Here is a 205,546-nt window from a genome sequence, read left to right on the forward strand (position 1 = left end):
AAAACACTCATGAACACAGGTATTTCGGTGTCATTTCGATTTATTTCCCCTCGTGTCTGAAAAGTACAAGATCCCTGGGCCCCGGGCGACACAGCTGTGATCCTGTGATCCTGCGGTGGTGCCATCGAAGCCGGCGGGGGAGCAGCAGGCTCCTGGCTGCCGACTGAGCCCCGGGCCACACGCCCCGCTGAACGGTCTCCAGGGAAACCAGGAGAGCGCAGAGCGGAGCACATCTGGGGCCAGAGTTCCACAGTCTGGCCTCTCCCTCCTCTGTCAGCCACATCAAAGTCAACACACTCAGTTCTGCTGGAGTGCTTCACAATACTCCAGCCTCGCCAACCCCCTAAACCTACAGCCATCCACAGTCCAAAACTTGGTTTTGTTTTTCCCCTGGTGCATATGATTTAATTTTGTTTCCATTTTCTAACCGCTTTATTCAATAGGGGATCGCAGGGGAGCCGGAGCCCATACGGACAAGCAACAGGACAGCAGGGCAGGATACACCCCAGACGGGACACCAGTCTGTCGCAGGGCAGACGGACATGCTCTCACCAGGGCCAATATTCCCAGAAGCCAACTAACCTTCCAATATGTTTTTGGACTGTGGGAAGAAATCGGAGCATCCAGAGGAAACCCACACCAACACGGGGAGAACCTCCAAGCTCCGGAATCGAACCCAGGCCCCAGCGCTGACTACCGCGCTACTGCACCACCCCTATGATTTCAATTCATCATTAAAGGAAAACATGCCTCTTTCCCAAGATTGTGGTCAGAAGAAAAAAAAAACATTTTTACATTATTAAAACAACAGTCCTCCTAGAGTTGTTTCACATTTCCTAAAATAATCACTCTCCCTGGGGTCAAAACAATCCTCTGCACACATTCTGTAAAAATAAAACACTTCTTCACGTTCATATTTGCATTCCTACACCGGTTTCCAGTTAGAAGGAGCCCTAAAAAGCAAAGGGACAGCCCACAATAAACTACAGCCAAGGGTTATGTATAAATCACTTTGCTTTATTTAAATCGGCATTAGGCAGTTATGCTATGAACAAAAAAAGATCCAGTTACAGTAACTGCACTGGATACACGTTTATGCAAAACTGAATATGAAGTGCCTCCAATATACACATGAGAGCCAAACAAACTTAAATACCAGCTTTTACAATGCTTCCATGTCTAATGACACCGATTTGTTATCAATATTACAAACATGTTACCCCCCTCCCTCCCTCCCCGAAAATGTGACGAATTAAGGTCAGGGAGCCCAGTCCCTTTTAAAAAACTGAACGGTGAAGTCCGGAACTCCGTGGTGAATGGCGATGATCGTACATTACGTGACTACACATTCTTGCTCTCTACTCAAAGAGAAACTGCAATGCAAAAAGAGTACGAAAAATAAAGAGGTAAAGAAGAATTAGACATCCAATAGAAAGAAAGCACACCTCCCCCCCCAAAAAAATGATCAGTCTCAATTTGAATTTAATGCCTCACAATTCTCAGACAAAGAAGCAGAAGACGCGTTAAAAGAAGGGTAGGGGCTCCTTCTAATAACTTCCATCTTATTAGGAAACCACTAAGCAAACAAATCCTAAAGTACTGGCTGCAGCAGGCAGGTTGGGAGATGTAAGAAAGTAGCTTGTGTTTTCCCCTGCAAATCCTTGGGATAAATGAAACTCAGCTCACTGAGCTAGCTGAGGACAAAGCAAGCACGCCTGTGGCTATAAATGCAAAAAAAAAAATACAAAGAAAAAGACTAAGAGTTACCAGCATGTCTGGATGGCAAAGGCAGTGCATAAGATAGGTCTGACACTGCTGTGGGTTTGTTATGGAGCAATGATAAAGTTATAAATGCTCAAAGTTGGTGGCGACAAGACAGAAAATAAAACCTTGCCAGGAAACTCAGATTTTGACCCCTCCCTCCCCCCCGGGCACAACCCCCTGTCGATGGATGAGCGAGAATGAAGGAAGTAGCAGAAAAGGAAAAGGCGGACGAAAGCTCGTGAGGAAGTGGTGGCGCGAGAATGTCCGAGCTTATCTAACGGTGACTCCCAGCTTCTCCAAGACGCGCATGCCCTTCTCCTGATACTCCTCTCGGGTCAGCCAGAAGTTGTCCTTGTCTTTCATGATGTCGGCAAGCACAGCGCCACCCAGGAACACCATGTGTTTACGGCGAGGGGGGTCCTCAATCCGGATCTTGAATTTCTGAAAGAGGCAGGAAAGACGTGTGGGAGGGGAGTTAGCGAACTACCGCGTCACTGCAGTGTACCTGGTCCAGATCCATAACTTTGGAGAGTCATATTGTAAGTTCAGAGTTGAAATGACAGCAGTCAGTGGGGAATATTCCCAGTGACTGAAACATATGTAGAAATGTTCAGAAATGTCTAAAAAAGAAACAACAATCTTTTCACATAAGCATCCCTGGTAGGGAGCTGAACTACAAGCAGCCAGGGTGCGATTCAGGCCTGTTACAGCTCCAAACAGCTGGCGAGTGGATCAGACTGTGCAGAAGCTGTGGAAGAGTTAGTATGCGACGTCTCACTCTGTGAAACAGAGACGAGAGGGAGCCCACAGAAACTCAGTCAGTACATCCTCTGGCGGGTGGCAAAAAAATTCAGGGAGCGGCAGACATACAGAAGTGTGCAAACCTACATTTGCATTACAAACAAATTCGCTGGCTTGAACAAGGGTAGCACTTCCTGCAACTCACCTTGACACCTCCGATAACATAAAATAAACACAAGCCCAGCCATGCAGCATTTTAATACAGGCTTTCTCTACTGCTTAAGTGAGGAAAGTCTGCAATGGCAACAAAATCTGGTTGCTCCACACGTCTTAAATACACTTTAATTTCCATGCGATTTATATTCAAGACAGACATGCCACTCAGACCTATCTAGAATTTCATCTGTAATTGATCATCTAAATTTAGAAGTCTGACAACCAGACAACTCGAATTAGGTTTTCCAGGCTAGAGGCCAGATTTTAAATAGTGAGATATGGGACAAGCCATGACCCAACCCTGCCACATATCTGACCTGACCTGGAGCGAATGCGTCCTGTTCAGAGAGGGTAACTGGTGGGCTGCGTGTCTGTCACTTGGCTGGTCAGCTTACAGCATTAATGGAGCCAAGAAGCCACAAAAGGCAGAACTGTTGCTCCACCTGGTGGCCTCTTGTGACAGTGTTTCTTTTTTTTTACAGACTTGTTGAGATAGCTCATGGAACGCATCTTTACAAACTTATTTTATGAAACCATCGCACAAGGAACCTGAAAAGAAGGGCGTTTTTCTGGTTACCGAGTCTAACACTGTAGTCAGCCACTTCCTTCAACAGCTATGGAACTTAAAATAATCACGGGAAGAATTTTACAGGCATAAAACAATAAAGCAAAAAAAAACTGAAAGGAGCAGTAAAATGATTAGTAAACTCAATGAGTTAAGGTCAATCAAAAACCTTTATGCAGATTAATTTTATTTATTTAGGTGGTTTCCGGGAGACCTAAAGACTACTGGATCATCATCAGCCCCGATTCCATTGTAACCAAGAATCCCTCCCGGATTCTCAGAACCGGGAAACGTGGCTTTGCTGGAAGAACGCTGCGGCCGTGCGCCCCCGGCGCCCACACTCACCGACAGCTTGTCGACGTCCCCCTTCAGGACGCGCTCCAGGTACAGCTGCTTGAGCTCCCTCTCCAGCCGAGAGGGCAGGCCGGGGTACATGGTGGAGCCGCCCGACAGGACGATGTGCTTGTAGAACTCGGCCCTGCGGGACACAGAGGACACTCTCAGACCCGAGTCCAGCCCGCTCCCCGGCAACGCAGAGGTCGCCTTCCGCTGGAAAAGGCATCTAGGCTGTGTATCCGCTGGGAGGCATTAAAACCGCAACGAACGAGCAGGGAAACCAACAGCATGTAAGGTTTTATGTCTCCGCAAGAATTAAATAGTCTCAAGATCTTTCATCTCCAGCAGTACCACCTTGACCTATGCGATCAGTTGCCACCCTTTGGAATTTGAGCACAGTTCATTGGAAGTACAGGTACTATATGTTGACCAGCCTCTTATCAGTCTCCTCAAGGTGCGCGCTACATTCCTTTCCAGGACTATTGACTCAAGAGGGCCACTCCGTTGAAACAGCGTGCCCGCCTGTACATGTCCTGTTGGCAAAGTTGACTTAACTGGGTGTAGAGTGCAAGCCCAGTGTTCAATTCCCACCAAATTATTTTTGCGCCAGTCTCAGTCTTCCACAAACCAAAGTCTAAACAAATCCCCCCCCCCCCCCAGTTTTGTGCTACAATGAATCTGTCCTAAAATACTCATGTTTGTTCAGAGAAATTCCTAGCACAGGATTTTGTATTATATAAAAAGAGCTTCTTATAAGTTTCAACTGACCAACACTTATGGTTTTACAGTGCAATGAAAAGATACATCCCTGTATCCCATGTCTAAGTACAACTATTAAATGTTTAGTCCCTCAACGGGATTTCTTCAGCCGCCTTGAGTGCAAATCCAGAGTAAAACCGCAGATTTCAGTGCACACAGTGGGGTAACAAAAGAATCGATTACCCTCGCGGAGAAATTCTGAAGGCTCTCGTCATGTATGCGATACGTGATACAGAACTAAAATCCAACATCACAGACATCAACTCGACATTCAGAGACCTGAGCAAAGCAACACATCAACAGCCATTGAGCTGGGACAGCCACCGCTGTTTTGCCCATTGACCTCCGGCTTTAGAAGAAGCCCTGCCTGCTCACTTACAGACGCTCCCACAGAAAGCCAAACCGCATACCTGGTGTCGATGTCAGCAGCTTGGATGGTGTTGAAGAGCAACTCGGCCACTCCGACACCTTCAACGTTGATAAGGTGAGGCTGGAACAAGGCCTCTGGGGCCTCGAATCTCTCTCCTCCTACTTTGATAACCCTGCCGTCGGGAAGCTGGGGGGAGAGATGGGACACTGGCATGAAAATGACTCACTTGACACTGAAGAGCACCTTCTGCTACTAAGGGAAGTGCTCACTCCTGGATTGAACGGAAATGTACAATTTGCACACCAAGTATTAAAAGCATGAGTGCAGGTCAGCAGATGCACTGTGTGACTGTTGATTTTTCACACTCCTGGACAAGCATTTTCCCTTGTTTCTCTGGACCCCCTGGGACAATCCCAAGAAGTCACTGATGACCCGAAGGCTGTCACAAACCCAGGGTGCCTAGCTGATCCCTTGAACGCCAGTGGGAGTGCAAACACCAGGTAGGAAAAGGTTTTTAAATCTCTCCAAGGCCAGGCTATACCTTATCTCTACATCCTTTATTGTACTAAAAAAAATTCTAAAAAGGAACCTTAGAAGATGCCCATGTACAAAGAGGCTGGTGTTCCTACCATTACAAGTTTAAGCAGAGGAGAGGGAGAAAATCGTGCTGATGCTCCTGTTATTTTCCTCACCTGCAACCCACTGGCAAGGTCACCCTGACCCAGTTTGGGTTGTGACCCAATTTAAAAAAAAAACATGCTCTCTAAAGCTAATGCTCAAAAGCAAGGCTAGAACAAGTTTGGTTTTAACAAGGTCTGACTACATCTAGAAAGCAAGTCTGATCTTTCAGCTCTGCCACTTAACAGGGTGATGCAGGAGAAATAAATACAGAAAGTCAAAATACAGCACAGAGCTAACAGGTCATCCGATTACATTTTATTCCCATGGCGGTGACAGCTTTGTGATGCAGTTCCTACCTCCTTTTAAAATCACACAAAATCTGGGAGTAGTACAAATCCCTTTCCAAAATCTCATGTTTCCCTTTCTTTTTTAACTGCGTGTTCATGAGCAGAAGGGCTTGTTCTCTCTTTGTGGTGCATTGCTCAAGTTCTCAAATTCTCAAGCAAAGTACTAAAAGACTTTTCTCAGGTGGTAACTATCAAAGGGGAAAAACAATTCTATACAGGTGAGGCAGGTACGGTTGAGGACATCCCTAATTTTAATAAGGAATAATACACAATATTTATGATTGGCTAACGTAATGTGAAAATAAAAACCTACATCAATTAGCTACTTGGTTTGAAGGCCTGTTCTCAGCATTTGTTTTAAATGATGCTGTGGGTAAGCAGAGCACTAGAGAGGCTACTGCTGGAGCTCTTTCTGACAAAGAGAAATTACTGCTCAGTGGATGGCAGAATAAGAGATTCAGCGTTTAAATATATTCACTCTATAACACTGTAATTCATCTTCAAACAGTTGGTAATATTCATAATTAACTATCCTACATTTCAGTAGCTTCAGGACTGCCTTCATATGAATAGGTTTAAAAGGCTGACAAAGTGATTCAAAAGCTTTCTGCAAGGTCATGAAATAATAAAAACAACACACGTATAAACATAACAGGATCAGTGATTCCATTCACTGCTTGAGGGCCTTGGTCTAAACTAGGAAACACATATTAGGAGGGGTTTTGAAAGATTTGGGCCACACAGGAAATGATGTTACATGTAGGTTAAGTTGTACAACAGTCTCTGTATTTTCCTCGTTTTTCTTAAGTCTGCTGGAAAGAAACACAAGCTAAAATAAACTCCAACTTAAAAGCTCAGCAAAAAGGTTCACCTGCGATTTTCCAAGAGCTGAGCTGTTAAACAGAAAGGTACAGAAAAATAAACAAGCCTGTGAGGCAACACCAGATGAAAACCAAAACAACGTCAACCAAACCTTTCAGCATTCAATTAAAAAAATCAGTCTGAACAAAAAACACCAACAGATATTAAATGTATCTCAATTAAATGAGACACCTTGATCATATAATTTGGTAATAACGTCTACAAAAAATAATACACAGGAGTCATGGGCTTCACAGATCACAACTGGAGCACAAATGAAAACCTAAGATGTTTGGTCCCACAGTGTACAGGCTTGAGCGTTTTCAAATACTGGAACATGAACAAGGAAAAATACAAAGGTTGCAAAACTACTTCAGGGACAAAGTGTCATAGATATCACCCTTCACAAGGCAAGCAAATAAAAGATGGAACTATCCTGAGCTTTCCTACTTCTTAAATAATTTCTTGCAACACACAATGCTTCATTACACCTGTATGGAGTGTATGAGGAGGAAACCACAATGTTCAGTATTGTACAGTACAGCGCTCTATGGCTGTTGAACTGAAATTAACTGTAAATCGAGGGGGGTGTTGCAGCCAACCATAAAATCAAACTGTACAAATGAGAATACCATGTCCTCCACAGGAAACTGCTATTCCCGAAGTTGCTGGTAAATGACCTCACAGACGTGAGCACATTCAGTGGGGCCGGCAGCGCTTACCGTGTAGGACTCCACCAGCACTGTGGTCTCCAAGGCCAGCTTCTGCTCCTGCTCGATGTTGTAGCCCACGTAGCACAGCTTCTCCTTCATCATGCGCACCGTCTCGAAATCGGCCGAATGGTTAAAGGCGTAACCCCTCAGCAAAAGCAACTACAACAAGACGTGCTTTAGTTAGGGCCAGGGGCTTTTTCTTCAGAGCTCCCCGATGAACGACTTGCTTAACTGACGGAAAAATGACAAATAAAACACTGCAGAAACAGACAGTCGTGGTTTTATGCAATGAATAAGATGAGGCACCCCCCGGAGAGAGTCTAATTAACACTCTTCGTCTTGGTAAAGCCAGACCTGCAGAAACTGTTACAGTACAGTTCCTGCAACAGTGACTTGTAGGCTTTGGAACACTGGAACACATGGGATACAGATATAAATCAGCAAGAACAGTCAGATATACATCTGGGTCAGGGGCGGTGAGGTGGCTCTGTGGCTAAGGATCTGCACCTGTGGCTGGGAGGTTGCCAGTTCGAATCCCGCAGCCGGCAGAGGAATCCTACTCCGTTGGGTCCCTGAGCAAGGCCCTTAGCCCCAACTGCTCCAGGGGCGCCGTATAAATGGCTGACCCTGCGCTCTGACCCCCAGCTTCTCTCCCTGTCTGTGTGTCTCATGGAGAGCAAGCTGGGGTATGCGAAAAGACAAATTCCTAATGCAAGAAATTGCATATGGCCAATAAAGTAATCTTATCTCTTTTACATGGTTAAGTGCAGCGGTCCTAATTGCACAAACAAGCAGCACTGCCACAAACACAGATGCACAACAGCGTACCTGGCAGGGAAAGTTACCTTGATGAGGTAGCGAGTGATGTCCCTTCCAGCAATGTCTAGTCGCCTGGTTAGATGAGGCAGCGAGAATCCCTCGTACACAGGACAGATATGGGTCACGCCATCGCCCGAGTCCACCACCACCCCGGTCAGCAAGCCTGAACACACGGCACAGCCTCTCTTGAGCAACAAACCTTGCTGGTCTTCACATAGCTACTACTGGAAAGAGCCCCGACTTTCACAGCCACAGAGGAGAAACAAAACGTCACCACTAGGTGGCACTCCCCACCTTATTAAAAACTCCTGCCAATGGGGAAGCAAGGCAATAAAATGGAGCCATTTGATTTTTATATTCACTTAAGCACAGACGGTTGCGGATGTACTCCCACGCTAATGTATTTATCTGGCAAGTCTAACAGCTGTTAACGAACAAAACTCTTTAACATAGCTGCAGGCTTCTATAATTCTGACCATAAAAATAATATATAAATAATATAATCAGTTTAAAAACACTGGGATTTAAAATTAGTATTCAATAGGCTGCAATTTTATTTACACATATGTCAAGCATTTTTCAGCCTAAAATGTATTTAAATTGGTATAAATATTTATTAATGCAAATTTACAATAAAATTTAGCATGTAAATCCAGGTGTGCATTCAGTATTTTTCAGAACAAACAAAAACTAAAAACTTGTCTGTCCATCCATCTGGTATCAGAAAACTGCTTAATACTAGCAAGGATCACAGCAACCAGATTTCACATCCACTGTGAAGAAATGCAGACTATTTCTGGTGGCTACGAAAGGCTGTGCTGAGAGAGATGTCCATGACCTACCTTGAGCGTACAGGGTCAGTACAGCCTGGATTGCAATGTAAACCCCAGAGAACTTATATGTTTCAAACATGACCTGGAAAGGAAAGTAAAAAATAGCTTAGTGAATGCAGCAAGAGACAAAAGAAAGATCTAAACTTTATTAAAAACACATAAATATGTAGTGCAAGTACACAATGTATAACTATGATACTGTTTCGTTTACACTGCAGTAGTAATTAGAGAATAAGTAATTCAAAGGGACTTCAATAATATTTTAATCATCTGCAAAGCTTCTTGTTCACAAAGCTTTTGCAACATGACTGAGACTTCAAGCCCAAACACTGACCAGTGAGTACATTTATATCTCTTAGCATAGACTATACCATTAATATCTTTATTTATAACATAGAGTCCAGTACAGATCTGCGATCTGTGCTGCAAAGCAGAACAACATGCAGATGACATCATCCAAACCTGAAACACCCACAAAAATGAATGTGCATAACAGCATTATTTGATTTAGAACTATTTTAAAACTATTTTATATGCATTTCTCTGTATAAAAACTGTGAATCTTTCCGAGAACAACAAACGTGTCCAAGTGCATTTTGTGCACTGGTATGAAGTGGAATTGCTGGACTGTTCACTGTCATGACAGTTTTACTCATTCAAGTCATCCCTTTGGATATTTTGGATAATTATTTTCTTAAATACTTTCTTGTCCACTTCACTCTCGTCTCTAGTAAGGTGATTATTTGCTTCGGAAAAACCAAAAACACATAAATGAGCAGCTTGTGGGTAAGCTGCTAGCCATCCAGTTAAAATTCACAAGTGTCTGCAGAAAGCTGCAAGGCAATGCAGATTCTAAAACAGCTTTTAATTATATGGAGCGAACTGGAACATGGAGATATCTTACTTACAATAAAGAACTCGAACCTGCAAAAATGTAGCCTAGTTCTCTGGCACCATACCCCACAATGCAGTCTTCTCAAAGCTACAGTGAATCCTTTCAATTTTGGTTCATGGGGCATTCAAATTATGAGGTCAGGTCAAACCTTCAGCCTTCTATGTTCACGTTTTGGCTTTTCGTAATTTGAATTAAAATTTATATTGGGGAACAACCTGATATTAGGAAGTGCTTTATGCTGAATACATCTGAGAAGTGAAAATCATAGTTTAATTTCCCAGTACAATTAAACTTTTCAATTTTGCAAGTGGTCAAGGAAACATTGAAAGCTGCTAAAAAAAAGTGTTGGAGGCAAATGTAGAACTATAGCATGTGAAGACAGATGCGTTGCAGAAGACCCCGAGGAGCTGCTCACCTCAATGATCTTCTCCCTGTTCTTGGTGGGGTTCATTGGGGGCTCTGTGAGGAGGATCTTGCAGTCCTGGGAGTTGATGTTGAGTTTTTCAGGACCGAAGGTGTAGTCCCACAGGTGTTTCATGTCGTCCCAGTTCCGGACGATGCCGTTCTCCATGGGGTAGTTCACCTCCAGCATGGAGCGCAGCTCGCTGGCCTCGTCGCCCACCATCAGGTCCTGCAGGAGCAGAGGTCACAGGTCACTCCCACTGTCCAGCTTAGGCAATGGACCACACTCTCCCAACACTGGGTGCTTTTAAGAGCTGATTGTCAAGAACGAGAAGGACTGCACTGTCTGACATGACAGCCAGGACTCTAAACAGGGGAAGGTAAATAAAGTACACGCAAGGGAAAGTGGGTTAAATATGCCAGGGCACAGGTCAGATGTTCAACAACGCGACTACAGGTCACAAGCCGCTGTTCCTGCTAACTTACTGGCTGATGGTTCTGGACTTTTTGTAAAATGACGATTGCTTTATGGATTTTCCCAGCAGAACAGTGTTGGTTTCGCTGGCAGAAAGGAAGTGGGGAGCTGTAAAACTGACGAGGCCAACTGCGGAGAAAAGGCTGTGGAGACCTTTGGATCGGATTCAAATGACACAGGCATTGGCTACCATTCAAATAGCTAGAGAAAAGTCGGGGGAAATGCTCAATTAAAAATATAACAATGTGATTTATTGTATTAAGGTTGTGGCAAGCCACAAAGAAGAAGAATATTTGCATTTAGCCTGTGCTGCAGACTATTAAACACAATATTATTGTTTAAAGACAGTCGGAGATACAGGCACAAAGTGTCAAAGCCCCAGACTGCCACAGAAAATTCATGCCAACATGACATAGCTGCCATTGCTCATTCTCATAGACGACACAGAGGCAAGATTGTTCTTTTAAAGGGATATTTATAAATTCTGAGCTTAATGACTTAATTCATACAAGGAACCATTCATTTCGATCCGGATCTACTAAGGAAATTTCTCCCAGCTCAGAACTGATAACTGCTTTTAAAAAGTCAGCGCATCAGTTGCGGCTCAAGTTCTTGATGAGGATGAGATGAGCTCTTGGACGACACGGTGAATTAATCAGTAAAAGCACAACGTACAGCAGAAGTAGTAGGATGCACTCCACAGAGCCTCTCGAAGCCAGACGCTCAAGTCTGTTTAGGCTTGACTGAGATCCTGGCATGCAGACAGAAGTTTCCATGCATTACTCCCTCAGTTATGTCACAACCAATTCCAATGACATTCATTCACCTTTAAAGATGCATTGCTTTATTTTTCAGTGCATTCTGCCATGATGCGCAAGTGGTGTTTGCATTGCTCTCCTCCCTCTTGTAGAGAGAGAAATAATGAATTTTATTGTAAATAAATATCACCCAGCTTTACTCAAAGACAGCCAGCTTCTTTTGATTTAGTCTGACTTCACTTGGCCCCAGCTCACAAGCCTGCGTGCTTTAAACGAGAAGCTGGATTATCTGAGGTTTACTGCTGCCTTTTCCATATGGTTTGCTTCATGACTTTTGAATTTGCATGTTTAAACACCATGAGAAACACAAACCACAGGACACAAGTGGATCCTACAGGTAGGTGCATATAGGACAGAGATAAGGCAGTTCTTATACAAAGCGGGGGTCTGGATCTAGCTACACAACCATGCTGTTAAAGCTGACACACCCACTTCTATCAAGAAGCAGCCAAATAAGATCTCAGGGCGAGATAAATACATATTGTATATGAAGAGAATACATTTACAATATTTCAGGATCACCTTTGAGTTCCAATATTAAAATTACACACTTTTGACTGAATACCATTTCCTAAAGGAAAATAATCTGATCAATTGTTTGACAACTGTCCATTTCAAAGGTAACCAAACATAGCTGAAATCTGAAAGATAAAAAAAAAACTAAAACAATAAAGACACACTGACAGGATCGTAATGCGTTGTTCTTAAACTGACAAAACAAACTGAATTTTGAATGCTTGTCATTCAAAATACAGTCAACTTTTAGGTATTGTCTATAACGAGCAGGTGTAGAACAAAGCCAAAATGTATTACAAAAGAAAATTCTGAAATATACCAGCCTTCAATCAAACCACTGGCATGTATGTTAGAGGCACTGCTATACCTGAAATACTGTACGTAAAGTGTCATGTGTGCACAGCTAACTGGGAAATCTACAAATTGGATTCGATTTCCCAGTCCTGGTGCTGGGGTGCCACACACCTTCTGGTTATTGTGCCACCTGAGCCCTCAAACAATTGAACCTGTAATAACAGGTTTAATTTCAACTTTCAAAGACAATTGTTTTCAATTCAATTGTTTTTTAGTTCCTGAACACGTAGGAGGCTGCCTTTCAGCTACTGTTCCATAAGTAACTTAAAGGCCTTAAAGAACAGTTATTACCCCCTCGTTACCCCCACCAGAAAGAAGAAAATGGGAGCAAGTTTTACCACAGTAAAGTATTTAATTGTACCAATCCATTCTTAGGGATTAGTGAAAAATGAAATAAAATGCTGCACCAGATTAAAGACCAACCAATTTTCAAAAGGCCTTTTTCATTCAGGTAAAAACTCGACTGGCCAAACAATTGCAATTCTCAAAAATTGTATGCTATAACCGTGTGTTCTAGCAGGACTCTGGAAAGAACTATGAAAAACAACTATATATGGTCTCTATTTTGTTTTACCATGGCGGATGTACTAAAGGAAATAGTTAACTTAAATAACCAAATGTGTGAGTGTTGCAGGCTACTTCACTCATTGTCAGACTGAACACTTCTGCAAATGAATTTGAGATGGGGGGAAAAAAGAGGAAGAACTTGCAGTGAAGTCAACTCTTGCATTAGTCTGAAAGAGGTGTCTGTGTGCTTCTACCTCGTTCAAAGGGAACTCGCAGGACTGATTGACAGGGGAACACGATTAAACTCTACAGACACAATCGTCACTGACCAAATGGTGAATACCCTACATGGATCAGCCAAGCCAGCAAAACAGAAAAAACAAAACAAAAGGGAGGTTAGAAAGAATGGTATTCTTTCATCAAGGCAAAGTATGCAAACCAAAGGGAGAAGGGAGAGAGGATAAAGTAATAGGGGGAAAAAACCCAGAAACTCAACAGTAAAAATGACCAAGCAGAGCAAATCTTTCTTCTGGCCAAGCAAACAAGGGAAAAAACAAAAAAACCAGCACACACTGAACCACACTTACCATCTTTTTGTTATTCTACTTCAACAGGTCAAGAAAGAAGAAGAAAGAGAAGGCAAAAGCAGAAGGTCAGACAGAAAGCAAAGACAGAAGCAGACCACAGCTAACTGCACCTTTCGGAGCTTCTTCAGAAACCTCGTTTATATCTGCAAAAGAGACTGTACATGACTGCCCGGTCTTCAGGCAGGATTAGGTCCAAGGCTACCCTCTTCACATTTAACAACAGCACTGCTTTGAGTGTCATGGGTTGGACAGACATCTTCTACCCCAGACTAAACATCTTTCAGAAGAAGGCAGTCATCCGGGGTCCAGTCATCAACCATTTGCTTGGTTTCCTCATCCACGTCCTGCAAACTGAAAACTATGTGCAGACCTGGCTCCAGAGTCACATAACTTGGGTAATACATACATTTATTTAGTCCCGCAGAATATGATATAGAGAATACGACTTAATTCTGTTTCAGGAGTACTTGAGATCTGGGATAATCACAACAAATACACAAACCTATGGGCTGTATTGACAAAGCTCGAGCCTGCAATCTGTTGGAATAAGGAACTCTTCCTAGGGAAATGTAACGTGCTTTGCATAGCAGTCTTAATTATACTACATAAACTGCTCTTCCACTTAATTAAAGCAGAAATGGATCATACTTGTTTTTGTCCCTTAAATACTGGCATGTCATTTGAAGAACTCACTTTAAAATTGGAAACTCATGTTTTATGACACTTTGAACATATATCACCGATCTGAATTACTTTACCTCACACACATTAATGTTTCGAGAAAGGCAAAAGAATAAACAGCGAACAACTTGTTTTTGTTAAACAAAAAGATAACATTAAGCATGGACTTATCTTCTCTTGTCAAACTCAATATGGGCTCATGAAAATTAGGAGTGCATTAAATGTAAAAGAATTATAAAATCCATAAATTAACACACGAAGCTTCGTAAATTAGTCAGAATACAGAATGTGTATTCTTCGATAAATTATAATGCCTTCTGCATATTTTAACATCTTGAACGATTTTACAAAACTTGTCAATGAACATATTAAAACTAAAGGCTTATAATTGCATATCATTTAAAGTTCTTTGCTCCTTCATAAGCACAATGCCATGTAAATAAATTGCAATACTGGGTACTCCCCTCAAAATAAAATCAGTCCCAAAATGCAGAATGCTGTTAACTTTCAAATGAATGCCAACCAAGGTTTGCGCCACTATTAGAGAGCATCACGTACAACAGCTGTAACTTAATATTGGATTGATTACATGACAGTGGACCTCATCAAATCCTTTAAAACCTTAAATAAAAGTTTCCACGAAAAGGGAAATGCAGAAAAGAAAGGTCTTCTAAGTACACACAGCAGGTGGTTGTCTTACTTTTATATCTACATAAACAGGTTTATTCCATGCTGAAAAGAGAAGAAAGAAAACCATGTTTCAGCCGTGGAGCCTTCTTCAGGTGAGCCTACGCATGCTGACACATCTACCCACCTGGCTCACACCCGAAGAAGGCGCCACGGCCGAAACATTGTTTTCTTTCTTCTCTTTTCAGCATGGAATAAACCTATTTATGTAGATATAAAAGTAAGACAACCACCTGCTGTGTGTACTTAGAAGACCTTTCTTTTCTGCATTTCCCTTGCTGAAACAGTGTGTTTTCTTTCTTCTCTTTTCAGCATGGAATAAACCTATTACTTGTTCCTTTGCAGCCTACACATGCTGACGCAGCTACCCACCTGAACTATCTCCATAAATATACAAGCATGGATTTCAGGCCTTAATTTTGAATACTAGAGCTATTTTGTCATAGTCAAAGGCTTCCGAGCTGCTGCAAAATGCAGCAACTCTGTCCCAAATTTCCACTTCCACACCCGTTCTTGGTAAACGGATCAGCAAGGTCATATTTTCACAATGACAGCAAACATCTTAAATAGTGGAAGAAAAAAAGGAGAAACAAACAATTAAATGCAGAACCTCAAGTCTGGCAGATGTTTCCTTGACACGAGCCGAGCAGAGAGAGAGCTTTACCTTGATCTCGATGTTTCCCACTTTGGTGGTCGATCGGATGATGGGCCTGCCGACCAGCGCGGGGAAGATGTGCTCCGGAAAGTTGGAACCCGCATAGCCGCACTTGACAAACTGGCCAAGAATGAGAGAAGAGGACACGTTTTTTCAGAGGAATGGAATACATTTGGAACGCTGCCGGCTTCTAGAAGAGCTCAGTGGACAACAAAGCTGTCGTCTTTCACATTAGCCACATGTTGTCACAGAAGGTCAGGGATTCTATTAGGAATGTGTTGCAATCCTTTGGGAAAAACTGTTTTATTGAAATTCCTGGAGTTACCACTACACATAAGTTCAGCTTCTCTTTGTGCAAATGCATATAAATGTAAAGACATCCATTAGAGATGCTGTATGTATAAATAGGACATACAAGAAACTGAGAACATAAATTAAATATATTCTGAAAACCTCTCACAATGAAAGCTTAAAGGGGAACTGCAATGCAATTTTTATATTTCGGGGTTAAAAAAGAATCAGCATTGATGAGTGCATTTCACACCACAATAAAAGTCAAATGTGCACAGTATTTTGTAAGTTGGAGGTTTTACATCACAATATACACGAATTTTCCAAGTCTGCACAGCACCATGTTCTTTGATTCAGAACGAGGCAACAAAACCTCCGGTGAGGGGAAGCGGCCTTATTACTTTGAAAACAAGCAGGCTGGTGAGCACATCTCTTTTAATCCAAAAGAAATATTGCTCTCGACTTCAAGATGGTTTTGTCGATAAATGGAACTTACTTGTTAACTCTACATGTAAATCATGTTGGAGACATTCTGTGGTGAAATATCTAATGCACAACCTGGACTTAGTTGCTTGTACATCACATTACATAGCTATTATGGTGACTAGTGTGCAGGAAGGGCGGTTTCACATCACAATTCGCGCGAACTCTCATGGATGCGAGATGTAAACAGACTAGTGCAAGGCAGACTCCCTCTGTGCTGGAGAGCCAGGATCCAGTACATTTTATGAATCACCTTTAAATCATCAATTTCTAAATGACTGGAACAATTTCATTTTGACCACTTAAGCAGGGGACTGGGTCAATTTAGCAGTGTAGAAATAATTACAACACTCTGTGGCTCTCAAAGATCACAGTTGTCTGTTCCTGATTTACCAGAAGTAAACCGATCATGAGTTCTTCTCTTCCAAGTCTTTAGAAACCGATGATTGAAGGCAAACCTACAAGACCTACTGGATTCTCTCGCTCTCAAGGACCAGGGCTATCCCCATACAGGCATGTGGAACAGGACACTAAAATAGCTAACTACTTTAGGTATTTCCACAGCATTGCAAAACTGACCATGTTCACCGAACAGTACTGTCTAGCTGCTACACTAAGGAAAGAATGCAGATGACCTGTCGCAACAGGCATGCCCACAGCCACACAAGCACTGAAGGCTAAAATCAGCAGTCACCGTGAGCTTAATCTCTGCAACTTTCTTCTAGACAGACCTACTCAGAGTCTCGTGTCCAAGCAGAGTGACCAATCCATTCTCTCCGATAATCCGACTCTTGTTGTACAAACAATCTAGGTCTAGGTTAAATGATTTTTTTCAAGGGGACACCTCCCCAGTAGTCCAGCTGGGGATGAGACCAAGCTAGTGAGTGTTAAGAATCAAGCCCCAGGGTCACAAAACAAGCATGTCACAGAGCTGGAATTCAATAAGGTAAGTCTTTTGTAACCCACTGTCCAGACGCCTACCTCCAAAAGTGCACACAATACTTAAGCCTGTGATAAAACAGCCAATATGCAAGGTGCTAGAATAGTTTGTAAGACATACAAAAACATTTCAACTAAAACTATAATAAGCATTCATACAGAAATAGATTTGATTTGTTGTATAAAACAGTTAAAGTTCTTCAGGCTGTGAATGTGGTTTCAGTGCTGATCTCACTTCCCTTTGAGTCATCAGTCAAGCAGTGCACAACTAGCACTTTTCTGCAACGCACATTAACCAACATCCTTCAGAGTGCTCTGTTAAGTTTCCCTCCCCGTGCAGTCCAGCCGGCAAGCTAATGTGCACTAGTTCAGAAAAAAACGAAACGCACGTTTCTACTGCCAAAGCTCCAAGCTGAAAAAAAGAACCCACCCACTGCTCTTATCGCTAATGGGCAGAGATATCTGGACTGCTCGGTCTCTAAACGATTTATGCAATCAGCTCATTGTACCTGAGCTGATTTAAAAAGGAAACAAATAGTGTTCTTTTTAGGTTGAAATTTTATAAGCGTCCTCAGTTCGCTGGCAACCTGTTCTAAAATCTGTTCTTAAACAACAGTTGTAGAGTGCAACTACTTCATTATCTTTACACAAATTAATCACCACTGACCAAATTATTAAAACGGTGTAACACCACAATCAAAAGCCTAAGGCAATACATTTCTGTACGTGTTCAAACATTACTCACAGTATCTCCGCATTAAATATGCAACAGTGCATGTTTTTATAGGGATCTCACCGTGGCGAATAAATACATCTAACTACACCTAATACATTTCATCTGAACTGCCACTTCCACAGGTATGCTTCAGAAGCAGTGCTCTGTAGTCTTCACACGCTGCAATGATGAAGAAAACTAAAAAAATACCTCCTGTGGCGCTGGTAAACTAATATTTGACAGAAAAGGGACACGCTGCTATAAGCTTTCTTTTTTGATGGACGGAGAATGGAGTGCACTGTGTAAAAAAAATACATAACCCCCAGTGTCCCAGAAAAAGGACAGGATGTCCATCTGACTGGTGCTGTATTTAGTCAGAACGAATTTACGTATTTATGAAAGGACTGTAACTCTGTTTGCAATATGTTCCTCACTTACAATCTGCTGCGAACTTGGAACCCAAATACTTCATTTTATTTAAGCCGCTTTTCCGCAGTGAGTTTCATACATCAAGGAGTATCAATAAGACACCAAGACAGATGGACGGACTGAAGTCATTCTTAGTAAATCGGCAGGTTCTTAAAGTGATTTTTCTTAACGTTGTTCTTTACAATTGTTTTTCTTGGTTTGTCATTTCGCAAAGAAAGTAAATTCAGAAGCGCTTTGGGAACTAACGCGAAGAATGTGTTTGCATGTACAGACTTGAACAAACAGACGAACTGTGGCAACACACAGTACGGCAACATGGCTGCTGTATGAAGGAAATATCAATCTTTTAATCGCGGAACGCGTCACCTGTTTCACAAATAATCGGAATTTACAAATAAAGGGGCTAAAATGAGAGTTGTCCGAGCAGGGCTTTCTAATCCCGAAAACCTTCCAAGCGAAGCGCCGCGACAGATAGCCCTGCGTGATCTGACATCCTGTCGAGCTCTGTAAAACCGCAAGCAGGGGCTGTACCAGTGATAACTGTATAAGGACATTTCAAACTACAGAGGCAGAGTGCTGGTGCATTTTCAACACCGCTGTGCAACCGCTTCCAGTTTCTGTCGCCCTCGCAAACAATACTGCCCCAATTCATTGATAAAACGGCACGATCCGTAGCTTCGACTTAGAAACTTTTTTTTTTTGTTACCAGAACAATGCGATTCACCTACGGGGCACTTAAATATACCGTGATGGCACCGATGTACTGATGGTTCGTCATACATATGATAGGGGAGAGGAGAGAAACATCTAATGATTTTACCGGGGACATGCGAGCTCCGTTTCTTCCCCTTACGGACTAAATTCCAGCAATTATCCCCTGTGTTGGCCCTTGGTGGCAAGCGATGACTACATCCATACAGAATGCACAATGCCAACACAGTCTACCCACTACTGCAGAACGTGGCTCAACAAGGGATCTTAGCGTTGAATCTGAAACGTATATACCTTGTGAGCACCAGATTAAGCATCAGTCCCTTTGAAAAAAGCGGAATTGACAAGCTGACAGACTCACATTCCTTTGCCTACCCACCCAGTCAGCTAACCTCTTTACTTCCTGTTTCAGGCGATTCTATTTTCCATAGCCACAATCAGCCATAGAAGAATCGGGCAGAAGCACAAATCACCGAAAGTAAGAAATCTGTCATCAGACCTACCCCGGTTCCATTGTCACAAACCACCACTTTCCTTCCCTGACCGTCCATTTTTCAGAATCCAGGAACCTGCAGACCTCTCCTGCTCAACTTTCTTCAGCAAGCCGGAAATCACCACCCCGGCTCCCGGAAAGGGTTTCTTCCGGTAAGTCTGCCATGTGACCCGAGCTTCCACGTTAGAGCCCGCCCGCCTAAAAAATAGACGTGACGTTATCCAATCACAATGGAGAATATTGCGGCAGCTGTGGCAGCTCATCCTGGTACTTGAACTCACGAGTTATTGACATAGCATTGCAGCCAATCAGATCTTTAGGCTGTACGTTACAGTTGAAGATAGGTATTCTTTTCAATGAGCCAGCGAAGACCTTGTCGGTTCCGAGGGAAAAAAGGGTGTGTGTTGTTTTGTTTGATACAGGAAGAGAATGAAAAGCTTAAAATGTTTATAAATGTACTTCTGGTATTGTCACATACAAATTACCATTTGCTATAGACATGAGGGATGATAATGCTACAAAACTAATACGACATTTTGTATTAGGCAATAAGAACAACAATAACAATAATAACCAATATTCTGAAAGGTGCTATAGTAAAACACTAATCTTAATACAATGTGTCGAAAATACAATGTTAACATAGTTTTAATGTTCTACGGTAATCTTATGAGATTTACTGACCGATTTCAATAGTATTTAACAAAAAATGCAAAACATGTAAAAGCTTGCAAAGGTAACACAAGAAAAAAACTCTCAGTGTGGGCTTTACTTCTAAATTGAAAATGAAACCAGGAAAACAAGTAGTAGTCGGACTAGAAAAAAATACTATTAATCCTCAATATGAACCTGTTGTTCCTGTCTTCTCAAAGTATACAACTATAAATACCACCCCTGGATTTCAGACAGGTGCTGAGTAGGTACAGTCTGTGAGGCCTTGTGCAAGATAAAACACTGTTGACTAGCAAAGTGACAAATGTCGTGACTGTATATGAAGATGAATCACTTCTCGGCCTGTATCTGTGTATGAAAATTAAAGGAATACTGATTTTTCCACTCCATTGAAGGTTGTTTCTGTAAATTGCCTCATTTTGTAGAATAAGCCACTCCTTAGTCTCCTGCAGGTGTTTACTAAAATTGTCTGTTCAGCAGGTGACCCAAAGTCAGTACCTGCTACATGAGTATCACCAGAGATCTCTGGAGGAATGGCTGCTGTAGGTACCTGGTCATTTTCACTGCCCGCTGTTGAGAAAATGAGGTCTTTAATTGTACAAGGACAGCACTCCACTGATTGTGTGGAACAGGCTATGGCAGGTAAGTGACACTCAGGACTCAACACTACAACATCTTGCCTAACACTCGGCTCTACATTGAGGTGATATAAAGAAAATAAAACATCACACAAGCCTCCACACAATACACAGTACCAATGCATTTCACTTAAATCATTACAAAGATCGGTTTTAAACACGTGAGGAGACTTATCCAAATGTAACTGATCTTATTAAAAGGTCAGTTTTCTGCTGCTATGGGTGTCCATTGCAAAATGTGACCAATATAAACATTAGGGCTAGATTTGATCTATTCCTTTGTTTTACCAGGTATGTCAATTAAGATCAAATTCAAATTATTTTCACTGATGGCCTGGGGCTCCATGTATGAGTGGGAGGAATGTAGGCATGTAAAAAGAGTAAGTACCCGGTTGAAGAGTACAACAGCAGCATTTACCTGGGATTCGAGCACCCGATCCTTGTGGTCCAGAGAGACAACCACTGTTCCACTCTGTATTTCGAAGGATTGTAAAGATTTGTAGGCACACTCGGATAATGTCACATCAGCGGCTCGTTTTATCTTTGGGACAGCCATGGGAATTAGTGCCTGTTTGCAGATTGCATGGCAATCTATGGTTTTCTGCAGTTGTAGTTTTTATTTTTCTAGAATAGATACTTAAAATAGTTTATTGAGTATTAATGACCAAAAAAAAACAAAAAGAGATTAAGATCATATTAATCAGAACTAATAGGGATAATCACATCAGGGTTACCTGAATGATAACTAATAAGAATTCCTTACACTTATATAGTATATTATATACGCTCATCACATACCAGCTATCAGTGGGGAGGAGACCAGAGTGGTAAAGCCAGTTCATAGATGGGTATTTTTTAGTGACCACAGAGAATCAGGGCCTCAGTTTTACATCTCATTCTAAGGATGGCACCTATTTAACAGTATAGTGTTCCCGTCACCATACTGGGGCATTAGGACCCACTCAGACCGCAGGGTGAGCGCCCCCTACTGGCTCCACTGACCCCACTTCCAGAGGCAACCTCAGTTGTCCCAGATAGGTCTCTTATCCAGGTACTGGACAGGCCGGGTCCTGGCTTCAGTGGGTTGTCAGTTGTGAGCTGCACAGTGAAACGGCTGCTGCAGAGCTCTGCTCACTGGAGCTCTGCGTGTTTCTAGATATTGAGAATGACAGGGAGACGGGCCGGTTCGTCGTGGGCAGAGGGGGCTACCCCAACAGCGAGGGGCTGGTTGAGTGTGACGCTGCGCTCATGGAGGGGATCGCGGGCCGCTTTGGTGCAGTGGCAGCCCTTCGGGGGTAAGACAAGTATACACCCTTTACATCAAATTGTTCCTTTTTACTTGCTCTCCTTTTTGGCAACCTTAATACTTTAATCCACAAAGCCAAGAGCGGTGACTCCTAGCCAGCTTCACTGCTACATTTGAAGTGCTGAAACCTTGCAGCCGATGAGTGTGACTGTTCTGGTGAGAGGCTGATTAAGTATCCTGTGCACCGCCTGTCTTTTTCCTTTTGTGCTTTTATTTTCGGAATGTCATGGAATCTGCCTCTTTGCCTCTGTGCTAGACGACAAATAAGAGTTTTTAGAGAGAAAATTGCAAGGTGTCAGCCATAGTCACTGGCTTTAACAGGACACGTTTTAAATAATGAAGTACTGTGTCCCCCAGCTTCCAAGCAGGAGGCTGATCAGGAGACTGATGCATTTCTAAACACCGGCCCAATGGCGCCCTCTAGTGTCGATCCACGTCGCTACAGTCTTTTCTCTACTGCTGTGGAGGTGACAGTAAAAGTCAATTTATGTGAGCTCAATAAGACAAAATATTTGATTATTTTTAAAAGCGCTCCCTCAGCTGTTCAGTTTTAGCGTTTTAAAGTGTTGTATGTCTGAAGAACATGTCACAAATGTTTCTCTACTGTACGGTGTTCCTCCCGGTTAGCATCCCGTTCCATCGCAATCCGGTGGATTGTTGTGCCCCCTATGTCTGTGCCCCTGACGCGTGTGTGTGGTGTGTGTGTGTGACAGTGTGGGGACTCCAGTCAGAGTGGCCCGCAGAGTCATGGAGCAGAGCTGTCACAGCCTGTTGGTCGGGGAAGGAGCCCTGGCGTTTGCCCTGGAGCAGGGTTTCACCGTGGAGGACAATGAGAGCATGCTGGCTCCAGAGACAGCCAGGGCCTATCAGGTAACACTTCACCTCCAGCTGCTGAATTATAGATCATCAGGGGCAGCCTATGTGGGTCTCTTGTTATTCAAAACTGCACGGTTATATGCATTCGATATGTATTCATATTTACATATTAATACCTGTACACGGGCATTATTAATATTCACACACTGCATTCCAGCACACGTGATCCTGTTTACTAATGTATTAATCCTGACATCTGTCAAACCAGAATGTACAACATTTTGTGTTTTACTCTGTCTTGTAAAATGAAGTGATTTCTGTGTTTTGAGACTAAGATAAAGAGGCAATTTGGGCAAACTGTCCAGATGTTTATTGAATAAATACAATTACAGTACGTACCAAAGGTTCATAGTGTAGTCACACTATGTTTAATGCACTGACAAATAAAAACCCCAAAGAAGAGGCAGGTATACAAAGAAAAAGAGAAATCATGTTTTTGTACTTTGTGAACTAACAAAATAACACTTTTTAAAACAAAACATTCATCTGTGTTATTTAATTTTTGAGACATCTATATTTGTAAACTAGAAACCAATGTAATTGTAGAGCACAGGAAAATGTTTTATTACAATTTATAATAAAATATTTATATGTATAAGTATAGAATTAATATTGTTTTATTTTGAACAATGTTTTATCTTTCTGATTTCAAGGATTTTTGTTCACAAAGACCACTCATGTCAAGAGTGGCTCAAGTAGCAGTACTGAAATACTGCAGTCTGACGTGAGAAAATACAGAAAATGTCAGCTGGAAACATTAAGAAAGCCATTGAAATCAATTTTGAGAGCATGGAGAGATCTAAGATCTCAAAGTGTCTGGCAATGAGTGCTTTGCAATGGCTTCTGTAGCTCTTCAAACCCAAACACTCTCTGGTCTTTTCTGGTGGAATAGAAGGACGACAATGGATATGTTATGTCCAGATAGTTTTGTCTAAAAGTATAAAAGTTTTCATAAAAACATTTGGTGGGCAATACTGGATCTTGACTAAGCAGAAATAAAGGAGAATTTGCAAAAAAAGGGTGTGAAATTCCACAGACAGCTACTTACAGTAGTTCCTCTTAAATGAAAGGGTCTAGAATTGTCTGGTCTTGGAGTAATTCATCTCATTCTCGCCAGCCTGGAGACTGCTTTCGAGATTTTCAGTACCTCTGATTAAAAGCTGTACAGTAATTAAGAACTCCTAATGAAATTACACGGTCAGGTGACAGGATTCTACAAGAAGTAATTGCTTTTGTATTTGCTTCAGATTAATTAGGAAAGCATCAGTTTCCTTCAGTCTTAATGCCTGGTTTGAAACACTTGGTTTTAAAAGTAAGCTACCAGTGTAATCCATATACTGTAGGTAGGACAATTCCAACTATTGTTATAAATTACACAAATATGCTGAAGTTATATATTTTAAAATATTTTAACAAAATTATGTTTATCCTTTCTATTATATCTAAGGATTTTTTAGAAAAGAAGAAAAGTTTGTCTGGACACGACACATTGGGTAAGGATTCAACATGAACCAATAAAAAGTCCTGGTCTTCCAATGAACAGAAAATGCACAACTTGAACCAGAAGATGGACTATAGTTTCCAAAGCTTCTCCATCCAAGATCAAACTCAGATCCTCGATGGACTAGTATCGTCCCGGTTTCTGGTACTTGATGTAATAATTTAACTGCATCGATGTAATACTTCTAACCTGGCTATAAGGTATTGTGTACAGTTGTATGCAAAAGTAGGCACCCCTGGTCAAATTGCATGTTTCACTGTTTTATTTTTTTTTTTCAGTCTGTTAAATTCAGGAAATAAATAGCAACTGTACGTTAAACTGTGCAGAAATGTGTCATGTTAAAGTTTGTACCCTGCACAGGTTGTGTTAACTTCTTTTCACTCAGAGATTCTCTGAAACATGCAATTTGACCAGGGGTGCCCAAACGTTTAAATCGATTGTGTAAACATATATGATATATTGGCATATATAAATAAATCCTTTATATGACTTAGAAAATAATTAGGTTAATTGTTTTGACGGTTGAGGTTTTAATAAAATTAGAAGACACTGCGTTCTGCAGGAATTCCAGGAAAATAATTTTGAGACCTCTATCTAGAGGAGAGAAATACATGTCAGAAAGTTAGGGTCTTTCAGTCGCTATTAGAGTTATGTGTTGTTGTTTTTGTATTTTATTACGTTTTTTATTGTTATAGTTTCATACATTACTTTTCATGCGTTGGATTTTTTTTATTATTAGTCTAGGAGTGAATTAACCCATTTATTTAGGCGTGCAGTAAAGTCCTACATGCACACGGGGGAGCCGAAGCATTTAGTTTTTAAAAATAATATGGATCTCGTCAATGTTTCGATCGTGCATCCCTCTAAAAATCATTGTCCTTCTCGTTTTCAAGGAGGTTCTGTAAATCCTCTTAAATAGATTATTCACATCAGGATTATTTATTGATACGGTATTTGCATTGGCCTCGGCAGCCAGTACTATAGAAGAGTACAAATTCTTACTACTTGAGTTCAAGGAGGAGTTGAAGTTGACTGTTTAACAACTTTATTACACCTGCACAAGCTCTGTATCATGACTCCAAGGTCTACAACACAAAATTCACTCGCTGTTCGTCTACTGCTGCCTTCCACATCTCTGCTGATGTAACCTCGGCAACTGAATTAGAGGGTCTATTACTAGCGCCATCTAGTGTCGAACTCCAGATATTGCCTAACATGTCCTTTCCTTAGCTCACTACAGTTTATCGAGCACTATTGTCTCGTTGAATGGATGCAGTTTCAAATTACACACCGTTTCGGATCCACGTTATGCATGTTCTTTTTGCGTCGGTAATTGTACAAGGAATACGAATAATATTTCCTTTGTTAAATTTGGGGGGGGATATTGTGAAGCTTGCAACATCACGTGTTTTTATTATTATCGTGAAATTTGTGTGTATATTTCGTTCTTGTTTCTGTCCCCCACAAAGGTCTGATCGCTTTGGATCTTCAGGGAAACATAACCGTAGGCAGGTTTGCTAAAACTTAACCTTGAGCTCTCCGGTCTGTCTTCTTTTACCTATCGGACTGTGGAGTGTTTTCTGACTTTTTGGAAGATTTCTGAATGGTGTCAACTGATCCTGTTGTATCTGCACAGAACGTCACTCACCTGTTAAAAAAATGTCACTCTCTGTACTCTCTGTGGTTTCCTTATTCATACGATCTTGTGAAACTTCTGCTCCCCTCATCTCTATTTGGAGTATTGCACTCAGGAAGGTGGAAATTTAGACATTTTGTGAAACAACGATTTTCGTTCGTGAAGTGTTTTAATAGCAATGTAGAAATTAGCGAGACAACTTTCAACGCATTGTGTTCCACCTTTTTCACTATGCAGAGTCTATTTCAGGTGAAAACCACCTTCTTTTTATTGTTTCTGTATTTTACTGGCGAATTATATTATTAGAATTACTTTCTGCAAACAAAGAGCAAATCGTGCCCTGGAGCAAACACATGGAAAATGCCCATGAAATTACAGGGGAAAGCTGAGTCAGAAAAGGCTTAAAAATAATTCAAACACTATAGGAATAGAATTTCTGCTAGCACTATTATTTTGTATTGTGTAAGTAATAATACAGCCATATTGATCATTATGATCAGCATCATGATAATAAGCCAGTAGAATGAACCGGATGACCGTTTGTCTTTTCCAAACACAATCCGCCATCTGGCTAATTTAGTCTCCTCTCGCAGCCAGTGGACAGCTTGTACTGTTGAGACATTCAGCTCAATGACTTCTTCTCCTAGTAACCTCAGTGTTTTGTGTCAGGTGTGTCCACTTCAGGAGCTCCTTTTAAGTCCCCTGGGAGGGTTGGTGACTCTCCACTTCCTGGCTGTGGCCTGTATGCTGATGTCATGGTATGCCCTTTGCCAGCCATGTGTCTCTAATCACATCTGTGTGTCCAGCTTTAACATCCCCCTAGTTCAGTGTCATTTATTGTATCTTCCAGATATTTTCTAGAACATTTTTGAATAAATGTTCTTCTCTGTATTTTATTTTGAATTTCTGCCATCAAAGAATTGACCCATTAAAGTTGGGTGGACTTATGGTTTGACAGGGAGATCAAGGGCGTTTAAAAAAAACGGTATTTTTCTAGGACAGTTTGCTGTAGGGAATTGTGAAGTGCATTGAAAATATCTGGCAAGACAGTGTAGGAAGCTAATCTTAAATGCTTAAAATCTTAAACCTGCAGTACTAAAAACCTACACAAAACAGTATGGTCATACCAGATTACTACAGTAAACTACAGTTTATATTGACCCACCTTTTAGGTGTTCATGTTATTGCTGTATAGAAGCACGTAGAAACTTACACTCCTTAAATCTTCTCTTCTGAACACAATTTCATTTTTGCTTTGACTCATCTAGAAACGGTCATTTGATTTTTCAAATTGAGTAGCACTTATTTCTAATTGTAACATTCTTGCTTACAATTTTGTAATGTTTTTCATAATACTGCTGAGCATAAACCTGTACTCAGTGTTTGATGTAGCGACCATCGTTCCATATTGCATATAAATCTGACTTGAAATTTATACATGAATGACTATAATGTGAGTCAGTCACCAAATTAAAGTAAGGTACTGCTGACTCATTGTCTTTGTCGAATGAAAAAACTCTACCTTCCTAAGGAAGCGTAGGTTTCAAGTACAAAGTCCTCAGCTTGTATTTAACTTACAGTGTAAAACTCTTTTGGCACTATAGACCACTCAGACTTCACTCTTATCGTATACAGTTTAGATTGGTCAGAATGCATCTTAAAGTGAATTAATTGATGCTTTTCTTTGCTTTTAGGTTGGGGCTGCCACAGGTTTGTGACAATATTGTTTGTTTTTGTTTTCAATTTCCATAATTTCCTCTGAGGGACTTGACTTGATGAGACAACTAGGCCTGGGGGTCACATGGTGTAAGATTCTTAGTTTCAGAATTGTGTTTACTGCTGTTCTTCAAGGTGAACCCTGCTAATTGAAGTCTCTGCTAATTGCCCAGCTTTTAACTCCATCTGACTCACCTGATCATGATCTTTTCTGCCCCTTCAAAACTGCCAAAGGTGGCGAAGACTGTGAACTGCTGGCTTTATATTAATAATAAACTTTATTTTTTATAGCACATTTATATACTGTATATGCTGTAAATCAAAAGTGATTTACAGAGGGGGAAAAAAGAAAATTGTAGAGAGAGGAGATAAGAGGGTTACACAGTTACATTTAAGGGTTTGAGTACAGAAGGAAAGCAAAGGGTCAGGCACAGAAAACCCCTTCTAAAGAAAAAGGTTTTGAGTCTTGATTTGAAAGTACTCAGGGAAGGTGACTCCCTGATATCCTTGGCAGCAGAAGAGTTTTGGGGCACAGCAGGAGAAAGCCCTGTCACCCATAGAGTGGGTTGGGGGACACACTGGAGACCAGAATTAGACTAACAAAGTTCGCGAGGTGGGGAGTAGGATGATAGCTACTCAGACGGGTACTGAGGTCCCAAGCTATGTAGAGCCTTGTAGGTGAGCATGAAGATTAGAGTGAGCAAAATGCGTACTTATTAGCAGAGCTGTTATTGGTACAGTAGGTCTCGCCTTGAGCAGTAGAGGTAAATCGAATCAACACTATTTTAACAGCTTTTTTAGATGTATTCGGGTCCAGATCTGGAGACACCACAGCAAATAGTATATGCTGTTGTCACAATAGCACTATTTGCCATTTGTGCTCCGAAAGACTACACAAAGGCTGTGGAGTGCCAAGTCACAGTGTTGTTCAAAGTGGTTACATTTCACCTCAGTGTTAAGGATGGAACTCTTCATCAGGGCTACACAAACTGTGGCCCTTCCAATCAAATCCATTGCAGTACTTTTCTGTAACCAGATCCTTAATTAGTGTATTGATTAAATAATCACACAGCTGGTTATGGCTAGATTGTGTAAAAAGGCACAGATCAGGGGGATCGCAAGTTGAAAAGTCTTACTCTTAACCTGATATCAAAATGTAAGGGAGAAACTGAAATGTTTTTTTCTCTACACGTGTGCACAGTTTTTTACATAACTATTAAACCTGGTAAACAAGTACTTATTGGAATCACAGCACGTACTGTATATACTTACTGTGTAAAACTTATGATTTACACATTCTTTCATAAAAGAAAAAGAAATAGCTATATAAAATACTCTGTATGTTTGAGTGTACTAAGTCCTGTAATATTTTATATACAAAACCGATTACAATAGTATCAACTTGTTATTTTGATTCATATTCATATTAAGCAGTGTTACTCCTGCCCTACTTAATCTTACCTTCTTTTGTTTTTTAAATAGCAACAGGCGATGGAGATAAAATTATGTGCCACTGCCCCAGTTTTCATGCGGTTCAACTGATGAAACAGGTAACATTCCTAAGTGAATAATTTCTACAGCTACATTGAATGAGTTGACATTGAGTAACATTGAATAAGTTGCTTTAACGTTACAGATATTTGTTAAGGAGAGCAGAATGCCTTTTGTTAGCCAGGCTGCACATGTGTCCCTTCTACTGACTGGAAATTCTGAAGAGGCAGCGTTTCTCTAGCTGATGCTTGTGAGTCTAGTCGGTACAGCTGCACCCAGCTGACTCCAAATGACACAGCTGCATATGGTGCCGAGTGAGTGCTGAGAAGCTAATATATGCAAAACTGCCCCTAATGTGAAATTACATTTTCCTTGGCAAGGTCTGATGACCCCTGTAAATGAGTGAGAGAGTAGACTCTGTGGAGTCTACTACTAAAACCAGGTTCCTGAAGCCCCGTGACATATTTTGTGATCATACACGAAATATGGCCTCTCTCTCCTCCAGTGTGTTAACAACCTATCTGCAGTCTCCTGCCTTGATAGTGAATAATTAGCAGGTTTGTAAATGTATAATTAACTGGATTTGTTAAGCTGATCAAAACCTATAGGAATATGCCATTATTATTTCTAAAATCATGCTGCAGAGATTTTTTATTTATAGCTTTCTGTAGTTTTCTTTGCCTTGAAGATGATGCAGTTTGCTTGAAACTCACTTGTGCCCTTCCCTGTTTCTCCTTGTTCCTGTCTTCCCTCAGGCTCTGAACGTCATGGGCTTAAGTGTAATTTTTAAAAATGTTGTTGTGTAATAGGATTTGTCACCTTTATAAGCTAAAAGTGGCAAAGCCCAGTAGTAAAGGCTGATTTGTAATATATTCATACTGTCAGTGAAAAAGGGAAAAATTATTGCAGAGGAACTCCAATTTAGCTGTAATGCTAAATTTCAAGCACGAACATTTGTTGTTTGTCTACTTACTGTATTAACAAGGAAATGTGTGCAGCAGACAGAAACATTCTTTACACTTTTGCAGATGGTAGTGTGTTTTTGCAGAGAAATTGTGTCCAGCTGTATGTTGTTTCTGCAATTTCTTCTGAAAAAGGAAATAAGTACAGTATGTGTACTGGTCAGCAATAATAGAGAATATCCTAGGAGTCATTGTCCTCAATCTTCAATTATTGATTTAATTGTTCTCTGTGCAGATTAAATACCAGCTGTTTGCTTCTCACTTACAGCTTTCATGGTCTAATCTTGCCCTCTGAAAACACTAAGAATCTGTTTTTGCTATATGACAAAATAAAAGCAATTACATTACAGTACATTTCTAATTTACAGTAGTGTATCATCAAGCCACTGGTGTAATTTATTTCTACACACTTACATACAATGTCACTAACAAAACTAAGGTACATATAGAACCAATTCTTAATCCTGGATACATAAATAATGTCTGCAATTTAGAATTGTATTAGATCTCTACTTGCTTAGCCTTCCTGAGGTGTTTTTTGGGTATTATTTTACAGTACAGGCTGACGCTGATAAGCCAGCTCTTGCAGTTTTGCTCTGGAATGTAACATGGAAAAAGGCTAGATCAGCAAATCTGATTAAACAGTTCACTCTCTCTCCTGCTTGAATCTGTCTGCAAAGTACAGATTTAACACTGTCGTGTATTAACTAACATAATGCTGTTTATTTAGTAAACGTGCCTCTTTGTAGGGGTTATCACCAGCAGAGGCTTGCCAGACTGTCCTCAGTGATATTGCCAGAAGAGTTGGAACAGAGAAGCTGTTTGAAATGGGGTTGGTGGCGATGAATATGAAGGTATACATCATTCTTTTATGATGTCTCCATTCCTTATGGCTTGTCAGTGTTGTTTTTTCTCTTTGTGCACTGCGGAAATTAATTGTTTTCCTCAAATGCTGAATAGTGTACAAATGAAACATTCTGCAGAGAGCATGTTGAAAGAAAACACGAGACATTTTTTCTTCCCTGTTTGTAAGAAAATTACGTTCAGGACAGAACAGATCAACCAATGCTGTTGGTTTCTGGGATTTTGAATTACTTCACGTTAGGCTGCCTTAGAATTCTGTGACCATCAGAGTCAGCCAAGTGTTTGTAACTGCAAAGGTGTGTAGCTGCAATATAACAAACAGATATTCAGTATTATGAGAACCAGAAAACACTGCCCGCATTCTCTATAGCCTTTTTGGCTGTCATTCCAGGCAGTTGGAGAGGTTGAAAGGAGAACTACAGGAGGTTATTTCCAAATGTTAATAGCACAAATCCTCAGGGAAGGGCTACAGCAAGCAGTAAGGGTCTGCATGCAACTGGCAAGTCTAAAGGAGACAGTTTATTCTTCATGACTGAGATTTCTGGAAACAGCATCTGCTCAATGCTTGGGTGAAGATGTAACTTCAGGGCAGAGTGTATGAAAATTTAACCAGGATAAAACTGAAAATAGATTTCCCTTTCTCTCACACGGGGGCTATAAGTTCCATCCTTCCATTTTCTAACAGCTTCTTCCCAATTCAGGGTAGCGAGGGAGCCAGAGCCCATCTCAGCAAGCAACGGGCACAGGGCAGGGTACACCCTGGACAGGACGCAAGTCCATCACCGAGCATGCACATAAACACAGATACTCATACCACGGCCAGTTTTCCCCAGAAGTCAATTAAACCTACCAATATGTCTTTGGGCTGTAGGAGGAAACTCACACGAAAAGGGGGAGAGCCTACAAAGTCCACTGTGCTGCCCAAGGTTTCAAGTTTTAATGCTTTAACTTAAAACACCTAACGTAAGGTTATCTCAAGATCTAAAAGAAAAAATGATTTGGTAACACAAATAATATAGAGGTTTGCATTTGAGGTTTCGAACAGTCAATTTCAGTTTCCTTTAACAAGTACGCCATACATATGTCTCAGGGTATTCCATACTCCATAAGATGAATGTAGAAGGTTTTTTTCTATCTAGCGGCATGGAATCTGTTTGAGTTTCTGCCTGTTGAGCCTCAGATCTAGAGGCTAAACAGGGATTTCCTCTGGTCACAGACCAGCTGTACTGCAGAAAGTTGCTGGACACTGTATCCATTCTTATTCAGTGATTCTTTTCCCTTTCTTTCTGCAGGGGGAAGTGGGAGCAGCTTCTTCAGTAAAATTTCCATATACATTCTGGCGTAATGGAAGAGAAACTGTTGAGCAACATGTTCAGCTCCCAACTTCACTGCAAACTGCTGGGGGATCCTTTGAATAGTGTGGATTAACTGAAAATAAGAAGCAATTATTGATTGGAGAAATGCTGCAGTAGGGTACTATGCTTTACAACTGCACCCCAGGATTATACTTCTGGTTTCCAGCACATTACCAAATCGTATTAAGGGATTGTTTCTGGGCACCTTCTCTTATCATAACATCAGTTTTATGTGTTTAAACGTTTTGTGTGAAATGTTTAAATATGGCTGAAAGCACACCAACACATAGAATATGTTTAATAATTGTGAACCCCAAACCACTGTAGTAACATGCTGTTCTACATTTAATTTAGGTATTCTGTAACTCTAAGTATTCATGTATTTTCTGGAACTTAAAAGAATGATATAAATATCCAGTTATTGTGCATAACTGTAGTGTTTACAAAATGCCTTGCTTATGTCTTAATAAACTGCAACATCTACTATATAATAACATACAGGTTTCCAAATAATTTTCATCATCAAACTGGATTTTATTTAGCTGTCAAATACAGTACCTAAAAATATTTAGTACTTTTTGTTTATTGTGGATGGATAATTAATTTTAATTTTAGCTTTTGCTTCCTGAATCAGATATTTATAATGGGAATATCACTTAAAATATCACATCTTTTTCATTTGTGTCAAACCATGCTTATGGATCTCAACTAATTTATATTATCATGTTCAACAAGGCAAAACATATATAAAACCAACTTACATATAAAAAATGTGTTGTAAAAAGTGATCTTGTCCCTTATTCCCCATTTGAATGTGTTCATTATATAAAAAATAAGCATCAAAAGAAAGTTGCTTTATGCATGTATGTTTTAGGAAAATTTAGTATAAAAAGTGGATATTGATAAAATATTTTGTGCGTAGTTTTTATCAGTTGAGAATTCATGACTGACCCTGATACACCAAATGGTTTTGACTTGTACTAAATCAAGCATTAAATCAGTTCTTTAGTGAGAGAGTTGATTGCACACAGATGATGAGGTGATAAAAAAAGCAAAAACACCACGTCAATCAAAAGTTAATGAAACAAAAAGTAATACAATCAAAATTGAAGGTAGAACCCATTTAGTACGTTTATCGTTGATGGAGATTAATGTCCATGTTTCCAATCAGCCTGTTTCTGTAAGGATCGGTGGTGGTGGAGGGGAGACCCCATTACCTGTAAAGCGCTTTGAGTGGAGTGTCCAGAAAAAGTGCTATATAAGTGTAAGCAATTATTATTATTGTATTGACATTTATTGAAGGATTATTGTATTGACATTTCTGCTGCTATTTGTTTCTCTCACAGTATCTGCCAGTTCTTTGTGTAAACCAGATTTCAATTTCTGACCTCTCGTGTTCTTGCTTTCTGTCTCAAGTCTACTGCATGTGGTTTGGGTTGACCTTGTTAGACCCTCACAGGAGTTTGTATACTGCAGTCTAGATCACTTTAATGTGCTCTTTATTCCTTTATAGGTTCTGTTCTTGACTCTGGAATGTAAGTTAGAGGATACTTTTAATTCTTGAAATTATTCTAGATGGAACTGACACTTTCCAAATAAACAGAACCTGTGTGGTGTCTTGACTTTAACTGGGCACGGTAAAATCAAAGCAATACATGATTACAGATTTAGCCATTCTTGATTTGAAAGAAAAGAATTCTTTGGTTTGTGTTGCATCCGTAAGCAAAGTAGAAAGCAGGTACCCAGACTATCTTAGCAGAGAGAACTCTGACATATTCATTTTGTCAGTGACTCACTCCTCAGTCACAAAGTTTGATTAGATTATTCAGTACCATTAACTGTGCCGTTCATTGGAGTAAACTTGTAGTTGATAACTCACAGTTAAACTTGTGCATTTCAATAAATTTGTGGATTGTTCTTATCTGGTGGCTTCGGAATTATACAGTAGGTGGCTCACAACATTTATAAGCATAGATATTGAGAGTTCTGCTCCTGCTTGACTTCCATATATAAAAAATGATCCTTCACCATAAACTTTTTATCAGGCCTTCTTTATAGCAGATGACAGCAGCTTCCATCAGGTGATGATTTGTGGTCGCAATCCTCAAGTGTAGTAGAGTAAATATATATATCATTTAATTCCATTCATGTATCGAAGAACTTTGTCCCACCGTTCCACCCCGATTCTAACAGTGCCGGTCCGAGCTCTCTCTGCCACGTTTCACTGATGACGTAATCTCTTTTGACAGTGAGCAGGGTTACACTGGAGATGGCGAGCTGTGGTTGAAAAGTAGGGGTAATGAGTTGCGCATGCTGCGATGGCGCAGGGTAACTAGGGTACTGTAGTCGGCTACAAGGTGACGTTATACCACGAAAGCCAAAGGCGCTTGACTATTGGACTACAACTCCCGTGAAAGCACGGGTCGCAGATCGCTTACGCTAGTGTAAAGCCCTCTGTTTGAGGAGTTGCTATTTCCTGGTTAGACTGGCAGCCATTTTGGGTTTGAAACAACTAGGCTTTGGGTTTTTGGAGGAGTAGTTACTTTTTAATTTGACAAAACAGTTCCAGTCTCAACTTCTTCACGGCACCGGGGAGCAGAGTTTTATTAAAAGAGTGGGTTGAAAGTGACATGTCAACAATGAATCCCGAATAGTAAGTATAACGTGCCGGTGATGACTGTGTCTTTTGATCCAGTGATGTGTTGTGTGTGTGTGTTCGGCTGTTGAAGAAGTTGATTGTTGAAAGAAACAAAAGAAGGTGTACGCAGACAGCTGTATTTAAGATGATGTAATCGCTGCACCCCTAAATTACCAAGAATTATGTGTTTCACGTGTGTAAAACCATTGATAAGACCGTCAAATAGCGTTTCTGGAGCCCGTTTTCGTGAATTTACTGAGAACAAGCGAAGATCCGTGGTACCATGATGACAATTTGAATGCTAATTCACATTTTACGTAAATGTGGGCTTAAGAGTGTACCTATCCAAAGTGGACAGATGACTGGACTATAGAGAGGAATAAACTACTTCACGGGCCTGTATTTATAGCCGAGAGCCTCGGATCCTAAGAACCTTATGTAAACATGATTTGTTATTTTATTACTATTAGGGATTGTATGCACATCTGACTAAGTAGAATATAGATGTGTGTGCAATTAATATTACACGACAAAAACCGTATCTGCGAAGAATAGTCAAATCTAAGGAATTTGACGTTTGCGTAAATGCTGCTCCTTGTCATTACATAAGACTGGGTGCCTATAGCCTATAGGAAACCAGCTAGAAAGGTGCCAACAGCGGGTAAATACGGTTCTGTACACATCTGTAACGGCCACAGCAGGAGGAGGATTCAAAAATCAAGCTTTCGGTTTTGCCGAGACGTACAAAAATCCCCTCAACCCCTGTCTGGCCGAAAGAAAAAGACAGTGTGTTTTTTTTTCCGCTATCCGGCGATATATTGCTACTCGAGCACTTGTTACTTTCACCGTTTATTCCCTGGCTCATGCATGATCAGACCTCAGTTTGTGAAGGTTAACGCCAAGTAAAAACGACCTCCGATGCCCAGGCGGTGATAACCCTTTGAGTCGACCTGGAGCTGGATGTGGTGGTTTAACCAGACCAGGGCGGGGGGGGACTGTGGTGTTCATTTATCACATTTCCGATCTCGTCGGTAAAAATCCGACGATCTTCGACCTGCTCTTCAGGAGACACCCATCCTTTCAGAGCGAGTCATGTGCCGGTCACATGGATCTTGCAAAATACATTGCACAGGGATCTTAAGCAATACGTGTTCCAGCCTTTCCCGTTGGTAGAGCTTTTGGCATCGCCAGGGTTTCAGTTACAGAGCAGTAATTGTTGAAATGGAGAGGGGATATTACATTGACAAGGCTGCACCGCTAAGTCAGTCTTCATTTTTTTGTTGTTGTTGTGCTTAAAAAAGGGACGACTAACAGTGGAAGGACAGCAGCCCTCTTTTAACTTCCCTGTTTCAGTCGCTGGAATAAATTTCAGGAAGAGTAGATGCGCCTCTTAATTGTATCAATTCAAATGAGGCGCTAGGGAACTGTTAGGTAAATGGTGTGCGGTTTCTCGTCACTTACACTATTGTTTCATTTCCTTTGTAAAAGTAACCCTGGATTTCTGTTGACTTTTTTTGCTTGCAGCAATAAAAAAAAAACTAAAGATCATAGATGAATCGTGGGTGTAAGAGGTTAAACGCTTTTAACGTTATGCAGTGATAAAGCTGTATATTCTCACTGGCCGATTGGCTTTTTTTAAACTTGGTGAGAATCCTGCATTATGGTGTCTGAGATGCAGGATTCGTGCCTATCAAACTGCACCTCAAGACAGGGTCGGATGTATTCAGTGCATGCCTGTGTATGTGACATGTTTTCTAAAGTTCAGTAATTGTATGTTTGTATGTGGTAGAACCGTGATTGATGTCGTAAAAAGGGCTGTTTATCACTTGCCTCTGAATATTAGTTCTAGTATTAACAGGATTTTGATGTACCTTTTTACCAAAAGTGGTAATTGAGAATTGTCCTGGCTAGAGAATTCATGTTAAAACCACTCACTGCAAAGCTGTTGGAAAACTATTAGTGAAAACATTTTGGATTATGTGTTTGAATATTGGTTGTCCACAGAATCAGAATGTGTGTCAGAGCCTGTTCTTGTCATTTTTTTTTCAGGACAATCTCGGTTAATTAAGAGGTGCTTATTCTATATTTTCTTACAGAGGTCTCTATGTGTAAACTACTATATTGTCTTTTTTTAGTTCTTCCTGGTATTAACCAAAAGTACCCTTCTGTGTGAAAGATGAATGTGTAATATGTAAACTGGTCACAAGCTAATCATTTTCTTTGTTTCTATTAAAGCACAATATTGCCATTACAGTACACAGTAGAGCAGCACCCAAAAAAGCCATTTTAAAGAGATAAAAAGGGAATTCAGACACTCATCCTGGTGCTTTGTTCTTACAAATTTAATATCATGCCCTCTTTCCCAAATAGTAGCCCTGCCTTTTCTGTCCACTGGTGTTTGCTGTCCTATATCGTCATATTATGGACAGTTTCCCTGTAGTCAACTATGACGATGGAAATACTAAACCTTTCTTTCTTGCAGTAGCCTGTATTAAATTCCCTTTTTGTAGCATATGTGTTGTCACATCTTTAATGAAGTTAAACAGTTAATAAAGCATGATCATTTCTCCGCAAGCACAATTAGTATGTGCTCCTTAGTCTTCTGACAGTAAGGCTTGCTATCAGACTACAAGCCTGTCCCTGTGGCCTGTGTTAAGCACTCACCCCCTGCACACTACTATCTTGTACACTGTTCCTATTGAAAGGACAGTATGACTGAGCCCTGGCATTTCAAGCAGAGTTAAGGCTCAGGCTCTGCACCTGTGAGGTCCAGAATTTGTCAGTTTGGAAATTTTGACACATGGCCCATTTACTTTAGACAACGCAATAAGATCTTATTTCAGTTTGGAGACTATGGAAAAAGCTTCAGAGAGAAACCATCACTGTGTGCTTAAGAGCAGGATGTTTGTAATATTCCTCAGAGTTGGGGAGTTACCTTGTAGAGATACGATAACTATGTAGCATGTATTGGTGAGCCGCTCCAATAATGAGAACATGACAGGAATTTGCAGCAGTTTGGAATTGCAAGGAAGAGTAGTTGTGCAAGCAGGTATGTGTTACCCCCACAGACAAAACCTTTCATTCTGAGTACGAGTCCTCCAAATAAGGACCTCATTATAATGAGTGAATTGCACACACCAAAAAATTCAGTAGTTTTCTTAGGTTGAAAAGGTAAGGATTTTGTGGTAATTGTTTCCTGTGTGTATTTTCATATTGGCCTTTGTCCTGTAAAAATAATTTTGTAGCCCATCCATAGAACGGACATTTAGGTGGTCCCCAACACTCTTCTTTCTGTTTATTAACATAGTGAAGTCAGGATATAAACTGAAATAATTAGTAGGAGTTTTTGTGTTTTTCTCTTACTGTTTGCCACAGGGAGCAGTTAATTCTTGTTTCCTTTCAAATGTATTATAATAATTAGATACCATATCAACAGGTTAAATATAGTTAGGTCTGTTTTTTAAACAGTGGCCTTGAAAACAATTTTGTGTAAATGTGTTCAATGAATTACCCCAAAAGATACCTCTTAAATATTTTTTATTTCTCTGCTTGTAACAGAATTGTATTGATTAGCACTTGTTTTCAGTCTGCTGCTTTTCAGCTCTTCTCCAAGTTTGGATTCCTATGCATTCAAGGTGGAAAGAGTATTTAAGGAGACAGTATGCTGATCACCTCAGATGACCTCTGCTGGCGTAGGGAAAGAAATGGCTTGGAGATTAAGCTAGGTGCTCATCAGAGACTGACTGTGTCTAATAGTATTTTTCAATACTATATCGCTGTCCATTTAGCAGAGTCTTTTTTATTTAATGCTTAATTCCCAACAGTTTTACAGGTTTGTTTGTCAGCTCTTTTTGCTTCGGTGCTGTGTTCTCTAAAGGTGCACACATTTTCAACTATTTAGTTTTTACTTCATGAATAGTGACTGCCCCTTTTCCTGAGAGATAAACATCATCATTGTTGTTGTTTAATTCGAGTGCACAATATTTCAGCCCAGCCCGCCCAGCCCTGGTAGTGCCCTTGTAAGAAGACATATCCTGCAGCTTATTGAAGAAATGAGCGGCTATCCAAGAGGTTCAGAGCTGACCGCACCACAAGCTGCCTGCTTCTGAGGTGCTGCGGGAGTCTCCGCTTTGCCGGAAACCAGGATAACATGGGCCGACTATTCCCAGGCCAGCTCTCGCTGGCGCTCGGCCACGTGTGTGCTTCCCCTAGTGGAATCCCAGATGCAGTGCTAGTGACGTGACTCGGGTTCGAACCCGCAAAGTCTGGATCATGGAGTTTAGCCTGTGCCTTGGGCACGACACTGCAGTTCCCCCATCTTCAGAGGAAAATGTTCACAGGTGTCTCCATATTCATTGTCTTTGAGCTTAATGGGATTGACCCATCACCGTGCCAGTGTGCGTAATCTTTATCATGAACACGTGTTGAAAGAATGTGCTATACATCCACATAAGACAAAATATATACTCCTGTCTTCCTCGGTTTTCTTAGTGTTTAGATAGAGCCCCCATTTAGTCTTAAGCTCCTTGAGTTGAAAACTAGTTACCCAAAATACATGTCCCAAGTGGGCGTATAAAGATGGTCATCATTTAACAATGGGCGCCGTGGAGAGCTTGCAAGGATCTGCTGGGTTTGCTGCTTCTGCAGAGGTGGGGTGGAGGACGTTTCCTCTTCAGATGAAAAAGATTTGGGGAGGTGTTGTGAACCCTTGAACCCAGTGGAGGTAATTGCCTCTTCAGATTTCAGCGAAGACAGGCATGCCGACTTGTACCAAAGCAACTGTCAACTTGTTTTTCGTGGGTAAAAGAGAAAGAAACGGTTTTTAAAGATTTTAATATCTGTTCTGGCTTTCTCTTATTTTCTGAAGCACATTCTGTATTCCAATATGTTGGTGTCGGGGAAACCGTACTCCTTTTAAAAACATTTTGGAATTATAATTATTATATTAAAATAAATATATTTTTACAAATTATTAGAATTATTCTAAGGGAAAGTTGAACACTGTTTTTAACAGTTATAGTGTGAATAATAATACATTAAATGTATAATAATGACTGCAATTTTGGTTGCACCGGTAGTGGAGTATAGGCAGCAACAAATTTTTTTTTTTCATGTTACAGTGCTTAACAATAAGGGAAAAATACAATGCACACTGTCTAATTTCCTTCAAAAACTACTTGCAAATATCACATTCAGAGCAATGTCCTTTAAAGGCTACTTCAGTGTGGTGGTCATAAACCATTGCTTTCCAGCAATTGTGGAAATATTTTTGACCCAGATTGCTGCCCAATTAGAAGTAATTCCACATAGATTTGTGTCTGGGGATTTATTTGCAGCAAAAATGTGAGAGAACGGACTAAGAACTCAGCAAAAACTCACTGTCAGATGTTTTATTCTGCTAATTAAATAGTCTTATTACAATTGCGTGCACTAATAAGAAAGGTACTGTTATTTATGTGCAGGATGGTTGGCACGCTTTTTATTGTAGATTGTGTATTAAACACCAAGGGAAAACTACTTTCAGATTTGCATACTATAGCCTAATTATTTATGGCATATTAAAAAAGTACCACAAAAACATGTTTTTCATTATTTACATCTAGTACATTTAATATCTTAGAATCCTATGTGAAATGCAAGTCTTTTTTACACAACACGAAATATTTCTTTTGAATATATGAAGGTCTGGGTGTATCTCTCCTTGGCGTGGCAGTAAATGGCTACTTCATAGGGAATTGTGGGAGTGAGCATACAATGGAATTGTATAAGCTTGGTCATATAGACGATCATCATTCCAAACCAGGTATGTGATGCAGTGATGAAATTCTTCATATTGTATAAGTTGAAAATGAAAATGGGGGGTCTTGAGAATTGAAGGATGACAAAAAACTCTCATTCCTCAAAGATGTGAATTTCTGCTTTGATGTCTGCCTTTTTTTCTCTGATGTGTTTGGGTTTTTTTTTGTATGGCAGAATTCAGTATCCCTCTACAGTTATTCCCACTGAGGTACTATTTTTGGGATCAGTTTGGTAGGTTCAACAGACATATTAATTGGGGTGTTCTGAACCTGAATGTGTGCACAGCAGGTTTTGTACAGTTTATAAATGGACTGGTTTCTTCTAGTGAATAAACTTATTAAAACAAGTGCCTTTAATGCATATTAACTGCAAGTTAGTTGGAAATTTCCACCCGGTATTGTCCATAACCTAGAACATTTGTAGTCTCAATTCACTTTTCTTAAGCAAAATCAAGATATTTTTGGAACCACAGTAGGTTTGCAGCCTGAAATAGGAAGAGCAGCACTGTTAAACCCATTCAGTGATGTGGCAAATCCTAGACAGCCAGGAAGCGCTAGGACCAGAAATTTCCTTCTGATAACAGCTCACGGAATCAAGTCTCTTCAGATGAAGCAGAATGTATTTGTTAAACAATGACTGTAGCTGGATTTGGTTTAGGCTGAAACCCTCAAATTGTTTAACTAAGGTGTATTGATCTCATGCAGGTCGGACAGTCAACAACCGTTTGGGCCCTGTGCCATCTTTTTCAGGCTTTTGGGATATCAAAGAAAACCTTTCCTTAATGTATTCCTAGATTTAAGAAACCACCAACATAAGTTGTGTTTTTTTATTTTTTGTTACACTGTACTGAATTTTCATGATTATTCTAAAAATAAAAGGATATATGAAAAGTGCATAGTGCTATATTAATGTGGCAAGCCTGTGCAGAGACACAAATGTTTGGTGTGGGTTATGGATGCAAGTGCAATATAGTCGCAGAAAGATGGTGATGATCAGAAGATCAGGAGCACTCCTGCTGCACTGACATACCTCTGAAGTCCCAGAAGATTAGAGAAAACCATTTCCACTTCCTAAAGCTGCAGAAGATACTGTATGTAAACATGCTGATCAATTTAGACATCAACTTAAAAACTGTTTAGACAGATACCTGTTTGATGTTTCAGGCTGTAGGTGCTTACTTATTTCTAGTTTCTGCAGTCTGGGTTGTGGCGAGATCGTAGCTAGTTGATTTCGGCGGTTATTCTAAATGCCGACTGCGGTGCCTGTTATTCACTTTTTGTTTGAGATCAGCGCACGTTTTTCTAGAATCCAGTGAGGTTCAGTGGTGTTCTTCAACGTTATTGTATCGGTATGTTACTCATGGCAGCGTCCCATCTTTCATGCCAGGTTGAAGGTCCTGGTGTCTTTTTGTTGTGGCTGTGGAGAGTAGTTCACACTCTGTGTGGTATCGGTGAAGGCCGGAATTTCCTGCACTGACAGCAGCATTGTAAGCAGGAGCTGAGAAGGCACTCTTGAACTAATTTGTAGACCCCCCCTGTTCCTGCAGTGTGCTGTATTAAAGTGTTTTTCCAGTAGGCCCTGTTGTGCCTTAACTGTTTCATAGGAAAGGGTCTATGTAAGATAGCATGTGAGAACTGTATCAGTTTTAGGGTCAGTCACTATAAATGTTATTTTTTAGTTGACCGATTGACTGAGTGACTTCTCAAAAGAAAGATTTGATTGTTATACATTTCAGGACAAAATATACTATAGATATGTTAAACTGCAAATTGCTCTACTGTGATGGAACTATTTTGAAAGAGGGTGTAGTCCTGATTTTATACTTTGTGATTTCATGTGCATTTCTTTGTGTTTTCCAGTGACTATTTATTCAAGCTGCTTCTGATTGGCGACTCTGGTGTGGGAAAGTCTTGCCTACTCCTTCGGTTTGCAGTAAGTTCTCTACCCTTGACTTCTGCTTATGACCGGCCCTGTTTCTGGACTGAATGTACACACAGATAATGAAACTTTGGACTATAGTCAGAACTGAATTACAGCTGTTCATCAGTCAGCCCCAAGTCTTGCAGGCTAAGAAATCTTTTTAATTGTGCCTTTTTATGGTAAATAAGTTACTCGCTTTGAAATCATGGTGACCTCTTCATTTTTTGAGTATACTTCCTGATCATTTACAAAGTTCTGTAGCCATTTGGAGTGTATCTGTCATTTTGTTAGGTGGTGAATATATTTCAGCTGTCAGTGGATTAATTCTGTATCCTTATTTTTTCTCTCCATACAGGATGACACATACACAGAAAGTTACATTAGCACTATTGGTGTGGACTTTAAAATAAGAACTATAGAATTAGATGGAAAAACGATCAAACTTCAGATTGTAAGTATTTCCTTTTCCAATCATGATTATAGCATATTTGACCAACGATAAAATCTTGAACTAGATTAGCATCTAGTTTTTTAATTTCTTTTTAATTTCAGTTTATTGAGTTTACTCACATCTTCTTGAGAGTATTTTATTCTTGTATTTTTATTTTTACCTGTAGTACATTCAGTGTAATTCTTGTTAACCAAGTATCTCACTGTTTAATTTTAAATAATGTTCATTAAAGAAACAATGCTACATAAATGGTGCAAATTCTAGTCTTGGAAAGACAGAAATTAAAGAATACAGCACTGTATAGTAATTTTCTTAGTCTTTTTCCTGCATAGAACTCACTGGATTTTTCCTGTGAAGAGAAGTACTTAATCAAAATAATCAGACCCTGATTAAAATGTTAAAATATTTTTTTTAATCCGTCTCTGCGCCAATGCAATAAAAGTACAGGGTTCTAAAGCAAAAGAGGGCAGTCAGCTGTAATGTACATCTCTAAATTGCTCAATTTTATTTGATAATACCATCCCTAGAGCTAAAGTTACTTTTGCTTGAAATGCCTTTGCTGTGGGAAAAACTCGTTGTGCAAGGGTTGTGTGTCTTGGAGTGCATTTTTACATTTTAAGTTCTCCTCTTTGCAGTGGGACACAGCAGGACAAGAGAGGTTTCGAACGATCACGTCGAGTTACTACAGAGGAGCACATGGCATTATAGTAGTTTATGATGTTACAGACCAAGTAAGTAACATTTTTCCCCATCATGTCCTAAGACAGACAATTTTTAAAATAGAATAGCATGGGAAGTCAATCAACTGAAGTAAAAAAAAAAAATTTTAAGTGTTTGCTAAACCTTACTATTGTATTTCCCCCCAGGAGTCTTTCAACAATGTCAAACAGTGGCTACAGGAGATAGACCGCTACGCCAGTGAAAATGTTAACAAGCTATTGGTAGGGAACAAGTGTGACCTCACTACAAAGAAGGTTGTGGATTACACAACAGCAAAGGTACAGTTTGGAATAGGATTTGTTGGCAGAAAATCTTGTAAAGTAAATGTGTTAAAAATGTGTGAATTTGTCATTTGTGCTGTAGTGGCTTTATGTGGAGCTATATTGCCCCGAAAATTTTAAATTATTCTGGTGCTTTGTGCACTTAGGTTTTTTTGGTTTGATTTTGTCTGTCCCTAGCGACAGCCTGACATAGGAACCGTCTAAATCGGCAGTAGAGCAGCATTTACCCTTGTGTGGATCCGTCGGTAAAGAACGCCTTTCTGGTTTGGGTTTCAGGAATTTGCGGATTCCCTGGGAATTCCCTTTTTGGAAACCAGCGCGAAGAACGCCACGAACGTAGAACAGGCCTTCATGACGATGGCGGCGGAGATTAAAAAGAGAATGGGCCCGGGGGCCACGGCTGGCGGCTCAGAGAAATCCAACGTCAAAATCCAGAGCACTCCGGTGAAGCCATCCTCTGGAGGGTGCTGCTAAGGGCCTCCCAGCTCCCTCCCCAGGTCTCCCATTTAATAAGCCCCCCGAGTAAAAGAGAAAAACAAAAGTTGCCTGAATTGTACTGTATGTAGCCGCACTACCACAGATTCTCCAAACAAGGTCAGAAATGCAACGGTCAGCCCCTTGGCTGCTTTTATCCCCCCAGTCCAAGACCGCTAACTTCATTTTCAGAACTGTTTTAAACTTTGTTTTGTGTGCAGGTTTCTAAATAATTGTGTGTTAATCCTATTGCATTCCTTCTGCAGGACGGTTCTGTGGTTGGGTTCGGTCATGTTTTCTTCTTTGTTTTGTTTGGGTTTTTTTTTTTGTTTGTTTCTGACATTTTTTTCGGCAGGTGTAGACATCCATTTAGGTCCTACTCTGAAGATGAAGTTCAGCAATTGTGTAAAAACGAACAGCACAACAGTGTTTCACGGTCTATGGCATTGATAAAGTCTAGTGAAATATGTTATATATGTAAGATCTGATTTGCTAGTCCTGTAGAGAGATAAATGGAATAAATTACATTATCTGACTAGTAGTTTAACTTCATAATCTCTGCATATAATTTGTGGCTGCAGACTATTGTAATTTGTTGCACAATATTGTAACATTAAACAACTGAAGAAATGTTTAATAAATATTGTACTTATTGGAATTCCTACCAAACTGTATGATAAACTGTCTGCAATTCTTAGTGGCATATGTAGAATACATTTTGTGTGTTTTATTTATTCTACATTTATATGGCAAATATATTGTACCAGTAATTTAGGTTGTGTTTGCAATGGGCGATTACCTGTGGACACCTTATTGCAAGTGGCAATAGCAGAATTGCTTATATGAAACACTATGTCCTTTTTCATAATAAAGGCAACTTAATTCAGTTTTAAATGAGCTGGAAAACACTTCATAGCTACGTTTAAGAGCACTGTAGTAACGCCTGAGTATTGCATGTAGTTGTCCTGGGTCAGAATGCTTTCTACTCTCCCTTCGTTTAAGCAGCTCACAACGTCTTAGCAATGTTTCTATAGCTGTATTTAGATTCTTTACATTTACGTTGTTGGATGACTGACAGTGAATGTGTGCTACTCCCTTTTCCTGTCTGTCATTTTTCACAGCTCAGGTGTTTGAAATTGCACGTCCCTTGAGAAAATAAGTAATCCAGTGCCCTTATTAGAACTTCAGAAGGTGCCGTTTTCAATTAATTAAGATTAAACAATGTAAATGACACTTAAGTAATCTTATTAAAAGAGTTACCCTTTAAAGAATACCTGTCTGTAAAATCCCTGAAAAAGGAAAAAAAAAAGATAGGATTTGATTTGGCCACACCAGGGTTGTGTTACTTCAAATTACTCTGGACAGAGAAAAAATCCTGCTAAAATATTCTCAATCTTACATTTCTTGTTTCAGTTTATTATGAGTTATTATTTTTAGGGGTTGGGAGGGAGTGGTGGGATAGGTGATAACTTGTACATGCATTTAATCCTGAAAACCGTGCACGAACTAAGCTAAAATAATGTGGTAGTTTCTGTATCTCAAAGTCATTTTATTTTCCAAAGTTAGTGTACATTTAAACTTTCTATTGATGTGTAAGACCATTTATTTGAAGTTGCACAGACTCGCCTTACTTAAGCAATTCCCATGGGAAATAAGAGTTTGTGTTTCACAAGGTTTAGTTTTTAGTAATTGGTACACTTTACATGATTGGTTGAAACTAAAATTAATTGCATTATTTTCCATCTGTCACTTTGATTCAGAAATCTATGACCTTAAGTGTGCAACAATACCAAGTAAAAGGCAAATAACTCTTATGTCACAACTGTCAAGAGTCACTAAACAATGTGGCTCTTGTATACTTACAAATTGCAGAATATTAAAGTAAATGCATTCATTTGACTACACTTTATTTCACTAGATTTCAGAGTTAGAACTTGTTACAATATTTGTGGATTTAATAATTTAGGTAAACTTATCTATCAAGTTTTGTGTAAGTATAAATATGTAATGGACAGCAATCTTAGTAACAGTAGTTCAAATTCTCTTGATTTTAATGGTCTTCATAGTCAATGGAAGGCACAGTACTGCGGAAGCCTGTACATTTTTACTGATTGACAGACAGTAATTGAAAGCTTGTTAAAGTTGTGATTTCTTTACATCAGAGACTTGCAGAATTGCTGCAGTCCTGTGGACTCTAGGTTGTTGCTTAATAAATTGCTTACAGTGAGCAGGAAATTTGTTCTGGCATATTTAATAATTTACAAGTTACTTTTTTTATTTTTTTATAATAAACCATGGGATTTTGTTTATAAGAAAATACACAAGTTATACCTGAAAAGGTGGTCCAGTCATTGTGCACAATATAGTTCATCTGCCAGTTGAATCCGCACCTGCATGCGAGTGCAGATGTCCTCCAGTTGAACACATGCACATTGGTAGGATGCTGTTCTGTATGTAATTACCAGTTTCCTTTGACTGGATGCTATTCTTAGACTTAAGGCAACAATGAAAAGAAATTTTTGCTCAATTAAAACCTGGCAGATTCATATGACTGAATGCATTTCATTTTGTGGGAAATAAAATACTGCATATCTAATATAAAAGTAATAAAGTGTTTTTGTTGTTTGAAAAAAGCATGGGAATGCTTCTCTATCTACTGTAATTTGATCAACTCATTTCTTACATAAGCACCACTGAAAGAAAGGCATAAACCGGGCCTGTCCTGGGCTGTAGACAACAAAAGACTTAACAACTCCCAGCAACAAAAAGGAATACAGGATAGCACCTTGTCTTTAATACAGACATTCATTTCACAAACACACACTCCCAAGCACATAAAGGTTACAAATGAGAGCAAGCCATTTGGACTGTCTGGTCCATTTTTTCTTTGATGAGCACCTGCCTTTGTAATGTCATCGAGATGAATGACCGCTAATCTACATTTCTCGATGCGAAACAAAATCATGGATTGTGGCCAAAGATAATTTTTGTATTTTTTTCCCTGATTTAGAAGGTCAGCTGCACATCAACAACTTGCTGCCTTTGTTTCAGCTAATAGCTCAACCCAAATTATGAAATTATCCAAAATCTTGCAGTTAAAAAGCATCACTCTTAAGACTAGATTCAGAGGAAAAGGGTTAATTTAAGAGAAACAGAAGATGCAGTTATGGTAAGATAGGTTTATAAAGGGTTAGCTGTGCTGTCTAAGCAAAACCCAGCTTTATAAGCGGTTAAGAAATTAAAAACAATCAAAGGGATACACAAATTGAAGTTTTAATAAACCACAAGACTTGGAGCATATGATAGATTTAAAATTATAAAACAAAAATTCAAAATGACATGTTTATATCAAAAAGTGATTTAAAGAGAAAAAGGTATTCATTTGACATTTCAAGAGCAAACATATGCCAGAAATGCCCTAAGGGAAATTTGGGATGACAAAACCAAGGATCAAGCTACAAGGCGTGATGCATTTCTAAATCCTGTTTGACACATCACAACACTTCTATCTGTTTCATAAAAAGTTCCCACCTTTTTGCTCTCTATGATTTATTTTTAATTTCACAGTGACCCAGAAGCCTGATATATTCCGCAACCAATATTTAATCAATGTTAAATGCGATCCTCTTTACAGCAAGGTCTTTAGATAAGCAGTAGGCTCAGTCAGCTCTCTGTTTAAGCAGAGTCAGAGTCACATGGCCAACATGTGGTAAAAAAGGAAGTCGAGTCAACAGATGCTGACAACTGCAATGACGCAAAGTTCCTCTCTGTAGCGCACCATGTCCAGTCTACACAGTGCCCAGAGTGAGAGTAGCAGGATGTGAGAAAACTTCTGACCTGACATTTCAATATGAATGAAAATAGTAAAGCAAAAAGAACAGTCAATATTGTCTTTTTTTGGCTTTTACCCTTTCACTGGTTAATAATTGCAAGTTGTGCGTGATTTGCCATAAAGTACATATCTAAAATGTCTATTTTCGCTTTCCAAGTCCCCTTAAATCGAAAGGATGGAACAATATAACTATAACGCCACTTGAATTAACTTCTATCACAACTAAGCGAAATGCTATTATTTTTATAGGGAAAAATGTTTTAAAAGATGTGAAGAACACTGACTATGTTCCAGGAATATATCAACTGTTTGAATACATTTTAATAGATAAAAAAGAAATGCAACATTTAAATGTAAAATAAGCAGTATCTATGCAAACCAGTATGATTCATTCACTGCAAACAAATACATAAGAACTACTGGAGTATTGTAAGGTGTATGAATTATAGTGTGTAGAATTGAGATATGCTTCAATTATTTGATTTAGATTTGTTTTTTTTTTCTTTTGCATGAGCTACACAGCTTATAAACTATCAAAACAAGATATAAAAATATAGAAGTTAAAATAATGGAACATGTTAAGTTTAGCTTTAGTGAAGTGCTATCAAGCCAAAGTGGAAAAAACATTACATGATTTTAAATAAAAAACTGTACCCTTGTGACAGTTATATAAGACAGTGTGGTGCACAGTGGTATAACCATGAACACATGAACAGAAGGAAGTGCATTTCAATGTAGTGTTGACTGAAACCTTCACGTTTCTCAGTCTTGTTCCACAAACCCACTTTCATTCAGCTGTTGACTCTGTAAAAAAATAAATAGGTTTGAAAACCACAACAAATCACTTTCATCGTACATTTTGAGGGCATCGGTATCCTTCATTAACTAGTTATGCAAATCAGACAGATCTCCTCCTATTTTTGAAATGCAGGAGTTCTAAACAAACCACGCAAGCGTAAAACACTAGGGGGTCTGAAAGTGAACTTTGGAGGGCAATTACGGTAATTGTGTTTCTAAGCAAGGTAGAAAAATACCAGTCCATTCCAAAATAAGTCTAATTACAAATATTTACAACTCGCCTGAACTGGGACCTTCCGATTCAGACTCTGACAGGATTTTGAACTGAATGAGACACACTTTCTCTGTGTATGAAAATGCCCTTTTTGTGCAAAAGAAATGTGTTTCGAGGACGCCCACCGACAGTACCCGTGTTTCTCATTCTTAGACATGCAGGCTGTATGTTTCCAGAAGTGAACGGAGTACTCTCCTTTAAGTAACGGGTAAAAGCCCTCCAACACCCACGTGCTCAGGTGCCTCAGAGACTCTGACCACAGAACTAGGTATAAATGAGAAGCATGCAAATCCATCTCTGAACGGCAGGGAAAAAGCACACCACTGAACTGAACTTCTGTGCTGCGGATTACCTGCTGCAGATCTGTGCTGGAGTCCTCACTGTGCTCTGCCTCCGTCTTGGCGATGCGGTCCACAGCAGACAGTATGGAGGAGAACAGGAGCTCCGCCTGTACCTCCAGAGCCTTTGACTGCCTCTCAATCAACCCCAGGGTTTCCTTCAGGACTAGTACACAACAAGGCAGAACAGGGCATTACAGAGACCCTGTGCAGAGCAGACACTGAGCAACAGAAATAAAATCAAATACAACGACAGAGCGGTAGAAACTGAAACTGGCATATCAAAATGAATGGTGACACGTTACTTCACATGCCCAGACTTTCTATCCAATCTTCTGAGCCGTAGTTCTCTTTTGTCCTCGTACCTTTGCGAACACAAGTAACCCTAACCACCCGTCAACCGCTATTAATTATTAAACCACTGATAGAGAAACCGCTTGCTTAAAGACATGAGACAGTATGAGGACCAGGGTGCTAAAATGCTGGGAGGCAATTCAAATGTACATTCAGGACACGATTCCTCCGAAGGGCTATTTGCTGGTTATGGTGTGCTACTGTGCAACGTTTTACTTTCCTACCCACATTAGAATCTGGACTAATCAGGACACAAGTCAGCCCATAATCGTTTTAATAAGTAAACAGAATCAAGAGTTAAGACTGGGTCTTCTTCCAGGATAGAAAAGGAATGCTCCAATAGAAGCATGTGGACGAAGCAGCAGCCGCCCTCTGAAATCTCTCTTCCCTTCACTGTCTCAGTTACCTGGGGAGGTGGAATTCATGCAGCTGAGCAGGACTCCCCCGGCTTTTAAAACAGCCGCAGTTAAGGGCTGCTGGGCATCCACGTCCCTCTGGAATCTCTGAGGAGACAAAGAGGATTTTAGAACAGCAGCTTCCTGGCTGACCACAGGAGTTCCAGAAGAACTGGGAAGTATGACCTTTGTCAGTCATTCTTTGAGGGAAAGTATCTGTCTGAAAGGTAAAAATAAATAAATCAATAATTGATTTAACAACAGAAATGATATAGAAATACAAAGCGAAGAGCAAATAACCATAAAGCAGAAAAATGGTTGAAAGGGAAACACGTTTTAACCAGGGTATGTGAACTGTTCACGCCCAACTCGAAATAGTTCATTTCATTTTTAAGCTAAACTCACTGAAAAAGGGGTCTGTGTTAATCTGTACCTGAATTTAGGAATGACAGGAGCATTTCAAATACACCTGGGTAGGGGAATTCCAGAGAGAGGGAATTTTAGAGAGCTAAATGAATGACCCCCAGGGTTTAAATGTCTTTACTTTTTCTTGTTCTACAAGGAAAAATAAGTTTTGACTCTGCTGTCTCAATACTCTTGAAGGCTAGTGTACATCAGACTATCCCAGTCCAATATTGAATCCTGAAACCAAGACTTGGCTCCACCTGTGGCTACACAGGTACTGTCATTTAGAGTTGCTTGATTTAAGGCTGTTGGATTCAGGGCTTAGAGGTAGAACAATGTTAAAACAATGTTAAGTGTTAAAACAACAGATTAAAACAACAGACTAAATGCTTGGAGTGTAGAGTCAGAGGAAGGTTTGAATTTGTTAAGGTTCTGGTTTCATGAGTTAGTTGTTTTTTAGCATGAGAAAGGCAAAATAATAATGCTTTGACAAACATTATGCAAAAATTAGAGAAAAAACAAAGACTTAAAATAAAGAATGAAAGTGAAATAAGAAATTAGGTATTCTTTTCAAACCAAGCTTTCTTTTTTTATCCGACACTTCTGTGACCCATGGGGCTGCGGGTATCCTTACTTTATAGTCTGCGAGAGAGGTTTTGATGCTTTCAATGTCAGCTGCGGGTGGGTTCCAGCTGTCCACTTTCTCTACCACTTTGTACAGCCACTGAATTAGCTCTTCCAGGTTCATACAAAACATCTGGGCCGAAAAGAAATGCAAAAGACATTTGACTCACAGATAACCGCCTTACACAGCGTTACTCCAGCCAAAGTCTGCAGGAATAATTCCAGGTCTGTTCAAGATAGAAATCTACTGAGCATCACAGCAAGAAAGCAGTGAAAACCATGTTCTATGACGATACAGTGTTACGTTACAATGTTTTACATTTGTCAACTTGAAATCAGTATACTACCTGAACACGACGCACGAGAGACTCCTTTGCCTCTGTCTGGCCTCGGTCTGCTTGCTCGGTCTTCTGAAACTCCGAGAGAGGCAATCCTCCCAGCTGAGTCACGAACATGGCAGCTCTTCTCAGGCTACGCTTTGTGACGTCGCTCCCCAATCTATGCAGACCGGTTCCCAACTCCTGACCTTCCCGAGAGACTCCGGCGCTGCAGGGGACATCTGAGGCGGACGGCTCCCTTGCTGCAGATCCCTCCTTCACCTTGGTCTCCAGCAGAGCTGTTGAGGATTTAATGGAAAACGTTTCCCTTCCCAGTGAGGAGGGGGACTCCCAGCGTGCATCAACAGGCTTGTTCACCTGTATGGAAATGGTCTGTAACTGCTGAGATAGAACCTCCAGCTCCTTCAGTCTGAAAGGCAGAGGGCAGAATTCGTCATCACTATCCCATCCTTTGTCAGGAGGAAGGATGTGTGAGGTAGGGATATAAGTGGGCTGCACTTCAGGGGATGAAAAGATGCCATGCCTTGCATGCCTCGCCTTGTAATCCACATTCTTGCTACTATGCATTTCCTGCCAAGCAGAACTGGAGTAGGAGTTTTCCAAAGAGAGGTCTACCTGGTCCATTGAAGAATACCAGCTGCTGGACATTTTAAAATCAGCTTTGGAAGAGGAGAGTTCCTTCAGACATGGACTTGCCGGCTTTAAGGCTTTGCTTGAGAAGGTTCGCTCCCTGCCACTACCCGCAGATTCTCGGACTGAGAATCGATGGCCAAGGAGCTCCGAATTCGTTGACGTTTCTGCATTGTCAGCCGGGCTAGAGAAATGGTCAAGCTCAATCCCAGAGTCTCGCATCAATGGATCAGACGCAAACAGCCGACAGTCTGACGCGTCCCGGGAAACCAGATGTTTGGGTTTCAGAGGGTAGGTATAATCAAGCAGGTTCTGGTACTCTTCATTGGGGTCCCAGCCGGGTGAATCCCTGTTGGGAGACGGGGGTAGTGAGCTGGGAATTGCACATGCCCAGTAGTCCGCCTGATACGGCGACATCTCGCGAAAGGCCAGGGGCGGGGCCCCCCTGCGTGGTAAGGGTAAACTGGAGGCGCTGAGAGCCTGGCAGACCTGAGGCCCGCTTCTCCTCGAGAGTCGCGAGGAGGGAATGTGAGTGTCCAGAGAAGAAGCCCTCGGAGCTGCAGCCCCTCTCGAGCTCCCCTTCGTTCTGAGACTGCGGACATCCAGAGGGGGGCTGGAGGCGCAGCGTCTGTGAGGCCTGGAGAGGGAGCCTTCCTGGTAGAAGCTTGTTTCCTCGTGAGGAGGCCGCCACTCCTTCAGGCACAGTGCGCTCAAAGGTGCCTTCACGTCTTCAGACTGAGAATCGGTCGAACAGTCTTGATCCGAAAGCACAGCCACAATGTCTTCAAATTCTTCCGCCGGCGACTTCAAGCGAAATTCAAAAGTCTGACGTGTGCGCTGGGCACGTTCGTCTTCAGCTTGCCCCTCCTTAAAAACAAAAAACATTGCATTCCTCCACCCTGATTTTTCCATTTCTCTATTTTTTCATGTTCTAAAACATAATATGTTTTTTCTTGCCTACAATACTTGGCAAACGCTGTATTCCACTGAAACAAAAACTAGAACTTGTCATTGCTCATTGACGCATGTAATTGATCTGCTTGGTTGTTCAGCCTTTTTTCTGCACTCACTCCATGGGATTCAGAACTACCCTAATTGAAGTATATTATTTCAACCAGTTCCGGCAAACAGAATTGTATGCAGGCTCTCCTAACCTTACTATTTACGACTGCTTTTTCTTTTTTTTGGACTAAAACTCTTAATACATGATGAATTTATGATAACCAGATCACAGGTGAGAATGATAGTGCATCAGCCACTCCTTTAGTGAGCTTTTCAGAACCTTAAAGAGAAGAGTTTCTGAAACTCACAAACAGCAATTACAACCCCATAGAACAGCTGAAAGAATACTTAAAAACAATTGTAACAGAAATATTATGTTATTTCACCTGCGATTCTTCAATCTGACTGGAGTGGAGCTACACTCCTATTGGAAATAGAGCATCATGTTAATTTATTGCATTTGTTCTGTGTAATATCTTACCTGTTCCAAGTGGCTTTGAAAGAGCTTTCCGTTTGCATGAGATGCTGTCTTTGTATATGCAGCAGAAGTGTCAAACAATGGCTTTCTCATTGTATAGTTGGCCTTCCCTGTGGAATACCTGCAGGATGGTATTATTGCACTGCTCTTCTTCTGGCTGGTCTTCTCTGAAACTCTCCTGCGCAAGTCCAGAGGCAGCCCCGGCCCGTTTCTGCTGCTTGCGATGCGAGGAACCGTGTCAGCTGTGGTCCTGTGTGGACGCGCATTGTAAACTAGCTTTGGAATCGCCTTCTCCAGTCTCCCATAGCTCTTCGGTTCCATCGGAGATCTCCCAACCTCTAGAGCCATGGATCCACACTGCTCTCCAGTGCCATGCCACAGGTCACTGACAAGACACATGGAGCCGTTAGGGATTTGTCCCATCAAAAAAAAAATAATAAATTGCACTTTTGTTTATAATCCTTAGACTACACTGTCAGGATTGGCAATTGCCAAATGTAACTCACCCCAGCACAACAGTACATAAATCTTACAATGCGGTATCACTGCTCTACTTTATTGCACTTTAAAAGACATTCCTGAAATGTTTTCTGTACACACTGCTGAAGTGATTGCTCTAGAATAAAAAGACAATTAACCCAGATCTAATACACTCCAGGGGCTCATCCAAGGCAAAAAAAAAAGCATATATCACTCTCATAGTGCCATATGCTTTACAGACTGAAATCCACTCACACATTATTAGAATTTCATTCAATGGCAACAGAAATACATAAACAGTTACCATGGCCAAACAATTCTGTACATAAAAGATCTTAATAGCCTATAAGTGATTAACACTTAGGCAGTACTAGGTAGTAATTCTGAGTTTCATTGGGCGATAAAAAGGGGTTTTAAGAAGTTAAAAAATACAAAAGTATTAATATAAAAATAATTAGTTCTGATAATAAAGAATCTGTTCAAAACAACTGAAGAATTTTTAGATTTACAGACAACTTTGAAAAATGGCTGACATTTAAGTATCTCATGGTCTTCTCCTTTTTTATAGAACTGTGAATATTTGCACTTGTCACCCATGGATTTTACCTCTTTTTAATCAGCTTGCCCTCCAAGATCCTGTATTTTTATGTCACTCAATACCTTGTAATGTTTAAGCTGCACATTAACTATGTATACCACCCTGTTTGAAAAAAAAATCATTCTATAAAGTCATTAACAGAGCAAGTTTGGGCTTGCCTGTGCCCCGAGAACAATGCTGGCATTTGTTGACTCTCACAATGTGCTTCACAGCCCACAATCAAGAGGCCCATTCTTCATTCAACCATCCTGCTAGAAGGGTAATCAAATACTGCTATCCTACAGTTATAGAATGTGTGGAATCTGGCATGTTCTGGAACTGCTTTTTTGGTTTAGTAGTACATGTTGCTGGATTTCATACAGCATGAACTGCCAAACGATAAAACAATTAACTGAATCCCAAGATAAAACAATGAACTGAATATACTATTGAGTTTCTTTTTTTTTTTTCAAATTTAGTCTGGTAAAGCTCCTTTTCTGTGTAATATGTGCTTCTAGCTTGAGTTATTGTATAAAACGATATCTTGTAACAATATCAGGCTGGTTAGTCCTCACCGCTAAAAAATGCTCTTTTAATATGCTTTTCATTAATGAAGTGAGACTCTTGTGATAAAACGGTCTGCTCAATTACTATTGATAATTTGGGCTGCAGAGGGACCTCTCATCAAACGAGATTCTGACTAATATTATTTTAATACCATAAAAATTGATTTCACAATATACTTTGCATTACGAGTTCCTATTTAGTCAAAACCACACTCCAAATTGAAAGTCAAGAATTTAAACTTGTCATGCTTTTGAATAATATGCCAGCAAAGGTTTGACACTGCACACAGAACAATACTAATTGCTTTATTATTTCTTTTTTCTAATAAATGAATTGATATTCTAGTTATACATTCACTTAGATATTCTAAATTTACAAGGGTCAGAATCATTTTAAAGCAATTAGACATCAATTTTCAAAATATGAAATAAGACTAGCTATTTACATTCTTTAATCCAGATCACCGTCATTGAGATTCTGCCAGCGATACCTGAATTGTAAATGCAACTATAATTTAACATTTTCAATTAGACCATTTGGTTTTTAATTAGCTTGAGATGCAGAATATTGTATGCATGGTAGAGACCTGTCTTATGCAGATTTTATTTCTTTTTCTACTTCAGACAAGTACAGCACATCAGGCTTGTGAACCTTCAGACTTACTGTACCCAAGGAAAACAAAGTGGAGAATGAATGGCAATAAAGACACAAAAACTAAAGAAAACGTTTCTTCTTTCTAGCAGGTATGCAGCCAGGTTTTGTTTTCATCCAGTTTCTAGTGCCACCTTCTGCAGATGTGATGTACAAGGGTCTTGTATGAAAACGATCAGTGTACAGGCTGGACAACATTGCAACGCATATAATGCATGCTGAAAAAGATAACTTGAAACACACTAAAACAACTGTCATTAACTTTGGTTCAGTCAAAAATAAATAAATAAGCAAAAAAAAAGATTTTTTTTTGTATTTTGAATTCAGAAATGTGAATTTTTAGATTAAAGGGGTGGTTTTGTCTTGACTGCATGTTATCTCAATATACACACGTAGAAGATTACTTTGCTTGTGCTTTCTAAAACCTACGAGCAGCACTCCTAATTCATCATGCTAACCATCTTCTGTTTCCATGGCAACTTTCACAAGTCTGAGGCATAAGGGATAACAATGAGGAGGAGAGGTTAGGGCCCTAGACTCATTACTGCAAGGCTGTGGGTTCAAATCCATGAGATGGCATTACTGGCCCCACCTTGAACAACGTAATTCACTCAAGACTGTGTTGGTAACAATGTCCAGCTGCATAAATTGCTACAAATGTACACTGCTTCTGATAAAAGCATCAGCAAATAAATAATAATCACACTGTGATGTGAGAGCCCAGTTCCAGACACCTGGTCAGAAATGAGTTGAAAGTTGAAGAAGGTTACAAACACTATTTACAGTACACTCAAGCTTTAATATCTCATTTACTTCCTGCATTAAGTTTACAAACTTTCACTGTCTTCATTCACCTCTTCCTGCTCTTAATCCTTTACCTGATGATACAACAAAAGATAGACTGCAATACCTAGCAACTTCAACTTGTTCTGCTTGGACCCATTCAAGCAATCTGATACTTGTGACAGTTCAACAATTTCTCCACACCATCAGGTAGTTATTAGTTTCCTAATAAGTTACTGTATTGTATGTCGCAAATGCTAGAGGCTTCAGAATATAAAAAGTAACCATAGGAACATTTGACAGACACTGTGCATCCCTTTGTAAATATGAGTAAGAACGTCTTCTGTCTTAATGTTTGGGATGCCTTAATACATGACAGAGGGTTTATTGACTCTTGTGATGTTTTTACTGACACTATTGCGATGTTCATGTGCTTATGACTGCGTAAACGTTTAACAGAAAAAAAAGATAAACCTTATGTTGATGCCATACTGCAATAATTGACATGTTTACACATCAGAGAGACAGAGAATTATCGGGAAGAGGGGGAAGGTTTTGTGAGTTTCTAAAAATGGTGAGTGCACTGTAGACGTTGTGCCCTTTGGATGAGACGCCAAAATCCAGACACCTTCATCACTAAAGATCCCAAAGTATTGTTCATATGGGTATTGGCTATTAAGCCTGCCTAAAATTCTAATTGCCCACCTCTCTGCCTGATCTCCAATATGGTGGGGCTGCTGCTTGTTGCCCAGACAGATGAATTAGGTCCCTGTCTATATGCAATGCTCTTTCACATCCTTTGGAGTCAGCAGTGCTATATGAAAGGAAGGAACTTTAATACCTGCCTTACTCTCAGTCTCAGGAGACTCCGAATGAAATATCTGTATTGTCTAGAAAGCACCAGTGAGCATTAAGGAATTATCTTGTCTTTGCAGAACAAGAGGAATATCAGCCTCAAGCTACAGTGTGCTATTTTGGTCCTGCGTTGATGAATATTGTTTCAGTGTTGATAAAGAAGACCATGAGTAAAATTAATAAATACAGCAAAAGATATGCTTCAATGCAAATTCTCTTACATTCCATGTGTACACACACATATAAATCTACATCTAATGTCTATTAAAATCACCTGTTTCTTAACATTGATAACATTTGTAAGTTACTTATCAATTTAGCAAGTAATTTGTTTAATTGAAGAAACACTGATCTTTGAGGGCTGAAAGGTATTCAGGGTTTTGTTCCAAAATATTTCTAAATTACTTCACTGAACAGATTACCTGCAATTGACCACAAAGTTTTTTTTTTGAAGTTTCTAATTTAATGGTTGCCCTGGGGCTCTCTGGGAATAGAGATGGAGATCACTGCTGCGTTCTCCACTGTATCAAGCTGTTGGTGAACAAAAAAGGTCTGTTTGTAAACTTCCAAAATACAACATTAAAACACACTTAAACAGCAAGGAAAGATGTGTTTATTATGTATGAATATTTTCAAAACAGACCCCTTAAGAATAGAGTACTATAAATAAGATTTAAAAATAGTCTGAGCAGAGAAAATCTGGGCAATATTTCCTGGATTTGTATTAAAATCACAGTTCTAGAGGAGGATGTTTGAATTCAAGGAAGCTAAAATTATTCAGGCTGATGGTTCCTGTTGGTTTTTTCTGGTCCCATCAGATAAAAATAGACCTTTTAAAGATGAAAGAGGCTTCAACGGTTTAGATAGTGTTATGTACCTCTGGATCAGAGACAATCTACCGCAAAGGGAGATCCAGCAGTGACCAAACTGAAAATCATAATCTGTGAACTATATCAGACGCCATGGCAACAGGTAGACTGCAGTTTCTAACAAATGATCAGAACAAAGGCACTTACTAACACCACAATTTCCGTCAACTTCTTAGCTGTGTGTCAGTTCAGTTACCAAACTAAATCTATTTTTTAAGATAAGGAAACTGTTCTTTACTGTTTACAGGGACTAGCTGGTAAGATGAACTGAAGTCTCTGAATTGTTCGAGCGTGTGTTTTGTTTCTATATGTCACCCTTAGAAACAAATACGGTGCATTAAAAAAAAGTCCAAGATTTAAGTAAAAATACGTTGTTCCCCGCGAAATTCACAATGACAGTTTCTGGCACAGCTTGTGAAATGTAATGTATATTTAGTGTATATTTAAGCTGTATTTGCTCATATATTTGTAGAGGGAAGAAATGCACGAAAACCCTTTTTATATTATTGTCTCTATTTTTCAATACGCCTTCCTAACACCGCAGTGATCTGTGCAACATATTCAGATTGAAAAATAAGCATGCACCGAGGGTTTTTCATCAGGTGGTCAAAAATATAAGATGGTTCTTCCATTACAAATAAAAAAAAAAAGACAAAGCGAAAATTAATTTTACTTCGTGCTCCACTACTAAGGTCCTGACTGCAGCAGGGGGGGACAGACTGATATCTAATAAAATCGGACAAATTAGTAGAGCAAAACCGTTAGCTAAACAAAGGATAAGACTACCGAGAAGGTTATTGTAACAGGAAAACCCAGGCGACGGCCCTGCTCATTAATATTATCCTTTATTATTAGGATGTGTTGGATATCAGCCAAGATGCAAGAATCTCAGATGGCACATTAGCTACGTAAGTAAAAAAAGCGATGCTGCAGCAAATGCCAGATCACGGACATCAGGCCGTTTATACATATGTAACTGCTCGTTCCTTTTTTTTTTTGTTTTTGCAACAGTAACAACAACAAATCATAACTGTTATTTTCTTGTTCTCCACTGCACGCTTGAAAACCCCTTCTTTTTCACGTTTTCCGACCCATGCTTACCTTCTCTTCGGGACGCATTCTGCCCGAGCCCGGAGTGCTGGAGCCAGTTAATTTCTAAACTTTACCTGCACGCTAGCAAATCAGTCCGAAATGATTAAAAGTCCCCTAAAGAGACGCCCTGACAGCCATTCAGAAGGAAATGGTTCACAAACAAACAGGCGGGGCGAAGGAAGAGACCATTGTCAGCCAATGAAAATAAAGACGGTTAGCTTTTCATATTCAGCGTCGTTGAGTCTGTAGAGTGAGACTACCTTGAGATGAAGGACTTTACGCAGTTTTTAGTCATTCTTTTCTGATGTAGAACTGTGATATGTACAGTATCGTGTTAGTAAAGCGTCAGCTTTCTTGGTAAATTCAAGTTTTCATAGTCTACTCCCCGATAGAAAGAAGCCACACCGATCGCGGTCTAAGGGTCTGTATTATCTGTTACTGAACAATGACGTTTTATTCAGAGTCAATGAACATCGGGATCCACTGTAGGTGTATTCATTAGACAATTTAAAATCAATACTTTGATTACAGAAAAGTGCGTTTTGAATGGTGACATTCCAATGTCGTATACACAGCGCGCATTGTTCTGGCCACATCCACAGATTTAAATCATTAATTCTCCATATTTATTTTCAAAATCAAATTTAGCGTTAAAAGTATGCAAAATGAACTTTCTGAACTTCGTGGCGCACAATGGAAATAGCGGATCACAAATTCAAGATGCTGTACAGTATGTCTTCATGTGAGTGTAAAAAATTGGAGGATTAAGGCGTTATGTGCGACCGACATTATCAAAAGGAGCAGCGACACCTTCCGGCGAACAAAAAAAATCACTCCAAATGTACGAATTCAGTTAGATAAAATAACTGCCCTTCCAGTTCTTCTCGGACTCAAAAAAACTTCACTTTACTATCCTTTCGTATTCTTTAGAAATGCTTTCGTCATCCTATTTTTCTTACACAAAATATCTATTTCAAAGCGGTGAGGGGAGATGGCTGTGACAATTATACCCTAAAAAACAGGAAATACAAAACAATAAAGGGGATGAAAAACAATATTTCACAGTTTTAATGTTATTATAAAGAAAAGTACAAAGTGACAGCACGATTACAAAGTACAGAACTGAAGACAGTGGTCAGAGCACCTTTTACAACAGCAGGATTTCAATAAGTGCCCTAGGAAATATAGGATTGGTCTATGCCCAAGCCATTTAAAACAATAACTACCCGTGACAATCAAGACAAAGAACAGGGCGTATGTTAATACAAAATATAGTTAGTACAATATTGGCACTATTTTCAATAAATTATGTAAAGTATGCCAAAGAACGTAGACGTAAATATTTTTAAAAAATAGAATAAATTAATCTGTTGCCATATCTTTTGTGTGGTCCATCTGTGCATTACGTTAATTGTATTTATTAATACAGTGCATTTGTTAGCCAGCTTCTATCATTGAATTGCACAGTATTAGTCAGCTAATCGGAGTGCAAATGTTTTCGAAACTAAAGTCAAAGACTGTGTCCTCGCCAGTGGTCGTCTACTGTCTATACTGTAAGTGAAACGTTGTACTACCGGTTTTATCTTACAGATGCATCTGAAGCGCAAGATTCTATACAGATGTTGCAGTCTTGAGGTTTCTGATATTTGTTACATCACCGTTAATTTCACAACTTTCTGCTCATGGAAGGATCCTCTGCTGATTTCAAGAGCACCACAGTTATTTTGAGTTATATGGAGATGAGTGTCCCGCGGTTCATTATAATACGATCTAGGTGTGCAACGTGCCCTTCTGCTCGTATGACTCTCCATCCTGATTTAAAAAATATCATTTCAAGTCAATTTAAATGTATTTAAAAAAAACATTTAAAGTGACTGTGATCTTCTTGTGAATAAAATAAAACAGAAAGCATCTGCTTAGTGAATGGTGGTTTGATCTGTGTATCTGTGTTCCAGCAATTGTTTTTGCTACCGCTTTGTTTTCCCTGAACATTTCTGGTTACCCAACAATAACGCCTCATGTGAGACGCAATTAAACCATTTCTCCCAAAGGGGGCAGCACTGCTTCATTCGGAGATAATAACGGTGGACTGATATGAAAACGCTCATCTCCAGAATTATGAGTCCTAGGGATCTTTTACTGGAACGTAATGTTCAATCTTTTACTGTACTTTTAACTCCATTTTTATTTACTGGAATTATTTTTAGAATTTTAATCTAGAGTCTGGAATATTGAGAAACGTATTAGATTCCTTTAATCATTGAAGAAATGGCATAAGAAAGAAGCATTAGATGCTTTTTCAGCTTTTGACATGCAGTAAGCTTATCTGAATGAGAAAGGGATACTCTGACAGAAAAAGTTGGGAGTATGAACATTATGTCGATTTTATATCCACGGAAATGTTTAGAAAATTTACAGTTTTACTTAAACTCTACACGCAAAGGCACTCAAAGTTAAAGTATATCTGAATGTAAACTCGTGCTACGTGTGTTGCTTTTTAAGGTTAGACCACCGAATTCAGGTATCTAGAGAGAGACTTTTCCAAAGTTAGGAATGAATAACGGTTAAATCAAATTGTCGAAAAATACAGCACACAGTCGTAATGCAAACACAGCAGCAAGGTCTGTAAGGAGAAATTATGTCATTAGTGGTTCTTATGTTCCTAGTATCATCATAAAGTATGGCTGAGCCTACCTCCTAGCCGTGGCACTTTCTCTGTAAAAGGTGCCGGGAAAAAAATCATTCAAGCTTTTAGCAGGGGTGCTGGCATCTCAGAAAGACCAGTTATAACTAACGCCTTTTTTTTTTTCTTTTGACAAAGTCGGGAGGTCTTCCCAGTTCACAGTGCTGACTCCGTCGAGCCCGGCTTTGCGCCGCCGGCCGCAGGGATCGGCACGCTGTGGTGCGAGACCAGGGGGGACGTCTCCTCTTCCGACTTGCTGTTGGGGACAGCCTCCACTCGCACCTCTCCCAGCTCCGGCACGTCCTTCCTGCTCTCCCTCTGGTTGATAAAGTGAAGAATCCCCGCGCCCAAGGCGTCCCCTTCCACGTTCACCACAGTGGTAGTCCGGTCCCTAGGATAGCAAGCGCAGGCGTAAGAGAGGCTGTTTCTGCCTCAAGCACGCAACGCGCAAGCACCTTGCCGTGGGAAAATAAATGTATCACCTGCTGTAAGTGATAAATACCGCCCTATCATCACATAATTACCAAACACATAGTCATTTAGGAACAAGTAATAGGTTTATTCCATGCTGAAAAAAAGAAGAAAGAGAACACAACGTTTCGGCCGTGGAGCCTTCTTCAGGTGTGAGAGAGACAGGGCAGTAGGCAAAGGTAAAGTAGCGGGAGAACAAAGGTTGAGAGGGAGGAGGAGTGAGAGGCGGGAGCAGGGGACAGAAAGAGAGGCCAATCAAGAGGTGTGAAGTCAGAATGGGTGCAGAGAGGTGTGAAGGTGTCTCTCTCACACCTGAAGAAGGCTCCACGGCCGAAACGTTGTGTTCCCTTTCTTCTTTTTTTCAGCATGGAATAAACCTATTACTTGTTCCTTTGCAGCCTACGCATGCTGACGCAGCTACCCACCTGAACTACATAGTCATTTAGTCGAAAAGCATATTAAAAGAGACTAAAAACAAGTTACTCTACCTCTCGAGTGTTCTGGTCTTTTTTTAACTTACTTGGTAAAAATAAGGAATTAATTGCTTAGACTCTTCAATGTGTTTTCACTGCTATTATAACTATTCATAATGGCAGTGAAAGTAGTCTTGTAGCTCGGCAGATCTGACCCTTTTTTATCTAGATGGGGCCTATCCATACGGTGCTTTACACAACAGTACAACACAGCCGGACACACAGTTGAACATTATGTTCAGTTTTAGCATACGGCTCAATGATCTTCTCTGGGTAGCGGCTATAGGCTTTGGTATAAAAAAGTATGCATTTCAGGGGGGGGAAGAAAAAACATTCTATATCCCTGTCAACTAGACAGTGCAATATCCTGGATTTAGGCAGCAAAAAGAAAGGGACTGAGATTTTTCAGATACAGGGAAATAGATTTTAAACTAAGCAAACCCAGTTAGAGACCTTATCCAACGACTGGGCCATTATGGCAGACTACAGCAGCTCAAAGTTCTCCCTGTCACTTGATCACTGCAGTGGGAATAGCATACCTGGTCTGTTAATACTTGTTGGGAAAAACATCCTGTCCTGTAACACTCCACTTGTGTGGGGAGTCGGTGGGTGGGATGCCCAGGGTACTTACACTATCCAATCAACAGCAAGCATGAGAGAGAGGTCATTAGTAGGCAACCCGATGGCCTCCAGAATAATGGCAATGGTGATAATCCCCCCTGCTGGGATTCCAGCAGCTCCTACACTGGACGCCGTTGCAGTCACACTAGAAGAGGAAGGTGAGGAACATGAGAAACACATTGCTGCCCCTCATATGCTAACTCTGCTGCGGCACTGTGATTTGCTGGGTCAGCTTGGCTCTCACACTCTGCCCCAGAGGTGGCTGAACTGCAGCAACTGGTTAGAGGATCACATGCCCCACAGCTTGGTGTCCCAAGAGAAAAGAAAACTTAATCAGAACTGATAGTTTGACTGAACACAAGCTGGGATTTTCATGAGGTAAACATTTCCCATTCATCAAAAAATACCACTTATTGCTACTTTTTGCTTTTAAATATTAAAGTTATTTAAGCATACTTGTTTACAATTAAATATAAGCAATACTGCTTATTTCGTGTATAATGACATATTGAGCCAAGATATGTCATATATCTACAGGGCTTGATGGGTGTAAATATGCAGTTAGACCTGCTAAGAGACAGCTCTTAACAACTACTTGACATCTGCTTTAAAACTGAAAAACTGTTTGACTCTTTTACATTAAATGGCAAACCATTGTTACTAGTGTTTGCAAAACACTCTAATTTGGTCTTCTCTTGGTAAAGGACTTCACACTGTTGAGGAATGTCATGGTGGCATGAACACTAATAATTTATATCTTTCAAATAAAATCATGATAAAACAGACAGCTGCTGTTTTAATTCTGTTGAAGGCATTTTCTGAACTCATTTCAAAAGATAATTTAAGCAATCTTTAGATATGACTTTGTATTTTCATGGTGTTATCAGAAATGTATCCCAACATACAGGATGGTGAAGATCTGCCCAGCGTTGAGCTCAATGTTGTTCAGCTGGGCGATGAAGACTGCGGCTATGCACTGGAAGATGGCAGCTCCATCCATATTGACTGTAGCGCCAATGGGCAGGATGAAGCGACTGATTCTCTTGTCCACTCCATTATTCTCCTCAATGCATTTGATCATGGAAGGAAGAGTGGCTGAGCTGCCGAGAGAGAAACAGTGGGCCACTCCTGAGAGACCTCTTATTCTCCACGTGCCTCTTGACAATGTACTTACTCTTACTCCTTCCTGCTAAGAGCCACTGCAAGCCTACAAAAGACTACACAGAATACATTTCCTTTCTTTCCCTGTGGACGGAACAACTCTTTTAATAGCAGTGGATGGTGGGAGAATTCATCGGAACAGTCTGCACACAAAGTCCACTGCAGGAAAACTCATTCGTTTTTCAGTAGATCCTCACTGGAATCCATACATGCTTGTGTGTATTGATTTGATTGAAAATCAAGCCCAGAAGCTTGTAATGGGACGATTAGCCCTATTATAAGTCTAAAACTAACCTTTTGGTACCATACTGTACGTTACAAACTGTGGCCTGACTGATGTGGTGTGTTTTTGGTAATGTATGCAGGTGAATTTGCCAAGTTACTTCAGAATACGACACACAAAAATACATCGAGTGGAAAAGTGTGGTCGAAATTTGGTGTTGCATGGAGACTTTGAACACATGCTTAAAAAAGTCAATGTGAATCATTCAAGACCTTTATGATAGTGCGGATGGAAACCAGAAGTGCTTGCTTCCGCTGTCCGTGCTTACCTGGAGCAGGTAGCAAAAGCAGTTGTAAAAGGCGTGATGAGGCCAGAAAGGAAGCTGAAGGGGTTTTTGCGAGTGAGTCCGAAGTAGATAAGAGGCAGCACTATCCCTCCATGGATAGCGTGTCCCAGAATAGATGCAAATATGTACTTCCCCAGACTTGTGACCAGCAGGACAACATCATCCATCTCCACGATCTTACTGCCAACCAGGAACATTATACCGATGGGCACATACCTGGTCAAAAGAAAGTACAGCTTCACAAGCCACCTTACCATTCTTTTCAGGGGAAGGATAAAGATGAGACAATTAAATAAAGACTGGGAACCACATGGGAACTCCCTTCACTGTGTAATTTGTTACAGGTTGTGTGATGATTACGGGTCTTGAGCTGATTTGCGTGAATCAAGTAAAACCTCGTTTCCACTACATTTTATGTACCATTGGATATACTTTGTTTTTTTGTTACAGAGAGTTTAATGCTTAAAATGACATATAAGGACCTGCTTATAGACGTATTAGCACTGACAAGCACAGACATATTCAAAAGCTTTAAAGGGTGTAATGTACAGTATAACTGTCATATACATTACAACAGACATTCAGACATGTACTGCATGCTCTAGTGGGATTTTATATTTAAATTAAGATATAATATGATTTTTTCAGTCCAAATTCCAAATGCTTCAGTACACATTATAAACATTATTAACATTTACATAGGCATTTTTTCAGATTATTTGCCATTCATATTTTAAGCACCTCAAGTTCTGAACATGAGCTCTACTAGCTGTGAAAAACACGGACCATCAGCTCTCAGCCACTTACCACATAATCCAAGAGACAAGGACCATCGTTGCTTCATTGAAGGAGTTGAAAAATCGGATCAGTTCCTCTCCCTCAGGGCCAAGTTTCCGCAAGGCCACTCCAAACACCATCGCAAAGAGGACCAGGCCTAGGATGTTCATGCCATCTGTGTCTGTGCCAACGGGGATCTACATGTGAACAGATCAGTGACAGCTGGTACTGGAAGAAAAGTCCTAGATTCAAGGCAACACTCACACTATTCTACAGCTGGAGCACCAGAGAGAAAGGAATATTAAAAGATATCAGAAGAATCTCCAGCAGGGCAGTGGCCAGGCTGGGGCTTTTTATGGGGGCAGGGAGCATACCAATTCTAAATATCACAGAATTTCTGTGTGTGTATGGCGGGGGTGGGGGGGGCAAAGGGCACTTTTACTCTATTCTTTTCATTTTCCAAATGAAGGGAGTCTCCTTTGCTCATTTGTGCTTTCCTGTGGTGAATTTATCACTTCGCAGTGGGTGGCTCCCTCTCTCATTTTCTCTTTCAGTCGTGTTGGTGGGGTATGGAGCAGCTTCTGGGGGAGTTGGGCACAGCACAGCACTTGTCTCTTATAGCACCCCTAGAATATGAAAATAGGGGGACACTTCATCTGCAGTAGACAGGCTAGGTTCCCTACAGGACAACCAACACCCCAACAGCCCTGGCGGGTCGTACAGATCAGCCTTTAATATGTCCAGGCAGCATATGCTGTATACTTAAGAAAAGGAACAAATAATTGCATTTCATTTAAAACAGACTCAGTTAGTAGAAGATTTAAGGACACCCTGTATGTGCACAGTATGTGCAGCCATACATCTAAGATAAGGGATGCGTCTGGGAAAAACTCAGTCGTTCCCAACATGCAGTGCTCTCTCTTTTTTATTCCTTCTAATTTGGTTACCTGAACTGGTCTTGCACTGCTTATTCTATGGGTTTTGTAATCCACTGGCCATTCACATTACAAATTCAAGAGCGGACATTGCACCTGTTAAGCATCTAAGGTGAACTGTTAGTCCTCTTCACAATCATTAAAAGCAGCTTTGTATGTAGGTTTACATATTCACATGTGGAGGAAATACAGCCATTTATACTCATCAATCTGTAGCAATACAATATCCAGCACAGCCACTACTGCTATAACAGAAACCCCTATTGCAAGTACAGTTGATTGTCTGTGCAAACACAGTGCTATTTAAACTGACTAACTGCCTGGCTGCTTCCAGACAAAACAAATGTAGTTTTAATCCACCCCTGAAACTTGACAGTTTTGTATGGACATATCACTCACTGCAACTTTGAACACTCTTTTAGCAATTGTCACAGTTGCTTGAACACAGCAACGGAACAATAGCGATTGACATCTATTTCTTGAGCAAGATTGATATTTCATAGATAATTTCTTGCATGTGACCCGGTGAACTTGCTTTTTCTCACATCCTCTATTATAGTATACAGTGGACGTTACACAGACTGGTACATAGCGCCAATTTTTTTCTTTTTCGTGTCTCATCTGTTACAACAATACCCACCAATTAAACTGTAAGATGGCTATCACTTTTTGTTCTCCAAGTTGCAGTGTAGAAGGAGAGAAATGGTGCAATAACACACACATGACCTAGACACAGGGAGATCATCATATGACTCCACATTCTCAGGGACACTATGCCAAGTCAGGATCTTACCATTTTTAAATCGAGCCTTCCACTGCTAAATTATTCCCACAGAGAAACAGTAAGAAAGCACCTTTCACAGGTTTTTTTTTTAACAGTACAACTTCATGCTAGTAGGGCTCTTTCAACTTCATCTTAGAATGAAATGAAACGGACAAAGGAAAACAAAAGGCCCCTTTTTTGGAGACGTGAGTACACTCTTGGATCACAGGCCTATCCAAAAGATAGGGAGGCCAAACCACTTACCAGTCTCTCATCTGAGGGACTTTAGCTTTTCCCAAGCCCTTTCTGACTATCCACAAGTATTCCTCTTTTCTCTACCAGTCACTCTTCTGGCCAGATTGCACAGCAAACACCATAACAGCATTGTTCTTGCTCTCCTGCACCTCACATGGAAGGCTGGAGACTTAAACAAGCAAGACTACTGAAGGCAGGAGCTCCATAGCACCCATGGCATATCACATCCCCCCTTTTCTACCTGCCCCATGTTCACAGCAGCACTGCTCTTGTGCTCTTGTAAGTATTCATGTTTACTATTTATTGTGAATAGATAAACCATCCATTTGAGTTTTGATCATGATTCAAACGTGAATAGTTGACCAGTACTGTGAATTTCCTGCACTACCAATATCTGCCTAAGAAAAGATGTAATGCTTACTTTGCGTGTTATGTGTTTCTGTTTTAGGGTGCAATTTTAATATATGGTTCTATCTCGTAGTGCCTTGGTGAACAGAGTCTGCTTGTCACCTTACAGAGATAACATCTACAAAAACTTTCTAAAGACAGCTGGATGTTACAGGTTTACCATTCCTGTTTGACTCTCCCTTTTCCATCCCTTTGCTACCTCGCATTTACACAGTGCACCTAGTGGCTCAAGAAGCTGGAGCTCAGTGTGTTTACTTTGCTGCAAAGAACTCATCTGACCTCAGCCTCTGTATTCCAGCCAGAACTGTTTCCGGCGTATTTGAGAACATGCCGTTTTGCCATCTTTCTGCCACACAGATTAAAGAGATCAGTGTGAGTCTTTGTTCTCTTCCCCAGCCCGTCACAGGAAACCAGACGAACCATCAACATGGTGATATCAACAAATCACCCTGTACCCAGACTGCTACGATTCTTCAAAATCGCGTACGAAGCAAGTCTCCTAGAGACACAACATTCCTGCAAGACCAAGGAAAGAGTAGAGAAAAAGTAGTGCATGCTGAAATATTCTTGTAGCTACATACCCTCTGGTAGGTGACATTTCCATGAGTTGTGTTTCCAGTTGAGATGATCTTATAATCAGTTGCATACTGTAAAGACAGAAGAGTAACACATAAGGTTTTAATTCACCTTACAGACATTATTTCAGTTTTCTTTCTATGTTCTCAGGTGTGCCACACTGTAGTTGCTAGCTTTATTTTCTTGCATTTAATTTAAATAAGTAACTAATGCCAATAATGGGGAAGCAATTTTACCACACTCTCTTATCTTCTAAAGGTTTACGATTCTGAGGTCAAACAGGTGCAAACACTTTTTCTTCTAGTACTGTCAACTGTTTTCTGTCCTGAATGCCAGTTTCAGCTTATTTAGTGCCTTTGCATTCTTTGCATTCTTCTGATTGTGCTACAGTCTAAACATACTTTCTCTTTTGCCCCTGCAGTGTAACACAGCCACATTAGAACTCTCTTTTAAGTTGATACAACAGGAGTCAGCACCCAGGCAATGTAGAAAGATCATTTTTGCTTTCACTCTCTGAGAGTATAAACCTAATCAGGTTTGATCTCTCCTAACCTGTTCCTCATCCTGAGTGTGCTTTAACTCCTGGCCATATTCCATGTCATTTAACAGAACACCTGAATGTGGCAAGTTGCAAAGTCGTGAGCTCCTCTTTTGTCTATTAAAAATATCAAATGTGGTTTATATGTACATCAGTGTAAACTCTGTATGTTCCTCCCAAAAAAGGAACAATCAGAGACCTAAATTCGAAAAAAAGGATATGTTTCTTTAAAGAGAGAAGACTATCTAAACCTGAAAAGTCTCAAGCTGATTCATACAAGAGGGCTGGAATGGACTTAGACATCTATATGCACTGTTCTGATTCATGCTTTAATTCAGTGGCTCATTGGACTTTCTATGTTTGAATTAATTCTGTAATGACACAAATAGTGGTACCCAGTTAACGAGGTCTAATATTAATTTGTCAAAAAAAGTTGAACTAGACCAATTAAAAGGGGAAAACGCCTGTTTTGTAACCCAGGCCGATACTGTCAAGTGGGTTTTTTTCCCCTCAAAGTTAGAAGCTGCCAAGCCTGACTACTGCAGAGCATTCATCATAGCCCTTCTTGTTTCAGAAGGGAAACACATTGTACCCTTTGTAGCAGGGTGAATGAGGGATTAAATCCCTCTGGACTGGTAATGAAGAAAGTCTGGGAGCTGGAGAGAGTTGGATAGCTGGTTGCTATCCACTGAGAGATGGAATCTGCACTCTTCCAGAGTTGTATGGGCATTCCAGAAACTGCCAGAGCAGTCTGTGCAGCATCAGGCCTTTGCAAAGAAAGCACAGTACTCCTGAATTTTTTAAACATCCCGAGGACAGACCGGGTGCCCGTGCCAGCAAAACATGAGGGCCTTTTCTTTCCACAAAGTACTGGACTCTATCCAGGGAACCAGCTCTTAAAATGCAAGGCTGTGTCGTTCTCCACATTGAGAGATGCCATGTGAATGGTTGCGGCTGCTGGATCCGCATTCATCCGAGTTTTTATTTATGACTTTTTGGGGGAACTGATTCAGATGATGAGATGAAGGGAAAGTCCTGCGTGTGTGTATCAGTTAAAGGAAGGTCCACTCGGATTCTGGCATTAGGTGACCAGACCATGACAGACCAGTTCTGCCAAATGGTCTGTCGAATGAGCTGTTCCTTTTTAAAGCACGGCACCTTAACTCTCGTAAAAGTCAAAGTAAAAGCAGTTAGCAGTCAATGTGTTCACAGGCCGAGGAGATGGCCAGCCTGCAATGAGCTTGCCATAGAAACCCTCCTGCTTCTGTAACTGAGGAAGGAAGGAGATGTGTCTGGCTGTCTGAAAAATGGCCTTTTGATAATGGGGCTTCCTTTATGTGACAATCCAAGTTTCGAAATGACAAGGTAAAGAGAAATGACACGAACAAACATGGCATTGACACTGCGCTTTAGGAAGACCTCCTCGTGGCACAAGATAAATCATTTAAGGCAAAGTGCAAAGGGGGTCTTACCGAGCGAAAGGCCGCAGCAACAAGGTTAGAGGGAAACAGGTTCCTTAATAAAGAGGAAAACAAGAGCAGGGTGAAAACAAGACCAAACACTCAATCAGACAGCATGTGGAAGAGAGTGTTTAATGTTTATAATTAATATGTACAGAATACAATCTTCTATTATACAAAATTACAGAAAAAAGACCTGACCTACCACTTTCATAATGGTACAAGTTGGACTTAAAGACACTCCTGAGCAAGAAAGGGGAGAACTAGTGCGTGGAAATTAGCACCTGACTAACTCAGTCAGTAGAGCATGAGACTCTTAATCTCAGGGTCGTGGGTTTGAGCCCCACGTTGGGTGGTGCCCGTCTCCTTATCCATCAATTTCCCTTTAGGATCAATAAAGTCTTATCTATCTATCTAAATCACTTATCTTCCCATGTCTGACCATCTAGGATTTTAAATACAAAGCCGTTTTGCAAACAGGCTTCAAGTGGATCCTGAGGCTGATGAATTAAAACACTTTCCCCTGTTCACATAGTAACCACTTCAAGACCTGGTGTGAGTGAGCATTCAGCTTGCTACCACACCACGTCCACTGAACTGACAGCAAATCACAGAACTCTGCTACCTAAGAGGGTGAGAGATCCTTTCAAATCCACAGAAGAAGCCTGACACCCGGCAGTCTTTGTCTGACAATGAAGCTTTAATCTTCTATTTTAATGAATGCTGTATTAGTGGCCACTGTATGACAGTATTTATCAGGCATTTATGGTTTCTCAAGTCTGTGACAAACTTGGACTGCCATGAATAGCAAATTGCATTGAATTCAGGGAAATCTATGATGCTATTATGCAACACAGTGCTTGGAAGAATATTGGGTATTTTGGAAAGTTTTCTTCCACTGTGAGTCACCAGAAAAGACAAGCACCTGCAGATTCTCCCAACCACTAGCCTTGAACAGGACATTGTAAACAACTCACATCTCTCAAGATTACCTGCTGATAGCCTTAAAAGCTCAGCCTGCTTTCTAAAAACACATTCATTTCCAGGTGTGTCCTATTAGGTCTTAACCATTCCTATAATATTGTTATTGATTTATTTTTTATGGGGATTTAAATTGTAATACATTTTTTAATTGCTTTCTTAAATCCAGAGTGTATAAATCCCAGACAGTATTGGTTTAAAGGAAATAAGTAACAGAGGACAGAGAAGTGAGTTAATCAAACCATATATGGCTGAAAACAGCAAGAACTGTTTCTTTAAATTTCCATAATATAAATGTGCTTTCTTCCAATAAGCAAAGAGACCCTAGGTAAACCTTCCATAACTTCTTAGAGCAATGATACCAATCAAGTTCTGTAACAAAGTCCTTTCTTGTTAATTTTGAAATGGCTGTAGGTAATTTGATAGGCAACCAAAGCAATTGTAAATAATTTCTTATGGAACCCTTCAGCAGATTCATGTTGAGAAATCAGTTCTGATTGCACTTGTACACATATTGTTTAATTGAAAACTTCCTTTATTCTGGAAATATCTTTTTAGGCTAGTTGTCATCCTAAAAAACAATCAATTCCCCTTAGATTGTTGTTATCCAGACACAGTTATACTGGATAAGAGAAAGCATAACAACATTATACGCAAAGAAGAGTTTATAAACATATGAACTGTGTTTTGCATGTTGATAAAGAGCTAAGACCAAACATTTATAAAACGTATCAAATGAGATGTTAAATGTGGCAAAAATGAAAATAAAACTGTGACTGGATAAGGGGAAGTGTGCAGAAGGATTTGTCACAGTATTGCCCTATATAAAAAGATTTAGTTAAAAGTGTTATTTGAAAGGGGCATTTGTTTTGTTTTTTTCGGATGTAACTAGGTCATCGTAAGTACTGGCCAGCGAGTGCTGCTTGTCTTATAAGCGATGACTGATTTTTTGTAATTACAGTCTCTGTAATCTAATTAATGATAAAAAGTGCTCTAAAAACCAGTAAAGGCATTCTCACTAAAGATCTTAGCAACGTTATGAACAAAAATAAGAGAACTAACACATATCTATAGAAAACTTGTGTTATTTTGTGGTTTTCATTTAGGGTGATTGTATTAAAAGTCCAACCATTTTGAAGCTTGCTGTAGTTTTCTGTGTACATAGTTAAACGCATTCAAACATCATACTGAAAGGTAGACCAGATATTACCTTGCAAGGTCTAAGAAGGAGTCTGTGGTCTCTTTGCTGGCGGTGACGGGTCCTAACCCGAGGTCGTTAGTATTCAAAGCCCCCGCACCCACTCCTGGCTTAATAATAAATGCAAGAGCTACTCCAATAGCTGAAGCGATTAGGGTGGTCACCAAGAAGTAAGATACAGCGATTCCGCCCAGTTTCCCCAGAGACCGAGTATCCAGACTTGCCGCACCCGAAATCAAGCTGCACACCACCAGGGGAAGAATGATCATTTTCAGCATCCTTAACAGCATCTCTCCGGGAAACGCGAAGTATGTCATTTGTGCCCGGGTGAGATTCAAATTCCTGACGGCCATACCAAGGCCAACACCGACCAAGACGCCGGAGACCGTCAGTATAACTAAGAGGTTTCTTTTAAAAAACAGCATGAACTTATTTGTAGTCTTTTTTCGCCCACTTTTCCCGTCGGCTTCGTCTATCCTTATCGGACGTTCAGAGACAGCATGCCCGTTACTCTCGCTTTTTTTCTCCATTTTGCAGGAAACACGACCCTCAGTCTGGAGAGACGCGCGGATGCTATGAATAACGGTGCAAATGATTCAGAGACCGCAAGTCCACGGAACGCGGACTCGCTCTTGCGGTAACTTGTGGCGACTGATGTTCTCCGGAGCGAAACGTGTTCGCTGCTCTGCCAATGGAGTGAGGGGGCTCCTGGAAAAGGGGTGGAGAATACGCGCGGGTACAGCAACACTTAGACAAAAAAAAAAATGATGATGCAACAGGGCTGGAAATTGCTTCTTTCCAGATTTGTTCAGAGCAGCAATAAAGTAGAAAAAGCCGAGAAGAAGTAATGCGATATTCCTTGGTGCTCAGCGCTCGGCGCGTTAGAGGAATCGGTAGGGGGGATACGATGGGGGATTATAAAATAAACTTTCATTGATCCTCTACGGAAGGTCTTTTTGGAGAATTAGAACGACAGCAAATCGAGATTAAAAATGTCTGGGGGCGCTCCTCTTGCAGCGGGAAAGAAATATTTTCAGGAGTCCTGTGCTATTGGGCTTTGAGACCCGTCAGTCTGCAACGCTCCTTAAATGATATTACGCGGCAGCTGGCAGGAAAAAACAGGCCAAGAGCTGACTTGGCTCTTCACCCACCGCAAAATTCCGCTGGACTTCATACTGAAACAAGCTTGGCGACAGGCGTTTTATGAAGTGCATCTTTAATTTGGCTTCATGATCTGTAATACATAACAATAATTTATTAAGCAGCTTCTCGAACACCGTTGGTCAGTTGTCCCAGACAACTGATTTGGCAGGCTTTTTAATAACCCGTTTTGCAATTCTGAACATAAAACAGTCTGCTGTGAAATGGGGTTTTACTGCGTCCTTTGACACCTCCGCTGGTTTTGCAAATACCGTAGTGACATCAAGAATATCACCCGTAGATGGCGTCGTCCCTCTTTCTTTTCACGCTGGTAAAGAACAGCTGGAACATTTAGATAGAAGACACACAGTCTAAGATACACGTTGTTTCGACCTGTGTGTCCCTTTTCAGACTTCATTGTTATGATGTTGAGAGTTAACAAAACCGCACACAATATCTATCAACGGGCTGTCCGGTCAAATTCTTATCTAATCACGAACAACCGATACAAAACTAGTATCTGTCAATGCTGCGAATGAAAGTCGTGCAATTTCAAGTATGTACAACAGGTCCCTTGTAGAAGGAAACTTTAATTCTATCATGAAATGTTAAAAAAAATGTCCGCTTTTTCCCCATTCCGGCGCAGGCGGACATTCAGTGATCTCAATGCTGCACTAAAGGCTGCTCATTATTAAACGATTTATAAAAGCTTTTCTCACATCCATATACAAGGCCCGAGTGTTTGCAACTTCCTGGATTTCATTTTTTTAAACTGACCTTCATTTTAAATACAGCACGTCGAATTTGAAATTTGAACTGTATGAAATCCTGCAAAAACGTTTTTTTAGCAGAATTACAACACCCGTTAGTCCCTCCAAGCCGCTTTGCACTTTCATAACGAATAAAAGAAACATTTTTATTTCGGTCTCTTTGGATTGATCAAGAAGTCAGCTGTTACTCGTGATGTCAAACACATCTGGGTGTTTACATTTATGGGAATAAAGCATTTGGAGAAAACGTTCTCTAGAGATCAGGATTAGTGCTAGAGTGCATACCTTTTTTTACAGTTGGTCTTTGTGCGAAACTCCTTATTTTTTTCCACAAGAGGGCCCTATTTCCATAATAATAAACTCTCTTGGAAAAAAAACGAGCCACTAGTCTTTCTCTCTTCAATACGTCTATTTCTTTCGTCTGCATGTCTTGTGTATATATTTTATTCACACTATTCATTAGCAGAAAATAATGGATTTATTTATGCAGAAAACCAAGTCGTCTCAATTTTACACTGAAGACTGAAGTCCAAAGTCCAAAATGTGAGTATACTAATCAGCTATTATTTTCATAACGTACATACCGAAAAATATTTTAATCTTTCAATATTTATTTTTGTCTAGTTTTCAGTTGTGTATCCCATTGTCTCTGAGTGTATGTAATGTTTTAAGCTTAAAAAACTTCACATTAGTGGTTTTACAAGTTTTTGGAAGTCATGTCATTTGCCAAACCCCTTTACACCACACGGTGCCGCGGTGAAGCCGGAGCCTACCCGGCAAGCAACGAGCGCAAGGCAGGGTACACCCTGGATAGGACGCCAGTCTATCGCAGGGCAAGTGCAAACCCATCATACATGGGGACAATTTGGAGGCCACGGTAAAGGCCGAGGGGGGGAATTTGGCCCGGACACCGGGATAACTCCCTACACTTATCGAGAAATGCCCAGGGATCTTTAATGACCACTGAGAGTCAGGACCTCGGTTAAACGTCTCAACCGAAAGACGGATTTTTCGGAAGTACCATGAGGAAATATAGCATCGTGTTTAATCAACAAATTACTAACAGTTACATTTACATACTAACAGTCTGTAAAGTAGTCGCGTTAGCAAATTACACCAAAAGGAGGGATAAGCAAACACGGTAGAAATTACATATTAAATTCAAGTAAGATGTAGGTAAAATTCAAAACTGGGCAAACTCCTGGCCGATGGCATTTAATGTAGACTAGTGCAGAACACTAGATGCAGAAACATAAAACTTTGAGTTCTCACGTCCCTTAAGACGAGTTATTCGTGCCTTAGCAGAAAGACAGGGGCGGTGTTCACAAAGGCTGAAGTCTTATCTTTATTTTCTTCCAGGTCTGATGTCAAGATGCATTATTTCTGTTTGTTAAACTGTCCAGCAATGCTGTCAGGAGAACACACCCGTTCCCTCGTCAACACATCCAATCAATCCCCTGGTAGTTTATTCCTGGTGAGGGCAGCAGACAATTAGGAAGCAAAGCGAGTAGGGAGCGGGATACATCCAGGACAGGATGCCCGTGCATCTCGGGGTACTCACAGAGGCGCGCATTAGAGACACCAGTTCACCCCCGGTTGTTACGAAGGAAGGAAAGCAGAGCACCCGGCGAAAACACGCGCCAATCTGGGGATAACATGCAAACTCCAGACCGATGTCTGAGACGCAAGAGCTGCGTATGAACTAACCACCTCGGGTAACACATCATCTCGGGTAAACCTCGACAGAACAAACGGAGATAACGGATCCTGTTTTGAAAAAGATCACTGGCACAGCGACACACAATCAAGATTTTTTAGTAATCTACCCAGTATACGGGCAGTACAGTACTGAGTCATATTTTCTTTCATTGAGAAATATGTTGGAGCTGACGCGCAGCGTGTATGCGGGATATTACCTTTAATTCGGCTGTCAGGAATTCTATTCAATTCCATCTCCTTTCCACGCCCTCATAGTAAATACCGTCATCTCTGTCACGCCCTGAGAGAAACTCCAGCACGGGAGAATTCCTGTGCTGTTCAGCCATTCGGTTCTTGAAATGTATTCTAACACATCTAAATGTGTACGCAATTCATATTGTTTTCCAGTAATGAGAAACAGAAAGCATTTCAATCTCTCCTTCAGACTCATATGGGTGTTACATAACACACCCCCACCCCCCGTTTTTTTAAACTGTGAAATACGTGTATTTTCACCGGAGGAACTACAGCCGTGCATTTCCTGTTATGCTACATAGCTTTTAACTTGTAACAGAAAAGACTCAGCGCGCTGGTGCTGTGTGTCAGTCGTTAGAAAGCGTCGTACATATGTACTGGAAGCATTATACAAAGGTGTAGGAGAGTTTGGCAGACTGTCTCCATAGTGCTCAAATTCGACTGGATCCCACCGAATACATGAGCTCTGAGCTTTTAGCCAGTCGCATAGAATGGGTTTCTCTCCATAACCATATGCAGCATTGTATATCTGTGTGATATTTGCTAATCATAGCCTTTCTTCTTTGTGAACTGCTAACTTATCTGGCATCATTGAATTCTGTGTCCATTTAGCCTTTTTATGTCTTTGTTTTGTTGTATTCTGAAAACTAAAATGAATAAACTTGTACAATAGACCCCCCCCCACTCCCCCCTTCCACACACACGTTGTTCGGTTAAACGTGTAATTTATACAATAGGAATAGTCACTTAAATACGTGTACATTTATATTTAAAACAACGTATTTGTAAACTGTACACATTGCTTATCAGCTTTAACTCACTTTTTGTCGCTTAATGAAATTTCTTAACAATAGCGATGTTTTGCTTAGAATGAATACCTTAACACTGCCAGGCTACAGGTTTCTAATTTTCTAGACACTTCATTTGCCTTTTGCGTGTTTTCCCTGACATTCACAACATTCCTACAGTGTTTCCTAAGGGCCTTAAAATGCCTGTTTGTGGTGAGTAATGGTTTCTACGGCCCAGTAACACCAACGAAAATACGCCCATGTCTACAACATATACTGTATACAGAGAAACTTATGCTTATTACTACTGAAATAGCTTAGGAAACAAGTTTGTTTTTCGCTGGATGGAGGGCATATGGTTTGTTTTAAATGGTCATTGTCGCATTGGGTCGCATTGTAGATGGTTAGGTCAACGTTACAGCTGTGTGTCAGTATAATACTGACCCTCTTTTCTAATCTGTCAGACCCAACCGAGAACCAGACAACCTGGACGACTGAGGAAGAAACTCTGAAGAACAGCCCACAAGAGGAGGCCGTTGTTATACCGCCATTACAACAGCTAATCCAGCGAAATCTCTTGCGTCATTTTTGGTCATTTTTATTTTTCTGTAATTTCTGTCACAGCCAAACTAGGAAATGGTTCAGCGCAGCGATTAGACTGTATAGAGACACTCACTCATTTGGTGATAGCTCAGCCCAAGCGTACAACTTGCCCGGGCCACTTCATTTGATTGCAACTACTGGCGGCTACCGCTATGCGGTATGTCAGTTTTGTAAATGGGAATCTTACGATCGCAAAAGACTTCAATATTATATCTAATGATCGAAATCACAGTCCTTTCAATATGCGCATCCCTTGAACAAGTAAGCGAGATAATGTATGAAAATTAATTACTGACACATTTGTGCCCGCGCGTATTATCTGGCCGTGCATTCTTAAACACAGCGCTGTAGCCTGAGCACCGGCGGTTTAGTCAGCCTGTCTAACACTACTTCATCCACCCACAGACAATTGCGTGACTGTAGCTTTATCTGCCTCCTCCTTGCAAGGTTTAATCATATTTCTGACTGCATGCCTGGCACACACCACCCTCTACCCGAGCAGCGAGCGCAGAAACCGATATCGCAGGTACAGTACATACAGTACGGTACAGTGCTGCAGGGAGCATATTTCATCGGCGTTTAAAAGGAGAAATGGAGAGAAAGGGCCGTCTCTGTCTGTCAGGGCTAGGATAGGCTTGCCTTTTGAGCTCGACTCCACTACCTCACGACGCAATTTGCCATCTTCTCACGAGTAGGCGGGATGTGCTCTGGTGACTCAACCCCCGAGTCACTGCACGACCTGTCAATCAAATTAAATGTCTTGTGCTTGAGGCCAGGCAGTACTGCCGATTCTGTTTGCCATGACTGTCTGGACTTGTTACATTGTATAATCATGAGCAAGTGATCCTTCTGACTCCGGCTGCGCTAAAATAAGTGACAAGTGATGGGATAGAGAGGCGACTTTTAAAGCCAGAGATCGATAGTTTAATTTTTTTAACAGAAATATTTATTTCTTCTTTTAAATGTTTTGTTTTTAGAAGCCGCCTACTGGACTGGACAGTTCCTCAAAGAAGGGTAAGTGCTGTTTACTCCTTCGGTGGCCTTTGAGATACGATACGGGCCAAGTAGTTTGAGATGACGCTCGCTACTGTATTTATTATTTCATTGTTTGTGTTCAAGAAAGTGACGGCATTTGTTTTCAGCGAGTTGCTACCGTGTAACTAAAATTTGTTAACTTTTTTTCGGTGGGCGCAAACCATAGCTGAAACAAGATTATTGAAATGTTTCACCCTCAATTCTTCTTAATGTTAATGTAAGGTTGAACGCACTGAGAATAAGCGACGCGTTTATTAAACATGTAGCGCGGAGTATAGCGTGTTGAACTGCGTAGAAATGCGAAAACGTGAATTAAAATCACGCAATTTTGATTCATCCTAGTCTGTCCACATTTTTGCTTTCTTTTCTACTGTGATAAGACATGACCCAGCTGCTTTGGGTTTTATTATATAACTGCGTTTTTTAAGGACACAAGTGCTTGGATAGTGTTAGGACAGTTTTTTCCCTCAAATGCTAGCACAGGAAATTTCTTAATACGTAAAAGCATTGAGTTTGTGTGGTTTCCATGTAACAGTACACGAAACGTGCATTCACACACTGAAATGTTTACAGAGAATGGTGTTAAAGACATGTTATATCGTAAGGGATTAAGCTGTGTTAATGCGAGACATGAACAATACGCAAAGTCACAGACCTTTTGTGCCCTGAATTTGAAAATAAGGCGCGGGTGATATTTCCTTGTATTAAGCTAACTGAATGTACGGTGCATTGCTCGGGGTTTTGTAAACCGATCTTACCTGACTGTAAAATATATCTAGGAAGTAAAATTGATAACGTATCTCTTTTTGTTCAAATAATTGAATTTACGCAGCTCTGAAATAGTATTGTTAAGCGTTGTACTGGTTTCGACCCGGCCTATATTACGGGATTGTGCTTTCACAGTGCATTTTGTGTTACTGTATCCCCAAGGGAATTATATTAACACTATATGTACAATGCTTTTAAAGTACAAAAACGCTCATAATTAGTTCTTGGAAGAAAAACAATTGGCAGGAAAATTAACTTTTAAAAGTAGTGTCCTGGCCAACTTTATGAATTTGGACCTACAGCTCCCCAGGCTAATCTTCTTTTTTTGTGTGTTTTGTATCAGTTTGTATCTAAAAAAACAAAACAAATGTAATGTTTTTATTGTTTAAAACGTGAAGTTGAAACCATTGCGTAAAACAAAAGTTAGAAGACTAATTCCTAAAGTTTTTACAGCAATGCTCACTTTGTAGGGTCCCCATCCTTACACAGAAAAGCGTTGGGTTGAAGGTAGAATAAAACCCTTTACTTACACCTTGTTTGGCAAAAGTGAATTTGGGGCTCTATTTTTCCTAAATGCCTTATTCATTATGTGTCAAATGGGGTGTTACAGATGATAATAGCACCTAAATTGAGCCCAGAGTAATTTGTTCTGGTCAAGGTCACTTTTTCACTTTAGGCTGACTTTTGCCTTGTCACAAGTCTTAAGAGGAAACTTTTTTATTAAAAATTATTGGTGCAAAATGCTCCAACCTGGATAAAGTGACCTGGGGTCCGATTAATGTTTTTTTTTTTTCCAAATTCAATCATGTAATAAACTGCAGTGCTATTAGAACTAATATTTAATATTTTTCTTCAGATTTTCTGCTTCAGTGTGGTGTGGTTTCTAATTCAAATTGCACTTTACTTTAATTTTGAACAGAAAGCAATCCACACAGTTAAGCGCAGGTCTTTGAGATATTGTCTTAGTGTATCCCATGGACTCCTTCCATTTATGCTGTTGTCACAGTGTTTCTGAACATATAAGTCAGATTGAGATCAGAATGACTGGTACTAGTTCTTATCAAACAAGTAATGCACATTAAGAGTGGTGGAATTTATGCAGATGCCAAATAAAGAAAAAATCACACTTTTGAAAACAAATGAATGTGTTTTTTTTTTTTAAACTGGTAGCACGTGAGATGGTACTGATCTATACCTTCCTGGAATGAAGAAGGTGTCTCCTAAATAAATGATCCTTCTATACTGTATGTAGTGCTCTATAATCTATCCATTCTTTTCTAGCTGTGCCGAGATGCGAGGTGAGGGTTGCAGTGTTGCTCTATAGTGTCAGACAATATTTACATCTAATGCAAAAAAAAATAGGCAAATTAATATTCTTTCAGAAACTTCCATTAAGTCACTCAAATGCCATGTGATTATGGCATTTTCCATGGCTCTAATGTGCTGAATATTGCATTTAGATAGGAAAATTAGGCAACCATACTGTCTGAAACAGAGGTTTAAGAAAGACAAAATTGGAAATGTCTTGGTTTCCATTTTACATTGTTTAATACTTAGCATCTGGCCAATCCTCTTGTCACCCAAATGGAAGCACAGGAGCTGTGAACGTGGGATTTCTAAAGGATGCACCCAAAAACTCTGTCATAAACCTATCACAATGCATAATTAGGTGGGCTTCAGTGTTTGTCACTAAGGAGCGCTGTGAATTATTCGATAATAAATGCCTATGGTTGGCCTCTGACTATGCAGGATTAGATGAGCACTTCTAATTTTGATTTTAATCCAGATTAGGGAATGGTGTTTACTGCTCCAGTACTATACTGGCAGCCTTGAACACAGCTCCTGTTGAACAGTTCAGAATAGCAGAGCCAAAGGAAAATGTTGTGCCAGAGCTTGTCTGTATCCACCTGCACACAAACCCCAGGAAGGATCATTAAACTTGTGTGTTACATGGTCTGTAGGAGGCTTTACCTTCCTGTGAGTGTCCATGAATTATTGTAGATAGTCTGTTCTCCCCACGTAGGTGCCAGGTGGCAACATTACCATCAGATCACAGCGATAAGGGAAGGCGGCCTGCTGGTGTCTGCCACAAGACTGTATACCATAGGTGTGATTGGGTAATGGATGATAATTGGGTAACAGTGCCCTCTCCATGAGAGAGAGGCCAATAAAGGCTTGCTGGTTTAACTACAGTACATGGCACTACAAACACAAAAGTTCTCCTTCAGAACAGTTATCGTAAAAGGAGAGGGAAACAAGGAAATGTCCTGAGTCATAAAGGGATGTTTGGTGTGCTACTCTCAGTAGACATTTATAGAAGAAGATCTGATAAAAATAGAAGTGTGAACTGCTGTCTTTTTTGCACAATTTACAAGATTAGTTTTTTAAGGAAACAAGATTGTATTCTTTTGCAGTTGGTAAAAAAGTCATTGGGAATGACTGTGATGCTATCAATGGGCTGCATTGTTCATTTTCAGACGAACAGAACTGCTAGAGTGGGTTTCATCCATCAACAAGTTCGTCTTTAAGCTAATAATGCCTTTGATTCCACATTCACAGTTCTTTGTGCATTTCATTACTTTGCCTTGGAAACAACTATTAATCGTTGGCAAAATTTAGAAAAAACATTCGTTGTGTGTGATCTAATTGCAATGTGCTTTCTTAGGAGCATAAGTTATGTAATAAACTAATAACCATAGTTTCAGGACCTACACTTTTGAGAAAGGGATGTGAAAGTTTCTCAGCACTAAACAAAATGTGAAAATGCATGCAGCACATATTCTGTAGAAGCTAAATTATTCTGGTTTATTTCTCAAGAGTGTTTGCTGTGTGGATATCTGGGGGTGGGTTGGGGGGTTGTTGATTTCCCTCGTATCTCTATGCAATATGAAGAGCATGCAGATGGGAATAATGGCAAAAGATCCCTGAACAGCTTTTGACGACCATGTATTCATAAGTAATGAACTCCATTACTCAACGATGTCACTTTATATGTAAATTTGTTAATTTAGTGCAGCACTTGCCGGTCTTGAATATTATCAAGTCAATTCAATTAAAACAGCGCAAGCACATTATGATAGACTATTAATTAGTAGCAGAGTGTAGCGATGCTGAAGCCGAGCATTGATTGTAAGATACTACAGCTGAATGATGAGAAGACAGTCTTTTGGTTTTGTGTTGGCTTACAAAGGCCCACTTCATATGTTCACTTTATGGCTTTAACGCCCACTACTTCTGCCTCCTTGTATGTTTATTGCTAGTGCCTGTGGCCTCGAAGAAATACTTCCTGCCCTCTGTATAGGAGAGTGGAACCAAGGATCAGGGCAATGTGCAGCTCTGCTTGTACATGATCGTGCCTCGGTGCTCTTTGGCAAAGAAAGAAGCATGATAAAAAATTAACTTTAACTTCTACATCCAGATGGAATTGTGGCCAATAGGAATGAGATTGAAGAGTCTTTGGAAACGGAATGCTCATTTAGTCTAGTGTAGTCTAAACATCAAGAATGGCATACAAAGTGAGCTGGAACAAGGAGCAACCAACTCATTTAATTTATTTCTGGTGCCCTACGGTACAGTATCTCAGTCCTTTTTCTACAGAAGTAACAGGGATGTTCCATTTACCTCTTCTTCAGCCACATGGACCCTTTGAGTTATCCTCCTTCATTTACTTGGAATCGTCTGTGGATGTGGTGTAATATGATCTTGCAAGGATTTATTAGATCGCACCAATGGCCGAATCAGCAGAGGTCAGAATTCTTTATTAGGCCGGGACATCCCATGAAGAATTTTAGTTTTAATTGCATTCCTGTGACACCAAGTGTTTAAAGCTGCTCTGTGGCTTTATCAGTCATGTTTATTATTGTGAATCAAGGGAAAGTCTTTTGAGAAACATGCATTTGGATGTAAAATCCTACAGTAGTAATTTATCATTCTTGTAACCCTTTAAGTGCGCAAATACACTTTGTCAGGATATTTGTAGCACACAGAACTGTAACATCTTATCTGATTTTAGTTTGTTTAGTTTAGGATTCAGCTCAGCAGAAATTGTCCAGATAAGAGAATGTGCGAAATCAGTTCAATATCAGAAGGAAAAGAATACTGTTTTGCAAACTGACTGTATCCGCAGAAGAAATACCTGAACTATCAAGACCGAAAACATGATTGGTTTTTTTTTTTTGCTTAGTGTGTTGTTTTTAAAGTTTTCTAAACTAATCAGCCTCAAGCACATGTACTTGACCTGTGTGATTTGGAGGTAGGAGTCAGTCTCTCATCATTGTGAGTTGTTTATGCCTGATAGCAGGTCATGTGACACAACTGCAAGGGTTAGCTGGGTGGAATGTCACTCAGAGACATAATGTCAGCAACATCCTTTGCAGTATTAGTCACAGGAAACACTGTAGGTTTCACTTTGGCAAAGTACATGACATTTAACAGGTTCCCAGTGTCACCCATGATCCCTAACTTGCGACCTCCTGTACTGGCGTAACAGTTGCTGTCGATTGTGTTGCCTCCCAGCTTGATTAGCTGTCATCACTGTGGAAGGCTGAGCTGAACTCATGCACTTTTTCTGAAGGGGAGGGTACACAGAATCATTACGCCACTGTTACAGCATCACAGAACATCATTAGAAAAACAGACACTGTCTGGCGACACGTTAAGTCTTCAGTCTCTATTGTATGTCACGAATGACTTGACCGCACGGAACTTTACATTTCTCACTGTGGTCACTGAAGACGTTTAACGGTGTTGCGCTGTAGCATCAGTGTAAAGTAACATCCCTTCTCCACGGACACAGGGCAGCTTTCCAGCTGTACGTTCTGATGAGACTTTCGGCCCGCAAGCCAGCCCGGGTTGGAGTTTTCCACTGAATGGAAAGCAGTGGTGGGGTGCCAAGAGGGGCAGATTCTTCTTCTTCGTGGCATTGTCTTCAAACAGAGCCACTGGCGAAGAAAGGCCATAACAGCCAACACCAGCTGGCAATTTCAACAGCCATCACTACAGGATATCCATATTTAATGGACCCACTTTTAAAAAATATGAGAACAGTATTGGCACAAGCTAACACTCTGGAGTGACTGTGTTCCAGGAATGCTCATAACACTGAATGAGTTGGGGAACAAAGCATTTGGTATGTATTCTTTCATGCTGGGACCTGAACTGTGGTTTGGGAATATAAACAGTTTGAAATAAGACTCAACACTTTTTTTAAGTAGAAGGATACTGGTCTGGGGGACCCTTACAGGCTGGTAAAAAAAGATTCACAGTCCTGAGGGGATGATCTCTGCAGCAGAATCGGAAACTTGCACCTTATTGCATCAGATATGTATGTTATAGTCTGTAGAGCCCTTCATACATCTGTTCCTTGTTCCTCTTTCCTCCTCATCTACTGTATTCAATATTTAAAGCCTAGAAGTTCAAGAAGTCATTTTATTTCTGTGCCACAGCTTTAAACACCTCCACAATCGGTCAAAGAAAAAGACAAATGCACCTCCTTTAAGTGTTATTTTTGTTTGATGGAAGTTCAGCTCCAGTATTGTCACAGTAGAATGTGATTGAGTTACACTTGAATTAAAAGTGTAGTGCAGTTGTGATTACATTTTATTTTCATTGGCTGCAGCTCAAAGGCTAATGCAAGGAATGCCTGATGCAATTATTGTAAATCTGTGTCAACTCAACAGACACAGTTGAAGACACTTGTGTCGAGAACATTTCAGGTCATGATCCTGTCAGGTTATCTAGGAGAGTTTTGAACTTCTATACAGCTGAATACTTTCTTCTGCTGAATCCAGCTGGTATTGTACTCTGTAATTTAACAGTTTGATGCGGGTTTTTGTGAATTATGTTCCAAATTTCATCGCTTTTACTTATCATAAAAGCAAAACTTTAGATACTATTTTAATTATGGAGGGTTTGCATTCCCGTTTGGTTTAATCGATAGCTATTTCTAAAAGTTCTCTTCTCATGTTTCGTTCTTGCGTGGTGCTTTGTCACAGTGTTGTGATCGCCAGGTCTGCGTGACGAGAGAGCGTGGAGTGTCTGTCACATGTGACAAGAGGTGCAGCAGAGTTGGGCCATCAAGGAAGCAAGTTCAGTCCCAGGGAACCACAGCACGGGAGCACGGCAATATGGGAAATTGTGATGACGGCGGCACAACATGTCTCACTCCAGATTTTAGGTGCTGAAGGCTTGTCAGTGACTTTGATAAGCTGTCTCAGCTGATTCACAGAACCAAGCTCCGTGAACACTGCAGTGCTTGCAGTTAAGAGACATTAAAAGGCCATTTACCTTCATCTGGATTTCACAAGCCCTCTCTTCCACTAATTCTATACTTACGTAAATCCTCAAAGTGGGGATGTTCCCCTAGCTTTATAAAGTATTCCAGTAGGGGAAATATATATATACCAGTTGGTCAAGATCTTTTAAAACCTAAACAGAACATAGTATATATCATGCTGACTTTAACTTGTTCAGCATATTCCTTTATGAAAGGTACGTACTGTATAAACAACTTTTACTGTGTTGCAGTCTTACGTATGTCTTTATCCTGGACACATCACACTTTGAAACTCCTGTGCATTATCATTAGTGCCACTTTAGTTAAGCTATCCAAAAGCTACAGCCAATAGAAATAAACAAATACAGGGAGCTTATGTTGGATCTTTAGGTGAATTTTTAGTGCTGGGGGCTTTTTATCACTGTGGGTGGCAGCAAATTTCCCTTTAACGTAAAGAGAGAAGTGAAAGCTTAAGAAGTCTCTTGATTTACAAGTTTAATGTGATTTAGCACTGAAAGGGCATGCTGTTATTTTAAGACCAAGTGTCGTCTCTGAGACTGGAATTGCAACAAAATGGGTATAAAGGGCCTAAGAAAGCTGGCGTAGACAGACCTCTTACCAAGTCATGTATTAGTCAACCTCAAAGCAGAGATGGGGTGGACTAGCATTTTGTGTTGAAGATGTTTGATAACAAAAGCAACTGGCAGTACAACAGAACTGAGTTCCTCAATGAAGGCGGTCTAGCTGAACCCTGCTTCAAGAAAACCATTTCCGTCCTGGAAGAAATGAAAGGACGCTAGAATCATGAGCACTTGCCTTTTATTGTTAATAATTTGATCCCTTCTTTATTAGCGCTGTTACAAGTCACTGGATTTTGGAATTTACTGCATCGTCAAAGGTGTTCATTTGTATAATCTAAGCCTTCTATCTTGATAATTTCCTATTAAGCCTGATAACATCAGAAATGATGCTTCTGTAAAACGCTGTATCAAGACTGTTGTTCCAACTCTTTGGGATACCAAGTCACTTTTGTTGCTTTAGTTAACTGCTAATGTTTGCCTCAAATATGTTTCTGTGGCCAACCAGTGACTTCAGTGTGGTAGCACAGCTTGCAGCCAAGTATCATTCAGTAAATATTACTTGCAAATACATGACACCATATCCTATATTTGTAGGCCTAGACCTATAAACATTTGAGGCATTGCGAATACTTTCATGACCTAAGGCAATTTTCTTTATTATTTTTAAATTGTTTTCAATCCTGTTGGGAATACATGATGTGCAGTGTTTAAGAAATGACCCTGATCCCATTCTTTCTTAAAGGATAAATTTTGTAACACAAAGCTGGAAGAGGCTTGTGAGTATTAGTTATGTCCAAGTCAATTTGTCTTTCGATGCAGTCCTGTTGTGTCTACCCAGAAAAATGCAATCAGTGCTATTATGAAGCTGGCTAGTTTCAACAGCTAGGTGTCTATTGTCAGTATAAACCTGAAACAGCCAGTGACAGAGCATGGCAGAGCAGAAAAGGTACCGATATCAAGGAGCATTACTGTGAGCAGTGCTGGAATCTGTCATTGAAAGAGGACTGAACAGACCATCACAGGGGGTTTTTAGGAGAAGAGATAGAGAACCAATCAAGATTCACAGGAAAATATTCCCACAACAAGCCACATCACTCCCTTTTTTCAATTGCAGTGGCACAAGGTACAATGGTACACGATAAGAAGCAATAATAAACATAATGCAGACAAGTGCATGATGTTCTTCATTACCAGTGTCAAATTTTGTTTTTACAGCTAGGATGGCACTCTGTTCTGTGTGTTTTTTTTCTGTTGTGCTGTAAAATCAGAGCTGCTAAGTCAGCCTGCCCTGTAGCAGACAACACTGGTATATAGAGTGCTGTGGGATACAATGGTATTATAGACTGTTGTGTATTACTTTGCCTGTTTTCATAAATAGTCTCTCTCACCTCCATTTTGTGTACACTGTTTCACAATGAAGAATTAAACATTGTTTAATGAAATTGAAAACTTGGATGGGACTGACATAACCTCTTAATAAATACTACACAGCACACCTCTACAATACATAGAGCAAAATAAAATTTCACATTAACCTACCAGGAATACGGTTACTAAGCTGCATCTGCAGAAAGTCTTTAACAGCTCTCAAGTTCTTCATTATGTCTTCCATAATTTTTTTCTTCCTTCTCTCTACCTAGAGTTTTGCTCTTAGCTTTTGGCTGAAACAATCTCACTATCAACTCTTCCAAATAATTATGTGCCTGTTATGTCATTTGCACAAATGACCATAAGGACTATATAATGCTTTGTAATGCTTATGAAGGAAGCAGTGTTCTTATCCTCATTCAAGTAAAGCATGACCCATACAATGTTATTAATTAATATATAAACACACCCCACATAGGGGAAAAAAGCCTTTCTGTATGACTAGAGCTCTAGTGCTAATCTGATGGCTCTTAGTTATCTCTTTTTTGGGCACTGAATTGTTACACTAAAACATTAATGTTTTCAGAAATGAAAACATGCTTCAAAAACATCCGGTGTGGAGAGTGCAGTGATAACAGTTTGTAATGTGAACATCTCATCTTCCATGGGGGGTAAGTGCAAGATGCACCCCCATGAGCTCCCAGATCATGTAACAGTAATATTTCAATGCTTGAGTTACAGTATTGAGTCTCATGGGGTTCTCTAAGGGACAGAAACTCTAGGCCTGACAGCCCTTACTGTGCTTGTAATGGCACTCATGCAAAATGTGTAACTGTTACTATTAAGAACAAATGGATATCAAGAACCAAATATATATATATATATTATGTTTTCTGTAAAAAAACAAGGAAAACATGTTTTTTTTCTCTGCCTCCCTTTTGTAAGTGGTCTGGAATGCTGCTGTTGGTTATACTGCTCGAAAATCAGAACCAGTCTTGAGGCCAGAGTTGGCAGAGCTGCATTTTCAGGATCACAGGAGGACAGTGTTGATGTTGAATTTCACCCCCGAGAGGAATATGACTTCAGCTTGCATTCCCTACTGTGTACAGTACATTTTTCAGCCACAGTGGACAGATCATACTCTTGTGAAATTACTGCCGTAGTGTGTGGGGGAGAGAGAGTGGAATTGAGTAGCATAAATAAATGTTAATTGGAACCAGCTATCTTTGTTGTTTACTAAAATCCAAGGATGTACCTGGAGCTGCTGGAAGAATGACAGCAAGAAGGGTCAAAAGTAACATTACAGTGATAAAAATAAATGAAGAGGGGTAAGTATTGGTTTTCTTTCATCCCCCAAAACCTGCATTATTATGATGTGTGTAAATTAACACTTCTAAAAGATTACCAGAAATTAGGGATACCAATCATGTAGACCAATTTATACCTTTGTAAAACTTTGTGAAGGTGCCCCTTGTAATGGCACTGATGAGTTTGTAGAACATTTTTATTGGTACCCATGTAATACAGTCTAATTTTACATCTGGCATCCCTCATATAACCAGACATTAAAGAGAGGGTCTTATGTAGGTCTCACTGTTGTTAATGTGCGCTGGCTTTAATAAATAGAGCTTTTATAGGCAAGAGCAAAGAAGAAGAAAGGGCACATTCTTTTGAGTTTGGCGAACTTCGTACCTCCTAATTATTTCAGTGGAGTACAGTACACTGTGCTCCACCCTTATCATAAGGCTGTATATTATAGCACTGTTATACACTGGCTCCGGACTCATCAGTTTCAAGTCCTATTTTAGTATAATTGCCGTCTATTACAGAGGTGATCTGGTGCTCCCTAACATAGTAAAGCATTTTTTCCTGACATATCCAAATAATCAGATACTTAATGTTTTGGAATACATTTAAACTCCTGTCCATTTTAAAAAGGAATTCTCTAATAATAAACTAAGAGGATAACTTATTTTCAGGTTTAGAGTGCTGTCTGTGACTGTGCTGACTTTAGTCAAATTTTAGACAAATTGCACTGATATTTCTTAACTATTTCCCACATAAACTGCCCAGCTCTGGTTAGCATCTGTTAACTAATGAGTTCTTCAGCCCAGTATATATATATGACAGGTATTTAATAGTTTAAGTTTTAGTCTCACATTAATATGCTCAAAGTAATGTTTTTGGCCTGCAAAGAAGGCTCTTATGAAACTCTCCATGCAACTTCTATTACATTTATATTGGAATGTTTGCTAAGTTTTAGAACTCTTAATGAGTTCAGTTTTGTCCAAAAACATTTTTTTTGCTGCTTAAAGCACACAAAGTGCAATAGACTTATCAGCCTCTCATTCAGCCTGCAAATGCACTCCTTCATCATCAGGTTTGTTTCGATAAATTACACGGTGTCAGATCTGCTTTTTTGGTTCCTTTTTGTTTTGGTTCTGCCTTTCCCATCGTGTGAAATTCCCGCTGGAATATAATTATTCTTTATGAATCTGCTTTTACAACTTCCTTTTGTCTTTTTAACACCTTGAAGGAAAAACAAAGTCCACCCCAGCAGTTGGCACTTTAATTGGTGGTGTCGTGCTTGACAGGGGTGGGGTATCTAGTCATTACCTCAGCTGGACCTTTGCAGTGCACATCAACCATTCTGTTTGCATTGTCTGTGTCTGCCCCTAAATCACAGGGTGCATTGCCAGGATACGTATTACATTTCTGCACAGGTCATGTTACCAAAATCAAGATGGTTGGGACAGAGTGATTTTCTGAACCCCTGCAGTTTCTTCTTTATTAACTTTAGTAGCTCAGATGAAAGTGTCTTGGCTTCTTTCTTGGTGAGATTGCTTTCCTTTCATTTCATGTTGCTTAATTTGATATTTCTTCAGCAGAACAGTGGCATCATTTATAATGTGAGCTATGATCAACATAAGGCCACGTTTGTTTCTAGGAGTGTAGAATTGAACAGTAAAACCTCAGAATGTGTGAATTTGCCTCAGTAAAGAGGCTGTCACATCCTGATTTAGATTATCCAAACTGATGTTTTGGAAAAGGAGATTTATGCTCTGGTTTAAATGCTGAGCCTGGCCCTCACAGCTGACGTTCACTGTGCTGCAGCCATTTGTGGTGTATTAAACACAACATTTGTTGTATTTGCTTTCTGTTGTCACTTGTGTACAATGCTATTTTTTTGCACAAAAACAAATAGAGGGACTGACTGAACATCTCACATTGGGGTAGAAATCTAATGTCTTCTTGGTAAGGTAGGGACTCTGGCAAAGCCCCAGTGTTTTCTTGGATAACTTCAAGAAGAGTGTAGTTTTTTGTATTATTCTCTATGACTACTTGCTTACTTATTGGGAAAGCCTCAAAGATACTGTAATCCACAATGGTAATAGTGTGGTTGCACATTTTTATAGAAGTCTGTAGGTTTGGAAACTTTGTGTGTGTTTTCAGAGGAGCAAATATGGACAAAGAAATCAGAGTGGGTGGGAACACAGCCGCCTGCTTTTATTTTTTCTGTTGCTGTGGTGAGTGATGGGACTAAAGCGTCAGTAACAGCTGCAGGCCAAAGCCTTTCGCTTCCTTTCTACTGGATGAGCCTTAAAGGCAAAGTCCTGTTGGGGGGAGCCTCGAACACGGCCTACTGACGGCAGGGAGGGTGGGGCGACGGGGGGACAAGTCCGCCCACACACGGCACAGCCACACAGACAGCGAGCGCGCAGCAGGGGTTCCTGTACAGAGTCCACTCGCCACTCGGCCCTGCACGCTGGGCTGCTGTTGTACATTGAGACATGTCTTTTAATAGCTGGGGCTGTTCAGGGGAGACAGCACTGGGGAACCTTGTGGTCAAAGCTGACCTGCAGTTTACTGCTGCACTAAGCCCAGTGCTTATCCTTACAAAGAGTAAGTGAGTCCTGTCTCCTAGTTGTATTAAAGGTTCTTTAAGGTGTGAACTATAGTATATACAATTCTCTTCCATTCCCCCTGCCTCCTGTTTAAAGGACCCTATGATAAGTGAATTCCAAAATGAAACTCATACAGACCGTTCCACAGATTTGCATTTAGTTTTTAAAGGCTAATTAATAAAGTACAGTATATTAGACAGTGAATGATAATTTAAATTAAAAACACAGCTGGAAAAAAGAAACAAAAAAAATTGATCCAGAACCGATTCTTAGTCAAGCTTTAGTTATGAAAACTGTCGACCCTGGACATGCTGAGATCTTTGACTTTATAGTCCTGTTTGCCAGTGTGTTTGCTGTTCCAAACACAAATGAGAGCTTTACCATATTAATATTACATTTCTATTAATAAATGACAGTTTGGGCAATAGGAAAAGCTTATTATAGATGCCGTAAAAAAGGGAGGTTAAGGATGAGAAAACATTCAAGGAGGAAAATCTCATTTCTTCAGTTTAGAATCCCTTGTGGAAGTGTACAAAGCACTGAATTTTTCTTGCCATTCGCTTGTTAGCTTTGACTGGATTTAACTTGAGGTGTTGTCAGTATTTGAACAATTCCTATGTTGTTTGTATGCTCTTCTGATTTGGAAATGCAGCTGGTCAGTTTGGTTTGCTCAGCAGCTTATGGCCAGAGCAATAGGAAGGTGGCTTCCCTATGGAACAAGACTCCACTATTTGCTTCTCTCTGCCTACCAGAGCAGAGGAGTTCCTACATTCTCTGTCCCTGAGTCAGCAGCACAAGTGATCACTAATAGCGGATATCATATTACAAGAGTAAGAGCAGGGCTGTGTTCGTTTGCCTCAGGGTTGCTGAATGCTGAGTGTACAACAGCCCTTTCTGTTGCACACAACAGGGCACAGGAGAACTGCCATTCACCCCACAACAAGGGGTGCTACCAAAGTAATGCTTCTTGTTCTACTTGATGAGAAGTTCAATAAAAAATCTTACCTGTATACTGGCCTCTTAGATTTCAAAAAAGAATGTGCTCAAAGTTTTCCTCTTGTATTTGTTTTCTTGGTGGCTCAGTTAAAGAAACTAGTTGCAGGGCAGAAAAAAAAAATTACCCCCCCCCCCCAACAAAATGTCATCTTTACTTAAGGTGAGGGGGCAGTTGACTCTCCTGCCTTGTAGCTGGAACATGGTGTCAGGTTCGACTGCAGCCACAGACTGTCTGTGTGGAGTTTGTATGTGCTCACATTTGTTCACATAGATTCTGTCTGGTTTCCTTCTGTCTTGCTTGTCCTCTTAACCTAAACTACTAAAACCTAAACCTCCAGCATAGGCTACTTTTTGCCATAATCCTTGCTATGACATATTCTTTTCTGATAATGGATAAAATTTTGGACAGTTCATTGCTTTCACATAACACTCATCTTTACTGATCAGACAAATCATGTTGATACATTAAATTCAGCAATCTAAGCCTACGCATTGTGTGTTTTCCTCTATCATGATCATTTTTCGGAAAGATTCTTCTGAAGGGTGATACTTGGTGGAATTAGCTTCTGAATCCGTGTATAATATATGCATATTCACAGTATATGCAGAATGTGTTGTCACAGTGCTGTAAGAGCAACACAAAACAAAAGAGTTCACGAAACCAGAAACCAGAATGGCAGGGGGATTGGTTAACTTTAAAATTCAAAGTGTGATGTACGGTGAATTCCCAAAGAGAAAACACTGAATTTAAAAAACACCCATATAATAATTACCCATAAAATTATTTTAGATAGAATCGTGCATTTCAGAAATTGTAGGTTCCTTTTGAAGGTATAAAGTCCTGGACTGTGTACAGTAGGTGTTTAACACTGCTACCACGCTAGAGTACTGCCTTCTTTATTACCATAACACTTGTGAAGACTCAGCATTGTAACTGATAAATTTAAGCCAGATGGTTATATCATCACATCAGATTGCTGCAATGAGTGAAACTATTAGAAATTTGCACTGCAGGTTTACGTCGTGTGATGTACTGTATATATTCTTATCAAACAGAAGGCTATAGCTTGGAAAATCTTTTACGTCTCAACAAGTTGAGCATGAGGCAAGATGGCAATGAAACTTGCGTCAAATGTGAAATGAAATTGGATGTAAAATAAATATAGCAGATTGACGAGACATTTCAAATTGGTTCAATATAGAAGACTGTTCCTTGGCTACTGTGCAGGATTGAGTATATAGACATATTTTTCTGTAATTTCTCTTTTGTGCAGCTGGAACTCCTTTTGTTTCTCTGAAGTACATCACGTCGTCCTTCCTTCCTCTTTAGAGCAGTCAAAAAGGTTCTTTCAGTATGTTTATAAAAGCAGCTTTCCATAAACTATTTAAATAAACACCATAACAATCTTCCATCAGGGGTCTTTGGAAACATACAGCATGCTAACATGCAATATTTTCTGGTATTAGGTGAGTTCAGATTTATAGTAAACATCTCTTCACATTGCACTTATTTATTCTGCCCTTTGGTGCTGGCTTCTACCATAATATGGATGCCACTGTGTAAAAACGTCTATCAGGCTCTGTGCAACACTTAAAAGAGCTGTGTTCCAGGCTGTGCAATCTACAGTACCAATGCACGTAGCTCACTTTCCCCCAAAACTGATGCTGCTCTGTTATACTTTGGTTGCTAAGCGAGTGTAAATAAAAATAGAATTTCCTGCCGACTTGAGGAGTGTCTTGTAGTGTGGAATGACACGGAATTCATGTGATTTGTCAGCAACACCAGTACACTCCACCCTCTGACTACACTGATCCCAGACCCAGACACAGGACATGAGATCGATTGTAGTACACCTTCTTCACAGTTCTTTCCTCTTAGCTAACTGGTGAAAAATACTTTTATAGCAATTGAATGACAGTTTTGGTCTCTGCTGGCTTTTAGTTTAGATTTTCCCCTGCAGTGTTCTTGTTTAGTTTTGATTTATGGGGTATAAGTAGCAGCCTGCGCATTTCGGCCACAACATTTGTGTTGTAAAGAAAAGAGGAGGTGTTTTGAGTTTCTTTGAATGAGCTGGAGAAATGAAAAATGATGGCTAGGTATAGCTGTCCTACTCGGAGTCAGCTTGAACCACAGCTTTTATTTTCTTGGTTCAGGTCCAGTATTACAATTTGAGGGCGGAAGGGAGGAGGGAGGGGGGGGCAGGGAGCTTCAACCTTGCTGGTTAGTCATAGTAGGTTCTGTTTAATAACCATGACAACACTTAAAAGAGCTGTGTTCCAGGCTGTCTTCCCTGCATGAGCAGAAAAGGCACCAGAGTGTCTCCTGTGAAAACCCCCAAACACACTACAGCAGCCAAAACCCATTTAATAATAGTTTGCTAGCAGTGGCTAACAAGGACAGAAATAGCTCCAGTACTGTTAGTTTTTTTTTTTCTTAATTGAAGCTTCCCTTTTTATTTTTCAACTCTGTGCTGCAGCACAAAGGTCTGTCCGGTTTAACGCACCGAGAACAGCAAAGCTCAGAGCAAACCCTCTCTACGTGACTTGCCCTTGCTCCGAAGGGCTGGTTAGCCAGAGATCCATGGGGCTGGAGCGCTGGAGTCCGGGAAGCTTGCCGGTTTGCTGTTATGCCGCTTCAGAGGTAGATGCGAATGGTTTGACGATAGATGGGTGCCGGATGCAGTTGGCAGGGCTTCAAGCTACTCATTCTGTGCCCACTTTCATTTGCTTTTCAACGAGCCAGCCACAAGATAAGTGAGGATAAGTGACATCTCACACAGCACTCTACATCGGAGTGCTGCAGGCAATGCAGAGAAGCCAGGAACAGTTTCTCGTAGACACAGATTGCACGCCCCAGTGAATTCCACACCTGTGTGGTATGATGGTGCTCAGCATGGAACCAGTTGGCTCACCTGTATCTGCCAGAATTAAGCCTGCAAGCTGGACACTGGTTGGCACAATAGCTCTGTGTCCCACTGTCTGTGATCTTAGGAAGCTGTATGATACAGGAACAGGAGTTAAAAGCTCGCGTTCCTCAACATGAAGATGAAGTTCCTTGTGTTCAACTAGGTTTTCAATATGTGCTCTACACTCCCATTGCTTAACAGAGAGAACTGTTCCAGATTTTTACACAAAATGAATTAGTCCAATGCAAACCAGTTTCTAGTTTCATTAGATTGCATGTTAAGTTAAATAATTAAAGAGATAGTAATGCCAGATTCCTACACTGAAATGAATTAGATGTTGAGAATCTTTGTGTTGCTGATATGTCAGACTAAGTGTCACTGGAGCAGAAATTGGATAGTAATTAAATGCAGCATAATCAATTAGTCAACTTGTATGCAGAACTGTGGTGTATTTACGATAATGCAAACAGGGTCATTTTCCAAGGATTAATTAATAAGTTAGTAAAAGACAACATGATGAAACTTTTTTTCAATCGGTCACTGTGTACAACTTAGTGATCAAAATAAGTCATCCAGAGACTACAATAATAATAGGGTATTTCAGGAATGCTGGCATATGCATGTTATAGATATTGTAATTCCTGTGTTTCCAGGTGAATTCTTTATTAAAGGATATTCTTTCATGAGACAGACACTAAGAAACAGCAATATAACTCAGAATTGTTCTTAATGTAAGAAGGACAGTGGCTATAAGTTATGAACAAAAGGCTGTTGTCAGTCATGCTCAGGAGTTGGTGAGAGTCTGAATTCTGCACTTATTCTGTGGGAGTTATTTCCTGTTGTTGACTAGACTTCTTTATTTAGAACTACCTCAGTGTAGAGTAGCTGCTCACTTTGAGAAAGAAGAAGAGAAAAGACAAAATGAAGTAATTGCAACTGCATTTAAAACTTTAGAAAACATTGCAAGGTGTTTTTGTATGTAAATCATAAATATACATACAATTAGGCAGTTAGAATTAACAGTATTTGATCTGCTTTGATTTGAGCTGAATAATGGCTTTGGTGGAGCCTCTTTCATTCTTTTTTTCATCTCTTAAGTGCGTACAGCTCCAGGCTTCTGAAACATGAGAGGTGATCAGTGCTGGTGACTACTGCCATCTGTCTGAGCACATGCCAGATTGGATTGGATGAATACAGTGCCAGTTTTTCTCACGCCTCTTCTTCAATCTGATCTCCTTACATACGGCTCTGGCCCTGATCAGGACTCTGCATTCCAAACCTTTTATTATTATTAATAACAAGAGGAATACTTTTGGTCTTGCTTATATTAGTACTTTATGATGCAAAGTTTGACATTTTCTGAGGGAGAGTATTGAAACAGTCTTGAAACATATTTTTTTAAGTGCAATAGTGTCTGCCATTGTTTTAACATCCATTTCCCAGATAAATGATATTTGATCATTTTTCTATGTGTCCTGAGCCATAAACTCTTATGAGAGGCTGGAAGCCTAAAGTACTGTACAAGCAGGCTTAGCACTTGTCCAGTGTTCACCCTCGACGGCCCAGATTTCTAACCTACGGTATCAAGGTGAAACTTCTCAAATCACATTATGTGTGGGAATTGAAAAAGGGGGTTACTTACTGTTGATAATGCATACTGACTTGGGGAAAATGGAGAAAGTACATGCAAAATATTTGAGTGGGAACACCTGTCATGATAGAGAGTTTTGTATGGGAGCGGCTGTCAACCCTAAGGGTAGATATACATCACTTTGCAGCTTTATGGCAAAGCTATCAGGTCCTATTCCTAGCTAGGCTTCGCAATTTACGTACACATCACCCAAGCACGGTTTTAAAATTTCACAGCCTATCCTCTTTTCCACAGCCAGCCAGAGCCTGTTTGGTTTATACAACCTCATATGCAACTCATTCTTCATGATGTTGAGCAAATAAGATGTCAGAAGTCTATATACTTCGCTAGTTCAATAGAAGAGGCTCATAATGTAGACAAATTGTAATAAAATGCCAGATTTAAACATAAGAGCAAAATATATTGCCGTGATTTAAAAATAGGATTTCTGGGTTTATTTGTTTTACAAAAGTTTCCACATTTCCAGTAGTTAGAACTAAAGCACGGAGTGTTTCTCCAGGCATTCCTTAAATTATAGGAGTCTTTTACCCTGACCTAAAATTACTGGTGTCTTTTTTGAGATCTCTTTTTTGCACTAAAAAGTGTCTTTCAAAGGATTTCTAAATTCTTAAATAGGAAAATCAGAAGTTGAGCACCATACAGTCCAACGAATATTTGTGGATCCATCAGACATACAGGTGGTCTTTGTGTTTCTTTATTTTTTTGGGTATATTTCAATTAGTTCTTACGTGCATTGTAATGTATATCAAAAGATGTCCTATCAAACAGGATATCTTTTCCACGGAACAGAGATACACTATGTTGTGTAGAATAATCAGAAGGTATTATAATCGTTGTATTTTAAAATAATTATCAAAACATCCTAATCCAGAGGAAAATTAACAAATGACTTTATTGCAAACATTATTTGAGTGCTGTTTACCCTTCAATGGTGGTATGTTCTTAGGATATAAACATTAAAAACACAGTATTCTTAGAAAAACAATCACTAGTTTTCTTCACTCCCCTAGTGAGAGCACATTCCTCCTTAGCATCGTACTCCTGGAAAACAAGAACAGGAATTAAAATAAACTAATTATGAAATCAGATACATGATCGTGTTGATCTGAGCACCCATTGAATCTATTAGTGTAGTCCTCAGAAAGCTGAAAGGTGATTGGAGGGAGGGACTCATCAAGTACATATCACACGAGCTCTTAATCAAATGCTGAGCATTTAAAATACAGGAGCATTTAAAATAAATCACTTTTAGCCAAAGTGCTACATTTGGCATTACAGCACAAAGATTAGGTTAGCCTCTCAATGAACACTGCTCGTGCTGCTCACACGCAATTTGTTGCTCTTCTCATTGCTCTGAGTGCTGCAGCTGTCTCCGGTTACAGGAGAACGTGACGGAAATTACCCAGCGTAGAAGAAGAAACAAAGTTGGAATCTTCCCTTGGAAGTGCCAGGGCCCTGTCTGTTTGTCCTGTGGTGTAGTGATCTTTGCACAAGTGTGGAAAGTTGAACAGGTACTGGATGTGTGGATGTCTGGAATCATGCAGACCACTGGAAAAATTATGCTAATACAATATGACAACAACCTCTTCACCCATTGGCCTTTTTTATTCACCAAAAGAGAGTTTTTGTTGAAATTAGTGTTCATAATAATAAAGTGATTATCACGACAGAAGCAGGAGCTGTAATGAGCTGTGGGATGATGAATCGGTATGTCGTTGTTGTCATCGCAGTGCCATGGAAGCTAAGCTAGCAGTACGGACTGGGTTCCAGGGTGTGAGTGGGGGTATTATTACACAACCTGCAACCTGTGCAGTGGGAAGCAGGATGACATGAGATTTATTTTGCCATCTGGTCACAGTAAATTTCTGGTCAGCTTGGTCTTGCATGGCAATTGGCTGCACAGAGCAGATGTCTTCGAATGGAGCAAGTGGTTGTGCCACATTCTCCCACGGTGCTCTTGGAAGGGTACACCGTGATTTGCACACAGAACTCAGAAACACCTGCACATACTCGCTCTTTTAAAAGGCATTCTACTTCTTCTGAGCTTATGCTGCATTGATGGTTTATAAGGGAGCAATGTGCCATAAATGATCCTGTCGTTTTTTTTTACTTCTGAATTCTTAATGAATTGTTGCAGATGGTCGAGACTTTTGAAAAGAGGTAACTACAGTACCTCGGCACCAGTCTGTTTTTTTTGGCAATATGGAATGTTTATTAAGTGCTATTCCATTATTCGTTGTTATTATGATTAAAGAGACTGCTTCATTTGTGTAAAATACAGTTCATGTTTGACTAAGAAAGATATTGCCTGGGTTAGAATTGAATGACAGGATGGTCTGCTGTGGATGAGTACTTCACAATAGGTTACAACAATACCTTGTTCATTTGATTTAATGAAGTTTAAATTAAGACGACATTTTAAAATGGACATTATTTTATATATCTATAGATATGCATTTTGTGCATGCAAATTGTATAAATATCTAAATTCTCTGCAGGGTAGCTGGAGCCTGACACAAGCAACAGACACAAGGACAGACATGCAGACACAAACTCACACCAGGGCTAAGTATCCCATAAGCGAATTAACCTACCAGTACAGTCTGGCTCCAAAAAACTCCATGCAAGCATCACCTCAGGAATTGAGCCCAGGCCCGATCACTGAAATTCGCTGCCCCATCATGCTGCCCAATTGACTAAACAAACACATCTTGCAAAGATAGGTCCAGAAGAATAAATGCTTCTGCTGGCCACTGGTAAAGGACTGGATTGTATCAACTTGACATTGCCACAAGGAAAGTCATACAGGATGCGTTTTTTAAATGCTTTAACCCCAGATTAAAAACTCAAGGAGGGAAAATGTTCTAAGACGGATTGCCATTTGGCTCTATAGTATTCCAGTGCATGTTCCTACAAAAGCTGACAACACAGTAACTCTTCAGGATCTGTATATGCAGAAGATGCAGACCTTTGATACAATTAGGGTTCTAGGTGGAGCAACTGAATTAGTACCGAAGACCCAGAGACGTTTGTACTCCATCACCCGTGGCTGTGGAAGCTGTGGTTTGAGTGATTGTGTTGACTTGTGTTTGGTCACTGTAGCCAAGTCCAATTTTAGTTGCTACAGCAGCTTGATTTGAAATACCTGATTAACTGGTTCTAGGCAGAGTGTGTAGAGTACCTGTCAGGATACTAATGACGACAAACGCTACGAACTCCGTTGCGCAGAAGTCTCGTCACGCAAGCAAGTTATTCAGACGCTGACGCTAGACATGAAACAGCAGAGCCTCATGCATACTTTTGATGTTTAATTCACCTTTGATAGTGATTTGAAGATTTTATTAATATTGTATGTTTAGTATTAATAATTAGAGTCCAAGATGAGAAATTTAATCTCATTTGACACTGTCCGGTACTACTCAGTGTTATTTAGTGCTATTTTGAATATCTTTCCTGAATGCATTGAGGAGGCATACCGTCATTTTATTTTTTTAAATACACTTTTTTAAACTTTATCTTAAAAACAAATTGTGACTTCTAACGATATTGGAACCTTATATCCCATTTAGAGGTAATGGGGGTAACATTTCAGGAATTGTATACATTTCTAAATTTTCAGTATACAGTATATTACTTTATATATTAGTGTATCATATGTATGCCTTTCAAAAATGTTAGTATATATTTTATGGACTGCATGATGCACAAAATTGTGTAAAATGTAATAAATACACTGCAACTGCAAATTGCCCGAGACAGATATTCCACACCCATAGGGCTGTATTTACAGTAGTTCAATGTGAATATTCTGCAGTCAAGACAGGAAAACGTCCAGAGCTGATCATGTGCTGTTTCTCTTCTTCCAAGGTTTCCATTTCACGAAAACTTTCTTCCCTGCCATCTGCACATTAAGGGCTCATTGGAAGTAAAGTTTACCCGAAGGCAAGGGTCTTAAACTCCAGCCCTGGGGGATCTGGTGCCTTCTGTTATTCATTCCAACCCCCAAACTTAGTTTATTAATCAACTCAACAATGATTTTTTTAGGCTGGTCATGTATATGAGTTTTTGTAAGGTCTTTTACAGTTGATTACTCAAAATATGTATTCATCAAAAGTAGATACCTAAAAAAAAATCCAGAACCTTGTTAGAAATACTGCAATTAGGCAGTTAAATAATAAGGCCAACTAGGTTATAGAGATCTGAGGCCAAAAACAATACAGAAGATACAAGCCCCTTCAGGAACAATACATTTGAGAACCCTGCCCTAAGGTATCCTCATTAATAGAAAACAGATTCTCAGGTGTGAAATATGTTGCTTATCCAGAGGTATGGACTCTTTTGCCCCTAAAAACAGGAATTGTTTATATTGCGATAAATATGAAAATTAGACACTCTCAATCTGTGCTGTGAAAGACATTCTGAGGTCTTTAATTCATAGAATTGGAAGTCCTCTAATTACTGGCTCATAAATTCATAAGGAGATTTTCTGAATCGTGATCACCATGTACATGCAGCATTAAAGCAAAACAACAAGAGAAAAGAATGCACTCTTTTGCTTTTGACCACTTGTATGCCCCTGCCTGTATTGGGAAACTAATTGCATTATTGATCGGCCACTAAGTGGATAAAGACTAAAGGTTAAAAATATCCTGGTACGAAAGTGGAGTGTGTAGACTGCATTTGTTTGAATGCGAAAGCCTTTAACTTGTGTAATGCATCTGCCTTTATTAACAAGATTTCTCGGCAGTTAAAAATAAATCGGCCATACTGTACATTGTGTATGTTAAATATAAATTGGACATTACATGTTAAAATGAAAATCTTAAATGATTGACCGAAACTAAAATTATGTGATTTGAAAGAATATATCAAGGTGGCCTTTATCAATCATTCATTGCTACTTGATAGATAAATAGAAATGACAAAGTTTTACATCCACAAAAGCAATTGTCTGTAAACTTACATTCCCGTGTTTGTAAAAATGTCCACACAAGAGAGATGGGGGTGGGGGTGGCAACAATTAATCTTTGTTTTTGTGGAGACCATGCTGTTAATGAATGGCTAACCAAATAACAAAAGACACCTAATTCATGAGAAAGGTAAGGAGATGTGACTTCAAGTCTGACTAATATCACCACTCTCACCAAAAAAACATGTTTATAGACACCTCTAACCCTCATCCCAATATTTCTCACCACACCCTTAAATATTTTATAATAATATGTTTTCATATTATTAATTAGTAAGATTTCCGTTCGCTTTTCAGAAGTATTATACTTAATGGGATGTTTGTAAATCTGCACGGCTGAAATCATGTGTGCATGTAAAAAGTTAGTTTTGTGGGGGGGAAATTCTGCAGCTACTTGACTTCTCTTTGCTGTGCTCAAAAACATGTTTGGTAATTGAGGAGGTGAAGCTGTTGACCGGTTTCAAGTTGTTGAATAACTTAAATGCTTGAAATATTTGCGGTTGCTCGTTTTGCAGCAAGTTTTTTTTCCCCTTGCTTCCCAGCAGTGGGTGCAGGAGTCGGGCTCCTTATTGTCACTGGCCGTGTTGTAATACTTGCTTGGCTGTCCAGTGTTACTCTTGGAATCCTGATGTTGCGCAGGCAGGGCTACTGGCAGCGGCATGAGATTTATATGAGCACTTTTGCCCCCCCCCGGGGATAAAGGCACATGTAACAGACATGAGAGACCTGGAGCTCACAGCCTGAATCCTGGATCTGATTGGCTATTTATCCCGAGTAGGAGCGTGTGTAGCCTTGCTTGCTGTGGCTGTAGTCGCTGCTTGCTTCCAGCTGCCTAGTGTAAAACGAAAGAGGGAGGGAGGTAGGGGGGTTAGAGAGAGATGGTGAGTGAATGTGTGTGTGTGTGAGGGGCGGACCTCGCTGAGGCCAGACGCGGTGTAGTCGGCAGGCAGGCAGACGGCAGCAGCGGAGCCACAGCTTCGCTTGACGTCATTCTTTCGGGGGGCAGCTTTCGAGCTGTTGGAATAGGGGCAGCTCTTTTCTCGCTTTCCATCAGTGGTCGTGCGGCTTTCCCCCCCCTCGCCATTGTGTGAAGGTCTGTGCTCGTAAGAGAACCCGGAGGTGGAAAGTGAGGGCGACAATGTGAGGAGTTGCCGATGCAGTTTTCTGAGTGGCATGAAGCTAGCCCTGTTCGCCAGACGGTGACCCCGATGCTTTATTTAAATTCTCAGGTGGAACTGCATGTGGTAAGTTTAAGCTTTTGTAACAGCTTGCCGATAAAATGCACGACAGTAAGTTGTCTTCCCTTGTAAACGAAATCTTCATTAGGCATTAGCTTAACAGGAGCCGGTGTCCGTATCAGTAGCTAAAGAGCACCGGCTACTGTACAGTACTGCAACTTGGGTTATGCAACCCCCCCAAAAAAAAAACCCTAAACAAAACCTTTAAGTAAAGATCGACGGCACGCTTTTTAATTTTGCACATACTTTTTTTCACATTTGTTTTAAGTACTGCGATTCACATTGTTTGTTGTTGTTGAAAATTGATATTTCTCAAATAAAAATAGTCATGGTGTTACACTGTTTTGCCTTCAGACAGTGCTCGTACGCGTCAGTGTGTAAAGTTTAGCTGCATGTAGGTCAGTTAACGCCTCTGGTTGACCTCCCGGTTAGAGCATTTGGCATTCACCGTTTTTTTTAACATTTCCCATTTTCTGTGGACTCGGGCTCAGCGGTAAGAGCACTTGAGTTGGGTAACTTCAAGGAAATTAAAGGACTCAGTTTCGTGTTTCACTGTGCCGAAAAAAAATGGAAAAGCATTCATCTGAGACGGCCTACAGTATGGTTCTAAAATCTGATTACTGATTCGGTTTTTATTTTGTAGTGCCATTGATTCATTGGGTAATATTTTAATCGGTAAATTATGTGTTACAGTTGGCAACTACATAACGATTTCAGAACGATGCACCTAGCCTTTAACTTTAACTGGTGTAATGAGACGGAGGCGAGGTTTCTTAGCAGTGTAACTCGCCTTATGTCACATGCTGCTTCTTGTCCCCGTTTATAATTTATTTAGACGTAGTAAGTATCATAGCGCAGTTGATCGAAGAAGCTCTTACTCTTCAAGACAAGTCACTTTTCGGAAGAAAAAAAACGTTGCGGAAACCCTCACAGTAAAATATTTGTTTTTGTGAAGCAATATTTTCTAAATACTTCTCCCCAGTTAGCCATGAATGCCGAGAGTAGAAAACCTTCTTTTTAAAAACATGTCAATATTATTGTTGCGCACTCCCGAATAAAGTTTGGCAAATGCTGCTGCAGGATTTTTTTTTAACTTGGACACCCGGTGTCAGCTCACAGCATTGAAAACCCATTCAGTTCTATATTTAAGCCCGTGAGCCAGGTGTAAAGTTGTCGGACAGGCTCATTGGCCCTTTATCATGTATTAATATCTCTGCACGTGTTCCGCAAGGATAGCACAGATTCTTCAATTCGTCAGGCTTGGAGGTCATATTTATAATCACAGTACATGTACATTCTGTACATGCATTTTTTATATCGTATGATTAGAGTTACAACTGTTATGTTTTGGAATTCGTTTTCTGTTTTTGCATATTATATAAACTGTGCAAATCAGGTTTAGAGAGAATTATGTGTTGATATTTGTAAATGTAAATTTTAGAAACCAGGGTGCCAGATTGATCTACAGTTGTGGTGTGCACATAAGAAGTTCCTTTTAAATGAAGGCGAATGTCTGGTTTCTGTAGATCCAAAGGTTCACACTACAATATGTTCAACAGTTTATATTAGCTGACTTATTGACATATTTAATTGAATCAAGCCAACAGGTCAGAAGGGATAAATTAGTTTGAGAAGCCAGTCACTTGTATAGGACTATGTATCTACAGTGGCTTTTATATTAGCCAACATTATTTAAGATGGTTTTATCTGCTTTTGCATCAAAATATTACAGCACAAGGAACTGATTTTTTAAAATTGTTTACAAAACTGAGTGTTCGGGTGTGAAGTTTTGTAAACGTGCACTTCAAATTTAAGAAATATTACACAAAGATCAATATGATGCCCAGTAAGTCTTGTTAGGCATCTACAAACTGTAATGTCATTCATGTTTTAAGATAAAATAGTTTCATTGATTAGTATTGCTTCTACAAAATCTAGAGCTTCACCATGTCGATTTCATAAAATCTCCAGGTCATTTGTTTGGTATTTGATTAGAATTAGAATTTGATAAATTTGTAGAAATGACTTAAGAATCAGTATAAAGAGCTGTTTAAGACACTTGAGTTAACACAAAACCACTGGGACAAATACAGTGAGGTTCTTCTCGACTAATGAAGTACACCTGGTTGCTATTGGCATGACTGAGAGTAGTTGATTGAGGAGTGAGATGTTCATGAAGCAGGAGAAGAGTTCAGAGGAGACCCCAGCTCTGTGAAGGACAGGATGGGTGCACAGTATGACGCATTTGGGAGGAAACAACACGCTTCTTATTAGAATAACTGTGTTGTGTTGTCTGCATGAGTGCTCTGTGGCTTTTCCTGGAGGTTGTTGACAGTTGAGAGACAGATTTGCCATCTTCTGTGGGCCAGAGGACATTAGAACTGGTGGAGTGCTTTATATACCAATGAACGCGGTATGGCGCTTGACAGACCTGACAGAAGACATTGTGTGTGGAGCCACCATGGTGAATATTATGCTGTCCGCCACATTGTTTAAGCCAACAGGAGGGGTGGTAGAAGTGTGGTGAAGTAATATGGAATCTCTTTTAACACAAGGACACCTTTGATGGAGATGGAGGGCAAACTTTAGGTACTCCGTGATGCACTGACAAACGTTTTGAGCCAAAAGTTTTTTCCTTTCCTGCAAGCCAATCCAGAAGTGAAGTTTTCCAGCAGGACCACACAGTGCTGAAATTATAAAGGCACAGCTTCAAGAAATCAATGTCAAGGTCTTGCAATGGCCAGCTGTTTCTCCTGTCTGGAGTCCAGTGGAACATCTGTGGGATCAACCCACCGACGCTGTCGGCAGAAGACCACTGTGACTGGCCATCGTTTGCTAGCAGGCTGCAGCTTCACAGGAAGATTGGCACAATACTGCACATCTGTTTGTCCAAAGCTGGTGAGGTCTGTGGATCTGTGCTTCCAAGACTGTGATGCTCAGGCAGACCAGACACTAACTTTGTAGTGGTTTCATTTTGGCACTGCATCACCCTTCATATTTAAAATGAATTGCAATTGTTTGATCTGTATTTTTGTTTGATGTCTACATTTAAAATGTTTTGGTAAGTCCATCATATATTGTACTGTATACGAGTCTTGAATATATCAGTGTAGCTTCTAAAAAGTCAAGTTTCCTCCTACATGTAGACATGTCTAATGACCTGATTTTCAGAATCTTCCTTCTTGTTAGTTTTTTTTATCTTCTCCATTTATTTTTGGAAGTCTGAGAATGTGGCACATAAGATGATAGCTTCGGTTGCAACATTTCCTTGGCAAAGAATCTGTGTCAGAAAGAGAGGGCTGCGATTACACAGTGCAAAGAGCGCATACTGCACACACTAGAGAGCGATCAAGGTCTGCTAAATGTGTCTAATTGTAAAATTCCATTAAAATACAGTACATCATTTTCCGTGAGGCTGCTTTCCTTCAATACTCGGCATTTTAAAGTCAACAGGGTGAATTTGGTTTTTTTGTTGAAGCTCTTGTATAACCTATTTATTGTTCTGGCAGTCGAACATTGGAACATGTATTTGAAATATTGCAGCGTGTATAATCCTATGCGTATACTTGTAGTTTGCTCTGGAATTTTCCTCACGGGATCAATAACGTATACGAAAGTCTGATTTTAAACCCCCCAGCCTCAGCATGAGGCCCTTTCTTCAGAGGGCAGTACTGAACAAGTGTTTTAGTGCGTTATCTCAGGAGTGTCAAATAATAGTCACCAGTACAAAAACCAAAAATGATTACACCTACTGTAATCCTAACTCAGCTGCTATGCAATAAGCAGGCTGTTGCTTATGTGCCATTCTGTGTATATTAGCAAGGTATTTGCCTGGTGAGTTTGAAACGATGATCAGAGCAAATGTGCCGGTACCTCCTCCAGATTACAGCTGAGAAGCGTGACAGGAAAGTACCCTGTCGCAAAAGTCAGTACATCCTCTTTCACCAGCCCATCAGGATAGCTTTACATTTCTTTTCAGACAGTAAAAAGTCTCTGCTCCTAGCTCTCCTTTTAGGGCTTCCTTTTTTTAGCAAACAGGGCTTTAATTAGTCTACCATGGAAAATTAAAAGCTTGTCATGTTTGTAGGAGGGGATTGATATCATTTTGTTTTTCCTGGGGCATTTGGTCTTTTTGTACAGTACTCAAAGGCTTTGCTGTTATCTGCAAAATTCTAGAATGGCAATGAGAAGACTAAGAACTGTAATACAAGAATAATAATGATCATTTTAAATGGAAGCATTTTGTGCAAGTGTCACAGAAACATGCAGGGTTAAGTGCTGTTCTTGTTAGGTTTGATAATACTTTAATAATAGATTTTCCCTAATTCTGCTTTAGACAGAGCATTTGTGCAAAAAATTGAAATTAAAGTTAAACTGGGTTCATTCACATACTTTGCAGAAAAGTATATATGGATATTTATGCATAAAAACTGTGATATCCCTCATTATGGCTTTTCACAGTATCTCATTTTCAGAAGAGTAAGGAAGGTTTTCTGTATTGTAGTGTGGCACATATTCCATCACTCTTCCATTTTGACCATAAAAACATCTCTCCCTCACCTTGTTTCAGAGGAAGATGGAGTTCAAGGTGTATGAAGGATTCTCAGCACTGAAAGCACGTCAGCAGTGAATCTGTCTGGCAGCATGCTTCCTAACGAGCTTGTCAGGGCTGCTGATTGTGATTTTTTTCACATCCCAAGAGGAGAGCTATTGGTGTCATTATAGTGGACTTTTTAAGAAGCATCCCTGCTCAAATTCCTTCAAGTACACTACTGAAAGTCTAAAATAAATGTAGGATTAATCTAAAATGTAGGAAAATTGAAATCCTTTTTTTGACAAGTAAATGAATGTGTTTTGGCATCTTCTACATACAGTTGTAATCAGTGCCGGGAACAGTGCTTACAGTTACTGTGCATTAACACAGCCACAGTAGTAAGGACAGATATTTCTGTATGACTGCGATATTGCGTCTTTCGTTTATACCATTTCTCAACACATTTCTGTAAAACCCACCTCAACTCCTGTCATACAACTCTTAATCATCAAATGATTAGTCATTGAATGTTAGCTGTCCAGATGATTTCCTATAAAGGGGTTGGTAACTGTGAAAAGCTCAGTGCTTGGTATTTGAGTCCTGCAGAACTTTCTATGACTTACGAAGCAGGTCTGACCAGTTTTGTATGTGTGCAGGCCAGCACCATGTCCCTTCAGCGATAACACAGGAGAGGAAAAACCTGCACAATTTGTACATTTACCTGGAGAGCACCTCCTAAGGTATGCAAGTGAAGCTGTGTGATAGTTGTTTTTCTTAAGGAGTTTTCTGTTCTGAATTATTTTGCAGTAATGGCTGCATGGATCAGTTTGGTGTAGGTTTTTTTAAATAAAATATGATTATTAAACAAATTGTTCATTTTTGTGTTGTTTTATGCTGTTTAAAGCAGGTATTTTCAAGCAAGTGTTTTAGAAAAGCATAACCAAAAAGGCACCAAGACCAGGATTGGAAACCACTGCCTCAGAGGGTTGTGAGCCCCTCGTCCTCGCCAGCACTTTCAACATTATAGGCCTCCTTGTGACCTTTTTATGTTCTGCAGTGGAAAAGATGATCAAAATGTTACATTAATTTGGCTTCAAGATACTGTTCTGGAAATCATCAAAATAGTTGTCCTGTACTTTTCCAAAACCTGGTGCTGAGTTGCTTACTCAGGAAACCCTGACTAAAACTGTCTTACATTTGTAAGCTGTGTATATCTCTGTGTGCTTCAGTAAAGGGTACCAGACAGAAACAGAACAGTGAACCTTGTTTTTTCCACTGTTATTTAGTCAGTATTACTTTCCACTTTGGGTTGTTTTTTTGGTGCTCATTGGTACAAACTGTACATCCAGATATCTGCTGACCCGCATGGCACCACCGGACTGTAAAGGGGAAAGCTCCTGTCCCCTGATTCCAGTTCAGAATCGGGGGAACAGCCATGGGTGCCGCAGTAAGGAGTCTTCCCAGTGGCCTTGAACTCCCTGTGCACCAGCGCCGCACTTGTGCCTTGCAAACTGTGCATTAACTAGCATGCGCCTTGTAAGCACTGTACATCAAGGCAAGGAGATACACAGACGTGTTGTCTTCCACTGTTATTTTGCTGCAAATCTACCTGCCCCCATTTTTAAATATTTTAAAGAGGGCATAGAATTAGGAGAACAGCTTGTTGACAATGGAGCCTCTGTGGGTAGGTTTCATCGCGATATGTGACTACTTACAAACACAAAGAGCTGACAGTAGCCTCAGTACTTCAACAACTACTACTAATAATAATAATTCCTTACACCTATATAGCCCTTTTCTGGACACGCCGCTCAAAGTGCTTTACAGGTCATGGGGATTACCCTCTGATTTGTAGCCCCCACCTGAATGATGTGATCGCAGCCAAAGTGAGCACAATACACTCGTCACACACCAACTGTCGGTGGGGATGAAGCCAGTTCATAGAAGGGGTTATTAGCAGGCCATGATTGGTAAAGGCCGGAAGAAATTTGGCCAGGACACCAGAGAAATAATATATTGTGAGTAGAGAAGGAAGGGAGGAGAGCTCAACACAGGGATGGAAACAGCTGTATCAAGTTACAGTATCATAATATCATGAGAAGCTCTGTCTCTGTTCACGTTTTTTTTTTTTTGGATGCGCCTAGCCACAGCTATTGGTTGATTTTCATTTTCTTGCTGTTGTTCTTTTCTTTTTTTTGGGGGAGGTTTTGTGCTAGGTTTAGCTAATATATTTTGTAGGCAAAGGAGAGAAAAAATGTTTTCAATGGTGGGAATTCTGTGAAATGAGTCCACGGATAGAGCAGTTTGCGGGACCTTTTTTACAGTACTGTAGTTCTGATGGTAATTCTTCTTGTAGCCTACTGATTACACTTCTGTGCCCTAAGAAAACAGCAAATGATGGCCTAATGTTTAAAGCTAGATATGGTAATTCCTAATAATGCGTTTTGTGTTTAGTCAGTACAGAAGATGGCAAGTCCTGTAACTGTTTTAGGAGGATGGTGTTATAGTGCAATGATGTTGTAAAATATACAAATGTCTTTACATCTCTGGCCAAACCCTCATTGTTACTGTTCCTAAAAACAGTACTAGCAGACTACTAAAATTTGGAACATGTTGTATCTAGGAAACTACTGGATTAGCTGCAAAGTAAGTGTTTTCCAGGCCCTTTAGAATGTTCTTCAAAGGAAAAGATTTGTTTTCCAAATTAAAATAAAATTTTATCAATCAATATTACTTCAATTTGTCTTGTGCTAATCTGTATTCTTTGTTTAGCTTCAAGCTGCTTTTGGACCAGTAAATATTTCAGAACCTTTCCTTTGACCAGAACCTGCTTATTATTTGTATATAGGTTCAAGCTTTTATTAAATGTGGGTAAAAATGATGGTTGGTTATATAGTCATCTGTACACAGAACTTGGTTTGACGAACACCAGTACACTCATTGGCACAAAAACTAATAAATAATCATGCTTACTTTAAGTCTGAAAAGCACAGTGCCTAGTTAAAAGGAGACAGATACTTTAAACAAGACCATTGATCAGATAGTGTTTTTTTAAAAAGTCTTTTGTGAAGAGCTGTATCCAACTGTCCGGTCAAAAATATGACTTCAACCAGAGAATGTAATAGTCCTCATTAACTGTTCCAACAGAGTTACTTTTTTGTTACTACATTAAGTATTTTTTGCAGAACTCTTTTCGGCACAGGACTGTAGAAACGTTGTGTCAGTGTGTTTTTTTTTTTTCTACTGTACATTATAGCATTGTTAACTTCTAGGAGCCTCTAAAGCAGAGGTCTAGAACACGCTTCTGCTCATGCTGCGCAGGATGTCAGTCGAGGAGGCTCTGTAGCTGAGTGCCAGGCCTGCTCCAGGAGCTGGTCTCTCCCACCTCGGCTTCCAGCCTTTGGACCCAGGCAGCCAGCCACTGCCTGCACAGTACCGCACACATGTGAAGTGAGTAATTTCTGGTTAAACAAAATTCACATATCGGGTGTACAAGGTGGGGCTAGGGAGGCATCTGGCTCTTTCAAAGAGCACCATGTAGAAACTCCCGCCTGCACTTCGAGGGGGGAAGGACCTCATACAGCCGGCTTTGGACGCTTCTCACAATTCCCCCCCCCCCCCCCCCAACGTTGTTGGATTTATGCTGTGCCGGCTGCCTGCTTTTTATTTTCTGTTTTTAAACTGTACTGAGGTCCTTTTTTTAACTCGGATCGTGACTTTCTGAGTTCTGCTTGTCACGACAACAGCAGCGTAGGGTTAAACCCCCCCCACAGGTGGATTCCCAGCTGACTTGCTCGTCATGGTAACGCCAGCGAGTCGGCTGGCTCAACCGCTTCTACTTCCTGAGAACTTGGTTGCTTAGAATTGAGCCCGAGACTCGATAAGCAGAGGGAGAGCTGTTCATTTGTCAGCCTGGCAGGACTTCCACTGGCAACAGCACCTCTGCTTCTGAGACTACAGTATGTTGTGTGTAGGGGATCGGGTGGTTAAAAAACAAGAAACGGTAAGCTTGGCCCCTTTAAGTTTTTATTGACTTTTTTATTTTACTTTTTTAATTCAGTGGTGTTCTTTACTGATAGCCTAGCCTGAAAAAGTGTTTTTAATGTAGTGGAAATAATTGTATGGTCTACTTAGCTAACCACTCTTTTAGTGATAAGTTTGAGATGTTATCATATACATATACTATATTTCAGATATGCTTATTTTCTTAAAACAAATGCTATTTACGTATTGCTTTGACGGCAACCTATATGTCATTATTCCACTTCAAAAGCTGGCTGAAATGTTCTTAGTCATGTGGGAATGATTTCATTTTTCTTTAGCTAACTAATTTGTTTCCAGAAGCATTTGTGTGTTTTTAGTGTGCGACATTAATCTTACGTTTTTCTTGTCAAATTTCTTGCTGATGTGGGGCACAGAGGTGCCGATGATTCTTAATGTCATAGTGAGTAATCATGTGATGGTGGAATATTTCAATCATGGGCATTACCACACATCACACACAAGAAGAAAACGCAAAACAATGACATAGAACAAAAGAAATATCAATTAAAAAATCTATTAAAATTGTACATTGTCTTACGGATATATAGAAATACGTTTCGTTACGTAAAATAATAAATTCGTTATTGAAAGTGATGTTATTTAGCAGTACCGAGTCGCTAAGTTTGAGAAAGATGTACTTTGTTGTAACTACTTGTAGTAACATGTTTCTGATTTCTGGGTGGGCAAGTTTAGGATTTTGAGTCTTTCTTCAGTCATTGATACTCTTTTGTGTGCCAATCAGCTCATTTATGGTTAGTATTTTTTAAATGTCTATTAGCTGTATGGCCATTTATACAGGAAGTCTTGAGTCATGTTCAGCTATACCAGAAACAGCTACAGACTTCCTGGAAGCTCACGTAAGCAGCAGTATGTTGATAATTTATTTTCACTCAAATTTGCTTAAGAATGTTTCCTGTACCGTAAATTAAGTTACAGAACTTCCATTTAAAATTTCCTTTATTAAGTTGCAAAGGAAGGTGGAAACTGAATTTGGTGTTCATACTGGGTGTAGTCCAATGTTTACTAAATTAGATATATGCTATATTATTCATTTTATTTTTCAGATCATGGTATATGGTGTCAAGGTAAAAATACATCTAATCAATGTGCCTGATGGTTTTTCTTTATCAGATATGTTTATTTTCTAAAGGCAAATGCTATTTACCTATTGCTTTGATGGCAACATGCTTTGCGATTGCTGTTCCCATACTATGTGTAAACCTGGAACGTGATAAATACTGTGCTGTGTGTTTGCAGCGTATCTATACATATTTTCAACATCTGCTATTCTGTGTGTATATGTAGAGATGCATAGGGTAAATGCAACAATATGGCTTGCAATTGCTGACTAGTTGACAGAGTAAAACAATTATTTTTTCTAAAGCTGCAGAGAGACGTCATTAACATTGAAAATTAGCTTGACCTCCTGTTGGATGACAGAATTTCTGATTTTCCTATAATCCTGTAATTCTGTAAACCTTTAGATTTGAAGTTCAAAATGTGTGCATGTATTTAAAATTATTTATTCACACAGTAGCAGGTCCTTAAGAGTATGTTTTATTTTCCAACAGGTGATGCTGGTTGTTAAAAGTCATCACATTTCTGCACAATATACTCCTGCAACTGGACCATAGCTACGCTCACCTGCCTGTTATTGAACTAGCCCCACTAAATTTGTGTAATGGTTGGTCATTTTATGATCACCATCCTCCCCTATAATTTCGGATGCTCGAAATGAACTAGACACAGAGTAAAGAAATGCAGTAACCTCTCAATTCTCAGAAGGCTTTTTAAAGGTCCCATTTAAGTTGTAAATCCTTTGTATTTTCATGACCAGATTTGGTAGTGGTTTTCAATGATTGGTTTTCCACGAAAGGGTTTTCATTAGCATTGCCGGAGGTCTCCCTCAGCTGAATGAACTGAATTTACTGCAGCTGGTTGATTTTTCTGGCTACTTTTTCTGAACTGATGTTACTTTGGTTTGTTCTGTCAGCATTGCCATCACCTTTTTATTTTTTATTGCGTTCGCAGAAAGAAGCCGAATTCAGTGTCTTTTTTACTATGGTTAATATGCTTACTCTAGTTTCGTTCAGCTTGAATTGTTTTCCATGTCGTGACGTGGTGTTTCCCGGTAAGTTTCACAACGCAAGCACTCTCTTACGTTACTCTCGAAGAAGGTCGAAGTCAAGTGGGGTGGTTTCTGGGACCACAGCAGTCGACTTTTGAATCTTGTAGCGCTGCTCCTGGGTTAAGAAGAAGGTTTCGTCCGGGACTTTATCACGTTTCTCTTCGCGCTCGGAAATTCAGGGGGGCGGACCGCGAGTCGCGGGGGAGTTCTGCGATGGTCCCCGCTGGCTTCGTTGCCTGGGTGCGCAGGGGCTGGTGTGGGTTAACGCTGACTGGTCTCGCTTCTGTCTTGCAGATATATGTTGGGTAAAGGGGCAAAGCGCAAGCTGGACGAGAATGACGATGGACTGGAAGGCAAGGCGGTGGCGGCGGCGGGGGCGCCCGGAGGGGACGGCCCCTCCAAGGTGTCCTACACCCTGCAGAGGCAGACCATCTTCAACATCTCCCTCATGAAGCTGTACAATCACCGGGCCCTGACTGAGCCCAGCCTGGAGAAGCGGGTGCTCATCAACAACATGCTGCGGCGGATCCAGGAGGAGCTCAAGCAGGAGGGCAGCCTGCGGCCGATGTTCTTCGCCGCCTCCCAGCCGGCCGACGACGCCCTGGACGAGGGCTACCGCGAGGCGCAGCCGGCCTTCGGCGGCCTGTCCCCCCCCGCGCAGCCCGCGCAGCCCTCTCTGCTCGCGAGCACCACGCCACTGGAATCCTGCCTCACCCCGGCCTCGCTCCTGGAGGACGACGCCTCTTCCTTTTGCACATCGTCGTCCTCGGCCGCCCACCTCCTCCCTCACCCCGACGGCCCAGCCAAGCCGCCCACGGCGGCCGTGAAGGACAGCTTCTCCTCGGCCTTGGACGAAATCGAGGAGCTCTGTCCGACAACTACCTCCCCCGGAGCCGTGACCCCGGCCTCCCCTCTCCCCCAGCCGCCCTCCGCGTTAAACTCGAAAGATGGCGGCAAGGTGTGTAGCCAAAAGTTTGAAGGACTGACCGCGCAGCAGGAGAGCAAAGTGGCAGCAGCAGCCGAATCCAGACTGATGGACTCCCTTCCCTCCAGTAACCTGGAGATCACGACTTCCACGGGTTTCCTCACAGACCTGGCCCTGGATGACATCCTCTTTGCCGATATCGACACCTCGATGTACGATTTCGACCCTTGCACGTCTGCCACGGGAACCACCTCCAAAATTGCTCCGGTAACTGCCGACGACCTCCTCAAGACCTTATCTCCATACAACAACCAACCGGTAACCCCAAATCAGCCTTTTAAAATGGACCTGACGGAACTGGACCACATCATGGAAGTGCTTGTGGGCTCCTGATCGACAGGAAAATAAAATCAAAGAAACTTTCTACAGGAACCCCTTACTTTTTTTTGTACAGTTTTATATACTGGTAATAATGACAACACCCAGTACTTCACAACACTGTGCATGCATCTTTGCTTGCCTTTCCAAGAAAAAGAAGAAATTAAGGATCACACTAGGCTTCTAGCAGAGTTTGAGTGCCTTCATCTGTGTATGACCACTTTGTAAATTCCGGTTCTGTTTTTTGTCTTTATTTTTTAAGAAAAGTCATCGAAAAAGACATGACTACCTACAGAAGACTTGATAACTCCCACAGTTTTATTCTGGTGCAAAGAATGAACTTCAAATGCTAAGCACAAGGAGTATATACAACAAAGGATTGTGTTGCATGTGCATTGTTTTTTTTTTACTGTTGAGCAATGTTTATCAAGGCAAGTGTTATTTAATCTTTCTTTTTCTCCGACCTGTTTCATTGCCCTGTTTTGATTCAGTTCTGTCACCTCTGGCATTAACTAAACTGACTGTTGCATAACATGGCTGTTTAAAACTGCTGCCCAAATTTATTTTATATTTTTATACTGATTCTGCAATCGAATGGTATTGTTTTCTAAAAGACCTACAAAAGTTTTTACTCGTAAAAAAGTAGCTATTTTGATAGGACATGCTCACTGATCTCCTAGGATTTCAAATGTACAACACTGGCTTGTACTTTTATAACAATATTGTGACATTCTATATGTGAATACTTCAAAATACTGGAGCAAATTAATTTGCATTAGAACTTCACTGGGTGCAAATGTACTTTCAGCAATGTCTGCGGGGTTTCAGTCAAATATTCATGTGTATTTTCAAAGGTTGAACTAAAACGTCACCATCGATTTTGTGCTTCTCTCTCCTGGCAATAAATTTTCTCACAAACCGCTCACTGTGACAAATGTTGATCAAACACATGAAACTTTAGTCTCCAGAGCCATTAAATTAAGATGTCAAGGATTGAATATTTTAAAAAATGTGTATAAATATATACAATGTATATGTAACCATTATGTATGTAAATGTATAATGGTTAATTGACCATGATTTTTAATTTATTTTATTTGTAAGCTTTTAGACAGAGTTGATATAATTAATTTCTTTACCATGTAAAAGTTAAATAGCCATGTGAGCTGTAAAAATACATATATTTACCCTTTGCTTTAAAACTGATTATTTCTGTTGTATTCACAGCAGAAACATGGAAACACATTGCATACTGTACAGTATGTAAGTACAGAAACAGAGTGAAATCAGCATGTTTTTGATACCTTTATAAGAGAACCGTTTTTAAAAAGACCTACAATGCAGCATTACAATGAATTGACAGACATTCCTTATACGCATGTTGTAGGAGAGCTTTGACCTTCTGCCTTCCCATACAGTTCAGCCAGGGCTTTGCAGAAGCAGAAAGTACCCTGGTAAGCCTGAGTACCATTGCACTTCAGCCTGTTCCTCTCCCAGACTGACAGCTGGTGAGCTATATGTGACCTGCCTCCACTCCAGAAACTAGGAGCCAAGACCATTACATCACTTGGCATTTTCAATATGGTAGAGTCTCTTGTTTCACTGATGTAATTGCTTTACAATTTCACATTACTTTTTTTTTCTAAAAAAAACAAAGAATTGGTTTCCTATGCATGTTATCCCTAAAGAATCTGAACCTGCAAACTTGTCGCGAACCCGCCATTGCACCAAAATGGTTTTGTTTTAAATTAAATTCATTGTCTTGTAAATTTATAGTATAGATACTATTGCAATGTATCATGCCTGTTGCCAAAATTACTATGGCATTTGTAGCCTTTTAATGGTACTATAGATGTTTGTGTGCAGGGTTCCAACCTATAATATTGAGATGAGTATGGCTTCTTTAGGAGTAACTTTTATATTAATTTATTTAAGTTTTTTCATATTCTGTGTCATCCAGTAATGTTTTAAGTGCAGTCTGCTCTCTCCTTATCACTGAACAGACAGAATCTGTCTTGTATGAGGCAGTGCTACAGGCTGGCACTTTGAATCACTGCACAGCTTTTGAGGCAATATGATGAAGGAACTTGCAGAGGGTGATTGCTACACTCTGCACTAAAGTTGCAGCTTTTTTATCTTCTAAATATACATTTTTTTCAGTAGGGGTCCTTATTTGTGATTCGGTATCTGCACTGGGATTTAAAGACACACACTAACATTTCCATAAACCACTTTTTGAGAGATACTATTGCAAGTCCTGGCAAAGACTTAGCAGTCAGATGTGATCTTCCTTTATTTCCTTCAGTTTTTAATGGAGGTGGGCATCTGGAGAGCAGGTTACAGATCTAGCACATACAGTAGTAGGCTAATGCAGCTGCCTCTTAAGATAGAGCTCTGTCTCAGCTACAATTTGCACTCAAAGGGACCATTATTTTATTTGCTAATTATAAAATGGAAATATTCTACTTTACTGACATTCATTCCAAATATGCAAACAGCATTTTGCATTGTATACCTTTAAAAGTCCCAGGCTTTATAAAACGACCAAATAATATACATAGGCTATAAAATGTGTTATTACACAGAACATATTTTAAACTACTTCATCCCACATGCTGCATGCTGAGTATTGCGATTTTTTAAATTAGTGTGGTAAGTTAAGAAATTATTTTCATCAGTACAATAAAAATGCAAAACGCAAAGCTTCCCAATGTGCTGTTTGTGCTGTGGACAAGGAGATGAAGACATTGTATTTTTTCTGCATAGCGCAGCATCCTCGGTGCACACCTGCACAAGAAATTGTCTTCCCATCTGCTGCTGCTGAATGCTTTAAAGCCAGTGCTAGTAAAGATTACCACAGGCCACTGGTGCACCAACTTCACAGACCATTTTATATCTCGGATGTCTCCCTCCCTCTCTGACCAAAATGAAGTTGATGTTAAAAGCCTTTATGCTCAAACTCTTTGTCTTCACTACACTGTAGTTATGGCCATTGAGCAGAGTGAATACTCTTACACACATGAACTCATGACCTTGACAAAGGTATTCCCAGTGCAGTCATGTCAGATAACAGATAGGACTCGCTGTATGGAAACATATTGGAATGACTATATACAGTATATAAAATTGCTAGTTGAACAATTGCAGCAGCAGTGACCAGGAGAGAGCTGACTGGGCAATAACAATGATGGTGATAATTAAATCTTTGGTTTTGAAGTGATTTTTTTTGTTTTCATTAAGTTATTTATTCTTTATTTCCCGTGTAAATATATTTATTTTATTGTGACGCTAACATCTGGATTGTAATGTGTACAGAATGTATGGCAGGAATGTAATCTTCTTTAGGAATGTATGTTTTGTATGGAACCAGGGTGGAAGCCATGTTTGAACATTTTTTTTTGTTTCTGGTCTTCTGTACAAATGTGTTGTTCACACTCCCTAGGCCAAGCCTGATGAGGGCTTTCTCTGTGGGTTTTAGGAGGCTGGGGATGTTGGCGTTTATTTTACCCACACTTTAATCACAGACATTGGAGTCTAAAGGCTTCTTGATAAAAATGTCAATCTTAAAGCCAAATTTCTGTTAAAAAAATGTACCTCATGGAAGCTTTTCAAAACTTTTAAATGTTTTTATTATAAACTTTGTCCTATCCCACCCACCCCAGCCTAAATTGTGTTAATGAAACAGCGGCCATTCCCAGTTGGTGCAGAAGATTGTGTTCATGTTGTTGCAGGGGGTTAGGGAGTGTGAACTCCTTAGACATACATGTGGGGGAAGGGTTCTCTGCAGTTGTTTGAAAGGAGGCTGTATTTCTTTCCACAGACCTTGGAGCTGTGCCTTTTTCTATGCAATATTACCAACATATTCATCTGGAAAAACAACAAACTGATTACTGTATTTGCACCAAGGTATGGGCTGTAGTATCAGAACAGTGGAGGTGTACATGAAATTGAGCAGTCTTACTTTTGTAGTTTTATATTATACAATAAACTGTAAAAATATTACCATTATCCCTGTCTTTTATTCTAGGATATGGCAAAGCATGCCAAAAAACATATGGAAACATTAAATTCACTGTTGTTAGCTGACTGCTTTAGAGAATGTTATATTCTCTATCCAATTTAGGAGTGCAAAGCTAAATTTATTTTAGGATATTTTATATTCCTGCAATGCAGCAATATGTGTTATAATGCAGAATTCGTGGGCTTATTTTCCTTGAGGACTGTGTCATTTCTTAATACAGACAGTAGGTGTTTTGTAAGGTTTTGTTTAACCCATTGTCTTAGTAGCTCCTTAATTTATAATTGGCAAATCATAGCAGTTTCTGTATTCTGTCATCAAAGAGTCACCAAAGTTACTAAGGAAGAAGTAAAGGTTTATTCCATGCTGAAAAGAGAAGAAATTCACAACATTTTGGCTGTGGAGCCTTGGTACAATAGTAATGTAGCCTGAAATGTGTTTGCCATTTATTTCCCAAATGCCCTCAAAGTCTTTGGAGATGATCCCTGATGCTTGAAAGCAGTCTTTCTGCATGTCTTGAGTTCAGGTGCAGTGCATGTATTTACCCATGCTCTGCAGTCTCTGAAGCAGCATATTGCAGTATATGAGAGCAAAGCAGAGAAGCATCATGGTCTTTAATGACTTCTTTAAGTCATTATTTTCACAAGAAGTGTCCTTTCGCTCTGCATCACAAATACTACTGTTTTACATAGATGACTCAAGCAGAGTTTGTGATCATTTATTTTCAGTGCTGTGCCGTATAGAGGTGTCTGAAAGTGCCACATTTAGAAAGTGGTGCATTGATGTGCAACTGGAGCAAGACAAAAATCACAGACCAGTGAGTCATGCAGCATTAAAGGGTTTGTGCTAAAGTTAAACAGTTGAGCAAACCGTTAACAGTCCAATGGTTAAAAATTGTCTGTCAGCCTCGTTTTTTTATATTTAATCTGTTTAAACCCTTTGTGTTTCCGTATGCCCTATGAATGGAACATTTTCTCACCCTTTTTTTCCAGAGCTTTAACACTTCGTTGTATAGAAAATGAAATTCAAGAAAGTATCTTTTTTCCCTGGAAGTTTCAGAATTGTTTTAAATGTACTCACTGCATTATATAGGTTCCTTATTTTTTCTGTTTTTCACTGAAGTAATTTTTTAGTTTTCTCCATTCAAAGGATAAACATAGTATTGCAAACAATTTTCAAATCATCCTGAAACCAACTAGGGAACAGAATGCCCTTTCGGTGTTCAGTTTGCCCCCTCTGTTTTTCTGTATTACAATAAGTGGGAATTAGTATAACTGGTTATTTTTTATACAATCTTAATCAAAGCCTTGAAAACTAAGTGCTTGAAAGAAAAAAAACTTCTAAATCTTTCACAGAAAAAACTTCACATGCTGATAGCTCTTGGAATGTACAGTATAAACAACTTTACAAGATAATATTGAAAACAAAAGGCTGGAGTTATTCAAAAGAAGTGAACATTTTGAACTTTAATATTAAACTGCCAACATTACATTCTTGGCATTTATTATACAGTAAAGAATATATTTGTACTTTCAATTAGGTAAAAGCTGTCTTCATGTTTTGGGACTTTTATATTTGTATATGGGTTTTTTTTTTTTGCAAAGGAACAATAGGTTTATTCCATGCTGAAAAGAGAAGAAAGAAAACGCATTTCAGCCATGGAGCCTTCTTCGGGTGAGTGTAGTTTTTTTTTTGTTCAATGAAACAAGAGGCAGCCATTTGGCCCAACTAGCACATTTGTTTTCTAGTCCCTAATTGGCATGATGATTTTATTCCCACCTGAAAGACGCCAGGCTTGTACAACATGGCGACTGCCTGCATAGCTGGTTGACTCCAACAACCCCTTTGTGTCAGAAAGTGAAATGAGGAAAAACGGAGGGGAAAAAAAGCTTTTATCTTTTGCGATATCCCCCTCCTATGCCATGGCCTTTTATGCTTCCTCTGGAATTTGTCTCCCAGTTTTCTCTTTGAACCCGTTCTCACACACCAGCAGTGAAACAGGAATGAGAGGACACAAGAGGACACTACGATAAAGTGCATTCAAAACTAAGAACAGAAGACACTTTACACAAACGGTTGTAGGGGTATGGAGCATGCTATGTAGAAATATTTACCTCCCTCTCCTTTATATCATTTTCTTTCTCACATCCTCTTTTTTTGGTGTATTCCCACATACCTGAAGAAACCTCCACAGCCAAAATATTGTTTTTCTTCTTACCTTCCACTTTTCAGAGCGGATGTAACCTCCACTCCCTGTTAATTTGGCTTTGTTTTGTTTTTTTGTCTGACCCATACAGATTCTGAGAACCTTGCTTAATCTGTCTTAAATTCTTATTCCTGAATGTTCTTTTTGAGGTGTAGTTCAACACCTCCACCTCATCTTTTTTGGTTGTTCAAAATGTTGTGTAACTAGACGCCAATGTTGTCTACCTCACCATCGCTATGTTAGCCATGTGTCAGTGATTCCACTTACTTCATTATCACCTGCAAATGGAGTTGATTGGATTTTGTTCCCATTTAAATTGCTCTTCTCTAGATTAGAAGCAATTTTCTTTTTGCAATGTGAGATTACAAAATTGTACAGAGTACTCTACAATAAAATTATTGCCATGCAGTCGGGTCTATATGGATAATGAATTTCACATAGCATTCTGATTCAAAAACTACTTCTATATCTATATTTGAGAACTTATCCAGTTAAAACAAATCATTCCTGATGAATATGTGTTGGGAATTTTCCAAGTGCATTTATCAATATGGCATTGAAATTCTCAGAACATGGCATGTTATTAAAGCTGGGCAGTATATTACACACCCTACTCACAATGTGTGCTGGAGATGTGTAATTAAATACAGTATACTTTCGGCCATAAAGTTTTTTTTCTCAATTATTGTTTCCAGATTTAATTGTCAAATTTCTAATGATGGAAAAGTTCGCATATCTCTCATAAGATAAATTAAGATCTCTTCTATAAGGATGAGACTGAGGAACACTGAAGAAGTATTTAAAACAGAACTCAAAGTATTTCGGTAACCAAAGCAAACAAATATAAAATGGTCATCCGATTTTGAATTACTCAGCAATATCAAGTATTTTTTGGTGTGTTACCTTTTCTAAGGCAAGTAAAATGTTATTGATGCACAAAAATACATACTAGAAATTGCTTTGAGCAACTACAGGACCAAATATTAAATCAAAATATATCTGAGATGCATTACGATTTCAAGCTTCACCATAAACTCCAAAACTCATTTCAAGGTGATAAATCAGAGGTTAAGGATTCTTCCACAGTATTGTAATTACCCATATTCACTTCTGGTGATATTTTCTGTGTTTTACAGCCTTGTGTCTGACATTGGTTTCTATATTTTCTGTATTTTATAGCCTTGTGCTTGACTCTGGTTTCCAAATGGGAAAAGAATGACAAGAAAGAAGCCCTGGAGATACTTTACATTTATATCCTGTCACCTCCAAGACCCTGAGTGCCAGAGAGAGAGGCTGTCGTGTGTCGTGCTTGGTGTGACACTGCCAGCAAATCAGCAGCATGTATGAAAGTAATGAAACAGGTAGACACATAGCCAGAAACTGGTAACCTCTGGAAGAGGTTTTTAATAATAATGTGCAATATGGGCCTCTCACTGCTGTTCATGTATCCCACTGGGCTCTGTGTAGCCAAGCCCGCACTGCAACTTTTCCAAACTAAGTAACTCCTAAGAAGCCTTTTTTTTGGCCAGAAAGCTCTCAAAACGCAAGACTCAATTGATCAAACGCAGTAGTGCATGGAAGAGCTTTCGCAAAGCAATGTTCTCATCTTGTGATTTGATAAAATTGTATCAGGAACTCAGCAGACAAAGGGCCTGGATTGCAGCTTATAATCCTGTGCAGACAAAGGACTTTTGGTTGCCAGGAAAATAAATGAACGTTACCCTGTGCAGCCACGTTCCAAATGTTAGATGCGGGACCAGTTTTGTTTCCTGCATCTGTTTGGCAACCTCGTCAAAGATGTGACGCCAACACTCTGATCTCCTTCCCGTCTTTTTTTTTTTTTGGTGTCGAGCTTTTGCTGTCGGGGGATTCATCTGTACTAAGTGAAAAAGTTGAACAGCCGTGACTGTGAATCAATTAGGAGATGAGTAGCTTTTACAACTAATTAATAAGGAGAATAAGGGACTGAGACAAGCTGGGAGCACCAGTCTTTATCCGTTGCCTGAATTTACAGACAGGGCAGCTCAAACTATTTGCTTGGGCACTGGAGTTAAGGAATACAAAGGATACATTTGAGGGTTAAAATAGATGGTATATACTATTAAATTATGACTCTTTTATGGCTTAATTATGCCCTATGACTCCAGGTTCCTCGGGGGCACTTTGAATCGTGATGGAATTTTACAATGCCCCTTAAATGGAGTTAACTTAACTTGCAAATTCATGTTGCACCTTTGCTAATTACTGTTGCTTAATAATGTTTATTTTTGAATAGTAGTTTTCTAATATTGCAGTTGCTTACACGATAAAGTGACTATTAAACTTTCTGCAATGACTATCCTGAAGAAACAGGTTATATTGGAGGGGGATAGTAAACAGTTGATGGGTGTAGGTTAATCTTTTGGTTTAATTGGAATTTTAAAATCCTGTCACGTCTCCACGTTTCCCAGTAAAAAGGTACCCTGTATTTCTAGGGAATTTACCCTGCACCTGACACCTCGTGTTCTAGTGCCGATTTGCTCTTTTGACACAGCAGGAATCTCTTCTCCATTAAATTCAAAAACGCAAACCACAGAGCATAATCTTAAAAATGTGTAAGAGCATAAGATAACATACTGTACGTATAAAGAGGTTTTTACAATTTAGTATATGATTAACTTGAGAAAAAAGGGAGCAGTGAGGAAGATAGGGACGCTCTTACCGCCTTAACGTAAATTATCCAAATAAAACTGTGTTTCAATGCAACCGTGTCTTCCCATATATGATGTAAGATGTGACACCAAATTCATGCCATTAAGGAAAAGAAAACACTAAATGCTGTAACGTGATTATATAACCGAGTATTAGTAACCACATCTCCATCACTATCCTGCCTTTCTTGTTCCTTCTTTATCAGCGGCGCACTGAAGGAGAGGGTGAGGGCTCTCTGCCCCAGTGCGCATTCAGGAGCACAGGCCGCTCCCCCGTGCGGCGGCGGCTGCAGCCGGAGCTGGGCGCGTCTGTGAGTCGCCCCGGGCCGCGGGCGCAGCAGGAGTCTCGCAGGCGTCCGGTGCTACAAAGCGGCTCCGACGAGGCGTGTCCATGCGTGCTTGCTGATGGGTCGCTCCCCCCCCCGGGCAGTGCAAGTGTCACGCACAATTTGTTCATCAGCCATGACGGTTCACAAGCAAACACACAGAATAATTTTTAATGCTTTTTTTTTTCATTGGGTTAAGAGGACCCCCGAGTGAGCTCACTTCCAGTGTCTCGCCTTCCTCTGATGGACCGTGATCTCTCCTCTCATTTTCTCACACTAATTGCTCCTCTAACGAATTCATCCTTCCTGGCCTCGCATAATGGTCCTGCACTTAGTTTCTTCCAAAAAAAAACACACACACGAAATGTCTTAATTCTTCCTTTTGAGCTTAGAATGACTTGTATGTTTCTGTCTTACCTCACCCTTCGGATTCTTTAAAGGAAAAAAATAACTTAAAGGCATTGCAAAATATAAACCCTGGATGGATTGCAGGGGTCTGCACAGTCAGTGTGATTATTATAATTATTTTGCTGTTGATTGTATGAGTCTCTGAAATAACCCCAATAAATGTTTCAAGTCAGTAAAGTTTGAGCCCAAGAATATATTATGGATCCGTATAGTTCAAACAATTTAATTACCATTACCCACTGAGGAATTTAACCAGAAAACCCAGATTAGCAGTCCAATTTCTACAAACAGCACCACGAGATTGTTGGTGATTACAGTCAGGACCTCAGCTTACTGTCTGACGTGGGACTTCTTACAGCAGTGTCCTCTGTCGCACTGGTTTCCCTCACCAGAGGGAAAAGTAGCACCTACTGGTCCACCAACACAGTACAACAACAGCCTGCGTTTCCTCAAGCCAGTTCTGACAAGATTCAGCCTTGCTTATCTTCTGACATCTGATCAGTTCCGACTACAAGGCACTAAGGTTGCTGGTAAATCTAGGAAACTCTACAGGATGATAACACTGTTTAGGATGTTACCCACCTAATAGCTACAGTTTTTGTTCTGACACAACCAACAGCTCTAATTGTTTTGTCTAGTGCTTCATGAGTGAGAACATCCCAGTGTTAACAGGTGAATGCAATTGCTAATCCCAGTGCCCATTAACTAAATCCTTAATCTATGTCTTTTATTATTGGAGGTTTTGGATGCAGGAGACTTCAATTTTCCTGTAAGAATACTTCAAACAAATCTGTAGTACTTTATACTTTTTTTTCTTTCTCGAAAGAAAATTTCTCAATGTTTCCAGGAGCAATGAAGTGATTTGATGGAGGTGTCCGAGTACAGGTGGAAAGAAGGTTAGAGGACTCGGCGAAAGCACCGACCTGTGGGAGTGAAGTGAAAAAGACTGGAACGCCTCACACCAGGCTCCCGGCCAATTGAAGGAGCTTCTGCCCAGCTGAGGTGGGGCAGGGTGTGACACTTTCAAAATGAACAGAGCTGTTTCTGTTTTCTCTAACGGTAAGGATGTCCCAACCTTTGTATGAGGCACTCTAGTACGTCACAGGCTACACCTACAGTACGTAACTGCTAGTTCTGGCCAGGGTGAAGTGGAGAAAACTACCGAACCCAAAGATACAACATCAGTATTGAGAGCTTGAACCCTCATCATTTGATAAAATCCAGAGCCGTGGACAACCTAAAGCAGTCCTCCTGGGACAAAACTATATACAGAGAGAGCTCCTTGCATCACATTCAATAGATTCTACTGTTCCTTTTGACTATGTGACTGTTCTAACTGTGATGTTATTTTCTGTGAAGCTGTCATTTACATAACCACAATCTCCCACTGCTGTTAAATGTATTAGACTGTGTGCACATCGCTTGCCTTAACATCCACTGGGGTCATGCAAAGCACTTCTTTTATGTGTGGGCCTGTTTATAAAAGGATGGCAAACCTAACAACAATAATGGCAACAGCATCGCTTAGTTTACAGTAAAAAAATTTTTTAACACCATTCATTGTTGCACCAGTAAGAAAATTGAAAAAGCAAGGCAGCCATCAGTCTAATTAAAAGTGTAGTCTAAGCTAATGGCAAGTTTGTGCTCTCTGGAGTATATCAAAAGCTTTTCACCAGAATAATGGAAAGATCAGACTCGAAGCGGTTTTTAAATTCCAGGTAAAAAATGCAGACTACTACATACTTAATTAGAAATAGCTGCCATTAGGGCCAAGATACTCTCTCTTGACACTGCAGTAGAAGAGTGCCTGATGTATTATTCTCTGTGTTTAACTCCTGTTTCCTCTCTCTTCTATAGTTTCATTTTCTGTGGTGGTTAACTAAATTATCTTGCTTTCTCTGCAAGTGAGGTGTCTGATAAGGAGCCTCACCATTCTCACTCACGGCAGCCTCAGAAACAGCGAGCAGCTGTCCGATGCGCTGAGAGAGAGCAGCAGAGGTGTTAATGCAGCATCAGCCACTGGTGGCTGGATGACAATCACGTCTTTGACAAGCTGAGGTCTGCCATACACGTGCCTCTCTTCGTGCTCATTTCAGCCCTGCCTATTTGCCAAGACGCAGAAAAAAGCCCATCGGTGCAAGACAGATACTTTTCCAAGTATTACCGAAAAGGTATAATTACCCGTTCAAAATATTTTCAGTGTTTAATAACTATATTTTAGTTATTTAGGACCCCAGTTTTGTGCAACAAAAAAATCTGAAAAGAGGGGGGAGGGGGAGCAATGTGTCTAGAATGTCAGATATTTTGTCGGATGTAAATTAAAAAACAATAAAAAAATTCCAGATAAACTACCCAGAAATACGGTGAAGTTTGTCATGTATTCAGGAGTGTCAAATGTATTGTACCGCATTTCCTTAGTGTCTGCCTGTACACATCATCAGTCACATTAACCTTTAATTCTGTCATGGAGACTTATCTTCCACTGTGAAACACTTTGGACTCTCTCACTTCTTAACATTTTCCTTGACTTGTTAATAACATCTGAACAGGGTTAACAGTAAAACAGGGTTGCTCTTAAATGTAGCACAGTGGCACAGTGGTTGGCAATGCTGGGGCCCTGGGATTAATCCCTGTGGTGCTGTCTGCGAGGAGTCTGAATGTTCCCCCTCGGTTCACATGGGTTTCCTCCCACAGTCCAAAGACATGCTGAAGACATATACATGTGTGTGTATCTGTGTGGCCTGCATTGTGACCCTGCGACCCTGTATGAACACATTGGTCAGAAAATGAATGGATGCATGTTACACTCCCATGTGTGGTCTTAATGTCTCACCACCTACTCTGGGGTGTTAATTTTATGAAGATGCATGTCTTGAAGTACACTGGACACCATGATCTACGCCGTCACCTAAAAGTGTTCTGCATGTTGTACTGTAGTTTGCCGAGCTTTTGCAGCTATCAAAGTTGCCAGCACAGAAGACAGTTTCTTTGAGTGGATGTGCTGTTAACACTGTTTGCATCAATTTACAGAGAGAATACAGTGCATACAAAGTACAATCAGATTAGATTAGTTCAAAAGTTCACACAGAAGTTAATCATTCAGCTTAAACATTGCTTTTTTCAGGGCTGCACAGCTGTGGAGGTGGGGGTATCAGCTGTAAAGAAACAAGCTTCTATACAACAACAGGTTCATTTTTCCAATGTCTAGTATAACCCTCACTCAGCCTTGTGTTTTTAAAAACAGGAATAAATAAGAAAACAAAGGTTTGAAGGAGAATGGGTTTTGATTTTGACATCATATGCATGCTGTAGGGAGAGGAGACATCACAAGACACTATTGATCCGCCTTCCTCCCTCTGTGTACTTTCTGAAGACAAACCAACACCATGGCCACATGCTATCAGAGTTGCATTGCACAGGGGCCTAATTTCCCCCCCTTTAATCCCTATACTATTCATACTATTGTGGGGTAATCACTTGTGTGCTGTTTCCAGAAACGTTAACATTACAGAAAGAAACTAGTAACGTTTCAGGCTTCTCACCATGACAGACACATAAGAAAAGATACTTTCTTCCTGTTATTAAAGCAGGGCTGGGAAAGCCTGGAGCCAGAAGGAGGGAATATCTGCGGGTTTTCCTTCCACCTCAGCTCTGAAATCAAATTGACTTATTAATATCTTTTGGGACCAGTTTAACAACTTTTCCCAGCTCAACAGGTACTGTTGCTTTGAGGAGCCAGAGAATATGCACACAGGACCAGGACTGCCCACACCTGCTCTAAAGCAGGGCTTCCCAACTCAAAACATCTGGGCAACTCTGGCCATTCAGCCAGTGACAGCTTCCATGAGACTGCTAAGAGTTGTGCTGGACTGAAAACCTGTAGCACTGAGCCCTTCAGGACAGGGACTGCGAATCCCTGCTCTAGAGAACTGCAGGGTAGCAGAGCAGTCACCGAAACCCAGAGCGAACCAACAAAATACTGAATGAGGAAGAAAGACTTTTTGCATGCAGTCTGATGTGTGGGCGTCGGAAATGTGTAGGATGAACACGTTTGCATTAATAAAAAAAAAATTAAAACTCAGTAATTTTCCCCATGCAGAATTACATTTTTAAAATTTAAACAAAATAGATATAATATAATCAACATAGGACCTGGCTTAAATTTATCCATCCAGCTAACATTACTATGGATCAATGCAGAACATTTTCTTCCATCTTATCTACATATTTAATTTACTTTTAGGGTATAAAAAAAAATCTACTTCAAAAGTGTCCCTGGTTTTATGTTTAAAGGTATGTCACCTACAGGTTTCATACCAGCTCACTCTGGGCTTAACTGGACCAGGTTAGCAGTCCCTCTCAGCTCTTTATGTGGAATAAAGAGACTTGGAAAACCTGCAGAAGCACAGACACTCAAAAGACCACAATTAGGGATCTCTAGTCTAAAAAGATACATGAAATCCAAAGTGAAAAAGAAAGTGGTCCTGAGGAAGAACACAGGAGTGAGCGATTTAAAGGTCAGTTCAATGTGCATATGACGAGCGTCAGACAGAGATCAAGCGATCTTATTACATGTGCATAGACTGGGAGTGCACAGCTCCAGTTCTGAAGTGCAAGAAGCTCTTCCGTCCTTATTTGATTAACTGGACTTATTTGAAAGAGGCCTATAAACCCTGCTGGACAGCAACCCTTGAAGACCAGCTGGGCCCCTGGCATAAATAATACAGTATGTTTCAGGTTTAAGTCAAGGTTTTTGTTCCAATAACTGGGCCTTTTACCTTTGACCCATTTTCCTGCAATATCAAAACCTTCCCTGAGTATTTTTGTGACATGAAGTATTACCGATCATAACCCACACCAAAGACGAACACTTTCTTTAGTTTAAAGTAGGACTTATACAAAGTTTTAAACATAGATCATTACTTCCAAAGCCTGGACTAACAATACATTTCTGCTTTGGAAGTTTGCAATTCACAGAATCATTGCAAATCCCTAGACAGACCTGCATTGATGAGAGATTGTTGCTGCCCTCTTTTGTATCTCTGACTTACTACTAGACACACTCCAAACATCAGATCTAAAGCCCCACTGCAAGTCTGTAGAGGATGGAGCAGTGTACATAAAACTAGTTGGAACAAATTGCCACAGAAAAAGCAGAAATTTAAAATAACTCAGTACTGCTTAGTATTGTTTTGTTCATGGTTCTGTTTCTATGTTGATGTTTTTTTTACAAACACCCACAGACATACTGGGGAAAAGGTTGGGTAAACATTTTCAACTCCACACTCATTTAAGGGAAATGACTTTCAAACTTAACACTGTGAAGGGTGATTAGTATGGTGATTAGAGGCAGACAGACCCTAAAATGCTATTAGCCTGTCACATTAAATAAGCATAAGTTATTATATGCTTACCGTTTAACACTGTTTTATGAAAAGGTCTGCAGTATTGTAGATCCTTAATCATTTTATATAGAATTCATATAATTTTTAAAATGGTCAGAAAAAGGGGGACTTGTTTTCACATCAAAATGCATTTGCAGCATTTCCACATTGAAATGACAAATTTTGCACGACTGGCATTTTCTTGAGCGTGCGTGATGTGGCCAGATGCGGATTATTTGAGACCAACTCTGAGTAAAACAGACCAAATGTCAAAACCAGGAAAGGAGACTCCTCCTTTTTAGTTCCTTTCTCTGCCCTGAAGGCAAGTGGAAAAGAAACTGTGCAGAACCTAGTCACTAGGTCACTGAAAGTAATTCAAGACCTCAGCTTCTGCATTAATATTTAAAGACCACTTCTATCTTTTGCAGCTTATTTTACACTGCATTGAACTCAGAGCCAGGGATGGTTTCCAATCCAAATTCAGTTTAGCTGTGCAGATAAACCTGTGACAGGGGAGAGAGAACAACTTCTCAACTTAACTGCGTATTAATTTTGCTAAAGAAGTGATTAAATGAAATAATTTGATGCCAGCTATGTTTTCCTTGGGGGAAAAATACAACTTTTTTTCTTTGCATGAAGTGAAGTGATGGTCAGACAAAACAGCAAAATAAATCCTATACAAAAAAAACAACAACTGGAGGACAGATTTACCCAATATGATAACAGAAAAAAAAACAGTCACCTTCCTCTTAAATTATTTTAATTTGTGTACACTAAAAGTAAAATTTACACACTAAAGTCTGAAAAGAACCTGGGCATGCATATTCACCTTCTTACAGGCTCCTCAGTGTATTGTTTTTCCATAGGAATTTTCCTCTTACATTTACAGTCCATAGTTTTACTGTACACAGCCTAAAACCACAGCGAACTATGATTACATCCATCTTACCTTTAAAATGTGCAAAATCCTCATTAAAACAAGAACAGTGGTAAAAAGAAAGAGAGAACAAAAATGCAAAACACCTGTAACATTATCAGCTCGTAACCAGAGACAACGGCGCAGTAATTGGTCCCTCATTCCCTGTCATTTGAGTTGATTATCATCATCATTAACTTCTTACATTGATTTCTATTTATCATTCCAGACCAGTGGCATGAACCAGAAATTAAAAAAACAAGCCCTTATGAAAGGAGCACTACTGATAATGGCTGCATACAGCCATCTGCTAATGCCAGAATGTGAAGAGGCAAGCAGCTACTGCTCATAAATATTAAGCCTGGTCCTTAATGAACAAAACCATAAAGACAGAACGTGAACAGATTTCTTCTTAAAAAAAAGGATAAGGATAAAATCTACACGCAGTAAAAGAAACATAAAACTTAAGGAGGCGATTAACACAACAGGAAACATTCACCTGGATTTCGCAGGCAGTGCGGCTTTCAAGTTGGTTTTTTAAAATCACACCTTCTAGGAAGCATGTGAACCAGTGTTTTTGCTCACAAAAGAAACTTTTACACCCCCCCCAGCACAGCAAAAAAAAAAAAAAGAAGAAAAATCTTCAAAAAATGTTGATCCCTGATTATTTACAGATTGATTCTACTAATATAAACATGACTTTTAGGACTTCAGTATATAAATAAATATACATTTTTATTAATATTCTATTTATAGCGTTTCCAGAGATACCGGTCAAGAAATCACCTTGAATGCTTAGATATTTCAGGAAGTGGGTAAGGATTTATTAAAAGTACTATAAAAGCGGTGGGGCGGCTGCGTCAGTCCGCGGGCTCCTGCTGTGTGCTCAGCGGGGTGAGGGTGGCAGGGAACATCAGCACTTTGGCCTGCATGAACGACAGGTCAGGGAGGCTGGCGATCACCTTGGCCGCCTCCTCGCTCAGGTTCTCGTCCTTCTTGGGCTTCCTACAAGGAGAGCAGTGAATGTTAACACTTGATGTCTCCTTCTGTTCATTTATTATTCCTTTATTTTGTCTCCCAGTGTTTACTTCCCTCTGAATAGTGGAAAGAATGTTGCAGTCCCTCAACAGAGATGGCTCCACCTAGTGGTGCAAAATCTACACTGAAAGACAGCTGCAGTCTTTGCACAACTGAAGTGGAGACTTTTTTTTAAAAAAAGAAAGATTAGGATCTTCAGTTATTTTTGTTATTCTCTTCCGATTGGGACAGGCAATGTGCGTTTTTCATGGCCTTTGGCTCTCCTACCTTCAAGCCATTCTTGTAACACACCACAGGCTACACAGCCCTGAGCTGGGAGTCCCTCACAGACCACGCCATACACCTGCAGAGCCCTGGCCTGCCCTCAGCAGCTTTGTTTACCACTAATGACTACGAGGGAAGTGCCTGTTGTCAAGCCCACAGAATAAACTGAAGTATCCAAAATGAAGTGTGTTAACTCCTGTAAATTAATGGAATTCTACATGAAATGGTCTCACAGTCACAGAGTTTAGGAATTTCATAGGATACTGATGCAGAACTGGTGTCTAAACTTCTTTTGAAATGATCTATGCTTGTATACAACTCAAGTAGAATAGATTTCAGCTATTTCTAATGTAGAACATAAATTAAAAAAAACTTCCAAAAACACTGTTAGTGTTTTTTCAGTAGACAGTGCACAGTAGAGATTTCTTCTAAATGTGGAGTCTTGGGAATAAGCAGTGAGATGTGGTTTCAGGTATACCTTTACAGAAGGGGTAACAGAAATGGACACAGAAACAACAGATTGGCAGTAAAGATAAGTGAGATATGAATAAAAGAAAATCTAGTGCTTTCTCTCTTCAGGACAACTTCGTCGAAAGCATTTGTTCCACCTTTAAAAGTAGGAAAGGCAGAAATTGAAATCCCCAATATTTATAAGAGTAAGGAATTCATTTTCATTACTGCCAGATATTTGTCATCATTAAAGCTGAAGGCGATACTTTAAAAGGTGGAAGGAACAACTGATTGCGAAGGGAGGTCAAAGCAGGTGCTGAATTTCTGACAGACCCAGCCATGGAAATCCGCAGGGACTGAGGGGCCCCTGTTCCCGAACCTGCGGTCGCACGTTCTCCCCAGGTCTACCTTGCAGATGTGCTCGTCTTGTCCACTGTGGACATCAGCCTGGCGAAGGCGTCCACCACGCGGCTGGACGTGCTGCTGCTCTCCAGTTTAGCGGTGGTCAGTTCGTAAAGCTCGGGGTCCACACCTTTGCAAAGAGGCAGGCAGTCAGAATGCAAATTCGACACATTTGATAGCTTGCAAATATTTTTTTGGGTGTTCATGTTTTTTTTTTACGAACACCTTAGCAAAACAAAACTGCAAAACTGCAAGGGTTTCTGTAAACATCTGGCCAATGTTAAAAGCACAGACCCATCATGCTTTCTGCCATAATCTCCATCAAGACAGTGGGAGCTCAGCAGTTTCTGGTACTCTATTTTATAGGAGAATAAGAAAAATGGAACCACGTGGAATACAAGCCATGGAGGAAGGGGGAAAAAAAGCAAATCACATGCAATAAAGGAAGATCCATGGTCAACAGATCAGACAAAAATATTAACCCAAATGCCTTTGGTGTCTTAATCTGGATGCCTCTAGTATGGGAAGGAAGATAAATTGTACTTACATAAGAGGAGTATTTCCACAGTGGATCTGGAGGTCAAGCCGCCAGATTTCAGACCCCAAGAAATAGGAAAGATCTATCTGGACCATATAAATACATCTAATTCTCAAAAAGAAGAAGAAAGTCGAAGTGGTATTTTAAAGAAAAAAAAAAGGTTGATCCTTCCATATTCCACTTGCTTGTTTTGTCCATACTTTCTTTTTAGGAAAAATGATCGCCTTTTGAAAATGGGACCATCAAAAGTGAATGTGAGTATGATTAATGTAGCACTATGGAAGATCTTCCATAATTACACAGATGTTTGCATTTTTCTTTTCCCTGTGCACTGAGACATATCACAAGGAACCTGGTGTTATAAGATGCTTCCTACACCAACATTCCATTCTGAATACAATCAGAAAGAGAGGGGAAAATGAATGGTGTGCTTTATAACAATATAATACAGGACTCCTGGAACTTCATTGTAGATACAAAATATATCTTCTTTATTGCACCAAAGAAGAATGAATCTCCTTGCGGTTTATGATAATGACCCAAAAATTGTCATCCAAAAACTCACATTTACCATCCAAGAAAATGCTCCTTATTTAGATATCTCTTGGATTTCCGAGGGTATTCAATGTGCAATTACAAAGATTCTTTATTGATAAATGAACACTAATTTCTTGTGTCAAGACGTGTCTGTGCGCATGTTCCCTCTTGTGTACAACTACAGCATTAACCATTAAAATCTCAATTAAAAACAACTTCACTCGGAGAAATGGTCAAGTGATTGAGAGGTCCTCTCTAGTTCTCAACACTTAAGAGGAATGGCACCAAATTTTCATGTACAGCAGTTTCTTTTAACGTGACAGATGTTTACAGAACAGCACATATGCAGTTTTAATTTAGATTGCAGGCATATTAATATAAAACTGTCCATTAGACGTCTATATTCAAACTTATGCTATAAAGAAAAACATAACCTATGACAGACCCCATGAAGGTGCTTAAATGAAAGGAAATGAAATGTTTTAGTTGTAGTTCTTGCAAAAAACACTTTTTGAATAGACTGTCATAACATGTTTGTACCCAAGTAGATATGATTGCTTTCAGTCACTGAAGGCAATCCTGAACAACCAGTAAAATGGGTGACACTGATTACAAGAAAAGACTGGATATACTGAATTTATTTAAACCAAGAGGCAGAGCCCACAACGGTTTCACTCTGTAATATGGCTTCGGTATTTGTGTTACTGATTTAAGAAGTTAGTAGGAAATCCAATGAAAGTAAACTCAAAAGAGAAAAAAAAACTTAAGACAGGGCACATCTAAAAACTGAAAAAAGTTTTATTATGCATGTATTATAATTTGTACTTAACGTGTAAGCCTACATAAACACCTCAACTTCATGAAAAAGTAATTGGCTAAATCTTCACAGGACAACCTAAAAGGATATAAAATATTCTGCATTTGTAATCTACATTTAGAATGAAGACAAAAATGTCTGTGTCATGGCAACCATTTCTTTCAGAATGGGTTACTTGGAAAATACTGATCACTGGCCTGGAACCTTGATGGGGTCTACCACTGGAAAACCTGAAATACAGCAACTACCACTTTGTCCAAAAACACAACCCACGTTAGTACACATGAAGCACACGGCACAGAAAAACACAGAAACGATTCTAAGACGAAGGCAAGGCTTCTCCAAAAACCAGAATGAACAAATAATCCCAGTTTGCATGTGGGGACATATACAGTTGCAGACTGAATTGTACTGGCGTCCTACAATATTACTCATGAAATATTACTCTTTAGACAATAATTGCTTGACCCTTCCTACACTTATTGAACACTCATCCATCTTTGTAGATGGTAAAGATTGCTAGTAAATTAATGTTTCCCTTATTTCCATGTTTTCCTACACATCCATAGAGTTATAGAAATTAGTATTTCAGTGACCAGTCTTACAAATTAGCTTATATTTGAAATTGGTCAATAAGTACAATAACATTTACTTTTCATCTCTACCTGTATTTGATTTTTTTTACTAGACCGAGATATTAAATACATGGTCACAAAGAACTCTAAATTATTAAAATTATTGTTAATTAATTTGATTGACACTCTGTGCCAAAACTGACTTACATTTTTTCCCCAATTACATTAAATACAGTTGTACTTTCACCTTAGGAAATTACAGGAAGATGCCTTGATTTGAACTCATAATTTTCAAAGCAGAGTCCAGCCTCCTCCTCCCGTTTTCATTCTTCCTCTGATTTTCATGACTTAATTTAACTAATTATAAGAACAATCTGCCTCTTAGGGTCTTAGTCAGCCAGTCAGCCAATTCAGAGATGCCTGTAAATACACACAGCTCCAGGCCTCCGAAGGTCTGTGGTACCTTTTTCTGGCTACAGAGATCTGACAAATAAGGAAAGGTCCACCGACACAGGTCCAACTTCGACTGCTTGATCCACGCAGTGAAACACTGCGCATAACAAATTCCAATGAAAGATAAGCTAACGCATCACAGATGAACTCCTCGACTATTCATCTATTTTTTTACTGCTAATGTTTCTTTCCTCGAGCCTGCCAGAAGGCTGTGCTCAGTAGCGCAGGATGCACAGTATCACCCTGCCTGGCTGCCCCCTTGCTGTGTGGTGCCTGGGGAGCCCCCGCTGGTTTTTGAGCAAGCCTTGCGTCAGATAAAGTGACCTCAAAGAGTCAGCAGAGCAGGAGCTTGTTAAGAGCTGAGAAAGCCGTGGCCGAACCACGCTGCTGACCTGGGATAGTGGTGGTGCTGCTAGAGCTAGAGTCATCCACGGGCCCAAAGAAATCGAGGTTCAGAAGAGTGGAACCCCCGCTAGCTTGAATTTCAGTGACCGTGTCGGAAGACAGCCATAGAGAAGATATGCCAGGGCAGGGGGTTATTTGTAAAAAGGGGTAAGACACATACTTGAACATGCAGGTTATCATTAGTAAGAAAAGACTAGGCTGTTAATTAAAACAATCTACAACAAGCTTTCAGTAGTAGTCAGCAATACTTAGGTTAGGCGCAGGGTAAAGTCAAAATTGTATTAATGTAAATTTAAGATCATAGACAAAGCATAATGTGATTAAATACTAAAGATTTGCTTTTTACAAGAATTTGCATTTATTGCATCAGTTATGCAGCATTTCCATGAATAGATCGAAGATTTACTTAATTAATGTGACATTAAAGGGAAACAATTTAATATGAAACAAAAACCGTAAACCTTTAAGACTTAGAAACTTTATTTAGAGGTTACGCAAACAGATTAGTGTATGAAATATAGTTCCCCTTTAATTGTAAACAAAAAAAAATACAGTTAAAAGATAAGTTGTTAAAGAGAACACACAGCAAGTTTAACACACACGACAAGAGCAAGAGTCCATCCAGGCTTTCCTTCATAACCTGTATCATCTCTTGCAGAGCATCTACAATTCTCTTTCAGTAGTCAAACAGTCAAACTTGGTTTTTGTTGGAAGGTCTTCTGAAAAACCAAGGTTGTATCTTAAAGGCTATGAAATAGATAAGCTTGAAAGGAATATACTGAATCCTGTCTTTTCTTGTTTTGATTTACTAATGTTGTACCCATGAAACGTAATGTGGCCAATGTAATATTTTAAAAAGAAACTAATGCTTTTACTGCTTGCACAACTCTTAAATTGAACAAAATAACACCTCAACCAAAAACTATTCCAGAAACTTCTTGTCCAGCCTAGTGGTGATTAGATACACTGCTGTGCAAAAGTCTTAGATAATTTGCATTGTTTTAGTCTTTTCCCTAGTTTTTTCCTTTTTAATGAATCAATTCAACATTGATCTTCTACTGAAGTTGTAGCTATTTGTTTTCAGACAGCTGATAGATCTGTGTTCTGAGATATAAAAAGTAACCTTTTAGCTTTATGGAAGTCTAGAGAGTAACCCATGATGCTAAGGACAGGGAGCATCTCATAATGAGTAATTAGACCGTGAAGGTTAAAGTGATGTACTGGCAACATACCTGGTACTCAAATATAGCTTATCTTGCATTGTGAATTCTAAGAAATTAAGAGTTAAAGATTTCTAAACTACAAGTCTAATTTCTTTTTGTCTAAACTAGGCTGTATTCATACCAGTCACAGCTTTTATACCTATTCTTCTCTAGAAGGCTTTGAGTAAACTGTTGATGCTCATAACTTGCATATATTGTATCTCTTGGTGGTATCTAACAAGTCCGCGGCTTTTGCACAGCAGTGTTTTATAAACCTTAATTTTTATAAACTGTTGAGCAATAAGGAAATAAGTGGGGCACGAGGTGAAGAAAGAAAGCCTGAATTTCCACAGTGGAAGAGTAAGAAATGAAACGTCAGCAGAGAGAGTTCTGTCTGAACTGGGTTGCTTTCTTAACTCTAGCCCTGGTGCTAGAGGCTCTACGGAGAGACGTACCATCTAGAGGGTTAGTAAGGCCACTGCTACTCCAGTCAAACTGGACGGGTGGGAGGGTCTCCTGCAAGGGAACAGCAACACGGTGTTAGAGCCGCGGAGCTGTCTGGAGCTGCCCTGCGCTGCGTGCCTGATGCGCGACTGGAACGGAAAAATAAAATCTCTCGGACAGGAAAAAAAAAAACAAGACTGAAATCTAAAATTGCGGGGACTATAAGGGAAACATCAGGTTTAGCAGGATTGGGTCGCATTTTTGATATTTCTAGACAAGCGGAGGGTAACATCGTTCGAAAAATGACATGAATGTGGTGCACCCAGATGTTTTTGTTATCATCGCCATGATACACTCATAATGTTAGAGATCCATCCTGAACAAGGCCTGTTCTCAGCAACGATGGTTTCACTGGCCACGTTTCACTTACTTCTCCTTTCCCTTTGAAAAACCAAATATGCCTTCCTAACAAAATATATTTTGCATTCAGTTTTCAATTTACATCTCGACAAAGCTTTTCTAGCTGCTTTACACACACTGGCCAAAAAATTCTTCTAGCACAGAAGAAGGAGAGTCCCAGTCACACTCCCAGGGCTGTTCTTTATAGCATGTGTATATTGAGCAAACTACACTACATATTTACTTCCAGAAGATGGCTAACAAAAAGAGCTCATCTAGACCATTAATCAAAGGATATGAATCTAATGCACTTTCCTGAAATATCCCAGTTCACATCAGCCCCAGCCCCTCAAGCTGGTTAATGACTCTCTACTGGCAATTAATAGTGATGAACGTTTTCACAAGCATGCTTGTTTCTGATCAGCACTGTTATTCCTACTTAGTAAGTCAGAAATAGATTTAATGTCGTATTCTAAGAACTATTCGTGACTTTTGAGTGCTTTGTACCGTCTTCCTTCAGTAGTCTGATACACATACTAAACGTTCCAAACATGTTGATGGCCTGATAGTAGGTTCTATGAAACAAGCAATCGTGATTGACTTTACCTGAAAAGGGCTCTTGAGTATAGCGCAGGATGGACTCTAAGATCCAGTTGCTACAGGTTCAAGCCTAGGTTATGTCATATCAAACAGTTAGCCAAGGTCTCTTTTAAATGGGGGTGTGCAGTTTTTCATACCTGGGTTTGATCAGCACTCATTTCTGGGGAGACAGGAGGTGCTTGTGCTATTGAAGCAATCTTCTCTGCAGCTGAAATTGGTTTCACAGGTTCTTTGGTGGGCTCCAACATACCCTAAAAATTAAAGAACAAAATGGGATGTTTGTTAAGCATCTAAAGGCTCTTTAAAGGTTTTCTTAGAACTGATATACCTTACAACAGCTCTGATAAGAAGAGCTCTAAGAAGCTGTTGCACTACCACTATTCGGTGGGCAAACTTAAGGGTCTAGCTTAACATTCACAACAGCAAGACACCCTACACCCACTCTGTTGACTGAAGTCCCTTCTCTGATGGATCATCTCACAGATAGTTTCTAAAATGTTTCAAGCTGTTATAAAAACTGAGATGGATATTCAGATAAAAACCTGACTATCCAGCAAATGGAAGAAAAGAAAACAGAATTCAATATTAAGATCTCAGAACCTCAATTTATATGCATTTCTGAAGCACAACAGCATTTGCTGTTGTTCTAAATTGAGTCAAATTGCTTTAATTTTAGGATTTTTGCAGCAAAATTATATTAACAACCTTCAATCTGAGGTCAGACTCCAGAAAAATAAAATACAATTAGCATGGACCAAAATCAGCTTGAACAACACAACTTATTTTAAAAAATGATGCCTTGTGGGCAGCAAAACTAAAAAAGGGAGCAAAACTGAAAGGGAGCCGAGAACTGCTCTGTGGGATCCACTGCATGCAAGCCTAACAGTGTGCAGAAACAAGGACTCACCAGACTAGCTGCATACATGGGTACTATGACAGGTTGCTTCTTCTGCCCTGTGAACAGCTAAGAAATAAAACACAGGGTTGATGCTAGTGACAGAATTCAATGACAGCAACGTAGAAGAGGACATGCATAGGGAAACTTGTAACATACGATACAGAAAACCACATTAAAAAGGCTGCTCCAAGCAGTTTAGAAAGGCTAAAATCCTCTTATATGTTTAGAACTGTTGTTTTAGAAGCTTAATTAAGAAAACACGGTTGTAACATGATCCCCCAAAGAGAGTGGCATTTGCAAAAAAAAAAGATGCCATGTTCCTTAAAAGATACCTCGGCACTTTGCCTACATACTGTATCACACAGCACACAAGAAGCTTCTTTGCAATGTCCAGTACCAACAGATGGCTTGCACTCAACCACAGTAGAAACCTGCAGCCAAAGCAGGCCAGACACCGGGTTTTGCCGTCCCCTTACCAAGTGAAAAGAGCCCTGGACTTACTATGTTCCTAGTGTCGATCCCCAGGGAGCAGAGCAGCTTTTTGTTGCTGTGGGAGCCACCCCACTGGTACCTCAGTCCATAGGCATCGTGGACGTCCTGCAGCTCCCTCCACACGTACAGCAGCTCCCTGCGCAGCCACCACACATCACAAGGCACACCGTCACAACACGGCATCATGTGACCCAACCACCCCGGCTCACAGAAGCGCACCGACTCCCACCCGGCATTCCATTAGCCAGGGTCTCCCCCGCCCCCCCCCGCCGCGGATTAAAAATCAGCACAGCCCTTTGAGCTCAAAAGCCAGGCCCTTGACTGGCTGTGGGAACAGCAACTACAGACAAACCCATCCTCATCGCCTGCAGTAGAAGGGACAGAATCAGTGCTTCCTATAGTGCACATGACACTATGAAGTGCTGTTATCATTGCACGACTGCGAGTTAGTGAGAGGCGTCTGGGCTCCAGCTCCATGGATCTCCTGCTATAGTGGTGAATGTTATAATTCAGCATTATATCTGTCTGCAAAAAAGTGTTTTTTTTTTCATTTTAAGCAAGATCCTTTAAACTTTAGCGTCGGCAATCACATTGCAAAAGTTATCTAAACATATCTACGAGTTTTATGATTTTAAAATTTAAAATGAGCTGACAAGAAGGCAGGAAAAGCAGTGTGTTCTTTCAAGTTGCCCATATGGATGGATAATATATTCATCTCAGTATTGCTGAAGATTGGTTCCTCATTATGGCAAATGTAACACCATCCTCTGTAGCTCTGTTTAGAGTGAAATGTGACATTAATGACAAGAGGGGGTAGGAGGGTTACTTTACAGTAAGCAATCAAAGCTGTTCCAGCATCCAGAAATGAAGAGGACCCTCACCCGTGTGGCGTTAAGGTCTTGTCCGGCTCGGATGGCCGCTCCCCTAGTTCCAGCAGGGTCTTCAGAGAAGGGATGTCTTCATCGGCTTCGGGAACGGGCGCTGAATGAAAGCTTGCTTGGAAAAGTCGCTCCAGGCGACTCACCAAAGACGCCTACAGGAGACAAACACAAGCCTTATTGTTGCTGTGCGTCTCAGCCCGGTTTATTCTACATGCTTTAGAAACATGTGAGATAACTGGCTCAGGGATGCAGGAATCCTCGTGTGGCCTTGAAGCAACTTGGGGCAGAGGCTGGTTGGAAAAAGAAACAAATTTAAACAGGCTACAGAAAACGGGCTGCAAAAGGAGAAAACACCAAAACATAAAAACCAGGAGGGACATTTAACCATGTTACCATAACAAAAAAAGTAAATGCTGTTGATGGAAATCACAGGTCTACTCTTTACATAAAGGATATGGATACATGTCTTTTTTTCCCTTGAAGGGATGGGAATACAGAATATTCAAATTACCATACATACTGAAACAAACAGATAAAGTTTAATTTTAAACTGCAACTTAAATTTCTTCTCCACTGACAACCTGGTATTAAAAACTGAATCCCTTCTCCTAATTCCATCGCAATAGCATTGTAATTCAATACAATTAAGGGATCACTGTAGGATTTGTATGAACCACATGGAGGAATAATTGTCACAACCTGTTTAATTCATTCAGGGGAATGACACAATCTTCTTCTGATACAAGGGGACACAGAAAAAGCAAAATGGCGATTCCATTACTAAGTTGGGAAAGATGTCAAAAAAGCCCAGCAGTGTTATAATAGAGAATAGAAGATTCGCTATTCTCTGAACTACTGTAACCATTTACAATTAAAAAAAACAGAGAAATGAAATACTTACAGAACTGAATGACCACAGAGGATGTCCCTGAGGAACACCAAGTCTGTATTTACAGTACCTTCACAGCTAAAAGAATGCACCACGCTGGGTCAACTGTCTGCACTGTGCTGCTGAAACTTGTATTGCCAGCAGAGAGAAAGCAGGCATCGATGGACAGAGAATTTAGAAATAACATGAGCAGAACAACGAGGCCTCCTCCTGGGCCTGATTGCAGCAGAGTGCTTGAATACAGTAAACACTAAAACCTGCACTACAGCTGACTGACTATAGGACCCTGCTGTACTAGAAACCACTGCAAGAACGACTGCATCTGTCATGACTGGACTGACTCAGGGCTTCAGAAACAAACAGCGGTTTGAATGTGTGTAGACTGTGAACAAAAAGTGTTAGATTTTGGACTTAATCCATTAAAAGATGGAAAAGTGCCTGACATTGTGAGGATGATGATCCTCACTCCTGGTGGAGGTGCAGTAGCCCCAAGGAAAAGCTATTGAGAATAAAAACCAGTAAAAAGTATGCCAGTGCAACAAGACGGGCTGTGCTACCAATTCACCTTTGCTTTAGCTGTTTCACAGCTACGTATTAATTTAGTAGCAGCACTAGAAATATCACTAGTTTTTCAGTTAACATAAATAGAAGTGTTTGATTATTCAGAGACCCGAGCCAACTTTAAACAAAACCCTTCTGTCATCGGTGCCAAAAGAAAAGGGACTTTGCTCTGTTCTGCTACCACATTGTGTAACAGGTAGACAAAAGAGTGACCAACTGCTCCCATAGAAAGGATAAAGCAAGCAGGCTGAGTAGACATTGAATACGCTGCACAGAGTCAACACTGTAGATTTACACAAGTGACAGATAATCCTTTTTGGAAGGACTCCATAACAAGCAATCGAGTGAGGTACTGGCTACCGTTGGAGGGGCATTGATTAGTACAAGCTTCAAGAATCCCTTTTAAGAAAAAGATAAATCTGTGTATCTTTAGTTCCTCCTAGCAGACTGACTAAATCGTTTTTTTAGAAAGCTCCAAAACAGTATGTGACAGGGATCTAAATGTGTTAATTAAGAGAATTTAAACACGTTTGTCAGTGAAACCCCTGGACCAAGGGAGCACACTATGTGTGATGTATTTTAAAAATAATATATTTGATATAATACTTTGAAAAACTCCTCGCAAAGTTCACTGGTTGTTTGCAGTGCGTTTGGTGTCTCACAGCCTGTTGGACAACCTTTAGAATCAAAACATTCAACACTGTAATGGTGATATTTCACCACTAAGGGGCACCAATGACACTCTTAAAAAGTATGAATCTGAGAATTTCTAAAAAAAAGCCAGAATTGTTTTAAAACGTTTAAATAAGCTTTGATTAAAGCAATGGTTTGAAGTATTTGGGTTTTTTCCTTAAGCAGATTTATTTTTCTTGAGAGAACTAACTATTCACTATTAAAAATATAAGAAAGGTTAATTGGGAGAAGCTGCCATTTGGAAAATTGTGCTAATCTGTCTGGTTATAGTTTATTAATGCAAAAAGGATCTCCAAGCACATAAAACACAACAATGACAAATACAATCCGTTTACTGTAATTATATCAAAAATGCTCTTCATAGCATATCAGATACACTGACATTCTTGTTGTGCTTTTATACTAATAAACCTGAACCATCTTACCTTCAACCTACAGTTGTGCTATAAATTTGAGGGGACCACACACAGCTATAGTGAATAGGTATTTTTTATTAATTCCCTCACGCTACAAAAGTGGGTGAAATTCAAACTTTCACAGCGGCTCTATCGCAGCATCCTGGAGGCCACTGTATTGGCCATATCAATGTGATGGACCACATGGGTACAGTTATGAGTGAAAAGTAACATGCTACTCAGCACCAAGATGAGCAGATGATGAAGGCCGTTTTACTGTAAAACTCTATATTGCAGCAACAAAAAAGAAAGGAAAAGTATGCTTCAGTGTACTTGTATATGAATATGTTAGACTGTACTGTGCTTCAATGAGAGTAACGCATCCCTGTAAAATTAAAAGACAAAAATCAGAGGTGTGGCCCTTCTGCCCCCTGCCAGGACTAAGTATCTCATATTGATCTTTATATTTATTTATTTTGCAAGATAAATACAAAGATCAATGAAAATGTACTTGATAAGCTGTCACTCCATATTTGCAGGTGGTCCTCGTTTTTGCCAAATGAATGCTACATGAAAGAGAGGACTTAAGCCACCTCATCTACATGCAGAACACACTACACACCAGATGACCTAGTCATACATACCTTGTCTGTAATGCTGGATTAATGAGAACAGAATCAAATCAGAGGTTTGAAATCTTAATGTTCTGGAGATGATCCCTTTCAATGACTTCTACTTAATTAAAATATACTTTGATTAATAGTATATACTGTACTGCATAATGAAATTATTCTAATTGAATTAATCCAAAAGTTAAAACAAGTTGGTAGTGATCCACTTTTAGTGATCCAACTTTTCTAGGCACCTGAAATCACCAGTGGTTAACCAACTGTACGTAAATGATTTGCATGACCAATTAAACAACTAAACAACAGAACAGTGAAGCCAGAAAGTCCAGTAGCTTTGGAGGACAGTGAACAGCCTTCACTAACTTAAAAACAGAATACGATTTTCATCCTTTTACAAGAGGAGCTGAATTAAAACCAATATAAAGCTGAGATAAGCGACACTGACAGGCAAATTCCTCATAATCATAGAAGACAATAAAGCCTTTGTCATTCAGTGATCCAAACCTCTTCTTTCAAAGGATATGACCCCTAAATATTCTTTTTTTCCCCTTTAAGCTGCAGTACATGGACCTATTCTATCAATTACATCATCTCCTATAATTGAAGTCTGGGGTCATTAGGCAGAGTAAGCATTATGCACTTAAGAACTTTTCTAATGATATAGCAGGTCCACCCAGTGCCCTTAAAATGAAGGGCATTCGTTTGCCACAGTAAAAAGCTTAAGTATTGGGTCAGCAAAAACAAATTTGTGATTTTGCAACAAATAACATTATTATAACATGGTTAAACATACAAAATAATGCCCAATAACAAAAACTGAAATTCTATCCTTCTGCCTCATTTACCTTTTGATAAAATATAAATTTTGTTAGCACACAGCAAAAATGAGTGATTTCACTTCTGTCTCCCAATACTTATACTTCTCATCATAACAGGGATACAAGGCTAACAATCACAAATTGAAACACATTTATACATGGAATGTACTGGTGCTGTAGTGACGCTGTTTTTTTATTTAAACAGACTTGCAGGTGTTTGCATACCCTAATTGAAAAAGAAAACTAGAATCTGAGCATGAAATCTTTTATGCCTTCCATACTTCAGCAGCACACACACAAAGAACTCTTATTTTATTACATTTCAGCAAACGTTTAAAGTTTGTTTCTTGTTTAATTTCAGAGTGCAAATTTGCTATCAGAGCCATTAAGCTGCAAAGTGTCCATAGCATTTCAGACACCTTAATGGTTATATAAAAATCAGAAAAACAATTACAAAGGCAAACAAAAATTAACAGACTGGAAAAAATACTGCTCCTCAGTCACAGGTTGATGTTATATAAAGATCATTCAAGAATTTGAATGAAGGCTAGATATGTGCAATATAATGGAACATATTTGCATAGTAATTTATGTACTGTAGTTAATTTGTGAAATATGTTGCACCACTTACATTTTAAATATGAATTACCCAAAGTATTACAGAAATTGCAGAAAGACGTGCACTACCTGAATCTAACACAGAATATGAGAGTGATGCCAATACAGGAGACGACTGAGATGATAGCAGAGGTTAGTGTGCAACACGAGCCTTATGGTTTTCTCAAAGTAATCTTAATAAATTCATTCACACAGGATTCCTGACTTAGGATCATATGCAATATTGCATTGAAAAATGTATACAAATACAAACATACAATATATCATAATACTGAATGAAATGTTATAATGGATGTCATTATAAGAACTTATTACTTGCGTTTATGAATTAATTATCATGTCTGTGACAGATAGGTATGTCACACCTTCACAGAGACTACAACAGAGCATATTTTCTTCATATGATAACCAAAATGACTGACCAGTATTCTGGAAGGCTACATCTTTAAACTGTAAAAGCAGCTGACCACACAAACAATACAGATCAATGAGAAATACACTGCAGTACAGCTGAGACTGATATTGCTTTTATTTTAGCACAACAAGCAAATTGCTTCCTAAGGCTATACATAAAGAATCGAACAAAGAAATGGCATTAATAAATGAACATGGTCTTGTTGGGGGGAGACTATAAAGAGTCACCTCTATTTAGGAGTTCAGGAAGACAATCTACTTATTCTGCACAGTAAAACCTAAAGAATTTCCAAGGCTTTGTTTTTAAAAAACAGATCAATACTGCTATTGAGGTTGCTTAGAAGCTCCAATTATTTTCAGATGCTCAACCAGCAGATTCATTTCCACACCACCGGTACAGACAGACGACACAGATACATTGTCCATACGTTTAAACAAAGTTCTCCTTACTTCCCATGCCTAAGATATTATAATCAACAATAATAATAATAATAATAACAATAATAATAATAATAATAATAATAATAATAATAATAATAATAATAGTTTACTGCATCTTCTGACTTTAAGTTCCATCAAAGGTGGGTTGTGAAAGTGATTCCTTGGGTTTCAATAGGAAAAAATGAAGAGGCTGTGTCAGGGTTACCATGAATGTAATATTAATGGGCTTCAGAAAACTAACATTCAATCTGTTCCACCCTCCTGCCCCCACAACATTTCTACACCACAAACCTTGAAATCATCTTTTCACATTTTGTTTTCTGGAAAATTAAGACAGAATGACAACACAATGATCACAATGATGGAAGGAAACCACAAAGAGCTTAGATAAGTACAAAAGTAACAGGAAAATACTGACTTAAATCACTACTAACTAATGAAGAAAAAAGTGTTAGTCATTATGTTCAAATCCATAAAATATCTACAACTCCTTCATCAACTGGAATTTTGAAGAATTGGTTCACATTCTATAGATATAGGCTTGGAAGGAACAGATGCACATCCATAACAGAAAACATGCTTGCAAAGGTATTCTGTGAGTCAGACTGAAAGGCTGTTGTGAATACATGCAGCACTCACAGATGGTATGAATGAAATCAACAATAAACAACAACCCACTCAGCATACCACAAAGAAACAAAAAACACTGGAATTGGTTATCAAGAAACTTCAAGATAGTTCAACGTCCTATCAAGCTGTAATGAAGTGACAACAGCCACTCCTCTTTTTATTTTAACCCTCTTAGAGATTGTGTCTAATGTCTTATGGAACTGAAAAAATCCTTTCTAAGGTCTGAATATAAGGTACATGTTAAGACATCTAACGTTCTTTAAATCACATTCTGATTCTTTAAATCACTAGTGCACACAAAGATTAATCCACAGAATCTAAAATTTGCTTTAAAATAAACTCATGTTTTCTCAGTATATTTAGGAGATTTTAAAAAAAATCTTCCATTCAGGCTAGAAAAGATAATTATGACACTGTATTTTGTAAATATGTACGTTCTGGATTTGTCTTACCTTTGACGTAAAATTACTTTCAATTGGAGCTCTGGGCACAAACACAAACACAAACGATGTCCCCCTGACAAAGTGTGTGGAATCCCCTTCCCAAACACTTACTTTCTGGGCTTCCTGTTGCGTGTCGGGGCTCAATGTGCTGTCCGCACCCTGAAAAGCAAAGGAAGACTGGTCCTTCCTGCAGGTCCGTGGGCTGCCTGAAGAGGTCGCTGCCATGGTACTGCTGGACGTCTCTCCTTCCACCAAATCGCTGGGCTGATCCTGCCCAAACGCTGCCCAAGAGTCACCCCCGCTCTGGTCCTGCTCTCCAAAAGCATTCCAGCCCACATCCTGACTCCCACGGGCAGAGCTGAAGTCTGCGAAGCCATCGCTGCCAGCGAAATCAGCAAATTCCTCCTCACCGTCTTTTGGTTTGTGGGCTTCACCAAAATCCCCAAAATCTCCTTCATCATTTGATTCTTCACAAGGGTCTTTGCGGACATCAGCACTGTCTCCCTGGTTTTCAAACTGACCTGGTCGACCAAGTGAATCATGGTCAACCACAGGCTGGCTAAAGTCTGCAAAATCCTGACTTTCAAAAGACACCGCTCCCCCAAAATCGCCAAAATCTTCATCCTCTGGCTCCTTCGCCTGCTCTGCCAAATCTGTTGTTTCCAGGTTCTGGCCAGCTGTAATCCCTTGGGAAAAAGGCAGTGAAGGAGCACTATTGGTCATGCTGAATTCTCCAAAATCCTCCAGCCCATCGGGAGAGGCAGCCTGACAGAAAGAAGCAAACTCCTCACTAATTGATGCACTTGTGCTTCTGACTGCGGACTCCCCTTCCCACTCCTCGTCTTCAGCCTCCTGCCTGGTGGCTGTCTGGCCAGATCCCCCGTCCAAGCGGCCTGAGGATACATTTTTACTACTCCCACAAACATCGGATTCCTCAGCCCCGGTTTCCTGTCCTCCGTTTTGAGTGTCCGCTTGATCTGTACTGTACGGCACACCAACAGGCTGATGTACAGCTTCACATTCAGCTCCTTGGTGCTCCCGTGCATATACAGCTTGTTCTGTGTCCTCCACTATCTCAGAGCCCTTTTCCCCATTGCTTAAGCTTTCTGTGCCATCAGCTAGAGATCTCGAGGGATGAGCCTCTGTCTCTCCAACTCCATCACTGTTTGAGCTTACCCCAGCAAGCGCAGGGAGGTGAAGTTCATTAACACTATGTGCCACAAAGCTATCCTGGCCGGTCAGTGATTCCTCTTGGCTTGAGCCTTCTCTGTGAGTCTCCCTCGTCTCTTTAGACTGGGTGCTGTCAGCAGATGCGTCGGCACCGGGGATAGAGGAGAAATCAGCAAATCTGTCCTCAGGACTAGGAGGAGAGAAGGGTAATCTTGATTCAGAGCTGATGTGTTTCTGTCCCACTGAGTCAGTAAAACCAGCCAGCCTCCCAGCTGCCTGAGGTAGGGAGTCCTGCATGTCAAATCCCGCAAACCCATTTGTGAGAATTTCCGTGGTCATGCCACCATTGCAGTCCAGGGCCTGGTGTGTCTGGTGTTTGATATCAGTTCTACTACTCACCTCTGCAGTGGAACAGTTCAAAAAAACGTCTGTGTTATTTTGGTCTGCCAGCCTTTTCATTTCCTCTTTATATACAGTATCCTCGTTGATGACAGGCTTAGCGGATGTTGAGATGTCATTGCTGGTGCCAATTTCTACACTGCAGAGGCCAGCGTCAGCTGATTTGGATATCTCCTCACCGGAGTCCCTGTCTTTACCAAAGGGCCCTGGGCTGAAGTCTGCAAAGCCATCGACATGGTTGGAGAAGTCTTTCTCTGGCAAGAAGTGGTTGGGGGGCACAACGTCTGCTCTAGAGGCGCCAGGCGAGTCGAAATCCGTGAGGCTGACGCTAGAGGAAACCCCGGAAAAGCCCCCAAACTCTCCAAATTCATCATCGTCCTCTTCTGCCCCATCGTCCAAAGGGGGCGGGGAAGAGGAGTACATTCGGATCACTTCTGGCTCCATGGTCCCACTGTCTCTCGAGGCGACAAACACAGACCTGCAGGGAGAAAAACCGTTAACTCATATTCAGTTCATTCCTAAATAGCACAGGTTCAAAATAATTTAAAAAATCAGAGCTTTGTAAAAGCTTATTTTACAGTGTTGTTCTTGTCTGTTTAAATAGCTGTTTAAAGCACACAATTTGCTAAGCATATGCTGGCCTCAACCTAACACTTATGTGGTTAACCATAATGAAGATTTTCATCTCCTTTTGCACCACAATCAGGATTAAGTACACTCTATGAATAGGCTACCTCATGCAGTGATACAGTCACAGATATTTGACAGATAGGATTTAGAAGTATCTACTGTATAGTAGCACAAACAGAACCGGCCTATTCTTCTGATAGAATCATAATTACAGGGACAGTATATCACAACATTTTTCACTTTAATTCTGCAAATTAAAGTCACCTGACCACAGATCCACACGTAAAGCTAGATTAATATACACATCACTACATAACTTCTAAGTCTGGAAACTTATAGTACCTGTGTTAAGGACTTTATAAAAAAAAAATCACACTCATTTCTCATTCATGATAATCTGATTTAGGCTAAACACAACATGCAAAATCGAACTTTTCATGAGCCAATATGCAAAGCTAAAATGGTGTCTATCAGCTCCACCCCATCAGTGTTGTTACCGGCTAGTCAGTCATGCTGGCTACTCTCTCATGGTCCTTCTGCCTCCCTTGCTGCTCCAGGGCTGTCACACCCTCTCCTCCTATCAAAGTTAGCTCCATGCTCCATGCTGACAAGCCCTGGTAATGGTGAAACAGCTGTCCCTGACTGCTAACTTCGACTTTATTTATATGACGTGGAATTAGAAGTCTAATTAGATGATTCAGCTTTTCAGCAGAGTGATATGGTAATAGCTGTTGCTAATTCTCATCATTAATGGCAACACCGCGCTTTGAAAACACACTACAACCCTACAAGGTGAACCTTCTACTACGTCCTATCCTCTAGGTGCGTCTCCACATCACCCTGACTGAAATGTCTTTTTGATGTACTTGAAATGTGTGTAATCCAGCAGAAAAAAAAACGTTGACAAAACATATTATGTTTCAATTTCTCTACTAAACATCAGCACTACACAATATGCAACACAACACAGTTTTAATCCATTTACCAGTGTCCTGATCCCTGATTTGCATTAAGAGTTATTAAGGGTACAGCACAATTATTATGCTCCTGCAGCACAAACCAAGCTTCTCTCATGGACAATCAGCATGCCAGCAGGCCTCTTAATTAACATGGTTAAGACATTTTGCTAGTCAAGTAATGAAGGTAAACCTTCTGTGATCTAATTTACAGATGGCCACGCTAATCAGTGAAAAAGTAGAGCCTGTAGTTTGTTCATCACTTTAATTATATTAAAGGCTTCCATTCACAGCAACTTAAAAGAGGCTTCAATTCAGTGGAAACCCATCAACTTCATTACAACAAATTAACATGCTCCCAGCTCACAGGGGTTTTTACTCTAATCTGCAGACAGCGGTAGGTGATAGTTAAGGTTTGAAAACTGAAGTTTTCTGATGCATGTCCCTCCCTATACCTTTCATACTTGGAAAAACATTTTAAATATTAATTCTTCTTCCAGGTCAGTAGCTGTACAGAAACACCCACTGTAGTGGGCCAGCCTGTTTAACAGGAACTTAAAAACTTTGTGACAGTGAGATCCTTGCACCAACTAAACCCTACCCACAAGATAAGCCTGTATATAGGAGTGGCTTCTTCCAGTACATTAACAGCTAGAGTCATGCCAGCTGAATTTACTGAAATCTGTTATACCAAGATGTGAAGACTGCTTTTATGCTATCGTACTTTTTCCATCAGACATGGTTCTCATAAGTTTGTTTGTCATTTAAGTAAACTGTCCCAAGAATCTAATACACAAAAGTGGCCAGTTACCTTTAGTGATATATGTGATCTTTAATACAGTCTTAACCTTGAATTCAATTTAAAACCTAATTAACAATGGTCAATTAATTATTTATGAGCAGACTTTCTAAAATCACTAGTAAACAACAGTCCAAGCAGTATAAAAAAGTCTGGACCTCCCATGGGCAAATACACTAATGTTATTAAAGGGACACCCAGTTTCATTTTATAATAATAATTGGTTAGGAGAACTTGTGAAAGATGTTCAAATACAAGACTCTCACACTGACACATTATCATCCAAAAAATCATTCTCAAGTTTTAAAGATCACAGATTTGTGTGGCACAGTGCTCACCGTGAAGGAGGTCTGTCCTGTCTTAACTAGCTTTGGAACCAGAGCAAAACCAAATTGACAGTTTTATTTTCTAAAACTGATCTTTGATTCTGAAAAAATAAGAATGCCACAACGTCTGGAAACAAGAGACAGCAATTCAGCTGACCCAGTTTGTTTGGCCTTTAGTAGTTAATTGATCTTATCCACATTTCTCGAAAGACGTGATGATATCAGCTTCGACAACATGGCTGGTAGCTCGTTCCAGATTCCCACAGTCTTTTGTGTAACGAAGAGCCACCCGTTCTCAGTTTTAAATACACGTCCCTTTAGTTCCTATGTGTCCCGTGTTTTGTTTCACTTTTGATGAAGAGAGCATAACTGCTGGTTACAAAGGCACATAAATACAAAGTCAGCAATCTCCCTGCGTAAAACACTAGACCTAGATTTTACTACTGAACACAAGAAAAGGCCATTTTCAGCAACATGGCAGGAAAAGATAAACATATCACCATTTTTTATTTGGTGCAGCTGATTTGCTATTTTTATCTGCTTACGAGTAAATAAATCTTTTAGTCTTGGTACTCTCTTATAATTTTAAACTGCTCAGGCTCTGTGCTTTATTAATGAGTCTTGTTGAAGAATGGAAAGTCAAGTGTGAACTGTACTCTCAAACTACCTTTTAACAAACACATTAAAAGGTCAAGTACAGAAAAGGAATGTACTGTATTGTGAATATAAACCCATACTGTCTTTGTGAGTTAAGCAATTCCACAATAATTAGAATTACCCAAACTACAGCCTGACAACACATAAAGAAAATGTAATTGTTAGTAAATCATATCAATTAGCACAAACTCAAGGTGCCTGTACCTTAATAGTCATGGTCTATGGATTAATCAGAACTTTTCAGCAGAACACCCAGACCAGCTGTACATTACCTGTAATGACTAGTGACCCGTTATGGCAATGAACATGATTTAATTTCACATTCGCCATTCTGAATACCTTTTAGATTAATGATCTATACATCCTTTATCAGAAATCAGATGCTTATTCCTGGTGGAGGGGTCTTAGGAAATACAAAACTACCCCAGAAACATTAGATGCAAAACATTGGCCCAATATGGAAACAAACCCAGCACCCAAAACTGGATACTTTGTCTACCCAAATTTGTCAAATTAAGAACAAAATCTCATTTGCAATGATAATGTGTTTTATACCCAGGGCAATTTATTGGAGTGGCCCCTAGAAAGTGCCTTGCTCAGGGGTGTCACAGCCCACCCAGGATATGAGTTTCCTGCCCTCCAGTATGGTGTACAGAGCTGTATCCACACTGCTGCAGTAGCACAACACTAAATATTTCTGCCTACTTCTTCCTATTCAAGGTGATAACATCAATTCTCTGTGACAATTACTACATAAAAAGGTTACAAATGAGAGAAGACCAAAGCCATAAAATAGACCACAGAGCTTACAGATCAATTTTTTACTTTGATCTCTGCCACCTGATAAGAGAAATAATACACAATACTAATCTTCACCACTTTATAAACACTTAATTTAATTTTAATTAGGTTTTGTTTCCAGCTTGAGAAGATGGTAACAAAAATAGAGTAGACACTCTATACTTCAGTGGTTAACAGACTCCTGAGCCTTCTAAATATTTCAGGTGATTCTTCTGCCTCTCCTGCTTAAAATGTTTAGACCTGTGGTTCTTTTGTGCTGTAGTATTCAGTATTACTAATCACCTGAGTCTAGAACCATACCACATTGCACTGAAATCATACTTTTTTCATGTAACTCAAGTAGCTCTGCTAAACCGTTTGTTAAGATTAACTTTTTTCTATTTAAATTCTTTATTCCTTTTTAGAACCACTCATATGCCTAATTTTCTACTGAATCATGTGATATTATTTTGGAGACTTTGGACAGATGAGCTGTGCGGCTGAAAAAAAATAAGAGTGAGCAATGCAAGAAATGTACATTTTTGTATGTGAAAGTGCAACAAAGTCGAAACATTTTCACAGTCTCCACACTGCTGTTTGCTTGGCTTGAATCATGACGAAAATAGGACAATAAAGCATGGAGTCGATTTCTGGTCTCAAATCTCATCCTGAAGGAACTTTGTGCTACAGTTTTACACATGCAGTGATGAATCCTCCTTCTCACAAAACTGCTGCATTCTTAAGTTGCTACTTTAAGTTTTATTACAAACAACACACAGATATCTCACAAATAGGTTTGAGGCATGTGACCTTAGAAATGAAAATGCAGGCCCATACACTTTGACCAAGAGAAGCAGTATACTAACAAACCAGAAAAGTGGGGAAAAAACATAACTGAAATATTTATACAATTCCAGACTGACAGAACATGATGTCAAGATATAAATAGTATAAATAGTGAGGAAATAGGGGTATCCCATTAGGAATATCCTTTCATTTCTAAGTGCTAAATTACCTTTCACTTCCTCATGAAAACATGTAAAACCTACACAAAAACCTAATTTACGCGTTCATTTCTGTTTGATTTTTTAACGTGTTACATTTTCCTTTTATTTCTGAAACTGCACAAATATTTTTAATTCACTGCTCTAGAAACATGTTGTTACAATGACATTCCATGTCACTGCAGCCAGGGGTGACTGAAAAGCACCTGTGTTGTGGATGGAGACAGAGGAATTACAGAATCATGTGTACAAACAGAAAACAATTCCCCAGGGGCTGAGGTTGCTATATCATTTTATATGGAAATCATTATGAATCACTTGCAAAGGCAAACATCTGGGCTGCAAGTCAAAAACTATTCCAACATACTGCAACTCCAGGTAGCATCCCAACTTCTAGGTGAAACTCTTCTATATCAAAACAAAACTAAAAATGTAATCCTGTGCTGGAGCCAAAACTATTTTCATACCTACACAAGATCTTGTACACCAACCATGCAACTCTGGGAAAAATCTACAATGCTTTGATGCACATTGGGAAAACGAGCTGTGGCAAAACCGAATGGGACTGTGCAGGAACATTCACCTGACCCAGGGAGATCGCTAAGCTGGCCAAATTGAAATTGACTTAAAAAAAAAATAAATGTTGCGTTTCTTCGGTTCTCGGCCGATCTATTGAAATGGAAGGCAGGGGAAAATATTAGCCACCCGCAGTCCAATTATTGCAGCTAGTACTTTCTTAATACAGAGTGTAATAATGGTAAAGTTCTGCGCGACTCACTTAACTGCTACACCTGACAAATACGAACTTCCGGGAAACGAGACTGGACTGAGTGACAATAAAACATAATTCAGATTTGAGCTGTTTCATGGAATTGCCGGTATAAACTGCACTGTAAAAACTGATAAAATGCGACGGCTTAGTACACACAGTCAGGTGTTTATCAGTGAGACAATGAAGTCGAATAGAAACGTGCTTCCAGCGCACAAAACCTTCATGTGGCGTAAATGTGACTCACGGATAGCGTTTTAGTACGAAAGCAATGTCGACAAAACTTGTCGACACTCAAAACGTGCCTCCGTTCACATCTAATATTACTTTGCAGGACCGTTGACAGAATGTTACTCTGTGACAGCTGTCATCCAAGGCTTTCGCGGCGCCCAAGCCACTCGTCATTTAAGCAAAACAAAGTTGAAATATCGTTTCAAATACTGATCAAAGCGTTGCGTCTGCACTTGTCTTGGTCAAACACGGCCATAAAAAACCGGCACAAAAGCGGAAGTTGGCTGTGTCATCTTGTGCATTAAGGGACTCAGATTAGGCCTTAACCTGGACTTTCAGACGGGGAGGGGGTTTAGTACGCAACGCGCTACAAAAAACAATTTCGAAAAATAAAAGGAGGAACGACTAGCCCACCCCTCCCCACAAAACAACCTTCCTGGACACTAAAACCCGGCTCCGCATTCACAGCAGAGGAGGCAGTCTTTCATTTTTAACGAGATCTCCGGGTCACATTTCGGTTTCCAAATGCCCTGTGTTTGCATCAGTACTAAAGGAATACCCCCTCCCCTCCCTCTCCATATCCTGGTTGGCTGTCAGTACACACAGAATGATAATTAGCGTACCTTCAGATGTCACCAGGCAATTCTCATGGTTCAGATGCTATGGGTCCACGCCATGGGCTGACGGTCAGGCCTAGACCTAGAACGCCGAATTCCTGAGCTTGTTTTCAATGTAAATGAAGGTTAAAAGCCGGCTCGGATACGCTCAGTTTTCCCTTTCCTCGCAGCCCCAGTCCCTTTTACCCAGCATGCAACAGGAGCGGTAAAGCAAAGAACCCAGGGTTGCCCTCGGAGTCGTCACTTCCGGCAGGGGTTGGCGGAGTTGAGGTTGCGTTTGCAGGGTGACTTTCGGTGGACGACATTCCAGGCTGTTTTGTTTTCCCAGGCAGTCCGCCCTCCGCTCTCTCGTGTGTTTCGTTTGCTCCCAAAGCAAGTGGAAATTCGTGCTCGGGGCCTGTAGAGATTAGGTGGAACCTTCAGCAACGTCAGGACTTTTAATAAAACACAAAGTTGGGGGAGTTAACGCAGGTTCTCTAAATGCAATCCCAAAGCGTTCAAAAAACCAACGCTGCGAAACGATTTTAAAAATGAACGTGGTGTTGGATTTCAAAGCGGTTCATCCTGACGGGTTAAAATCATAATCTGGAGACAGAAGTAATTTTTTTATTTGTTTTACAGTGTGATTCTCTTGAAAAAAAAAAACAGGTAAAACAACCAAGCTAAGGCAATGACCCACAGATCGTCTCCATGGTAATAATGTGTTGTCAGCTTTGAGGTGTTATGTATTTATCCCTTAGCAAAGGTCTTTGTAATTCAATTTTAGGAATGTTTTTTTTTACTTATCTGAGTAGATTTTAAGTATAGTACACATGTATTTACATCATTCTTGGAATGACTAATAGAAGTTTTGGAATAAACCGATCATTTTAGTATTTGACAACCCTTTTCAAATGGTATTTGGAAATCTTCAGATAGTGGCAATACTGTAGATAGAACTGTATGCATTGAACACTACTTAATTTTCACACAAAGGTGGCTTTAGTGTGTCTAGCAACACAGAAATGTCATTGTTATGTACTGAGGTTCATATTTACAAAATTACATCCTTGCAAGGATTTATTAATTTATTTAAAATTGGAATGAAGTCTATAGTAATCCATTAAATGAATGTGATACTGTTGTCTATGTGACAAATGAGTTATTAGTGTTGCTAATGTAAGGTCACATAAAATGCATACTGACTTAAAAGTGAAACGTTTCTTCCGTGTTGGACCTTGAACACTGATATTCCTGTGCAAACAAAAGGAATTATAGTATTTCTGTAACAAATAGAAACGTAGAACTAAGTCTTGGCACAGCAATTACTGGCAATAAATCAGAATGGCATTACAAAGGGAGAGCACAGTAAAGAGGTAAGAATTTATAGAAAAGTATTATAAATTGTATTTTTCATTTTATCCTTGCCCAGTTTGAAAGCTACCAACGTCCATGTGCACTCACAGCTACCAACGTCCATGTGCACTCACAGGAACACCTCCTGTACTACTCTCTGCGTGCAACTGGTGTGTTTAGCTGTATTTATGGACCAGCTTCTCTCACCCATTGGAGATCATCTTTTAACACACTGCCAGCTCCGGGCAGACTGGGCTTCGATTGGTGGAGCTCATGCTGACATCACTGCACATCTGCAGGCAGCCGGGAAACTGTAGGAGTCACTGTTTTGCTGAGCAAACCCCTTGGTTTAACAATGTCCAGGAGTGCACATCTAGCAGAGCACTAGCAGTGCTTTTCCCTCCTGGAGCTGTGCTAATGCTTCTATTGGTTTGCTAGAGGTCTACCACCTGGACATTCCAGTCCCAGTCAGTGAGTGTAATGACCCAGGTTATAACTCACAACACCTGGTCCACAGAGCTCAAGCATCAAGCGCTGGGATCGAGCTCCTCTACTGGTAAGTGAAGCGCAGTTTGGTTTCTGGCAAAACCGGGCCCGTGCATGTCTGTGTCTGCATCTGTACAGTATGTCTGCCTTGTGATGGACTGGCAACCCATCCAGGGTGTACCCCATCTCGATAGGTTCCAGCTCCCCCGTGACCCTGAATCGGATGAAGTGGTTAAAAAGTGAGTACAAGGTGTACAAGCTGTTGTATGTTCAGAGAAAAGGTTTTTAGAGAAACTGGTTAAATGGGCTCCATATTTCTGCCTTTAAAGTTATATAAAAAGATATATTAATTGATTTGGATAGCCCCGTTCCTTATTGACTTCATGGACTAACTGGTTATTCTTTTATTTACCTATTTTAACATATACATAGATTTGGGTAATACTTCATATTAGGGGTTGTGAATGGAATTTACGTCCATTCCTTCCAATATATATATTATAAATTTAATATGTTTGTAAAGTATTAATAGAGGGACATAAAAGTTATACTAAGCAACATCTGCTGTATTAGTGAAACCCTATTCCTGCCTGTACCTTTACCCCTGACAGTTTAAGATCTCATTTCTGGCATGTTGATAGAATATCTGAATCAATGCCCCATTGTGGTGACTGTGGCTGCGCTGTAGGAGCTGCTGTCCTTCGAATGAGGCCTGAAATCAAGATCCTGATTTACTACTACCTGGTCATTAAAGATCATGACACTGTTCGTAAAAGTAGGCTCCTGACTGCTGTGGCACACTGTTTAAATTCCATTCGAGGCCTTTTTTACCAGGGGATCTTTCTGTAATTTTGTTCCAGTCTGTTTCAAATCCATTTTTGGACACTATGTGAATATAATGTGGCTTATTAAACATGTTTACAGTATTTCAGAATGTTTCATTCACAAGTAATCACCCAAGACTTTAAAACGTGATTAAATGTAAGCGGGCAAACATCATAACCTTGCACACATTTCTTTTGCCATATTTTAATAATGGAGTTACATGTGCTTTTGGCAAACCTGCACCCCATCCACACAAAAAGCTGTTTTAAAAGAGCATTAGAAAACAGAAGTCAAGCATCAATAATTGCATTTTTAAACTCTTTTATTTATACCCAGCACCTAGATAACAGTAGAAAGCCTTTTAGTTTTTGGTCTTGGTGGACATTATGTTAATTAAATGGAATCTAAACATTTTGTGAGAACTTATAAGAAGGAGCTGTCCAGTATAGAATTTGGTTGTATCATGTCTACAGAATCTACACAAGATTCCACAAACAGGAATATCTGTGAGTTATTTAACATTAACACACTCTGGGGAGAGAAGTGCTGTACTGTACTTGCATTTTCTGCAAAGCAAACAGGGATTGACATGAAAATAAGAACCTTAAACTCCAGAGGCGAATTCAGCATGTCTGGGCGTTGCCCACAGAGTGAAGCTGGTATAATGAATTCACCACTGTGAAATGGCAGCAAGAAAAAGAAAATTCCAGGCATTTTTTTTCGAAAAGTTCTTCCCACCACCCAGCCATTAAGAAATCAGACAGCGAATGTGATTGTGACCAAATACAAGGACCTCTTTATTGTATGGAACAGTATACTAGAAATCAGACTCCTCTACTATTGGTCCTAATATTATTTTCTGCTTATGGAAGGGGCATCTGTAATCACACCAATCCACCTGTCATAATGGATCAGTACATTTTGCATCCATGTTGTTTAGGGAACAAAAGCGATACAAGTAACTTTATGTCTGAATGTCACTTTAGCAAAAATTGCTCTTTTACTGTGGAATCAGTGGAAAAATAATATTGGGGAAAAAATAAGAAAAACTGAACCTGTATGCAGCATATACAGTACTATACAGCAGTAATTCCTAGGTCTGTAAAACATCATATAAATTTTCAAATTATTTTTTGATTTCCTCTGGTCTCTAGAAAGCACAGATTAGAGGTGACCCACCTGAAAGAACCATTTGTTTTGCCTTTATCTTATTACTGGAATTCCCTGAGTCAGTATTTACACCAGCATGCCTAGAGGGTTGCTGCAATACAGAAGAATGGATATGAGCAGGTGTCTTTCCCCATTTTCCAGCCTTGGTGAATGTGTGACTGAAAATGCATTATGAGACTCAGAAAATCCTGAGTCTTATGATCCTGTAGATCTTTACCAGCCCCTTGTGAAAGAAAAATGAGACATTAGAAAAAAATGTGGGTGGTCTTTTGGTTAGCTAAAAAAGTTACCTATGTCCCAAAAAAGAACTAGGTAAGATGACAATTATAGAGTACTAATTAGAGGCAAATAATAGCTAGACCAATTGTCCCAGTAAGAAACGTATTATCATCAGCTGTTCCCCTTAAGGGAATGCATTCTGCAAGCACAATGATCTTTTAGAACTTGTTTAAATGTCTTGCCAAAGTTATATCTGACAGAATTTCTGGCACGCACCATAGCAAACCAGAGATGCTGAAATGAAAATGAGTGTGTAGCATGTCCCACCCACCCCAATCCTGGGATAGAAACCATGAGCTCAGAGAGCCTCTTGTTTTGCTCGCTTGTCAGATGTCATCTGTATATTCTGTCTCGACATTTTTTTTTATGAGAGAAATCAGTGGCACCACATCAAAAGATGTCAAGTTTATTAGTTGGCAAATTAGATTTAAAAACAGCACAAGGAAACATTCAAAGTGGAAAAATACAATAGCTGGAATGGACTTAATCCAAAAGAAAACACCAACTTTCACCAATCCAAAAGTGTACTTTATTCAGAATGGCTGAAAAGAAAAACAACTGTCATGGCAGCTCTAAAACTGCAGCTAATTCCAGACTTTCTCACAAAATAAATGCAAAGAATGAATGTAAAAACAGCATATTTACAAAAATTGTGTACAGAGCATGCCAGCTCCACACTGGTATCTGGCAATTTGAGGCATCATTAGTGCTAAGACTAATACCAGATCCTTCCAAGAAAAAATGTATGAGAATTTTTAACAATAAAGACACCCAGATGCATTTCTTGAAACTAATATAATGGTACAGTATACCAATTATTTGGTTTTGCACTTACTCTACAAATAATTTAACAACAGTCAATTTTTTAAAATTCTTAAGCTCAGAAAATGCTTTTTCAAAAAATAGATCAATTGGTGATAACATTTTGTCTACAAGATTATTTTCCAATATAATTTCTAGCATTTGAATAGCATTACTATCATTAGCATGCTTGAATTATATATGGCTCAAGTATGAAAATATTTAGTGCCGTATTTTGAGCTCAATAAACAGGCTTCCTCTGTACACATTAAAAACATGATTGTACATACATCACTTTTACAACTTAGCACAGTATAGTTCCTCCTTATGGAGGAATACAATAAGGTACATTGTCTTTGCTTTAGAAAATCACCAATGGTTCTAAACTAAGGCCTGATTTTCAAAGTCCTACTTCAGTTTGGTAGTAGAAATGCTAAATTTCCAAAAAGGAACTAATTTCTGACATTCAGGTAACGGTGAAAATGCTTACTTTCATTAATTTTTTGTACATATCAAATAACTAACATTACAAAACTGTATTTGAGCTCTTAAGACCATTAAGGCCATTGTTAAGGTTTGTTAGCTTGGAAAATCAGGCCTCACATAGGCAATATATACATCAGACTCACAGATACAGCCAAAACTGCTTACAATCAGGAACAGTGACATTCATTGGAACAGATCAAATCAATGCTCAAGGCCTTTTCCGGTTCCAGTTTGAAAACCGGCCGAGTATGTAAGAAACTAAAACAAAATGTGCTCAGTTGTAACTGAAAGTCTGTTTTTTGACTGTGATAAGGAAGAGACAGCCTGGATCTAGGAGGAGGGCTGAGAAGGAGCAGCCTTTACAGATCTTAGCAGACCATTTAAAACCCGTTCACAGGTATCCATAAGGCATTGTGTTCATTTGCTGGCTATTCTGAGACTCAGCTGGATTGAAGTTTTTTTTTTAATACTCAATATTAAAAAATATTTATTTTAAAGATCCATCGCAAAAATGTATGGACATTAGAAATTTGGCCCCGTATAACTCCTAACTCTGTGAAGTTGTTAAATTGTTCTCTAGGGTTAAAGACTTGATTACATAGAGAAGCCATACTGAAGTATTAATGCCCCTGCCAATATATTCCTTTAGTATGATTATTGCCTGAACATGGAATTTCTGGCATTTAACCCTGAAAACAAATGTAACCAGTAGAAACATCCCACGAGTGTCACTCTCCTCTCTCCTCATTCCCATCCACTACTCTGGATCCACTGCTAATACAGCCACATTGTACAAAGAGCAGTGCATGCATAGCAGCAGAAGAACTGGAGCAGGTTTCTAAATCTGAGTCTTTAAGCTGCACTATTGTCATACTTTACAAAAAGCTTATTTTGTGTAAACATTGCTTCATCTTTATTTGTATCATGCCAAAGTAAAAATAAAAAACAAGTGCTGAGATGTACTCTGTTAATGCCTTTTTCCTAACTTCTGTTTTGTTATACATTGATGTCTTTATTAACCCTAATGCACTACAACAGCAACTCAGGGAAATTTCTTCCCATCTTGACTTCAACACTTCTACAGGATACAATACCTTAATCTTATCAGTGCTAATACGATAGCATGATGTGACAAAAAAATCTTTGAAGTCCGTACCATTCATCCCAAAAAATGATGGATTATTTATGTTCAGGAAGATCATTTATTATATATATGAGCAAATACTTATGCGCCCCTTAGAATAGAGATTATTGCTTTGTTACAACCATTAAATAAACAGCAAAATATTACAGAAGACAATTAACAACAGCTTCTGTTTTAGTTTGGTATTATTCCCTTGGGGAGAAAGTCCTTAATGTCACTGTGCTTGGATTCTGCCTCTCTCTGGGCCTCCCTATCACAATACCCTGTTTTAGTTTCTACAAAAGCCATATAAAATTATTTTACTTTGCATGTTTATTTTTTTATACAGTATGTACTCAGAAGACATGCATTGTGAAGTTCAATTTTTGTTATTCTCATTCTCATAACTGATGTTGTATTTTTCTGATATTCTAGAACTGTATTCTAATAAGTTTCCCCTGTTCAATAAACACCAAAGTTTTCATACCTGTTAAATACTAATGCTTTTGAATATAGTAATGTGTTGCTTCCTGTCCTTTTACAATTGTTTTGTGATCCATTTAAATTTGTCTGGCAAAACAATTGTACAAGGTTTAACATTTTAATTAACAAACAGCAAATCCTGAGTGTTCTATCCTGGCCCTAATGAAGAACTTATCTCTGCATACTGCTATTGTGGAAAACTGGCCAAGAGAACACAAAATGAATATTTACAACTGTGAAGTGTGTTCAGGTAATACTTTTGAGCTTTGAAAGCAAAACAATGCATGGCCATACTCTGCATGAAGCACACTGGGAACCCTGAAAAGTACAACCAACTGTCACTTAGAACAACAAAATGAACAGATGCTGAAATACTGGGGGTCACACTTCCTGTTGCGGAATTACAAAGATCTCCATAAATAATTAGGCCTCTCGTATGTGCCTGTCCTCCTTTCCAAAACACACAGGAAAAAAAGAGAAATCTGTTACACACAGCATTACAAAATAGTGCATCTGTGTTCTTAAGAAGCTGTTTAAGCAGCCACTGAGACTTTGAACCGTCTGCTACTGTGAAACCATGGTGCTCAGCTTTAAAATCATCTGCCTGGTGCAGTTGTGCAGTGAAAGAAAAGCAAGTGCTTTTTTAAGACAACAACTGGCAGGTCAACTAAATCAATTCGCCTATATGTCATTGTTTTTACTGTAGTTATCATTTTTATGTTTCTCTTAATTCATAAACTGAAACATTCCTTTTGAGAGTTCACACATAAAATGTCTCAGAATTTTAATATTTGATGTCATTTCCATGATAAAAATCTGTACAATACTGGCATAGTACTTGCTATTGCCACTATAAAAAACTAACTTTTACAAAGGCTCATCCATGGGGATGGTTTATTACAAAGCTTTAGGTGTGGTGTCATACCAATACAGCAGTCCAAAGTATTATATTTGAGATTATCCTAGTGATGTTACATACTGCATCCAATCTGTGACATCACTAGGATAGTGGTGATGTCATATAAACTAACCTACATACAGTAATGAATAATATTTGAGGGCTAGAAGAACATCACACACAGTTCTCTGTCCACCTGCTACAGTACATACATTTAACCGCTTGGCCACTAAAACTGCAAAGTCAGTATGTTGTTGCCAGCTCCTCAGTGTCAACAAACCTATTTATCAAAAGAACGCTAAGTTAACGACTGCTTGAATATGAGAAGGAGAGGAGTCTTTTTACAATGCAAACATTGTGTGAAAATTACACTTGCGTTTCTGCACACATTTGATAGAATGCAACAGAAGCTTATCTCTGCCTTTCAAAAGGCAGGCAGACAGCACCAGGGCACCACACGGCAGCCTAATAAGACGTTATAACCAAAACCGAGAAGAAGGGCTGGAGGAAGACTATTCTTGAGGCTACTCTCTACACATACTCAACACCCGATCCTCCAGCTTGATTCAATGTGTAAAATTCACAACCATTACAGGAAGTTCATCAAGGTTCAGGTATGAAGACCTCTGCTCTACAGTATACAAGTCTGAAACAGTAAATTAAGATGTGTGTTCATTTTAAGATATACACATTGTCAAGTATATTTCCTCAGTTGGATTCTTGATTCAGCAAACCAAGCTAAGGATCTTAGCCCTTCATTCTCGACATGGTGATGGATTGCTAAATCCCAATGCCTGTGGAAGTACTGTGACCTGCACAAGTTACAGGCTGCAGACATATCAATGACACAACTTCACAGTGAGCCAAATGCCCACTGTAAATCTAGACCTAGAAGAACAGTGCATATATGAACAACGCTTGGCTAAGATCAGCCCTGCCTTACAAAGGCAACAGTCAGGAAACAGGAAACCGAATGTGCCTACTTTCCTTTTCTAGATAAATCCATTATTTCCTCTTGAAGGCCAAACTATATCCATATTTTCCGCATACCCACAACTAAAACAGTGATTACATTCAAACAGCTTCAACCTTCTTATTATTGTCTATCGGTATCACAAAGTGTTCCAACAGAAGATAAGTTCCATGTGTTGGTTATCTTTTTCACATGTGCCATTCTGATTACAAACGCAGATGTTACAACCAGACAACGGTAGTAATGATTTACTGTCTGAAGTGGTCATCTGCTGCTGTTTTACACGATATGGAAAATAACTGGCAGTGAGAACACACTGAGACCGACAGGGTGCTGGTATCATATACAGTAAGACTTAAGTCTTGCCAGCAGTAAAATATCCCACTGCACCTCATAAAACACAGCTGCTGCTTTTCATAAGATTATTTCCACTGCATTCATGCTGTTGGTAAAGTCACATATATTTCATGCAGTAATTGGCAAAGCTATACCACTTCTAACAGATATAATTATACCTACCTGTCTATATTTTAAACCACTGTATCTCAGCTAAATTCTATTTTCTATTGTGCTGCTATAATCCAACTCAACACATAACACAGAAAATTAATGTTTGTAAGGAAATAAAGTGTAAAATAAACCTTAATCCTTATGTTGGTAATTCCTAAATACTTGGATAAAATAACTGCTACATTGTACTTAAAGACATCACAATATTTTTACAACATGTCATTAAGTAAATTAATAAATTAAACTTCATTTCACTTTTATTGTTTAACATAGCAATGACTTGCTGTGAAAAAGTATCCTGAACTTCAAATAAAAACTAAAAAAAAAACAAAATTAAAATCATAGTTTGATACTAGCAGCCCCCAATGTATTAAATATGTTAGACAAAAACATCTTAAAGAAATAATTTATTTTCCTGAGAGCCTGTTGTTTTAATACAAAAATGCATTACTGAGTTTTGCTGTTTGTAACTGGCAATTTATAAAGCACTGCAAAATCCCTGTGGTATGCATTTAGCATTGACTGCACAGGTGATATTGTGACACCCCAACGAAACAAAGACAGTACTTTTGGGTTTCCTTAAGACTGACACCACTGTGCATTGCAACAATTAATACACATGCTATTTTGCTTGCAATTTGCCCTTCTAAATTTTTTACAGTAAAGTCAGATAGTCGACTTCAATTTGTACTTAACACAACAGAGAAAGCAAAAGAAATGAAGTAGTGCTGTCAGTGTTTAGCAGGCCCAGACGTTACTATTGTAGTGTTGCAATACGTATGCAGGACAGTTTTTGCACCATCTTACATCCTCTCCTGGTGAAGTTGCTTCTCCCTCTGCCTTGGCACCAAGGTTAACCTAGTTTAGTAATTTGTAGACTCCCGTTAATCCTTATCGTGTCGATGGCTGGTAAAGTCATGATCCGGTGATAAAAGTCAAAGAGCTGATGTCCGTCCACAAATATTCGGAACCGCTGGTGTTCACAGTGAATTTCAATCTAGAAACAAATAAAAAACGCAGCCCTTTATTAATCCCCAAATCAACAAATGGACAACAGACAAAATAAAGGCAATGCATTTTAGAAGGAGAGGGAAATAAGCTTGTTTTTACGCAACTGTCAAAGCTAAAACTCACTTCGTAGATGTTAAGTTCCTGAGCTGCTTATTCAACTAGACTCGAATCATGCTTCAACAACAAGCGTGTTACGCAAACTATTTAAATGGTTAAAAGGGTTACAACACGTCAACGTAGGAGTCCTGACATCCCTCAACTGTCCTACGTGATTAAGGGTCTGTATGACCTATAATTCAAAGTTCAGGCATCATTACCCTAAACGGCTGATCTTGGATGAAAGGAAAGTAGGGAATGGGCGTTTCTTCCTCGCCCCACTCTCCGGAGACGCACGCTTTACGGAGGAACTGCCTCTCCGCGAATCGGGCGCTCAACTCCAAGGCCACATCAGCAGGAGGGTAGTCCTCAGTGCCGCCGCATGTCAGGCTGATATCAAAACTGCGTGAGCAACACCAACACAGGGCACCAATGAAACATTGCCCTGAGTCACAGCAGGTCAACTAAAGCCTCTCACTTCACATTCCAATTATGTCAACTAAAGTCTCCACACTATGCCAGTTAAGAACGCACAGAGTTTAGTCGTCAAAGCTGTATTTGTAACAAAAGAACAATACATAACTGGAAATATCCAATTAACCAACGAACAATACAAAAGTCTGTGGGAGAAACAAGATGTTCGGAATACATCATTCATAAGCGATGTGACAAGAACAGCTTGCTGATGTAACTGCAAATACACAATCGGTGCGTTTTAGATTACTACACACAAACAGTTCTCCAGAAGGGATCGCACCTCCATCCTGATAAATCTTGCTTTCGGATTCATAAGCCGTTGTTACCACCAACGAAAAGTCATCCCTTGACCCCCTAGAGAAAAGTGGGCATGGCGTTGCATGCATGAGAATTTAATCGTTCTCTAATTCCTTTTGTGTGTGATCAAACAGGCAAAATTAATTCGGCATTTTCTTGGCCGGGAATGATAGGAGTAATTCAGAGCGCTAGGAGTGGCACTACTTTTTAGTCACAATACGTCAACGCACTAATTCCAGGTGACCTGATATCCAACTAGCACAGACACCTAATAATATATAAAACATATAATAATAATTACCTTTCAGGTTCGGGATCAACAATACCCATCACTATGATCTTCTTGCCTGGCCTCATCCCACCTTTGATGCGACCACTAAAAGGAACAGTCTAGTCAAAGAAAGTGAGATTTTTCACTGTGTGAGTGGAGTATCATTACTGGTACATAATGCAGAAACACATAGAGATACGCAGTCTCATCCACAAAAACGGAGACAAAATGCGTCTTATTACCAGTAAACGAGTTATGTCGTCTCTGTCTGGAGAGCACAGACCGGAGCTTCCAAACGAATTGTTCAGGTGTGGTTCATTCTCGGTATTCTACACAGAAACACACGAAAACCAAGGATTGGCAGTCATTATTTTTAGATACCACAGGTATCCAGAGAACGTGCTAATTATACGGATCTGGTTATCAAAATAAAGGCTATAAATTATATTTAGAACATCCAGTCAAGAACATCACAATGACTGCAAAATTCGTTCATTTTCGGTGGCACGATGGCGTTACCTCCCAACGATTGTGATACGAAGCCTGCCAGCGTCGTTTTGAAGCAGCTGACATTTTTAAAAGGCTCCGATAAAATGTAACCGTCTCCTGAGCTGGAGCATCTATTATTGGACATATGACCCTAAAGGAGGCTGTACCTCTATCGGTCTGTCCCCGGCCGCACTCTGTCAAGGTGATTTAAAGCTCCATTGACTACAACAGCTGAGAAATACAATATTCAAATTTCGGTACTTGCAAAACAGATATATGCGGTTACAGGTCCTTTTTTACAACTGTAATGTAAATGTGATATTGCAACGCACAATACCGCGATGTTGCACAACAATTACCCTACACGTTAATCACAGTCTGAAGAATTTTTCATTGTTTAGCTGTTCTATTTTCTGCCTTTTTCTACTTACTATTAAGTCCTTTTCCGTGCCCGATACCGCCATCTTGTACAGAATACCATAGGAGAATGGATTGATCAGCTGAGCCAAGAGGCAGGACAGTCACCGAGCGATGTGTCCGCGCTGAGCCAGTGACTGCTAAGGCTGCATCAAGGTGTTTGCACTCGACCAGGAATTTAATAGTAGCCTATTGTAGAAGACGCCCTGCACGTTTGAGAGAAGGATAATTGCTGACGTGTAATAACAGACAGAGAGGCTTAATCCGTGTCTGGCCATAAACACTAATCGGCTATTTTTTTAGCGTACATGAGACGACTGTGTTCCCCTGTTCACCCGACAGGAGATAGGCTCACATCACAACAAATATTTACACCTAGCCAGTTTCATGTTTAAACTAAGCTTTTAAGACACAGAAAACAAGGAATTGCCTATTGATTCAAAACAAAGTGGCTGTATGTACAGCCTGCACTGTAATCTGTTATAACAGTTACTATTATTAATGTTTATGAATTGTACAAAGGTTTTGCACAAAGGCTATTCAACGGATGTACTGTATAACTCTCAGTTGTTTGAAATGTTTTGCAAGTATGAAATACCTTTGTAAACAGAAATAAAAGACGGGTTGCACGAGAGCTGGAAATCATAAATCATTCAATTTCATTAACACGGTGAAGACTTGTATTTATAAATTAAGGCCATATTAATCTTTATCGTGTCTTTGCTGCTTGTTTTTCTTCAACGTAGCTACCAATTAAAATTCACTTATAATCCACTAATGGTACTAAAATTAATGAATGGAATTATTTATGCCAGAAAATATGATCAAAAGCTAAAACCAGCATTTAGGGATAGCAGTATAAATGGTTAAATTCAAGATAAAATTCAGTTGTGCGCTGTTGACTCACGTACTGTAAGTGCAAAAATAGATCTGCATTTCTCAGCGCTACTGTTTTTTGTGTAGTAACACAAAGCACAGGACAACCACTACACAGTACAGGAAAGAGGCAGTCTGAGAGATACAATTTGTAGATTTACAGTCTCATAAAGCCTATTACTACGGGAAATACTGCAAACCCTCTTCATTGATCTGAATTACATGATCCTACTTACAAGCTTCGCATCCTCAAAGCACCGCTGGTTAAAGCAGCCACCACTAAACTAGAAACACACGGGGTTCATGTCTTTAAGATGGACATTAAATACTCAATTTCAACAAGCTTCGCGCAAATAGGAGAGGAAAATATTTTTTACAGGACACAAACGCGATAAATAACAACTAGTTGCAGGTTCTGAACTGCTACCAACAGTCTGAGCTACACTGACGTGGCCTACAGTACTGTAGTTATTGGGTCCCAATGCCGTATTTTTCGATTTTGGGACGCAGGCGAGAATCGTGTGTTTACTCGCATCCTGGGGAGGCGGGTCTAGTTCCACGGAAATAACTACTGATTTCCAAATGGTGCAATTCCTTTGAAAAATGTCAAATATTGCCTCACATGGCAAAGAAAGACATTGGAGCTGTGTTTTTTTTCTAGATCGTGCTGTTTGATCTTTCTTAACAAAAATAATATATATATATTTATAATTCAAATGATGCTGAAATCGTAATTTAACAGCCGATTCTTGTTTACACCAATTTAGGATACTAGTGTAACGAGATTTAATTGTGCAGCGCATTGCAGTATTTTTCATATTGACTGCAATCTTTAAAATAATGTTTTTATAAACTGAATGTCTAAATCTAAACACATATTGTATAATTAGGTGCACTGCTTACACTATCACTTACACAGTACAAACATTCATGATGTGTAAACATATATTTACAATCCAGCAGGTGTCATAGCTCCCTTTGTATCTCTAGCACACGAAGAATAGATGGAAGGCATTCAATTGCCCAGTTAATTGAATAATTAGTCCCATAAGCTAGTTAATAGTTCGAGTGGAACAAAAACTTAAAGATATTCCAGTGTTGAATAAATTGCATATGCCCTTGTGGTCAGAACGGGGAAGGAACAGCGGGCTACTCAAGGTGGCTCAGCTAAAAGTTGCGTTAGATAACCAATAGGTGTCGCTCTTTCCCTCTAAACCAGAAATCCCGATTTGCATGTACTGTAACTTGCTATGGTGTGTATATTGTTGGACTGAAATCCATTCAACGCACCATTTTGTTAAATTACTTAAGCACATATATAAAACTGCACGTCTCACTCGCAGTGTGCTGTCGGTCTACTCAGTGTCAGTGTATGCACTTTTCCAGCAACCTTCAAATCGAGTGGAGTTTAATTTAAACGCCCAAGATATAAAGCAGATTCAAAGGGGCAAAGGCGATACAGCCCAATTGAATTAAGGGAATTCTACGAATAGCAGGCTATTACTAATTATTTTACAATAATCCTTATGTTTGCATCTGCAAAAGATAAACTTGTATTTTATTGGTACATCGTTTTCAAAAACATTTCGGCACATGACAAAGATTTCAAAATGTGGTCAAATAGCCATCAAAACTGCAGAAGGACATACGGTAGTACTGGACCTGCAGCCCCCAGATTTATTCTCGATTAAAAAACTTGTCTTATTTGTTTGAAGAGAATAAATTTGCGCAGTATAATATTGTAACGAATGAATCCGTTACAATATATACAGCCAAATAAAAGGCAACTACACTATAAATATTAAAAACAAATCTTATTCCTCGGAATAGTGAACATAGAGAACCGTTTCAGTTTTAGACAGCTATTTTGTCTGCACTGTGCAAGAAATGTCGAGAATCCATTACATTGCAGTAGGTATTATTATTATGGGAATGCAGATTGTATAATTACTGCGGGACTTTCAGGAGCATAGTGGCATAACGCAATATGATGTCTACAGTATTTCATTGCAAAGTGTTCATCGGTCTCCATCCGTGTGTGTGTCGCTGCCTGCATCCTGCCACCGGTCTGCACAGAGCCTGTAACGTCGGTGAAGTGAAGATCGCACGAAAATGACTTCGTGCGCCGTAATTATAGTATACAGGTTCAGATAGAAGTTCGTAGGGGATGAAGCAAGCACAGAACAGTTTGGGGCATAATTGCAGACGTTAAAATGCGTCGAAACATTTCAGGATGATGAAGGCCGTTTTTATATAAACCCCAAGACAAAGTGAAATAACGTCAGACGACATGTCAGGCTTGATCAGCCCGCTGGACAGAACAGTCGACCGGTGACATCACTGTAAGACGCAGAAGTGAAAGTGAAGAATGGTGTCGAAAAGTCCGCATATGTAAATCCTGCGCATCTTGCTGTACCTACAGCAGTCAGGAGGCTGTGCAGCGCACACGCCGGAAGACATCTGCTGCAGACACATTTGCATTCGTCGAAAACGGTTTTTGCTACATTTCAGCAGCGAATTACTCGAGAAACTACCGCATTTTGGTTATTACAATCCACCGGTGTACCTGAACCGGAGAAGAGAAGCAGTGTTACAGAATACTAAGGTAATCTTTTGTCATCATTCGGGACAGATGTTTGATTTACGCTGATCGCAGTGACAGGTGACGCTTTTAAAATACTTCCATACGAAAGAAAAAGAGATATCATAACATCATTCCCATATTAAGTATAAATCTCTGTACTGTACCTCGGTAAAATGCATGTAAAAGATTTAGTATTTGTAAAAACTCAAATATGTTGAAAATATATTTCAATCTGTTTTGAAACACATCATTGTTTCTCAGTTTATGTGTTTGTTTCTTCAGTATGACTAAATTAACAATTACAATATGTTACAGCGCAACATAATACTGAACTCGGGCATTATCAGAGCTGTGAACATTTTTAAACCAAAGTCAGTTAATTTAAACAATATACAGTACAGTATAGTGTAGCTGAGCGGTACTGGTAGTATACATGTTTGCAAAACCACATAATTTTCTATTTATAAATCACCAGTAATGCAGGTTTATGAAACAGTAAAAACACTTAAGCTTACAGAATTCATGTAGTAACCTAGCCTATTAAAATGAAAAGGCAAAACCCGTTTTGCACGTGTAACACCTTGGAGCTAATTCCATTGGTAACAAATTGTCATGATGTAGAGTTGGAACGTTGGGAGAAGTTGGAATCCATTCACTTCCCTATTCAACAGCACGTGGTTTGTACTCCTTAGCAAATCAGATTTTTTATTATTGGTTAATTGTAATAAATGTATAGAATACATTTTATTTTAATTGCTTAATGGTGTGCGTTTTATCATATTTACCAGTTCAATACGCACACATCTGTTGAATTTATTCCATATTTTAGCGAGCAGCATTTGAAAAGACAATAAGCCATTATTCAAAAGAGTACAACCTGTGCAGCAATGTTTATAAATAGTTAGTCATATTAGAAGACTGATTTTGATATGTATCCAAGCAAATAGTCCATTATGAGAATACATCTATTATGCAGCAGTAGCTGTATAACTGACAATCATTCATCTACCCAAAGAACACTTCTTTTATAAGCCTCATACATTTATGATTGTTACCATTTTCCAAGGAAGTTTTCATGTTTGTGTTTGATCTTAATGAAATCAGTGCAGGTCATATTTAAAACATTTAAACTCTAATAATGCAAAGAAAAAAAAGGCAGAACAAAAAAGGCTGGGATTAAAGATTATGGCACATATGACCCAGATTCTGTATCAACAAGGCCAAAGCCTGCAGGCACCCTGACACCACAGACAGATCCAGAGTTGTTGCTAAGAGACAGTATTGTGGGTCTCACAAAGGCTTCCTTTATTTATTTTTTTACCAAGGTGATCAATATTGATCAAGAACAACATTAAATGAAAGCTTTAATTGAAATATGTCTGAGAAGATGGAAACAACATTCAACATTCTAGCTAATTCACAGTTTTGCCAATTTCATTTACTCTGCATACAACATTGAGATTGATAAAGTATTGATGGTAATGTAGGATTAGGCAATGTTATCAGAAACATTTAACTCCAGGATTGGCTTCGTACAGTATAGACATGCTTTGTTAAAGTTTACAACTTCAGGTGAAAAAATGAAATTGCTTAATAATCTTACATTTGCTACTGTTTCTTAAAGGTAAATTGTTTTGTATTTTTGTGTTTTGTAATGTGTTTTGTATGTCTGTAGAAGAAAAAATGACAGACCACACAGAGGCCTCCTTACCCACATGGACTGAATCGGCCATTAAATGCAGAGGTGTCTGTCGATCTTATGGGAAGTTAAAAGTAATAAACAACCTTCATCTGACTGTACCACAGGGACATATGTAAGTGCTCCTTTCTCTGATATGAATGTGTCTGAAACAGTTTTGTATGAGCTTGTTTTCCCACAACTAACAGCTGAATCAACAGACTCTGTGTAAAAGCAAGAAAAGTTATTTGTAGTATGGTAGCATACAGGATTCTGTACATTTGAAATTGCCTATAACTAGAGTAAAGATCATGTTTTGCAAAAAAATACCAGCACCAGGAAGATAAGGTTTTAGATTTTCCTGCAGAGCAGTAGTTTTATGAATGCAATCATCTTTCAGCTTAAAAGATCTGCTTAAACTGAAGTGTCTCAACACACCACGTATATCTAGAACAGGGATCCCCAACTCTGTTCCTCAAGAGGGGGTCTCAGTCCAGAGAAGAGCAACCGGATATACCCTGGGGTTTAAGGGACGTAGCTAGACTGACGGCCTGAAGGAACCAGAGCAGAGGAGCAGAGCAGAGGGGATCTGGTATTCTACACAAATATTCTCAATCCTCAAAGCGGATGAACAGAGTCAAGCCAGTGGACACAAACCAGAGGGCACAGGTGAAAATGACATAGAGGTGTATTTAAACCTAAGAAACCAGGAGGCGCTTCTTCATGCGAAGGCCCGTGGGAATATGGAACAAGCTGCCCAGCCAAGTTGTTGAAGCAAATACCCTGGCTTATTTCAAGAATGAGCCGGATAAGATCCTTGGATCGATGAACAACTACCAAAAGGACCACATAGGCCAAATTACCTCCTCTTGTTTGTAACTGCACTTATGTTTTTGTGGGCTGCTGTCCCAGAGATTTATAGGTCTCTTTGAATCTCCAGCTTCTTAAGAATATGGAAAGGTGTCAACCTGCCCAATTAAGCAACGGATGAGTTTAATTATATAATTAAAGGCTCATTTGAAAAAAGAAACAAGTCCCTAAGGACTGGAGGTGTGCAGCCCTAATCTAGAAGGAAAGCTTCTGTGTCAGTGAAGGATATGTCTATGATTTCACAAAAACTTGCTGTGATGCAAAGCCATGTGTTTCTCTTGTTCCTCCTCCAGCTATGGTCTGCTGGGGCCCAGTGGGTGTGGCAAGACGACCCTCCTGAAGTGCATCTTGGGAAGGCTGAAGATTTCAAAGGGTCACATCACCGTGCTGGGGAAGCCCCCCGCTTTCCCGGGTCATGGAGTTCCAGGGAAGATGGTTGGGTACATGCCACAGGTAATCCACCGCCTCTCGGTGTCGCAGGTCTACTCGCACTGCTCTGTTTCTGACTCTGCCATGTTTTCCATTACATATACCGAGGCAAGTTTTGTTAACTAATGGCAATACCGCAGTTAAAAGTAGATGGTATGTACTAATTAGCTAAGTACACTGAAATTTAATTTTCATTTAATTTAGATTTCCTTACAAACAAGGGAGCGTTTCGGTTTGGTGTCACATGAGCTAGAGCTGCTGCTTAGCCAGTCATTCATGCTGTCAGTATGAAAGCAGGCAAACATCAAGCTGCTTTGATACAGAACAGTCCCGTCCAAAAGGGCAAACCGTGATTTAGATTAATAAGTGATCCTAATAAAACAATACCTTGGCAGAAGTGATAAAGTGACCAAGGCAGAGTCATTTACAATATAAGCTTGGCTTTACATCTCATCCAGATCCAACATACAGTACAACACTGTAACTAATGTATACTTATTATCAATCCTTCATAAAACACCTGTTTAATGCCAGGGAGCGCTTGTTTGCCTTCTTAATCTGTCGCAGAAAGCTTGGTTTATTAAGGTCTAGGCCATTTGTGCCTGTTGTTTTATCGTTAGCATTATACATATACAGTATCTGGATAGCAATATACTGTGTAACTGCAGTGGGTAGTTTAATTTACAGGAATTTAAAAAATAGTTTTATCATCATACTATACACTCTGCTCAGCATTGTACTACCAAAAGAATTCCTGCCATACAGTATACCTGGAAATCAATCATTTATATTGTGCTTTTCATCCCAAAGGATCAACAAATCGCTTTATATTTAAGAGGGGACCCACTTGATCTAATGTCTAATCTAAGGGGTACACTTTGTTGCTCATTGCATACAAATCCGATCTCCCTGTATACTTTGATAATGCTTAAAATGTGTTGCATGATTTACAAAAATATGTAGCTAATGAAGTTTCACTTTTCAAGCAGCAATATAAATAAGTACTGTAATATCGTAATTTTAACAAGATCCTGGAGGCAAGGCTAATTTAGACAATGCTTAAATATGTGTGGTATATTCTAGAATAAAATGTAAGCATCAGCTTCTAAGAAATAACCCATAGTATACATAGTTATTCTTACTTTACCCATACTTAAATAAAAAGTAGATGGTATGTACTAGTTAGATAAGAACAGTGAAATTTAAATTTCCTTAGAAAAAAGGAGCTGGCCTTTTCAGTTTGGTGTCATGTGAGTGAACAAAATAGTAGCATTATCAGTTCAAAACTGTCATTTTACAGCAGGCTTGGTCATTTTCTGAACATTCTGGATGCAAACGTCGACCTTAAGTAGTGTCAGCATCTGTCTGATAGCAGTGGGAGTGGAGTCATGTTCCATACTGGAGCTGAGCTTACTGAACAGAACATAAGGTTTCTTTGAGCAGCATGTGGGATTTAGTGAAATCTCATGTTCACAAAAATATGAAACACTTTTTCTCCTCTATTATTCCTCACATTTTGAATGAAATTCAAGGAGGCTGCCATGGACCGGCACGAGTCCACACACTAGTCAGGTAGAAACTCTACACTAGCCCAGGTAGCTTCTCTCATCTTTTATTATGTTGTCTTTTGCAGGACCTGGCCTTATACAACGAGTTTACCATCAGCGACACTTTCTGGTTTTATGGACGCATTCATGGGCTCGCTTCCAAGGAGACAGAGGCCCGTATGACCTTCCTCGTTGACTTTCTGGACCTCCCAGACAAATCCAGACTGATCAGGAACCTGAGGTACACAAGAGAAACTGTTGCTTAGTTCACACAGAACGTGTGCCTCTTGCGTCTGAGCTTCATGGGACGGCGAAGCACAACGAGCCGGACTGAAGCAGGGGCTGGGCAGCTCAGGGCATGACAACACATCTCACTAAAAATAATGCAAGATTTGTGTGTGATGAGTGTGTGATGTTCCGACTTTATTTAAAAGGAGGAGGCCTTGTCTAAAACATTATATTGTTCTACAATAAAGTGTATTTTATAATATTTTATAAATGTAAAATTACTACAAATAAGCACAGGTTTTCTATTTTTCCCATGTACATTTCTGTGTTTCTAACCACTTTATAAATTAGTTGATCCTTGGCAAAAAAATATAAGTTAATATAATATAAATCAGAGTTTAGCATATTGTGGTAACCACAAAATCTTCACTAGGCACTAAAATGAGAGAGAGCAGTGACTATGAAAGCCGTGATTCACTGAATACCACTTACCACAAGCCTTGGTCAACAGTTTCTATTTTTTGTTTTGTAGAGCATTAATTAAAGATCTTGTATTTAAAATGTATTGTTAATATCAGCACAGAATACAGTAGGTCAGCAATAAACCTGATCTCAGATGTGAAGCTTGCCGAGTCTCACAGCAAGCCCTGAAACAGAAAAATATTCCACATGAATTACTGTTACAACAGCGATTCTTTTCAGGAGTAAATGCCAAGAGAAATGCTTGTGTCAGAGCTCCGCCTCAGCTCTGACGCCCCCCACCCTCCTTCTTTTTTTCTCTGGCTCTCCTCCAAGACCTTAAAGCAAGAGGCCCCATGCCCACATCATCATGTGATCTCACACAGGAACACAATTTACAGTGTTAATTAAGTTTAGGGTAAGACAGGCTATTTGTTTGATGAAGGGAACTTGAGCTCCTTTTACCACTTTCAGAAAAAGAATAGACAGGTTTTTTCTGATATATGATCACCCCCAATTTGTGATGGGCCTTAATAAGCTTGTCTAGCTTTCTTACAGCAACAGTCATGATAGCAAACCATTAAAGCGCCAGGTTTGACTGTTTTATTGAAGAGAATTAGCGTGACAATGAAAATCCTATAGGACTACAATGCAAAAGCAATGTAGGTCTTTTTATTTCATTTTATTATTTTTCTTTTATTTAAAAAATTAGTAAAAATGACATGCAATAGCACATTGTGCAATGACTGTCACAGTGCTCATACACGCTGAGGTCCTGTAGACCAAGGCAGAACCTTTATAATATGTTTTTTAATCATAGGGATTTATTCAACTAATAAAATACAATATGGTGATTTAAATTATTGTCCTCTTATAGGGGTATAAGGTACACATTTTCTATTCTTCTCTTACAAGCACACCGTTAGCAGAACCTAAAGCTAAAATCTTAATAAACCTGTTTTTGTCCGTTTTTTTGATCGTCACATTTGTGTTTCTGATGAATAACTATTAGTTCTGAAAATACCAGCCCCAGGTAGGAAATCTATTGAAACCAGTTCCGCAGAATAAGATCTCTACCTTTCCCCTAGTGGAGGACAGAAGAGGCGTGTTTCCCTGGGAGCTGCCCTCCTGCAGAAACCTGAGCTGCTCATCCTGGATGAGCCGACAGTGGGAGTGGACCCCGTCCTCAGAGCCAAGTATGCTTCCTCTTTTCCTGGTGCGGGCGGGCTGTTACAGTGGGACAGGCTCACAGCTCCAAGCTAAATCACAGTACATACAGTAGTCCATCTGCACAGTACTTTTGCCATTTTTCTGTAGCTTCACAGTGGCTGTGTATATGGCTTACTCTGGGGTGTGCCTGAGATCTGCCTCAAAACGCAACACATATCGTTACTCTGCAGTTATTAACCAAAGGAAGTCGCAGAGGGGTGCAGGCTGTGTTTCAAGAGCTAGAACGGCGACTTAATGTGGAATCTGAGATTCCTGGAGAAGTCCGAAGGCCGAGGGGTCAACCTATAGAGTTGTGGTGGACCAGAAGTGACCATGAGAGCCGCCAAGGTGGTCAATTTTCAACTTAAGTCAATCTGGTTGTGCTGAAGCAATCGCAGCAGAGATGGGCTACCGACTGGTAGCTGACTGAGAAAGCTGTAGAAGTCGCTGTCGAGCTGGTCCGGAGATTGGCTGCTGGTGTGCTGTGGAGCAATGGAACTGCAGAGGGAGCCACAGGGCGATGCGGTGCCGAGCTGTTGGCCTGTAGCGAGCTGGAGGGGTACTATAGGTTGAACCAGAGGTCGGCTGCCGACTTGTAGCTGACCAGTGGAGATGTGGAAGCTGTGGCAGATTGTGATGCCGAGGAGGCCACAGCGGGCCACTGTGGGGACTGGCTGCCAACGTGTAGCAGACTGGGTTTACTGTTGGTGCCGCAGCAGAGGTTGGCTGCCTACTTGGGTAACGGCAGGTCCAGTCATGGCAGCAGTTAGCTGGACACTAGACAAGCACTCGATGTCCGAAGAGTAGAACAGGTCTGGGATCCATGATTCTTTGAAGAATGCTCTAACACGTCCAGTGGTGATTGCGTTGATGGTGGTACTGCCACTGGTGCCTGTGTTAGATCAGTGGCAGAGCGCCCATTCAGTGGTGCTGCAGGATTAAACAGGATCTGGAAGAATGAGTGATTGGGTGCCTGAATGGTAGAGGGAGGAGCTGCATGAATGGTGGCCCGACCGTATCCTTTGCGGCACGGGCGACTGTGATTCCTCGTGGGAATCTGGAGCAGCCGTGGATTGCGAGACACCCCTAGCCCGAGCTGTAACACGTATGCCACGGATTTATTTTGCTTTTCTTTACCGCATTTTGTGTCATACTTCACCAGCTTGTAATGTGCCTTTCACACTTTTCTGCCAATCACTCATGCCTTTCTAAACTTTCACTACCAAAGGAGTTACCTAGTCATGATGTTCTTTTCAAATTCATGGTAACTTCCTGAGTGAGCCTACTTAGTGATTTAAACGACAGGGAGAGGAAACTTTCGACACCTTGAAGAAACCTTCGTTCTGACTTGTAAGTAATAACACATGAAATGGCACATGATAATGCTACTCATTAATCCTCAACCCTGATGATTTGCATGCTAATTTACTGTCAAACTCCTTTACTGGAGCAGGTACAAAGTGTGCCAACTGAGGGAGATTATGTTGGTTTCAATAGGGAACAAGTAACCTATAATTGCATGCCCTGCCCTAAAAGGGAAAGGGATTTCAACCAGTTTCTTATAGATTGTGCTCTTTGTTTTATGACCTGATAGGTATAGTTCCATGATCAATCATAATAAGCTTCACACTTTAAAATGAGGAGTTTGGTTTGGTTTATTTGGCAATGTATTTAAAGCCAACATGTGACTTGGATTCTGTAAATGCTGTGTTGTGCTTTTCATGCTGTTGGAATTTGACAAGTGGCCAATTTCTGTTCCTCATATCCAGTTTGCACTGGTCATATACATACTTTTACATTCTCTTGTTCAGGATCTGGCAGCATCTGGTGGAGATTGTGAAAGATGGACAGGTATCCGTGATCATCACCACACATTACATAGAAGAAGCCAGGCAAGCCAGCGTGGTGAGATTCTTGTTTTGGACTGTTGTCGTCTAGTGTCATTTTTGTTTTTGCTATGAAAGGTACAAACAAATGTTTCACATTTTGTTCCTTTTTTGGGATTTAAACATTCTGTATTCTGATTTACAATGTGAAGGTCTTGTTGTTAGCATAACAGGTCTGTATTATATGACTGCAACTTGGACCATGGAGGCCTAACAACGGGGCTTTGAATTAGAACTCTAACGCAGGCGGCTGGCAGGATGCCAGAGCTGAGTGTGCTGATTCCTGATTCTGTGAACTCACTTGTCTGCCAAAAGGAATGTCAGAGAAATGATTCTCTCTGGTGTGTCATGTCAGTCTGGGCAAGACTGCAAGTTATTTGGATACTTGCTTGGATAAGTGACAGGGATATTTTGTGCAAGGCCTTAAATATACTTATGATGGACCAAGCGACTGCTTATTGTGTGGCGCTGAATGTTGCGAAAAAGTACAATTCAGAACTTGAATTGGGAAATCTCAACTAATTTCATTTAATACTTCTCAGAATCCACCAGTCTATGACATTTGCACAAACTCTGAGTGATTTGTTATTGTGAAATACAACCTCTGGCACAGACCCAAGGAAAAATGTGAGGCGCTATACAGTAGCTATCCTCTTTTTTGTTCACTTCACATGAAGAAGGAACTAGTGTAAAGACTCAAAACAGGTTTTGGAGCTGCTTATAATTGCTGAAATGGTGATAATGAAAGGAATTTTCCCACTTACTAACTTTACATTCTTCTTCTGTTTTCCCTTTATATGCTTGGTGTTCTAGAATGTTAATTTTTCTGTGAAGTTCTTTTATAGACAAAGAAAAATGTTTGTGGTTTTTCCACTTCCACTTTACGCTATAACCAAACTGAGTTTTATATAGTCTGAGCAAGTGGCAGGAAGTGAAAAGGGCAGGACTGTATCTCAACACTTTTACACCTTAAGTGTTGCTGGTGAAAAGGCCAATTGTATTAGCAAAGCAGTCTTGCAGAAAAGGTAGCTGTTAACATGATTTACTTCATGGGCACATGTGATACAATTTATTTTTTCAAAACTTACACCTAGAATTTTTTTGGGGAAATTTAGATAAAGATATGAAATCCAAAAGAATAAATCAAGTCTATACTTCCACCAGTATAGGCTTCCTGCTAGCAATAAAATATCTTGAGAAACATAGTGTGGGAACACAGTGTTTAATTGGCATGAAGCCTGCTTCAATTACTCTGATTGAGGCTTACAATTCAAAATATTTTCTTTTCTGTCTGAAATGTGCTACCTGATGCTAGAAATTACTGTTTTCTGAACTTTGAAGACATGAAATAAGTCATGACTTTAAATAGCATTTTTTATGAGTGCTATTATTTTTGAGGGTGTATAAATAAAGTGCAACACTAGCATTTGAGAAATCCGTGGGTACATAGATAAGCATTTTATTGTATAACACACACTAGTTAAAGTCCCGACAGAAGCTATAATTAAAAAAAAACTTTAACTTTCAAAAGTTAATAAATTATTCCTTTAAATCTACCATTCTTAGGTTTATTTTCGTACAAGTCCTAATTCTCTTTTAAAACACACAGATTATTACATATTTGTAAAACAACAGAAACTTTTCTGGACTAAAACCACAAATACCTCCTTTTGAATTTTTTCCTCTCCTGTTTGTTTTGAAATACTTACAGAACTGGTTTTTGCACTCTTTATGTTAGAGGCGACAGAGTCTGAAGTATGTGAGTAGCTAAGGCATTGCATGAAAGAATTTGTGTGTGTATTTCCGAAAAGTCCGATGAAATGAAGCAGTTCTTCCATCTAAATGGCATCCTGCCCTAATCTTGCAGTCCCAGATTCCGAAATCAACAATCTAGGCTAGAGGTGAAATCTTTAGATAGAAATCTTGCTGTCTTTCCTCAGGTGGGTTTAATGCGTCACGGAAGACTGCTTGCTGAAGCTCCCCCAGATGTGGTGATGAGGCAGCACTGTGCCGTGGTGGGTATCAAAAGGAACGTGGCGATCTCACCGCAACCACAGGCAGCCAGTGTAACTGTACAGTATGTGAGCTTCAAAGTTCACAGATGGGCAGGCTTGAAAAAAAAGGAACAGTCTCTCAACAGCACTTGTTAGGACACGCGCCTTCTTGTGTAGTGAGGCAGGACAGCTTCTGGGGTCTTCAATCTAGACAGAGGTGGGGGAAGCTTTTTGAGTTTTTTCCACATATCTGCCCGGGGCTGCAGCCAGACAACCTCCCTCGCTGTCCTCCAGCTGGAGCACAATGAAGAGTGTTTCTCTGTCTCCCCTCCTCCACCTGCCTGCCCCAGCGGAGGCTGTGTTTGCTGGAAACAGATGAAGGGAGCTCCTGCCCAGAGTCCACAAGGAGTCTGTCAAAGTCACCGTGTCGGGCCTGCCTCTCCCCGGGTGGCGGGTGAGGCCTGCGCACATGGAGGAAAACCCATGATGGAAAGAAAAATGCTTTATTTAACAAGGTTCTTCACATTACTGTATATAAAAGAAAACCTACTCTACAATCCAACACCAGCTACCACAGTGAATTCCTTTATACACCAAACCTAGTCTAAATTAAAACCACTGGAGACTGTGCCTCCTAAGCCTTCACCAATTACCTGATTAATCAATAAATTCCTGTTTACAAAAAATCAGCTGAACCTTTTAGCCCTAATTAAGTCTTGCCTGTCTCAGTCCTATTTCGTGTTACTTGATCTTCAGGTAGCCTACTTACTTGACTCATTTTTCCAAATTTTTTGTTGATCCAGTTTGTCTGGGCTTATGGTCAGCCCATCACATTCCCACTGGAAACCAGAACTTCACTGGTAGGGATGGAGTTAGCTGTGGGACCACGAGTGCCCTGTGTTGAGGTTGTGTGTTCAGGCATTGCTGGAATTGTCTGGTTGTCCTCTGGCTGAGATACAAGCCCTGTTGTTTGTGCAAGAAGAAGCTGTGCCAGTGATACACTTTTTTGAGGAATGCATAAATGATGCCTTCATATCTCCCAGCCATTGCAGGGAGGCATGATTGTCTAGACCCAACTGAAGGGTGTAACAGTGGGAAATAGTTGTTATTTTGAAATTGATAAATACAGGAAAAGACAGCATTGGATTTTACAACTATAGAATTGTTTTTAAAAAAATCCTGACCCAACCACACGCATTTCTGTCTCCACTTTTGATCAATTCTATTTTTATCAAACTCACAGTTGTTACTTCTGTTGAACTGTCTCGTAAGTCTGTCTTCAGTACACAAGTGCAATTGCAGGTTTAAAAGGAAAGTTTTAAAGGTGTACAGTACATGCGGTTCCAGCTCACTAGTCAGGGCTAGAGTTAACAAAAAACCCCATTAATTTCAGACCCTGGAGAGCGCTTTCCTCCAACTGTGCGAATCGTCCGACCAGACATCTTCAAACCTGAACATCGGCCCTGAGGGAAAGGACAAAGAGGCCAGCCAGTCATCTGAGGACTCGAAGGATGAGTGTCGGCCCATCCTGGGGAACATGCAGGAAGGGGATCCCAGGTTCACAGGTACTCTTACCACCACTAAGAATGTTTTTCTCTTTTCTTCTAGAATTGTCTTGAGTTCTCCAGTTTCACTTTGATTCATTGCTGCTTACTTGACATTGTGATAGAATATTATTTTCTTTAAAAAGATTTCCTACTTAAGTTCCATTTAAGCATGTAAAAAATACAATTAGGTTTGGCTAACCGATGATTTTGAACAAATGGTGATCAGTGACAGCACCAGATACATAATGAATACTGAATTGAATGGGTGTCATTTTAAAGAGTGATCAACATAAATTGATTAGCAGTTTATTTGTTCTTGCTTATATCCGTCCCTCTCCCATGCATCATAACTTTAAAACAAAGTGAATTGTATTTTGCCAGATGAGCACACAGTAGACAGAAATCAAAGCTGAGATGTGAAGATTTAGACTCCACCAAGATGAACGTTTACTGCCAGCCATGTTAAATCCTGAGAAGAAGCTGCTCTCATTTCATCATTCCCTGACTGCTGTTTCTCCGCAGTGGACTGGAAGGTCAGGGCAAGACAAGTCTTGCCAAAGTGCAGGAACATCTGGGCTCTGATGATCAAGACATTTGTGAGGATGAAGAGGATGCCAGGGTAAGCGTCAGCACTGCCAGCGTTATGAGTGTTAAATTCTTTACCTTACTACTCTGTGGAAGTGTGTCGCAAATTTACCATTTCCGGTCCTTTCCATTTAAAACAAATCTAATGATCAATTATGTTCTCATTGTAGGTACATAGTGTCCTTTATTGCTGTTCTGTTTAAATTCTGAATTTTAACTTGACCCTATGTCAGACAGTGACAAAGGCCACTTGACCTTTTGGCAAAATTCAATCCATGCAGTGACTAAGGATTCACAAGGACAATCACACCTGAATGACTTTGTTGCGTGTTTCTTCTTTGCGGTTCTTGTTGTCATTGCACAGGTTCCTCTGTTTCCAGTTCCTCTTGCCAGTGATCCAGATATCTCTGATGTGCCTGTGTATCGGAGGGGATCCCAGGGGCATCCAGGTGGCAGTTGTGAACAATGAGACGGGGAATAGCTCCTTTAGCCACTCTCTGCTCTCTTTCATAGACAACGCCACCGTGCACCAGGTCTGTCACTCTCGACTTTCTCATACAGTACCAGCACTGCCTGGTCTAACAAAAAGGCACTTTACAACTGCACTCCTGATGAAAGGGCTAGAAAAGCTGGACCGCTGTCACGTATACTAGCGAAGTATACCTCCAGTTGTGCCGTCTCTGAAATCTGTCATTCAAAATGGAGTCTGTACATAGGACACACCTCTTTGTGTTCACTCCTTAAAGAGCAAAGCACTCAGTTCAGAATGAGATAGGATACTGAAAGTCAACACCCTGCTAGAGCTCTGAATCTTTAATGCTCTTTCTGATTTCTGTTTCAGTTTTGCTGATTTTGATAAAATTAGGGAAGTTGAAAGTGTGTTTCTCTTTACACAAATTATTAATTTACCCTGCAAAAACGGCTAGTTCTTTTGTCTTCTAGTATTATATTCATAAATGAAACAGACCGGCATAACCATTTCTGAATCTGGCAATCAGCTAAGAAAGTCTTGTGCGTGTAACACAAGGCTTTTGGTCAATATTTTTTAAACTTGAGCTTGGGGTGAAGCTCATGTTTGAAAAGTATAAGCATAAAAGAAGCAGAAGTGCTATAAATACCTCAGAGTTCAGCAGTATTCCACCAACTGCACTGTCTGATCCGAGGAAGGGTCATTAACAAGCCTCTTCCAGCAGTGTCTGGGTGAGACTAATTGCCTGGAAAGTTTCGAATGTACAGGAGTGTATGTCCATCAGAAGTGTGACAAAACCAAATCAAGTAGTTGTACACCAATTAGTGCTACTTTTATTAATGCCAGGTTAAGGAAACAATCATTAGAACTAAACTAGAGAATTTTATGCATCGCAGTAAGATTCTAAAAGATAGTTAACACGGATTTAGGAAAGGTACTGTAGGTCTTGTTTAACTAACTTGGCAGAGCACTTTGAAGAATCAACTACAGTTTTGGGCTCACCCAGAGCATATGACTTTCTTAGATTTTGAGAAAGCTTTTGACAAAGTTCCTCATAAATAATTCTGTAATTGCCGATAATCTGCATTGAAAGAAATACAAGTACGTAAATTAACAACTCGTTAGTGGACAGATTTGAGTCAAATGCTAAAATTAGGATAATATTATTAGAGGAGTACCTCATGGTTCTGTTTTAGAACCACTGCTCTTCCTTATTTATATACTGTAAGTGACCATGATTATGATATAGATAGCAAACTAGTTTGTAGATGATACTAAAAGAGGAGGTGAGCAAACACAAGTGAAATAGCAAAGGAAATTCAAAAAGACCAAAGTCAAGACTGGACAAGCATCTGTCAGCTGTCTGTTTGATGTAGACATTCTAAAGTTAGAAAACCTTAGAATTTAAGTCAAGAGATGATATATTAAAATCATACAATGCACTAAAAAGACATCACTTAGAATACTCAGTTACAATACAATACAAGAAGATCTCCTTGGTATATATTCCCAAGCACAAAGGAATGTCCTAAATTGGCAGACTAACAGAATAAAGCTTTTTAATTTTGGACAGAGGCAACTATGAGGAGCCCTGATTCAAGCATTCGTAAATGAGAATCACTTTTTAAACAAAGGGTAATAGGAGTTGGAAGCAAACTACCCCTCCATTTTGTGGAAGATGATATCCTGTATTCTTCTACAGCATGATGAGGTCCTCAGATCAGTTAACTGCTTAAAACAAATTAATTAGATGGACCACTGGCCTCCTCTCATTTGCAGTCATTCTTCTATTCCTATGTGCTGTACAGTATTCTTCATTATTCTCAAGTAATTTCTTGCATGTGGTGAATATAATACTTCGTTCCTGATGTTAAGGCCCTAACTTGTGGCAGTAGAAGATTTAGTCATGAAAAGTGAATTATTTGTGATCTCCTATGGTATTCTGTAGAATCCCAATCTCCTTTCTTTTACAGGTGATAGTACAGCAGTCAGAAGCCTTTACTGGAGTCCGAGATGGAAGGTACTGGGGTATAATTGGGTTTGGTTCCAACTTCTCCACGGATTTAATGATGAGGTAAACTTTGGGATACATCTGTTTACTTTTGCCTTCCTGTGTTGTATTAATTTTTAATACTTTAATGCTTTAAAAAAATATTTTTTTTAACTGTGTTCTGCATCCCCAAATTTAGATTTAGTGGTTAAAAGACTGTAGAAGAAACTGTTAAGCTAATCAGAGCTAGCTATGGAAATTTCTAACTCAAATACATTGTGAGCAAGATATTGTTCACATATTATGGTGTCCCACCCAGGGTGTGTCCTGCCTTGTGGGATGGGCTCCAGCTCCTGGGATAAATGGATATTACTTTGAAGGATCCTTATAGAAAGCTCACTTGATGTGAGACATTTAAAGTGTCTGCCTGGTCTGCGGTCGACAGACATGTGACTTGAGGTGGCTGTGCTGAGTCAGTATTGTAAAACAGATCTCTAACTCTAACTCATCTGGTGGGGCAGAATCACAGAGTTTCCATACATGCTGCTAAAGGACAGCTGTTCCATTCACCCTATCCTAATTTCTTAGCAGCACAAATCTCAATATTGTCCTAGAATTGTACAGAGACGAAAAAGAACACTTGTAAATTTGAAACAAAATGACATTATTATGGAAAGTGAAAACCTAAAGGTACAGTAATTCTCATTTCAAATGAAGCCTGATAAAATGGGTTAAATATCAATAGAGCTTTAGCAAAATTGGTCAGTTTGCCATGGTAGTTTTTGTTATCAGGGCATGTTGCTCGGGAAAGCAAAAATGTGTTTTTTTATAGAACTTCCCCAACAAGCAAAATACCAGTCATGTCGTTTTAAACATTGTATTACCCTAGTTACTGTTTTGAATATCATTTTCAGATTTTCCTCATTTTGAAAACAATAACTTTACAAACTACTGGATTTCTAAAGGTCTAAAGCTTCATCCTGTAGAAAATGCGAAATCACCTTTTTAAAGGCTGGGCCTTTGCTAGAAATTCCCTCTGCGCTCCACCAAAGGAGAGACATTAAGGAAACCTTACATGCAGAGGACAAACCACATCAGTGCATGGCTTGCCAGCTACTGTCCAGCATTGCAAAGGCTGGGTGGAGGTTTTTTTTTCCATTTCACAAGCCTGGCATTTGCATGATATGCACCCTAGGTAGCAAAATCCGTCTTTGTTTTCAAAAATGCTGTAACTTGAGATCCTTGTCTTCAGGGTATAATGTCAAAATACTTCACGCATAACATGCACTGGGAGAGGAAATTCAAGTCTAGCCTGTTCAAAGCTTGCTGAATCTGGGCAGTACATTCATGATTTACCTGGGTCAAAATACAATAATTAAACACCAACCTTAAAAATGGAAGAACAAAAGTACTGGACTAAATAAGTTCGTGGAGCATACTTTTCCATGGAGAAAGCTCTCTCTCTTTGCCATGACATTGTTTGAGATATTTTCTGGGTCTATTTTGTCTGTCTTGTACAGAATGCTACAGAAGAGTGTTACTAAGCAGGTGGTGGAAGGTGGGACTGTGCACGTGTGGCTTGACATGACAAGTAAGTGTTTGTGACATACTCTCCCTCTGGGCAAGAGAGCACTTTAATGATGTGCATAGTGAGGATAGAAAAGATCTCTGCCATGCTGCAAACATTAAACTTTCCACATGGTGGCAATGTCTCCTTGAAACTCGGAATTGGCGTCTTATTTTGATACAAGTACCCGTTTTTATATTGCTGCTAAAACATGCACTAATATTGTGATCCTGCTTTTATAATTTACATTTTGAGAAATATACATATATGTTTCATCTTATAGTATGTTCATTTCGGTAATGTATATATTTTTTATATTTCTGTGAAATTACTTTTTGCTTAGTACACCATGTAAATAAACTGATTACTGTAATTTCCTTGTTCATTTCTTCTTCTCATTTAAGACAGACAGATCGCTTTTATGCTTCAAAAAAAGCTTCAGGAAGCGTTTGAGGTTTGTCAACTTTTTTTTTTATTATTCTGCTGAAATAATAGCAATTTATATTGCATCCTACTCTGCGTTTAATATTCAGATCAAGTTAAATAGTGAGAAGCTTTATCAGCAGTTGAATTGAAGATTAATTTTAGGTAGGTCAGACTGAGGAAGCTCCTGCTGGAGTTTAGCCAGGACACCAGAACTGACACCCCTTACAGACAATGCCATTGAGATCTTTCATGACCAAGCAGTCAAGACCTCGGTTTAACATCTCATTCAAAGGCCCACTAATGCCCCACTGTCCCCAGTCTTCATACTGGACTTTTCATTGGTTTTGGACATTCTGGGAATGTGCCATCTGCAAGTCTGCCTACACATCTTACAGCATATCGGCTTTGACAACAGAGCTGGGTAGCTAGTTTTACACAAGCACTTAGAAGCCGCTTTGCGGCTTCAACATGGTTTTCCATGAATTGAAGTGAGAAATCCTTCCTACAGTGAAAAGTGTGCCAGTAAATGCCCATACAATGAAAAATATGTTTCTCTTTCAGAGCTTTGTCCAGGATCAACTTGGCACACTGTCTTATCTGGTGTCCCTCCCTGTAAAGGTAAGGATCGGTAGTGATTGTGTCTCCCTTCACTGTCTCTTTCTGTTTATAAGTTAGATAAGATGTTCATATTAATACTTGGCAACATGGAAATAGAGGCACAGAGAAAATCATAGTAAAACTACTAACCTTGGGTCTTTGACAAGCTCAGGAAATGTTAATTTAAGATATCAAATGACTGTGGATTAAATGGATTAAATATCCTTTATGTATTTATAACATCTCTAATGCTTATTTGTTTTACCTATAAACATTGAGTAGACGTTTTTCACTGAAAGTGCAGAATCAATCACAGTCAAAATATACCATATTATTCTCACTCCTGTTTGACCCTGGATCTAATGTTTTGGACTGTTTCCATGTCAGATTCTTGGCGCGGGTGCCAGGTTTTAAATCAGAGGCTGTTTAACCTTTCTGTATCTCGTGCAGTTTGAAGAACCTATATATGGCAGCAGCAATCCTGATTTCACTAGCTTTGTGACACCTGGAGCTGTGCTGAGGTACGAAATCCTTTACTGGGTGCATTCAAAATATAAAGGGGTGCAGGAGCGGCTCAATCATGAGAGGAGCTCACTGCAAGCAGTGGGGTGGTCATATGATTCAGACATCACGAGTCTGAGTCTGGGTCAGGTCAGTGCCTGACTCAGCGCTAAGGGTGGCGTTAGTCACCCCGGTCTCTCCCAGCTCGCAGCGAAACAGTGACTCCCTCTGGCCTCCTGGGATCCCGCGGGCCTGTTGTGACCTTAGCAAAGGGCGCAGCAATTGTAGCCAGTGCCCTGGAACGACATGGACTCTTTCCCTTGTGTCGTTTGTAGCTGTGGGCCAACATGTAAAGATGCAATTCTAGATCAGGTAGTTATATTTGAAAACATAACACTTCTAACCTCTATTTAGAAAGGCACTAGTGCACGTGCTGCACAGAAAAATCGTACTATGGTTTGTCACACATTGTATATTGTCATACAGAGAGTGTTTTCCAGTTAAACAAGTAGAATAGGATAGAACACTGACTGTACCATTTCCACAGTTGCCAACGCCTTGTGTTCTCTTGGCAGTATCACCTTTTATTTGGCGGTGGGCCTGACAGCGTTGTCCTTTGTGACAGAGCGCAAGGAAGGGCTGCTGGACAGATGCTGGGTTGCAGGTCAGTCAGTGGTACCTCTACTGTTCCTCTCAAGTGGGTTGTTATGACGGGAAAATAAAACCTTCATAATTAGAAAAATGACCCGTAGTGTCTTGTGCATGAATAGGCAGACTCCGGTTTGGGATAAATCGGGTGAGAACAGAAGAAACACTTGTTAATGAATCATATTGTTATAGTCCTACAACAGTAGAAGTAAAAAAAACAATGTAGTGTAGTGTCACATGCCTGCCAGGAGAGGGCGTCTCGGTTTCAAAGCCAGTTATCATAAAGGCACTTCTGAAGAATGTGTAGCAAAAGGCACACTGAGAGAGCAGTCCATGGCATACTTCCTGTGTTTGGCATACAAAGCTGGACTGGAGTGTTGAGCTCCATTTTGACTTTGATCCCAGGCCTTGTTCCTGGATCATGTTACAGAATATCCACAAAAACAATCAACATTGGTATTTATCAGTAGTAATGAGATCTTACAGTTAGATGGATGATCCTAAACAAATTTCATCATTTCACCAGAATCCATTAATATAAATAAAATAAAATAAAATAAAAATCTCTCTGCTCCTTCAATACAAACCCACATGCACATGCTCTATTTTCATCCTGCACAAGGATTCTTAGAGACTCCACACGACAGCATGTAAGGCAATATGAAGCAAGACATTTTTTGAATCAAGATTACTCTTTAATTTTAATGCAGCCTATATAAACAGATTTTATATTGTTATTCTGACACATTAAAAGAGTAACACAAATCTGCAGATAAAATAAGCAATAATTTTGTGAGTCATTATAATAACTGGAAACCCAGTAAATACAATGTACATATTATAAATATATAGCCAACTTGTATAATGTATAGTTCATAGTATAAACAGTTTAGATTATGTAATTCCAATAGAACTGCAGGCTTTATGAGCACGAGAGGTGGCTGGGCATGATTGTCACAGTTCAGTGTTGATGATGAATAGCAGTGTTTCCCAGCCTTGCCCACCCTGTGGCACACTTGCTTTAACACATACGTAATAACATCGTCTCCACATGACTTGTGAAGCAAAATGCACCACTCTAAGCCGAAGGGACTTGCTCACACTTTCAAAACTCTGCATGGCTTTGTCTGCTGCCTGTTTTCCTCCCAAGTGGGACATTGTTATTGTTTCTAGTCTCACAGGACGTCTTGTAGCAACCGGCCACCTGACCATATTGCACCTTTATCAGTATTGTTTCACTGAATGACCTCCGAAGCTGCACCTTTCCCTTGGGGTGCTGTTGTCTAGGGGCACATGAGGGAGGCAGCCGCCACTAAACACTAAACACTGGCTGAAACTGAAATGGGGTCAGGCTGGTGTTAAGGTGTTGGACTTAAGACCTTAAGTCAAGTGGGATCTGAACAATGAAAGTTGATTTATTCATTTTTCTCGGGTCCCCGTATTTGGTGGGACGTGTGTTTATGCCTGACAGCACAGCGATGGAGAAGCGTGTCTATAGAGAAGGGGTAATACTGTCACGAGTGAGCTCGGGGCTCACAATGCAAACTGACCAGACTGACTAACTCTGCACTTCTCACCCGGAGGGCCTCTGGGTAATAAGGGAGGGGAGAGATTAGGCCTGACGGCCTGATGTCTGTCTGTCCTGCCCCAGGTGTGAGCTCGCTGGAGACCATGCTGGCACACCTGCTCTCTCAGCTGGTCATCATGAGTGTCCAGGTCACCCTGCTGCTTCTCTTCGTCCTCCTGGTCTTCAAGGTGCGTGTCCGCCCTCCCCGTCTCTCGCGCGCTGTGCCCACGCCACACCCTTCTCGCCCTACGCTTCTGGGAAACAGGAAGAATTCTCTGAAGTCTAGTGAGCGTAACAAGAGCTGCGGCCAGCTGTTCTCCGTGCACTGCCAGCCAGAGCCTGACATCGCCGCACGTGAAACTCTAGCTCTGTCTTCCACAGCCACCACTTTTCTGCCAAGTAATCTGTTAGTTACTTGAAATGTTATGTTAATTATACATTCATTATTACAGTCCTTTTTTTCAGCCCAGCACTAAATAGGTAGTAAAAACCACCTAGCTTACTCAGAATGTAACACACTCATAGAGTGTATTTCCATCCCTATATCATCCCACTGAAACCGACAGATTTCTCACTTGTACAAAAACATGCATCTACAGATTATCTGTAGCAGATATGCATCCTTAATGTAATAATTTATGACTAATTTGTTACTTAAGGGATGACCCACGCAAAGTGATTTTGGAGTTTTGAGTAGCTGAACTTCCTTATTACCATCTGTAACCTGTCATACACAAAATCCACTAAAGGTATAGAACCTTTGTTTTTTCTTAAAGAAATGGTCTTGCAACTTTATTGCGTTTTTATTTTGTTCCATTTTTTGTTTATATTTTTTAGAAAGCACTTTTAAAATTCCAAAGTGAGCAGTGAAAAGAAAAAATACAGTAACGATGTAACAGAAATGAGATATTGCCGAATTTCTTAAACCTGCTGTTCAAGAGCTTTGACTCTGTGTTACGTTGACGTCTTTTCCACTGGTTTTCACTTTTTATCTGGCTGTGATGTATTTCACATGGTAGGGCTGCCTGGACGCAGGCAGGAAAGGTACGCACACCTGTTTCTGCTCCTCACACAGGAAGCGGCTGTGGTCGCCAGTCTACCCTGACAGCAGCACGGCTGCGATAGGCCGTCTGTGGTTCAGCAGATCCACCACACTCTGCTGTTCTTTATGCAGGCGCGCTTTCACAACAGCGCTAATAAACATTGAGGAATCAGCTTTCACTTGTCTGGCCCTGAATGCTAATTGACCTGTTCGCTCACATACAGCGCTGTACTGAAACGCTGAAACACACAGACTGGCAGCTCACAGAAGAGGGACAATTTGACCCTTTCCGTTCCAGTTGTTGACACAGTTATTATCAGTGTTGCCCTCCAGCTCTAAGGACAGAACCACCCTGTCTCTCAGGCAGTAATTTAAGAAGAGGTGGCTTCACCTTTCTTGCAGTTACAGGTAGCTCTCGTTTCGTTCAGGCCCCACACAGGCAGAGCCCTGTGTTACTATCTGGCCTGCCCTGTGGCTGACCTTGTAACCTTGAGATGGGCCCTGGATGATATATCTCATTTCAGTTCCACGCAGCACCCCGAGCCCCACCTTGCCGACAGAGGACAAATAACATGGTCCAGACCCCTCTGGGACTAATCTGCAGCATCTAACACGCCGGTGAAAATGAACGGCACTGCAGCATGCCTCTGGCCCTCTGCTGTGCGCTGCCCTTTGCGGCAAATTAATTGAACATTATCGCAGGCCCGGTGATTGATTTTCTTTAGCAGTTAGCGCCTCTGGAATTACTGTTGAGTCATTTACTTTCCCCATCAGGTTCACCAGCGCCTTTTATTGCGCTGCTTTAAAATTCAACGTGGACAAACCAGGGGGAGAGAGGAGCAACCTTGCAGAGGGCCATCGGCTGAGTCCAGGCCTCTGAATTTCAGATTGCACTGCTGGTCTAATTGAATAGAAAACAAATGACACCTTACGAGGAAGGTGACAAGGGCAAGGTGTTGTCACATAGAGTATATTTATCTTTGGCTTGAGTTTGTAAGAATAAAGGAAGGAAACAAAAAACACACTTTTGCCAGGAATTTGTCCTCAATTTTTTTTTATGATAATGCCATTAGGCAATCAAGAGCCAAAGTATTTGACATTAAATCAATTCATTTATATTATGAAAAAATAGCATTTCTCTGAAACCATAAGGAGTAGGGCCAGTGAAATTTGCTTAGCTATTGTCTGGAGATTAATAAGTTGCATGATATTAATACTTTAGTGAAAATAGGCAATTATTTTAATAATGGCTGTAGCATAGGAGGGTCATATTTTTAAAGGATCTGTTCACGTTTTATATAACATTCCATCTTTGGCTTGTGTGCTAGGTACTGTTTTCTTTAAGGACTTTTAAGGGCAGAACTACCTAGTTCTGAGACATGCCTATTGCTCTTCATTTCAGTTCCAATGACAAATTATTATGAAAAAACTGTTGTCCTCTGAGGTATAAGGATATACTATGGTAGCTTGGGTTCATCAGCAAAACTTAAGTTTAGGGACTGAAAATTTCAATGATCATTTCTTTATAACACTTAATAGATTAACAGAATGTGACTTAAGTATTAAGAAACTGATAGCAGCTAACCCTTACAAGAGATAAATTTCATGTTTTTTTAAATGAATAAATTGATTTTAACTGAACAATATAAGATTGTTCTCATACATAGATGCTTTAATAATGGATACTGTACATCCGTGTTAATAATTTGTCATCTCTTCTCCAAGATAAGACTGTGATTTTATTCAAGCCACATTGGTTTACGGGCTCATAATGAACGTTATAAAGGTACAAATGTTTTTACAACATGGCACAGGTGTGTTGTTCTCACTCCTGGAATGTAAGCTGCCAGTCTGTGAGACACTGGACTGAGCTGATGTGCTTGTGTGCTTCGGGCCTGCTCTCTCCTAGATCCCCAATGAAGGCTCCCTGGCTCTCATTGTGATCCTCATCTTCCTCCAAGGCGTGACGGGCATTTCCTTCGGCCTCGTGATCTCCGCTGCGCTTGACGACGAGCAGTCAGCCAACCAGGCCGCCCTGGGCATCTTCTACCCCAACCTCATCATAAGCGGTGGGTGAGGTCCTTCCACAGCGCCTAAGCACAGCGCCCCAGTATTGCAGCTCTGTTTGGGAATTGATGTGTAACTTTCACATTTTAATTAATTGATACACTATTACCTCTGCACTGCAAAGAAACTGAACAGTACCGTCAAGAAGACATTGTTTAACACCCAGTCAAGCTACATTTCATCATTTTCAAGGTGAAGCAGATTATGCAGTACAGTATTTTTATAAATAATATATCATGTGCTCAGGTAAATTTAGCCTGCCACTTGCAAAGAATTTTACATACGGCAATTGATGTATATTTGTACATCATGCTTCACGCGCTGTTACGGCGAGGATAACGAACGCTGTGCAGGTCTCTGATGGAGTCCGAGGGGAACAGGTCAGAGGAGGGTGGGAGAGTAGTCGAGAGGTCCAGGCGTAGTCGAGTCCAGAGAGGAATGCCAGGCAAACAAATCCGAGCAGGGAAGGAAGGAAGAAGGTACAAGCTGGAAAGGGGTCCGAGAGGCGGGGTCCGAGAGAGCAAGACGTCGAAGGTTGTAGGAAAGAGAGCTCAGGAGGTGGAAAGATTCCTAATAGCGAGAAGTGAACAGGGTGAGCAGAGGGTTGAAATAGTGAGGGAAGGGGTGTGGTGTGGTAATTGGGTAATGGGAGTTAATTAGGGCCAGCTGCGCTCGTAACGCATGCGTTCCGCTTTAACTTAATCCTATACATACCTCAGTGCTCCACGTACCTTTCAGACATACTGTATCTGGCTCCAGAAATGTTTCTGTTTTTAGAGTCTTGTTTCCACTCATAGCTCTAAGACTGGAAAATCATGGTTTGAACTGCAAACGTTTTCACTTTTGATTTCTTTGGAAATGGAAAACAAACATGGAAATCTTTTTCTTTGGATTGATTCTTGTATAGTAATGTTTGGAATGTTTAGTGTTATGGACAATATTCATGTGATTTTGTAGCACAGTTTCCAGTGTAAAATGCTTCTTCCCTGTGGTGTTAAATACGGTAAAATTTGTCATTTGCTGTTGATATATGCAGACCAGGGAGCTATAGGCCACTGTAAGCATCCATGTAGAGTTATATGAAGGATGCCGATGTCATATCTAGCTCTATATCAGCATGCCACTTGGGCTGCCCCTGCCCACTCTAATACATGACTACGTAATATTGAATCAGACACATGACAGCTGATTTACTGTTCATCACATTTTCAGATTGGTTAGTGTTAGCTGTAGTTCTAACTGATACTAATTACAGGAGTAATTTTTGTAGCAATCATCAGAAAAAAAAAACTATGCACCATGGAGGTATTCTAGCGAAACATTTGGTGCATAATCCTAAAGACCTGTTAATAAAGAGGGTGATGTCAGACATTACAGATCAATAACAGGAAAGGTATGTGATGGATTTCATGTAGAGTTTGTGTTACCACAGGCTTCTTGGTGGTCTGTCCCCTGAGAGGCTGTAATAGCAGTCTCTTAAAAACTGAAAACCCAGGCATAAAATTGCAGGCAGATGAGAAAGATGGTTAATTGTTCATTATGAGCCAGAAACAAACAACAAAAAGGATAATTATGTTGCAGCGTGTTATCAAAAGCCATTCCACCAAATTTCAGCAAATTAACCTTTAGAGGAGATGACTAAGAGTCTCCTATTACTACAGATGAATGGTTATGGCTCCATTTTACAAGATATGTATAACGAGAAGTGTAAGCAAGGTTAAGTGCAGAGGTAGACACGATGGGTGAAATTGTTCACCCAGGGAACAAACCCCACATTTGAGGAGGGCATAAGATTTGAGGGTCCAGGTCTGAGATCTGTTCATTGGGAGACTTGTCCTCCTGTTATCTGTTAGCTGCACAGGAATGGGGTACCAGCCTTTAATAGTCCTCCAACAGAGTGCAAATAAAACCTATTAAGGAAAAAGTTCTGGGTGTGGATCATTCTCCTGAAGAAGGTTCCTCAATCCTCAACATTTGATTTATTTTTCAGCATGCAATTCAAACCTCTGCTTGTTCCCTTGCAGTCAGCAGTTTGGTGCATCTGCCCACTCTAACCTCAGATGAAACCTGAAATCTGATTTAACTACAGGGCTTTTGAGTATTTATGAGTTACTTGTGACAGAAACTGGTATTCTGTGCTATCTGTACATAGCATTATGATCTGGTGACAGAACAGTAACTAATACCCCAATAAATGCTAGTGGGTTTTTCTTTTCTTTTTGTGTACTATAACTCCAAGAGCAGATAAAAACTGATGAAGCCATAAGCCAGTGTCACGTCCACCAGCAACCATATGCTATCCCGTAAACGACCTTTCACTAAACCAACCACAGCTATGGGTAATTCCAGCAAGCACCAGCGCACGGATCAATTATCCAATCACGACACCACACTAATAACCAAACCCTCACTACCCTCAATTCTGTTTTCGGTATTAGCCTCTATCCTTGGAGCTCCTACCTCGCCGTTTCTATTGAGACATTCTCTTTCGGATTGAAACTCTGGTCTTGGAATATTCTACCTTTGTTCCTCGACTCTAACTTCAGCCCAGCGATTTGGAGAAGTACTTGTAGCCAACGATCTCCTCTCCCATTCCCCCTTTTCCCGATCTCCTGAAGCTCTCAGAAGAATGCACAGAGTCCTTCCTCTAGCTTCTGGACAGAGCATTCGTTACAGCCAGGTGTTTTTCTTAGCCTTTTCTTCTCATTTATCTTGAAAATAATGGTGAAAGTTCAAGAGTTTAAATCTAACAATACGTCATATATATGGGAAACAGGAAGAGCTTTTTTTATATGTAAACAGAGTTCTGGAAAATGCCTGGGAATTTGGGATGAGAAAAAGTGGAAATATTTGACACTGGAGCTAAGACAATTATTTTATGTTTTCCTTTTCACAAACAAGGCACTTTTTTGTGTTTTCATATGCAGGTATTATCTGGCCCATGGAGTGTATACCTTATCCTCTGAGATACCTGAGCATGGTCTTACCACAGACATATGCAGCCGAGGCCTTGCGCTGTATCATGTACAAAGGTAATGAATGACCTGTCTTCTTTCTCAACTGCTTTTTGAACTGGATTCATAAAATAACAATGTTGGTTGCATCAATTATCTTGACTTTATGATCAAAGGGTTCAAACAAATTTAGTCTCCTTATGTAAGGACATCACACATCATATTATGCTGATCACTCTAGTATATGTTTCTAAATGCTTACAAACAGTTGCTTCACTGCTCAGTATTAATTATTTAGTAGCACTCTTAATATTTAAGGCCCCTATTTAAAGGGATGTTTTTTTCTTCCTAGCTTAATTGGTGCTGACAGAGCTCTGAGAGTCATTGTTAATGTCATAGAGCCATCAATAACATTGCACATGGAGGAAGTCGAATGAAAGAGCAACTGGGGAGCAAAGATAACAGTGCACAGCTGATGAAAGGCAAAAGAGAAAACATTTTCTAAGGGGTAAAATTGACAATGACCACTTGAAACTGGGAATACAGACCTGCTAAAAAGAATTCTAAGATGGTTCATAAATTCTCATACAGTGCTTGCAGTACACCAGCTGCAACAAAGCTAACCTTATCTTGTTACGTTCTGACATTGAATACTGTTTTTTAGGGTGGGATTTGACCGCAATGATGGTGTGGAGAGGTTTTGCAGTCACCCTGGGCTGGAACACTTTCTTCTTAATCCTTGCCACGGTCATACTGAAGATGAGGATGTAGTCAGTCCAGGGAGTCCTGGGTATGGACAAGAAACCCTCACAGATCCTGAGCTGGGGATGACCCCTCCAGTCCCACTGAGCTGAAGCTATTCCAGAAACAAGGAGCTGCGTCTCTGACTATCCAGATACAGGTGATTTCTGACTGACAGGTGTTACTGGAATGTCAGCACACTGTATGTCTGTCTCAGGGGTTATCACCTGGAGTGATTATTTTTTGGGACACTTTCTTGTATGTGTTAAAACACCAGCGGCATTTTTCTGCAAGCGAGAACACAAATTCGTTGTAAATTGAAGTATTCAAAAGATCAGTTTATCTGATCAATAATATTGGCTTCAGCTCAGATGCCCACTTTTCATTCCATCGAGATATCCAATATAAACCCTTTTTGAACTGGATAAGTCAATTGAGAACAAATGTTCACGTTGTGTTGTGCTTTGCCTGCTGTTCAGTAGAAATTGGAATGCTGTTTTATCACAGCTTAAAGCAGACAGTGTGCTTAGAGCTCACGTTTTTGTGGTTTCCTTGCTATGTTTGACTTCGTGCTGTCTCTGTTGTGTACAGTTAGCCTGTCCAACTGACATCAGAGAGGCTGGGCATTCCAGAGCATTAGGCTTCTTTGTTTGGCTTCACAGCAACAGAAGCACTGATGGGCTTATCAATATCTGGAAATAGCAGGAGTAATAAATGGACATCTTAGACTCCTAACATTATATTAAACAATTAAGAAAAGGATCAGTATTGGGGAATCTCTCTGCCTAGGAATAATGTACCTTTAAATGAACTACTGTACAGAAGAATGGTGCTATATGAGCGTATTACTGGAATGGTGTGTGAAGACCACTGTGAAACCAGATTGACAAATGGGAAATACAGAAGTGAATTTTTACTCTTACATTTTTTATTTTGTGATAATTGTACAATATCAATACCAAATAATCTGTGTTTTTCTAAAAGAAAATAATCAACTGAAATGCTTACTAAGGACTTAGGAATTGTTTCAGTAATTCCAATATAGGAAGCTCTAGCAATAAATGCCACAATTAGAAGATTTAATGTATACTTACTTTTTAAGTCCAGTAACCATACTCCACAAAAACTGCTGATTTTTATAAAAATGTCTGGGAGTCTTACTGATACATTCTCAAAGATAAATGTTTGTCCACATGAACACAGATTAACGTGAAACATTGCAAATCTTGTTTTATGGCAAATATAGTTTATCCAAGAGTGATATGATTGACAGGAAGGAAGACATCCTAAACCAGAAGAGGGTCAGAGTTTAGAAATGACTCTTTTTGTTCCTCCCACTCTGGAGTGAACCCAGTAAGCTTAAAATAGCCAGCTTATAATATTAAGGTACAAACAGAAATAGAGAAGAAACAAAGAATTGTCTGGATTTTGAATAAACAGAAAACTGGCCTGTTGAAATGACAAGAGAAAAAGTGTTCTTTAGAAGAAGCTGTGAAACAAGCACAGACACATAATTAGGCAATTTTGTTGTCAGACACCAATTAATTTATGATACATCCTTTGTCTCCAAAACACAGTTTTACAACCCTTTTATTGTCCTGTTCCACTTGTTATCAAATATGCCTAGAAGAGACGATACCTAGAGTGTGAACTACTTTCTAACATCTCATTAGTGTAATAAGCATTTAAGTGTTGGCAGCTGCCCATCGTTTGTTTTCTTGGACATTTATTTTCATTCCTCATATTGACAAGACTAAAATCCGTCTACTTCACCATAGTTCTGAAAGAAGCAGAAGATTGTTTTTTTAAACGATGCCGTGCCAAGACGGTTTCCCAGTGTAGCGTTGTGCACAAGAAGAGCACTGTGTATGTTTGTCTAGGTTGCAGTAGCCTGCTGATGTTGGGGAACCCATTTTACTACCTCTGATAAGCAGACCTACTGAACATGTCCTTACTTGTTTGAAACTATTATAGAACCGCACTTTGTGGTATTTAATTAAATCCTTTTGAGACATCACTGCATTTTGTTGTGCTTTCCTTTAAAGCCTTCAGAAAGGTATAGTATTCCTTGGTGACAGAGAGCTTTGTTTTTGTTTTTCTCATGACAGAGAAATTCAGGTGCCTAACAGAGTTCAGTACATTAAGGAATAAACTGTGCCTACAGCTAGTTGACCTCTTAATATACAATCTTAAAGAGGACAAGCATTGATTATCAGCCTTTATATAAAAGGTGTTATATTCTTTTCCTGGAAACAAAGGTATTGGGTTTCCCGGTTTTCAAGTACCGGTGATTCCTTTGGAAAAGAAGGATGTCTTCAGTTTCACACTGGAGGCCGAGAGGAAAGCTCCTGAGATTCCTGCAGGGCAGACAGAGACACTGCTGCAGACATTGGGGGTGGGGGCTGGGTAATTTCTCCTGGAGGCAGACGGGAACTTGTCCCACAGAGGCCGAGAATCACTCAGCTGGGCAATTGCTTTTAAGCATGCAGCTCTGTTTGTCTGCTGTCAACTGCTGAGCTACAGCACACAGCAGAGATGCACAACAATGGCAGGAAGGAAGTCCTGATGTGCTCTGAATGCTGTATGCTATGAGGGTCCTGTCCTGGCGGAGCAAGATATTAGCGGTGAGCAGAAAAACGAGCACAAATGTTTTGGAAGACCGGTATTTCTACTGCAGTATAATTGCTTTTGTGTACCTGTGTCCTCAAGCTGTTACCATTTTTCTAGTATAAAAAATCCTAGGTTTCTGCATCCATGGTTCTTATATAAAGGGGACTGCCTTTGCTACTGATAAGTCAGCAGAAATTTACAATTGATGGAAGTTACATTCTTGTCACCCTGAAATATGTAATGGTTGGGGCCAAGGATAATGCTGTCTGCATGGCTCTCTGCTCCTCTCTGTAAATCACAGTAGTCTCGCTGGTGACCAAAATATTTTTTCTCCTTTTACCAACTGGCAAAAAATTGAAGCAGAGATCACAGTACAAACACGTCTGATTTCCCGTGTACCGTATGACATGTTGAGAGACTACAGCATGAAGCAAATTGTGATTCCTTAAGTTCCCTTGATTTGCCCTATGAAACAGAAGTCACTTGTAGTCAATTGGAGGAAAAAATCAACTTTATCAATGGTTACCTGAAGATCTATGGAATAAATATGTGCGAATTTCTGCTTAATGAGATTCATTACCTAAATATTCATTTGCGGTTTGAGACAGCAGACATCACTGATGCTCTGGGCTAAAGTACACAAACACAGGACACAGTTCCTCAGTCTGTATTGCTGCCTTCTCCACAGCCTTGTCTTATCGGTAACTCAAAAGGCTTCCCTGGGAATTTATGTTATGCAATATCAGCAGAGAAGCTCCTTTTGTGTGTGACAAAAATAACAAACTAAGCAGGACTCAATGTTGTTTGTGAATATATTCCTCCCGCGTTGTTTTCTCAAGGGGGCTGTGATGTTGACCACGGATCTGCAGTGATAAGACACCCAAGAATGACATTTACAATACCAGAGCAGCAGCAGTGGGGGAACAAAGGCCTCTTTACAACACATCTGGGCTTCCCAGAGTTCTCTTGGCCCTTGTAAACTGGCACCTGCTGAGCCCAGGGGGACGTGTTGATCACTGACAGTGGCTGACGTCTGACACAGACCCAGGTCAGCACAGCTCACACTGCGGAGCACATACAGTACAGTAGGAACTCCAGGAAAAACAAAGCCCCATGCACACTTCTCTCCCAGCTCCTTCCTGCTGTCTCATCTTAGCTTATTAGAGCAGGGATTTGCATATCAAACAGCCTTTAGCATGGGCAACATTGCTTTCATACTTTGTAGGCCAACATGGCAATCTAAAGTGCATTTAGGGTAAGCAAAACAACAATGATAGTAAAACCAACAGTAGTAACGGTCCCTGCCGCGCTGTTTCAAAGAGGCTCTGCTGCTCCTTCTAACACAACCTCTACATTGGTTGCATGCCAGATAGCAATGTCAGATCCTTCCAGGCGCTGCTTGTGGTGCCCTTCCAAGAAACTTTCTCCAGAAGAGGGGCACAGCTCATCATTCCTAGCAAGAGGCAAGATTCAATCCAGGTGACAGTACTCTTCAGAGTGCAAGCACTGTGCAAGCAGTTGACTGCAGGTGTCCCTGTTCTAGCTGTCTGCTGCAGCGAGAGCAAAAGGCATATCCTACTTATTCTACAATTTTAATTCAAACTCCCCTCTCTGTAACAGCCTAATAATAGCTGAAAACCTCTGATGACAGTCAAGGCTAATCAAAGGTAGCTGGTGCTTGCTAAATGGCAAGTGGATAGAAAATAATGTAACTGTTAACTTTTCAAACCCCATTTGGAGCACAATGGCAAGTTCTTTGGTATAAACAGCAGATGTATAAGATTAACT

General features: G+C 40.0%; 9 protein-coding genes and 1 non-coding gene across 23 annotated transcripts; 5 read left to right on the plus strand and 5 right to left on the minus strand.

Annotated features, from left to right (window-relative positions):
• Positions 1-996: 996 nt before the first annotated feature.
• actr2b (actin related protein 2b) lies at positions 997-19,752 on the minus strand. Its single transcript, XM_088610109.1, has 9 exons — positions 19,594-19,752; positions 15,532-15,642; positions 10,256-10,471; positions 8,955-9,027; positions 8,139-8,275; positions 7,303-7,452; positions 4,792-4,937; positions 3,632-3,764; positions 997-2,205 (listed from the first exon to the last, which is right to left on the minus strand). Exons 1-9 carry the CDS (start codon positions 19,639-19,641, stop codon positions 2,035-2,037), a joined length of 1,185 nt encoding a protein of 394 aa, XP_088466235.1. The 5' UTR covers positions 19,642-19,752; the 3' UTR covers positions 997-2,034.
• A 123-nt stretch (positions 19,753-19,875) lies between these two features.
• Positions 19,876-33,510, plus strand: LOC148646177 (uncharacterized). 5 transcript variants are annotated; one of them, XM_088609807.1, is made up of 11 exons: positions 19,876-19,980; positions 20,736-20,897; positions 22,050-22,188; positions 22,913-23,069; positions 24,523-24,568; positions 26,046-26,084; positions 26,882-26,970; positions 27,907-27,922; positions 29,411-29,478; positions 31,131-31,235; positions 32,538-33,510. In XM_088609807.1, the coding sequence occupies exons 2-11, from the start codon at positions 20,789-20,791 to the stop codon at positions 32,661-32,663; spliced, it is 894 nt and encodes a 297-aa protein (XP_088465933.1). In that variant the 5' UTR covers positions 19,876-19,980; positions 20,736-20,788; the 3' UTR covers positions 32,664-33,510. The 5 variants fall into 5 exon arrangements, with proteins under 5 accessions (XP_088465933.1, XP_088465935.1, XP_088465936.1 ...); XM_088609808.1 differs by having other exon boundaries at positions 19,884-19,980; positions 20,733-20,897; XM_088609809.1 differs by lacking the exon at positions 27,907-27,922 and having other exon boundaries at positions 26,882-26,992; positions 29,417-29,478.
• A 1,549-nt stretch (positions 33,511-35,059) lies between these two features.
• rab1ab (RAB1A, member RAS oncogene family b) lies at positions 35,060-47,416 on the plus strand. The gene is made up of 6 exons (XM_088609813.1): positions 35,060-35,253; positions 42,897-42,969; positions 43,313-43,408; positions 44,044-44,139; positions 44,275-44,406; positions 44,686-47,416. The coding sequence occupies exons 1-6, from the start codon at positions 35,231-35,233 to the stop codon at positions 44,881-44,883; spliced, it is 618 nt and encodes a 205-aa protein (XP_088465939.1). The 5' UTR covers positions 35,060-35,230; the 3' UTR covers positions 44,884-47,416.
• A 239-nt stretch (positions 47,417-47,655) lies between these two features.
• cep68 (centrosomal protein 68) lies at positions 47,656-60,394 on the minus strand. 2 transcript variants are annotated; one of them, XM_088609796.1, is made up of 8 exons: positions 60,235-60,388; positions 58,687-58,795; positions 54,355-54,736; positions 52,251-53,738; positions 51,914-52,036; positions 50,886-50,982; positions 50,140-50,291; positions 47,656-49,519 (listed from the first exon to the last, which is right to left on the minus strand). In XM_088609796.1, the coding sequence occupies exons 3-8, from the start codon at positions 54,697-54,699 to the stop codon at positions 49,478-49,480; spliced, it is 2,247 nt and encodes a 748-aa protein (XP_088465922.1). In that variant the 5' UTR covers positions 54,700-54,736; positions 58,687-58,795; positions 60,235-60,388; the 3' UTR covers positions 47,656-49,477. The 2 variants fall into 2 exon arrangements, with proteins under 2 accessions (XP_088465922.1, XP_088465921.1); XM_088609795.1 differs by lacking the exon at positions 58,687-58,795 and having other exon boundaries at positions 60,235-60,394.
• Positions 60,395-61,270: 876 nt separating this feature from the next.
• Positions 61,271-78,141, minus strand: slc1a4 (solute carrier family 1 member 4). The gene is made up of 9 exons (XM_088609797.1): positions 77,921-78,141; positions 74,107-75,328; positions 71,928-71,970; positions 69,923-69,988; positions 67,011-67,177; positions 66,186-66,419; positions 65,379-65,573; positions 64,484-64,618; positions 61,271-63,299 (listed from the first exon to the last, which is right to left on the minus strand). Exons 2-9 carry the CDS (start codon positions 74,622-74,624, stop codon positions 63,065-63,067), a joined length of 1,593 nt encoding a protein of 530 aa, XP_088465923.1. The 5' UTR covers positions 74,625-75,328; positions 77,921-78,141; the 3' UTR covers positions 61,271-63,064.
• On the plus strand, positions 72,198-72,270 carry trnak-cuu (transfer RNA lysine (anticodon CUU)). The gene has a single exon. It is a non-coding gene; the product is annotated as a tRNA-Lys (tRNA).
• Positions 78,142-80,087: 1,946 nt separating the features above from the next.
• sertad2b (SERTA domain containing 2b) lies at positions 80,088-121,050 on the plus strand. Of its 7 annotated transcripts, none has more exons than XM_088609804.1 (3): positions 80,088-80,362; positions 112,830-113,023; positions 116,040-121,050. In XM_088609804.1, the coding sequence occupies exon 3, from the start codon at positions 116,044-116,046 to the stop codon at positions 117,061-117,063; it is 1,020 nt and encodes a 339-aa protein (XP_088465930.1). In that variant the 5' UTR covers positions 80,088-80,362; positions 112,830-113,023; positions 116,040-116,043; the 3' UTR covers positions 117,064-121,050. The 7 variants fall into 7 exon arrangements, with proteins under 7 accessions (XP_088465930.1, XP_088465931.1, XP_088465924.1 ...); XM_088609805.1 differs by having other exon boundaries at positions 112,846-113,023; XM_088609803.1 differs by lacking the exon at positions 80,088-80,362 and adding an exon at positions 104,199-105,045.
• Positions 121,051-132,823: 11,773 nt separating this feature from the next.
• Positions 132,824-158,465, minus strand: LOC148646183 (aftiphilin-like). 2 transcript variants are annotated; one of them, XM_088610248.1, is made up of 10 exons: positions 158,267-158,465; positions 150,034-151,969; positions 143,392-143,543; positions 142,520-142,646; positions 142,028-142,084; positions 141,258-141,371; positions 140,133-140,193; positions 138,463-138,546; positions 135,157-135,280; positions 132,824-134,001 (listed from the first exon to the last, which is right to left on the minus strand). In XM_088610248.1, the coding sequence occupies exons 2-10, from the start codon at positions 151,933-151,935 to the stop codon at positions 133,857-133,859; spliced, it is 2,766 nt and encodes a 921-aa protein (XP_088466374.1). In that variant the 5' UTR covers positions 151,936-151,969; positions 158,267-158,465; the 3' UTR covers positions 132,824-133,856. The 2 variants fall into 2 exon arrangements, with proteins under 2 accessions (XP_088466374.1, XP_088466375.1); XM_088610249.1 differs by lacking the exon at positions 138,463-138,546 and having other exon boundaries at positions 158,267-158,464.
• Positions 158,466-160,049: 1,584 nt separating this feature from the next.
• abch1 (ATP-binding cassette, sub-family H, member 1) lies at positions 160,050-203,165 on the plus strand. Of its 2 annotated transcripts, none has more exons than XM_088610251.1 (20): positions 160,050-160,151; positions 175,823-175,961; positions 176,989-177,148; positions 178,758-178,912; positions 180,447-180,554; positions 182,379-182,472; positions 184,394-184,468; positions 185,841-186,012; positions 186,517-186,613; positions 186,944-187,112; positions 189,022-189,122; positions 190,559-190,629; positions 191,010-191,059; positions 191,593-191,649; positions 192,079-192,149; positions 192,705-192,793; positions 194,429-194,532; positions 197,296-197,455; positions 200,381-200,485; positions 201,072-203,165. In XM_088610251.1, the coding sequence occupies exons 1-20, from the start codon at positions 160,076-160,078 to the stop codon at positions 201,176-201,178; spliced, it is 2,160 nt and encodes a 719-aa protein (XP_088466377.1). In that variant the 5' UTR covers positions 160,050-160,075; the 3' UTR covers positions 201,179-203,165. The 2 variants fall into 2 exon arrangements, with proteins under 2 accessions (XP_088466377.1, XP_088466376.1); XM_088610250.1 differs by lacking the exon at positions 160,050-160,151 and adding an exon at positions 173,607-174,168.
• On the minus strand, positions 162,746-172,005 carry LOC148646185 (galectin-related protein-like). Its single transcript, XM_088610253.1, has 6 exons — positions 171,800-172,005; positions 170,702-170,893; positions 170,024-170,110; positions 169,812-169,900; positions 168,958-169,138; positions 162,746-168,626 (listed from the first exon to the last, which is right to left on the minus strand). Exons 2-6 carry the CDS (start codon positions 170,732-170,734, stop codon positions 168,483-168,485), a joined length of 534 nt encoding a protein of 177 aa, XP_088466379.1. The 5' UTR covers positions 170,735-170,893; positions 171,800-172,005; the 3' UTR covers positions 162,746-168,482.
• Positions 203,166-205,546: the final 2,381 nt, after the last annotated feature.

The sequence above is a fragment of the Lepisosteus platostomus genome, chromosome 17, assembly GCF_059453375.1.
Source record: "Lepisosteus platostomus isolate fLepPlt1 chromosome 17, fLepPlt1.hap1, whole genome shotgun sequence".
NCBI lineage: Eukaryota > Metazoa > Chordata > Actinopteri > Semionotiformes > Lepisosteidae > Lepisosteus > Lepisosteus platostomus.

Coding starts and splice junctions, on each gene's coding strand:
- actr2b (XM_088610109.1), bottom strand. CDS start 19,641: ATGGACGGTCAGGGAAGGAAAGTGGTGGTTTGTGACAATGGAACCGGG. Junction 15,643..19,593: donor TTTGTGACAATGGAACCGGG/GTAGGTCTGATG, acceptor ATTCTTGGCCAG/TTTGTCAAGTGCGGCTATGC. Junction 3,765..4,791: donor GCTGCTGACATCGACACCAG/GTATGCGGTTTG, acceptor TGTGTCCCGCAG/GGCCGAGTTCTACAAGCACA.
- LOC148646177 (XM_088609809.1), top strand. CDS start 20,789: ATGGCTGCTGTAGGTACCTGGTCATTTTCACTGCCCGCTGTTGAGAAA. Junction 20,898..22,049: donor TGTGGAACAGGCTATGGCAG/GTAAGTGACACT, acceptor GCGTGTTTCTAG/ATATTGAGAATGACAGGGAG. Junction 23,070..24,522: donor AGACAGCCAGGGCCTATCAG/GTAACACTTCAC, acceptor ATTATATCTAAG/GATTTTTTAGAAAAGAAGAA.
- rab1ab (XM_088609813.1), top strand. CDS start 35,231: ATGTCAACAATGAATCCCGAATA. Junction 35,254..42,896: donor TCAACAATGAATCCCGAATA/GTAAGTATAACG, acceptor TGTGTTTTCCAG/TGACTATTTATTCAAGCTGC. Junction 44,140..44,274: donor TTTATGATGTTACAGACCAA/GTAAGTAACATT, acceptor ATTTCCCCCCAG/GAGTCTTTCAACAATGTCAA.
- cep68 (XM_088609795.1), bottom strand. CDS start 54,699: ATGGCTCTAGAGGTTGGGAGATCTCCGATGGAACCGAAGAGCTATGGG. Junction 52,037..52,250: donor CTCTCGTGCGTCGTGTTCAG/GTAGTATACTGA, acceptor TTTTCGGCCCAG/ATGTTTTGTATGAACCTGGA. Junction 50,983..51,913: donor CCTCTCTCGCAGACTATAAA/GTAAGGATACCC, acceptor TTGTCTCCTCAG/AGATTCCAGAGGGACGTGGA.
- slc1a4 (XM_088609797.1), bottom strand. CDS start 74,624: ATGGAGAAAAAAAGCGAGAGTAACGGGCATGCTGTCTCTGAACGTCCG. Junction 65,574..66,185: donor GCTTTTGCTACCTGCTCCAG/GTAAGCACGGAC, acceptor CTCTCTCGGCAG/CTCAGCCACTCTTCCTTCCA. Junction 63,300..64,483: donor CTTGCTGTTGATTGGATAGT/GTAAGTACCCTG, acceptor TTGCTATCCTAG/GGACCGGACTACCACTGTGG.
- sertad2b (XM_088609804.1), top strand. CDS start 116,044: ATGTTGGGTAAAGGGGCAAAGCGCAAGCTGGACGAGAATGACGATGGA.
- LOC148646183 (XM_088610248.1), bottom strand. CDS start 151,935: ATGGAGCCAGAAGTGATCCGAATGTACTCCTCTTCCCCGCCCCCTTTG. Junction 142,647..143,391: donor AAGACCTTAACGCCACACGG/GTGAGGGTCCTC, acceptor GTGGCTGCGCAG/GGAGCTGCTGTACGTGTGGA. Junction 138,547..140,132: donor CCTTACTAACCCTCTAGATG/GTACGTCTCTCC, acceptor CTGAAATTCAAG/CTAGCGGGGGTTCCACTCTT.
- abch1 (XM_088610251.1), top strand. CDS start 160,076: ATGACCCAGGTTATAACTCACAACACCTGGTCCACAGAGCTCAAGCAT. Junction 180,555..182,378: donor GACCCCGTCCTCAGAGCCAA/GTATGCTTCCTC, acceptor TCTCTTGTTCAG/GATCTGGCAGCATCTGGTGG. Junction 197,456..200,380: donor CCCCAACCTCATCATAAGCG/GTGGGTGAGGTC, acceptor TTTCATATGCAG/GTATTATCTGGCCCATGGAG.
- LOC148646185 (XM_088610253.1), bottom strand. CDS start 170,734: ATGGCGGTATCGGGCACGGAAAAGGACTTAATA. Junction 169,139..169,811: donor GTTGATCCCGAACCTGAAAG/GTAATTATTATT, acceptor TTGCTCACGCAG/TTTTGATATCAGCCTGACAT. Junction 168,627..168,957: donor TCCAAGATCAGCCGTTTAGG/GTAATGATGCCT, acceptor ATTTGTTTCTAG/ATTGAAATTCACTGTGAACA.